Below are 288358 nucleotides of genomic sequence, written 5' to 3'. Positions count from 1 at the left end.
TTCTCTGTTCGTCGTTTCCATAAAGGTGGCTTTTTTAAAAACGCCTTCAGGTTTTCTTCCGCTTCGATGATGTTGACTCCACCGCCCTGCATCTGTCGATTGAGATGATTGAGAGCATTGAAAATATTGGCCATGTACGCCAAAATGAGAATGAACTCAGAATTTTCGAAGCAATCTGCGTGACAATGTTGGTACTCTCGCAAAAACAGGGCTAATTCCACACGCATGGCAAAAACACGATTCAGCACCTTTCCCCGGGATAACCACCGAACGTTAGAATGGTACAGAAGTACCTCGAATTCAGAGCCCATTTCCTTACACAGCTCTTTGAAGATGCGGTGCTTCATAGCACTATTTCACACGTAGTTCACACATTCAACTACAATTTTTAATACTTCTGCCAGTTTTGGAGGCAAGGTTTTTGTTGCCAACGCATGCCTGTGCAGAACACAGTGCGTAACAATGATGTGTGGTGCATCGGATTTCACCAGCGCTCCAAAACCAGTGTCGTCCCAGCATGGCTGGAGCTCCGTCCGAACAAACTGCAGAAACCATATTCCACGAAAGATCGTTGTCTCTGAAGAAGTCATACACGAGTTTCTTCACATCGACTGCCTTGGTTGTTGTAAGAGGCTTACAAAATAAAAAATCTTCCTTTATCACGTCGTCTTTCATATAGCGCACGAATACAACAAGCTGGCTTAGATTGGAAATGTCGGTGGTCTCGTCGAGTTGGAGGCTGAATTTTGCTGGGCTTGAAATCAGATCTGCAACTACTTGAGCCAAGATGTCATCGCTCATGTCGTCTATTCTGCTGCTGTCATTTGAAAGAGGAATTTGGGATAACTTATCTTCAGCAGCTTTTCCCAGCATGATATTCAACACATCTTCAACACAGCTGGTTTTACGAGTGTTTCACCAATGGTGTGTGGTTTGCCCTGCTTTGCGATCAGGTACGTAACTTCGTACGATGCTGTGAGGATCGGTTTGTCGATGGGTACAAAGCCGAGAACAGGCAGAGTAGCCTTTTCATCGAATCTGGCTCTCTTCACCTTGAATTCAGCGATCGTTGTGTTCTTGTATTTCCCATCTCCATGCAGCTTTAGGAAGTGTTCCTTTAGTTTTGCCGGTGCTAGACTAGAATTGCTCAACTTGGCATTGCAAATCATGCATTGAGGACGCTGACTCCCATCACGTTCCTTTATACACGTGAATCCATATTGTACGTATTCGTCCAACCACTTTCTTTTTTTGCTCGACATAGTTAGTATGAAGGGATTGAAAGATTAAAAGAAAATCACAAATGACATACAATCACAACAGCCACAAGTCGACTACTGAGCACACCAAGTTCCTGATTGCAATGTGGCGTGATCAGCTGCAGCCAATGATGGCCAAGCGGAGTGTGACATCACGAATAATACGAGTGGGCTGAATTTATCTAACGCCGGGTTTACACCGGACGCTGAAGCGCCGCGCCAAGGGCACCTTGCGCCCTGCACCGATGGTTTCGGCGTTGAGTCTATTTTTTCCGCTTGCCGCGAGCGTATCGCGCCAGGAAACACACTGAAAAACGATATAAATGACATTTTATATTATATAAATGATCAAATATGCACCCCATACTTTGTATTCCCCTTCTGTTGTCCTGGAGTTTCAATCTCCCCAATATTTCCCCTCTCATTATTAACTTTCCCCATCTGCCCATCCACTACAAACAGACAGACAGAGAGAAAAAGAGAGGGTTGGGGGGGGCTATGAAGACCATCATCATTTACCCCCGAACCCCGACATTCAACGGGTTACATACAACAACAAGCGGAGAAAGCAGGATCGCGGGCTGACCGGCGCGGAGAAATGCGCGTCCGATGTGGACACACGAAAAGACCAGGTGTGGAACTCGCACCATGTGCCAGCAGTGGAGACTGCGCCCACGAACACACACACACAGGGAAAACAAGAGTAACAGCCTGAGCCGTGACAATAGGTCCCCCTTAACTAAATATAGGGATGTTTATTCCATCTGTAAAATGCCTTTTTCTTTGATGTCAGCACTGAGCACGATTTTTTTTACTTTTACCATGTGCCATATAATGTATTGAGAACTTTGTTACTGTAGCTAGACTAGCTTCAATCTCCTTGATAGTGATACAATGATGCAGAACACTGGCTCCTCCTAAAACAACCTCCCAAACTTTGTCCTCTCTTTACTGTCTGAGTTTTAGGGTTACGCTTGAGAGGCAATGTAGTAGTGGTGTCTTACAGTCCTAAATTACCTTAGTGTTTCTGACAGGAGTCTACTTTGTTAAATCCACTCTGCCTGCATATTAATGAAAAGCTTGCAGGCAACCTGAGTTCCTGTGTCTCCTCTTCCATTTACTCCAGGTGGTCAAAACATAAGCATGTTATAACATATTCGGGATATTAAATATGTATGAATCTGTGATATTTCACTTCCAAAATATGGGTGATGCTGCTGGAGGATGATGGTGCAGCAAAAACTGTTGTATTCCTTAGAGGGTCCACAAAAAAACAGCTGATTTGTTGTTGTTCAGTTTGTCCCAAAAGACCCGTCCCAGAAGTTTGGTAGGGATTGTAGGCTCCAGCCTGTGTCCCCAGCTTGTGTTATGGTTGTTGATATATATATATATATAATGCATCTATATCATTTGGATCAAAGCAAGTAATAAATAGTGGTGTGGTTTCACTTGTCAGGTTTGGCCTTATTCCATTTGGTTGCACAGTTGTCCAGCAGCAGGATTTGCAATCAACTCAGAGCTCCCATTACACAGCTCTGTTCTCCAAGCAGAATCTGTTTGACATTTTATTGTAAAAGGGCTGTCTTCAATGAATGCAAAAAACTGAAACTGATTAGTCTGTTTTTTAAAGCCAGCTTTGTAGGTTTGTAGCTTAGCTAACTAGGAAAGTAATTTTACATGGCAGAACATTTTACGTATCATTTCAAATAACCCCACTGTGCTAATAACTTGATAACAAATAATTGTATGGACAAAAACTATGAAAAGGACCACAAAACAGAACAACAAAAAAGAAAAAAGAATGGAAACAAAGCTTGTTCACAATTTGTCTATACACCATAAAACATAGTACAATTTAGTTTAGTTGTGTGGCACACAGGCACATGTCTCCTCACTCTGAGTGCAGGAAGCTCATTTTGGCTGCTTTTTTTGGCGATATCATTCTCTATGTTCTGGTACACATGCATTTATGCTGTCATTACCTGCCTGCTAGTCACAGGCTCTATGTTTCTTACTTAGCTGTCACTGAAGAAAAATTATAATGGCAAAAATAAACTTTACTTGTCTTTCACTGCTTCCATATTTTGTAGATTTTATTTAAAATGGGTAAAATTGTCACCTCTCTCCATCAGTCCTTACTCAGTAATCCATCATGACAAAGCGAAAACGCGCTTTTAGAAATTAAAAAAAGGAAAATATCAATCTTTGCATTGTGGTTGTATTTGAGGTTTGAAAAACCATGATGTCCAGAAAATATTTGTGTGCACTACTAACAAATGTTTTGAGAGTGATATAATCCTCTACAGACACCAGTATAATCAGCATAATGACAAAACATTAATATATATACCAGCACATCTTATTTTATCTGATTAACAGTTAAATAAAGACTTCAGGCTTTAAAGATTCAAAAAGGTTAACAGTGGCTTGAAGCACGAGACAGGACATGTTCACATAATCCCATGTTTTTTTATTGTGTAAACCAAACCACAGGCACAATTTAAACATTCAGTGCTATGGTCCTGTGTTTTGTGCAGCCGACATCGACCCTGACCTTTTCTTGATGACTTGTGAGCTGTAAAGAAAATGTTTCCAGTTGACATCATTTAGGCAGCAATTGTTTTCCACAGCAAAACATAACTGGCAAAACAAAGGAGCTATACCCAGTAGAGAGATGGTTTTCGACACAGTGCAATAAGATATGACCACAGATATGTCTGTGTTCTTTGGTACACAGACAATAAAAGTGTCAGTGTTTGTTTACAGCGGTGAGAATGTACTTGTGTTTGGAATGAGTGGATTGGATGAAATGTATTTACCTATGGTTTAGCATTGTATTGTACTGTAAATATATAGTACAACAATATTTGTTTGCATGTATTTTTAATAATTGTGATATACAGATATACATCACAATAAAGCTAACACACATTCCTTATAATAACAATAAAATTAGCCAGTACCAGAATTAGAATTACTTTGTGTAATAGTGGGTTAATGTATGTGCAGTTTCCTATGATGATTTTATGACCAGAAATGAAGCCTGAAAGGGTTAATGAAGCAACACTGATACTTTTATTGCCAATACACTCCATTAATTAACTAAAGGGAAAATGTCTTCGAGCAATTCCAACATCTCAAGGACAAAAAAAATCCCTTTGGCATCACTCACTGGAGCTGGTTAAAAAAGGTTCTCCAGCAGCTGAAACGTAAACCATTTCATCAAATGTGGAGAGACGGAAAGTGATCTCTGTATTGCACAGTCTGATGAGTCATAAAAACAGGCGCACAGGAAGTCTTAATGATTTGGAAAGGTCACAACCTTTTGATTCAGACACATATAACAAGCAGTGCCAGGAGAAGTGAGATGAGAGAGTGGGGAAGCAGCACAGTGGGAGGGCACAACTGGTGGCAGGAGACATGAATAAAGATGGTGCACCATCATCCGCTGGCTGGTGCAGCATTTAGACAACCTAAATAGAAATGCCAGCAGAGCACAGATATTAAACAGCATGCTCTCTCCATTACTGCCTCTCTCTCTGTCTCATGCATTTATATCACTCTTCTGCATGTTATTAACTTTGTCACTGTCCTCTTTCTGCAGGTACCTGTGACTCCAGAGCTGCAGGATCCAGATCTGCTACTGCTACTTTTATTATTATTAGTATTATCATTAGTTTGTGAAAATATCATTGGTAAATGGTAAATGGACTGCGTTTATAAAGCGCTATTCTCAACTTATCAATCGCTAAAAGCACTTTACTTCATGAGTCACATTTAGCCATTCACACACACATTCATACAGCGCTTCTACTGTTTATACAATGCTTTTCTATCACACCATTCGCACACTGTCGGCACAGCTGTCAGGGGCAATTTAGGGTTCAGTGTCTTGCTCTAGGACACTTTGAGATACAGACTGAATGACCTTCTGGTTACTGGACGATTAGCTCCTGAGCCACGACCGTCCCCTAATTGCACATTGCTGCTGTTTTTATCAACACCATTAAACCCATGCTTATTGGTATTATTATTGTCATTATAATAACCAGTCTGAAAATGCTTGAATACAACAGTTCTATACAATTGTTCCAGGTCTCTTATCTTACCCCCTCTCCCTGAGTTCACTTCTGTTGGAGAGTTCTTCCTGCTATAGAAGTTTTTTTCTCTTCACTGTTAAGTGTTTGCTCACTGCAGAAAACTGTTGGGTTTATCTCAGTCGTCACTAGACGAAAAGCCAAATTTTCGTCACTGCAAACGCCTGCAAACTCGCCTAATTCCTGGCAGTTAGTGCCCATTTACAGGAGGCGAATTCCGCGTTCGCAAACGGGCAGAAACATACCCCCGCTTTCGCAGTGGTGCGGGCTGGAGAAGGGGGCGTGCCGCCATGGAGTCGCGGAGCGAAGGTGTGATCTAATTAGCATATGAATCGCAGCGAAATTGCTTGTTAGAACTTATCTCACTTCACCATTGGATGAAACCACAGACCTTTGAAACGAAAAGTCACTTGTGATTGGCTGGTAGACCTGTTGCTATTGGTCACCCTGGGTCATTATAATACACACGTGGGTAAACCCCTCCCACACAATATTAATAATAATAATAATGAATATATAGTTATTATTACTAATAATATATATTATTAATTATTAGTAAGCCTTTACCAAAAGCACTGCAGTTACTGAAGACTATACATTCATCCATGTGATGCTTGATGTTATATGTTGTACATATTGTAGAGGGAAAAAAACATTAACAAGGTATATGTTGAGTCAAAGCTTTATTTACATACAGCACAAATAATGTAAAAACACAACTGGCCTAGTCAGTGAAAAACTAATCAGGTGAAGCTTGAAATGTCTCTTTGCCGCCTCTGGGTCATAAGTTCTTTGTGGGACTCTGTCCGAATCTGCCCCAGTGTGTAGACGTCTGTGGTGTGTAGCTGTGAGATTCAGTGTAGCTTCCAGTCTTATTTGAAGTGTGGCACACAGGTCGGTGAGCTCCTGGCTGTGGAAGGATGGATCCATGTCATCTGTCCCGCTTCAATCAGCTGTAAACACAATCAGTACAATTAGCACAGTTCAATGACAACATACACCTATACATGTAACTGAAAAATGATCTAATGAATCTAATCTTACCCTTTCTTCTCTGTCGACTCCTGAACTTCTCAATGCTGCTGCAAGAGCTGCAAGGTCCGGTTGGATGTACGGGAAGTTCATTCATACTGGCTCATAGTACGTCTTAGTACAGGCAGCTGGAAAACAACATGAGTAACATGAGTATATTATTAATAAATGGAAATAGCCTCACTACATCACCGTTGGAAGATCCACAGTAAAAAAACACATTTACTAAACAGTTACTTACAGACAATGGTGTCATTTTCCACACTGCAAATCCGGACTTGCAGCTAGAGTCTCGGCCAAATGTGCAGTGACTGCCTCATTGTTTGTGGGGGGGCTCAGGCTGTGAAACCACAATGATGAAATAGATCAGATAAAGTAACCTGGAGAATGTATTTTATACAGCACAGCACGTCTCTTCTTTAATCTTACCCTCACTCCGCTTCGTGGCGCCGACCATCTGCCTCAGAGGTGTGAAGAGACGGGCAGTTTCCTATAAAATACAACCGGACAAAGAGTTACGTTTATGAAAAAACTTAACGAGAACAAACTCTTAAGTTTAAGTAGTTCGTACATATTTATACATGCACTAGTTCTGCTCAAGCACTCGATGCTCTCTTCTTCTTTTAGCAACTTTCTCGCTAATCCCACAGTTGTTAACACGTTATTCAGATCTAAGAGTTAGTTTAGCAGTTAGCAATGGCTTCTCTCTGTAGCTTAGCTCTTACCGTAATTTTGGGATTGTGCGCCCGTCTTCTCCGCCTCGACTCGTCCACACTGGGCCCGCGGCTTTACTTTCCAACGCACTCATCCTCTCCTCCAGGGAAACAGTGTCGTGTCGACTTCAGCAAGTTTTTTACACCGAAAACTGAGTCACTCGTCGGACGACGCAAAACACGAGCTGGTAGTTTCTTGTCTGCAGGAGACGGACGCTTCATTCACGAGGCGGTGATTGGACCAGCCCTCTATCGCGTTGACGTTAACGGGTGAAGTGGCATTTAGCTGAGCGTGACGTCTTCAGAGTAAAACTTCACAAATGACCTTTTCACTTTTGAAGTAGCGGTTATAACAGTTTTTAAATTGTACTTTACATTTATATGGGATGAGTATGTGACTGAGGACCAGTTTATTATTTCTGGTGTTAAGTTAATGTACTTACATGATTCTTGCTGTTCTGTGTTTGTACCCTCATAGATGAATGCACTTATTGTAAGTCGCTTTGGATAAAAGTGTTGAGTGTTTTAATTGAATACTGAGAAAGTTTAATAACAACAATAGGACAATTGAAGTTAAAAATATGAGGTAATTTCAGCAGAGTCAACAGTGCTGAGTTTGCCAGTATTTTGGGAGGACAAATGGTTGGAACTTTGACACGCGATGACACAGCTGATATGCTTTATGTGAAGCACAGTGTTTTGGTGTCAGCAGAAAGACTTCTCTTGGAAAACTGTACAGTGGTGCCACTCTCTCCATTACAACATATTATCTTGGATGAGCTTGACAGGCAAATGTTGAAATAAATTGCACTGTTTCTAATTTTTTTCATAGCATTGACCTTTGCTCATGGTATACAATATAATTCATTATAGCACACTTACTTACATAAGGGAAATCTATATAAGCTACAATTACAGATTTTATATTTATTTTAAGCCTGGTGTTACCTCTGCACCACTGAGTGAAACTATCCTGATTTGCATTTGTAAAGCTCACAGCATTGTCATTTACATGTGAAAGCCTCCCCTACGCCTAGGGGGTCACCTGCCAACATTCTCAGGCTTGTAAAACTGCCAGAAACTGGAACCCCGCATCAATACCCGGCAGTTCCTGGCAGTTTTCTGTGCTGCCTGTGTAACGGTGTAAATAATTCACTAGTGTTTATGTTAAATTCTGTTCAACTTGGGACTGCATCACAGTTTTATTGTATTGGTTTTATTTTGAAAACCCACAGCGGAAGTTTGTGATGTATTAAGTGTGGCGCACTTCGATTATGTCACAGAAAACAAACGCTCTCGCTGTGGGTAGGTTGTCGCTCTGTTCGAGTAGTGTTTAGCTAGTTGTGTTAGGATTTTAATAATACAATTAGACACTATAGCCCCGAAAAGGATCGATTTTACGCGCACCATGTTTGTACCTTAACAGAAAGAATTAATGTGTGTGTGTGTGTCTGTGAAGATGGCAATGAAACTGAACTCTAAACAAATGCAGTATGTTAGACAGGGTTGGGGGCAGGGGCAGTTTGGGCTGAATATGTGGGAGAATGTGTGGCCTTCACATAGTGACTTTTAGTAGCCGTTGCTGGCTGGTTTTAAACTTGAAGTTGGTTAGTGTGTGTGTGCGTCACATCGCAGTTCAGTCTTGCACCTGTCTGATAATGCCTGTTATCTGCAAAAATACTGAAGACCCACAAGGCTTCAGCTGAAGGCCTGTCTGTAAAGCATGAAACCAAACACTGTCAGAATGTGAAGATTTTCCCAGCTACTGTCACAGGAGGGGCGAACCTGGGAGCGGCTCCTCATCATTCGCAGACTCCAGGGCCAAGAGGATGGGACCACGCCTGCGCACCAGCAAGGGAGAGCCAAGGTCTGAACCATGGTGACTCCCCCTCGTTATTGACCAATGAAGTTATACCTACTATTATAAGTACTCTACCCGTCGTCCGTTCGGGGCGACTCTTGACTACCCCGTGCTACTGACTTAGCCGAGGCTGTGTATTGAGTGCCCATAGCTATGCTGTACCTTTTCATTGCTTCTAAATAAATACTTTTTGAACCAAACCAAGACCGACTCTTCTCATACCTAAGGATAAAAGAACACGACAAAATTTGGTGACCCCGACGTGATCCCGAAGAGAAGTTTTGACCAGAAAGACCGGAGACCCAAAGGTCGAGGCCGCTCCGATCGATTCTCCACATACTCACAGGCCCCAAACTAAAGGGTAAGCAGAAACCTGTTAAAACAAATTCTGCATTAGTTATATAGGCATTGATATAGATTGTGAGTGTGCGGAGAGGAGAAAGAAGGTAAGATAATAAGTTCTGTGTTTTTTGAAAGCAATGAAAGGCTATGTGAAATAAAGGGAATGACCTGTGAGAGGTCTGGGACCCTGTGAAAGGGAATGGCCTGTGAGAGGTCTGGGACCCTGTGAGAGGGAATGACCCTGTGAGAGGTCTGGGACCCTGTGTGAGCACACCCTGTAGCTTTGGCAGGGGTAGGGGAAGGGGATTGTTGAGTTCTCCGATGTTCTTGCAGTTTGAAACTCCTGTTTAGGGGCATGGTAATGTTACGGGGGATAGTCAGGGTACACCAGAGTTCCCTTCCATCTATAGGGATGTAGCATTTCCCCTTAGTCGCCCTGTAGGCATTACACATGAGTCTCAAAATGCCAGTTCTACAATTCCTAGCCCTGATGCCCTTGCTACTGAGATTGTCAGTCAGATGGGAGATGTGATCCAGCAGGTTAGCCAGAAGGTATTACAGAACATTATGACCCAACTTAGCCCATCTGTTAGTACCCCTTTAACCAATGCTCCCACCCCACCATCCAAAGATGACATGTCAACTTCAAACATGCTTGATGCCTCTCATGTGCAGCTTGTGTCCCACAGAAAGCTGAAAGATCCCCCATGCTTCAGAGGGGACAGCTCTGACCCTGTTTCCGTGAGAGAATGGGAGGACCTCATGAGGGCTTTTATTAAGAGAGGTAACCTGAGATCTGAGGAACAAGCCGAGGAGATCCTTATTCATCTTAGAGGCAAAGCCAGAGATGTTGTCAAGTTTGGTACCAGGAACAGTGACATAGACCTCACCCGTGACCCTGAGGCTATCTATGGTCTCCTTTGAAGGCACTTTGACTCTGCCCCCTGCTCACCACTCCCATTAGCGGATTTTTATACCACTCTGCCTGAGACAGGTGAGGGTGCATTTGACTACTGGCTCAGGCTGCACCGTGCCGTTGACCTTGCCATTGAAAGTCTGAAAGAGCAGGGCAAATCGCTTGACTGTCCTGGTACTGAGGTGCATGTTCATAAGGAACTGTCCCTCTCCTGAACTTTCTATGACCTTTCGTTCGAAGACAATGGACAAGTGGACTGCTAATGAAGTTCAGGACATTTTGTATGATTATCATTCAGGTATGACCTCCACAGTGAACAAGGCAATTAAGGAGAGGGTTACAATGAACACACAGCACACTGCCACTCCGGCAGCTACTGGAGGGCAGGGCTCACTGCAGTCGCAGGCCACAGACTCTGCTACCCTGGAACGCCTTATTAGCATGCTGGAGAAGGTGTTTCTGCAGAGACCTGTTCACTCGGGTCCAGCCAGACAGTCTGGCCCACGGCGGCCTAGAATTGAAGGGTTACATGAAATGCCTTGTTCTGTTTGTCATGATGCTGCTCACTCCACCTTCACCCACTGTCGCGACCATAAGCACCGAACCACTCTAGGCTTGCTTGTCCTGGCCGGACGTCATCAACCACTCATCAGCAGCCGGAAAACTAATGGATCCGCACTTTGGGGAGGATAGTGTGGATTATGATAGTGACCCTCCCAGCTGTGAGAGTGATGATTTGGAATCTTTGTATGAATCTCTTTCTTCCTTTGCACCATCTGGAAAGACTGTTATTTTTCAATTGACACACAGACTTCAGAAATCTGACAGCTTGTTCTACACCGATGTTCATGCCGCAGGTGGTGTTCAACTGAAAGCCATGATTGATAGTGGCTCTATGTCATGCTCTCTAAGTGAAGCTGCTACTTCACGCCTTTTGCTACAATGCCCTGATTTGAAGAGTAGTCCTGCTGATGACATTGTTGTTGTTGGTGCTGGAGGACACCATGTCTACCCTACAGCCGTCTATGATTTGGAGGTGGTTATCTATGGTTTCAAGTTGCTCATCCCAACACTGGTCATACCTGGACAAGCGGATGACATAATTGTTGGTAGCAATGCTATCAAGCTGCTCATACACTTGATGAAAAAGTCTGAAGACTATTGGAGACTTCTGGCTGCACCAGTTGACATTGCAGATGATGAATGTGGCCAGTTCTTGTCCCTGCTCTCTAACACTGAGAAATGGCGGGGAGGGCCCATGCCTGACAAGATTGGCACTGTAAAGTTGAGGCAGAGTGTTACACTTGAACCCCTTCGTGGACACCTTGTCTGGGGCAAGCTGCCCGCATCTGCACCTTTGTCAGTGGGGAGCACAGTGATTGTTGAACCGACACAATCAAGATCCAGGCCCAGAAATGTGATGGTTGGCCGTGTTGTCACACCTCTGTGGGGTGACAGGTGGGTTCCTCTTAAACTCATCAACCCTAGCAGCAGGGCAGTGACTCTAAGGAGAAACTGCAAGATTGCAGATGTCTTCCCGTGTGTAGCAGTAGAGGAGCTGTCTTCACCTGAGAAAGTTTCTGTCAATAACCATGGTGTCACACAGGGCTCTGTGACAACAAAGTCCCCTGAGCAGAGAAAGGATTCTTTAAACAAGTTGGGACTACAAGACTTAGACTTGGATGGCTGTGAGGGGTCTGACCAGTGGAAAGATAGACTTTTGCAGCTTGTTGAGAAGTACGAGTCAGTTTTTTCAAGGGACAAGATGGACTGTGGGGAGGCTACGGACTTTGTCCACAAAATACACCTCGTGGACGAGAGACCATTTCGCCTACCTACCTACCTTACCTTACTGGATTTTACAATGTACCACTTCATGAGGCACACAAGAAGTACACAGCGTTTTCTTCACCCTTTGGACTCCATGAGTATAATAGGATGCCCCAAGGTCTGTGTAACAGTCCCGCAACCTTCATGCAGATGATGTTATCAATCTTCGGAGACAAAAACGTCAGCAGCTTACTTTGTTACCTGGACGACTTGTTGGTCCCCAACGAGCAGCTTGCTCTTGAGCGTCTGGAGATGGTGTTTTCACGTCTGAAAAATCACAATCTTAAGCTGGCCCCAAAGAAATGTCATCTTCTGAAGAGCTCAGTTAAGTTTCTGAGACATGTCATCTGTGCAGATGGGGTTAGGACGGATTCTGACAAGGTGAAAGTCATTGCTGATGTAGGAGAAACAGAGTTGATGGAGAGTGATGGTGTCACGCCATCCTGGAAAAAGATCAGGTCTTTTCTGGGCATGGTCTTTTACTATCAACCCCTTGTCCTACATTCTAACAAAACCACGCTTGGATGCATGTGAACAAAGATGGGTGGCCAAGCTGGCAGCGTACAACTTTGATCTTAAGTACGTTCCAGGAGTTAAAAATATTGTGGCAGATGCTCTGAGCCGCGAGCCATTTGTCCAGTCATGTGTTGGTTACCGCTTGCTGAAAGAGCCCTATATCGCACTATTGTACGAGGTAAATGGCGTTGTCAGGGGTACAGTGCAAGATGCTTTTCGGCTGACAAACAACTGTCTGATTGTCCAAGGCACAAGGTCAAAGACACAGGACCCTGGTGCTGATCCTGATCTTCATCCTGTAGGACGTTCCATCAGCTCAGATGAGGTGTCAGCTGCGCTGAGCGCTCATGCTGGTTGTGGTCTGCTCGGTGCTACCACTACCACAGCTGCCTGAGGAAGACATGGAATGGCATGGAAAGAGACATAATTAACCATGTACGTCGATGTGAGAGATGTGTTGTTGGTAAGACCCTCGAACCTGAAGGCCGTGCACCCCTTGAAAGCATTCAGACATCTGAACCAATGGAACTGGTGTGCATTGACTTTTGGACCGCTGAACTGAGTGACAAGAAAACAGTTGATGTCTTGGTCATCACCGACCATTTCTCTAAAATGGCACATGCCTTCCCCTGTCGAAGTCAATCTGCGAAACACGTTGCCCGCCAATTGTGGGATGACTTCTTCTGTGGGAAGGAACTTTTGGAGATGGCAGGGGTGCGGAAGTCTCACACCACACCTTACCACCCAATGGGTAATGGTGTCACAGAATGCTTTAACAGGACGCTGGGGAACATGTTAAGAACCCCTCCCCCAGTAGCAAAAGCCAGGTGGCCCCAGGTGTTGCGGACTCTCACCTTTTGCTGCAATTGTACGATACATGAGACAACCGGCTTTGCCCCGTTTTACCTCACATTTGGACGGGTTCCACGTCTTCCTATCGATATCATGTTCCAGTATGTGCTACAGGATGACAAAGTGATCTGCCAGAATGAGTTTGTCTCTCGGTTGAGGCAGGACTTGTCTGAAGCCTCGCGGATGGCTCGGAAACACAGCCTTGATGAGCAAGCACATCATGCCAGGCTCTATAACCACAAAGTCAAGGGCTCTCCACTGGCTGTGGGTGATCGAGTTTTGCTGGCCAACCGTGGTGAGAGAGGCAAAAGGAAGCTCGCTGACAAATGGGACTCTACACCATATGATGTTGTGTTGGTGAGTTCTGGGATCAACGTGTACAGGATAAGGGACGCCCTAACTGACAGAGAGAGAGTTGTGCTCCGGAACCTTCTTCTCCCAGTTGACTTTCTTACCTTGGATGTGGATAAAACTCCTGCCTCCCTTATCGACTCAGATGACAGGGATGTGGCATGTGGAAGTGGTCAAGACTCTGAGGAGAGGGACAATGCGGATGGCTACAATCGGACTATGGACTGGCTCATGCAGATACCAGATCCAGACCCTGACAGTGTAGCTCACTTACCTGATCCAGACCCCGTCAGTGTAACTCACTTACCTGATCCAAACTCAGTTAGCATGTCTCACTTAACTCCTACAGATGATGTTGATGAGAACCCTGCTATTTGCACACAACCTCATAGTGTTCATACAGGCCATGATGGTTCAGTCACTAGTAGATATGGGAGACACGTCAGACTTCCTAAAAAGCTGATCCATGAGATGTCACACAAGGTTGAGAATACCTTCCCTGTTTCGAATCCTGTTTTTGCATTCTTCCATAGAATATTTGAGGTCTAGACGAACTAGGATTTTTTTTCTTTCTTCCAGTTTTGTGTTGGTTATGACCAACTAGTATTTGTTTTTTTGTGGATTTGGAGTATGCATTGTGTATTGCCTTGAGTGTGATGTTCAGGAGATGTAAATGGCATCTTCTACTAGTCTGTTAAAGGTATTGGGTTTGGTACCTTCCTATCCTTTTGCACTCCTTCTGGGAGGATTTGTATCGACTGTATTTGACATCAGTGATTTGGTTTCACTTTGAGCAGCTCCTAATTTTTTTTCCTTTTCCTTTTTCTTTTCTATTGTTTTGATAATGCTTGGGATTTGCCTGGTGTTTAACAGAATTTAAGGGGGGTGTATGTAACGGTGTAAATAATTCACGAGGGTTTATGTTAAATTCTGTTCAACTTGGGACTGCATCACAGTTTTATTGTATTGGTTTTATTTTGAAAACCCACAGCGGACGTTTGTGATGTATTAAGTGTGGCGCACTTCGATTATGTCACAGAAAACAAACACTCTTGCTGTGGGTAGGTTGTCGCTCTGTTCGAGTAGTGTTTAGCTAGTTGCTAATGGTTGAATGTAGTGTATGTAACATTTATGTATTAATATGAATCTCTTTTTTTAGTTCGAGCGGAGATTAATACCTGTTGTTGTGTGTTCTGCAATATTTGCAGTTTTGCAGAATAAAGTCCAACTGCTCCATATAAACCTGACTCGAGTGAAGTTCATGCTAAAAGCAGCGGACCAAGATAGAGAACGTCACACCTGCAGATTCCTGTGAACAGCCGTTAACCTGAAATTCCACCAAAATTTGCAGCGACACTAACTGACCCAAATTCTTCTTTTCATGCAGTGCGTATTGTTAAGACTTGACCTAACTCTGGATAGTGAGTGTATGAGATGTGTATGTTGTGATTTGGCAATATAATAAATTACAATAATTGAACTGAAGTGAAAATGTTGCCTTTAAATTGAATACTAGCGTAGACATTAGGGATGGGCATTCGATTAAAATGTCTTAATCGATCGTCGGGAGAATTAACGATCTATTTTCGATTAATCATTAATATTTTTATATTAAAATTCACTATTTATAGGCTATATTAAAATGCAGTGAAAATAGGAAAACACAGCGTGTTTCCTCATTGAGATCTTTATTACAAGATGAACAACTCTTGTGGCAGTTAAACGGGATCCGTTCAATGGTTACACTTGAAAATATGCGCTGATGTACTCTTAAGCAGCGGAGCCGACAGCTAGAAGCCAGTGCTCATAAACACAACTGACCCAAAATAAAATAATAATAATAATAATATAAAAAACATATAATATATAATACTTAGGTCTGACAGGTTTTGCCAAATGTAACTCAAAACTATCAAAAAAGGCACAGAGTCGAGAAAGAGGGTGAGAGAGAGATTAGCCTACCTAACAATGAATTAGGCTAATTAACAAAGCTTCATAAAAATAACCAGTAACTCACATACAACTTCAGCACCAGCCTACTGATTTTTGTTGAGAAAGATGAGCATGTTAACATGCTCTGGTGTCAGACGCGAACACAGCCTGGTGACCGTCAGTCCAGCCGCCGAAAACACCCGCTCTGAGGGGACTGACGTCGCCGTGATACACAGGTACCTCCGTGCTAACTTGGCAAGCCTGGGGAACCTTATTCCATTCACTTTCCACCAGTCTGTAGGGGTGCAATCCAGGGGTGGGGGAGCTTCCCTCAGAAAGTTCTGCTTCGATGCCAGACTCGCATTGAGTGGTATAGTGCTCCCCAAGGAGTTGTGTCATAGCAGAGACCTGGGACTGGGAGGCCAGTGCGCTCCCCTCGTCCGTGTCAGACAACGCAGGCTCCTCGTCTCCCCCATCCTCTGGGTGGTTAGAGCAACTCTTTCAGCTGTGCTCAATTCTTTTAACAGCTCCTGCTTCCGTTCTTCGTAGTGCATTTCTACCAGTCTGGTGATGGTACGTCGTGACGGAATGTGATATGCCGGTTCCAATAAGTTTATCAGTTGTCGAAAACCTTCGCCCTCAACAATACTTAAGGGTAGCATATCCATCTCGATGAACTTGCAGATCCGTTGGGTAATTTTCTCTGCTCGTTGTGCATCGCAGCTCCTCCGTGCTAACACCGAGTTGATGCTAGGTTGAGACCGAGAGCAGGATGCACCGCCACGAACCAGGGTCGGATGTGCGTTGTTCAAGTGGTACATCATTTGAGTCGTGGCCGAGTTGTACTTATACACAGCTTCGCAGTGTTGGCAGTGAACTAAGTCATTTTAAAAATCAAAATGGTCCCACGCTACACTTCGCCGTGACCTCTTCATGTTTACTTTTGAAATACATGGAAACTCGCAGGTAACTGAGAAGGCCTGTGGCGTTTTTTTCAAACATTGCCCCGTGTGGTAAAATGTTTAATTGCTGCCACATAGCGAAATCCATTGCATTCCTTCAAGACTCACACTACGCAACAGAACATGCATTAGTTTTATCGATGAAAAAATAATGTCATCGGCGAAATTCTTAATGATCAATTAATCGATCGTCGATTAATTATGCCCATCCCTAGTAGACATAGAGTAGAAAATTGAGACGGACAAGAGGGGAGAGAAACAAGATAGAAAATGCACACTACTCTATCATATGTGCCAGTGGTAGTGTTGTAATTTAACCAACTGAGGTGAGACATTGCTTCAGAGGGGTACAGCTGAGACACGTATTTTAAGTGGAGGAGTTTTAGAGCACCATAAATTTCCCCGGAGTTAAAAAAATTCATGAGATTCCACACAAGTCTCTCCAAGACGATGTGTGACAGTCAGCTGTAACTTTGAATTACAGAAGTATATCTGGAGCAGCTCTCGTGGGTTTTCTCACCTCAGTGTTCCAAGAGGTACCAAGGTAATATAAAACAGGGTGTATATTGTTAAGCAGTACTTCCCAGACTCATTGACCAAATCAGACCAGGCCAAATGATGATCTCTTGTTAGAACGCACATTATGAAAGTGGCCACATGAGAGTAAACACTCATTTCCCAGACTAATATTCACTTTATAGTGGACTTGAAATGGTGTTTTGGCCTTGTAATGACAGATCTGAGTGCATGTTGTACATACTGTACATCTTATTTTGGTTAACATTTGTAAATATAATGTACATTACGCTTGAGATGGTGTGAGACATTTTATCTCTGTTAAAAAAATTCTCAGTGCAAAACGTGACATCCCTGATTCACGCTTATTAACTTACATAAATGTTACCAAGTATTACCTTCACCGAGACCCGTTGATTTCCTTTACTGTGTCGAACTCCATATTAATTTAAACGAAGTTTGAAAAAAAAACGCCCCTACCTTGGCCAGCCTGCAATAGCCACCCACTACCATGGATAAGCCTATAGGAACTCTACTAGTAACATGGCTTTTTGCCATAACTGGGGGGACCAGGGCCCCCATCTGGGACTGGCTATCTGTGAAAGTCACAGAAGTTTGACTTTTCAGCGACTGATACCAGTGGTAGGTTGCATGGGTTGTTGGGATTCAGGACCTTAACTTAGAGCAGGACACAATTAAACCACCTTTTTTCCTGCTGGGTGCCAAAGTTGCAATGGCAGAAATGGCATGGCTGAGTTGGCCTTAGGTGCAATCAAAGTGCGTGGAGCTGAAGTGGTCATTTATAGCATAGCCTGCTACCACTGCAATGGATGTGGCTGAAGCAGTTCCAGGGAGGGGCCTATAGGGCTGACAAATTGGTCTGAAATGGGCACTGAGCACTGGGGCCTGGTACAATCTCATTGGGTATTCCTGTGGGACATGACCAATAGAGGCAAAGCTGATTTGGAATGCTGGTTTTCCGCTCTACCAGATTGTTTATCCAATCATGCTATGGGTTTCCTTTGCCTCCAGATCTACTGTAAAGAAACGTGGAGTTGTTTTTGATCAAGACTTGTACTTTGATTCACACACAAATCAAGTGTCCAGGATAGCCATCTTCCATCTGTGCAAAGTCAGAAACAACCTGTCTCAAAAGAATGCATTTCTTAAATGTAAACTGGATAACTGCTATCCTTTATTATCAGAACATGTGTTAGGATTGGTACTATGGCAGGACTCTACTGGCAAAAGATGTTCGTGCACACGCACACACACACAAAAGAAACTCCATCCTCCAGTTTATCTAAAATGCTGCAACACAAGTATTGACAGAATCCATAAAAAGACTAAGACACTATATTCCTCCCATATTATCTTTTCTGCATTGGCTCCCTGTAAAATCCCTAAATAAATAAATCAAAATCATTCTCCTTATTCAAAACCATATATGATCAAGCCAGATTAAATCTTAGAGAGATCAAACCACTATATTGTCCTAAAAGATCTCTTGTTTTCAAAATGCAGGCTCAGTTGTGTTTCCTACAGTTAAAACAGAAGGTAAAGCCTTCAGCTACCAGGCTCCTCAACTGTGAAATCAGCTTCCGGTTTGGATTTAAGAGGCAGCAGCCTTAAATCACAACTTAAACACAACAAAAACGAAAATGGTCAAATCACAAGATATATAAGTTTTTTTTTCAATCAATACAAATTTGAATATGTAATTATTTTCATTTGAAATATTTTACTGCTTGATGTGTCCAACTGCATAAAAAAATCTATTCTTATTGTACAGTACTCTATATGTGCATTGAGGTTTCGAATTTCCACACCACGCATACAGCATGGACTGTAATTGTGACATAAAAAACACTCCATGTGTTAAAGGGTAGTTCACTGAAAAATTTTAAATCACTTATTATATACTCACCACTATGCCTATGGAGAGGTGGGTGAAATGTTTGAGTCCCCAAAACACTCTTGGAGCAGAAATTTGAATCTTAACGGTATCATTTACACCATGTTTTAGCCTAAATGTCCTCTTTGATCCACACGTGAACGCGGCTCCGGAGTAGATAATAAGGGAATTAGTGAGAAAGTGCCCTTTTTCTGGGGTGCTTTTTCTTTTATAAATTAATATATTCCTGTTTGTGCAATGCTTCCTTGTCAAACAAATATACCGATTGAATAAAAAATCGAAATATGATCTGTCACTGGAGGAACTTGAAAGGAGGAACAGAGAGTATCAAAAAAGCGGAAAGAGAAAATCCATACAAAGAAGAATTATTAAGACAGGGGAGACAGAGATGGAGAGAGAGAGTTAGGGAAGGAAAAATATAGCAAATAAAGGATTTGACTGAAAGAGAACAGAGTAACAAGAGGAAAAGGAGAAAGAATTGGAAGCATAGCCAAAGAGAATCAAGAAAGCAAGGAAAAGAGAGAGGGTCAACACAAGGCAAAGACATTCGAAAGAAATAAAAAACATAAAGAACAAACTCCGAAATGCCCAAATTAAGAAAGCAGATATGGTGTATTAAACAGAAAACACAGAATAGCTCACCATGTGAATCCCAAAGAACCACCTCAGAGAGAATGCTGCGTTGTAGAAATACCGTCTCTCCGTCAGTTAAGAAAACATTTCTGTTCCACTATGTTCTAAAGAAAGAATTCAGAGAAGGAAAAGAAAGTGCAGAACCACTTCACAGATCTTGTGCAAAATCAAAGAACCTTCTATTGTCAGTGAAGATTCTTAAACAATACTGGCTGCTGAACAAAATGAGGCAATTTTGTCTAACATACAAAACGCTGAGGCCAAAGGAAACCAAAGCCGAAAGGCCAACCTTTTTTAGATTTAAAAAAACATTTTGATTGCTGTTTAAGGTAAAGTAAAAATTCTATTATAGAGTCGGGGGAAAAAAACCCCAGACGATAATCTTTATAATATAAAAACATATACATATTGATAGTCATTTTCTTGAGGGCTCTGTCAGCCTTGATGAAAATTAGTTTTTGCTATAGTTTTTATAGGTCTAGCATAATGTGAGTGAAAATTAATTTATGTTTTTGGTGTCTGATGGTTTTGACACAAAATAAGTGATGGCAAGGCAAATAGCACATTTTGTTAAAAAAGAGAAAAGTTGGGAGGTTGGATCAAAGCATAGCTCAGTAGCTTAGTACATGGTAGATACATACATTTAGTTTAATTTGTCTGAGGTTAAGGTTTTATTTTTTCAATATTGGATCCTGTTTTGTCCCACTTCTCAAGAATCAGTGATTTGTTGAAGGAAGGCATTTACACAACACAGTGAGTCAGGTAGTTGTGGGAGGATTGATCTCACTGGTGTGACCGATGGGCTGAGTTTTTGTTTGTTGATTGTAGCAATTGTTGATTGTGTTGCTGAGTACCACTCTTTTCATTCGGCAACCCAAGAGCTTTGTATTTGACTTCATTCAAAAAACACAACAAGACAAGTTCTATTAAAAGACATCCTTGTTCTTGTTTGTGTAGGGTTAGGCTTGGGCTTAAGGCTGGATGTCCCAGATTCCCACCACCTCAGCTGTGATGATTCTGTGTTTGGTTGTACTTTGTGTCTCTCCCCCTCCCCTTTCTGTTCTTCCCCTGCAGGTCGTGTGTGTGTGTGTGTGTGTGTGTGTGTGTGTGTGTGTGTGGCAGGGGGTGTGGCTGGCTTCCCCGCTGCAGCTGACAAGGCACACCTGCTCTCCCTCATCTCATCAACCTCTCAATAAAAGTCTGGGGTCTCATTTATCAAACATTGTGTAGGATTCATACTAAAAGTGTACGTACGCCCAAAAGCCGGAAATGGCGTACGCCAAAGGAAATTCCGATTTATAAAACCGTGCGCACGCACACCTGAACGCAATGTTCGCTTTATAAATCACAGTCCACCTGGAAACGTTTGTACGTGGATCTGCCTCCAAATCCGCCCTCCACACGCCCACTTTCAACCATAAATGGTCAATGCAAAGCATGGCATGAATATTAAATTATGCTGCTGACCAATGGGCTTCCACCGTGAGTCCTGACGGAGTCACGGCATCAAGCGATGAGAAGAGGAAGCGAAATTTTCTGACACTGACATCGAGGTGTTTGTTAGTGAGGTGGGGGTGAAGAGCAATTCATGGGACAGCAGTGATGTCACTAATAAAGAAAATACACTGATACTCTGCTGCTGCTGTGGATAATACGGGGAGTGAGAGTGAAGACGATAGAAAGAACCGAGCCTGAAGTAAAAAAAAGATCACAGATCACAGATCAATAGAATCTATATCAGCTGATCAGACATCGCTGAACCCTCTATTCTTCCTCATCCTTCCATTCGCATGCACACATCACGCAGAACCCCGCACCAGTGTCAGGGCAGTATTTATTTATTTATTTATTTAGAGCATCAGACCGATTCCCTCACATCAGTGGATCCTCACCTCCTCTGGGATATTATTTGGAAAGTTTCTTAATTTCTTGTAAGTGATCTCCAGTGCTTTCTGTGCGCTCTGTGCGCCTGATGGCACAGACACGTTCACTGCAGTGATCTGATGATACATTCACAGTGTTAGAAGATATTATTAAAACCTATTAATGACTCGGCTCCGTAACTCGGCTGTTAAATGGAATCTAAACGTAATTTGCTGTAAGTTGTTTTAGATATTTTTAAATTAAAAGGTTCGTGTGGAACAGGAATGTCGCGCGAGCAAAACTAAGCTGTTGGTTTTAATGTAAATGATGAATTGTATCAATAATCTGGCTTTAGTTCACCACCTCACGTCTGCACCACCACTTTCCCATCTCCAAAACGTTCGTACGCATGGGTCCGAATTTGCGTGGAAATACGCACATTTTCCCGTCAAGTTTGTTTTTATAAAGTGGCGTACGCACGTTTCAGGCCCCGTTTTGTGCGTACGCAACGGTGATAAATGAGACCCCTGGTCTTGACTCCACTACGCTGCCAGATAATTCCGTCTTGTTCGGTCGTGCATTCACATGTGTTTCTCTCGGTTCTCTTGTCTTTTGTTTGAACAGCTACTAATCCGTGTTTTCCCTCCGTGTTACCCAGACCTCCCGTGTGCCTTGCTGCTCACCGGCGTTTTGTTTTTCGTGCCGTGTCTTTCCTGTTCCTGGTGTTCAGTGTCCGTGTCGTCCCGTGAGAGTTCCAGCCAGCCAGCACCCTGCCTCCACAGCCTGCTTTTCTCTACCTATTGATCAATAAACTCTGCCTTCATTCCGATCTGGTTTTGCAGTCTCTGCTTTCGGGTCCAACTAGAAACAAACCCTAACATCAGCTGCACACCTAGATCTGTTTGTCAAGAGTCCTGCTCCAGTACTTTAACATTGTTCAATGTTCAAGTTTTCAAAGTCTGTCTGTTCTAGTGTCTGCCTTGCTAGTAAGCTATATTGCTTGCCTGTACCTTAGATTCATGGTTCACTCCTGCCATACCTGCCAAGCTCAACTAGACCATCATTTGGAATGGAATCTGGCTGTTTGTATGCCTGGTTGCCCTGTTGTAACCCTCGATTGTCTTCGATTCCTAGATTCAGTCAGCCTGCCAACCTGCTCAAACTGTCTTTTGTTAGTTTTAGAATAAACACTCGTGTTCTTCTGTGACTGTCACTAAGTTCTATGTACTCTTACAGCCTTAGCAGGTAGGTCATGGGTTAGCACTAAGAGTGAGGCAGCAGCCATTATTAGTATTACTTTGTGTGTATATATATATATATATATAGTGTGTATTTGCTCTTCGGTGTGGTGTGCTGAATGATGCGGATTATGCAATTTTTGGTGTGCCACAGATTTATATCAGGGAATTTGTAAATATACATACACATGCATACTTTCCTTATGTATTTTATTTAGTTTTTTGTTGTTGTATGGGTTTCTTCATTTTAAAAATTAAAAACTCAATAAAAATATTGTTTAAAAAAAAAGGCAGCAGGCGTGGGTGGCTGAAAGAACGGCCCTTCTCCAAGTGTCTCATGCTTGGCATGAAACTAAAACCAATAGCTGCTCTGTCCTCACCGCTGTTTAGGCCTGTGCTGGTGGAGGGATTCTTCAATTCCCAATAACGCCACAACAGATGCAAGTGAAAAGGCAATTGAGGCAGAATGTAAAGCTCTCTCACCTCAAAGTTAATTGTGTAGATCACTATAAGTAATAGGCACATTACATTCCCATATAAAAGATTGGGGTAGTCAAGGAAAGCCTGTTTTAATTGTACAACATATAACTAAACTGTAATCCAACACAGTTCTGAGCCATATTGTCACGGTGTGGGGGGCAGTTGGACCCAGACGCAGAGTTTAAACTTAAAAGGTATAATTTTAATCCAAACAAGTCTTTAACAAAACAAAACTGGGAGCACAAAGGGAGAAAATACAGGAAGCTTACACGGGGGGGTGCAGAGGTGCAGAGGCTCAGGAGACATGGGATACAGAAGTACAGGGATAGCAGGGCAGGAGATCCGGACAGGAGGACAGGACAGGAGATTAGGACGGGTATACGGGTAGACACGAGAACACATACGACAAGAGACATACGACGACGATCCGACAAGGACAAAGGGAAGAACCGAGGCTTAAATACAGACACACAGGGAAGGCAGGGGCAATTCGACACAGGTGTAACACATGAGGACTGGTGCAGACAATCACAGACAGGAAGTGAAGAAAGAAAACACAAGCAACAGAGACTACAAAATAAAACACGAAACAGAACACGGAGTGTGAAAACATGAAACAGGAGGAGATACTAAATAACTGAAAACACCTTGGAAATGGTGGAAACTAAGCACTGGAAAATATTAAACCCTGACACATATGACTTGCTTTGATTTCTATTTGGTTTTAAGGTTGAATTAGTTTTATCGGCAAACATTACTATGTCAACATTAATATTTCAATGCTGAAAAACACTTACTGCCAGCTGGCTTGGGCTGCGTTTTTCATTTCACTGATCCAGATTAACCTTAGCCTTTATCAAGTGTTTAACAGCTTTGCAAGGGAACAATACATTTTGGCAGAAAAAAAAACAAAAACAGCAATGATGATAGAAATGAGTAAGCCATATCTGAGTTGTTTTAGCAATGGTGCTTTTATTTTTAGGTCTAACGTTAGAGGTGTAAACGTAGAGTTTAACCAGTGGTTCCAAAGGATTCAAGGACATGTCTCTAGCCCCTAACCCTTATACTCACATCAATCCACACACTACATCTATCTATCAACCAATTACAAGAATCTCTGTCTGGACAAACTATAATTTCAATATTAATCATATTTGAATAAAAAGGTGTCCAGTACTCTGTAGCTGCAGCGGCTGGGACTCATAAATGAATGTGACGTTGTTGATCCCGACAAAACTGCATTTGCGATGTTGGAAGAATAGGATTATATGCAACTATTTCATCTGCTTTGTCACTTTACTTTTATTAAATATAGTGGGTTGGTCTCAGGATCTTACCTATTTATCGTATGACAGGCGGTTACGTCTTCGCTCATATGAATAGAAAACAAAGCTAAAAAGACCAAAAACTAAAACTAAAGGAGGAAGATCTCCAAAGCAGCACTGACAAGAAATTGTCTGACCAAAGAAGGATGATATTGCAATCAACTTCTTATACTAAGCTTTCTTATATAATTATAATTATATAAGTATCCAATTATGTTTAAGACTGAAAGTGTGTTTTCATTTATTTTCATTCTTGTGTTAAGATAATCATGTGTTTGTTTGAAAATCCTGGAATTGATGAAGGTTTCCATCCTTAAGTTAAGACACCAGTGGTATTAAACTCGTAACAAGTATGTGTTATGATGACAGAGAAAGAATGTCAAAGGAGAAAGATATGTTTATTGCTTATCTAGATGAAGCATTCGCTCATTTATTAATCAATCATTTATTCGTTTAATAATTTTTAATCTATTTTTATTACATTTAATCACTTTATCACTTAATCATTTATCATGTTTTATTTTGAATATGTTTCACAATCTCATTTATCATTTTATCATAATCCATTATATCATAATCATTTTTATTGGCATTTATTCATTTTTATTGTTGTATAGCTCATTTTGATTATTATTTACTTGTTTTAATGTTTTTGTAAGAAGGGTGTCAAAGTGTCTTTACTGATAAAGTCCCTCACAGTTATCCTTAAGGCCCGTGAAAAAACTGTTACCTCTGCATAGGAAAGGGAGGGGGCCCATTGTGAGTAAGGGCATCTAGAGTTCAAAAAGAAGTGTTTACATAGGTCATACGCTCTGTGACTGAGAGACAGATCTAACCAGTTTTCTAACTGGAGTTCCCCTAACGTTCCCCTGCGGTAGCACCTTTCAGAACAGGATGTTCCGGTTTTTAGTGCATCACAGTATAAGAAAAGCTGTTTCAGCAGACTCCGGCAGTCTGCAACACTCACACGGATTTCGAAGTTCATTACCTCAGCTCTCGAGCTAGAGATGCCAAACTCCGGCACTAGATATGAGGACTTAGAAAAAATAAGACACTCTTGCTAACCTGCTCATGGGTTAATGCCTACCTCAAAGCAACTAGCCGTGGATGCTGACCACTTAACAGCTTTACCGATGAACCTTTGAGTCAGCGGCTACACCTTCTGATAAACCATTGGCACAATAGGTTAGTAAGTCCAATAAACCTTTTAAAAAGGAAGCCCTCAGATCTAAGACATTGGTAAATAGGCTATTTATACCATAGGAGGCTAGATGGCTACTCGCTTTTAAGGCATCAAACCAGAGCTTACATAGCAATTGAGCGTGAGGCATAGTATCAGGTAAAACCCAGGATGAATGAAACCCTTTCATTTTTGATGTAAGCCGTTTTATTTTATTTTCGTAAAGGAAAACCCCTATAGTCTGTTTATAATAGGTTTTTCGTTAATAAAAAATGTTGTTTGATAGAATCATCTGTTGTTAGCTTTTCTGTGGCACGCACCAAGCACCAACACATAGTTTTCTTCGCGAAGAGGACACCGCTACCCCCGAAGGTAAGCTCCACATATCCACACCACGGCAATATTGCTGGCGACCTTAGGGCACACACACCTCATCTCAGGGTGGAGAAGTGCTGTATGGACCTCTCCCCGGGTTATACAGGTGGTTCGGGCACCGGTATAGGCCTTTTTAGCTGTTAAAGGGTTTTTAGGCGAGGGTTTTTTATAGTCTTATTCTAGTTGGAGACTCCCAGGGACAGGCTGTGAGTCACTCGGACTCCCGTACCAAAGACAGACCTGTGAAGGGGTGTCACAGGGGGCCTCATTAGGGGGGGTCTGAGTTGACTCACAGAGGCAAGTAGAGAGTATCACATAAGAGGGCCATCCCGCCCCTCCGTACGCCTCGGTGCTCATATGTTGCCTCAGGTCTAGAACGAGGCCAGTGAGCGAGGACGGGTGCATAGGGGTCCACATTAGCAACCAGACAGGACAGACACAAATTTGCCTTTTGAGAGGGGTTGATTCTCTCCTCTCCTCCTCGAGGCCTATGCGCCCGCTAACATAGTCCAAGAAGTCCATGAGTGCTATGAGCGGCAGATTAATGAATGTGCCATCGCCGGTGGGAAAGCCTCAGCTCTGAGGCCAGCCCGTTTAGTTAGATCCCTGAAAGCGACAACAACTGATTCTCCAGTTCTGGGTTCTTCTTACGGGTGGCACTGCAGCATTGGACTCAAATACAAGACTCAGACAAAGGTATGTTCAGAGACAAGGTTGTTTTACTAGAAAAAGGGTCTGTACAAAAAAAGCGGTCAAAAACAAGCAACAATATCAAAAAGGAGATAAACTAAGACTTGAACAGGTGTTAGAAAAAAGTACGGTACACGAAAGGCTAACAGTAGGAAAATGATGTCTGGAAGTAGGAACAAAGTTATCAACGTTCTGACAACTGCAAGAGGGGAACACACAGACTAAATACACATAAAAGTTCGCTGAACTTTGAAGATGAACAACTCTTTCTACAGCAGAGGTGAAGCAGCTTCAGAGTTCTGTGGACTGAGTCACACAACCTTAGGCACAGAATTGTGTTTCTCTGATGTTGTGAAACAAGTTTTAAAGGTAGGATTTCTGTCACTTATTGGCGTGTGTTAGTGGTGTTACACAAAGTGAGGGTAGTGTAGCTGCTGCTGGGAGATATTACTATAAGAACAAATTAAGAAAGATTCGTGGACACTGTCAACAAACTAAACTAAGCATGCAGCTGCCAACAATGCACACACAAACACACACACATAAATGTAAATGAGATTGATATGATATTGACGCCTTCTAACTAAATTGGAATCACTAGATGATATATTTATTTAACCATGTGACTATGGCAATGACAGAAATCTCACGGAGGGAAAGGACACAGGAGCCTGTTCCACTGGTGTCTGAGGTCCCTTAATTATTCACCCCTGCAGCATGGGAGCAGCATCAGCTTCAAGTTCTGTTCGTACGGTATGGAACATGCTGTATTAGACTTCTCATCTCACAAACCAATGAAAATATTCACAAACTGAACAACTAATAGAACATTAGATGGTTACATGTTTGCTTGGAAGCTGTAAAGTGTGATATGAGGCATGATCATGTTCAAATAGTCAATGTTAAGAAGACATATCAGTGTCAGCACATCAGGATCCTTCTCACAGAAAATCTCCCAGACAAATACTAGTAATAATTTGCTGCACACGTTGGGTTAATTTCTCTGTCCCGATGTGTTTTGTGAGTGTTTTGGCAGATCCGTAGGTGTGACGGGAGCTGGGATCTGTTTCAAACATTATGATAGAATCTCTCACCTAGCTCAACAGCCTTTTTCTGATGTAACTCTTGTCCATCCACACCCCAACACTCCACCCACACTTACATTTCCATGGTTGGGCAAGCCATTATGTCCCCTTCACAGTCGAACAATTGGTTTGAAAGGTCACACTATATGGCAGACAAACCAATGCTTGTCTAAATATTAATTTGATGCATGAGGCAGGACCAGGGATGATTCAGCAGCACATTCAATTTGGTATTTAATTTTCATTTAGCTGCACATTACTCAGCCTTCAAGCTCAGTATGCAGGTAAACCTGAAGTGTCACCGTGGCAGTTTAAAATAAAAGGGACTTGAGATAAGGAACAAGAAGTCTAGGAAGGATTTTAAACGCATTATAGGTGAGATAATTGGATTTCTGTAAACAATCGCTGGTTTATTTTTGGAACCATGTCAAGGAGGCAACAGAAGGTTAACATCCTGAAATCCTTTGTGTGCTGCTTATGTGTTTAGCAGTGCATGAGTGGCTTTAAAGTGCAAAGTGGCCACATTTTAGAAACATCCATTAACAATGATATGGTTTTTACATTACATTACATGTCATTAAGCTGACACTTTTATCCAATCCGGGTTCAGTATCTTGCCCAAGGACACTTCGGCATGGGCTGGGATTTGAGCCGGTTGGAGGACGACCGCTCTACCCTTCAGCCACAGGTTTAGTGTTTAGCCCTTGGAAATGGGATTTCTACAACTTCAATCCAAAAAACAAAAGAGGCCAATGTGTACAAAATAGAATACTCATGCCTTTTTCCCATTTGAAATGTGTAATTCCTTTACATAAGTTCTTCCCACATGGATACAATTTCCAGAATTGGCACTGGTTCAAAATTTATACCCATTTGACAACAAAATAGTGTGGGCTCATAAAACACCAGTAAACCTGCTAAAATGGCGACTGTTTCCGAACCCATTGCAAGCAGATGAGATGTAACACATGGTCTAATTATTGCTCCCAGGGACAACCCTGCAGACTATTACAACAGAAATTTATGAAATTTTGACCTATAGTGGACCATTATATCCAGTAAGTATGGCTTTTGGGGATAAACACTTACTTTTGACTGAACTGCACTGTCACAGCATTGCCTTATTGAGCCCAAAGTTACAAACAGCCAAATTGTCAGATCCAATAGAAGTATCCAAGGTCATAAAACTGCTTTTGATTACTGTACTATTGACAAAATTTGTTTTCATATGGAAAGTTCAAATGATTCTATTTATTTTTAAGATCTTTATATGTATTTGTATTGATTCAATAAATAGGAAGAGTATTGAAGAATGTTAAGAAAGATTGCCACTTGTTAAAGAACTTATCAGTATTACCTCCCAATGAATATTTAATCTTTTAGAAAAGACATTACCTCACTATTGAGAGCTGGAGGGGGCTTTAGTGGATTTCCAGTGAAGCAAAAGATGGCATCTTGCTAGTAAAGAGGTGAAGGCCAGAATGTCTAGTTGCTTGGAGGTGTATCGCCTATAATCTTCAGGAAGCCCAAATATAGCAATATGGGGACAGACCGTTATAGTTATTGAAAGTATTTTTTACATAGTATCAAAGTAGTTCTGCCAGAAGCAAGATAATGATGGGCAAGAATAAAACATATGGGTTAAAGGGCCCATATTTTACACCTTTCTGGGATTTAATTTTAGGTATTGGTCCCCCTAAGATGATATATCAGTGGTTTAAAGTCGAAAAAACTGCTGCAATGTGTATTTCCATGTCCTCTCTTCTGCCTCACTCTGGAGCTGCAGACAGAACAGGCTGTTTTCGCCTGCCTCTTGAGCCCCTCCTCTGATTGGCTGACTGCACTTTGAGTGACACGTGACCAGGCCTATCACCGGTCTCATTCTGGCGCATTTACAATCTCTGGCTGTAAACACAGCTGAAAATCCTGTTGTTATGTTTGCAGCTACAGAAGACCAGCCACATATTTACAGTCGGTTACAAAAGGATGTTTCTGAACGGTAAGTTACACCGTCCTCATGTTTGTTCAAGTTTTAGCAGGACAGTCGGCCAATGCAGGAGTAACGTCCCGAGTTACAGTACGGAGTTTCATCACCCACACGGCACGTCAGAAGATATAAAGCGTAGCCGCTGGTCTCGAACAGTAATGTTCTTAGGAAGAATGTGCACAGACACATTCTCTTCCTTGCATCCCTCCATGTTTGCAGTGTTTCTTCAGTGTTGTTTGTTGTGGTTAGCCTGTGGTAGCTAACAAGCTGCTAGCTCAGCAACATGTCTGCTTGGTGTCGCGTTCGGTGTGGAGGGGTGGTGGTGGTGGAGGTGACGGGGAGCGGGGGTGGTGGGTTCGGAGGCTGGACTGGTACCGGTTGGGTGGGTTCGGAGGCTGGACTGGTACCGGTTGGGTGGGTTCGGAGGCTGGACTGGTACCGGTTGGGTGGGTGGGGCTGAGAGACGACTGCGATCCCGAATGACTCATACAGGGGAGGAAGTACGAAACAAGACGTTTCGATAACATATTTCTTAGAATGGACTGAGTGAAAAAGTCTGCGGAGTGACTGTTTTCATACAGTCACTTTTGAAAGTCCCTACTGACCCCCTTCAAGTAATTATGGATAGTAAAAGCCCTGAAAATGTATTTTACACAATATGGGCCCTTTAAATTGCAGGATGAAGAATGACATTTGTCACAACAGTCAATGACATTGGGATATATTTTCGTGAGATTTTTAGAGGGGATTAGAGCTTGGAAACTCATCCCACAATTGATTCGGAGGTGAGGAAGGAAAAGTTGGAAACAAGATTTGATACAGTGTCTGATCTGAAAAAACGAAATAGATGATAGGGAGAGAGGTAAAATTCACATGACAGGTCTTCAAAGCTCCGAAAACAACCATCCCTATACAGGTCTCTAAACAATGTCAGGCCTTTAGCGTGCCATACAGAAAAGGTGAAGTCTGTGAATGTGGGTTGGAATAAGTGATTATTTAGTAAGGGAGCTAAAGTTGAAGCTGAAGTAAATTTGAACTGAATTGGTACCAGATCTTGAGGGTGGAAATTACCACTTGGTTATTTGTAAAGCCAGAGGGGCATGTTGGTAAGTAAAGCCGACAGAGAGGACAAGACACAAGACTGTGCCTCTAATTTACACCATTGTGGATCACTTAAATTAAACCAAAATTAATTTTTGTGGATGTGTGGTGCCCAATAATACAGTTGTAAATTGGGGAGAGATAATCCACCATTAAATTAGCATCTCTCCAATAAAGATTTGCGGATTCTGGGTGCCTGTCCACACCATAAGGAAAAATAAATAGTTTGATCAATAGTGCTTAAAAAAGCATTTTGGCAAGAATAGGGGGAGACAATGGAACAAAATCAGAAATTTGGGCATGATGTTCATTTTCAATGCATTAATTCTTCCAATCAACGACAGAGGTAAACTTCTCCATCTTTGAAGGTCAGATTTGATTTTGGACAGTAAAGGGGAGAAGTTGGCAGAAAAAAAAAAGACATTAATGTTTTGTACATTGATCCCCAGATACCAAAGCATTGATAGGATAGCAGTCAGTCTTAGAAATAATTACTTTATACCCTGAGAATGAACCAAATATCTGCAGGAAGGATAGGATAGCAGGTATAGAATGATCTGGATCTGAAACATACAGTAATAGATCATCCGCGTAAAATGATAGCTTAATATCCATGCCTGATCGAGATGGAGAGGACCTAAAATAAATTGACAAGGGTTCTATTGCTAGGGCAAATAATAAAGGTGACAAGGGACATCCCTGTCGAGTGCGTCAAAGTAAAAAAGCTGGAACGAATGCCATTGGTGGAGATGCTGGCTTGTGGAGATGTATAAAGGAGGCGTATCCACGAAATAAATATATTTCCCAGCCCAAATTTATTTAATACAGCAAGCAAGTAGTCCCATTCGACTCTGTCGAACGCTTATTCAGCATCGACAGAGATCACAACTTCTGGGGAGTTTTGGGTGGTTTTAGAATAAATAATATTTAAGGGCGTACAGACATTATAGAACAGCTGACCCCCTTTTATGAATCCAGTTTGTTCCTCTGAAACAATAGTTGGGAGAATATTTTCTAAGCCATGAGCCAGAGCCTTAGCAAGGATCTTAGCATCCACATTTAATAAGGAGGGGGTCTGTACGAGCTGCAGAGATTTGAGTCTTTATCTTTTTTTAGAAGCAGACTTATGGAGGCTTGTCTCCTAGCAAGAGGGAGAGTGCCATGCTGCAGAGTTCCAGTGTAAACAGAGTGCAATGGTGGGGCCAGTTTATCCTGAAATCTTTAAAAAAAATTCAACTGGGTATCCGTCAGGGCCAGGAGTTTTATTGTTTTGCAAAAATAGAAAGAGCAAAAGACAGAGTTAATGGAGGTAGGGTCCGTGTGCAATTTGCCAAACCTTTAATCTGAGGCCTTGCCTATAATTGCAGTTGCAACAAATGTATTGAATTTATCGTCTGACAAAAGCAAAGGGCCTCTATAAACCAGAGTACCTTGGTTGTGGGGAGCACTGAATATCCAGAGAGAGAGGGGCATGGTCAGAGATAATGATAGGATGATATTTAACAGCCATCACTTTGGAAATTAGTTTGGCATCATTGAAATAAGAATCCGAGAGAAGGACTGATGCATCTGTGAAAAGAAGAAGTATTCCTTGATATGGGGGTTACGGTATCCCCAAGGATCAATGCAACTACTTTTAGACATAAAGTCAGAAACAGATTTTGACATTAACGATGGGGTCAGAGAACAGGGATTAGAGCGATCAAGTTTGGGATCAATTACACAGTTCATGTCACCGGCGAATATAAGAAAGCTGGTATTTAGCGATGGAAGGCGCTGAAATAGCTTATTGATAAAGTGTGGGTTATCAAAGTGGGGTGCATAGAGATTGACTAACAAACTAGGAACATGGGACAGTGTACCTGAAACGATCTACTGTCCCTATCAGATATAACTTTGGAAGCTGATATTGAATTCTATCACCAATTAAAATGGCAACCCCTCTGGCGTTAGAATTGAAATTTGAGTGAAACACCTCAGAAACCCAGGGGCATTTTAGTCTAACCTGGTCCTTGGTACGCATATGGGTCTCCTGCACTAACACTACATCAGCTTTTAGCCATTTCAAATGAGCAAATACTTTCGATCTCTTAACAGGCCTCCACATGCCTTTAATATTTCAACTCACAAACCTCACAGATGATCCAAAATGTTGGATTCCTGAATTGCTAGTATCAGTAGTCATCTTTTAGGTACTAAAATATAAAAAGAGAATGAGCATGGCGCTATTTGGAATAGGAAATCAGATTATACAGTAAGTAACTATAACCTGACCAGATTGAATTTTAAAAAGTGTAAATGGATTGTAGTTATATTGTTCAGGATTGCATTATTACATTTTGATTATGTCGTCAAAATATGGCAAAAATCTTGCATCAAAACTATTGATACCAGCAGTAATACAACTTTGTAAAAGTTGCTACATTTTCAACTACAAGTTTGCGTGGTGACCCAGATCTCAGCCAAGGCTAATAACATATCCAGCCATGTTAAAGAAAGTAAAAAAATGGATACATAGTCAGAAGTTTTTTGTTTTTTTTACTGCTGATGGACAGACAGACAGACAGACATACATATAAATGGTCATGAACACAACCTCCTTATCAGAGGTAATACAATGTTAAACTTGATTAATATCAGCTGATTCTACAAAAAATGAAGTTGACTGTTTCATCCTGTGATGATGATCTTTTTCTCTTCCTCACTTAACAAATTTTAAGCTTGACCATAGCACTGCTTCCGACCCTTCTGGTATCTGTCTGAGGTAAATTGTTGGATAGCCTTAGCTACCTTTGGTGATTGGTTGAAGATGGCTTGATTCACAAAGCTAAAAATAAAAGCTCAGAAATAATATTTTCTTTTAGGTGGGTTCAGCTTAGGTTTGGCTTTTTTTGGTATAGCTTGAATTTTGTTTTAACTATATTCATCACAGTGCTCATCAGCTCATTTCACAGTGATGTGGTTGATAATTGTAGCAATGGCTTAGCTCTAAAGCGAACATGTAAATGCTGAATATGCTGAATGCATTTTATTTGGAATTAAAATATTTGGTATAAATTGCAATATTTTTCATGTTTGGTTTTGAATTAATCCAAAAAAGATTGGATTGGATTACATCTTTTGTGATCTAGTGGATTACGATACTAATTACAAAAATTGCCATGTAATTTGCTTTAAGTAAGTGACCCAATGGAAAAAACTGACGTTTTCTTATCAATCTACACTTTATCATTATCAAAGTTGAAAAACCAAATAGGTAAAAAAACAAAAATACTCTCACTTATAAAATTATTCAGACAACTTTGCTGAAATGGACAGTTTCCATACCCCACTAAAGTAAATGCAACATTTCCAATTACGTCAACAATTATGGCATTAATAAAACATCTGTGATGTACTGTGTGACAGCTGCAGAGGTTGAGTGTCATCACATTTGCGTTGTCATTCCTCTTGGTTCCTGCAATGTTGGGAATGTTTGCAATCAAGTCCAGGCTGGTAACTCTTAGAATTTGCAGTGACAGATGTACAGTATGGTTTGCATTCCCACTAGTTCCTATATATTGCTGTAATTGTGTTCAAGTCTTGAGAGTGTAACCTTCCTGTAGCAGATTGCAGGACTTGCTGGCCTCCCCAGTTGCTCATGGCCACAGCATCTAAAAGCTACACTGACTGCGTTTACTGCACCTTGGGGTTGGCTGTTGGGAAAAATAAAGTCGAAAAGGCTGTCAGAGGAACTGCAGCGTAACAAAACTGGAAGGGGCTGAAAACACACTTCCAGGAAAACTTGATTTTCTGATTATTTTCCTCTGGCAGCTGAACACTTCTGTCAGTCAAACTGAGATGCATTATTGATGGGCAATCTATCCCTGAAAATAACTTGTCACTCCATAATGAACCCATTCATGCAATGAGTTCAGCAGTCTGTGATATTAAATGACAGCTTTCCTTGAACTTGCTTACCATCTTTCATCCAAGTGGACCTCCATTATTCTGTTGACTTTCTATCAAGTCATTTAATCTGGTGTTACTTTTTAAATTGATAATCTTGATGTCTCTGGGTACGATGCAGATACACCACACTACAGACAGCATTGCTTTGACAGAACCCACATTCAGCTCTGTGTGGTGTCTGTGTCCCACTTTGTGTCGCAGTATTTAGGCCACCAGGAGCATTCAGCTGGCCAGACGTGGTCACAGCTGGCCCAGATCCTCACAAGTTACACCTGAAATGTAGCTTATTTAAAAATAGAGAATCTGTCAGAATTGTGTTAAAAGATGACAAAGATAGATAGAAACAACACATTCTTGTTTAACTGAATGCTGATGCTTAAATGCATTTCGGAGAGCTGTAACAGGCTGATGGCAGGAGTATTTTTATTAATCAATACAAAACCTTGGTGGAGATAGATAACAATCTCTGTACCGCAGGGGTCAGCAACCCTTGATAAGCGTCAATTAACGAAGTTCGAAACGGTCCAGAGTCTTTGTTAACATGTTCATTCATTCATTCATACCAGTTATACTGTTTATCCTTTGAGGCTTCTGCAAAAATAGACTAACGACCCTGGACAAGTCGCCGGTCCATCACAGGGCAAATTCTGGAGACTAACAACCATTCATGCTCACATTCAGTTATGTGCAATTGAGAGTCTTCAGTTAGCATAACCTGTGTCAACCTCCGCTCCACCATGTTGCCAGTTTTTCAGTTTGGTGTTTTAATCCAATTTCTCAAAGTTTCTTCCTGTACATTGTTTAAGAAAAACATTTTATTGTACTTTTTCATATTAGCACAGACAATAATTTCATTGTTATTGCTGACGATGCCCATTGAAAGAGTCTCCTGAAAATGATAAATGAGAGATGTAGCATTAGACTCTTATTGCCTAAGAAGTATAACTTGTTACTGCAAATGGTAGCACAGAAACTGTTTCAGTTAACAGAGAAACATATGCTGTGTCGAAATCACCCACTCATGCACTAGCCCTCACGTCCTTAGAGGACCATATAGTGAGCTCATCTGCATAATTGCTTTCAAACAGTACTCATCAGATTTTCTCTGCATCTGCAATTACCTCATTATCGCAGGATTATGACATAAAAAATTGTTTTTATTTAAAGATGAATGATCATCTTTTAATGAAGAAATATAGGTGTTTGGCTCAGTTTGTGCTGAAATTCGCTGCATGACATGCATGACAGATCAGACTGTTCCTGCTGCCCTCTCTCCTATCGTCTCCCCGCCACGAGCACAATGCATGAGTGTATACTTTGCTCGGTTAGTGACTATTGGTTGTACAACACTTTTCATGATGCATTGTGGGATACAAAGAGTGCACTATATAGAGTATGAACATTTTCACTAAACATTATATGGTGGACTATATAGTGATTAGTGATTGATTTCGGACACAGCCATAGAGTTGCAAATTAGAAAGAAGAAAGTTGTAGAGACATTGTACTCAAGATCCAGAGTAACTCCTGTGGTTAAGTCTTACAGCCCAGGCCGTAGTGTTTTTTTCTCCGCAATTTGTGTGTCTGTGTTTTTGGTGTGAGTGTGTGCTCTGTTCAGGAGAGGAGCTTTGTAGCACCACTGGCAGGTCTCCTCCTGATTGGCTGGATGGGCTGATTAGTCCTGGGAGCTGTCCACTGCTGGTTGGTTCCTCCGCAACATCCTGCAGCTTAAAGTGTCTGGGGTTTCCACAGCACTGCCTCAGTTCTGTCTTTGACTTCCAAACTGTTTGTGCTGTTGATTGCTTTGTGTGTTTGCCTTGTGTGTATAACCCTAGATCCAGGTAGTAAGTATTTGTGTATATACATTATTGTAAATAGTCCCATTCAATGTCCATTTGTAATTAGCACTGAAGCTGTTGGGGTGAGCTGCCTTTGTTTCTTTGTGATTTTTCTCCTGTTTTGCTGTGTCTTAGGGAGTTAGGTTTAGTTAATGTCTTTTGGTTTATTTGTTTATTTCAGTAGGTTTAACCAGCACTTTTCTTTGAGGAGATAGATTCTTTGGTTGGTTGTTTTGGCCTGGGCTCACCCTGAATAATAGTCGCTTCAGTTTACTGTCATTTTTCACTGCTTTGTGTGAGTATTACATTCCCTGTCGTTACTTTATATCAGTGTTCTGACTCTGGTTTGGGGACCGGGAAGGGAACAAGTTTTTATACTAAAAAGACTCAAAACAGATGATACGCATCTCAAAATAGTCGCAGTCTAAATAAATAGGTTCATATAAAGTAAATAAGTGTGGAAATGGTGCATTAATCACACAGGATTTTACTTTTACCCTCAAAAGTATGCACATAAAGAGGTGATAGCCTGTTTAATTTATTTAAACCATAACGTTTACATTCTGGTAAGAAAAAACGTTTAATCTGTGTGAATGTTTGTTTTGAACTATGGGATTGAAAGCAATTTCAATTGTATTCTACTTGTCTAAAAAGCTACCGCTCCTTATATTGTTGTTGACATCTCTAGCCATAACCTGGAAGATGAAATGAGATGATATATGTAAAAAACTAAAAGAAGAAGAAGAATGGCCTACATATGGCCTGAGAACGATTGCCCCCCCCCCCCCCCCCCCCCTCCAGTTCCCATTGCTAAGTTTCCAAATTACTATTCACTTTTGTATGCAAACTACCTGAATACACATGAACAATACTTGAGGACACCTGTGCAAGGGTAAAGTATGTGTTCACTACTCAAATGTATTCAGGCCACTGATGTGAAAGAGCCCTCGTGTTTGAGTTTAGTAAAAATAGCAAGAAACTGTTTGGGTTTCGACTTTTGCCATTACTCATTTAGTCCCATGAGGAGAAATTTGTTTTAAAGGGCCCATATTTTACACCTTTCTTGGATTTAATTTGAGGTACTGGTACCCCTAAGATGATATATCAGTGGTTTAAAGTCGAAAAAACTGCTGCGATGTGTTTTCCATGTCCTCTCTTCTGCCTCTCTCTGGAGCTGCAGACAGAACAGGCTGTTTTCGCCTGCCTCTTTAATAATTTATGAGCCCCTCCTCTGATTGGCTTCTATAGCTGCATTGGCCGCTATAGAAGACCAGCCACATATTTACAGTCGGTTACAACAGGATGTTTCTGAACGGTAAGTTACACCGTCCTCACGTCTGTTCAAGTTTTAGCAGAACAGTCGGCCAATGTAGGAGTAACGTCCCGAGTTACAGTACGGAGTTTCAATGCGGAGTAAAGTCTACGTGGATATGGAGGCTGGACTGGTACCGGCTGGGTGGGGCTGAGAGACGAGTGCGATCCCAAATCCCGTTTTGATAACATACTTCTTAGAATAGACTGAGTGAAAAAGTCTGTGAAAAGAGTGACTGTTTTCATACTTTCATACCTTAAAGTTATTACGGCTAGTAAAAGCCCAGAAAATGTATTTTACACATTATGGGCCCTTTTAACTATAAAATACTTTCAAAGTTTCCGTAGCATTGCACTATAAAAGTCTGTGGAATTTTTGGAGGAATTAAAAAGAAGAGCAGGGAAGAATAATAATCATAGTGAGTAATAGAAAGCAAATTAAATTGGCTTATTTCCCTTTGTATATTTTCCAGTATGACCTCTCCAAAGTTAATTAAAAAATAAATGTGGTGCAAATAATCTTCACACTTATGTGCTGTAAATATACTTAAAATGTCTTCCAGCAATGATGAAATGTGTTCAGGTATCCTAGGTGAAACACAATAGGGCAATATAGAAAGAAGAGAGGCATTAACAGTCAGAACAATTCGTTTTTATTATAACAATATCTTTCAGCAAACACCTGGTCCCATAATGTGCCTCAAACCTGGAGCTATTTACACTCTCCTGGTGTGCTGCAGCTCACATTCTCTGTGCTGAAGGCAGATCCAACGCAGTGGAAGGTGACAAGTGAGAAACACTGGCTCTCTGCTCAAAGGACTAACAATCTCTCTTCACTGTAGACAAGAAGCAGTTCAGATTTACAATCTTAGCATATGTGGTCTAGTACAGAGTGATGAGAATACTTAACTGGAGTGCACTGCACTATTGAGGTCTTGCAGTGACGTCACCATCAGCATCATATTGAAATGCAGAGGTGTAAATCAGATGATCACTTATTGAGGCTATTTTCACCTTATGACTAAATGTTTTAACTGAGCTTTTGATATGTACATGATATGTAATTTTGATATATTAGAAAAACAAGAAAGATACATAAATGTGATGTCTTTGCCTGCTCAGGTAAGCCCCTAAAAATTAACCAGAAGAGAAAATAGCTATGAAAAAACCTGGTTTTATACAAATGTGTTATCTATTCTTTTCTTGTCTGATACCTACAGTTCTTTCTACAATATCTGCACATGCGGCTATAACATGGTTAAGGTTATGACGACCATGGTGATGGTACACACGTCCTCCTGCATTGGCACAAATGATTGGTATCAGACATAAACTGTGAGGGGCAACAAGGATGTAATCCCCACAAAATATCCTTTGTCGCCATGTGACTTTAGCGCGACCTTGGTGAATTCTAGGTGTTGGCTCTGTGAACAGTGCCTCCTACAGTGTATATATAATGTGTGGCTACTGTGAACAAGTTCAGGTTCATTCAGCACAATGTGCCCCACCTGTTTCCTAATTAGATCACAACAAAGCAGGTAACAGTAACCGTCTGCAGACTTAATGTGGACATAACACTGCTTTACAAACACACCGTGTGCGTGTGTGTGTGTGTGTGTGTGTGTGTGTGTGAGAGATATCAACCCTAACTTATTTAAAGTTATGATCGAGCCAACTCATTGCACTACATCTTCTTTAACAAATCTGCCGTTTCTCAAACATTGTCTGCAGGAAATATCTGAATACTGAACATGAATACTGATAAGCCTTGTGAAGTTGGTGGGTCCAAATGAAAAAGAACAATGTTTTTTTCCTGTGTAGCTTTCTCCCAAACACTAGCGCTTTTAAATGCTTACAATCCACATTACATGTTGGTGATGTTAACAGAAAGGAATACATGAGCCTTAATGCATGAGCTGAAAGTCATACAGAGCTTTTTTTTTTACACACTTGGAATAGACTTTAACAGAACTTCAAGCTGACTTCACCATGTGTTATCTATTTTTTAATTTAAGTACTGGTTTTATTTTTTATTTTATGTATTTATTCATTTATTATAGTATACACCTGTACTTTTTTAACATTGCACTTTTAATTTATTTTTAACTTACTTTAATTGGTAAAACCATGTATTATTTTATGGCTGTTTGATTAGAAATTTATTGTATTTCCTGTATTTTTTTATATTCCTTTACCTTGGTACCATTCAAAATTAGGGTTCCACCTCAATGTGTCTCCTGAGGTTTTAAATAAATGATGACATGGAAATTGCATTTGGGGTTGTATTTTTTCTTCTTTTTTTTTTTTTACAAAAAACAGTGGATATATTATAAAGATCTCCCCTCAGTTGTAAGTATTGATGCATTTACTGTACGTGCTAACAGTACTGAGAGTAACACGATATCTGCCCGTCAGTATGGCAGCTATGAGAGGTTGTGACGTCACCTGCAGAACCTCAATACTGCAGCGTTCAGACTACGGGAGTTTCTAATCTGTCTAACTCAGGTCGGGGAAATGAAAACTACTAACTGCCTCATGATGAATTCTAGTTTTATCAGCAGCCTGGTTGTATCCTGTCACTGGATGGTCACTCTGCAGGTGGTGTACTGGAGTGCATTGTTCATTGATTCATGCATACATGTAGTTATCACAGATAGAATAAGAAAATAATGTACAGAAATTCAAAGAGAAACTTAGTTTTTAGTTGTCGTTATACATTATACTATAATATACATATATATAAATTAAAATCAGTTACATTACAACAAAGTATTGTTCCTTGCCACACGAACTGTGTAGAAATACAGAGAAATGCATAAAAACCCAGTTTTCAAATTACAAAAAAGAGCCAAAAACTTATTGCCAAATCAGATCATAGACCATCCTAAAGCCCTCCTGAAGGACATTTTGTGATCTGATTGATATTAATTGTATAATAAAAAAAAATTATAAAACACAACATTTACAACCAATAAATACGCAAAATGTGTCTGAAAAGAGAGACAACTGGTTGTTTTATTGAGTTCTGCTTTAACCATTCAAAAGTTAGTGACAATATATCCAACATAATTTATAAGTAATTTGTTTCTGACAATTTACAACAACCTGTTTAGCCATCTACCTCATTTTTATTTTTGTTTTCTTCTGACATTCAGTTTGGTAGATAGCAATGCAGGAGGATGACCTTCCCATTACTAAACCCAGCTATGTAGCTCTGATTGTTTGTCTGACAAATCACGGCACCAGACCCTCATGAATCACTGAAAGAATCTGAGATACAGACGATGACTCAGGTGTCTGGAATCAGATCATACATATCTTGCTGGTACATGGATTTACCATGTTATGGCTGTGTGGCTGTGTACATATATGTGTTCTGTTTATAAAGATCAAGTTCAAAGGATTACACTGAAATGCACATTAAATATTTTGTGTAATTTATATACACAGGGGGAAGAATAATATTAGAACAATTCTCAACATAATTGAGTCCAATACCACGGCAGCATTAGAACAAAACGACTGCAGAGATACAATCTTCTCTGGTCAAGATTCATAAAGGTGGAAGTTATTGCAGGGCTGTTGTGTTGAGTTAATGCACATTGTACGGTGGAGGTGTGCAGAGGTCAAAATAATGTTTACTGGGCTCTAAGGAAGATAAAGTATTGGTTTTCATTCACATGGAGGTTAAAGGATAAGGCTAGTGTCATGCTGTATCTTTATTATTGTCAACCAATCCCAAGTGCAAGCACAAACCAATGATAAAGTGATCCTACTAACAAGTATTGTGTGTCTGTTTAAAGTATGATATGTCCCTCTGGGGGCGGCTGTGGCTCATGAGGTAGATTGAGTTGTACATCGTCATCCGGTGCCCTTTATATCTGGCTCCTCCAGTCTACTATAAATATTGTAAGGGCTCAACCTCTCTTTGAAATGTGCCTTGAGATTATGGTGTGATCAATTAAAATTGGGTTGAAAAGTGAAAAGTGATGGGTAAAAGTGACCCTAATGTAAAACGCTTGTGAATGCTTGTTTAGATTAGAAAAACTTCCTTTTTTCAAAAACTAATTTAAAACTCATCAGTGAGCCACACACTCTGGTCCCAAGGGACATCTTTTTTCATTAACTTGAACTGTTAACTCTTTTTTTAATGACTAAATACCACACACAGTCTTGCTGCCAGAAATACTAACTAGATTATGAAATCTGAATTAGTACACCACTGAAAATAGTCACCATCAAATGCACTGCTTATTTATGTTTAAGTAACAGTAGTGTATTAAAAGATGCAGTAATATACGGTAACACATCATTGGAATTTGATGACAATTAGGAAAATGTAGAACACCAGCCTTATTTTTTAACCTAACATGTACTACATTATAAATAAGTTTACCAGCTTTGGATTTCTATTGAGGCTAAACTATGGGTATCCAGGTATAGGAATGCGCTGGGTAACAGATGGGTTTGTTAGAGCTTCGATAGTGTTTGCATTTTAAGGCATTTAAGGAGATTGCAGCAATGAATGGATGGACAAACCCGCTCGGAGAGGGATGTTTTTTCTGTTTAGTGTCTTGCGTGGCATGGAGAGCTGGCCTGATAAATAGTGATGTACAAAAAGAATAAATCAAATGTTTTGGGAAGAGGAGCATGTATGTGTGTAAGTGCTGTTGGCTTTTATAATTCAGAAAAAGAAAGACAAAAGGCAGCAACATTTAAGTAACTCCTTAGTGCATGCCTTTCAATGTAAGTAGGCTTACAATCAATACATTCAGTTTGGCTGTGTAGTCATACTGTGTCTGCATTCTATGTAGAAGTCTATCTCTACTTCAACTAAAGCACTTATATATATTTCTATTTAGAAAAATGTGTTGAACATATTGTGTTACTTAAAATGCTTGCTGTGATTGACAGATAAATTCTTACATTCAACTAGATAATTCATAAAAAATAACTTTGATCAAAATACACTGTACAGTAAATATAAGAAAAATAAAGATATATGTTGGCTACATCAACAAATTCTTTTTTATTCTGGGATCAACTGCTGCTGCAGTCGTTTAAGAAAGACAATTAAATCAATGAGCTTCCAACTGTCCACACAGTATGACAATACAATAGACTACAACATATATATTAATATATTATGCACTTGCTGAATTCATTCTATGGTAAAATATCTGCCCTAACCATTTTTATATTGGCAAAAAATACCACCAGAACTAAATGCTGTAGGAAAAGCAAGAAAACATAAAGTAGACAATTCCCAACATGTTCATGTTGTTGGTAAATCTGCTGCACAATTACCTAGTCCACAAACAGACCAGGAAATCAGTAAAAGTGTGTCCTCCATCTCAGCGCTCTCATGATTTCATGGTGCAAATTGGAACAACGATCACCAGGATCACGGTGCAGGTAGCGGCAGCGATCAGTGCGCTGATCTTACACACCTTAGCCCTCCTGAACGCTGCCTCTTTTCTCTTGAGCAGTGAGTCATAGCCTGGTGTGTAGATGTCCTCCATCCAGTACTCCACGTTGTTTGGGTTTAGGGACTCCTGCGTCTGATGAAACAGAGGCACAGACAAAGAAACGCAGTTAGAGTACACAAAAATGTGCCCTGATTTCCATGATAGTGTTACAGGGTCAAGACACAGGCAAGGTTCTACAGGGAACTGTTTACTGTGTGGGAAAACTGTTCAAAAACATTTACACTGAGTTAAGAAGAAATTTGGGCATAAGAGCATTTTAATATAGCCAAATTGATGTTGATATTGTCAATATATAGACATTCAGAAATGTGAAGCCTATATACTGTAAATTCTACAGCGGCACAGTGATTTAAATGTGCATCTTGCTTGTCATTGCTTGTACAATCCATGAGCAGTGCCTTGCATCTCAGCACATATGACCTTTATTTACTATAAAGACACGACTGGAAGAACAAACCTGTATTTAAAACAGTATTTTATGACTCCATGTCTACACTAATGCAAATATTTTGCAACACTAACTTTTTCCGCTGCGTTTGAGCCTCTCACCCACATGCAAATAGTATTTTAATAACTAAAACAGAGATTTTTACAAAGATTCCACAGTGCAGATTTTCATAAACTATGGTGTATATCCATGTGTACGTGTAAAAACAAAATTCACAAGCATCTGCCTGGCCCAAATATTTCTTCTCTGGTATGGTATGATTGTTTGAGCCTTTGAAGTCCTTTTTATGTTCTTGTCTGGGCAGAGATATTTAGTAAAATGAAGATCATGTGGACAGAGATATTTAAAAAAAATCGATTGGACAATATCAAAAAAATATAAGCAGTAGACAAGGCTTCAGAGACAAGCTTTTCTTTCTCTTTATTCTTTGTGTTTTATGAGTATGGTTTATAGTTTGTAAGGAAGCCTCCCTATTTTTTGCATATGTTTGACCTGTTTTTTCTGTCGACAGCACACTGCTCATCTTATCTTTAAAGCTGCTATAGTTTTGATTTAAACATTACTTCCCAACAATTCCATTTGAGTTTTTTTTTTCTAATTGTTGCCACAACAATAAAACTCAACACTTCCAGCACAAATGTTTCACACAACCTTGCAGAAGACGTTAGCCTCCAGCGATCATCGGGAGTAATCCGGTATCTAATTCAGACCATTTCAGGTGTTCACTGAATTGCACTACATACAGCACGGCTTTGCCAGAAAAGGCTTTGTGATACAAATAGAATCGGTTTCTTCCGTATCACAGATTTAGATCGCCGATTAACGCCAGATAGCATTGAGTCTCTGTTTAGACGCGGATCTGAACACGGCAGTGATGATTTCCCCCATAGTGATGCTTTATCGCACTCAGAGATGGCAGAATAAATGGAGCGACGCCTGCGAGCTAGTTCAGGCAGCCAACTCGAGCTGCGCTGTTCCAATCATGTGACATACATCATGTGACATACCTCACTCTCCACGACCATCTATAATACACACCCACCTTATCAGGTCTTCACAGAACAGGTGTATTTATACTGATATTAAATTGCAGGCAGGTGGACCCTATTTACTAATTATGTGACTTGCAAATGTGACTTGTGAAGGCAATTGGTCGCACCAGATCTTTGTTAGGGGTTTCACAGTAAAGGGGGTGAATACATATGCACTCAACACTTTTCAGATTTTTATTTGTAAATAATTTTGAAATCCATGTAATATTTCCCCCCAATTCCAAATGATGGACTATTTTGTGTTGGTCCATTACATAAAATCGCAATGAAATAAATTTTAATCTGTGGTTATACCATGACAAAATGTAGAAAAGTCCAAGGGGGGTGAATACTTATGCAAGGCACTGTATATATATATATATAGATATGGTCATTCATACTGTTGGCACTTTGAGCACACTAGAGTTGGACTGGATTGCACTAGTGATCTAGGGCACTAGTACTATATGTGTATAACATATTGGCGTTTGTGTGTTGTTGCTGATATGTTGCAAAAATAATTTTTCGCATAGAGGGGCAGAAGTGCACACGTCGGTGTGCACTAGAGTGCTGTCTATGGGCAGCACTTTTTTCTATGAGGGGCAGTCTGGGGTTCAGTATCTTGCCTAAGGACACTTCCGTGTGCAGATGGGTAAGACTGGGATCGCACCGCAGACCTTCTGGTTAGAGGACACCTTAAAGGGACAGTTCACCGAAAAATGAAAATTCACTCATTAGTGTGACTGCAGACTACTGATGGATGTGTTTTTCTTTCTAGGGCAGTGGTTCTCCAACTTTTTCTGTCATGCCCCACCTTAGAGGAAAAATATTTTTCATGCCCCTCCCGTGCCCCAACCATAACCAAATCATGAGAAAATGGGCCAAGTTTACCTTGTGTATTGAAATTACATTATATTCACATTTCTTTCAGTAATTTCTGATGTGCAAATAAAAAACTTTTTTCAAACAACTTTTTGTGACATTTGTCACTACTTTGCTATATCAGACTGTGATTTTTCAAAAAATAGTGCAATCACGTTGCTACAAATATAACAATGAAGTTAATTTATGTACTTTTTGTGTCATTTATTACTACAAAAGATTCCGTAGTCAAAACATTAGTTCTGACGCAACATCAGTTCCGATCACATTTCCTCCTCCCGGTCGCACGCCCGACCTGTTATCCCTGAGGATAACATATTAAACATTTTGAGTGTCAATTGTAATGTGTCAGTTGACTGAGTGTTGAAGTGAATAATGTTTATGTGGAGGTGAGGGGGCTGGGAGAGCACCCTCACCTGCTAGAGAGGATCAATCAGCGCAGGTGAGAGCTGTTAGCTGATTGGTCCTCGTGCTTAAAAGGCAGCGTCTGCACTGCCTCAGGACGAACCCAGAGACTCAGACCCTGGAGAGACGGACACACTGGAGAGATGCCCGGACTGAGCTGCAAAGCCAGTCTACTTTAAGTTGGTACTTTGAGTTTATTTGATTAATAAAGATGTATAAGAGGAACACTTCCGTCTCTGGCCGTGTGTGGGAGAGCCCCGTGGCAAGGTCGATTGCCACACTGGCGCCCAACGTGGGGCTCCACACAGACACGGACCAGCAGGCGGAGTGGGAACTGGTTCGGAGGATGGGGGACCTGGTGACTGCGTACCGGGAGGAGAGCGCGAGGACCAGACGGGAGCTGGAGGCGCTCCTGAGGCAGGTGAAGACGGAGGCGATGACGTCGACGGATGCTCCGGTCTCCAACCCCCTTCCGGCCCCTGCACCAAGGCTGGCGGTAAAGCCAGCATCCCCTGTACCCGCACCAAGGTCGGCGGTGAAGCCGACGCCCCCTGTCCCTGCACCTAGGCTGGCGGCGAGGCCAGCGTCCCCTGTCCCTGCACCCAGGTCGGCGGTGAGGCCAACGCCCCCTGTCCCTGCACCTAGGCTGGCGGCGAAGCCAGCGTGCCCTGTTCAGGCACCCAGGTCGGCGGTGAAGCCGACGCCCCCTGTCCCTGCACCTAGGCTGGCGGTGAAGCCAGCGTCCCCTGTTCCGGCACCCAGACTGGCGGTGAAGCCAGCGTCCCCTGTCCCCGCACCTAGGCTGGCGGCGAAGCCAGTGTGCCCTGTTCAGGCACCCAGGTCGGCGGTGAAGCCGACGCCCCCTGTCCCTGCACCTAGGCTGGTGGTGAAGCCAGCGTCCCCTGTTCCGGCACCCAGACTGGCGGTGAAGCCAGCGTCCCCTGTCCCCGCACCCAGGCTGGCGGTGAAGCCAGCGTCCCCTGTCCCCGCACCTAGGCTGGCGGTGAAGCCAGCGTCCCCTGTCCCCGCACCTAGGCTGGCGGTGAAGCCAGCGTCCCCTGTCCCCGCACCCAGGCTGGCGGTACAGCCAGCGTCCCCTGCAGCCCCTGTTCCTGCGTCGGCGGAGAGACCGTCCCCTGCAGCCCCTGTTCCTGCGTCGGCGGAGAGGCCGACACCGGCAGGCCCGGTACCTTTTGCCGGGGCGCCCGGGCAGCGTAGCCCACCTGGCCGGCCTCCGGAGAGACGATGCGTACGTCGTCGCCCACCTGCTCGACCTCCTGTGAGCCTCGGTGGATGGGCTTCCTCTCCTGGTCCGTGGGGGGGTGGGGGGGGAGTAGGTCAGGCCGGGATAAATCCCTGGCCTGAAATTTGCGGTGGAGGTATGTGGAGGTGAGGGGGCTGGGAGAGCACCCTCACCTGCTAGAGAGGATCAATCAGCGCAGGTGAGAGCTGTTAGCTGATTGGTCCTCGTGCTTAAAAGGCAGCGTCTGCACTGCCTCAGGACGAACCCAGAGACTCAGACCCTGGAGAGACTGACACACTGGAGAGACGCCCGGACTGAGCTGCAAAGCCAGTCTACTTTAAGTTGGTACTTTGAATTTATGTTTATGGATTAAATAAAGAATGTTAAAGAGGAACACTTCCGTCTCTGGCCGTGTGTGGGAGAGCCCCGTGGCAAGGTCGATTGCCACAGTTTACATTTGAAGCACAAATGCATTATTGCAGCACTTTAGCTCTAAAAAAACGTTTCTTGCTCTGGAAAAATAAGCAGACTGGCAGTGGAGTGACCTTGAGCCAGAGACAGATTTGTTCTGCCAAATTCTGCAAAGCCTAAAACTAGATTTCTTTTGAAACACCAACTAAATAATTAGCACTACCTGATTTGAATGAGCCTTTCACCTGTTAGGGCCTCTCTTTGCATCTGCGCACCAAGCAAACCGTATTGAGCACTAAGTTACCACACAGACAGACAAAGCAAATGTCAAGGTCAGGAAAACAGCAAATGGTAGGATTGCTGCTTGAGGTGGTTGTTGTACTGATGCAATTGATTTCCATGTCTCTTGGTTTCACTGAGCTGGTGCTGAATCCTCCCTTTTCAAGGTAAGGTTCCCTTCTTCCTTGTGGACTAACAGTTCTGTGAGAAGGGTGCATGTCATTATGTGATGACATGCACCCTTTTATTAAAAAAAAAGTCTGGTTGTTGAAGTGCAAGTCAGACACAGAAATGCTACACTATAAGAATAGTTTTTTTAAGTGCTGACATTTGTTGTTAATTTGGGTTCAAAATGGGGATGCATTTTGCTGAGCACTCCAAATTATTAAATACAGAGACCCAGGCCACACAAAAAAGATATCTTTCAAGAGAAGCAAAGAAAAAAAATCGACCAAAGTATTTTGTCATTAGAAACATTAAGCGGAAGCTATTTTGAAGCAATTAAGGGAGCCTGTAAGGGAATTTGAAGTCATTGGGCTTTGGTTCATCTCAGTTACAGCCAGAGGCTTGTCAGGGAGAGGAATTGATTTCTAAATCTCCTGTGACTCTGACAGTCGTATAGTGACCATCAATAACAGAACTCTGGGCCTCTGTTGAAGTTAAACAAGGCCCTTGCCCTCGCACGTAAATCACACACTTATACATGTAATGGGAGAGCCCCAGTAGTCCTGTAGGTCACACATGACAATCAATATTAGAATGGGGTTGATGGTGTGTGTGAGAACATGCATGGGTGATACAGTGGTAAATAAAATATGGAGCAGTTTCAATAAAAGACAACTGTACAATAGACAGCACTAATCAGAGGCTATAGGAGCTTGAGCTTCCCAAAAGTGATCATGGGAATTATGCCTAAGCTTTTCGTGAATTACTGATTGTAAGTCAAATTTTTTAGGACCCCCACTCACCCAACCCACAAAAAAATCTACCACCCAAACCAGACCAGACCCACAAATCCCCCCCCCCTGTCACTAGCCTGGCCTAATGCATTATAAATGATTATTGACAGCCAGAGCATCAGAGGACCTGAACCCTTCAGTGTGTGTATGTGTAGAGAGAAAGAGAGAGAGAGAGAATGGGGTGGGTGGGGGTTGGAAGGTAATCAAAATCTTTCTGTAAGTTATTTAAAACACCCACCCCCCACCTGCTGACGTTTAGCCTCACCATGCAGTGAACGTCTAGACTTTCAGAAAACCCTTGAAAAAATACAATCAAAAAAATGAAACACTTACATAATAATAATTGAATCACAGATTAATAATTCTGACCAATAATTCAAAGCAATCATTGTTCCTCATGTGATGTCCTACAACTGGCCTCAGCAACTGTGAACTCAGTACACCCTTAACTGCATGACTTTCTGCTTGATCATCCAAGATGAACACATTTTGTAGACATTGTTACCTTCCTTTTGACACTTTACTTTAAACACCAGTCACCTGTGACTGGTGGTTAAAGTAAGGTATTTACCTTACAGAGCAGCTATGCTTAGTTTATCCCCTTACAGCCCTTTTGTGATTCTGCTGTAAATCCAGTACCTGCACGTCCAGGGCTGTGAACTGCTTCCCTTTCTCTCCTGAGTTGCGTTTATACTCCTCGATGGTCCAGGACGGCTGCCCGCGTTTGGCATCTGACAGGCTGGTGAGCCTCAGGTCAGTGTAGAGGTGACTGCCTTTCACATGGGCCTTGATGGAGGGGGTGAAGGGGTGCGGAGAGAAAACCTGTTCGATCAGGGCCGGGTGGGCGTTGGGGGTCAGGTGGGCCTGGGGAAGCTCATATTGACGCTCTCGCTCTGCCTGGAAATGGAGAGAGAGAACACAAAGTTCATCAGGGAAGTTTCCACCTGTCTTTTTATAACCTAATGAGTTTCAGTTGGGTACCTTGTTTTAATTTAGGCTTTATTTTAAGAGGTACTTATTGTACATCAAACAGGGCTTATACCTGTGCATTAAGAGGGTTTTTAAATTTCACAACTCTCAGCCACTGTAACACAATGAGCTTGACATATTACATAGAAGAGTGTTTGTTCTTAAGTCATTAATATCATTAGACACCTGATGATAATGCTTTGTTAAGAAAGTAAAATCCTACTGTGAGATTTGAGCAGATTACAGCAGATTTGAGAGCAGCAGTGAATGGCACTGAATCATTACGCATTATGACGTTTCAGAATTTTTTTGCGGAAATTTATTATTGATAAATTTGATTAAATATATTTAAATATAAATAATAATTGTTAGATTAATCGAAAAATTATTTGTTAGATTAACCAATTTTATAGTAAAAATTATCGTCAGATTAACCGATAAAAAAATTATCGATAGGTGCAGCCCAAGGTAATACCAAGACTTAAAACCCTATTTGTACAATAATGTATGCTTTTAAAGCTGTACAAATTATATTGATTGGATATTTTAAACTTTAGTAATGTAAAAATAAACAGTTTATGTAAAACAAAAACATAACAAAAATCACTCTTTTAATCATGGCAGTATACTATACATAGCCCTGCTTACTGCTATGCAGTTGTTCATTATTCACTTGAAAGTTGTGACCTTCGCTGCTACTGGGGGAAGTCTTCGTGATCTTTCCCTGCTGTGCTGAGCTTAATATTTCTTTGTGGGAAGAGAAGGTCAGAGCCCAGCCATTGCTACACATATTTCATATTAAAATATGAAAAATTGCTGTGACACAGCATTTGTTTTCTTTGCATTTTAACCTAGTAATAATTTGCAAGGCCAATACCATTGACACCTATAATATACTATTTTATAAGATAATAAATGCATACCTAAAAAGCTGAAAAAAAGGGGGGGGGAATCTGTTGCACATCATGCAAACTAAACCCTTTTTGCTTTGCAGTTAGTCTTGGCTATGCAAGCGAAGAATTATACTCAGTCAATTCCAAAATCCAGTGCATACTGTATTAAACCACAGCATTAATGGTCTGTATTTATATAGCGCTTTTCTAATCTATGCTGCCATATAAACAAAGAAATTAAATACAATTGTTCCAGCATTGGGATTTTATTTTACTATTGCATGAAAAATGTATGTCACAATAAAAATACAACAACCAATATCATTATTAAGGTAAAAAACACAGAATATCTGGTGGTTCGATGTGAGACTATCGATTTATTTTCCTGGTATCCCGGATGTTTCATCTGAATTTTTGCAACAGAATTTTAGCAGTTGAATATTATACTTTGAAATTTTGAAGACTGAAATTCAATGGCAAAACATACGAATGCATAATTTCAACGTAAACAAATTTAGTGCTAGAAATTCCAAGGCTTTAAAATGTCAAAATCTGATGAGACTGATTTACTTCCATAGTTTTATGTCATTTTGATCCCCCATCCATAATGGATGTACAAGCAACAATTACTTGTACTAACAAATACTTTTGTTGTTGTAGAAAAACTACACCAAGCACATTGTATAGCTACTTCAGAGTCCAGAAGTATGTGCATGGCCTCATCTGAATCTGACTGAGATATTAGCTAAACAAAAAAGGGAAGCAATTTTTGACGTCAAATGGTTCCATCCTAGAATAAGCGTTAATGACTCTTATAGTATCAAAGCCAAGGTTTGGCAACATTGCAAAATCCTGGACACATTTTGACTTTCAAACTTTATTATTTCAATCAGTGAAATAAAAAAAATCTGATATAAAATCTGATCTTGCACACATAAGACAATGTTCACAATTTGTGCATCTCTATCAATCTGTCCGTGTGCTGATAAATACCATATCATAAACAACAGTTGTATAGGGTGTGTTTGAGTACTGTATATCACTCAATTTAATTTGTTCTTTTACAGTATGAAATCTCATTGAACAGTTTACTGCAAAGACAAGCCTTTAACGATCTTACACACTGGAATATCAAGACCATTACTTATCCAACACAGATTAAATCAATTTCCAGGGAGTAGTTTGGTCTAATAGTGCTCTCCCTCTCATGAATTTTAATTCCCCTGTCTGAGCAACAAACACAAAATGAAGAGTAAAGCATTCCTAAAGACTCAGTATTGATTGTATTAATCCCATAATTCTTTCAAGCAGCTGCCATCAATACAGACCACAGTGAGAAACATCCATCTCCACAGTCAATGAATGTGACATGAGAGTGTGTTTGATGTGTATCATTTGTCTAAAGTGACTCTCAGTTTCACTCTCAGCCATCAGCCTTTGTTAATTAGATGGCTGTGCAGTGGAGTCTTTAGAGAGACTGCAGTATCACATACAGTAGTTTACCAAAGCAGGCCATTCCTGACTCATGAACAGTCCTCACTTAATACCCAAAACCCTCCTCTGCTCCTCATTGATCATTTTCACAAAATTCAACCTTATCTGTCTAATAACTGCAATGGAAATTCCCTTAATAACCACTCTGTTTAGTTCTACAGCTGACATTTCCATCTAGGGTACAGCTCGATATGAACTTAATGCATATCGCATGTACACCTACTGTCTAAACATGTTTTTGCAGAAGGAGTGATCCTTTCTCGAGAAAGCTTTGTTGTAAAACTTACAAAGACAACTTGTCTCAGAACCTTGGTTGTTTCCGGATGTCCAGGCCATGACAGACATTTCTACAACTATCATTTGGTCATTTGTGGGGTATAGGCAGCCTTGGCCGTCAAAATGGGCTCCACCAGCCTTAGGGTAACCAGAGGAGGAGGAAATGTCTTGTAGCCTTTTTTATGATTTCAGACGATGTCCAAAATGTTTGTTTAATTTCTCTATATTACCATTTCAAACTCATCACTATTGCTTATTTATGTTGCGTATCCAGGGATAAGCTATGTATGTTTCACGTAAACACTGTGTAAATTAGGATTTTTAAAAAATATGTAAACTCGTGTAATGGAAAATTCCACTGATCCATGTCTCACTACTGTGATGAATGTCTTACTACTGTTTTGACTGTTTTCTGTGCACTTAGCAGATGCAACCTCAAAGTTCATGCCCTTACTTGGTAATTTCACCTCCTGTTGACCTTTATCTGTGCAACTGGGTGCTAGGGTTGATTCCTCTTTCTGTAGCAAGTGATGCCAGACAGCAGACGTTTCCTGTCTGCTTTCTGTCTAATTTCCTGTTTATCACATTGTATAAAAACCTTCCTCTTTAACTACTCGTGGTTGCACTCTGAAGCCTTGTTGCTGACTGTGTAACCCTCTGCAGAGCTAATAATTAAAACTCAAAGACAACTCTGGTCTGAGAAACTCATTATTTCACATCTCGAGATAAATTTCCACTACACTCTCAAACGTTCCTGCCACAACAGAGCCATGATGACATCCTGTCTTTAAGATTATGCAAAATTCCATACAACACTAGAAAATAAAAATGAAAACCATCCAGGATAGCAACAGTGTAACAGTGAAATGGCCAAAACTGCCATTATTGTGTCATTCAAGTGTCAGTAAGAAATCCAAATTCGAATCAATCGGTGTCATTTACACCATGTATTTAGCCTAAATGTCTGCTGTTATCCTTTGTCTTGAGCAGCGTTCACATTCGTGTGGCAGCATCGCTGGTTCTGCTAGCATCGCTACTTCCGGTAGCATTGCTGCATAGCTACATAGCAGATACTGCTGATTATCACTGATGTTGTCACTTGGGCCCCTTGTTCGAGAGCATAGAGGCGCAAGCTTGTGGTATGTACGCTCCAGGCAGGAGGATACGAGCGGATATTTAGGCTGAAAACATGGTGTAAATTACGCCGTTTTTGTGCAATAATGCATTAAACGTGATACCATAAAATGGTGTGCCTTTCGGCATTCAATAAATTTGGTTATCAAAATAAAATATTGAATATTAATATTAAAAATATTTATTTTAAATAATAACTTTAATTGATTAAAGTTACCTCGACTGTTTACGACTTTTTGTTAACAAGGTGGTCTTGTAACAAAGACATGAACCTTTGTTTGGACTTTCAGGCGGCAAAATGCCTAAAAACAAAGAAATCGCTCACATTTACCCATTGCTTAAGATGCTGCACTGGCTACCTGTAAGAATCGATTTTAAATGTTTAACTTGTCTATAAAGCTACAATAACCTGGCTGTTTCCTACAGAGATGTTCTTTTATTTTATGTATCAGCCAGATCATTAAGATCCTCCACAACATTTTCTTTTAACTGTTCCTTACGTACTCCTGAGGCCTTTTCCGTTTCCATTTTTAATGAACCTAAACGGTGGAACACACTGCCTATTGACATCGGAAAGAGGAGCTCTCTTGGTATTTTCAAAAATAAATTCAATACCTATCTTTTTAATATGTAATATAATTCAACAGCCCTCTGTGCCCGCCACTGTCTACTACAGTTTTTGTTTTTTTTTTCAACTTCTGTTTATTGGAATACATGGATAATTCACAGAGTCAACATTTGAAATACATCCTACATAACTCCCTTCCCATGTGCCCTCCCCCTACCCCAACCCAGCATCCCTTTGACAGACACACCATCAAATATTTAAATAAACGTCTGTATACAATATTGAGTAAATAACACACAAAACTAAAACAATGAATAAATAAACATGTAATGTACACTCCTTATAAAACTAAGTAAATCAGCACTGTGCTACCCTTTCAAATGTATCTGTAACTCCCCTCAGTGTATATTTAACCTTTTTAAGCTTCAAATAGAACATGATCTCTTTAAGCCATCTTGTATGAGATGGTGGCACTGGCCTCTTCCAGTTAAGGAGGATAAGGTGCCGAGCTAACAGAGTGGTAAAGGCGATCACAACATGCATGCCAACCGGCCATACTGTGCCTTCGGGCATCACCCCAAAGAGTGCAATTACAGGTTGAGGTTCAATCGTCATGCCATAGATGTCACTAAGCGATCCAAAGATTTTCTCCCAATATGTTTGGAGGCTCGAGCACAGCCAAAACATGTGTAGCCAGGTTGCAGTGGCTAGCTTACATCGGTCACATGTAGGATCAGTATTAGGGTATATTCTTGCTAATTTCTCCTTGGTGAAATGGAGACGATGAACTATCTTAAACTGTATTAGACCGTGCCTGGCACAGGGGGAGGAGGAATGAACCCGGCCAAGGATTGAAGCCCACTGACCATCAGCAAATGACAGGCCTAGGTCTTGTTCCCAAAGTGTCCTTAAGTTATTCAGAGGCTGTGGGTTTATCGCATCAATTTCCCCATAAATTCAGGAGATGGCGCCCTTGAGACCAGCATTAAATCCTAGGAGACTATCTAAGGGCGTGCTTGGGGTTTGCGCAGGGAAAGGATGGTAACCCCTTTGTACAAAGTGCCTAATCTGTAGGTATCGAAAAAAAAATGGGAACGGGGCAACGCATACTTCCCTGACAATTGATAAAATGAAGCAAACACCTTGTTAACATATAGATCCTTAACAAGTCTAATCCCATTACCATGCCAGGCCCGAAAGGCCAGATCTGACTTGGAAGGGGTGAAAAGATGATTTGCAAGAATAGGAGCCTGTATTGATGCGCTCTGCAAGCCAAAATGCTTCCGAAATTGTACCCAGATCTTCAAAGTATTGGTAACTACAGGGTTTTTGAAAGAACCAGAGTTAAGAGGTAAAGGAGCTGTGACCAGTGAATGGAGTTGCAATTTAAAATATTCCAATTTACCCCAAGCTGGAGCTTCCACATCTGCACCACTATTAGCCCACATTATGACCTTTTGAACATTGCAGGCCCAGTAATAGTGAAGAAAATTAGGCATTGACATTCCTCCTAACTTTTTCGGCCTTTGTAAAAACGTTCTGTGAATACGGGGGGCCTTGCCATCCCATATAAATGCAAATAGTATTTGGTCCAGTGTAAAAAAATGTTTTTTAGTAATGAATATCGGAATACATTGATACAAATACAGAAACCTAGGAAGAACATTCATCTTGATTAGGTTAATCCAGCCAGCTAATGATAAGGGTAACGTGTGCCAGCGGTTTATGTCCTGCCTGCATCGATCCAATAACGGTGTGAAGTTTAGTTTATATAACTTGTGAAAAGACCGCGGCACCACCACCCCAAGGTATTTAAAATGGGAAGACACTCTCTTGAATGGGAAGGCTGTGGCCGGGATGTCGAGAGCTGCTTTGTTTATGGGATAAAGTTCACTTTTTTCTAAATTCAGTTTGTAACCTGAAAACTTTCCAAATCGTTCCAAGGTAGACAGGACGTGCGGCAAAGAATATACTGGGTTAGCCATGTACAAAAGTAAATCATCGGCATTAAGCGAGAGCTTGTGTGTTGTGTCCCCTCGAGTTATCCCTTCAATTGCCTGGCATTGACGAATAGAAGCCGCAAGCGGTTCAATCGCCAGAGCAAAAAGCAGGGGACTCATAGGACAGCCCTGTCTCGTGCCTCTATGTAGTGGGAAATATTTTGAGTGAGAGTCATTAGTATGGACAGAGGCTAAGGGAGAGGCGTACAACAATTTAACCCAGGAGATAAAATCATCACCAAAGCCAAATTTCCTCATGGTCATAAATAAATATTCCCACTCCACCCGGTCGAACACCTTCTCTGCATCTAAGGATATTACAAGCTCAGGATCATCCGAACTGGTGGTAGTATAAATAATATCGAACAGCCTACGGATATTAGAATAGGAATGTCTGCTTCGAATAAATCCGGTTTGGTCAGGTAGCACCAGCTTGGGAAGAGTATTTTCAAGCCGCAGAGCAAGGGACTTAGCGAGAATTTTACAGTCCACATTTAGAAGGGAAATCGGTCTGTGAGACCCACACAACAAGGGGTCTTTGTCCTTTTTAGGTAGGAGACAGATGGAGGCTTGGTTCAGGGTTTCAGGGAGATGGCCAATTGAAAATGATTCATTAAACATTGATAGTAGTATTGGGGATAGGTCTTCTGCAAATTTCTTAAAGAACTCCACTGGGAACCCGTCTGGTCCAGGGGATTTGCCAGATTGCATATATTTAATGGCATCACAAACCTCCTCCAGCATCAGGGGGGAATCGAGGGCATCTTTCTGAGAGTCCTCAAGGGTTGGTAGATTCAAATTCCGAAAAAACGACTCTGAATCGGAAGCCTCATCATCATATTCAGACGAGTATAAGTTTGTATAAAATGCTACAAAAGCATCATTAATCTCCTTGTGGTCTGTGGTCACTGAACCCGAGGTGGTCTTGATTTGAGTTATCTGGCGTGAGGCTGCAGTTTGGCAGGCTTGGTGAGCGAGAAGCCGGCCTGCTTTGTCGCCAAACTCATAAAACGAATGTCGGGACTTTAATAACAGCTGCTCTGCTGCTGAGGTAGAGGCTAGATCAAACTCAGTCTGTAGGTGAATCCGCTTTTGATAAAGTTCTGGAGTAGGAGTCGAGGCATACTGATTGTCCAGCTGTGAAATTTTGACAGAAAGCTCTTTCAATTTGGCCATCCTCGCCTTTTTGGTATTTGAGGCAAAGCCAATAATTTGGCCTCGCAATATGCATTGGTCTCAATAAAAATTTGTATGTGGGTTTGGATGAATTTTACAAAAGCGCTGTCAGAGAGTAGAAGAGGGTTCAGGCGCCACTGTTTATATGGGGCAGGATGATCAGGGAAATCTAGTTCAAAGGATAGGGGGGCGTGGTCAGATATAACTATACTATGGTAAGTGTGAGGGCTAGAAGAGGGTATAAGCCGGGCATCTAGAATAAAATAATCAATCCTGGAAAATGTATGGTGAACTGGTGAAAAGAAAGAAAAAGCCTTTCCTGTAGGGAAGTGTAAACGCCAGGGGTCAACCATTCCATACTGCTCAATAAAGGTACTAATAGCTGTGGCCATTTTAGACAGTGGTGCATGTCTGGTAGAAGACCGATCAAGACTGGGGCAGAAAACACAATTAAAGTCACCCCAACAATCAAGTGGTGGGTATTGATCCCAGGGACAGTAGAGAAAAAAGAGTTAATAAAAGCGCTGTCGTCCCAGTTTGGAGCGTATACACTGGCGAGGATGACAGGTTTATTGAAAAGCTGACCGGGGACTATGACGAACCGGCCATTCGTGTCTGCAATTACCTGATCACTATCAAAGGTAACACTTTTGTGTATAAGAATAGCTGCGCCCCTGGCCCTAGCGTTGAACTTGGAATGAAAGACTTTCCCCACCCAACTCCTCTGAATACCTGAAACATCTGCCCTTTGTAAGTGTGTCTCTTGGAGGAAGGCTACCCCTACCCCAAGTTGACCTAAATGTGCCAGTACCTTGTTCCTCTTCACAGGGTGATTCAGCGATTTCACATTCCAAGAGATGAACTTCACTTTTCTACCACTATTCCTAACTGTACTCATAATTTACAGAGTTGTGCTGTACTAGCATATATAGGGCAGGAAGACAGAACATTGCACTATGTAGTACAAATGGAGTGTCATAATAAAAAAGGATGGCCATAGATGATAAGAGTAAGACATTCAAAAAAACTAAAAGATGCAATGTGTACATTACAAAAAGACAGCAAAATAAAAAGGATGCTTCCCCCCCTCCCCCAGCACTTACCCAAACTAAGTGCATTAAAACCCCAGAAAACAAGTGCAAAGAGGTGCATCTTAGCTAAACAACGCTTGCACCTAACTCTCCTCATCTAACAGAGGATAGCGAAAAACGTTTAAAAAGTCAATTATTATGTTGTTTACCTCCTTTGATAACATATCTGTCTGGTATTTGTCACGTGGCTATATTCTGCCTGACACATTTTGCCATCAAACATCCCACCTTCTACAAACAGGCCATTGAGCGTTAATATTCCAATATAATTAGGGCAGGCTACTATTCCCAAATTGGCCCATTAAAAAAAAATAAAAATAAGGAAAAATAGAAATATAGAACACAGGGCAGTAGAAATTCTGAAGTAGCATTAACGTAGACAACTGTGCATTTTGATGTAACGTTAGCCTACATTTGTCTCACGGAGTATGCCCTCACGCTATAGATTGGGTTACATTGTCACAGTCTTGTACTGGCTGTAGTGAGCCTACATACCATCACTCTCCGTCGTTTTCTGATGTCACCGCTAGTAGAATCTTGGCCTTGACAAAAGCAGCCGCCTCCGTTGGGGTTTCAAACTCGTACTTCTTTCCGTTGAAAAAGAACCGGAGCCTTGCTGGGTGTAGCAGAGAGTACTTCACTCCCGCCTCCCGAAGCTGTTTCTTGACTGGGAGGAACGCGGTTCTTCTAGGTAGTAGGTCCGCGCTGAGATCGGGGTAAAAGCTGATCTTTGCTCCTCTGTATTTCAGCTGCCCTTTCTCCCACGACATCCGCAGAATCTGCTCCTTCGTCTAGTAGTAATGCATGCGCACCACCATAGCCCGCTGGGGACCTGTCGGCTGTGGCGGTCTCAGAGTGCGATGGGCACGGTCCACCACAGGTGGGCGAGTGAAACTGTCCTCTCCAAACACCTCTGTCAGGAACTTTTCTATAAAGGCAGAGGGGTGGTTTCGTTCAATTTTCTTTTCCAGACCAGTCACCCTTATATTATTCCTCCTCGAGAAATTTTCCAGAGTGTCCAGTTTAGCGTGTAGCTTGGAGTTTTCAGCTTGCAGTGCAGCGTGGGAAGTTTCAATCACAGTAACTCTCTGATCCACATCCGTCAGAGAGGTTTCGATGCCTGCAATTTTTTCAACGTGCATGGAGACGGTCGTTTGGAGGGTCGAAACAGATGAACGTAGCTCTGATAATATCTCGTCCCTCACCGCAGCCACATCCTCTTTGATGCCATCTCGCAGTTCTTTCAGTGCCCCGTGCGTTAGCTCCAAGCTAGCACTGCCCGACGTTTGTTTGCTAGCACCGGCTTCGGGCGGCATGGCCTGATCATTCTTGCCAGCTTGTTTACCTCTACCGGCTTTGTTTGACATATTTACCGGTCAAACAGAAACGATTAATGGAGTAGGAGGTTTAAGTAAAGGAATGTGACGCGACTTTAAACGAAATACGTGTTTTTAACAAATAAAATATGAAATAGGTGAGGAGAATTTCCAGAAGACGTCCTCACTCCGCCATGACACCGGAAGTCTCCCCTGTCTACTACAGTTTAAGGTGGTGCACAGGGCCCACATGTCCAAAGCCAAATTGTCTTGTTTCTACCCTGATGTGAACCACTACTGTGAAAGATGTAAAACAGGTGAGGCTCCCTTGTTCTGGACTTGTCCTAGTCTAGGAAAATATTGAAGGGAGATTTTTCAAACTCTGTCCCTTATCCTTGAGCTCAATGTGGACCCTAACCCTCTGGTCACACTTTTCTGTACCACGGAGAGGTCGACACACGTCTGACTCCAACCAAGGCTTGCACATTGTCCTTTGCCTCCCTGCTGGCCAGGCGGGCAATACTTCTTAGGTGGAGGGACGCTGGCCCACCCACTAATGCTCACTGGGTGAGTGACATCATGGCATGTCTTCAACTTGAAAAGAAACGCTACTCAGTTTGTAGCTCCGATAATAAGTTCCAATGGGTGTGGAGACCGTTCCTGAAATACTTTCAGAACCTTAAGTCAAGCTAACAATGCACTCCCTTGTCATGTTCCTTTGGTATTATTATAAAAGTATTACTGCTATTACTATTGTTAATAATTATGTATTTTTCTTACTTTAAAGTCTGTTTGTCTTGGGTTTTGTTTTGTTTATTATCTGTCCTTCAGTTGACCTCTGCTAGTATTATACTTTGTTTGAATGAATTGTTCTCGAATTCAATGACTTTTCTATTTTTTTCTTCTCTCTCTAATGTATATATCTGTTTGTTAGGTTCAGAACCTTACTATACCACTCCAAGAATGTGATGGCACTTGGCTTTGAAGTTTGGAAGGGATATGGGTTATATGTGTTAAACAGGTGAAATGTGAAAACTTTATAAAAATATTTCTGAGGAAAAATAAGTGCTTTTGTGGCTCAGTCATATCCGACTGGAGAGTCTGGTGTCCTCTGGGACACCAAGAGAAAATTCTTCAATATCACTTGCATCATTCATGACGTGCAGGTAATGCTTATTTTCCATGGAGAAACTACAGATGTCATAAACCTTAATGAAAATTTCAGCACTTTTCACTACTGAGATCGCGACCCCACCTGGCTAATATCTACCTCCAGCTACTGACAGACAGCTGAGAAAAACGTATTATTAGCCCTTACACAATATATCTAATTCCAGAAATCTCTCTTTCTGTCTTTGGCTTGCATATCTTGAGAACCATTCATCTTGTCAGCTTATTGTTAAAGGGATAGTTCACCCCAAAAGGAAAATTCACTCATTATCTACTCACCACTATGCAAATGGAGTGGTGGGTGAAGCGTTTGAAAACAAAACGCTTTTGGAGTTTCAGGGGTAAACAGTGTTGCAGTACAATTGAAGTAACTGGGGATCGATTCTTTAAACAGAAAAAAAATCAAATGTCTCCCCAAAATGGGTTTGATGAAGGTTTAACTCTCGTCCAGTGTAACCCTGATATTCATCATATGAAATGTCAGCAAATTTTACCGTACAGTTTTAAAATCAATACATTTCAATACATTTTCTTCAATGTTGCATGTTTTTTTATGAAAAAAACGGTAATTTTTCAATACCGTACAGAAAATGATTTCACAGTCAGGGTCACTCTGAACAAGCAGCAACAGAGTCCAGGGGTGACTTTTTTAATTTCCCAACTACTGCACTGTAAAATATGCTTATCCACAACCTGGGCAGCGAGGGACAGCGGATTTTTCGGACTCTCTGACCTGCTACTACATACGCCGAATGTGTCACACGGCTGTCTGGACATTTCGCTGCCTCACAGAACATTATGCTCCGGTGGATCGTTTTCCGCCAGCACCGGCAACAGGTGGGTGAGTCATTCCACCATTACGTAGACGATCTGAGGGGCTTGGCCAGCCTCTGTAAATTTGGGGCACTGGAGGATGACCTGATAAGGGACCAGTTAACTGAACACACTAACAACCCGAAACTCGGGGAGAAACTGCTGATGTCCACTGACGATATAACCCTGACAAAGGCTGTGGAAATAGCATTCCAGCTTGAATCTGCAGCTGGTTTAGCATCGCAGCTAGCCCCCTCCAACCTCTCTCTATCTCAGCCCATGCTACTGACACAGCTTGTGGGGCCACCCACGGGGTCTCCTTGTCATGAGTCCACCCATGGACATCCCAAAGGTTAACTTTGCCGGACGCCAGGGTGCAGAAGCGCGCCAGACCTGTGGTAATTGCGGCTCTTCTTCGCTCCCCACCTGAGCCCCGACCTGTCCTGCGGCAAACAGAACCATTTTTGCCACATCCACATCCATCTGGCCCGCCAGCACCAATGACCATTCAGTGAGCTCCACCTCTGGATCATTTAAGTGGTGCACACTGGAACTAGATGGGGTATGCCTTCCACTACTGCTGGATACGGGGGCTTCCCGGTCACTTCTTAATGTTGCTACTGTCCAGTGGCTCTTCCCGCTCCAGACGTCCAGGATTTTTTTTTTTAAAACATCGTCACTCCGGAGGACACGCTACAGAAAAGTGTGTATTTTGTGTCTTCCACCTCCGACACCTTCAATTTCTGCTGGTTTTTTTCTTGTGTATTTTACCTTTTGGGCCGTCTCTCATAACTTTAACTGTTCAGCACACCGCTCTCTTCATGAAAAACGGAAGTCCTTCTATGGAGAAATAGAGGCGTGGCGGTATGCCAATTGCAGAGAGCGGATACGCGCCTGTCAATTTAGAATGATTCTGATTCACAAACATACACATGGTGGTGACAACAAAATCGGCTGGTGCGCACGTGTCATTAATCTGGCGGCGATTTTGCGCATGCACTTATTTTCTGCGGAGAGTAAGAACATTTCTGGGCACATATTAGTAAATGAGCACATTGGGCCTCATTCACAAACAGTGCGTATGCACAGAACTGTGCTTAAACCATGCCTACGAACGTTGGGCGCAGGAATCTGGGATTCATCAATATGTCGCTTCTTCTGCAACGATGAAGTTAAATCACCGGGTTGCATCATAATCTGCGGGAAGAACTTCTTTCTGCAAGAGTGTGTGTTTGTGTGTCTGATGTCTCTGTTCCTCTTAGCACAGGAACTGATAACCACATGTATTTAGTCATTAATCGATTGTGTCGGATCATGATTCTGGATCGTTCTGGTTACTTTAATCCTGATGTCCTGTCTGTGTGCTTCACGTCTAGTGTTGTGTAGCAGGTTTAAACATGTGTCCTGTTCGTGTCCTAATAACTTGTGATCAGTGCTGGTGTTTATTGTTAAAGTGCTCACCCCTGTGCAGGAGACGTGGAGAGAGGGAGGGTACAGACTAAATCTAATCTCACTCATTTAGATTTTTTACTCAATCAATATATTTTTTTGACATGGAAGCTGTGCACAAACAGGAATATAATACATCTGTATGTGTAACAAAAGAGTGTACAGGTGCTTTGCACCTATCTGCAGGTGCATATTTCTGTCTTGATAATGAGCCTTAAAATAACAGTAAAATACTGCACCACTGACCTCAGACAAGGTTTTTGTTGGTTATTCACCTTCCACTGTTTCAAGAAAGCGATCCACCAATAATGCTCATGAGCACACCTCATTTTAAGACCAATATGCCCTTGGGTGCTCAGATGGATGCAAGCGCTGGCACTGGATGAGAAAATTACAAAAGCGTCACTCTAAAACTAGGAGACACTTGAATCGCATCTGGTGCCGCTTCTCATCCTTTTGTTAATTGTTAAGATGAGGTCTGTCTGCCGTCTGAGGTTGGTAAAAATGTTATGGAAGTTTTAGCAGGCCAACGATGTGGACAAGATTTCTCCCAGTGCTTCCAATAACCAGTCTGACTATAACAAGTGGATCAGTCTGTTTGTGTGTGTGTGAGAGAGATAGAGAGAGAAAGAGAGCAACAGCAGTGCAAAGAGCACTTCACCCTGTTCTAAAATGAAGCAACAGATCAAAACACTGAGTTAGAGATGTTTTATGTTGTGTGCAAATCGTTCCTATCATTATGAAACTTTGCCAGAGATAGGTGTCACTGATCCCTCTTTGAGTTACAATAAAGCCTGCTTTGTACTGTCTCAAGCAGTCAACCAAAAAGGGGTTTGTACAAACCAACAAATTATTCCTGACCATAAGTGCGACAATGCCATGATAAATAAACTAAATCGACTTATTGTAAGTCTTTTCGCCTCTGAGGCTGGGGTCAATGTAAAGATGTGTGCTTAATCTAAAAAGCTCATTGCATCCCATATTTTCAGACCAAGGCAACCCTTAAACAAACTATACCAGTGTGAGATATTTAGGTGTTTCTGCATAGGTATCCACCACCACCAGACTCAAATACACATTAAAAAGCACTTAAAAGTGACATTTTAAAAATTAAAACTTTCTCTTGAGTACAAACATAAAACGGTCATCTTGATTTTTGTGGATTTAAAAAAAAAAAGTGTCTGTACCTCTTTGGCTTTCCGGTGTCTGTCCTTGCCATCTCTATCTTTGTCCTTGCTCTCGTCTCCAGGGTGGCAGGAATAGGACACTGTCCTCCAGTCCCGTGGAGAGTTAGTGATGCTGGCAACCTTTGACTCAGTGGCACTGTTCTCGTCATTGAGTGAGCGGGATGACCTCCTGGTGAGCATACTCTTCTTCAGAGCTTTCACCCTGAGGCTGCCACTGTTACTCCCATCCGAGCAGCACCACTCCCCCAGGGGGCCATTGTCCACTTTGATATTGTGGCCGGTGGTGTGGCACTGGAAAGTGCGAGGTGAGAGAGTGGCGTCGAGATGTTGTTGTGTGCATGGGTGAGACTTGTCAGGGATGGCATTACACCCAGATGCAGACACCGTCTCCCTGTGCCTTCCATTAGCCTCGGGCTCCTGGATCTTCTCGTCCAGCTTGTTGAGCTTGGAGAGGACCTGGGAGATCTCACTGCGGACCCCCGACAGAGACTCCAGCTTCTTCTCAATCTCACCAATCCTCATCACCAATTTGCACACACTCGACTTAAGTTCATCGTCTGTGTTTTCCAGTGAATTGAAGAGGCGATCCAGCTTGGACTTGGCTAGTTTGACCGTGTTGCGCTCAGGGGAGCTGTCACCTTCCGACTTCAGTGTTACCTGAGAAAGAGACCCAGTGCTGTTGTAGCATGAAGACTGTACAACTCCCAGAGAGTCACAAACACTCATGTCATCCAGAAAACGAAAAATGTCACTTATGTCGTCACTAACGATCTCGGAGTCCTCATCAGAGTGTTTGAAGGCTCGTCTCTCTCTGTCGCTGTATTTAACTGGGTGTTCCTTCACCTTCTTCTGCTCAGCTTGCTCAGTTTGAGTCCCAATACTAGAGGAGCTGTCCCCTCCCTGAAAGGATGGACTATTCATATTTTTGTTCCTAAATCTTTTGGTTGCCTCTCTTTTGTCCATACCCACTGGCCCGCTTGCTATCAGTGTTACATCTTTGTTTTTTATTCCATTTATTTTATTTGCAAAAGCAGAAGGGGAAGATACCACATTTACCTTCAGGGTCTGAAAATGTTGCTCATTGTCTGAGCCGATGATGCTGATAGTGCGATGGTGGTTGTCTTTGAGTGGTTTGCTGTTCAGAAACGACCTCTCAAAGTCTGGAGGCCCCTCTTCTGTATTGAGACTAAGGCTCTTCACTGGCCACGCCGGCTGCTTTCCTGCTTTGTTACTGTGCTTCCTGCTGCTGACGAACTCAGAGTTTGTGGTCGGACCAAAGTACGTGGACGCCTGTAGGTCGTCCAGGCTCTCGTGCTTCACCCTCTGTCGGTCCTGGAGAGGGGAGTTGAGTGTGGGCTCGAAATAGGGGTTGCTGTAAGGCAGTTCAAAGCTGTGGTTGAAGAAAGTGGCAGGCTTGTGCAGCTCCCTCCTGTGGTAGCCATCAGCAGCCTTACTGCCCTGTTTGCTCTCAGTGGTGATGACCTACAACAGGAATCCACACAGGGTTAATACAACAAATTACCTACAGAATGACCAAGATTTAGAATTACAGATTTTAACAAAACTATGAAGCCCTCCAGTTTTTTTTAAAAATAATAAATGGATGGGTTAATTAAATGAACAGAAAAAGAAAGAAATGACTGATAGACTGTCAAAACTGTCAATGAAGAAAAAAATATAGCACTGAGTAAATAGGATAAAGTGCAGGTTAGGGGAAGGTGTTGGTTACGAATCAAAGAGGAATTGTACAATGACCAACATGCTACATGTTGTCACTTCCTTGTTTTCAGTCCGTTCAGCATATCTCTATTTCATATTGTTTTCCCTGCAGCAGTGAAAAGTAACTAGGTACATGTATTTATAAGAACTTATATATATTTTTAAGGTAGTAGTACTCTGGAGCTTCCATTTTATGTTAGTATACACTCCTTCCTACAGTACTTCATTAATCTCATAGCTGTCTGTGCTGGTGGATTTTAAAATCAAGATTTTACTTACAAAGTGATAAACTGATGCATTGTTATAAATTAACCTAGACAACACATACAACTACAATTATGCATATGAAGTAGAAAAAAATCAGCTCCACACTGAACAACTATGACAATAGAAATGTAGAACTGTGCCATTGAGCATTCATCATTAAAAACTTTCAGTTAATCTTGCTGAAAGTTTTTTTGGAATACTTACTGTGACACTACTCGTTTAAATCAACTAGAGCAGGGGTCGGCAACCTTTACTATCAAAAGAGCCATTTTGCCCCCTCTTCCACCAAATAAAAATTTGTGTTGCTCCGCTCATTTTAACACAGTCCTGACTGTGAGCGTCAGGACTCTTTTTGTACTGAGCACAAAATGTGGATCAGTCATTTTTCATGATGTTTAAATGCAGCCTCATAAACTCTCGAATCAAACAAACACTAACTTACTTCATGTACTGATCCGGTCCTGATAACTAGTGATGAGTGTTTATTAGATAAAGTGAGAGCAGAGTGGAGGAGGACACAGAAACTCCAGCTTGGTACAAGTGTGTGCGCTGTCTGGGAGCACACACGTGCACACACACACACGCGCACATACACACACACACACACACACACATTTTCTCTCGCTCCTGGTATTTCACATGATGGCCTGATACGATGATGATTTAAAAAATTAACGTGAACGTGAGTGACGTTTACTCTCGCTGGAGTGAACGTCATTTAGATTCACGTTCATTAAATGAAAACTGATTCGTTCAGTTCACTGTTCACGAAAAATATGAACGTGTTCAGTGACCGCCAGCAGTGTTGTACAGGGAGCCACTGAAGGGGGGCTGAACAGCAGCATGCAGCTCCAGAGCCGCGCCGGTCAGCCCACGATTCTGCTTTCTCCGCTTGTTGTTGTATGTAACCCATTCAATGTAGGGGTTCGGGGGTAAATGATGGTGGTCTTCATAGCCCCCCCACCCCTCTGTCTGCTTGTGTGCTTGTAGTGGATGGGCAGATGGGGACATTTAATAATGTGAGGGGAAAAATCTGGGAAATTGAAACTCCGGGACAACAGCAGGGAAATCCGAAGTATGGGATGCATATTTGATCATTTATATCATATATAATATGTCATTTATATCGTTTAAAATCATTTTTCAGTGTGTTTTCTGGCGCGATACGCTCGCGGCGAGCGGAAAAAATAGACCTGATGCCGAAACCATAGGTTTCACACTGAAAAATGATTTTAAACGATGTAAATGACCTATTATATATGATATAAATGATCAAATATGCATCCCATACTTTGGATTCCCTGCTGTTCTCCTGGAGTTTCAATTTCCCAGATTCTTTCCCCCACATGATGAAATTTCCCCATCTGCCCATCCACTACAAGCACACAAGCAGACAGACAGAGAGAGAAAGATAGGGGGGGCTATGAAGACCAACAGCATTTACCCCCGAACCCCTACATTGAATGGAGCATACAACAACCAGCGGAGAAAGCAGATTTGCGGGCTGACCGGCGCAGAGAAATGCGGGTCCGGTGTGAACAGCCAGGCGGCTGCACGAGGGAGAATGGCGCTGCGCCCTCTGCGCTGCGCATCGCAGCCGATGTGAACAGTACAATTGAATAACATGGGGGCGGAAAGGAGGCGCACAGCTTTTCTTGGCGCTGCGCGGCGCTTTCGCATCTTGTGTGAACCCTGCGAGTCTCCAAACACTACACAAATCACAGCTCCACTCCACTGCTTCACCTAAATTGTATATCAGTGTATATATCTGAAAACGGTTCATCAAAACGTCTTACAGTATCTCTCAACTGAAGGTCTTGTATTGTTAACATTAATGTTTTTAGTAACAGATGATTTTATAGCCGAGATTAATTACATATAAAACCAGTTCATACTACAACACTGCACTCAAGATATTTCTATGAATTAGTTCCAGGTGGAACAAACAGTGCTAACAGTGCTGTCAGTTAGTCAGTTCAAACTAATCAATGTTTATTGAGTTAAGTCACATACTAAGCAGAAATGTTAATTAATGTCATTTGAAAAATTATGTTTAGCTGCATATGAGAATACATGTCTTTACTTTATTTGTCATTTGAATACACTAAAAGACAAACTGAAGATATGAAAAACTGACTTGTATACTTTATATGAGGACTCTATAGCCCTCTCTCTCTCTCTCTCTGAGGTCTTTCAACAAGATCCTACAAAATCAAACCTTTGGTGAGAAGGTCATGAAGTTGTGGAAGTCCTGTTTAAAGATATTCCTCTTCTGGATGCAGGAGTGAACAGTGACAGGCTCTGGATGGTGAATGTGCTGCAAAGACTCCTGGTCGGTGGTGGACTCGCTGTCGATATCCATGGGAAAGTAGGTCCTCTGCATTTCGCATGGTGGAGAGGGTGGACTGCTGCTGGGATACTGGGGCAAATGGTGAAGTTTGTCCAGAGAGGCTGCTCTACATTTCAGGTCCTTGCTGACCCCAAGAAGGAAGTTGGGGTCTGAGGTGGGAATAAACGGCTGGCAGTTATTGCACTCCGATCGCTTAGGGCAGGGAGAGGCAGTATGATCCACAGGGTGCGGCTGAGGGGAACTATGGTGATGATGGTGGTGGTGGTGGTGGTGTCCATCCCTGGGGGGATCCATGTGCTGGTAACCAGCCCCTCTGTCACAGTCCTGATACTTATACGCATCATTGTCAGAGCTGCACACCTCTACCGACTTGTTCTTGTGGAACTTGGGCCTGTGCACTACAGGGAGATTGTCCTTTGCTATGCCTCCATTCATTTGGATCAAGTTGAACATGGTGACGATATCTGCAGCCACCATGAGCTTCTTGGATTGCGGGTCCTCTACAGAGCAGCGCATCTTGTCCTTGAAGAGTGTGGCTGGGAACGCAGGATCCAGACAGGCCGTGTAGAAGAGCAGGTTGCGGAGCTTGGCCAGGTGCACCAGGTCAAAGCGGGCGCACAGGGACTTACACAGGTCCTGGTAGGACATGGTGTTGTGCTTGGTGTCCAGCTCCTCCAGGATCCGGATCAGGAATTGAGAGTACTCTGGGAAGGGGTCCATGGCTGCTGGGTGGCAGGAACAGGCCTACAAAACAGGTCCTACCTCCAGAGAAGCTTTGTACCTGGAAACAACACATTTCAATTAAATCATTTTTAATCAATATTTTGTTTTCACACAATAGAACTCACAAAATCACACACCAGCAGGTGTCAGCCACAATCAAAATGGCTCGTACTCGGCCAGAAAAGATGGGGACTATACTCGACATCTAAAACAACGGAATGTCCTGCACCTCATGACGGTAGCAGCTGCCTGGTCTTGTCGTCAGTAAGAGCAGCTGAAGAGCCTCTGACACAGCATGGCACCTTTCACTTTATATCCCAGTCGTAGCCTATTTATGCGCCGTCACTCACCCTGAGAGTCTTTGTTAAATCATCTGATCAGCTGGGCGCAGCACCGCATCTTCTCACCACAAAGCCAACAGATGCCAGAGGAAGAGCCAGCCGAGCACACTCACACATCCTGTGGTTCCGCAGCGCGCAGCCCCGCACACATACGCACGCACGCATCCATAGCGCTGCATAGATACGAACTTTAACGCATCCAACTATCCCCCCGTCTGCACGAGAAAAAAAGCAAAACGCAAACCAAGCGCTGCACAGTGCATCCTCACACACACACACACACACACGTGGATGCTGGTGAAATGTGTCCGGGTGATGTTGCACATGGATCCGTGCTCCCGGTCAAACCGAGGGGGCTGGCCTGTCTCCGTTGTCTGACGCTCTCCTCTCCCTCCTGGACAGCTCTCAGCTGCGGTGGAGAAGCTGTCCGGGCACGGGAGATGTCAAGTCAAAAAGATTAAACACTATCACTACCGGTTTCTGCTTTCAAAATAAGAGCTCTACAGCAGCTCTTCTGAAAAGGGTTCCTTTTCCCCCATAGAGATGAGGAAGAAAAATGCCAATCTACCTTGTCAGTGAGTGTAACAGTGCTGTAATGGATATATCGTTGATTACAAGTAAAATACTGCTTACTTGAATAAAAAGTAAGATACATTACCTTTGCTAGAGTTCTCTTATTATACTATAGATATTTTATTTATGATTCATTACCAATTGAAAAGCATTTTAATGTTGGGCCTGGTTGGTTCTTAGCTAATTGTAACCATTTAAAGCTTTTGTTTAACAATAATGGAGTCTTGATGATTCAAAATTCCTTTTTCTGTGAAACATTGATTATCAGCATGAGAAGTAAAGTGGAGATGTGTCTAGCAGAAATATAAAAACAGAAGTGCAGGAAAAATCATTTTCATTAATGTGTAGCCTACATCAATATTTCATTGTAATGATATTGTGGCTGACATACATTTTAGCCTGTCGCCTACTATACAGACCAGACACTAGCCTAGCCACAGGGCTTTATCAGGATAAAGAAATGTAGTAGTAAACTACCATTTCCTTGGAAATTGAATAAACTCTTGTAACATAATTGTTAACAGTTTTACACAAAGCTACATCCTGCCCTGAATCTGTGCACCATTTTTTAAGTTTATCACACAATCTCTGGTGCCTCCTCACAACAGTTAGCACCATAGTTCATACTGATATACCAAAAATATATAGGCTATTGTGCACTAAAGTTAGTGTTCTTTTATATGTTTAATGTTTACGCTTTTATTATGAAGAACTGCATCTTAGTTCCGGTCACAGCCTGGTTAATTCTGTGTTACCGATACAGCGCTTTGTTTCTACCTAGAATGACGTAACTTCACCTACAGCTGTACATTAGACACACTGTACATCCCCTCTGCCCCTTCACACTCACACTCACTGTTATGTAACATAATGGTGTGATACAGTGTCTCACACTGTGGAATATCTCTGCACTTTCACCATTTGTAAAGAGCTTTTCACACACCCCAAAGGTCCTTCAGCTCCAATAGAGTACCTGCTTTTTGTTATTGTTTCATACATTATTATACAGCATCATGCATATTTCACTATTGGCTCTTTGAAATCCATATTAACAAGGAATATAATGGAAGACGGCATAATGTACATAACATACTTACTGAGGTCCATCTAATATCACTAGCAAATACAATGTGGTGTAAGTTATAGTGGGGTATGTTGCAGCAGCATAAAGAACATTCATCAAGTAAATGAAATAACACTGCCAAAAATTGACTTCTTTTCATCTCATAATCCACACCTTTTAAAAAAGAGAATTCGTTCTTGACCTTGGAAATAATGCTGTAGTTTTGGAAAGTAAATTTAACTCAAGGTCAGACTCAGGGAGCAGTTTTATTCAGTGTTCTGTCTTTCATACAACAAAGAGAAAAACACAATAAAATTGTTTGTCATGACTCGCCATGGCAGATAGAGCCTGCCTGAGCTCTCCGCCCTGAGCACACTCACTGTATTTAAACCCTGGTTGTCTTCCCTCAGTTGCCGGTTCGTTGTGTGTTCCTCGTGTCACCTCGTTCCAGCGCTATATATCTCCGTGAGTTTTTCCTTGTATGATGATCGCCTGTTTTCCTATCGTTACTCCTTTTGCCTGCTCCTTTGGATACTTTTGCCTCGTGTTTTTGACTACCCGTGTACCGACCTGGACTGAAATAAAACCCTTATCTGCCACTCTCTCGTGACCGTGTATTCTTGGGTCCTCCATTTCCTGGTACTGATAGTACGAACTGGCCAAGAATGGACCCAGCTGGTTCGGACCCGGTTCAGTCTGAGCCTGAGTACTACAAACGCAGGCTCACCTATTTTGTAAGAACTTTGAAAACATGGAGGGAGTAGCAGCAAGAGGAAGAGAGAGAGGACAAGGACAAGGTGGCTTGTAAAGGTGACCTAAATTCAATTTATTGTACAGAAAATGTGATGGGAAGGAGAAATAATCAGTTCTTTTTTTTACCTACATATAATATAGTCTGTACATGTTTTTTCTGTCAAAAGCCTGAATTTATAATTATAAGGGAATGGATCCCCATCTTTATTTGTTTTTTATATATTTTTTTCTATCCGAATGTTATAAAGTGACGTCCCGGGGGGGCCTTCGTATGACAGTGTGGGACCAGCAACCAGCGAAGTTCTGTCAAGCGGCGGATCTGGGGAAAATCACTACTTAGGCCCAATCCCATTTCACCCCTTGGCCCTACCCCTTAGCCCTTCCCCTTCGTTTTGCGGGAGTAGGGGTAGGCTGTCCCAATACCTGTTTGGACAGAGGGGTTCGCTAAGGGATAGGGCTTTATACCCCTCCAAGCGGCTATTTTTCAGACCATCACTACCAATGGAGGAGTACTTAAAATGCCTTGCGAATCACCGGCAAGCTGGGAGAGAAACCCACAAATGTAGTATTTTCTCCATTAATAAGGATTTAAAAATTAAGATGATGATTGTAATATCTTAGTTTAATATCATTTCAATGTATTATTGTAACTTTTTTCACAACAACCTTAAAAAAAAGGTTGTGACCGTGCTAGCGTTAGCACACTACTGTTAGCATGCTTTCTATCTTTTTTTGCATGATAATCCCGTATTAGCACGTAATTTCAAGTCGCATCCCCCCTCTTTGAAGACACACAATGCACTTGATTGAACCTGCGTATAGCAGCGATGTTACTGAACTTAACTTCTCCTCTAATAACAAAGCATCCTGAAAGGGTTGCCTACAGACCACTGCTAGCAGCTTGAAGCTGTGAGCTTTTGATACGTGAAATAATGCAGAGCATCCAAGCTTTTCAATTTCAAATGTCATTGATTCACCTGCATTAGCATAGATGTTATTTGGATATTATAGGTCTGTCACTTTAGTAACTGCAAACAATAGCATTGGCTTATTTAAGATTTCAACAATGTTATTACAATATCATCCCCGGCAAAACTGTCTCATCTATTTACATCGACGACTACTGATGACGTGTCGGATTTTCGCGACGACTACTGATGATGTAACGGCTTCTTGAAGGGCTGTCCCAATTCGTAGGGGAAGATTTCAACCATTACCCCTTGTGAATCCGTTTCATGGGGCAAGATAACTCTCTAAAACAAAGGGTGGGGTAGGGGTAGGGCTAAGGGGTTAAATGGGATAAGACCAAAGGATTATTTCCAAGAAACTGGATTATTACCTTGGTGAAACTTTCGGGGATGACCGTGAGCCCAAGACTCTTTTTCTGGGTGGTCAGAGGTGGTGAGAATAGCGTGGATCATTTATATATTTCTGTTTGCGGCATGCCAGACAAATTGTTGGAGTTGAGACGTTTTGCTCACCTTCCAGTCTTTGTTTGCAGGTTGACGTCCAGGTGGGACGAGTGTATAGTACATTTTTGGGGTAATACAAACTAATAATTGCAACTTGTCTGAGTCACTTTCTTTATTATATATTTTTTTTCATATTTTAGTGGTACAAAAAAAATTTCAGATCTTATGTTCTATTATCCATTTGTTGTAAGAATGCCAGCTGGCGGCGTCGATACACAGCGTGTCAGATCCACCTGTTCTCCTTAATAATAGCATGTGTGATTTTTTTCCCCCTTATATTCTAAATAAGGTGAATTGTTACAACCTACCTTGTCTCTGGCTTGCTTTAACGATATGCGTTTGACATAAACCAACCGCACCCCCAGCCTTGTTTGAAAATGTAGAATGCAGTCCTGAGTTGGACGATATTCACATATTATCTGTCAGCTTCCTTCATTTACATCAATGACACTGGCTTCAATCTGGCCAAGACTAGGTGTCGGGGGAGAAATGTGATTGAACAGAGAGTCTGTTCTGTTTCTATTGTCTGTTTTAGGGACTGAGCAGGTAGACCTGAGAGACACAGGTAGTTTTGTTCTTTTTTTTAAAAGATAATTTTGTTTTTATTAATAAAAAGGCGAAAATAAACTTTACAACAAATTTGGGCCCATAAAAGGTCAACCTAAAAAAATAAAACTCAGGCACCAATTGAAGACAAGATAACAGCACAAACTGACCTCCTCAACTGACACAGAGGGGAAACATATACAGTCATTGATCAGGCCACTTAAACACAAAGGGGGATAAACTAACATATACTAACATTTAAACGAGCTACAGCAACCACAAAACATGCCAGTATAATTCCATCTTGTGTGACAAACTGTCGAGAATCAGTAGTCTTAAAAATGTAAACCTGCTTCAGACTTCTGACCACCTCTCCATCAGGCTGATGAACAGCACTCCTCACTCTGCACAGCACACAATACGTAATACCGCACAAATCATGCTTCATTTGCTGTTGACACACACACACACACACACACACGTCTCTAATTATGTCCCTGTATCACAGTGAACAAGAGAGGGAAATAAAAATAAAAGCGAAAGACATTTCTTTAAATTGCCATAACTTGTCAAATTAAAAAAAGGCCACTCATTCATTAAATTAACTGGGGCCATGCACATTCAGGTAGAAGCAGACTGAGAATTGGCCAATCCTTTCACATCAATGTCATCCAGACACAAGTGCAAAGTTTCATATTTTTCAGAAACCTCATGCAATTATAGTATGCAACAGGAAGGTATCCAGCGATACAATGTGATTTGTAGTCATGAATCAAAATGACTTGGCCCCCCTCTCGATTAATCTTAGAAGCTACACTATTTGTTTATAATAAGCAATGACTTATAGTGATCAATTTGGCCCGGGACAAACGTGATCACTACAAGCAGTTTTATCTGTACTTGTTGGGAAAACCCTGCATAATCTTTCCCAAAGCTGGAGAAAGTAGCTCCTTTGCCTAAACCTAAAGCTCAGAGGTGAAAGCATCAGAAAAGATTTTTGTTACACTCTTTGGACAATTAAAAAAAAGTCAATGACAAAAATCTAATTGCAACTTTTCCTCGTTGTTCAAGAGGACAAACGGGAATACATAGAGACATACAACAGGAGCATTGATTTACAGAAATTGATGCTTTATATTACAACTTTAAGCACATACAGCTCAGGATAAACATGACATTGAACTGACATCGTATGTCAGTATGCTGGCGATGTGTGCAATAGACAGTTTTGCGGTTAAGGGTAGGACACTGTATTTTCTCTTTGCTGCCACCAGGTGTGAGCATTTCTCCCTAACCTCCACTCTATTCCGCTACATTGACGATCCCTGAAGCAGCTTGTGCATCGTCAGTAAAATCTTCCTATCAAACAGGGAGTGTGCAGGATAAATAATCACAATCAGTTTTACAGTGCTCTAGATATTGAGTCAAAGATCTATTAAGCTTAGTATGCCAGGTCCTTGCAAGGTAAACTTAAACACCTGGTGTGGATCCTCTCAGTTACCTGAAGTTTATAATAAATCTTATCTTCTAAGATACAAGTGCATCTCTCTATTTAAGTTTAAATGGGCTGAAAAAAAGGTAAAGCTTAATGCAGTGGATCACTAAATACTATTAATAATAATAATGTAAATGTAACAAATTAACATTCCAAATCAATAGAAAAAAGAATCAGGTGGCCACAGAAAAGCCACCTAAAAATTCACAGCAAAAGGAAAAACCAAATGACCCAAGCTTCTGAGTTTCAATAGCTGATTTATTTTTCTTTGATGCGTGCTTCACCCCCACGTATCCCACTGCGCCTCCTCTCTCGTTTGTCTCTCTGCCTTCATCTAGTACGCTGCACGATGATCTGCTGCAGAGCCGCGGTTTGTGGTCATTACACGGTTCATGCTACTCTCCCAATCTGTCCGGCCACCCTGCCAGGTCGCAGCCGTGCTCTTCTCTTCTCTCTCGGTGCTCCTCACACAGTCTGACTGCCTGCCTCCCCATGCCTTTCTTTCAGCTCACTCTCTCATTCGGACACATGTACACACATGCACACACACACACAGGAGAGGAGCAGGCACACACAGAGCCTACAAACATGTAGGAGAGGAGCAGGATGTACATGGATGTATATCTGTTATGTCAGCCGATGATATTACTCACCAGCCACTTTATTAGGCACAACTGTTCAATTGCTTGTTAACACAAATAGCTAATCAGCCAATCACATGGCAGCAACTCAATGCATTTAGGCATCTAGACGCAGTGAAGATGACGTGCTGAAGTTCAAACCGAGCATCAGAATGGGGAAGAAAGGGGATTTAAGTGACTTTGAACGTCGCATGTTTGTTGGTGCCAGACGGGCTGGTTTGAGTATTTCAAAAACTGCTGATCTACTGGGATTTCCACGTACAACCATCTCTAGGGTTTACAGAGAATGGTCAGAAAAAGAGAAAATATCCAGTGAGCGGCAGTTGTGTGGACGAAAATGCCTTGTTGATGTCAGAGGTCAGAGGAGAATGGGCAGAGTGGTTTGAGATGATAGAAAGGCAACAGTAACTCAAATAACCACTCGTTACAACCAAGGTATGCAGAATACCATCTCTGAATGCACAACATGTCAAACCTTGAAGCAGATGGGCAACAGCAGCAGAAGACCACACCGGGTGCCACTCCTGTCAGCTAAGAACAGGAACCTGAGGCTACAATTCGCACAGGCTCACCAAAATTGGACAATAGAAGATTGGAAAAACGTTGCCTGGTCTGATGAGTCTCGATTTCAGCTGCGACATTCAGATGGTAGGGTCGGGTCTTAGTACCAATTGATCATCGTTTAAATGCCACGCCTTGTTGAATCTATGCTACGAAGAATTAAGGCAGTTCTGAAGGGACTTGGGGTCACTTATTTATAATTCATATCCTTCCTTCATAGCTGAGATGAGAAAAGTTTTCGATTATCCAGTTCGGGGAAAGGAGGCGGCAAATCAGATTCTCACATTGCGTCAGGGATCGAGATCAGTGGCAGAGTAGGCGGTGTAATTCTCGAAGCACAGCCTGGGTGGGATGACTTATCATTACAAGGGGTGTTTGCATTCAGGCTGGCCGATTATCTAAAGGATGAGTTTGCGACCAGAGATGACACAGATAGCCTAGACGCTCTCATTTCCTTATCTATACGTATAAATAGCCGCATCCATGAATGCCACTGGGAGAGAGCTAATAATTATCCCTCCCCAAACACCCGAGCTCTACCAAGACAAACTTCCCGTGCCTAGCCTCTATGTTACTCCCTCAAGGCCTCCATCTCCTCCCTCCGCTGAAGAGCCGATGCAGCTGGGTCGTGCTCGTCTCACCAGCCACGCACCAGCGACGCCTTGTGGCCGGCTTATGCATTTACTGCAGCATGGCTGGTCATTTACTGGCTGTTTGTCCCTCTCTGCCAAAAGAGAGAGCTCATCACATTTGAGAGAGGATCTGATGAGCCTTTTTCCACAACTTCACTCTCTCAATCCCGGATGCAATTCAAAGCCACCCAAGCCTTCCATGGCATCACCATTCCCCTCCTCGCTCTCGTGGACTTAGGAGCTGATGATAATTTCATCGATACATCATTAGTCACCAAAGCCAATATCACACAAGAAGCCATCAACCTTTCCATGCAAAGTAAAGGCCCTCGATGGTAGGCTGTTGGCCCAAGTCACCCACCAAATTGACCAGGTGGATCTTATTCTCTCAGGCAATCACTGTGAAAAGATCAAGTGGCTGGTCATTCCCTCACCTCATGCCCCCATTGTACTTGGTCAGCCCTGGCTTAAAATGCATAACCCCCACATCGACTGGTCCTCCTGTTCAGTAACAAGCTGGAGGCCCTTTTGTCATTCACACTGCCTGCAGTCTGCTCAAACCCCCTCTCAGAGTGTTCCAGTATCCAAACCAGTGCCTCCAGACATCACGCTTGTTCCCCCAGAGTATCATGACCTTGCTGAAGTCTTTCGCATAGCTAAAGCTCAAGCTCTGCCTCCTCACAGGCCGTATGATTGCTACACTGCGCCCCCATCCCATCCAGTCGCCTGTACAACGTTTCCCGTCCTGAGAGAGAGGCCATGGAGAAACGACTCCCTAGCAGCTTGTCTTATACGCCCTTCCTCCTCACCTTTAGGGGCAGGCGGAGTGCCTTGTTCTTCTTTGTGGCCAAGAAGAACAAGGCACTCCGCCCGTGCATTGATTTTAGAGGATTGAATGACATTTCTGTGAAAAATAAATACCCTCTCCCTATAGTTGACCAAGCCACAGTCTTTTCCAAGCTGGACCTGAGAAATGCCTACCACCTCATCCGGATCTGAAAAGGGAGATGAGTGGAAAACAGCCTTTAAGACACCCCTGGGTCAATACCTGGTCACACCCCTGCTGTTTTTCAGGCCCTTTTCAATGACGTCCTGTCATCTTAATCTTCTTCCAGAGTATGGAAGAACACCTCCAACATGTAGGGTTAGTACTCCGCCACCTCTTGGAAAACAAGCTTTATGTTAAGGCGGAGAAGTGTGAATTTCATGTAATATCTGAGAGCTTTTGGGGTTTCATCATCAAGCATGGGCAGGTGAAGAAAGACCCAGTAAAGGTCCAGGCTGTGGCGAAGGGCCCACTCCCACTCACCGCAAGCATTAACAGCGCTTTCTTTCGTGGATTGCCCGCAGCTTTATCCTGGACACTTCCCTCATCAGGGATTTATATCGGTTCCATCCAGACAGGCCTGGTTGATTGCCACACTGGCTCTCCCACACACAGCCAGAGACACACAGGTTGCTTTTAAGCATCTTTTATTAAAGCACCAACCATAAACTTAAACTTCTTGAGCTTTCCAGCTCCGTGTCCGGGACTCTGTCGGAGAGTGTCTCAGTCTCCTCGAGTCTCTGAGCTCCGAGTTCCGAGTCCTTCCGTGAGGCAGCGCAGACGCTGCCTTTTAAGCAGGAGGACCAATCAGCTAACAGCTCTCACCTGTGCTGATTGATCCTCTATGAGCAGGTGAGGGTGCTCTCCCAGCCCCCTCACCTCCACAGGGGGCTATTATTTGTATTGCCCATATTCACAAATCACAATTTGTCTCATAGGGCTTTAACAAGGTGTGACATCCTCTGCCCTTAACACTCAACAAGATTAAGGAAAAACCCTTTTAACAGGGTAAAAAGAACGTAGAAACCTCAGAGAGAGCCACATGTGAGGGATCCCTCTTCCAGGACGGTCAGAAGTGCAATAGATGTCAAGTGTAAAGGAGAACATCAGCAAGATAAGGGTATTTGCAGCATTGATTAGAATAAACACTTTGTAGCATAACTGAAGGTCAATTAATTGATGGATTATTGTCAGTAATGGTCGAGTATCTGATGAGAAATATTATATATCAAGCAGTCTTGTTGTAATCATAGTCCATGGTCAGCAGCCACCACGATCATGATCCACCATCAAGATCGGATGCCACTATAGTCCACAGTCATTGTCCACTGCCGCCATCAGGATCCACCATCAGCTGCCACCTCAATTGTGGTCCACCACCACTATCAGATGTCAACACGATACAGGATCCGCCATTATTATCACGATCAGCCAGCACGATACAGGATCCACCATTATTATCACGATCAGCCAGCACGATACAGGATCCACCATTACGATCACGATCTCTGATACGCAATCCACCATCATAATCCATGATGTGGCCGCAGCCGCGGCCCCGGACCTGCGGGCGATAAGGCGATAATTTGGAGTAGTAGGCAGCTCTTGCTTTGTGGAGGGCCTTCTTATATGCTTTAACACAATTTTTCCAGGCTAGGAGATTTTCAACACGGTTGCTGGAGCGCCACTTCCTTTCTAGTTTTCTTGACGCTTGTTTTAATTCACGTGTCTTGGAATTATACCACGGAGCTAATTTACTCTGTTTTACACGTTTCTTTTTTAGAGGCGCTATTGAGTCTAATGTCTAATCGTAATGAGTCTACAGATCTATCGACAAGATGGTCAATCTCAGTGGAGCTAGGGTTTTTAAAGAATTTTTTGGTTATATCGGCGGATAATATGGGTTTAAATGTAATTGGAATTATTTCCTTAAATTTAGGTAGACATCTAGAAAATTAGTTTTTTATTAGTGGCATATATTCTGATAATGAAAAATCAAAGGTAATTGAATTATGGTCTGATAGAATTGGATTACGTGGAAGTACTATTAGATGTTCAATTTTGACACCGTATGATAATACAAGGCCAAGTGTGTGGTTACAACAATGAGTAGGTTGGTGTACACACCGACTGAAACCAATTGAGTCTAGTACTGAAATAAATGCTACGCTAAGGCTATCATTATGAATATTAAAGTCACCGACAATAATAATTACAATAACAAGTGACTACGCAAGCTGCATCGGCTCTTCAGCAATAACAAGTGACTACGCAACCCTGGCGATAGGGTTGCGTAGTCACTTGTGACTACCTCATTTACCCCCGACACCCGACATTGCACGGAGCAAACAGCGGAGAAATTCTTGAAGATGGATGACATAAAGTTGATAATTGAAGTGGAGAAGTACAGGGAGTTGTATGATCCTCAGAACATGTTGTATAAAGACAATGCCAAAAAAGTGTTGGGACGCCGTTGCAGTTAATGTTGGAGCCACAAGTAAGTATATGCTGTTTTACTACTGGGTCAACGGGTCTCCTAAGTGCAGTGCGTTTTCCATCACGGAGAGGAATCGCAGGATGACCGGCGTGGAGAAATGCGCGTCCTGTGTGAACCGCCAGGCGGCTGCACGCAGCGCCGCGGCGCTGTCCTGTGTGAACCCGGCGTTACTCTCCACTGAGGTGCTGGAAGAATGCCAAGGAGTTGTGGACCTTAACTGAAGCGGACCTGGCCTGTGCTGAAGATGTGGCTAAAGCCCTGAAGCCGCTAAAAGTTGCAACACTCGTAATGACAGAAGAAAAGACCCCTACGCTGTCTGTTACAGCACCGCTGCTTGCCCAGCGGTGCAACTGCGCTCATGTCCAAGCAACAGACTCTGTACTTACGAGGGACATTAAAAACACCGTATCCGGGGATCTTGGGAAGAGATACGTGAGCGACAGATCCTTTCTGTGCATCGCTTTTTTTTTTTAATTATAATTTTGTCTTTATAAAAGAACTGATATATTCTGTGGACATTCTTACAGCAAATAGAAGTGCACATAAGTCAAGTGAAACCAGAATATTATGGCTATTTTAAGTTTAAAAGTTAAGGAATATTTTATTTGCATTTATCAATAACTCTGGGATTAGAAAGATAATTATTTTATTTTACTTTTAAGATCTTTGTTGGCCAGAATTGTAAGTGTTTTGAGTAGTGCGATCCTTAAGGCTTTGCCTTTGTTGTTATATGGAATAATAAAGAACAGCTGTTGTAGTAAATTCTGTGCAGGACATGGTCATTATTCAAAAGCAACGTGTATCGTGATAAGTACCGTATCTTGGCCTCTGTATCGTGATACGTATTGTATCGTGAGGTTGTAGGCAATACCCAGCCCTACTACCTAGTAAGGTTCCCCACAAATGCACCCTGGCTGTAGGGGAATATACCTAGTGAACTTGGCACATGGCAGCAAATAAACCAAAATCAAAATTGAACACTTTAAGCCCAGCAAACCGCCTGAAATTCAACAATATAATCAGCCTGCAAAGCAAATAGATATTATTCACTCAAATGTTTTGCTTGTATAACCCATATTCACAAAACACGATTTGTTTCATAGGGCTTAACGAGTGCGACATCCTGTCCTTAACCCTCAACAAGAGTAAGGAAAAAGTACCAAAAAACCCATTAAGAGGGGGAAAAACGTATAAACCTCAGAGAGAGCCACATCTCGTGAGGGATACCTCTCCCAGGACGGACACGAGCGCGATATATGCCACGACAAGGGTGCAGCGAATCTCTTGGCTTCGTTTAGCTTGTGTCGAGACCCCTGGTAACGGAGCCCCCTCGACCACACACAACCTCACACAACGCTGATCCCCCGTGTCAGAGCCCGACACGCGTAACGCGGGCAGCGCGGAGACAGGGGTTTGTCCACCGGCAGCCGCACCCGGCTCATCCGGAGCCCGGCGGGAGGCGCCCCTTCTGGGTGGAAGGAGTGGAAGTGTGAGGAGGTGGGAAGAAGGACCCGCACCAGAGATGGCTTGGACAAAGCGTCTGTACTTGGGGGGACGAAGGCGCTGAAGCATGCCTGCAACTGATTTATTTTTACTGAATATATAGTGGTAATTGATTTATATTTACTGAAGATTTGGTGGAAATTGATTTATTTTTAATAAATATCTGGTTAGAAATTATTTGGATTCACTTTATAATATCAATTATATCAACTCATATTTTAGCACATTGTTGCTTAATTCAACACAATTACACTGCTATTCTTATTTATCTGTAACCTAAATTAAATATTTTAATCCCAGTTTTAAATGGCATCACAAGACTTTAAATATATTCAATAATATTGAATGTCACTTTGTTGCCATAATTTTTGTATGACTAATCCATTCAATACCATGCCTTTTGTTGCCACAGTTTACTTGAGTAGGATCAACAGATCACTATGTATTGAAAGAACAGCAAGTATACATTTATTTGTGCAACTTTGTGCAAAGTTTTAATCAGTTCATGGTGTCTAATCTGTGCTACACCATTGGTTTAAAATGTCCACAACTACTTTTTAGCGAACATATTCAGCTATATCACACTACTGATTAAGTGGTGTCATTTTTGCTTGGAAAAGGCCCAGAACAAATTTAACAAAACTGCACAATGACCTATGACATCTGGCCATCACTTGTGGGCATTACAGGCACATCACAGTACATCAATGCATTACAATTCCAACAATATTTTCAGACTGCAAAATTATTATGACTTTTTAAATTTAAAAAATTGTATTATTACATGCACCTATTGAAAAGATCAGGGTCAATATCTTTTTTAAACAGCTACAATTTAGATAAAATAAAAAATATCACATGTTGATTGACTGAGTCTGGGATAAGGTCTTGGATCACTTTTTCACTGCTAAAATGAGACTCACTTCATATCCCTCAGTAAAAAATTTCAAATTTGCATCCCTAGTGTGCACAGTGGACAAAGTTTAAGAACAGCTGCCTCTGCCAATATCAAGTAAAAAACATAATGCCACTCCCCTAAAATGAGGATTTTTCAGAACAATCTACCTCAACACTGAAACTGAAGGATTTAACAATCAATCAATCAAATTTTATTTGTATAGCCCATATTCACAAATCACAATTTGTCTCATAGGGCTTTAACAAGATGTGGCATCCTCTGCCTTTAACCCTCAACAAGAGTAAGGAAAAGCTAAAAAAAAACAGGGGGAAAAAAATGTAGAAGCCTCAGAGAGAGCCACATGTGAGGGATCCCTCTTCCAGGACAGACAGAAGTGCAATAGATGCCACTGTGTAAGTGGCCCTGGATCTGCGGACGATCAGGCAAAGGGACTCCGGGGAAGAAGTCAAGTCAGAAACATGTATTGATGAGATATTAATTTCTTTGATATGATAAGGAGGGAGAAGAGGAAGGAGAAGCTGGGAAGAGAAGCTCCGTGTGTCATGTGTCCCCCGACATTCTACACCTATAGCAGCATAACTAAGAGCAGGTCTAAGACAAGCCTGGACAGACTCTAACTTTAAGCTTTATCATAAAGGAAGGTTTTAAGCCTACTCTTAAACATACAGATGGTGTCTGCCTCCCGAACTAAAAGTCAATCAATCAATCAATCAAATTTTATTTGTATAGCCCACATTCACAAATCACAATTTGTCTCATAGGGCTTTAACAAGGTGTGACATCCTCTGCCCTTAAAGTGGGGGATGATTCTACAGGAGAGGAGCCTAAAAGATGAAAGCTCTGGCTCCTACTCTACTTTTAGAGACTTTAGGGACGACTAGTGGGGTGTGTATTGCCATGAGAGGTCACTAGGGCAGGCTAGGGTGGGGTGGTGCAATATAATTTAGAAAAACAGGCAAAAATCAAAGGTTAAAAAAACGAAGGTGAAACTTTATTCTTCTTATGAACAGGCAACTCAGGTAATTCACTTTATCCAAAGTAAAATCCTAGAACAAACAAAAAAGTCCCAGTGAAGATAAAGGTTCTTTAAACTGAACAGCATTAGAAGAAATCTCAACTTAGAATGTCCACTGGTGTTGGGCCATGGTTCTTTGTGTGAAACCACACTTCGGCCTACATGTTCAGTCAAGAGCCTGAAGCCGCATGTTCCTCCAAGACTCAGTCTCCCAGGGGCCATCAAAAACCAGAGCAAGGAACTCAGTCTCCCAGGGGGCATCAGAGGTGTGAAAACCCCTCCAGGGAGACAGGTTTCAACTCCCATTGGTCACTCTGGACCCCATGACCTGTGAGGTCACCGGGCCAATATAAAGCCAGGTTTATCCAACTCTTCTTCCTCTTTCTACACTCCCTCCAAGGAGAGAAGGCTGTCGAGCCTCTTCTGCCTCTTCCTACGATCCTTCTACAGGAGGGAAAGCTGTTGAGCCTCTTCTCCAGCTCACATCTTCTCTTCCCATCCAACTCTTCGAGAGGAGCACAAAGGTGCAGCTTCCAGCTCATCTCACCAAGGAAACCTCCTCGCCCTCCAAGCTCTACCAACGTCCTAGCAGCGACTCGACGTCCTGCTTGAAAACTTCCGCCAGCAACTGAGCTACCCAGCTCAACAGAAACCAGCAAGACGACACAAAACTGCGAACTGCACAGCAACTTCCTTTTTCCCCTTTCCGCGGACGGGTAACACGGTTACAAGTTATTGAGAAAGTAATGTTAGTCTGTTATGCTCTTCACAGTCTTTCGTTGCATCCAATCTAGTAACTTTCTCTAATTTGGCACACACACAGACACACGCATAACTCTTCACCTCATTATCTCTGCAGGTCGTAAACATTCCAATAGGTGGGGGAAGGGTGTTATCTCTTTGGCCAGCGACCATCTTGAAAGCATGCTGACTCACACAGACACACACACATGTATACACACATACCTATCTTTGTTTAGCAATTAGACCGTTAGTAATTTGTGTTTTTATACTTTATTATATTCATAATAAATGTTTTTCTTTCACAAATGTTTTTTCATTAATGTTGCATAAGTGAATTTTGCCAACCTCTACACTGTCAAGAACTCCATATCCTTCAACTTAGCTAACTATCTATATGGTAATTTTGGTTATAGTTATTAATTTAATTGTTAATCAGAGTTCCAAATTTGTAGTTAGAACCTTTATGAGACTTTATTCAATAAATTGGCTATCTTTTCCCTTCTTTTGAAGGGTGGTGCCCCGAGGTAACTTTAATCAATTAAAGTTATTATTTAATATTAATAATACAATATTAACATTTAATATTTTATTTTGATAACCAAATTTATTGAATGCCGAAAGGCACACCATTTTATGGTATCACGTTTAATGCATTATGGCACAACACTGGTTCACAGTCTGGTTCTGTACTTTCCTTTAAGTAGTTATCCAGTCAAAGGTGTTTCTGAGCTCCATCCAACCATGTGCTCTCTGTCCCTTTGCTCCTCTCCTCTGCTCCCTGCAGCTTTCCAGTCCAACCTCAATTAGGTGTCTTAAGCACTTACACCTGGGTGAGTGGTGAGGGATTCTGGGATCTGTAGTGTGTGCATTGGCGGCCATTCTGTGGTGTGGCTGCCAATCTTGAATGGGGATGTAGCAACCCTCCACTACATGGCCCCTTGTGATGCCACACATCCCACTCCCTGGGCCTGACGTCCCCGGCAGGGTGAATGAGGACCAGAAGGCATTTGGCGGGACAGAGCATCTGCGTTTCCATGGTGCCGTCCTGGCCTGTGAACGACGAGAAATTACATGGCTCTAGGCTTAGGAACCACCTAGTTACCCTGCTGTTTGTCTCTTTGTTTTTAGCCATCCATTGTAAAGGGGACTGATCCGTCACTAGATTGAACCTCCTTCCAAGCTGGTAATATTTGAGTGTTTCCAGGGCCCCTTTTATGGCTAAGCACTCTTTCTCTACCGTTGCATAATTCTTCTCTCTGGCAGCAGTTTCCGACTCAAATAAAGGACTCGGTGTTCCTTACCTTCAATGATCTGGGCAAGCACAGCACCCAGACCCATCTCCGAGATATCAGCCAGGACCACAAACTCCCTGCTGAAGTCGGGGGCAGTAAGGACCGGTTTTGAACATAAGGCCCTCTTCAAGTTGCAAAACGCTTCTTCCGCCCCCGGGGTCCATGTCACTATCCAGGAGTGTTTCTTTGTAGTGTCAGTTCTGTGAGAGGGGCTGCTACCATAGCAAAGGCAGGGATGAATCGACTGTAATAATTTGCAAGGCCCAAAAAAGATCTCACCTGCTTCTTTGTCATCGGTTTTGGCCAGTCCTGGATAGCACAGAGTTTTGCCTCCTGGGGTTTGACAAGGCCCCGCCCGATGGTTTACCCCAAGTAGTTTGTCTAACTGAAGGCCAGCTTACATTTGTTGGGGTTCGCTGTCAAGCCTGCTTGTCGGAGGGACTCCAGGACCTTCTGCACACGAGGTAAGTGACTTTCCCAGTCTGAGCTCTGAATCACAACATCATCCAAATAGGCAGATGCATATTCTTGGTGGGGTTTCAGTACCTGATCCATCAAGCGCTGGAATGTGGCGGGAGCTCCAAACAGACCAAAGGGCATCACCCAGTACTGCCAAAGCCTCCAGGGGTGGCAAAGGCCGTCTTCTCCTTTGACCCTGCGGACAAGGGAACCTCCCAATACCCCTTCATGAGATCAAGGGTGGTTATGAATCATGCATTTCCCAGGCTTTCAATAAGCTCATCGACACAAGGCATGGGATATGCATCAAATTCAGACACTTCGTTTACTTTTTGGAAATCATTACAGAAACATTCTGTTTTGTCTGGCTTGTCTGCTAGGTAATGGGGCTTGACCAGGCACTTTTGGACTCTTCAATTAGCTTCAGTTCCAACATCTTCCTTAGCTCCTCATCAATCAGTCTCTTGCAGGCCTCAGGAACCCGATACAGCTTTTGGTTCACAGTATTTCCCGGTTGGGTGCATATTTCATGTTCCACTAGGTGGGTGCAGCCTGGTAGGAATTAAAAGACATCCGGATTACCCTCCACTAACTCCTTCGCCTGCTGCAATTGGTAAGGGGTGTTGGGACCTGGTATTTGTGAACTACAGTTCGGCCTACATGTGTAGTCCAAGCCTGGAGCACATGTTCTTTGTTCTGGAGAAACCAGAGCAGCCAGAACTCAGTCTCCCAGGGTGCGTCAACATCACACAGAGGTGTGAAAACCGACCGGGAACACAAGTTTCAACCACTATTGGTCAGTCTGGGCCCCATGACCCAGGTCACCAGGCCAATATAAGCCAAGTCCCCCCTCTCTTCTGTCCTTATTTCGATTCCTCTTTTTACGCAACCCTCCGAGAGGAGAAGTGAGGCTGTCCAGCTCACTTGCTCTTTCAACTCAACTCAACTCTCCGAGAGGAGCCCACCTCTCTTTCTGCTCAACTTCAATGGAGGAGAGGTGCAGCTTGCAGCTCATCTCACCAATGAAACCTCCTCCCAATCCAAGCTCTACCAACCTTCAAGCAGGCCTGACTGGAGCAGACTGCTAAAAGCCTGCGTCCAACAAGACGACTTCACTGGACGAACAGCACATCAACCTTTTTTTCATGGACGGGTAACACAACTGGGCTTAATAATTATACTAGGCTAAGCAAAGACTGTTTATTCGATTCTGTGTGATGTTTATAAGTTTGATTCGTGTTGCAATGATATTTCTATGAGATACAAGTGATCAGTATATCTATATTTTCTGGTGCTTTAATTTCAAATTCAGGTTTGGATCATCACTGACAATCAAAACTACAGCAAATCTGCTTTTTTACCAGCAAAAGTTGATACAAAAATTTGTAATTATCAAATGTTGTATATGTGATATCACAGAATATTGTATTATGCATATAAGTCTGATACATACTTCTTGATAGGTTTCATTCAAAGATTCTTCAAGCAGCTGCAAATAAATTGATATTACGTTTAATTCATTTGGCGTTCACACTCGCTGGAGTGAACGTCACTCACATTCACGTTCATCATATGAAAAGTGATTTGTTCAGTTCACGAAAAATGCACAACACTGTACAGGGAGCCACTGCAGAGGGGCTGAAGAGCCGCATGCGGCTCCAGAGCCGCGGGTTGCTGACCCCTGGTCTATGGTAATTACTCACCTCTATTAACAGGTATGTTGTGCATTTATGTGGTCTCTAAGGTGGGCTACTGTAGCTAGCTAGCTAGCTTGTTATGTGTTTTGGGGGGAGGGGCAGGAAAATTGGTAACAGCAGAGTAAAGTTGACATGTTTGTAGCGGTGTGCATCTTCACTAGCCTCATGATTCGATTCCAGTACGATTCCGCAGTCAACGATTCGAGTCACAACAATGCATCGATGCATTGAGATGCATCTCGATGATTTTCAATGTATCACATGCACAATTTTCTACAATACTGCACGTGGCAGCTTTTTCATCAATTAATAAAATCGGTCAAATATGAACTCTCTTTTTATTTAGAAAGTGCTTTAAAAAGTATTATAGACTGTTACTGTTATTAGAATTTTGCTGTTATTTACAAAATATCGTTTTCAATTCAATAATCTGACTAGTAAGTTTATAACAGTGGTCAGTGCTCTCCACACTGATTTGACATTCATTCAGTTTAGACTGATGTTGGATCATGACTCCGGGTTGTGTGAAACTGGAATGCGTGCACAGTGTGCTTAAACAAGTGTCTCATAAACTCTAGAGAATCAAAAAAACACAAAGTAAATGTCAGTCCTGTTCGCATCATAATAACTTGTGATCAGTGATGGTGTTTATTATTAAAGTGTAAAGCGCAGGTCAGAGGAGTGAGGAGGAAACAGACAACGACAGACACAGACTTGCATCGATGCAGAGTCGTCCACGAAATTTCTACACCTCCACATGTTTGATAACGTCTTTTGCGATACGTCTATCACGCACGTTGATATCGAGATGACGATAGATTTTCGATATATCGACAATGTTTGATGCAAACACCAGGGTAGACCTGTGCACACAAATTTCAAGTAAATGATGCAGGATTTTCATTAGACTTTATTTATTTTTTACATTATTCACTCCAGCTTTAGAAATGTGTTACATTGTTACACACACAAGTTACAGAATCACTATCTCACATGTACCTCTAACAGTGGTTCAGATTATTCATAGACATTTTACTGTAGTTCTATTTTCCTTTATGATCCAAAATGAATTGAAGTTGCTGTTGCTGTAAATTTAACAATTAATAACTTCACAATCTTTTCACAATCTATAATTTTGATTCAATAAGCCTAAGAAAGGAGAGCTCAAATAAAATATAAATTCAGGATAGAAAAAAAATGAGGGCGAAGACAAGGCATCTTGGCCCTCGAAGCGTGATCTTCTTCCATCAGTTTCATTTTCCTCCCTGCTCCCTCCTAAAGAGGCTCCTGGTTGTAGAGCGAATGGGATAAATTACCTAATTTGGTGAGTTGTATATTTGTTATATTTATGATTACTACTTCACAATTGTTGTGGCCATTGACCTTGCATGATGTATCTATTTCATAAGAATCTGGAATTAATGTTGAGATTTTAAACTGGAAAGCTGCAGTGAGCCCCATGCTGCCTCAGCAGTGAGACCCTGTGTGGAAAAGGAATTCTGGCACTCCCTATAGACCACATCCCTATGTGCAAAAGCAAGGTTGTAGGTGGAGGTAGTTGGTTTAAATATGGCAACAGCTCCAGATAAATAAATTGGAATCAATACCTATTTTGTCAGCTGCTGATATACTTCTAGGTCATTTCACACATTTAGAAACATTCCTGAGCAAAATAGACTTTTCCAACACATCCACACTGAGAATGGTGATGGCTTCCCCTAAATGCATTCTGAGAAGACTGGTTCTAGTCCTCCCAGTTCCACCTGCCGGCTCAGCTCCCCCAGGGTTTGTGCTCAAAAAATCTTTTTATGTGTCTTCCCCTGGGGCAAAAGCAGACTGCACGCAACAAAACTATTTCACATTTTTTAAATCTCCTGCACAGTCACATTCCTTATTATATTATCTTCAGTCATACTATGACGGATGTCACATTTTTGCTTGAGAACACACTGAGCCTGGAACTGTTTGTGAACCTGGATCAAAAACTCTCACTCATTTTTGCATGGAAGCTATGATACCATCAGGGAGCAACAAATAATCTGATGAATTCAACTCCTATCATCTTATTATTCCTTCTCATGTGATGAAAGTTGACAGCTCACTCACTGCATGAAAAGAAGAATTTGGGTCAGTTAGTGTCGCTGCAAATTTTGGTGGAATTTCAGGTTAACGGCTGTTCACAGGAATCTGCAGGCAGCACAGAAAACTGCCAGGAACTGCTGGGAATTGACGCAGGGTTCCAGTTTCTGGCAGTTTTACAAGCCTGAGAATGTTGGCAGGTGACCCCCCTAGGTGTAGGGGAGGCTTTCACATGTAAATGACAATGCTGTGAGCTTTACAAATGCAAATCAGGATAGTTTCACTCAGTGGTGCAGAGGTAACACCTTTTCTAAAAGGTACTAACTAAGGTACCAACTAAAATATCTGGCATAAGTACACCAGCCTTAAAATAAATATAAAATCTGAAATTGTAGCTTATATAGATTTCCCTTATGTAAGTAAGTGTGCTATAATGAATTACATTGTATACCATGAGCAAAGGTCAATGCTAGGAAAAAAATTAGAAACAGTGCAATTTATTTCAACATTTGCCTGTCAAGCTCATCCAAGATAATATGTTGTAATGGAGAGAGTGGCACCACTGTACAGTTTTCCAAGAGAAGTCTTTCTGCTGACACCAAAACACTGTGCTTCACATAAAGCATATCAGCTGTGTCATCGCGTGTCAAAGTTCCAACCATTTGTCCTCCCAAAATACTGGCAAACTCAGCACTGTTGACTCTGCTGAAATTGCCTCATAATTTGAACTTCAATTGTCCTATTGTTGTTATTAAACTTTCTCAGTATTCCATTAAAACACTCTACACTTTTATACATTTCCTGTCCAAAACAGAATGACACATCCTGAGAAAAGATGTTTTCAGTTCATAAAGAGGGAACATTCAACCATCAGTTACTCACAGTAAATAACAACAAAAGAGATTCAATTCAAAATAAAATCAATTGTGTCTGAAGACAAAGTTTGATGCAAAGACCAGGGTAGACCTGTGCACCCAAATTTCAAATAAATGATGCAGGATTTTTATTAGATTTTATAAATTTTGTACATTATTCACTCCAGCTTTAGAAATGTGTTACATTGTTACATACAAACGTTATTAGTCTCTGAGAAAGTCTTGTGAATATTACACAGGTGTAGGAGCCACTAAGCAAGCTGCATTTGTGTGTGACTAAATATTTATGTTGATTTGACATATAATGGATATTCTGACTATATGTATCACCAAGTCGGTAATGGGCCGAGTTAAGGGGTGTTTATAACCTGTTTGCTGGAAACGTTCAAATAAACCCTTTCTGTATTTCTGTTGGACACAAGTAAATGGGAAATGGTCTGTATTCATCATCTGAACGTAGAACAAGGTAAAACGGCCACTACAACAGTTATCTTGACACAAAAAAAAGTAAAACACACAATCGCTAATAGAGTGCATAGATTTTTAACAGGAGCATTTGATTGATCTGTCGGACTGTTAATTATTTTGCCCTATCTCCAATAATTCTTAATGTTTTATCTGTATTGTATGAGTTGCTTGTTCTTTCAATTGATATTCACATTTAAAAGTGAATTATAACATTCAATAAGTACTCAAGTTGTGCAAATGTGAACTGAATTTTTTGAAATGTAGAGCAGGTGTTATTGTAGATGATGATGATGTTATAGTTGACATGAAGGGACATTAAACACATTAAGGTGGACACTATTCAAATTATAAAATGTTAAACAGTTAAACACATTTGTTTGAATGTAATACACACACTTGGCCTGTACAAGTGTTAAAATGGATGGAGAAAAATTAGATAAAGTGGGATCGTAGAGATGAGGAAGAAAAGAGGTGATGTTCTTATTATTTTTACCAACCATAATGAATATAGAAATTAACTCACATGATTCATGACACTTAACAATGACTGACAACTGTAAGCAGTTGCAGGTCATTGTGATGGAAATTCATCTTGAGATTTGAAATAATGAAATTCTCAGACTGGAGTTGCCTTTGAGTCTTTATAATAGTAAGCTCTGCAGAGGTTACACAACAAGCACGGGTGCTCAAAATGGAACTGGCTGCAAGTTCACAAAAGCCAGAACTTATACAAAGAGGCGTTACATAGAACATAATATGAAAAAAGACATGAAAGATATGAGATCATCATCTGTGCCTGTCCGTCCGCTGTAGCAGTTGGAAGAAAAACATCACCAAATAAGGGCATGCACCCTGTTGATCAAGGTCATAGCAGTGAGACATCGCCAAGTAAGGGTTCCATCCTGTCAGGTAGACAGTATCACAGCAGTGAGACACCTGGTCAGGGGGATTTCCAATACCTTAGACACTGGTCAGTTGAATTTTCCACTACATCATCTTTAGTTGAGGTGGGTCAATCAAGTCCCTCGACTTCTCTCTGTGTCAGAAAAGATGAATATATAATAAATATCAGCTCTATTTACAACAGCAGTGTGTGGAGATTATAATCATATCTTAACTGTGATGTAATTAGACATCTGCACTGAATCTACTTCACTGTGTTTCCTTAACAGGCTAAAAAACGAGGTGGTAATAGTAACGCTTGTTACACAAGCCTGTATCATTTGTGAAACATTATATAGTTACTATCACATGTAACTTGCACATGTAGCTTATTAATATTAACTTGTTAAAATTACTATGAAGTGACAAGCAAACACACAACTCTTTACCGAAGTGATGTGAAAACTGATATGAGGTGGTTAACTTGCTTCAAATTGTTCATTAGATGTGTTAATTAAATGGTAAATTACCACAATTACATATTAAAAATGACTTGACACATATAGTTTCAGGGTAACTTACCTCTAGTTAAGTTCTGTAATGGAAGTTTTGTCATTTCTGGATGGGATATTGCATGAGCAGACGTGTATGTGGAAGACTGACCAAATTGTTTATCTAGAAGGACAACTTTAGGTTTACGATTATTGCTCAGAGACTTTAACTTTATGGTCTCTTGAAGCCTCAACTTTATGGTATCTCTCTGCATATGGTTGGGATCTCACATCTGGGATCTCACTCTACACTCTAAGAAAAACTGGTTCTTCACAAGTGCTCTGGAGCACCTTTGTGTGCTCTGGGGAACCTTTTCTCGCTAAAGAACCTTTTTTTGCTGTTTATGGTTCTTTGGGGAACTGAATTCAAAAGAAGAGTTCTTCAAAACACACCTAGCTCCACTTTTGGTACTCTGAGAGAAGAAGAATGTAATTTCGCCATTTTGTCTGTTTCCCGCCCTCTGGTCTGGAGCTGGAGATCCACAGTCACGGTAAATTCCGTCAAACAATGTGATGACATTATTTATCTGTGGTGGAGACTTAGTTAACTGTGATTCAATTTCACACAGAATCACACTTTTACCTCATTGTAATTTTTTTTTTCTCACATCGTTTGATGAAACAGCAAACTATGCATTAGCTTGCTAGTTAGCGTTAGCCACGTTAGCATTAGCTACGTTAGCGTTAGCTGTGTTAGCTAACATTACCCACTAGCCACCATTCTTGAGGCTGTTAAAGTGAAGGCCATGACCGACACACAATTCAACAAATAATAAAGTATGCAGAATTAGTTGCTTTTTCCATTTTTAAGGCTAAGTGTACAATTAATTTAACACAATAACTGATAGTATCACTGATACTATTTACTATATATTTAGTGTTTGGGCCTATTTTAAAGGTTAAAATTATCAGTGTGATTTCTTGCCAGATTTGTTCAAACTGTGTAACTTATCATTCCGGAAGTTATTACTAGCACTGCAGATCACAGAGGAGTGTGAAGCTCTGCGCTGCTGTTTGACCTGCAGTCTGCACAGCTGCATCAGTTAACATGGGCTGGTAAGTAATCATTTAAAAAAACTAAATTATATATATAAATGAATTTAAATTTAAATTTGAAATCTTGAAATTTTGTGTTATTGAGAATATCCCCTTTGTCTTTACAATGTCTTTGCTTTTTTTAAGGCCAGATTGTCAATGCTGTAGTACTCCTCCTACCATCAGTCTTCAAAGGGGATGCACAACAGCTGTTTATTATTGATAAGGTGAAGTATTCTGTCTCACGTTCTGTAATTATTTCGAGTTTTGTGTTTGTTGTTCGAATTATTCAAAAGTAAAATTTATTTCTATTTTAAGGTTTCAAATTCATGTTTTAAAAGCTATAGATTATGTGGTTAACAATACTTGTGTTTTCTCATTCATCAGAATCTGATCATCCTTTGGTCGATTGGTCAGGAACAACAGGTTTCTTTTTTTTTTTTGTATTTATGCATTTTTTTCCAGCCTCCTTGCCTAACTGTTGGGAAAGGTTTATCGTGCTTCTTTAAAAACATTTTGCTTATTGCCAAATAAATAAGACAGGTGAAATTGCAAAATTGACTGGGATCCTTAGAGTTAATGCTAATTTATACTACATATCATGTAGAGCAGGGGTGCCCAATACGTCGATCGCGATCGACCGGTCGATCGTGATCGACGTATTTACCGACGCGCCCACTGAGGTTAAAACCACACTTACAAGTGTGTACACTGGGAATTCGGACACAGGGTCTAGCAAGCTACCAAGTCGATTTATTTCTTCTAAACTTAAGAAAGGGTATAAAAATGAGTGGGGGAGCTGGACCAAGTAAGAAGTCAAAAACCTACCACTTCCATACGGAATGGGAGGAGGACTTTTTTTTCACATCATCATATTCGAAGTGCGTTTGCCTCATCTGCCAGTCTACCATTGCTACTCCAAAGAGGGGAAATGTGGAGCGGCATTTTCGGACGGTTCACAAAAACTACGACACTGACTTCCCTCCGAAAAGCGAGCTGAGAAAGAGAAAGGTGAAGGAACTAAAATCCCAGTTGTCCGGACAGCAGTCATTTTTCTCACAGCTGACCACAAAAGCGAAGGCAGCCACCGAAGCATCATTCCGGGTGAGTCACTGCATTGTTAAGAACAAGAAGTCCTTCCAAGACGGAGAGATGGTAAAAGAGGCATTCGTTGAAGCAGCTGACTCGTTGTTCAGAGACTTTAAAAACAAAGCAGAAATATTATCTTCAATCAAAGCTCTCCAGCTATCAAGAAGTACAGTTACACGGCGCAGTGAAGCCATAGCCGTGGATTTAACCGAGCAACTTTGGAAGGATATCGCGGACTGCGAGTGTTTCTCACTGCAATTTGACGAATCTACAGACGTGAGTGACACAGCCCAGTTGTGCATTTTTATTCGGATGGTGTTTCCCGATATGACTGCAAAAGAGGAGCTGTTAACATTACTGCCCATGAAAGAACACACGCGAGGAGAGGACATTTTTCAGTCTTTCAAAAACTTTAAAGAGAAAACCCAGCTCCCAGTGTGCAAATTGGTGTCCATCACCATGGACAGAGCGCCCGCGATGGTTGGCTGCTCAAATAGATTTATTGCAAAGTGCCGGGAGGACGATGCTTTCCCGGACTTCCTCAATTACCATTGCATAATACACCAACAAGCGTTATGCGCAAAAATGCTCAACATGAAAGAGATAATGGATGTGGCAATGAAGATCACCTGTTCTATTCGCGCCAGATCTCTTCAAAGACGGCTATTCCGTGCGCATCTGGAGAAGGTTGACTGTGAGTACTCTGAGTTATTGCTACACACTGATGTGAGATGGCTTAGTCGAGGGAAATTCCTGCAAAGATTTCGAGACCTCTGTCCGGAGATTAAAGAGTTTTTCCGTGAAGCTAAACATGCAGAATACAACCAACTAAATGACGATCAGTGGCTGCTAGACTCAGCATTTTTAACCGATCTGACCAACATGTTGAATGACCTTAATGTAGAGCTGCAAGGAAAAGACAAAACCGTTATCAATATGATCAGCTCAGTTAATGCTTTCAAACGGAAAATGCAACATCTGTCCTCAAAGATGCAGCGCCATGATTTGGCAAACTTCCAGAACCTTGCATCAGAGCTGGAGACGCAAGGCAAGGCGTGTGTGCAACTTGATAGTGCACGCTACATAGAGCAGATTGAGAACTGTCTGTCAGAGTTTGACAGACGCTTTCAAGACTTTGTTTTACTGGAGCCAGTCGCTACATTCATGTGCTACCCTTTTCGAGAAGATGCTGAGGTTGATTCACTCCAATCAGAAATTGCAACACTGTTTCACCTGAACTCATCTGGAGTGGAGGATGAGATTTTGACACTACAAGCTGGCATTCAGCTTAAGTCCAGGGCTCATGGACAATTCTGGAACTTACTCACAGAGGAAAAGTACCCCAACATGAGGAAATGTGCTACCTCCTTGACTGCATTATTCGGCTCCACTTATTTATGCGAGTCAGCCTTTTCCCACATGAAGATTATTAAGTCCAAATACCGTTCCACCTTGACTGATGATCATTTGGAAGTGTGCTTGAGGCTGGCTATCAGCAGCTACTGTCCGGACTATGCATCCCTGGCTGACTCCATTCAGTGCAAATCGTCAGAATAAGGTAGGTACCCTACTGTAAATCTGTTGAAATGTAAGCTAAATGTGCTGTGGCTTCTGCTATGTGCTCAGGACCACGGATAGCTCTGCTGGTGTATGGGTGCCTGTGCTGCTGCTGTGCTATTCTAAATCTATTGAAATGTATTCTATTGTGCTGTAGCTTCTGCTGTGTATGTGTGCTCAGGACTATGTACAGTTCTATTGGTTAGTTTGGTTTCTTAGCTCGATTGCTTCTTGTGCTTTTTACATGCAGGGAAGTGAATGGACAGTCTGAATCTATGAGAGAGGGACAGAGAGACCACACCTGCGTTTTCTACACATGGACTGGAACTAGAAACTATTTTACAGCTAAAAGCAAAGAACTTTGAGAGAGAGCCTACTGTACATAGTAATTTAAGTAAGAGTTACAACTATAGCTCCATGTTACCTTTAGTTTAAATCTCTTAATTGATTTTGAAACAATGTAGCGTAACCTTCATTTGTTCTTATTTCAGTACATTTTTGTACGGGGGGGGGGGGGGTAGATACCAACATTATTTGGTCAGTAGATCTTGTTGAGCTGGTCATTTCAAGAGTAGCTCACAAGCCTATAAAGTGTGGGCACCCCTGATGTAGAGTCATTAGGGCCTGAGCACCGATGGGGATGGAACAGTCCATAGCACTCAAGGTGCAGGAGACATATTGTTTTTGTGGAGATTACTTTGCTGTGGAAAAGCATTTTTGAGGAGCTGAGGATGCTTAAAAAACATAACATTAATTTAGAGAGAGTCAACTTGTTTTCTCTAGGATCTATTTAGCAGTGGGGGCAGTCCGAATAGCTTAAACTTTGTTTTTAACAACCTGTCTCATTATTTATTATTATTGTTTTTTACAGGATCCAGTATATCCGGCACCAACATGTGTTCTGAGTGACTGCATGAATCAATTCCCTCCTACAGAGCGGGCCATCACTGTGAAGATGGATGGCATTTAGATGCTTCTTGATGATGGCAGCGTGGACATCTTCTTTGACGTGGCTGCTGCCTTTTTATTATATCACATCTTCCTTTCTGGATGGTTACTTAGATGTTCAACCATACATGTTTAACTTGATGTTGCTTTTACATATGTTTTAATGAAAAGCTAAAACTGTTATTCTGATCACCAACACAATGGGAAAAATACTGTTGTCAAGGTAAGGTCTCTACTTTCATTGTGAGGTTGAACTACTCTTAAAAATAAAACACTGGTCTGAATTTCTTTTTCAATTTTATTTGTTCAAATAATTTTCATTTCATCACTTATGTGCTGTTGTCTTTCTAAGGGAAATACTTGATGGGTTTTCCTGAGGAGCAAGAATTTGGTTTAAGCGGGTCGATTTCAAAATAACTAGTTTTAGTTTTCTAAAAATTACAATTGTAGATTTTCAACAAACTTTTCAACAACCTCTTGCTGAGTTTTATCTATCTTCCTGATTATGTATGTACAGTGGGGCAAAAAAGTATTTAGTCAGCCACCAATTGTGCAAGTTCTCCCACTTAAAAAGATGAGAGAGGCCTGTAATTTTCATCATAGGTATACCTCAACTATGAGAGACAAAATGAGAAAAAAAAATCCAGGAAATCACATTGTAGGATTTTTAAAGATTTTATTTGCAAATTATGGTGGAAAATAAGTATTTGGTCAATAACAAAAGTTCATCTCAATACTTTGTTATATACCCTTTGTTGGCAATGACAGAGGTCAAACGTTTTCTGTAAGTCTTCACAAGCTTTTCACACACTGTTGCTGGTATTTTGGCCCATTCCTCCATGCAGATCTCCTCTAGAGCAGTGATGTTTTGGGGCTGTCGCTGGGCAACACGGACTTTCAACTCCCTCCACAGATTTTCTATGGGGTTGAGATCTGGAGACTGGCTAGGCCACTCCAGGACCTTGAAATGCTTCTTACGAAGCCACTCCTTCGTTGCCCGGGCGGTGTGTTTGGGATCATTGTCATGCTGAAAGACCCAGCCACGTTTCATCTTCAATGCCCTTGCTGATGGAAGGAGGTTTTCACTCAAAATCTCACGATACATGGCCCCATTCATTCTTTCCTTTACACGGATCAGTCGTCCTGGTCCCCTTGCAGAAAAACAGCCCCAAAGCATGATGTTTCCACCCCCATGCTTCACAGTAGGTATGATGTTCTTTGGATGCAACTCGGCATTCTTTCTCCTTCAAACACGACGAGTTGAGTTTTTACCAAAAAGTTATATTTTGGTTTCATCTGACCATATGACATTCTCCCAATCCTCTTCTGGATCATCCAAATGCTCTCTAGCAAACTTCAGACGGGCCTGGACATGTACTGGCTTAAGCAGGGGGACACGTCTGGCACTGCAGGATTTGAGTCCCTGGCGGCGTAGTGTGTTACTGATGGTAGCCTTTGTTACTTTGGTCCCAGCTCTCTGCAGGTCATTCACTAGGTCCCCCCGTGTGGTTCTGGGATTTTTGTTCACCGTTCTTGTGATCATTTTGACCCCACGGGGTGAGATCTTGCGTGGAGCCCCAGATCGAGGGAGATTATCAGTGGTCTTGTATGTCTTCCATTTTCTAATAATTGCTCCCACAGTTGATTTCTTCACACCAAGCTGCTTACCTATTGCAGATTCAGTCTTCCCAGCCTGGTGCAGGTCTACAATTTTGTTTCTGGTGTCCTTTGACAGCTCTTTGGTCTTGGCCATAGTGGAGTTTGGATTGTGACTGTTTGAGGTTGTGGACAGGTGTCTTTTATACTGATAACGAGTTCAAACAGGTGCCATTAATACAGGTAACGAGTGGAGGACAGAGGAGCCTCTTGAAGAAGTTACAGGTCTGTGAGAGCCAGAAATCTTGCTTGTTTGTAGGTGACCAAATACTTATTTTACAGAGTAATTTACCAATTAATTCATGAAAAATCCTACAATGTGATTTCCTGGATTCTTTCCCCCCATTCTGTCTCTCATAGTTGAAGTGTACCTATGATGAAAATTACAGGCATCTCTCATCTTTTTAAGTAGGAGAACTTGCACAATTGGTGGCTGACTAAATACTTTTTTGCCCCACTGTATGTATGTATGTATGTATGGATGGATGGATGGATGGATAGATAGATTCTTTATTGATCCCAAGAGAAATTTAGTTTAGTTAGTTTAGTTCTCTTTTGGTTTTGTAAAGTACCCAATTTTCAGGGAACCTATAAAGAAACGGTTCTTTGTGGAACCTTAAATTTTTGTTCTTTAAATAATCCATTGAGGTTCTTTACCAATGAAGAACCTAAAAAGGTTCCCCTATGGCATCACAGCCGAGAACCACTTTTGGTTCTAACTACAACCTTTATTTTTTTTAGTGTAGGGGTCGTACACAGAGACGTGAAGTCAGGATGTCTCCTCCACTGATTAAGACACCAGGAGGGTAATAAATACCTTTACATACCAAATGGGAGGGGGCTGTGGGTTATAAGAACACATATTTCTCTGCTGTTATTTGCTTATTTGTACATGTCAATCAGGTGATGTGTACTGTGAGTCCATCTGCAGATGCTGAATTAAATTTACAGAAAGAAGTGTTTGACTTTGTGCGTGATTCACAGAAATTGCCACCACCACAATTTGTTGTGACGACCGCTACCATTACGAAGCAACAACACCGCAGCGCTAGCTGTATATATATATATATTCGGGCTATCAAACGATCACAATTTTTAATCAGATTAATCACAGTGAACTATAACATAACCCGCGCGGTGGGGCGCGCGACCGGAAGGGGGAAATGTGATGGGGAACTAATGTTATAGCCGACCTAATGTTTTGACGTCCGCATCTCTTTAACGGCGGAACAGTAAACAAATCGTTCTTTCGCCGTAGCCAGGGCAACCCGCGGCTCTGAAGCCGCATGCGGGTCTTCAGCCCCTCTGCAGTGGCTCCCTGTACAGGGTTGTGCATGTCGCGCATATTTTTCGCGAACGGTGAACTTTACGAATCAGTTTTCATATGTTGAACGTGAACATGAGTGTTAACAGGTAGGCTTATTCCTTCTGCCTACCTGCACAGTGAAATAATAATTCTAAGGGATGAACAGACGTTCAGACGTTTGTCTCTTCAGCCATCAATCTCGTGGCATTGTTTATTGCAGAACTGTGCACAACCTGCTGCTCTCCGTGAGAGTCAGGTACAGGGTGAGAGAGGGTAAACATCCCCCTTATAAGGTAGTGGTGTCATCAGTCACATGTGACTCCATGCCATATGAGGCGCAACAGCACCTCCTCCTGAACAAATATAGTTACATGCATTCATACACTTATCCACTCTCAACAATGAGGGTTGTTAAATCATCATCGTATCAGGCCAGCATGAAATACCAGGAGCGGGTGTGTGTGTGTGTGTGTGTGTGTGTGTGTGTGTGTGCTCGCAGACAGCGCACACACACAGGCCCCGGGGCTCCGCCCCCACTCACTCGCTCAGAGAGACACACACACAGTGAGATCAGAGCTCGTTCACGTGAAGCAGCAGGTCAGTGACAAACAAGACACAGTGTTCCAAAACCAAGTTGAAAAGAAAGTACGATGAAGCCTGTCTTGCTCTTGGGTTCACAGTGTATGAAGGAGGACATGAGGAGAGACCAGTGTGTATTTTATGTCTGAAAACTCTGGCAGCTGACAGTATGAGACCCAACAAATTAAGAAGACACTTAGAAACATTACACCCCAGTCACATGCCTGTGTTCTTTTTGGTTGAGCTTTATCATCTTTGTAAAAAAGTGATTATAATTGAATTTATTTTTTCTCTATTTTTGAAAAAGTACAGACTGATGGAGGAATGTAATGATAAATGTCACCAAAAGTACAAGTGCAAAATTATTGCAACATTTTTTTTAAAAAGCGACAAATGTCACAAAAAGTAGTTTGAATGAATGAATTTAAATGTATGAATTTAATGTTCATGTGTATGTTATGTAAATACACATGTTAAACTTGGCCCATTTTGTCATCAGTTTGTTGGGGCAGGGGAGCGGGTGGGGCATGAAAAATATTCTAGCTCCAAAGTGGGGCATGACAGAAAAAGTTTGAGAACCACTGCTCTAAGCAAACATAGGATGATGTTATTTAGAACATTTTTTATCAAACTCAAAGAACCTTTATCCTAAACAATTGGGGCATCTTAGTATTTGCTCTTTTTTTTTTTAGCAAATATAGGATTTGTGAATAAAACTTTTTTCTTTTCTAAATCAAACAAACAACCAAACCTTTACACAATTAAATGTGAAATCTGAATCTGAGCCCATCTGTAGAAGCAGTGTTGAGCCAGTTCACACTTAAAAAGAACGAGTTCCAAGTTTAGTTCATGCAGATGAAAATGAACTAGTTCACGTTCATAGTTCATTTTTTATTGGGATGATTTAGGTGACAAACGTACGGTCATGTGTGTGGTTATGAATCGATGGTGTCGGATCATGTCTGCATGTCGCTCCGCTCATTTTAACACTGAGTCCTGACTGTGAGCGTCACGTCTACATGTTGTACTGAGCACAACATGTAGACGAGTAATTTTCATGATGTTTAAATGCAGCCTCATAAACTCTGGAGTCAATCAAACAAACACTAAGTGACTTCATGTGCTGATCAGGTCCTGATAACTAGTGATGAGTGTTTATTAGTTCAAGTGAGAGCAGAGAGGACACAGAAACTCCAGCTCGGTACAAACCAACTGCAGCTTCTACTCTGATCATGACGTGGAGGCGCTGATCACTGAGCAGCTGTGACCAGAGAAACTAGGTGTTTTCACTGTTTCCACTGTTCTTCTGGCAGCTGAAAGCATTCTGTGCTGTGGCCTGTTAGAAGCGGGTACAGCCTCAAGGCTTAGTGTTCATTAAATCCCTGAGACGTAACAACAAATCCTTTCTCCACTTGAATCATTAAACCTAGTCACTTGAGACATTAAGCAAAGAACAAAGAACATGGAGGACAGAACTGTGATTTTTACAGCCACAGTGTGCATGTTGAACATGGAATGAAAAATTGAGCTTAATGAATGAAACTGAATTCAAGATGTACTGTATGTTGAAGGCATACTGAATGGAGACCACCAATCACACTCACATTTTGACAATTTCACCAATTACCCAACAAGCATATCTTTGACTGTGGAAGGAAGCTTGTGTATGGAGAACAAACACACTCTACACAGAGACTGGCTGTCAAATTTGAACCTAGGATTTTCTTGCTGTGATAGCTGACAATGGTAACCATAGACTCTATGTGAAAATGTGAAGATGCTTTACCAATTCCTCCAGTTGTGCAAAAATGAAACAAAAATGTCCTGGATATAAATGCTGTGCTTTTGACATGATCTTACTCTGTAGCCGCGACACATGCTCGACCAATCAGGAGTCAGTCTCAGCTGTCTGCCTTGATGTTTCTCTCTGTTTTTTAGCATTAAATTAGTTATTAAAACCTAAACAGAAACATGAGCACTTGAAAACACATCAGTGTGATAACTACCTAAAATGACAAAAAGCATGTTTGGAAAAAAGCATTAAATATGTATTGTTTAGTTTGATCCATGTCCCTCATACTAACATAGAGGAAGCAGGGCATATGACCCCATACTGCAACCAGCCACCAGAGGGCGACTCAGATGACTTCACTTTTAGGGAGCTGTCATGTCTCCATATTCATATCAAGTCTATGGTGGTAACTACTGCCCCCAGCTCATTGAAATACACTTTAATTCATGAAAAAAGACAGGTAGCATCTTCAAACCTCTGATTTCCCAGACTGATACCTTACAATCTAAGCTGCTAATTACTGTGCAACGCGGGACTGGAGAGAGAGGTTAAGCTTATCAATAGGTTTAGCTGAAGAGTTCAATATAGGCCATGGCCCCTGCATCCATGTAGTAGTTTCCCTGCTTTAAAGAAGTAATTCACTGCTTGGAGAATGGCCTTCTAATAAAACTAGTGTATCTATGCAGTAGAAAGATGAAGAATCAAAAGTGCTGCAACATGACTGGAGAAAACAAAGAAAAACATACCTGTATGCCTACATTATTAGCTGGGACCGTCTCTTTGTTGTAGTATAACGTTGTATTTCTAGCACACAGCCAGGGAGGTGGCAAACGTCTGCAGCAAAAATCATCTTCTTATGGACTTTCGGCAACAAAAGATTGAGTATATCTTATTTTATAGACTCTAATGAATAGAGGACTAGGGTAAGGGATTAGAATTAGGAATAACCCTAACCCGTTAATCCAAAGCAACTTCCTCTCATGGTGTTGGGGGCTGTCAGATGAGTGGTCAAACTGCCTGGTGCCCTTACCCACATATTGAGTGCTCACTGTGCACACTACATATTCAATTCGACTTGTAGCTCAGGTGATTGGCTATGTGGAAGTTGGTCCTGTCAATTATCATGTTGATGATTTCTCACTGTGGTATTGGGCTCTTGATCAGTGTTTTTTGGGGAAGCAAGACAGTTGCTCAGTACTCCTGAGAGTTCTGCTGAGCTGAACTCATGGTGAGCAATGAGGTCAGAGCCGAGATGGCAGTAGATGCTGTACATATTCTACATTTATATATTAATCTCTCCCATATGAGCTGTCTTATTGAATTTAAACAAATCCTGTTCCTGTGAGCAGAACTTGAGTCTGCTGCTGCAGTTATAGCATACTCCTCTCACTGCAACACATACTCATCAAACATACCCGTTCACTCATGGCAGAGTATTTAGGCCATACTCTAATCATTCTGGTTCCAAACAGCTAGCCATAAGTCATGCTGCTGCTTGCTGCCATTGCTACTGTGGCTTATGATGTCTGTACCGCAAAAGCCCCTCGTCAACCCCAGAATCCACCTGCAGACACTGAGTTTGAAGGCGAGTTAATATCCTCACAGCCCCCTCCCTGCCAAGTTTAGCTTGATATTTCCTTGTCGGGAACCAGGTCAGAGCCTAGCAGCCAAAATGTAATACTGTACATATTCTACAATTACATTTTAATCTATTCCACAAGCTCTGGCTGACTGAAATATGAGAAATTTGATTGTATCTTGAAATTTTATTTTCTGTAAATAACTATCAAAAGAGGCAGGTGAGGAGGGGTCACATACAACGAAACGAAATCAAGGCGTGCCCTTCCTGTTCTGCGGTTGTTGGCATCTAGGAAGGCGTGGCCTTCCCTCATCTTCAATGGCTGCTGCAAGTGGTCCTGTTTCTGGTGCCTGCTCCCTGATTGGTCTGCCCAGTCCCCACTCCACAAATCACCTGCCTGTCATGCCTCGTGTCTTACTGGGAAACCTTGTTAGATAGTTTTGTGATTGTTGTATATGAGGCATTCATCAGATATACCACTGCTGTACACTGTTGGAGACTGGACATTAGATTTCAAAACTGATCTTGTAAACTCTGTCAGTTTATTTAAATGTTATCATGTCCTTATAATGGATCAACACATCATTAAATATGAATACTGACTTATCACAGTGTTTCATAGTATACAGTATTTGTAAGGTGTTCATATAAATGCAGAATTTAAATCGAGTTGAAAAGGTTAAAAACTAATGAGCTAATGAGATGCAAACCTGACCCTTAAAACCACATAATTAACTAAATTTCTTCCAGATTTTGAGCTGAATCTCATTGCCTCATTCAATCTTCATGAAGAGTGAGGGAAAGTATTTATCTATCAATGAACTACATAAATCATGAACAGCCTTTATCTATGCTGGCTACTTTGTCATAATAAGTTATACGTTTATGTATTTCTACAGTGTATAGCAATTTTTTGTGAGGACAGGATGAGGAGAGCAGTCTGCATTCTGCTTTAATTGTATCATCCACATATCTCAGTGGGTAAGTTCCTTTTTACATGTACAATCACATAATTTATTACTTAACAAAATAAAAGAGAATCACTTTACAGTAGTTGAGTAGATTATATCGTTCAGCTTCTTGCTCAAAATGGTCTGAAGAATAGGTGACACAGAGCAGACAACAGTACATATATAGTGTGACTGCACAGAACAACAGACAAATGGTTAAATCCCTCTAAAAACAGATTATCAAGTCAGTTCCAAATCAGCACCATAAAATACACATGATGGCAGTTTATGTAACAAACACACTGCAACAAAAAAAGTACAGTCCAGGTATAATTAAGCATGTTTTCAATATATAAGCCAAAAAGATTCGTCAAGAAAAGCCAATGTTGTTAAATAACAATACAACATACAAAAACAAATAACAGTTAACAATGAAAAGAGGACCGTCATAAGCTGAATTCCACAATAGTGAAACAGGTCATTAGATAGCACCTTAGAAAAGACTGAGGCCTTTTGTATTACCACACACACACACACACACACACACACACACACACACACACACACACACACACACACACACACACACACACACACACACACACACACACACACACACACACACACACACACACACACACACACACACGATATGATGTATTTTACATTTTACCATTTAAAGATTACTACAACCAGCTTTCCTCCAGGCCTTTAGTGTCAGTTTTATGCAGAGGGAACAAACTTCTGAAAACAATATTTAAAGCAGTGACAAACAAAGCCATTGCTCTGGGAACTCCATTTCCACCCAACTTGTACAAATTCATCTGCCTAGCTTGCCAGCAATAGAGATAGCTCAGTTACCTGTTTTGGTCACGTCATCATACTGTGGTCCGTAGCAGTCAGGAGTCTCTTAATGAGATGCTGCCTGGAGCTTCAAAGGTTTTTCTTTTGCAAAGGAATAGCTCATCTGTGTGACTGGCAGCTTGAGGCAGCAGAAACAAGCAGTTAGGGGACCTCTCATACAAGTAAGATGGATTTTATTTAATTAAGTGTCTCTACTGCATCTGTTACCACTGGCCTGTGTGATGCTCAATGCAGAAAAGCACCAGAAGACTATTAGCTCCGTATAGAAAAGCTTTATACCTTTTCCCATTTGACAGTCTTTAAAAATGTAAAACTCCATATTAAAACAAAAGGTCTGAGATTGTGTCCCAGCCAACACCCCACTACAATTTAGTGACAAGGTGAGAAGTTGCAGAATACGGTCATTTATGTATTATATATATCATTTACACCACTCTGAGAGCCTGTACCACAATGTGTGATCCGATCTTTACAAGTTTATATGTACACGTATGAGAAAATGTCACAGTGCATGAGAATTAAGAATTTGACTTTAAATTTGATAATAATTTATGTTTAAATAAAAAATCATGCTGGTTTTCAAGGGAATGTAACTGCATGTGAGACCGCAGTGATCTGGTTTGTTCAGGGTGTTGAGATAATGAAGGCTGTGAAGCTTACGGTTATTATTGCAAGTAAACTGCTGGAGTGCAGCAGATACTCTTCCACTACTCTTCAGGTGCATTAGCACCACCCCCTGGACTAAAGCAAAGTTGACCCTGATTGGTGTGAAGCCTGGAAACTGAGAGTAATTGTAATCAGATGGTGATCTGGCCAGCAGAGATGCATACATGTGCCTTAGTAAAACAAATGTGTGTAAAATAGCATCTAAATTTAGTTCAGATATAATGCACCTGAAACGAAAAAACTAACAGCCAATTAAAAGTGTCGCTTTTCTATGCTCATACTGAACTCCACCTGCTGACAGGCCTAACAGATAATATTGCAAAACAAGATTTTGCTCTGAGGTGCACAGTTGATCTAAGTGATGAAGTTAAATCAATCTTAGAGTAAACAGAGTCATATTGTAGGCAAGATAGATTTAAATCCATCAAGTGGAAGGAAAAAAAACTACCGTGTATTGTGCCCTTAGAATGAAAGTTCAATAATGTTCTGCTACATGGGCTATCCACAGCCATTAAACAGACCAGTGGATCAGTGGGTCTCCTATCATTGGCTGGGTTTAATTACTGTAATTCTACAGTATTTTCACATGGCTCCTGATCTTACATATTATTACAGTATACTTAATAAAAATGTAAGCACGTAAGTTTACCTATATATAAACCTATTGCTAGTTATTTCAAATTGCAACAATTAGCTATAATACAGTACAGCACAGAGAAAAAAAAGATACAATGGAGAGCATAATTAAAAAAGCTCTGGCTCAGCCCTATGATAGCTCATAGACCTGCCAGTCAACTTCAAGCACGTATTTTCATTTATGTGAAATACAGCTGTCTGGATTGGTTTTCCATAGACTCCTTTTGTTTAGAATTGTTTTGGTGTACAGCAAAAGAAACATTGGACATTTTAAAGTCTTCATCAAACTAGAAGCTTATAAGCCCATTTCAAATGTACACTTGTGAAATTGCCATTTTTTTTAAAATACAAAAAGTTCCATCAATAATAAAAATTGTTTTCTAATTTATTAATATTAAAAACATTTTCAAAATTGAGCACTATTCAGAGGAAAGTGGGTGTATTTGGTCATTAGCTCTTGTGCAGTATTTTCTTGGCATAAAAGTCCCTACAGGTTTCACAGCAGCGCTGGTACCACCTCATGTCCTGACAGAGGTTCTTCTCTCGGATCACGCGACAGTACACTGTCCACTGGTCCCCCATGCATTTGTAGGTCAAAGCAGCTGAGGAGGGTGAAATGAGACAAAGACAGCAAGTCAGTATTCACGTGTGATGTTTCACAAGTTCAACAAACTGAAAAACAAAATGCTTTGTTATTACTTTCCAAAGCCAAATTAGTGTTTTCACCAACTGTGTGACACAGTTGGTGAAAACACACAATCTTTCCCTCAATTACACTATGTACACTTTACAAAGTTCTGTCTGTGTTTGTTAATTGTTTCAGAAAATATTCCATCTGCTATTTGTAGCTTTGCAAACATGTTCCCACAATCATGGCTTTGTTTGTGATGACCATTATTATAGCATTGTTAATGCTATTGTTATAGCACTACTACTTACTGTAAGTTGATTTATCTGTAGATAGTTTTACCATATGTTTTTTTTTTTTCTTAATTTCAATTAAAATAAATCATGGTGCTACTTGCAAACAAATAACTTTTGTGGACTCGAGTCTGCCTCCTAAACCTCATCCAGGTCACTCCGGCTTCCCCATAACTTGCAGCAACAGATGTCTTTCAACGTAAATGGCTTCAAGCAAGTGAGGGCCTACTTGGAAAGGTTTGAGATTACCAGTCGGGTGGAGCAGGGGGCATTGCTCAACCCTTCTGAGATCCTTGATGCAGAAGAAGCAGGCCAAATGGGATGCCAGGTAGGAAAAGGAGCATAAGCAGCAGGGGGAGAGGCAGAAGAGAGTCCAACACAGGTTTGCTCAGCTCCAGCAGGAGGTGCAACAGGACTATCAGTAGCTCTTGGAGGGTTCTGCAGCCACCCTGTCTCCCCCCAACAGAGTATAGTCCAGGCTGGTGAGGTTCCTTGGTTGAATAACCCCCAATATGTAATATAAAACGAGGGTGTGGATTATGAACACTATGAACACTAACACTCAAGGTCCATCAAAGTAACTAATTGGAGCAGAGATCCTATGAAGCAGAATTGGCTGATGCCAGGAGCCATGAGACTAGAGAGTTCTTCTCACCCAAAGACTGTATACACCTCACTAAACGTAAGAATTGTGTGCATTCACCGGCATGGCAGCTCATCTGAGACACCATCTGCCAAGTTCCAGTCAGACTTGTTCCTGAACTGACACAAGAGGCAGAGTAGATGCTGTCTACAGGTGTAACACAGCTTCCTCACTAAAGAGCTGTAGCCCTTGCTCCTGGTGGTAAGTGTGCACTTGTCCTTTAGAGAATCTTCACAGAGCAGTATTAAGATAGTGAAGAGGCCTGTGCACATTCTGGATGATGCCACTTGGTTTGCACAAAGTACCAGCAACCTTCCAGAGGTTAGCGGATGAAGTTTTGAGAGGAAGAGAAGCATATGCAGCAGCCTTATGAAGTTAGCATGCTAACAAGCTAGCTGTGGCTAGCCCGTCATTTTCTTATAGTATACCACTACAGCAGAGCTGCTGAGAGGGCAATGTCTAAACATTTTTTCTTGTAAACACAACAATGAAACACAACAAAGTGTCAAACATTACCACCACTCCATTCAAGAAAAAACCTTTTCGACGGCAGAGAAACGTTTCATACAACACCTTGAACCTGTAAAACTGAATCATGGGGAGTTTCTCACCTAGCCTGGGGGAGGTGATGGTGTTCACATTGATTTTCTCATTACACGCTCCATGGTGGCAGGGTCGGTAGGTTGGTGGTCTCAGTGTCACTGGGCAGTCATTACCATGACGACCAGTCACTATGTGCATACACTGGACCACCCGTGACTGAAGGCCCTTCCCACAGGATGACGAACACTGTAACAGCAGATTAAAAGATGGAAGGTGTCAGTTTTCCTGGTTGGTTGGTTGGTTCATTTTAAATTTGTATTGACCTGTACAGTAAATCCTGTTGAACCCACAAATTATTGTTTTTGTACAGGTTAAACAAACGCGATACATCAAACAGGTCACCAGCCTACCATAAGGCTGACACAAAGAAAGACACCTTGAACTGCATTTCTTGCATTAGTACAGAATAAAACTCACACAAGCAGGAAGAGAACATGCACAGAAGGGCCCAAATGGTTCAAACCCAAAACTTTACTTGTCTTTGGCCACAGTACCAACACTGAACAAATTATTAATGTTTTTTACAACTTTTTTAAACCTACAGACCTATGTATGGGGTTTGCATTTGGCCAGTTTAAGGGTTTGTGAATTATTGAATCTACCTGTGCCACTGTTGGGAAATTGGAAAGTGATTTAAAACAATGAGCATCTAAGGCTCTTCACCTTTACTGGTAACATATGAAGTAACTATATGACACAGCTGTGTGCCTTGAGCTCAATCTGTGTGGGTTTCCCCTGGTCTCACTCACTTGCTTATTCGGGGAGTAAGAAGAGATGTAGTGTTGTATCATCACTGCACTTTCATGCAACACCCTGTTCATGCATCATTGAAATACTTTTCTATAATGTAGAATTTATACTGTAGGTATCTAAAAAATGTAAACAACAGGTGTAGCTACTAAAACTTATTTTTCACGTTTATTGATGCAAATCCTGGAGGTCCTGGTTCAAAACAATGAAAAACTATGAAACCAATAAACCTAAATTATTGATATGAATGAAAGTTTAACATGGCAGAATTTGACTCTTGAAACTGATGATGATTATCAGCTAGACATGAGATGTATCATTTTGTTGGTTTATATGTGGATGAGGAAAACTGAATTTAATACAGGTGTGAATGCAAGTGTTATGCTTATAGTAGGCAATCTGTTTTTATTATCAGATTTTAGTCATGTTGTGATCTGTGGTCGCATTCTGAAGAAAAATAAATAAGCCCAACATCTTGAAAGGTCCTCTTTAGTATATGTTTGATTCTACCTCCAATCTCAGCAATCATCTGACCTTCAGCCTTCATTCTTAATTACGAGTCAGACCAAATTTTGCATGACATTCATTCTACACAAAAGAGGCCAGACGAGTTAAATATAATTTCACAAATCTTTAGACTCTCTGACATCCAGCCTGTTTGACAGACGGGATGGGACCGACCTCTCATTCAATAGGTATTGTTTTTGTCTATACCTGCAGGTGAAATAATACAAGCATACGGACACACAGGGAGGACAATAGCAGTGGTTAATGACAAGGAAATATTTGATCTAACACTACCCACAACCCTTTCCTCACTACTCCCAGTCCCTCCTTCTTTTGGCTACACAATATGGTGAATTATTTTCTAAACAGCAGCTTCCGGCCAAATTCCCACTACATAAAAGGAGGTTGAGGCCAGTTCCTCCTGTGTCTATGACCTCAGGTGGAACGTTGTGATTTTAACAGACATACACTGCACGCTTAATGGGTTTCCCTGGTGGTGTTCTATTGGACCAAAAGAATGAGGCAATTTTGTCATTCTGCCCAGTGTCAACATGAACATGGCAAAAACGATTATCCTGTGTGTGTGTGTGTGTGTGTGTGTGTGTGTGTGTGTGTCAGTGTGTCAGTGTGTGTGATTTAATTAAATCTACTATTAGATTAGTTTAGTTAGTTTTTGACTTGATGAAGCAAGTACTTGAGGTACAAGGTATGTAAGCAAAATCCTAGATTCCTTAGTTTAAGACAAATCTCACAGGAAAGAAGCATCCTAATCTTCTGAAATACTCCCCCCCCCCCCCCCTTATAATATGCATAAAGTTTTTCTGAAATGGTCCCCAAATTGTTCCAGTTGGACTGTATGAAAACTCTCTTAATGTGAATGCATTTTGTAATTCTAACCAGTTGTGCCAATTTAATAACTGGCACACACACCTTTTCAGGCATTTAATGGTATTTCCACTGTATGTTGAGCTTGAGCAACAGGATACATTTTAACAGCCATAGTCTGACGCATTTGTAATTTTTTAATCAAAGGATTTTGGTATTTCTTCAGAGGTCATGGTCCCTATAAACCAGATTTACTGACATGATAATAGGATAGTGATTCAGTCGAATCACCATAGTTCATAATCCAAATGTTCCAGACCTTCAAGACAGTTTTATCCAGTGAGACTGCTATAACTACACCATGTTTTTAAAAGTTGATAATACTCCCAGCAGTTGAATGGTGTTTCACAACAGCTTATTTACTGAGCATAATTTTTCTCTCAAATTAATTGAGCTGTTTTTTTCACAGAGAATTGATAATGAGAGGATCAGAAAATCAAGAGCCACGGTAGTCTGATGAACAGTGGACAGCTGAGGGTCAAAAGAACTGATTCTTTGAATCTACTGACAGACAAGAAAATGCACTCACTGTTTCATATTGTATATCAATCACTTAACACATATATAGCCTTGCCCCTCTCTACTGCTCCCAATACCCTGAGAAAGGCATTCAATTCAAATTAGCTCCAATGTTGTTTGGCTCTACCAGGGCAGGTAAGGGGAGGGTCATGTTTCCCTGATTGCCTGAGGAATCATTACTTTTCACCACTACAGTTAGTAACAACAAAAACATCTAAACCAGGCATCACAAGGGTTTCACCTTACAAAGTGTTTTGCTAAAACCGATTCCAAATAAAAATAAAAATTGTTGAACTGGCAGAAAAACTTAGTTACACAGAGGTTTATTTCAGTGGAAAAGTATCTCAGACTACTTTGTAAAAAAAAAAAAAGCCACTGGAAGTGTTAAAAAGTAATGCTGTACGTGTAAAAGTTTGTGGTAATAACAATGATTATTCCTAGCCTCATCCAACATTTAACAATTCTGTGCATGAACCAATGGCTTTGAAGATGGTGCTACCTTAGACCAGTCTCCAGTCTTCCATTCATAACATTTGGAGTAGTCCTCACAGGGCTCCTCTTGGGAAGGTTGGGACAAGGGATCGCATAGACCCTGAGGGTTTGTACACGATACCGTCCGCCGGTGAACACCATGACCACATTCTGAAGAACACTGGAGAAAGAAGTGGAAAAGTGAGGATAGATAGAATGGACTAAATTACTTATTTTAAAAAAATCAACTTGTTAGTCTTATTGGTTTTTGAAGAGAGCAAAATGAAGATAAGAAAACTGCTATACTGCTTATACATAGAAAAACACATAAAAGAGCTACATGTTGGCACTGGTCAACAAATTTTTACAATTACTGTATTTCAGTCAAACTCACTTTCAAATGTTTATTGCAACAGTAGAACATGCTAGTGTTTGGCGTCTAGGCTCCGACTTAATCACTCCGCCAGATATGATTACATATCAAATCGCGCTCCATTAGTTTTGACCTCATAAGGATGAAAGTGGTCAGTGTTGTTTATACTGACTCTATTCTGTATTCTTGATCGACGGAAAATAGCTTTGTATTGGGCATTCATACTGCTTTGTCACAATATATCCTACACTCTTAATGGTGGTGCATCCTCACTTTTGAGGTGTTGACTTGAGAAACATGTACAAGCTTTTTAATGCACAATATGTAATATTGTATTTTGCCTGGAGTCTCTAAATCAAAACAATGACAAAAAACAGACTTTCTTGTGTCACGTGGGATCGTGAGAGTTCACCACCATTGGAGTCATTGCAGTCAGCTTCTACAGGTTAGGATTCCTTCAATCGTTAAGGAGGTTTTTACTGGGACCTGAATTATCTGCAGAAGGAACTGGTGATCAAACCCCATGAAAGCTCTGAATAAAGCAGTTTCACATGAAAAAATGTCTCAGAGGGTTTGTGAGCTGATCTGCAGCCAGCGTTTGCTCAGCTTCTTTCTCTGGTAACCTAGGATCCAGATGTTCAAATCAAGATCATAAGAAAAATTAGTGTTTTTCCAATGCTGTGCTGCAGACACGCAGGATGTCTTGGCAGGGCTGTGAGCCAGAGTTGTTGCAAACATAACACAATTGTTTTTCTGATGACTTAAGATCCAGACATCCAATAACAATAATCATACCCATGGTTCAAATATGAAGTTAAAAAGTGTATTATAAAAATGTGACTTAAAACTGGATAAAAGGTCAATTTTGATGCCATTGACAGACCAAATGGAACATACACAGGTTTGACAATGTAAGAACACAACTCAACAAATATAACACAGGTCTAGTTGTTTTTACACATTTTATGGTGGAAAACTTACATACACCTTCAAAAGCAAATGCAGAAACCCTCTTAGGAAACACATTTCCCTTCTGTGATCAATCATTAATGGGAAACAAGGCCCAGAGCCAGCAATGGTTTTCACATTACATCAGCCCAGTATGTGTACAACGTACCTTTGACCACTCTGAAGCCTCCCACACAGTGAGGCAGAGGCGGCCCTCACAGGCCTGCAGAACAGTAGGTTTTCCTCCCTGGCAGTACAGGCCCCTGGTGTGGATGAGTGAGCCGTTCTGTAGGTGGTAAACACAAACCACCTCCCTCTGCTGAAGACCTCTACCACATGTGACGGAGCAGGAACCCCACTCACCTGTCACCCACCTATAAGACACATCAAGTGTTTCCAGAAAGTATGTTAAAACAGTCCATTTGCTTTTGTCTCTAAATTCTTAGATTCTAAGATCACATTGGCATTACATTACATTTCATTTAGCTGACACTTTTATCCAAAGCGACTTACAATAAGTGCATTCAACCATGAGGGTACAAACCCAGAACAACATGAATCAAGAAAGTACATACGGGGGGGGGGGGGGGGGGGGGGGTGGTACCTGAAGGAGAGATGAGTACGACAAAATAAATCAGGAAGTAAAATCACAAAAAACATGAGGGAGATAAGAAAGCATGACTTCAACTATCTATCTAGGAGCTCCCGTCTTTGGAAATGACAGGGATGAAACGTGGAATTCACACTTCTCTGCTTTTACATATAACTGATGTTCCAAGGGGCATTCCAGAACCTGACGAACGTGGTGAACATGTGTGGCCTTGTCCAGGGAGAAGATGAGGATATCATCCAAGTAGACAAAGACAAAAACATTTAACATGTCCCGGAGGACTGTCACAGATCCTCTGTGCCCCCACCACAGGATTTTTGTTTTTACGTTTTATTTTTTTAACGTTTTTTTTTTGTTTGAAGACAGTTACTTCAATTGTATTGGATTTGGCTGCAATGCTGTTTACCCTGGAGAAACTCCAAAAGTGATTTGTTTTCAAACACTTCACCCACCCTTCCATCAACATAGTGGTGAGCAGATAATGACTGAATGTTCATTTTTCAGTGAACTATCCCTTTAATACAACGTGTATTTTGCTGAATTAAAAAAAGGTAATTATTTTGAAAAAAACTAAATAATGTAAAAGAAATATCATACGTATAAAAACGCTTCTCTAACAAGGAGAAACTTAAAGGAAGTTATAAGGTTATAAAGTCATGATCTGACAGTGTAGTCCGGATTATAAGGCTGACATGTTCACTGACAACTCGGATAAATTACTGAAATATTTAACTGTATCTACCACTGTGACATACTCATACTACTGCAAGTGATTACTAAAAAACACAAATGTACTCATTTTATGTTAACAAAAGATTCTTTCGTTAAATTATTTCAAACCAGACATGAGACCACCTTACATAGTCCACCTAGTGAGTCTAAAATCTGAGGACCACTGTGTGTTTGGGTTTGTAAGTATGTGTGCGAGCACATGCATCACCAGTACTGGCAGGGGTGAGAGTTGCAGGATCGCACATGGGGCTGTGGTCGGTTCTCCAGTTGACAGTAACTATCGTTCACCCCCTCCATGGTTTTATTGGCAATCCTCATACAGGAAACCACTGTCCTCCGCTCACCTGCAGACACACAAAAATAAGACGGTAGTCAACTTGTTTCGAGAGGTTTTGTTACAAACATTTTCAGCAAGCAGACTGGGCTCTCAGCCTGTGTCCAAACAAGCCTGCTCTAATTGGTCAGCTGGCCCACACTTGTGATTGGTCAACTGCTCTGAGGATGTGTGTGGAAATATCACGACCCTAGACCAGAGGTTTGATGAGCTTACTGCCGTACAAATTTGAGCCAAACTAGTCATTCATCCATGTTGCATGTTACTTAGTGACATAGACGTGTCACTAAAGGATAAGTGGGTATATTAGTAAAATAGTAAAAGAACATTGATTCTCACCTCAATGAGCCCTTTCTTAGACCTGCCCTAAAGTCATACTGTTTTATACCGGAAAACAATTTTCATTTTCATGACATTGTTTAAAAAGCATATGCACTTGCACCCATCTGAACACATCAATGGTATGTTGGCATTAAAATGATGTGTCAACAGGTGCTTTGCTGGCCCATCGCCATCTTGAGGCAGCAGAAAGCTACTCTGAAGTCAATGACTTTTTAAAAGTGCATTGTTATGACATAAAGTGTTGACATGCTTGTTACAAACAAAGATGATCTGATTTCACACAAGCATGAGCAGAGCTGTTTCCTCTTCAGAGACGTGTTCTCTCTTACTACCAAGGTGCAAGCCCACCAGGATTTAATAGGGAATTGGTGATGGTACTCTGACTGATTTATTGCATCTTATGCTTAAAACACATCTATGATTAATAAAGAGATTAAGTACAACCCTTGTGAACAATATGCATGTTGCACTGACCTTATTTTCCAACATTAAACAATAAAGGTTTGGAAATACCCTAACTGCACTTGCTCTATATGCTTTAGACTATGTGTTTGGATCATAAAATAGTAATAACTAATCTCTGGGATTGTTGGATGTTTATTGGGGATCAACTTGTGAGACTTTAGTAAGGGTGTTGTTGTGTCTTGTAAAGACTGTCCTAACAAGAAAAACTGCAGCTCTTATTCCCCTGCACACCTGATGTGTGATGTGCCATTAAAAAGAGATAAGTTGAGCAGCAGTGGGCTGACCCCCAGCTGCTTTGCTGACCACTAATCCAGAAGCACCTGACCTCATAAATTGAAATGTTTTGAACGCTGGGTACTAATATCACCATGCATTAAGAGGATAAAAGAGCTGCTCAAGAAATCAGCATGGGGTAGGTAGGGGTTATAATTACCCTGGGCTGTGTGTGTGTGTGTGTGTGTGTGTTGGCGGGGGGGTCAAATATGTCAAATATCATCATCGGATTGGATTAGCAACTGGTTCTACACTGATCTGTCTCTTTGTCCAAACTCCCTGCAATTCTTCCCCCATCAACTCCGCATGAGGTTTAACAGGCCAAAACTATTATCTGATCTTCTTAGATTTCCCGGACTGTTACATGCCAAGACATTACACCCACATATCTTATTAAGCCAATAATGTTACTCATGTCATGGTGACAAAGCCTTTTATTGGGATCATTATCTGTTATTTTTGTAAGTACACCCTGAATACAGGCTGAATTCTAGGCATCTCTGATTCAACCAGGTACTGTAAACATTCATTAGAGCAGGGGTCTCAAGCTCAAATAAGCTTGGGGCCACTAATGGTAGTGTCATCTCAAGGGAGGGCCACTTCAATGTTCAAGGAGTACAAGAAAGTGCAATATTTCTAAACATCTTTATTTCCAGAAAATTATGCAAAATTAGAACAGCTGTCTTAAATAGTACATGCAAATCTTTCCTTGCTCTAAGTAAGTGATGTAGCAGAAAGTTACTGAACTAACTAAATTAAATCCCTGAATAGATTTGTATTCATTGTCTTCCCAGACACCTGACATGCTTCTATTCATAACTCATATCTTCACTTCTGCTCTTAACTCAAATCCATAATGAGGTCAATAGATGAGGATTTATTCCAACAAAAAACATTTTAGTTAGTGCAAACATTTTTATGTTTATACAGTTTCCACTGTCACCATGCACTTTGTGCAATTTTTTACTACCTGTTTTAGTGAGGGAGTTTCCTTCAGTGGAAAATTATTGTTCTCCACTTGATATAGCCTAATTATTACGAGAAATATTTGATCCAGGAGATGAGGTCAGGTGCTTCTGGATTAGGAGTCAGTGAAGCAGCTGGGGGTAACCCCACCACAGCTCAGCGCATCACTTCTTACTGGTGGATTAGATTTGAGATCAAGGTCGGATGTAAAGTGTACTCTGCATGTCAATACATTGCAAACACGCTTCTGTAAACACGCAACCAACACAACAGTAAAACTAATGCTTGTGTTACTCAAGAATCAGTCACATTTTGTGTTAGGATCTTTATAATAACAAGAATTAGACCAGGGGTCTCATTTATAACCATTGCGTACGCACAAAACGGGGCCTGAAACGTGCGTACGCCACTTCTCACACAAACGTTAGGATTTATAAAAACAAACTTGACGGGAAAATTTGCGTATTTCCACGCAAACTCTGACCCATGCGTACAAACATTTTGGAGACGGGAAAGTGGTGGTGCAGACGTGAGGTGGTGAACTGAAGCCAGATTATTGATCCACTTCATCATTTACATTAAAACCAACAGCTTAGTTTTGCTCGTGCGACATATCTGTTCCACACGAACCTTTTAATTGAAAAATATATAAAACAACTTACAGCAAATTACGTTTAGATTCCATTAAACAGCCGAGTTACAGAACCGAGTCATTAACAGTTTTTAACAATATCTTCTAACACTGTGAATGTATCATCAAATCACTGCAGTGAACGTGACTGTGCCATCAGGCGCACAGAGCGCACAGAGCGCATTGGAGATCACTTACAAGAAATTAATAAACTTTCCAAATAATATCGCAGAGTGGAGGTTAGGATCCACTGATGTGAAGTAATCGGTCCGGTTGCTCTAAATAAATAAATACTGCCGTGACACTGGTGCGTGATTCTGCGTGATTGGTGCATGCGAATGGAAGGATGAGGAACAATAGAGGGTTCAGCTAATATAGATTCTATTGATCTGTGATCTGTGATCGTTGTGCTGAACTGAGTCCAGCATCACACAGATCGACCGACGGTACCGAACCATCCCAGTACAAACACAAGCATATAATAATAATTCTGTTAAATTCTATAGATTGAGGACATCACAGCTGTCTCTGAATTCAATAATCCTGCAGTTTTAGATGATTAAAATACGAACATGAGATACAAAAAGTTCCCTTCAAATTCTGAGAGTTTAAAAAAAAAATTTGCCTCCACCTTTGAATTAGATCTTTTTTAATTTCAGGCTCCGTTCTTTCTATCGTCTTCACTCTCACTCACTGTGTTAACAGCAGCAGCAGAGTATCAGTGTATTTTCTTTATTAGTGACATCACTGCTGTCCCATGAATCACTCTTCACCTCCACCTCACTAACAAACACCTCGATGTCAGTGTCAGAAAGTTTCGCTTCCTCTTCTCATCGCTTGATGCCGTGACTCCATCAGGACTCACGGTGGAAACCCATTGGTCAGCAGCATAATTTAATATTCATGACGTGCTTTGCATTGACCATTTATGGTTGAAAGTGGGCTTGTGGAGGGCGGAGTATGAGGCAGATCCACGTACGAACGTTTCCAGGTGGCCTGTGATTTATAAAGTGAACATTGCATTCAGGTGTGCGTGCGCACGGTTTTATAAATCAGAATTTTCTTTTGCGTACGCCATTTCCGGCTCTTGTGCGCACGCACACTTTTAGTATGAATCCCGAACACCGTTATGAGACCCCAGATAACTATGAGACCCATAGTACTACTGTTATCCATGTTGCTCTTTATTTTTTAGATTAGTTAATATAATCATTAGTCATCTCCATTTGAGAAGATAGAACATATCTCTTTTATTGCAGAGGCCTTGATGTTGGGATGTAACAAGTTGAATTTGATAATTCAATCTGACGTTTAGGTTCTCTGTCATCTTCAATAGCTCAAGCACCCATGCACAAACACAAAGCACATCTGGTCATTTGTTGTGTACCACTTCCTGTTTAAAGGATTCACTGTTGTCAACAGCTGATAGAAAGTAAACTTGGTCAAAGTGGCATGCCAGTAATGCACTTGTGTTCATCCTTCTTGCTCCTCCTACTCTGGCATTGAGATACGATTTTGGGAAGTTTGGGAATAATGCTTTGACCTGATTCACTTGAGTACAGGGATGCAAACACATGTATGGTGATATGTTAAGTAGTAAATTATGGTTTTTATTTTGTTCAGAATTAGAGTGTAGGAGAGTAGTTAACTACGTGGTTCTCTGTCAGGAATGAGTGGGTGAATAACGTCTGTTCTATTATATGGGCCAGAAAGCATATACTGTATATGATATAAATGAACAAATATGCATCCCATACTATTCATATTCCTGCTCTTCTCCTGGAGTTTACATTTCCCCGAATCCAGATGGGGGGTGGATTCGGGGGGCTTGCGTAGGTCAGTCACTTGTGAAGACCATCATCATCATTTCCCCCCGAACCCCTACACTGAACGGATTACAAAGTAGCAGAAGAAGTAGATTTGCGTGCTGACCGGCGCGGAGAAATGCGTTTCCGGCGTGTCTCTGGCGTAGCCTGGCTGGAGGCACTCTGACTCGGCCAGTGGAGCTCGTGCGAGGCGCCTGGCCTTACAGTAGATGTTTTTTTCTGCTCAATGCAGTTCACTCTCCTGATTATTTGTGAGAGAAATACGGACATTCATCCGTCACTAATAAATTTGATTAAAGTTGGCATTTTTGCTTGTCTTGACTATGTTTTATGTAACTTTTGTCAAGCAAACTTCCCCCTCAAGGACTCTCAACAGTTTCTGATATTCTGAAGTCGTAGACAGTGTCTATTGGTTCCTGATCCCATCTGCTTTTTTCAAGAAAACAAGGATAAATGTCCCAAAAACATAAACAGATATGGTTGAAATCATGGCAACGGTCATTTAAAATAAAAGTAAACAATATTTATAAACACAATTTCATTGCTGCAACATAACATTATTTTACTGTTGAGACAACCTTGGTTTCCCCACAGAGATAATGTTTTACATAACATTATGTGATAATGATGATGAGTGTGTCCATGAGTCATAGTTTGCATGTGCATATACTGTATGAGTGTGTGTTACCTCCTCCACATTGGACAGTACAGTCCTGCCAGCTGCTGTGCGTCCAGATGTAGAGATACTCTTGTTCCTTGTGCTCCTCACTTCTCCTGCCCTGAGATGTGTTCAGAGACACTGTGTACTCATAGTGGATACCATAGCTCTGGTCATGAAAGAGCAGCACCTGGGGACATGACAGAGGTTTAGACAAAAGAAAAGCTGTATCTTATCAACCTTCACTCATTTTATCGTCCTTTAATATTTATTTGCAAAAATAACATTTAATCTTCACCAGTCCTTTTTGTAATACCAGATATTAGCCTTATGCTTCTGTTGAACTGATCACTTCCAGCCATAATGGAGTTGTGTTGTGTTAATGTAAACCAAACACTTCCTGCTGTTGATGTTGCATGTGAAATGTTTTACAATAAGAAATGCACCAAGTTAGCTAATGCAGGAGGAGAGTGCACCGGAGGAGATGAATGCACCATCCAATTCTTTTTCTCTTCAATTCTGGTTCTCTGTTCCTACTCTGAAAACCTTTCCCTTGTTTAAAGACTTCACAGTTCAGGTTAGACTTATCAACCTTGCCCTTGATTTTCATTAACTCTATTAACTTCTCAAGTTGTGACACATCATCATAATTGCAGTGACCAAGTATTCCGTGCCATATTTGATTATAATAAAGGTATTATCATCAGTTTCAAAGTTTTCAGTGTTTACGTAGTAAAGCCTCCTTAATGTCAAATTTGGAACCGTTCTTGTGTATGAGCTGGTTACATCCTTTACCAAAGTTCACTGCAACCTTTGTATCCTTCAGGCAGATCTCCGCCTCACCTGTCTTCAAAGCGACACCGCTCGTTCTTGTTCCGTGAGCCACCTCCACAAAGTTATCTTTCGGCTGGAAAGTTTCATCACACATCTTAAACTTCTCAATATCCATGATTATGTGTGATGTTGCTCTACCAGCATTTCTCAGTGCTGTGATAGCTGTTTCTGCACAAATAATGTAGTCCACGACGCTCTCGTTGGTGGTTTTCAGTAGAGATGTTAGCTCGGTGTAGAAAAAATCAAGCGTGGTTTCCCTTTTCCAGTGTAATTTCCCCTCAGTATCTGTAAGGCTTTTCTCCAGTTGTCCGATGCCTCTCTCAATATTAGGGAAAGACTTTTATCATTCAAAAACTGTATCAACTCGGCTTAAATCTCTTAATTTTCTGCTTTATCTTTACCTTCATTTTCCTCACCTGACTCATCGAAGATGGTGGCCTAAAAACTTTGTCTCCTATAACTCATAAATCTTCTCATCTCCGTTGAAACATAACCAGTGCCATCTGCTTTCAAGTTCCCTCCTGGGCCCATAACCTGTTGGCGCTCGCATCATAAGGGTAGGAAAACTGGGCTCATCTACACTTACTACACAGAGGAAAAGATATAGATTCTGTAGTTCAAAGAGCACCCTGACACTCCACAGTGGTGGGGGAACGTTTTATGGGCTGATGATACTAAGGTTGAACTGTTAAGAACATGCAGCATTGTGTACATGTGTATTTGGACCCATCATAGGAGCTATTTCACCATGTGCTTTAGACCATACACAGATCATGAACATAGAGCCCTTAGTCACAAATGGAAATCCCTGAAATGGGATTCATTAGCTTCCATTACACTCCAGACCAATGCCTTACAGTTATGCCCAAAAGTGTAATGAGCTGTTCAGCCATGTCTCCAGCTCTGCATGGGGTGACTGTGTGTGTTCTTTTCAGCAAATTAACTATAGAGCTACACTCACGGAGCACTTTATTAACACCCTACTGACAATAGGTAGTTATTGGAAACCTTCCTTTAACATTCTACTGCAGGTTGACATGACTACATCACATCATCTCTGCAGATTTGTCAGCTGCACATTCATGTTGCTCGTCTCCTGTTGTACCACATCCCAAAGGTTCTACTGGATTCACAACCGGTGTCTGGTGATCATGTTCATGAAACCAGTTTGAGATGTCTTTTACTTTGTGACATGGAGCCTAGTCCTGCTGGAAGTCACTATTAGGAAACTATTAGAGTTGTTTGGACTACAAAAAGAGTTGTAGTTGTGTAGTGATACAGAAGGAAGCTTCTTCCCTCACAAACTTGGAGACACCTGCTTACACAAATAGCCCAAATCTGACAAAAGCCATGTTTTATTTTATCTGGTCATCAAGTGTTGTACATTATTATGGTTTTGTGATTTGTACACTGATCTTTGCGTTTCAGAAAGAGACAACATATTTGTTATTGTCAGTCCTAAATCTTCACAGGGATGGGATGTACTGCAATGTATTAATCCTAAATTCACCTGTATGTGGTTGTATAGTGTAGTCTTTCATTTGAGTCTGTATCCATGGAATTGACCCCATCATGATGACATGATGATCTCAACCACCTCCCCTGTTGAGAGATCAGCTCTTGAAAGTCTCTCCAAATAGAAATGATGTAAAGTGATGTAGAGGTCTTGCTTGACCTTTTTCAAGGGTGGGTTCTAATTTCCTCCTCTCAAAGAACAACATGGAGGCTACTATCCAAACAATGGCTAATGCAGCCAAGAGCCAGAATACTGTATAAAGTGGTTGTCACTTTGTCTAATTCTTAGTTGAAGGTCTGAGTGAACCTGAAGCAGGCCCATTTTCATGTTCCTGGACCAATCGGCACCTGATTGAACACATGCTGTGCATGTGGACTTCTGCGTATTATCAGTATGATCAAATTGATGTAATGTGCATTTAAGTTTGTATTATAAAAGAACAAATAACAGAATGACTCATGTGTTTACCATTAGGTGTAAGGGGGTCTTAGTGGGTCCTTTGGCAGACATCTTCTCCCACAGTCCCCTTCTCACATAGCGCACTGTGGTCCCGGCCAGCTCAAACTCCCCTGGAAGCTCAATCTTCCAGTCACTGTTGATGGATCTCTTACTGGAGTCTTTCAGGGCTTTGAGGAAGATATGAGAGGTCAGAGGTAACACTTTTTTATGCAGAAACCCTGTGTTTGACATAGAATAATGACCAGATGTTCTGCCCATTTAGGCAGGTCCAATTTTTTTTGGTTAAGCTGATATCACCTGTTGGTTCCTGGTTGTGTCTGTTGTTCAACAGAGAGTCTGTATAGTAATATTGTGGGACTTATTAAAGCTTATTAAAATTTGTCGGTTTTACACTGAAGATTCAGTAGAGAACATTGAAACTGCATTGAAATCACAACAAATTCACATTGTCTACTTATTGAAGAACCACTTGCAACAAAAGGTTAATTCATTTCGTTAGTAAGATTCCTTTCTCATATTTTGTTATATTATATTTATAAATATTTTATGTGTCCACCTTTATTTTTGATGACAGGTTTGATCCTCCTTAACATGGATGATCCCTGTTTTGTAGATGTTTCTTCACAAATTATTCCTTTAGCTGCTTTGGAGGGGTTGTGCTCCATTTTCTATTTGACTCAGGTCAGAGAAAAAAATTGGCTACAGGTCTTATTTGGTTTCTTTACAAACTTGTGTGATACCATTGACATGTTGGACAGTCATTGTGGTTGTCCTACAGGTCCACTCTGAACATGCTGGACTCGATATGATACCAATAAATGTAACTTTTCTTCATTTGGCCAAATTATTTGCTGGCAATGTCCCTCAGATTCCTTTTCATGTCATTAGGCAAAAATTTCAACTTGTAACTTTGTGAGTAATAGTTTTTCTCTTGGACACAATCAGTACAAGCTGAACTGGAGGATGCTTCCTATGTGTTGACCAAAATGCTAAACTTCCTTTTAAAGGATTTAATAAAAAAGTAAAAGATTATTTTTGAGAGTCTCTGATGCTACCCTTGAAGTGGATTGTAGGTTTTCTGAAGACAAGCCAACTGATGACCTCACCACATGTCCAGAGAAGCACACCTCACTCTTTCAGAGTATGCGGAGCTGGGCTTTCCCTTATCTTGTCTTTTAAGACCATGAACACAAATCTGAGTTAAATCCAAAGCAACATTTGTATAACATGTATGATCAAATCTCAGCAAGTTGTATGTGTGAGATTCAGAAAATGATGGACTGTAAATCCAACACAAGACCAATATAGTATTTAACCTAAATGTAAGCCTTGAATACATGTTTTAAATGGGTACGCTATCCATTAGCTTTCTGTTACCATGGGTTTAAGTTCATTCAGAAAAGACAAGAAAATCATAATAGCCCAGAATAGCCCAGAGTAGGCCAAAAGAATGGCGGACATCGTATCTGTGGTGACATTTTTTAGAGTCAAGGTTTTGTTAATGTAAATATCCTATTGTCACACATGGTGATATTCAGCTGCTGCTTTGTATATCCTTGGAAACATCACGAGAAGTTTCTTTGAAGTGCTCATGTTTTTTTTTCTGTCTGTTGGAATCTGAGTTTTTTGGGACTCATCAGCTACCATCACATCTCACTGGCTGCCTCTATAACATTTGTGTCCTCTTGTTTCATCAGGGACTGCTGAATTTAATTCTGCCTTAATAAAGTAGTGGCTGAACTGATTAGCTAATGTCAATATGGCAGAGACTGATTTTTTTCAGTTGTCGCTTCCCACACCTTCTGATAATGGAGAGGTTGTGGTGTGGATTTCTTATGCTTTCCAATTGTGTAACATTCATTTCAGAGGGAGTAGAAATCCAGCTCAATTTTCAATGTACATATGTATCTGCATAAACTACTAATAATCCAGTAAGTATGAACCATGGTATGAACACTTAGAAAACCTTTTGGTGAGACAATGCTCAGTTTTTGAAAACAAGAATCAGTTCAGTTCAGGCTTCAAAACTTTGATTCCAGAGTTTCCAAATATCTCCAGAAAAGCCACCATGTTTTTCATTCAGATAAGACACAAATAATCAGGGGATCACATGAATGCATTGTGGTAGCACTCAAGTAATTGTGTGTGTGAACACGCACATTGGCCGAATGTGCGACAATGCTCATACACAAACATGATATTTGTTTGTGCGCACATCTCTAAGTACACCCTGTAAAAACACATGCATCATTACCCAGAAAGCTATGTGAAGGTTTGTCCTCCACAACTTTGATTCTCCTGGCTCCTGCAGGGATAACCACAGCCTCGATGTAGCCTGATAGAAAGACAGATACGTGAGTGAAAACATACTTAGAGACAGACACAGGTGGACATGGAGACAGGGACGGCTGGTGACCTATAGACTTGTGTCTATATCAGAGATGCTCAATCCAATCTTGAGACATTTTTACAGTTTTTTATCACACATTTTAAAATCCTTCTTAGGGTTTGAGTGATTAAAGGACCTTTTATTACTGATTACCAGAACTTCACGACCCATCACCAAACATTTTGTAGAGTTTTAGTTGTAGCTTAGAATGATGTGTTTTTGCTTTAATCCATTGGGTTCCATTCATTTGCAATACCCTCTCAAAATAATAAGAAACTCATAAGTAAAGGTTTGAGCATGATTGCATTTTGTTTTCAGTTTCTGTATTTTTGTGTCAAGCCCTGGGGCCTCATTTATAAAACAGTGCATAGGATTCATACTAAAGGTGTACGTGCGCAAAAAATAATAAAATGGCTTAAGCCCAAAAAAATTCTGATTTATGAGTCCACCTGGAAACGTTTGTACGTGGGTCTCCCTTATATCCCGCCCTCTACACGCCCATATTCAACCATAAATGGTCAAAGCAAAGAACCTCATGAATATTAAATTAACCTGCTAACCGATGGGTTTCCACGATGAATCAGGCATGTAGTGATGAGAAGAGGAAGCAAAACTTTCTGACACTGACATCGAGGTGTTTGTTAGTGAGGTGGAGATGAAGAGCCATTTTTCATGGGACAGCAGTGATGTCACTAATAAAGAAAATACACTTATACACTGCTGCTGCTGCGTATAATACAGTGAGTGAGAGTGAGTATGATAGAAACTAGGGCCTGACATTAAAAAAAAATCTAATTCAAAGGTGGAGCCAAAATATCTTTTATCGCCTGTATGAATTTTAATAATGCCAAACTGCAGGATTATTAAATTCAGAGACAGATGTCCCCAATCTATAAATTTTACTGAATTTTTTTTTTTTATTATCAAAAGAGGCTCTACATAGAAAGATAAATATTATACAGTGTTAATCATACCACACACAACCTGTCGGCTAATAAGCCAGACTGGTGAGTATGTGTTTCTACTGGGATGGCTCGGTTCCATCATGTAAGACTGGACTCAGTTCAGCACAAACCATCAAGGTCTTTGATGATACACTCACAGATATTATTAAAAACTACAGTATTAATGACTCAGCTCTGCAGCTCTGCTGTTTAATGGTATCTGAATGTAATTTGCTGCAGGTTATTTTATACCTTTTTCAATTGAAGGTTTTTATTGAACAGTTAAAGATGTATATATAAAGTGGTTCAATAATCTGGCTTCAGTTCACCTCCTCATGTCTGCATTGTCATTTTCAAGTCTCCAAAATGTCCGTATGCGTGGGTCAGAATTAGCGTGGAAGTGCGCACATTCTCCGGTCAAGTTTGTTATTATATATACCAACAATTGCGTGAGAAGTGACGTACCCATCTTTAGGGCCCTGTTTTATGCTGTGCAACGGTTATACATGAGGCCCCTGGTCTACAGCTTACTACTGCTTCTGCAATAGTTAATAGATATTTATTTATATCGGAAAGAGCCAAATGGACGTCAGGGTCGGAAAAAGTGATAAATAATAAAAGTAAAGCTTAAGCTGTTTATGAACCACTATGTACAGTAAGTTTGATACCATATCAGGTTTGTTTGTTGTTCATATTATACATAGACAGCTCCCCCTACACCTAAGGTGAGTTGTTTTTTTGGGTTGGTGATGCGGTTAGGCACCATAACACAAAATCAGCCACCAGCCCTTCTCCAGAAACAGCACACCTCTTTTATACTTGCTGGGCATTATTTCAATACAAAGCAGCTCAATCTGACAGCTACCAACTATTTGACCAATGACTCAAGTTTGCAATATTTTGGTGGTGAAAAGCACAAAGAACCTCACTTGAGTTCAATAACAACTTCACCGTCATTTCTACAAAATATATCAAATATCAACCTGGAGGTATGACAGACTATCACTTCACCAAATATAGTTTAGATAAGGCTATGACAACTTACTTTTTACAGTTACAGATCTGTAACAGATCTGTTAGCTGTTACAGAGCAACACTTTTTCAATACATACAGATTTTTGCATAATATAGAGTTTAACTTTCATTCAAGATACCACAGCTCTACTCATCTTGAATGCCTGGGGTGTCTGACCATGTAGGTGCATTTTTTAATAACAGCTTTATATAAAGATGGGAAACATGTCTCAACTTCCTCCTACTATCCAGAAATGAAGGCAAAATATCCTGGATATGAATGCTACCATCTTGCGCTGAGATATATCATTTGAAACCTGCACAGTAGCACTTGGGTGACGGAGCAGCGGTAGTGAAGCACACATACTGGACCAATTGCAAGACAATCTCAGCTGTAAATCATGACATTTCACGCTGTTTTTATAAAATCAATTAAGTAATTAAAACCAAATTTACTGGAAAAAATAGCACACCGGTGTTATAAGAAATACTGTAAATGACAGAAACCATGTGTACTTAGATTTTTTTGTTTGGAACATGTCTCATATGCTAACATGGATGGGGTATGAGCCTTTAGGCCCAATCCCATTTCACCCCTTGGCCCTGTGTCACAAGGGGCAGTGGTTAAAATCTTAAGAATTGGGACAGCCCTTCAAGAAGCCATTACATCATCAGTAGTCGTCGAGGAACCCCGACACATAATCAGTAGTCGTCGATGTAAACAGACGAGACAGTTTTACCGGGGATGTCATTGTAATAACATGGTTGAGATCTTAAATAAATCAATGCTATTGTTTGCAGTTACTAAAGTGACAAACCTATAATATCCAAATAACATCTATGCTAATGCAGATAATTCAATGACATTTGAAATTGAAAAGCTTTGATGCTCTGCATTATTTCATGTATAAATCAAAAACTCACAGCTTCAGGCTGCTAGCAGTGGTCTATAGGCAACCCTGCCAGGATGCTTTGTTATTAGAGGAGCAGACATGATCAGTAACATCGCTGCAATACGCCATTTCAGTCAAGTGCATTGTGTGTCTTCAAAGAGGGGGTAGGGTGAAATAACAATCGTTATTGTGATTTTTAAATCCTTATTAATGGAGGAAATACTACATTTGTGGGTCTCTCTCCCAACTTGCCAGTGATTTGCAAGGCATTCTGGGTACCCCTAGGTTTGAAGTGTGGGTCTGAAAAATCTCCGTTTGGAGGGGTATAGAGCCCTACCCCTCGACCCTACCCCTCGACCCTACCCCTCCGTCCCAACAAGTATTGGGACAGCCTACCTCAACACGTGAACGCGCAAAACGAAGGGGAAGGCCTAAGGGGTAGGGCCAAGGGGTGGAATGGGATTGGGCCTAAGGCTTCCCTTTTGAGAGCTATCATGCTGTCCATTTTTATATAGAGTCATGACTTTTACACCTGTATGATCAAACATTTGGTTGCCTCATGTACTGTATTGTAAATGTGAGAAATTAAGCTGGTGAGTAAAATGCAAGGCTGCCCCCTAATTGCAGGACAAGATATGATGTCTCTCAAATCCTTAGTGAAAAAAGTGAGGTGTAAAAAGTGTTTTGTTTATATCGGCAGGATAATACAGTTTGACAGTGCCTTTTACAGCTGTCCCACATCAGTATTACAAAATAATTAATATGATTTAGGAGATTTACACAGTAATTTTATGATCTGACGCCTAATTCATTGTGGACTTGGTTTGGCCCAGAGTAATGGAGCGACGCTTGCAATGTAGTTCAGGCAGTCAACTCGAGCTGCGCTGCGATCATGTGACATACCTCATTCTCCACAACCATCTATAACACCCACCCACCTTATTAGGCGGTCTATTTAAGCAGAGAAATTTCCCATCACTCCCCTCGCTTGCCAAGCTGCTTCGTCAGTATTGCTGCCAGTTGCTTCAGCCCCTCCACCACCCCAGCATCCACCTGTAGGCTCAGACGGGGGGGCAAATATTTGCTCATTACTCCCATCACATCTATGAAATCTTATCTGGGGGAGTGATTAAGTCGAACATTAACATGGTCTACTGTTGCAATAAACATTAAAGCGAGAGTTGTCTGACTGAACTGCAATCTTCTGTGTCAGAGTCATAGCTGACCTATCCATTCACCAACAGATAATAATATTACTGTGCCTGATGGAAATGAAAACTGCCAATATTCAGATTTTAAAAATAGAAAATGGTTTATTGGTTGATTATGTTTGAGTAGAGCAGGTGTTTTAAAACTAATAGCACGATAATGCAATTCTTGATTTTAACGGCTTTAGAAATACAATAGCTGAACTCAAATGCTTGAATAAAGCAAAAGTGATTTAAATGAGCTGCTTTGTTCTGGTACACAATAATGCCCAACATTATTTTATAGTACAGTGTGTCACAGTGCGTCACAGTTTCAGACACAAATATGACCAGCATTACTTACCAGCAACACACAGCACAGTTACAGCTACAGTGGGATGATACAGTATACAGGACTCTCTGACAGTGACTGACTTTTGGGTGAAATCGAACACAGACACACAGACGAGACAACGGACAAAATTTTGTAAATTGAACACAAAAGATGAAATGCAAATTTTACCTGTTGTGGATGAATGTTAATACTGTCAGTCTCCACCACTCGCAAGTGGTCGAACCATAGTGGTTTGGACCAATTAGGGTCCTATGAGGGAGGAACTATTGGCAGCTACGGGCCTGTCTTAGGTGTGACTACAGCAATAAGTGTCTGAGCTAAGAATCACACTGAAGGTTTTTCTCAGTGGTTTTCCCTCTTCACCAGACTGACATTGGGAAATGTGATAGTATCAATTACTATCAATGTGTGTCTATTGACTGTTTGTTTTGAGGTCTTTCCATATTTCCTTCTAGGGTGAGGGCAAAGAATTCATCTGCATGTGCAGATGTGGTATTTGCATTTCAAGAGGTTGCGTTCATGACACAAAATTTTGAGAGTCCATGGTGAAACTGAACCTGTACATAATCTTATCCGAGCATTTGGCCAATTTGTATATACCATTATGAACAAACACCACACACGTTCCTGAGCACCAACCAATCATATCCATCAACCCTCCACCACCCTGCCCATCCAAGTATGGTTAGACACAGACTGCCATGGGCTCACCTGGGTTTCAAAGAAGCACATACAATGTTTTAGGAAGCAAATGCCATATCTTAAAAGTAGGGCATTTTATACAGTGCTCTGTATGTCGAACTTCTATGCTGGGAGCAGAACCAGATGTGTGTGCTGGGTTGAGATTCAGGAGTGTGAAGGTAGGCATTTTATTGCAGATGACTGTTTCCTCCCCCTCCACTATTGCTCCAGCACTTGGCAGCAGCAGCAGGGAGAAGGAAACAGCTTGGATGAAAGGAATGCGTCCTTTGCATTCCTGACGGCTGGGTTATGGGATAACGGGGTCAAACAGCTGGTTATGTAACTGTAACCCAGCTTTAAGATTCAGACTAAATCTCCCAGGGGAGCCCACAACTAACTGCTTCTCTCATCTACCGACGATAAAACACACCAGGTAGTGCAGGAAACACACACACACACTGCATGCATCTTACATGAGAAACACTTGGGGACAGCTCTGGGTTTAGCCATCACACAGGTAGATACCCTCTTACACTGCCTAGTGGTGACTGGAGGACAAGACAAGGAAGTTGAAGGGAGGTCACATGTCCTGTGGATCATATGAGAATGTGCGCACACGTGTACCCACACACAGGCTTTCGTTCCAGTTATTATCGCCTCTTCTGGCTCAGTTTGTGGCTCCATGTTTGATAGATAATTTTGATCATTAATTCCATAGAGGCTACTGCAACATAACCCGAATGACCACCACTGGCCACACAAAACATGATGAAGGATTACCAGGAGTAAAGAGGGTGATAATGAGATGATGTGTGTACTTTAATTCAGGCTGACATCCTGCCTTACCAGGAGCTGTAAATCCAGTGTAGTTGCCCGACAAAACCAATAAGTATTTCACATTCAATTATGTCTTATTAAGAAGAAGTAGTGGAAAGTAACTAAGAGTACATTTACTCATTTGTATGATTGGTCAGGTTCTTCTATTGGTTAGTTATATTGGTTTGGTTATAAAGTGATGGATTGGACATTTGAAAGACCTTACTCCCAAATTCAGCGCAGGGAAGACTTGGTGGAGTCACAGGTGTAATCTAGATACAATAACGCTTCCTTTTCCAAGGTTACTTTTTATCTTTATTGCTTCATGTGAGTACAAATATATCATCAATAAAACCATCACCGTACGAATATTTGCATATGTTACACACTATTTATAATTTATTATAGGATTAAAACTAAGTTTAGTGGTATCACTGACACCTGAGCCATCTTAAGACACTGAATATAAAACATTGGTTGCTTCATAATATTAACAATCATCATCATAATCCTCATCATTCCAAGGGCTTATACACAATTGATAACATGGCAGGTTAATTCCAAGTTTCAAGATCTAATAGGATGAATGAGAATTCTGAGACCTCTGCTTCACATTCATTGTACTGGATTATCAAAGTGATCCCTCAGTTGGTCAGAACAGCCCTTGCCTGGTAAAGTAGCATATCTTGATGCATCAGCATGCATGTGTTCAAGAGCCTCTGGTAAAGTTGAGGTATGTTCACGGAGATTGCGATACATGGACTTGCTTTTATTTATAAAACTAATTAATTAACAACTGTAAAAAAACAATGACACTTTCTTACTAAAGAACTTACTTTGACAGACAAAGGTAGGCTCATATTATACACAAAGGGTCAGATGATAGGCCCTCACTCTGGGATTGATAATGTTGCTTATTTACTATTGGATAGTTGAGCTGTGTACTCAGCAAATAAAACAGGTTCAAAACATACGTAAAAAAGTAAGAATATCTGCTAGTCTCAAACAGACACAATGCAACTGATGTTGCTGCTTTTCTATCAGAATAAACTGCTCAAGCCAACTACACTGCTGTATTATACTACACATGTAACCAGTAAAATGGATTATAGTGCAGTAGGTCCAATATGGTACTGTTCTTTGCATTTAAATCCTCAACTGTATGTGTGTGAATGAAGATGCCTGTGTTTAGAACTCCCTGTGGTCATATTAGTTCCATACTCAATCATTTGGACATGAAGCTTCTCATTTTGTTGGAGCCCATAAAACACAACTGGTTGATCCCTGGGATACTTTGAGAACCAATGCAAACGTAAGAAACATTTGGCCAATGTGACTGTGCCAGCATCTTTAAATTTGACCAATGCATTTAATGCCCAAATAATTTAACAAAATTTAAATTAACAACATTGTGTTTGTATTTTACTTAGGGTACAAACTGCTTTTATACCAGACACTTACAAAACACACAATTTGTCATTGATCATTATTTTAAAAAACTTATATCAAACAAACTACATCGCCTCAGCAGTGAAAGCAAGTTATTGGAAACCTGATCTTTCTATCGAAAGCCCCCACATATATGAACACATACAGAGTATATTAGCTTGATGCTAAAACAGACACAAACTCACCCATTCCTTTGGTGTGGTTAAAGTCTCCTCTCACTATCTTACAGGAGCGCCCATCTCCATTGCAAAGGCCACAGCGATCCTCTTTAGCCAAAGAGCCGATGAGGCCATCACAGCCGATTTTCTACCCACAACAAAGGGATTAAGAACAAAACTGAACCAAAGGACTGATGATTTTCCATCTGTGTGATTGTGTCTTTCTGTTCGGACGAGCATTTATGTTCAGACATCTTGCAATTGTCTGTTTGTGTGTGGTGTACTCAATTGTTGTATGGAGGGTAACAGCTTGGCTTATCCTGGTGGCATCTGTTATTCAGTGACCATCAAGTGGTGATGTTAAACATAAGCTAATGGATACACAAACGGAACTGATTGGTGGACTTTGATAAAACCAGGCTACAAGCATGCCATACGTTTAACCATAAACAATCTTACATGGAGGTAATTGGTCGGCTGATGCTGAACTTTGCAGGTGCACAGAAGACAGAAGATGAAACATGTCTTCTCATTTTCCATAGCAATTTAAATGATAATTATAACATTTCATTAATTTGCATATGGGCATGTAGGATGTACCTCCTACCACCTGAGCCATGCCAAAGTGTTAAAGTGGCCTTGAGCAAGACACTGAACCCCTAACTCCTCCTGATGCCTCATCAGTGTGTGAATGTGTGTATGAGACATCATTGTAACAGGCTAGAAAAGTGATATATAAATACTGTATATTCACAAATGTCTAGGTGATGTTGTTTTTTTGTTTGTTTGAAATTAAACACCTCTGCATGGGACATGTGATCATCTAAAGCTCCTTTTATACAAAGATCCAGCTGTATTGCCATTAAGAGGACCCCACATTATGACGTTCTGGAATCAGACACTTGACATGTAACACAACAGCGTCAGCATCTGTCCCACCGTGCCAACTCTCCCTTTATACTGACATAAATCGGGCTGTGTCCACTGCTTCTGGCTTATTGCAACAATACAACAATGCTGTGACCCTAATATGACTGTTATCTCAATTCAAAACATGAATCCTGACCACAGCCATTATCTCTATAATAGCCATGTCAGATATGGAGGACCAGCACAATGGCACTTTCCACATTATTAATTTATTTTTGTATATACATTACATACATGTACGTATGCAGTACTGTGCACAAGTTTTAAGCAATGTGAGGATGTTTTCAAATGTAACTTCATGAATACTTTTAATTTATTAATTAACTTCATACAAAGTGCAGTGAATATTATAAACCTGAATCAAGTCAATATTTAATGTGACTGCTTTTTTCCTTTAAATTTACATTAATTATTTTAATGTAGGTGCTTTTGCATAACCTTTTTCAAGGTACTTGGAAGTTTTCTCTAAGCATCTTCAGCTCTGTAGATTTATTTGTTCTCATTTTCTTCTTCTCATTCTCTGTTTTTTCATGTGATCCCAGACTGACTGGATGATACTGAGATCATGGATCTGTGGGGCCCACTCCAGGCCTATCTGTTGCAGGACTCCTAATTCTTCAAGTCGTTGAAGATAGTTCTTTATAACTGGCTGAACATTTGAGGTCATGCCACAGAATGAATCTGGGACTGATTAGACGGTGCAAAAGAATCCAAACGTCTTAATGCTTTTTAACTTTTGCAGGGTATTAGACTTTACATGTATTGGTCAGGTAATAGTTAAAGAAAATCCATTTTTTTTGGTCAGAGGATCTAAAACAATAACGCAGGTTTAGGAAAGATGTGAGTGTTCATCTCTGAGTGAGTCTAAGTAGAAACACAACTGAAATAGTTCTGAAACAGTTCTTTATGTGTCACTATCATTCAGTTGAATACATACATATACTGTATATAGATGTGTGAGAGAGACAAAGCTAACATGTAAAATAACATACATGTAATGTGTGCTGCAGCTGCACTCATTTTGAGGGATCTTGCACAGTAAAAGATACATGAGTCACGGCTGAAATGTGAAGTAAGTATTTTGTGAGCACATGTGCGTCACAATAATTGCATCCATATTTGACTTTCTGGACCAGACTCTCTCGCTCTCTCTGTCTGCCTTGGACTTAAGGATGGGGAAATTCCTTCCAAATGTACCAACATTCAGCATTGACTAATAAACACAAAAGACTGACTGTAGTTCGAGACACCAGATCCAAATAAACCATCCCCTAGGGAGCAGGCTGAGGATTCACTCTACCACTGCTCACTGCTAATGAATGAGTTAATTTATTAATCCCTGCACTGACCTCTTTCACTGTGCTGCACTGGGACCTGTCTGATTATTTTATGATTGGTTGATTTTTTTTCCTGTGATGACAGCAGTGCCAGAAGAATAAAGCTTTTATTTATCTGGAAACACCAGGTCATCCTACAGACGTCACAGTGGAAACTGTCTACATTTTAACGGCTATTATCATATTACTCTAAAATCACTCACACATTTCAGTGTCAAATCTGGATTGTTCTCAGCTCACTGTCACATCAACTCCTTCAAACTAAACAATAAACTCCATAATCCATCAGTGCCTTTCAAAACAAGACACCAGAATTCAGATTCAGATAAAGGTGAAGGAAAAAATGTGGTCATGGTTAAATGAAAACAGTTTGTGCTGTAGGACACAGGAAGCAAACAGTGGCCTCCGCTGATTAATGTGTATTAATACTTTCAACATTGATACACCTCTCCATTAATTTATTTTGTTCACATGGTCTGTGACTTGTGATTATCGGCTATACAAATACAATTTGGTCCACTGTGTTTTTATCCCTGGTGGGATGTTTATCTTGTCTGTATTCTGGTGATTCTTGGCTGAGGATTACTCTGTTAAAGTCACCTAAAATAAACAGCTAATATTCTGGATGTTTATGATCTGTGCTGGTTATGTGATCAGCCAGGTGCCAACTTGGGCCTGAGGTGGGCTGTAAACTACGGCCAGAATAAAGGCAGAAGACTCCCGTGGAGACTAAAAAGGTTTGTGGGTTCTAACGAAAATGTCTATGTTTCCCTGATTAATTCACTGAGTGAACATAAAAACCAGGCAGCTGTAAAAAGCTGTCTGGCTGGAGACAGCTTTCAGTGAAGCAATGTTCAGCTGAGTGTGAAAAGTCCGAATTCTTTTTTCCTGTCAATGAACAGCAGTTTATCCACTCTGTTGGGTAGAGAACTTGAAATCCCTGCTGTTTTAAAGGGATGGTTCACCAACAAATGAAAATCCACTCATTATCTACTCACCACTATGCCAAATGAGAGGTGGGTGAAATGTTTAGGTCCACAAAACACTGTTTATTCTAGTCGCAGGGTAAACAGTGTTGCAGCCAAATCCAATACAATCAAAGTAAGTGGGGACTCCTTCTTCAGACGTAAGCCCCGACATTCAAATTTGATTTGAAACGGCGTCATTTACACAGTGTTTTAAGCCTAAAAATCTGCCACCAGAGTGGCGATGCTAGCGGATATAGACATGCTAACGCGCAACCCACGCATATCCTTGGGCGTGAGCTTGTGTGCAGTGTTTGCGTGTTTCTGGTGTGTGCGTACGATGGTGAACGTTGCTCCAGAAGAGGACGCTGTTTTGAGTCGAATTTGAATGTCGGGGCTTACAGACACTTGTATGACACCACAGGAGCAGTATGGACACATGTTATGTATTTTTTCTGTTGTTTTTCTACGTTTGAAGAAATGGTCACCATTTACTTCAATTGTATTGGATTTGGCTGCAACACTCCCAAAGTGTTTTATGGACTCAAACACTTCACCCACCCCTCCATCGGCATAGTGGTGAGTAGATAATGAGAGCATTTTCATTTTTCTGTGAAGTATCCCTTCACTTTACCAGGGCACCAGAACTCTTTCCCTGTCTGTGTCTCCTCCAAGTTCCACAGAGAGCTGATGCTGCTCCGACCAAACTCTCCACAAAATAGGTGATGATTTGCGCTATTCAGACAGAACCTTGACATTCACAGAACTGTCTTCCCTCATTCTCTGACTTTGCTCTACGTCCATGAATCAGAGGAGGGTGGAATGCTGAAAAACCTATGGTTGGCCTATGGTTCTCCCACTCTTCAGTAGCAAAGGCCTGGGTCTTTGTACCTTGGTGCCATCATCAGTTGACAGCTCCGTTCTTTGAGCGAGAACAATGGCTGATTGAAGAGTCAGTAGGATTAGTGCTGCCACACAGGCCAAGGAAGCTGTGACTTTGTCCCTCTTGGACAAAAGAGTAGGCAGGCCATCAGGAAAAAGGAAGTCCAATCATACTTTGTGTGAACCATCCCATGACATGATTTTAAACATGTGTGTGTGTCTTTGTGTTTGTACCTGGCACCTCCCGTGAAGACACAGGTCAGCTTCAAATGGTCCGCAGGGTGTCCCATCCATCACTCTTTCAGCCATCAAGACTGGGACATCTCGACCCACCGGGCTGCAGAACAACACACAGGGCTTCTCTGCTCATACAAGCACACCAAGCGCACACACACACACAAGATCATTTTGTTATTAATATAATGATCAGTCAGCAGAAAAATTAAAGTAACACTGTAAAGCATAGTGAAGTAATGTGTAACACAGTCAAATCAAGTAATCTTTTTATGATAGCCTAATATAAATATGTGATTGAAATCTATGTCTATTTCCAGACCACTTAATCCTGAGGTCTTTTTACCTGAAATGAGTTGAATGAATGAACAACTGATAGTTTAAAAGAGCAAACAATAACATGCACTGTTTAAACAGTAAGTATCTCTAAAGACATATTTTGTGTATTTTAAAGATGATAACTTGCTTTGTTAGTACAATACATGTTAAATTAATTCATGGATGTTTTGTTAAATAACAATAAAAGAGTGCTAAACATGATGAAAGACAGTGTTGTATTCAGTACCTGTACACCTAGAATTGAATAAATTGTATAGGAGCTGCCAAGCATATTGTCTTTGTAGTGCCTTTTTAGGCAAAGAAAATGTAAGTGGAAAGTAAATCTGTCTGTAATGACTCTCTGCCTAACACATTCAATTAAAACTTAAAGGGGACATAGCATGCCCATTTTACCACAAGTTGATATGGTTCCTTGGGGTCTTAATGAAATGTCTGTAACATACTTTGGTCAAAATACCACAAGGATAATTTCAAACAGCACCCTTTTTACCCTGTATAAAACAGCCCTCCACAGAGTGACCTGTTTTGAGTGCCTGTTCCTTTAAATGCTAATGAGCCAGCTCCCCCCTCCCCCCCCATGATTTTAAACGATATAAATTACATATTTTATATGATATAAATTATCAAATATGCATCCCATACTTTGTATTCCCCTTCTGTTGTCCTGGAGTTTTAATTTTCCCAATCACATAATTAAATGTCCCCCTCTGCCCATCCACTACAAGCACACAAGCAGACAGACAGAGAGAGAAAGAGAGGGGTGTGGGGGGGGCTATGAAGACCATCATTTACCCCCGAACCCCGACATTCAACGGGTACAACAACAAGCGGAGAAAGCAGAATCGCGGGCTGACCTTATATATACAGTCTATGGGGCTGACCAGCGCGGAGAAATGCTCGTCCCGTGTGAACAGCCAGGCGGCTGCGCGCTTGAGAACGCCGCTGCGCTGCCTCGCAGCTGCGCTTCCGCGTCCGGTGTAAACCCGGCGTAACGAGTGGGGGGGCTCTGTGTGTTTGTGCCAGTGTTACAGTAGCGCTGAACACTGCAGAAGTCTTCCACACTGCTGGCTGTGTGGCGTTGACACAAATTCCAGCTCACGCATGGGAGAGCGAGCGGTCGCTCCCGAGCAGCTGCTGCAGCCTCCCAGTCCCAACGATCCAGACAAATGCCACATGTGAGTGAATCGCGGGCTGACCAGCGGAGAAATGCTCGTCCCGTGTGAACAGCCAGGCGGCTGCGCGCTTGGGAACGGCGCTGCGCTGCCTCGCAGCCTCGCTGCCTCCGGTGTAAACCCGGCCTAACGAGTGTGGGGGGACGGGGTACGGACGGACGGACGGACGGGGGGGGGGGGGGCCCAAGACGGGGGGGGGGGGGGGGGGGGCCAAGGCCATGTAGGGAGACTTCCAGTACCTTGTTACGACACAAAACCCAGGAAGCTCAATCGAGTCGCTCAAGCATGACGTTTCTGACTTAGAGGAACTATAACAAAACGCGCGAGTGTTTTTTTCCCAGAGTTTTTGGGTTGGTAGACATGCCAGATACCCACATTAACCTGTAGAAGCACTAACAAAGTGGAATTTGCATGCTATGTCCCCTTTAAGACAGCATATTAACCAGACTTGTTTTCTCATGCTCATTGAAATACATTTGTCCACATCGTGGATCGTGATGATGGATCTTAGATTGTGATCATGGACCACAGATATTGACAGTGGATGGTGAATCAGAGATCGTAATGGTGGATCGTGATCATGGTGGCAGCTGATCATGGACTATGATGACAACAAGACTGCTTGATCTACAATAAGCCAACTAACATATTCTACCATTACTGGCAACTCCTCCAAATCAATGGTCATTGCTGCTCCGTTCATCTCTATCAGACTTCTTATGTATAAATACTTTAAACATAGACACACTTCCCATTATGTGAAGAAAAAACAAAAAAAGTTTCTTTTAATCAATGTTGTAAATACTGTTAGTTTGTTTAATGTGTTTAATGAATAAATGTAAATTTATTATGTTCTCAGTTGCACGCGACATCTATTGCACTTCTGTCTGTCCTCAGAGAGGGATACCTCACATGTGGCTGTCTGAGGTTTCTACGTTCTTCTCTCCCCTGTTAATAAGGTTGCAAATCTTTTAAAAGGCCCCATATTTTACATCTCTCTGGGATTTAATTTGAGGTATTGGTCCCCCTAAGATGATATATCAGTGGTTTAAAGTCGAAAAAACTGCTGCGATGTGTATCTCCATACCCTCCTCTGATTGGCTGACTGCACTTTGAGTGACACGTGACCGGGCCTATCACCGGTCTCATTCTGGTGCATTTACGATCTCTGGCTGGAAACACAGCTGAAAATCCTGTTGTTATGATTGCAGCTACAGAAGACCAGCCACATATTTACAGTTGGTTACAACAGGATGTTTCTGAACGGTAAGTTACACCGTCCTCATGTTTGTTCAAGTTTTAGCAGGACAGTCGGCCAATGCAGGAGTAACGTCCCGAGTTACACAACGGAGGTTCAGTCCCGAGTAACGTCTAGGTTACTCCGTACTGAGCACAGCGACACGTCAGAAGAAATAAAGCGTAACCGCTGGTCTCGAACAGTAACGTTCTTAGGAGGAATGTGCACAGACACATTCTCTTCCTTGCTTCCCTCCACGCTGCAGTGTTTCTTCAGTGTTGTTTGTTGTGGTTAGCCTTTGGAAGCTAACAAGCTGCTAGCTCAGCAACATGTCTGCTTGGTGTCGCGTTCGGGTGGTGGTGGGGAGCGGGGCAGATAGTAAAAGCCCAGAAAATGAATTTTACACAATATGGGCCCTTTAAGAAAGTAATTTGTCTCTTAACAATCCTGTACATGTCATTAAGTGATTACTGAAAACATGTGAAAAGAATGGGAACGATGCAGAAGGTGGAAGCCTTTTCACGCCCAACATTTTCATTAAGGGCCATGACAGCAATTTGGATGCAAGCTCTCATGGAGGAGTAGATGAAGTGCAGTCTCTTCTCTGTGTGCTTCAGCAGTGATGAATGGAACACTTCAAGCGGGGAATCCCCCACTGTGTTCACACATCGGATTGGATTTCTACGGACTTTACACTAGGAGGCCAGAAAGTCTGCAAAAACTGCAAAGCGTCTCACTCGGACACACATGCACACCTCTGGAGAAAATATTTAGGGACTGCAGGATTCAGTGCATGTCTGAAAGCCGTTCAACAGAGAAAACGTTAATGCAAATTTTCCTCCTTGAGCACTTTTAATTTACTGCTGCCTCCTGTCCTTTACATCGTTTAGCTTTCTAATTTATTATCTGACAACACCTTACCATGCAAGGATAGTTATGTAAAGGTTAAAATGTCATGTCATATCATGTTGTTGTCAAAGCCACTCTGTCCACAGGGATACTAACGTGCAACATCGTTATCCATTAACATATATTCTCAGCGTCCCCTGGCCGAGTCAGTTTACCACGCCTGGCTAGACGCACGCGGAGCCAGCGCTCCTCTCCACAAGCCGAGTGAGTGAGTGAGAGCCAGGCGGCTCGCACAAGCTCCACTGGACGAGTCGGAGTGCACCACGCCCGGCTAGATGCACAAGAAGCGAGCGCTCCTCTCTCTCAGTCACTCACACACAATGTATCTTTTAAAAGGTCAAAAAAAAAAATTCAATAAATGAGAAAATGTTGAGTATTAAAACTCGTTGAGCTGAGTATGTTTATGAAAACGTGCATTTTACTTAATACTTCTTAATACTGCATGTGCATGTGAAGTTTACTCATTGAAGTTTATAAAAAACTTCTGAATAGTTCTCTTACTCTTGTGATCAAAAACATTGATCTGAAGCTCAATTCTAAGGCTGTTCTGTAAATAGTTTTCTAGTTAACAATAAATATGGCAACTTCTGATCAACCCATATCCATGTCAGGCATAAAATAACAACAACTGTTTAAATTCCTTCCACTTCCGGTTGAAGTCCCGCCCTTTTCAAGTACAGCTATGGTTAAAGATAATTTAGTTGCTTGAACAGATACAGATACAGATAATGGTGTATACCACTGCTAAGCAGATACTGCCCTAACCCTAACCCATTATTTTAGCAGAAAAAACACCCAATGTACACAAAGTGAGACAAATTTGCATTCAACTACTCAAATTTTGTATCTGAATTTTTTTTGAAGAGGCTTTCAAAAAACTATAGTAAGGCTTTAATCTTAAACAACTTAGGTCCAACTGGTAATGTAGGTGTCTCTCTGACCATGTCATCTGTGACTACTGTGGCCAAAGCACACCATAACTGAACGAGATGCCTCAAATCAGCCATACTTATTACTTCACAAGTACAACCACCACACCAGTGATGGCTATACTTGTTATATGTCATAACCACTGTCCTATTTACAGCCTGACCCCACTGTAAAAACACATTATTATGGTGTACTGCAGTGGAATGATACCTACTGATGCTAGGGCCTGCACTTGACATGCATCATTTGACCTTCCAAAGCAATAGTTAGGCAGCAGCTGAACTCTGGATACTAATAAAACTAAACCAAAGGTCGTTATGTCTTTGTAAAAAAAGTATTTGCTATTTTAGATTTGTGATGAGAAATTAGCTGATGAGTGAGAATCAGAATCAGAATCAGAATTCTTTTTATTGCCAAGTATATTTACACATACAGGAAATTGCCTTGGTGTGGTTGGTGCCTTTGGACATAACAACAAATCGGACATAAAACAAGGGGGGTATTACGACAGCAGAAAGCACAGTACATGTGTGTGTGTGTGTGTGTGTGTGTGTGTGTGTGTGTGTGTGTGTGTGTGTGTGTGTTCGTCTCACCATCATTGATAATAGCAGTCAGCATGCTGCCCTTCTTCTTGCTGGCGTGTCGGTCGTAGGACAGACACTGCAGGTCTCTGAAGCTAGGTGCGCCCTTGGGACAGGGAGGACCTTCACAAGCCTTGTGCTCCACACTGGTCTTCTGACACTGTTGCCCACCAGGACCAGGCCTGATAAAAGACAACCCAGATATTTCTGTTTTTATATGTGTGAATGATAGAAATGGATCCTGTGTTGGCAGTGGAATGCATTTTATTTTTTAGCCTGAATTTTCGCTCTCCCTCCTCAAACACACACAAAAACAGAGAGGTGACATACGGAGGGTTGTCACATTTCCTCTGTCTGAACTGGACTCCAGTAGCGCAGGTCCTGCTGCACATGCTCCACTGGCTCCATGGACTCCAGTCACCGTCGACATGCTGAGGGATGGGTGTCTTACTGACACACTCGCCTGCCCTGCACCACTGACACGCACGCATGCACACACACACACACACACACACACACACACACACACACACACACACACACACACACACACACACACACACACACACAAATATGGGAGATCAGCATCTTGGACCAAAACTTGTTAATCTTCTATCAGAACCTTGCTGTGAGTCAGATGGTCCTACCTTGTCTGCTCCACACTCTGTTCCATCCAGAGGGGGATCCAGTTTGGTCTTACATGAAGAGTCACCTTCTACCAAACACCACAGGCCAGCACACATCAAGTGCTGACACACGCACACACGCACACACACACGCACACACACACACACACACACACACACACACACACACACACACACACACACACACACACACACACACACACACACACACACACACACACACACACACAGAGGTTTTCATGTTGTGCATTCCTCTGGACATGAGGTGGAACGTGGAGAAGGAAACAGAAAAGAACTAGAGGAATGTAACACAGTGTAGTCGGACATGAATGGAAGGGATATAATTTATAATCTGTCATTTTCCTTCACCAAGGGGTTCCACGAGGTTCACCGGCAGAATGAGGGCTAGTTTAACTTCACTATGATTTAATTCACCAAAAACTATGTCAATGAGAGAGAGAGAGAGAGAGAGAGAGAGAGAGAGAGAGAGAGAGAGAGAGACCATACATTTTCACACTAATGATGGCATTCACTTGGTAAATTGAGCATCAGATGAATTTGCTGTGAGTCCAACAACAGAGTCATGACACACTCAACACTCTGCTGCTCTCACTTGTCAAAAAGCCGTCCTCCTTAATAATGAATTCTATTTGATTTTTCTTTGTCATGTTTTTGATCAGAGTTTAACTTCTATCACTAAAAAATTGAAGGCTTTTAATGTGCATCTGTGCACCTGTTGAGATTGCATAAAATAAAGATCTGTTTCTGCTTTAAGCGTGTTTCAAATAAAGGTCTGTGAAGTGAAGGTAAATGATGGCACTATCTGAGAATAACATCATGTCAAAGCTACCACACTAAAAATACAGGCCAGGGGAGATAACAAAATGGGCAGAAACAGATGTTTTGTCTGAAAAGTATTTCTCAATCAAATGACAACCCTGAGGCTCAGAATGCTTGCGTTTCCCTGGCTGAAATTACAAACTGTATATATGCCTATTTATTAAGTCACTAACAGGCGGGTTCACACTGCAGCAACCTGTTTAATGTCATGCTTCAGTCACAGACGTCCAACCGCTGGAATCTCAAGGATTTTTACGACTAAAAACTGAGGACAATAAATGGAAAAATGAACCCTTTTACAATATGACTCAAGCCTTCATGTCTTTACCGTAAAAGAGTTGTACAACTGCTAACAGCATCCACCGGTAAGAGATCAAAGGTTATCAACTAGGTCATTAACCTGTCTTCTCTGATTTGAGTTTTACCTTTTAAAATACATACAGATATGGCACTGTAGTTTATGCAGCACCGTGCAGGAACCAACTGCCTGATGATCATTGAAATGCTCAATCCATTGCAATTTTTAAAACCACTTTGAAAACTTTTTCTTTCACGAACACCTTTAATTAAACTATTCTATAAGGTCATCCATTACTGTATTTCACTTTATTTCTATTTTATTTATATATATTTTCCCTTTCAACTTATTTCTAAATTTGAATACATACTCACAAATCACTCTTTGTCTCATAGGGCTTAACAGGGTGTGACATCCTCTGCCCTTAACTGACAACATAGTAAGGGATACCTACTAAAAAAAAACTATTAAGAGGGAGGAAAAAAACATAGAAACCTCAGAGAGAGCCACATGTGAGGGATCCCTCTCCCAGGACAGACAGAAGTGCAATAGACACGGCGAGGAGCAGAGCACATCAAAAGAATAACAATATTTACAACATTGATGAGAAAAGACAGCATCTGACATAGATGAAGAGGTCTATCAATGTTTAATATATTTGTACATATTACAATGTCTGACTGTGATCCATTATCAGGATCCTAATAGTCTTTTTTCTTTTATTTGGTCTCTGTATTGTTTTTTATGTCCCTGTAAAGCATGGTGAATCTACCTCTGTGTATGAGTGGGGCTTTATAAATAAAATTGCCTTGCCTATGTAGTAACTCACTAATAGAAATTCCAAATATTATTCTGGTTTTGTAAGATGTGAAAATTATAAAAAACAGGGCAAATGGATTGTGTCTTACCTCCATGTCATTGCAGAAAGTGGCATTGGTTCCAAACAGGATTTGACACTGTTCATCCACACTGTAGTGCATGCCTGGCAGCTTTTGGGGCAGCCGGACCTGGTACTGGCTCCTTGGATCTGTGTACAAAAGGCAGACACTGGCTTTGGATCTGTTCCAAAGACACAAAAGAAAGAAGGATCTGTGTTAACTTTTTCATTTCAAAGAATCTTATTCTCATCATTAAATCTGAATCCCAAAACAGACCTGGCATTTACAGTATTGTTTTTCTTTGAAAACAGATGATGATCACACAAAATATGTAATGCTATAATGATAATGCCACTTTATCAGAAACACCATACCAAAGGTCCAGTGTGTAGGATTTATGAGGATTTATTGGTAGAAATTGAACTTAATATTTATAGGGTTGTTTTCATTTGTATTCTATCACCGGAAAATTAATATTAAATGTTTATTCTTTAATTTAATATGAGCCTTTATATCTACATCAAGAGAGGGTCCTCTTCTGTGGAGGCTGCCATGTTGCACCACCATTTTTCTACATTAGCTCAAAGTGGAAAGACCAAATACTGCATGTAGAGATGACCATCTGTTTTTTTTATGTTACCTGAAGGCCACTCTAGATTTTTCTACACTCAAAAGTTAGGAGTGAGTAGATTGGGTATTCAGTTGGTTGCTGTTACAGCCGTAGCCGTCCCCTGTCCGTGTTAGTGTGTATTGTGTGTCTCTCTCTGTGTCTCTTTCTGTGTAGGTTGGAAGATGCTCCTCCTCCTTCCTGGCTGGTGGTGAAGACACAGATCCGGATTGGAGTGGCATCAACCCCAAACCTCCAATCATCAGAAAGCATTTAAGGCTGGAGGCAGTATAAATTCTGTCCAGCTGTGTCAGTCGAGGCAGCTGTATATCGTATGTGAGCAGCTTGCCAATCTAGCTTTTGAGATTACATTTGTATTAAGAGATACTATTGCTGTTGTCTGAGAATCAGACCGGAATTGTTTATTAGAGAATTTATGTCTTTTGATTTGAACTAGTTGTTTGGTTTGAGAATTACCTCCCTGGTTTGCATAAGATTTGTGCAACTCTTGTTAAGAGTCTCTTTTTGTTATCTTTGTGTCTTTATTTAAAATAGCACCCTGTTGCCTACTTTTCCTGCATTTGTCCTTTACAATCCTAAAACCAAGTTTAAAATAAAGTAATCAATTCTATAACCAAAAACATCTGGTTTCATGTGCCACCTCTTCCCTAATCTTAAGAGTTACCATATGCAATCTCACCTCTTGCCACTAAATCCTAAACACTGGTACCTTATAGTGGGTCGTTCCTTGTTTTACTCTTAAACATGGTGAAGTTAGCCTGGAAAAAGGACCAATAAGTGAGCTAATGATAATAAAAATAAAAATAAAAATGTATTCCCACTTACAGATGGATCTGGCCCACCCCTCCCCTTCCCATTCAGACAGATTTCCATCCATCCAGAGACAGATCCAGCCAATCACAACCATTTATCTAAAATTACAGAGAAGTTTGTTTGAGACATTTTCAGTTGCCATTGAGGCTACTGATATTGTGAAATTATTAAATGTACTTATTACAGAAACTTATTCAAACAAGAAACAACTACACATATAGAGCATTGCTGGCCAGGAGAACGTCATATATTTGCTGGCATGATTAGCTGTCGCTCCTTTCTGTTCCTTTTCAGGAGACTGAGGTCTTTTGGAGTGCATGGGGCGCTCCTGGAGACTTTTTATGACTCTGTGGTGGCATCTGCCATCTTCTTTGGAGTAGTTTGCTGGGGCAGCAGCATTTCAACTGCTGACAGGAAGAGACTGGACAGACTGATTAGGAGGGCCAGCTCGGTCCTGGGATACCTGCTTGACCCAGTGGAGGTGATGAGACAGAGGAGGATGATGGCGAAGCGGTCTTCTCTCATGGACAACCAGTCCCACCCCCTGCAGAACACCATCACAGCACTGGGGAGTTCTTTCAGCGACAGACTGATTCACCCTAAGTGTCTGAAGGAGAGGTATCGCAGTTTGTTCCTCACTGCAGCAGTAAGACTGTACAACCATGTCTCTCATACTCCATCCATTGACAGCAGTACCCCAATACTCAGCTGCTGAGCTCCTTCAACTCCTCCACCTGTCTGAACCTCCACCGGCATCATGACTCTGCCTGGACATCGATCACCCACCAGAAATATATCCACCATGGATCTCGCCTGACCTTTCACTCCGACGCCTCCAAACCAATCAAATTCATCTGGTTTGACACTGTGGTCGGGAAGTCGGCCACTGTGGTCGGGAAGTCGGCTAACGTCACCATCAAACAAGACCACACTAATGTCAACTTCGGATTGTTAAACATCCGCTCACTTACAAGCAAGGGTCATCTCCTCCAGGATCTTCTGAATGATCGTATGTTTGACTTCTTGTGTTTGACTGCTCCCCTTGGTTAATATTATACTATGACCACCGGACTCCCTTGCACCTCATATGTACTCAACCTCTTACTACTAGTCACTACTTAATGTCCTTCTTTAATGCCAAAGTTGACACATTTTTACCAGCCACTGACTCCTTACTCCTCCTATAGTTCATCCTCTTTGTTTCTCTCAGCCCCTCTCTCTCGTTCACTTTCAAGTTTCAATCTTCCCTCTGCTGTTGAAATTTCTGACTTCATTCAGAAATCCAAGCCATCCACCTGTCAGTTAGATCCTCTTCCTACTGTCCTAGTCAAAGCCTGCCTACCCTCTCTGGCCTCCCTAATAACTGTCATCATACATTCCTCCCTCACCTCTGGTCTTATTCCCTCATCTTTCAAATCAGCTGCAATAACTCCCATACTTAAGAAACCTGGTTCAGACCCCAACAATTTCTATAAATATCGTCCTATTTCTACACTTCCTTTTCTTTCCAAAATGCTTGAAAAAAAAGCTAATATCAGATCCATGCTCACTTATCTGACAATAACCTGTTCGAACAATTCCAGTCTGGTTTCCACCCCCTCCATAGTACAGAAACAGGCTTGGTAAAAATCACCAATAACCTCTTCATTGCAGCTGACTCCGGACTGTTTACACTCTTACCCTCCTTGATCTGACAGCAGCCTTTGACACCATCTCTCACCAGATTCTCCTCAGACTAGCCTCCATTGGCATCACCAACACACCCTTGGATTGGTTTGAATCATACGTCTCTTGTCGCATTCAGTTCATCCAACTCAAATCTTTCAAATCCCACCAATTTCCAGGACCTACAGGTGTTCCCCAGGGTTTTGTCCTGGGGCCCCTTCTGTTTTTCATATACTTACTTCCTCTTTGCCATATCTTCCGTAAATTTAAGATACATTTTTGCAATGCGGATGACACCCAGCTCTACCTTTCCACCAAACCTACCTCCATCCTCCCGTCAACCTCCCTCTCTGATTGCATACAGGAAATCAAATCCTGGTTCTCTTGCAATTTCCTCAAACTCAACAGTGATAAAACCGAAGTTCTCCTTATTGGCACACTATTTTTCCAAGCTCACATCAATAATGTTACCCGGTCCGGATACTTCCATCTACGTAACATTGATCGTCTCCGCCAGCGCCGCCATTCTCGTTCACACCCTGGTCTCATCCCGCATCGATTACTGTAACTCCCTTCTTTTTTGGTCCCTATCACAAATTTCTTCATAAACTTCATAAGTCCAGAATTCTACCACTAGCATCATACCCAGAACCCCCTCCATTAATCACATCACTCCTGTCCATCAGCAGCTTCATTGGCTCCTGGTGAAATACCGCATTGTTTTTAAGATTCTGCTCCTCACCCATCCATAATCTTGCTCCTCCATACCTTTCTGAACTCCTGCACATTTACACACCCTCCCGCACCCTCAGGTCTTCTTCTTCCATCCATCTCACTGTACCACCTGCCCGCTTGACAACCATGAGATCTAGAGCCTTCAGCTGCTCTGCTCCCATCAGACATCATAACATTGACTCTCTCCATTTTCAAATCCCATCTTTTTAAACGTGCATATTCAGTTTGAATGTCTTTCATTTGGACAAACTACATGTTTTATTCATTGTTCATTTTATTGATGTTTTTGATACATTGTTTTTTGTTGTGTTTTTATCTCTGCCTTGTAAGGTGACCTGGAATGCTCTGAAAGGCGCCTTTAAACAAAATGTATTAATATTATTATTATTATTAAATACGCCACAGGGTACAATATGCATGACAAATTAAGAAATGTCTTTTAAAAAATGGGGTAAGCTGGGGCCAATGCCAGAGCATCAGCTTTGACTATAGTTACTGTACACAACAACAACGTTGACAACTGCAGTCTTAGCCTCAACTTTTAATAGCATCACAAAAAATAGATTAAAAAGCATGGGCGGATTCAGCGGCGGGGCCAGGGGGCACTAGCTAAAATTGATGGGCCCCTGAAGTTACCCTGTTGTGGCAGTTGATTAAAAAAACTTAACAAAAAATCAACAAATAAAAAGTCACTTATTTACAATACACAGTGTGCTTGAACAAGGAACATTTTCCAAAATGTATTCAATGATGTGTGGCGCTAACACGAAACAAGGATCAGGAATTGTGCGTGGACGTTGGACATATAATCCTGATTTAGAAACATCCTAGATCCACTACAGCAAAACAGTTTATCATGTTTCGAGACTAAAACTAATGACTATCAGCTGAATAAAATGTGATGAAAAATATACATGATATAAAATCAGTGGTCCTGAAGCCACAATTCCATTTTTTTAAATGTAGGTCTAGGCACTGGTCTTTGATGTTATAAGACGAAGACTGCTCTTAGTATTGACTTTGCTGAAGAGAAAATCTGTTTCCATTTTCTCTATGTTTGTGGTTTTGGTATCAGTGAACAGATCATAAGATTGATAAATCACATTCAGCCTGTTGGTAAACGTGCCAATGGATCCATAATCTTCAACTGAGTTTCTAACCTAAGATGACATCTGTGTTTACTCATGACACAATTATTAAATGAGCAAAAAACACATCTGAGTTGTAATCAATCAACTAGTGAAGTTCTAATAGTGTAGGGGACAGAGTCATGAATGCAAAACAGGTTTCATCATAAATCCTTATTTTTACATGCACTCAAAACTAGGCATGGAAATATGCCCTCAGGCTCTTTAGATGTTTGTCAGACTTTGAGCTTGTGAGGCCCCACCCACGTCTGATTTGGAGGTTCTCAGCTCTTTTTCAAAGTCGAGGAATGGCCAGTGGCTAGATGTTACTCAGAAGCTGGAGTCTCACAGGGTTTTTTTGTGTTTGTGAAAACCACAAATGGTGTTGTTTTTACCATGTTGTTGATGTCTTTGTGTTTGTGTGTCGGAGTGAGCATGAGAGAGAAGGAGAGAGTGGAGTCAAGTGGGGCTGAGTTAATCAGCTCTACTATGTAATAAGATTTTATTCATTTTAAATAGTAGCGATCATTAAGTGATGGTTAGTGTTGATATTGTGGTGCTGGCCACAAACAAATCAACATATGGTTACTGATCATATAATAATATATAATACAGGGTTCAGCTAACTAGGTGGTCCTTCATTCCAACATTCAGTGGAATGTGTCCACATTCATGTGGCCCAGAACATATTTGCATTCACACAGCTAAAAGAATATGATCACGAGTCCTAGAACACCTCCAAACATGGTTTAAGGGATCAGATCTAAAGACATATTGAGGACACATTAGGGTGCGTTCACACTTACTGTCCAAGTACTGTCCACCTGTGATCAAATCACTTGGGACAGACGTTGATACCAGCTCTGAATAGCAGTGTAGAAGTTAGACAGAAAGACCTACTGCTTGGTCAAATTAGACAATTATTTGTAAGCTCAAAAATATCAATGGTTCCAGCTACTGTCAGCAGTTGGACAAATAAGCAGACAAAGCACAGATTGACCAGCTATCATTTTTAAGGGCTCATCATTTGTGGCGCAAAACTATCCAAACAGGTTCTCTACAACATGCTGAGCTAGGCCAACAAAAGAAGTGACAGACAAATGCGAGGTGTCTGTGCAGCCTGACACTCAGAACTTCACTGGGCCTTCATTCACTTCACAGTTTAACAAAGACACACCAACACAGTCAAACACTTAAAAGGTTCAGAGTGTATTGAATACAAAATAATCCTAGTGATGTTTTCACTAGTGGGTTTCATCTAAATTGTACACATTATTTTTTCTTTACCCTAGAATGGGCCCTTTATATTTAGAAACATTATATTTACTTCGGGAGCGGGTCCTCAATACGGAGGGCTCCATGTTTTGTACAGTAGCCCAAACTGGACAAATTATGACAACTGAAGGCCACCACAGGTTATCTTTCATGTGGGAAGGGGAGGGTGAGATGAGGGGTATTTAGCTTCATAGATGCAATTGATCAAAATTGATTCAAACTGACACTGGTTTGAATCGAGAGTACCTTCATTTTCATTTCTATGTTCTTTTTTGTTTATTGTCATGTTTATCAATTTCCTGAAATCATTTAGTTTATTTTTACCTATAACTGTAAATTAATACATATTTTACACACAATTTTCTGTGGGTCAACTGTTAGGACCCAGAGCAGCTGTGTCTTACTTGAGAAAGTTTTCCAGATCATCGCGGCTGCAGGATGACCAGGACAGGTCGCTGGGGTTTCTACCTTTCACCCATTCGCCGGACATGATGTGGGAGTGACCTGTGCAGGTGGCGTGGTCGTCATCGTGGCTCATTCCCATGCTGAAGAGACATGGATACAAAGACACTATGTCAAAGATTTGCGGAGCTGGTTGTCATCACAGTCCCTGTTTGTGGATCGTGTATATTATAAAGCATTTCTTTAATGAATGACTCTGTGACTCTAAAGGAAATGCTAAACCATGTTAAAGGAGACCTGTTGGATCAATACCATTACATAAGGACATTCTTACTCTGTCAATGTCACATAATTTTGATTGAAACTTCATTTAAAAAAAAAAAAAATGTTTGCAGTGTCGAGGTCCCGCCAATACACCTGTCCCTTACGAATTGTCTCAGCCTGTTTTAACAGCATCAAATAACTAGAACAAAGCTCATGAGGACTATGAAAACTTGAGCATACATCAGTGTGATTACCACTACCCTAAAATAACAGAACAAATAGTTGTGAATAAGGTTTTTAATATGTCTTTAATTGTTTTAATTTGGTCCACGTCCTATCTGCTAGCATGGGGTGTGCAGGGTTTACAATCTATTCTGAAGCCAGCCACCAGGAGTCATGTGGTCCATCTTACAGTCATTGGTTAACACACAGTAATGTGCATAGCAGTGTGAGCTTTTATTCAAGCCCATATAAGTAATAATAAAAAAAAAAGTATGTTCGGTAAAAGCACAAACGGCAACACAGACAGGGACGAGTCAAAGTTAATTAGAAGAGTAATGCAACAATTTTTTTCTATATCTGGGTCAATTGCAAATGACTGTGCTTACACTGTATGTTTGAATTCTCTGTGAAAGCAACAGGACAACTAAGTGTATCGTACTGAAACTAATTAACATTTATTCGAATTTTTATTGAGCAGCACATATAACAGCATCAAAAACTAGAGTGCAGTGAATCCCCCTCCACCAGCAGCACATCTGCAACATATTGATGGAGCAGAGCCTGAGGGAAGCTACTCACACACACGTGTGTGTGGGACACAAACAGGGAGGACTTCACTTTGGCACAGTTATTGTGTGTGTGTGTGTGTGTGTGTGTGTGCGTGTGTGTGTGTGTGTGTGTGTGTGTGTGTGTGTGTGTGTGTGTGTTCACTCAAAGCCATGACCTACATTTGCAAATTAAAAACAACAACTTAGTCTGAACTCCAGGCACAGACTCAGAAACTAATACATTACAAATATAGACTCTTTTTCTCTGGTTAAAATGAAAGCAATATAGAATTGCAGTGAAGGACTCATACTTGTCATACTTGTCGTCATCCTTAGCAAAGGACAGTGCAGCGCCTTCAAAGCAGAGGAAATACATCAGTGCCTAAGAACAGTCCAACTTGACCGGGCCCATGCAGACAGGTAATATAATCTTAAAAATATCTCAGATATCTTGTCATAACAGTTTGTACAATAGTGCACACTGTAAAGCACAACATATCTACCACAGAACATCATTCAATCTTCTGACCAAATAGAGAAGTAAAGTCAAGGTCTGATGCCTTTGCTGCAAGGCATCAGACCTTTAAGTCAGGGTTCATCTGGTAACTGTGAGCTATTTGGGAAGCCTGTGCTTTAATAACAAGCCATCCGCAAATGCAGCGTATATTTTTTCTGCAATATAATTTCGTAACCATAGCAACACCGGTGCATAAGTGCAGGCTGGTATCCTATACATATAAAACAAGGGTAACTTCTCACAGAAACTATACTGTAATACTCATAATACTGCAGTTTCTACCCATTTGTCATTATTATGAGATATGTTTGATTCGCAGACAGTCTACAGTCCACCTTGTTACACCAGCGTAACATTAACTATAAAAGCATGGCAGGATGGCATCACCAAACCTTGCCAATGAGTTAGTTATGTGCCCCAATATTTAATGACTTAATGTTAACTCTCAGTTTGTTTGTATTAAGTCTGTGAACACAAAAGGCAATCGTTCATTCTTTTTTCCTTGGTCTGGACAAAATTAACAGGTTTGAAAATGACCAGTACTGTTTTCACACTCAACCTGTTTGTGTTGGTTCAGGTGAACTTTGTGAATCAAATTCTGTCAGAGTGGTGTAATAGCAGATGTGTGATGTAACGATGCAAGAAGTGTGATCTACTCTTCTTACTTTAGTTATGGTTATAAGCAATTATTTCTTTGTGAGCTGTTTGTGACACCACAGAAGAAAACTAAAACTGTCCAATGAGGGTTCAACCAGTCGTGTGAGTTATTACTCACCTCTTGTCTCACTTGTAATAAGTCACTGATCTATGGGTGTGATGGCAACCTCGGATAGAATCCAAATTTCCAGACGTCCCTGAACCCACAAACTTCCAGGTATTAGACAAGTCAGGTGTCCCTTCTCAGTGGGCACCATTATGTGTGTGTGTGCATGTGTTTCAAATTACTGACTGTATCTTACTGTGCATTACATTAAATGCTATCCAGTTAAATGCCTGGAACATAAATGGATGTATGTAACCTAGACATCCAAAAACCATTGAAACCAAATACTTTCAAACCCCATAATAACTAAGTAAAATTAAAATTTTAGTATATATTTTTGCTAAATTATTATCACATTGACAAAAGTATCCAGACCCTTTACTATGACAATAGATATTTATCCCCTGTCGAAGTCTCATAGCTGATGATAAATCAGAGCAAAACCCAAGCCATAATGTAGAGAAGCTGCCTGCAGAGCTCAGAGACTGGACTGTGTGAAGGCACAGGTCTGGAAAAGGTTCCAACAAGTGTTAACAGTATTTAACATTCTCAAGACCCACAGTGGCCTCCTTGATTCTAAATGGAAGAAGTTCGGAACAACCAGGACTCTTTCTTAAGATGGCAGCCTGAACAAACTGAGCAATCAGGGGAAAAGGGCCTTGGCAAAAGGTGAACAAAATCCTGATAGTCACTCTGGCTGAAATCCAGAGATCATAAGATAAGTGTATGAGGACAACCGATTCTACGCATCATGACTGGTTTCATACATAAGTCACCAATGAATCAATAAATAAATCAATTATATTTGTATAGCCCATATTAAAAAAAATCACCATTTGTCTCACAAGGCTTTACAAGGTGCGACATCCTCTGCCCTTACCCTTAGCAAGAATAAGGAAAAACTACCAAAAAAAACCTTTTAACAGCGGAAAAAACATAGAAACCTCAGAGAGAGCTACTTGTGAGGGTTCCCTCTCCCAGGACAGACAGAAGTGCAATAGATGAACAGATCAACAAAATAACAGTATTTACAACATTGATTGGAAGAAACAGTTTGTAACATAACAGAAAAGGGCTGATAGAAATGAAGGGAGCAGCAATGACAAATCAATTGAGGAGTTATTGTCAGTACTGGTAAAGTATGTGAGTAGGCTTATTGTATCTACACCAATCGTAGAATCAGCGAGTTGAGTGATTCTGTCACACAGTATTTCCTAAAGGATTCCAGTACACACTAGCTGCATAGATGAAAATAGATGTAAAATGAGAAGACTATGGGCAAATTTGCTTTAGGTCACTATGAGGGAAGTTTGAAAGGATAACACTTCATTTGTGATCATTTATAGATGTTTGTCTCGGTGATGAGAAAAAAGGGGGAGAAGTTGGACAAAAAGAAGAGAAACCTGAGTTTCTGGTGAGTTTGTAAATGAGCTTGTCTGAAGTGTCACAGAGAATCAGACATTGTTGACACAGCAAACATCAGTCAGGGAACTTGCCCACTGACTGTTTGTGGACAAAAGAGAAAGAAAACCTCACCAGCAGTCAAATAACTCCAGAGCGTAAATACAGCTTGTTTGTTATCATTCGGTGAGACTTTCCAACTTTGAATAAAGCAACTTTAAAGTCTTCCAACTTCACTCTGCACTGCTCAAATGGTCACAAGGTTTATGATTAGATAAGATTATTTTTTTCGAGAAAGACTGAGCCTTTCTCATTATGCTGTTGATTTGACTGAAAGACACTGTTACATTAACATGATTATCCATGTTTTGAAGAAACAATCCAAAATTCTTATTGTTGGAAGTTTAAATGAAAATTAACCGATAACAGCAAAAATGTGGACAATAGAGCTAAAGTCAATGATGTGATGGATTGTCAAAATACAATGAAAAGAAAAAGAAAAGACAGTGAAACCTACTTGTGTCCCAGCTCGTGAGCAATGGTGAAGGCCAAATTGAGTCCATTGTCCTCTGCTAACACGCACTTCCTCTTGGCACTGCAGACACCACCCAGATAAGCGATACCTGTAGCACAATAAAATGACAATGAGTTTCATAAAATTGGGTAATATTATTACATTTCATTAATATAATCTTTCAAGGTCCAAGTCATACTGCCCCTTATTTCCATTTCTATGATTCTCATTAGACCTCAGCCAACAACCAAATTAAATGGTAAGTCGACTGTATTATATATAGCCCATTTCTAGTCTTACACTGCCACTCAAAGCATTTTATGAGTACTATTCACCCATTCACACATACATTGATCACGTTCTTTTCTACCAGACATGAACAAACCAGTGGTATATCATCAGCAACATACCAAAGGACACTTCAAAATGCAGACTGGTGAAGTCAGGGATCAAACTTCTGAAAATTCTGACCTGCTCTACCTCCAAAGCCACTCATTAAACAACTCAGTCAGGCTACTGAGGCCCTAATGTCCATTGCAAAGAAGACTTAAGTTTGGATTTATGGTTTGATAGGTCTTGAAAGAGGTCTCATCAATACTACCATACTGTATAAGAATACTGGTGTATCAAAGCATGGCAGAGATAATAAAATAGTCATAAAGATTTTGAAAAATTTAACTATAGACTTGTGAAAACACTGTGTTTATGTTCCCTGCTGATTCAAAGTGGCAGAGGGTGCCAGCAAATGTTTCTAGTGAATATGACCCGGCTTAAGAATTCCTCATTATCGAAATAAAGATGGATTCAACCATACTGGACTAAACTAGTCACATCAGAGGTGCAGGACCTGGACAGGACATAGTATCAGACTGTTAGGCCTCAAGTCACCTTAATAGGTGAAACAATTGACAGGATAAACAACTCATACCTTTCAAGCGCAACTAGTAAACACACTGAATGCTTCAGCAAACATGAGTGGTGAAAACTGTTGAAAAACAACTCAGCCTATCAGTCAGCCTTTTATCAAGGCATTATCTGAGGTGAGCGTTACAGATCTACATGTGTCTCGCACACACACACACCTGGCTTTCTTTCTTTTTGCCTCTGGAGCAAGGCCATGTTGCCTCATTTGAATCCAGACAGAAATTCAATCATTGGCAATAATACGACAATTGAAGCAAGATGAGATTTATAAAGAGAGAAAAACCTTGACAGAGAGAAAGAGAAGAACAGAAATCCAGAGAGACAGGGAAGTTTGGGCCTTATCAGTCAACATGGCAAACACATGCATTACATCACTGGTGCATGAAGTGAATGAGGTTTCAGGATTTAGGTCTGTGTGATAAGACAGATCTGTTTTAGAAGAAACACAGAGAAACACCTGGAGGTATTCAAGTCTCTGCTAGCACAGTGGAACAATAAATTCAAAAAGTTAAGAAGATATGAAATCGAGGCTTAATGGGAGCTTTCCTGTTGTGTCTGCATCATTATCAAACTGCATTCAGTGCTGGGATATTTGTCTTCATTAGTTTACTACACCAAAGCAATCTGTCTTACATATGTCATCTATGTATGAGGTTAGAGGAAAAGGTACCAACTTAAAATTAGCTAACTTAGCTGGCAAAATACTGAGCGTGCCATCCAATAACGCCGTAGTGTGATAACGAAACAAGAGGTATCAACGATATATAAAGCACCACCTTGCAACTTGATGGGACGGATTCGACAGTTATGTAATGTATCAAACCATATTTGTCTGAATCCATTTCATAAGGCAGAGGTCTTCAACAGGGGGTCCGCGGAGGTACTGCAGGGGGGTCGCGAAATTTTATACAATATATATAGTAGGGGGTCCCTGCTCCATCAGTTTGGGGGTCCTTGGCCTGAAAAATGTTGAAGACCCCTGTCATAAGCTGTCATTGGCACACTGCAGTGATAAGATAGGAATAGTCATGGTGTTATTTTTCTCTTGATTTCTTTTGTCATTTAAAAAAAAACTATCACATGGACAAAAAAAACTGGACTTTCACTGGAGAAAGAAGTGTTATCTGTGCCAATAAGGTTCAAGGTTTATTACTAGTTGAGGGCACTCAGAATGTGATTCAGCATTCCAAAGAGCCACACAAATGGCTCAGTCAAAGTATACCCATTCTTGGTTTTAAAAAATAAAAAAATAAATGAAAAGGATCAGAGGATTACAACCGTGATAACGTTCCTGAGTCATTAAATCTTGTCTAATAGAATTATAAACCTATATCACATTTTTGTTTGATACAAAAAGCATTGATATTACAATACTTCCAGCAGGATGGTATGGGAGTGGGGAGGTGATTTAGTGTCATTCACAATGCTGAGGGCCATTTCACCTTGCATCATTGATTTGGTTTATGGAGAACTTAAAAGCACTGTGCTTACTGTTTGCTGTGAGAAAGTGCGGTAAGGTTCCCAACCAATACAGTGATGCAGTGGTCTTGAAGCCCTCATTGGAGACTTTGTAGAACTTAGTGATAGGATATGTGGAGGGAGGGTCACCATCTTCAGTTGATGCAGTAAGTGAAAACAGTACTAGGCTTTTTTTAGGTTGTATTGTCATGTGTAAGTTCTAGGAGAGGACTTACAGTATGATTAAGAACGTTTTGCAACTGACACTCACAAACTGGTGATCAGTGTAAAACCTTAATCCAGGTAGCCTAGCAACATTAACTCATGGGCTATAATGCAATTGAGATGAAAAAACACTAGGTGCACAGATGGAGCACCATCATGTCTACATGGTTAAAACAAAAAGATGTCAGTGAAAATGCCCTACTAGCAGGTAGGCTTTCTCAAATGACCCCACCCTGTCAGTGAATTGTTCCAATTACAAGTGTTCCCAAGAGGATGTCCATGGTGAACACATTCAGATCTCTCTAAAGACATTCTAAAGAAACCCTTGTCCTTTTAGGAAACCCTCTCCAAATGCCATACTATCAACAGGCAAGGGTAAGCAACGGAAAGGTATTGTTGTTAAGAGCTAACAAGTTAAGCAGCTGCGCCTTCTTGGTGGTGACCGTCTTTCTTTCAGTTTTTGATTTTCTCTTTTCTGAATCACACACTGCACCATCAGCATTAAGACTGACAGTGGTTTTATTATTGCTTAACCTTGAAAAGAACTTGGTTAAAGCTTTGCGTGACGCATATAATTTTTCTTCTGAAGTGACCCTCTCAGGGTACAGATAGGGAGTAAATAAATTTAGGCACAAGAAGAACCCTGTACTTCTCGATAACTGTGAACTGGTTGAACAAGGTGGGCTGTTACAGAGCATTGACTGGGAAGCTGATAAAATTCTTCTTTACAATTTCCAAACTCTCTCAGAGAGCCTCAGGGCAGGGATCTTTCTGAACTTTCTCTAACCACAGCTCCTATATTAACTTTCACATCTTCCCATTTGTGGGGCGGTAGGATCGGCCTGATGTGGATATCAGGGTGGTGGCGGTGAAAGACATGTTGCCTCATTGGTTTCAGCTCTGAGAGCCACTGGCTGCTCTGGGACTTAAAATCTATGGCCCTTGAATCTACCGCTGTGTCTTCTTGATGGCTGCGCCAAGGAAAAGTTAAGTGGAAATCCAGAAAAGGACAGGAGCTCAAGTAATGCAGTGTAGGGAACTGCAGAAGGATACAAATTCAGCTTCACCCCCTGGCAGATGGTGTAGTAGTGGAGCTTCCATGACTACTCAAACCAAAAGGAACTTCCATTAGTAGCATACCAAGCAGTGTTAGAAAGACCAAGCATTTCTATTATTTCAGTACCCTTACACAACTCTCTCTCACGCAACACATTATGGAGAAATAAGAGGACTTTTAAGGGAACACTTAACGAATTATGAACTGGATTCAAAACCACACCAAAATGAAAAATATAAATCAAAGGCTGATCCAACTTGCATGAATTTCATCACGGCAACTCATAATGTGACTCAGTAGCGTGTATGGCCTGTATGCACTCCCGATAATGTCTGGGCATGATGCTCCTGATGAGTCCTGGGGATCTCTTCCCAGACCTGGATCAGGGCATCAGTTAGCTCCTGGACTGTCTTTGGCGGTACTTGGTGGCGTCGACTCTGCTGGGCGACACATACAGTGACATACACGTAGAATGGAGTCAAATTTGAACTGCCTTAAGGCTACTACACTGGACTGACCTGGTTAGTTTCCCGAATTTTAAAACCTTACATTGCCAACAGCTGTCAAATCTATGTCAAATCCATTAAATAATAGGCTACTTGTTAATAATAGGTCTCCACTTCATCTTCTCAGTAGGCAGCAACCACCAAAATTGGTTGCAGCAATATGACTGCACTACACAAATATGCTTTAATGTTTCTTAATCTTGTCACCAAACAAGGACAAGACCTTTGTTGCTTCACCTCATCTCATCTTCTCTCAACTGAAGATGACCTTAGGTCAGCCAGTAAAAGCAGCTAAATGATGCGAATACAATTTTACATAGCCACTATTCACCAGAGGCAAACTCTTCCAACACCACACGATGGTACAGCTCAGGGGTCTCATTTATAACGGTTGCGTACGAACAAAATGGGGCCTGAAACGTGCGTACGCCACTTCTCAAGCAAACGTGGGGATTTATAAAAACAAACTTAACGGGAAAATGTGTGCATTTCCACGCAAACTCTGACCCATGTGTACGAACATTTTGGAGACGGGAAAATGGCAATGCAGACGTGAGGTGGTGAACTGAAGCCAGATTGTTGATCCACTTCATCATTAACATTAAAATCAACAGCATTATTTTTGCATGCGCAAACTGTTCCATAAGAACCTTCAATTAAAAAAGATATAAAACAACTTGCAGTAAATTACGTTCAGATACCATTAAACAGCCGAGGCATTAATAGTTTTTAATAATATCATCTAACACTCTGCGTAAATCATCAAGGACGAGTGTGTGTAAAATAGCTGCAGTGAACGTAACTGTGCCATCAGGCGAACAGAGCACACAGGAGATCACTCACAAAAAAATAAAAAAACTATTCACTATCCAAATAATATCCCAGAGTGGAGGTTAGGATCCACTGATGTGTGAAGTAATTGATCCGATTGCTCTAAATATATATATACTGCGGTGACACTCGTGCGTAATGATGCGTGATGGATGCACGTGAATGGAAGGATGAGGAGGAAACAAGGGTTCAGCGATCACAAAGAGTTTTTATCCCATGATGATGACTGATCAGCTGGTGGACTGTGATTTATAAAGTGAGCATTGTGTTCAGGTGTGAGTGCACAAGGTTTTATAAACCGATTTATTTTTTGCGTACGCTGAAATACCTGGAGACCACATGATGAACAGTTTCAGCTTGAATGCAAAGTGAGGAATAACTTCCTCAAACTCTCCGGTACATTTCATCTTGCTACAGCATTGTGCAGAATGGTAAAAGTAAAATACAAACATGGTGTATTTGGATTGGACTGGGCTCAAGCTGAAGCTCTCTTCACTGGAAACATTTTGGGCTGATGAAAACAGATGTTGGCCTGTATTTGAACATGTGTTTCTTTTCCTCTTCACTGGTTTGCTGTTTTTACAACCAAGCATGCTTAGGTAGAGGCTGTAATTACGTGTGTATAATGTGTATGATCTGAGGGAATTAGAGGAAAGCATCCTTGATGTTTTTATTCAAATAAAGAGGGAAGACTTAAAGAACACCTGCTGCTAAAGAAGAGGATTCATGCTGAGTAAGCTCTGTCCTTTTTTGAATGACTTGCTTCCATCCTGTTTTAGCAGCTGTTTATAATCCAGACACCACTGATAACAAACCCTATATTTGTATTTTAATATCCTTAGGTCAGCCACACTACCTGGACTAGATTTTTGAGTTTTGGCACCTCTGTGTCTGGACATTCAAGTTTTTTTCTATATTTGAGAACCCTTTGCAAATAGGCCTAAATACTGCAGATGTTTTGCTGGAAAATCCTGATTCAGCTTGTACTAATTATATGCAGTTTTGAGATCAAATATGTCATGACTATAACCCTATGGTTATAGTCATAACCCTATGTTTATACAAACATAATTGAATTGGATAAGTTGATAAGAAATGACCAACTCACCATTCACATATTGTTTTGATGTCTTTCATTGGAATTAATGACCCGCCATGTTTGGTCCATCGCCCAAGGTCCTCATTAGCAGACATGATTACCTTTACGTGACACTGAATGCTACTGAGCAAGCCTTTACCATCCTGGCCGATAAGCTCATGTGAATAAAACACAGTGAGGTCAGAGATGTGACTGAGATTTTCTGCAGCATCAAAGATCCGTTGAAGCCAGCACTTCTGAGGCTTAAGCCCCCACACAAAGAGCTGTGATCCACTGTGCTGTGGTTATCAGTGGTGGGTTTTGACCTGGTGTTAGGGGCTAGCTGACTGATCAAACACTGATGTGTTGGCTCACATAGCTGGCAGCACATCCAGCCAGACAGCCTCAAAAGAGCCACAAAGCCTTATCAGGCCTCTGGACTCACAGCACTGTGCTGCCCACAAGCAGCTTCGGCCAGCCATTTATTTTGCGCTAATTAGCCGTTACAACATGAAGGGCTTTCCAATGAGCCACTGAATCCTGGGCAGTCAATGCTCCCAGTGCTGACAACAGAGGCCTGACTCAGCCTGGAAGAGACGCTTTGTTCACCCTCTCACGCACACATAGATACACATGCCTACACATGACACATGAAAATACTGGCTCACGATAGATTGACCCCACTGACCTTAATGTCACACTAATGTTCCCCACTTATTCACACACTACAATAAAATAGAAAATGTTGCAGACACACATACTGTACACAGATAGAAGACTTGGACTTGCACACCAACATACACACATTGCATAATTGATGAACAAACAAAGATAGAAAATGTAAAAATAAGAAGCAAATTAGATTAGGAATAAGGAAGAAATGATGCAGGAAGCCAGGGTGTTTGGTTTGTCCCATATCTAATATGTCATATTTATCCTTTAAAAAAAATAAGAACTATAATCTATTGAACAGTTAAATCTGTTTTTAACTAATGTACAGGCAGCTTGACTGTGAGCTGGGTGAAAGCAATAGCAGTTTGGGAGCCGAGGCTTTGTATTCCTTAATACTGGGATTGTCACATCTCACCTGACTACTTAAGCTATGTTAACATAATGTTTTCTCGCTTTCATTCCGTGTTTCCTGTTTTATTTTGGTAGCCTGTGTGTCTTTTCTTTTCAGACCACATGTCCTGTCAAGGTTCCCTCCTGTCTGATTGTCTCACCTGTGTGTCATCTCCTTCCCTGCCTTTATGTGTATTAAGTCTGTGTGCTTGCCTCAAGCCTACTCTGGTTTTACTTCCAGCGACTACCTCCTAGTTTTAGCTTTTCGTGTACTGACCATTTTCTAAGTTAAACGACTTTGCCTCTGAGTCGTGCTATGGAGTCTTATTCTGCAGAGCCACTCGTAACAGGGATGGTGGGATAGTAACATTATATTTTCAAACAGTGGGAAAGGTTTTTGTCTTTCTTGTCTTTATCAGTACAAGTCTTGCAATAGACGTAGCTCTGCTGGTTATCCTAACAATTCCATCTCATTGACGTTGTGAAACCTTTCTGTGCACCTCACACAAAAACATTGTGTGGGTGTGTTGTTGTATCTCTCTCTCTCTCTTCCTCTCATACACACACAGTGAATGAATCAGCTGACTTGTGCAGAGTCACCTCCTACCAGTGAGCAGCTACTCCATAAAGTCAACCGTGACTCTCCAGTCCTCTGGACATCGTTTAACATCAACATCCCACCAACCCCCTAATCTCCCAGTTACAACCCTGCTCCAGAAAAGCAAACACAGGAAATAGGATACTACTACAAATATTACTTACATCCCAGTCCCACCCACCATCAAACTCGGGGTTAGACTTTCATCAATTTGGCAACATATGAGAACAGGGTTTGTCCAAATATCTCACATTACTCAGCCTGTATCAACCTTATAGTTTTTTATAGATTTTAAAGTCTAGGCAACTAAAGGTAATGAAAAAAACTTAAATACCCTAAAAAATTATGTATTATCCTAGAAAATTAAACCAGAAAAATAATGTTCTCATTAATTGCACATTAGCCCCAAATGATGGTTGAGTGTAGGCTAAGGTTCCAACGACCCTGATCACCTCGTGCACTTTTGAGCTACTATAAATACCTGGGTCATGTTAAGTAGCTGATCATGCAGAGGCACCCTACACATAGTTTAAATAACTGAAAGGCAGCAAGAAAAAACATTTAATGTTAGTTGATTTACTCACATGGATATTTGATTGTTAAAGATTCAGCTATATTTACTTCAGTATTTTGGTTTAATATTATCTGCAAAACATTCTTAAATCCACAAAAGCACATCAAGTCACCAGTGTCTTTCATTTAGGCTCAATGTCTAAAACTCCAAAAGTTTTGCCGGGGATATCATTGTAATAAGATTGTTAGATCTTAAATAAACCAATGCTATTGCTTGCAGTTACTAAAGTGACAAACCTATAATATGCAAATAACATCTATACTAATCCAGGTGAATCAAATTACCAGGTAAATGCTCAGAACATGTTTTCCTGCTTCCCTCCGTACTATGGCAATAATGGTACAGCACAATGACATTTACCATTCATCCAAAGGAAATTTAAAAGCTTGGATGCTCTGCATTATTTCAAGCATAAATCAAAAGCACACAGCTTCAGGCTACTTGCAGTGGTCTGCAAGTAGACCACTGCTCTTGCTTGCTCTGAAGTGGACCATTATTAAAGGAGATATTTCTACTGCTGACTTTCTTCTAGAACCTGTGCATCTCAGTAGACCTCCATTTTTCCCCATCATTTAAGAAGAGCCTCTGTTATTTGCAGTAGTTGTGTGCTATAATGGATTTACTAAGTGTGAAGAAGAGGCAACTTTAGAACCTGTGTGGGTTAATAAGTGTCAAACTACTAGTGAATTAGTTGTGAGCAAAACCTAACCTTAGAATGGGGAACATGAAGTAAGAAAGACTTCATTTAGAGTTTTTTGGACACTATTAACACTTGCAGTTTTGTGTTTTGTTACATGTGAATAGAACATATTTATTAAGTGTTATGAAGGGAGAATGACTATTCTTTTGGTACTACCACCATATAAGACCCATACTGAGCAAAGCATATTAAGATTGTAATTCATGTACAACAACTACCTTACTTACTCTCAATAAGCAGTAATGAGTAGGTTATTGAGAGAAAACTGTTAGTTAATGGCCTAGTAGTTGTTGAACAAAGTCATGCGGAATAAGGCATTAATAAGTGCTTTATAATGACTAATAAAGAGCCAATATGCTACTAATATGCATGCTTATAAGCAACTGGTTAATGGTTAATATGTGTTCCCTAAAATAAAGTGTTACCAAAAATTGATTTGTGCAGTTTTCATTTGATGTTCAATACATATAATAGATTCAGACGAGTGAATATAAAAAGAAATGCAGAGTCATCCCCATTGTCCCGTGTATATTGGAGATGTTTGTACAGTTAAAACAGCTCAACAACTGTGGTTCCATGGAATCTGGTGACAGCCTGGAGAGGAGAAACAGAGAGGGGGAAACGTGGGTGGCAGGGGTTTCAAGGCAGGACCTTTAATGAGTGCTGTGATTATAGTGAGGCTCAGAGTGGGTCACACACTTTGGGCCTACTTGCACAAAGAGCAGGAGTGTTCTCATTGTGCAGGAAGATTAGCAAGCTGAGAGTATTATGGTAGGGCAGAGCTGTGCAGGGCCAGGAGCTGCCACAATGCCTCACAACACAGCCCTGCCTCTGTCTGCATCTCCTTCCATTACCTCATAGCTATGTGCATGCAGATAATATGTGATAATGTGTGGGAAGTGGTGTTATGAAGGGTAAGACTGAGATATTAGCTAATCCAAGCTCGTCCATATAAGTTTTATCCACTCCTCATATGAAGGCTTTTTCTTTGTACATACTTAATTAGCCATTCATTGTATAGCTGAAAAATCCAACATTGGTTGTCCATGGAAAAGCCTTTCCACTCTATGGCCTTGCTAATAGGCCATAGAGTGGAAAGGCTAGTATCATGGCTGGATAATAGCATGGCTGGACTAATGCATTGTTTCATCAGGATCAGCTTATCATTGTTACATTTAAAAGCAGAGTGCCCGGCTTCATCAGGACTGGCAGGGGTAGGGTTAGAGTTAAAAAAGAAAGAGGAAAATAGGTAAGCAGTAAAAAGGGAAGACAAAACTTTTCCCTCACTCCTGTGGATAAATAAGGCTGACTTATTTCAGTGTACATACATTAATTAAAAAAATACCAACATATATTCTCTACATATGCCTATACATACTTCACTACATGAACCGTCACCCTCTTTATGAATCATACTTAAATGTTAAACATTTGTGCATACTCAATATTATGGTGACTGTAATATCATCATCACCTTCAGACAAGAGAATTCTGACATCTGCTTATATAAAACTCAAAATGAACCCAGATAAAAATAACTTTTCCCTGAAGAATACTGTCCACAAAATTCCCAAACTGTCAGAACATCATGCAGGGGTTAGTCCTGAGATTCAGGGGGAAGAAAGCCACAAATGTGACAGGTCATGATTGTTATAGCCTCCAACATGCTCACCTATGGTGTGTAATAATGTGTGCGAGGGTAAGAAAATCACCAACTGTGCATTTGAAATATCCTGGTAAGGGCACACCTGATTAATGTTACAGAAAAATTTAGCTTATATGCCGGGCCACACTGCTCACCTCACCTATGCAAGATGGCTGCTTCACTGAACTGCTGCAGGTCACTGATGCACATGCAGTGTTCCACCAACAGTGTTGCTAATGCTAGCCCTGTCTATTTACAGAGAGTTTAGAGAGAGAGTGAGAGAAAGAAAACCATGTGTTCTTTTTACTTATTATTAACCTATACTTACTTATAACTTGTCATTAACCATATTTGGACACCTTGTCCATTAGTTCATGTGCATAGCTTGAGCTAACTCTTTGACTGGATGGGGGTAGGCAGTAGGTCTGAATGGAAATTTGAAGTCAGCTTTATCCGCCATTATACTAAACTAGGAAAGTGTTATTGCTGAAATGCATGTTGTCATATTAAAAAAACACATTGGGTTGTTGCTTTTAGTAAGTATTATAAATACCACCAAAACCTGCAACTTTGCATAAAAAAAAATATTAATAGTAATTACTCCAAATGCAAATTGATCTCAATGTTGCAGGACCCGATATGAAGCTTAGTGGCTCCTGAAAACCCAGCAGCAATTGGAATTACGAGGCAAGTACTCATTCATGAAACATACTCGCTCAAACATGCTGGTACACACACACACACACACACACACACACACACACACACACACACACACACACACACACACACACACACACACACACACACACACACACACACACACACACACACACACACACACACACACACACACACACACACACACACCTCATAAAAGAGATGAAAAGTGTCTAGGGGCCCTCTCGTAATTTCAGTTTTAGACAGTAAGTGTGGAAACATCGATACTCCCTCCTGTTCAAAAAGGGGAATTCCTCCTCATATGAAAATCAGGAGATCAACTGGACTTAGGTCAAAGGTGTATTTAGTATGACAAGGCTTCTGACCACATATCACAGCGTCTAACTGACATATAGTCCTCGCACAATTCCTCTGATTTGTTTAGTTATTTCATTCTGTCTCTGTGTCATTTACACTGCAGGGAAAGTGTGTGCCCTTTGGTAATCTAAATATAGCAAAAAAACAATCTCATGTGGTCAAATAAGGAAACCAGCACAAAAGAAAACTGCATTGGCTTTTATGGCCTGTGGCCAGTTCTTTGACTTCTAAGGGCATAAATCACAATCGTGAATAGAAGAGGTCCAACATTACATAATAGAGAAACAGAGGTTCACAGTGGCAGAAGAAATCCTTGCAGAAACTTGAATCTAAAATCTCAGACTGACAACTAAGAACAGGGTTCATATGTATATAAGCCAAATGTTTTCATCATTTTAAAAGAAATAAGAAAATTAAAAAAGTAAATTTGAAACGAAAAGTTCTGGTTTGATCTTAAACTTTGAAAATTTAAAATAACGTACACAAGAAAAAATAAGTGAAAGGAAAGGTTTTTAAGTTAAATATTTTTATCATAAAATTCTGGGACTTTTTGGAATAAATTATTTATTTTTCAGTTGCAGATTTAATGTTTTAAGACCAATATTTGTATTTGCAGTTTCAGATCTTTTTTCGGGTTCAGACTTTTGTCCCTGATCTGGCATGGGGGGTTGTGGCATCAACTGAGAGGGCCTGGGATCAGAATAAGAAAGGCTATCCCTTTAGGTGGATCATCTGGGAAATGATCCCAAGAAATTATGATTACTGGTGGTGTTTGTAACATGGACATAAAATGAGGGAAAAGATTTCTTAAGGTGGGGAATGTGACAGAGAGTGATATAATCACAATTAACGCTAGCCCTATGCCGTTAGATAACATTAGGAGTGAATTCTACATTTCTAGAGTGTCCAGGCTCCACCTTACTCTAGAAATGTAAAATTCACTGCTAACATTAATCACTGTGGTCATGTGGTCCATCGTTTGTGAAAACCCGGTCACGCCAGCCACTGCTTGAAAATTGATTGATAATATTATACAAAAGAAAGTTAGAGTTCATCCATTTTGTGTACTTCGCTGCCAAATGACAGTGCAACCATTAGGGTCCATGCAAAGCGGGGGAAGTGAGAGCTAATCACAAGACACAACTCTTCCACATCAGCATTTTTAGATTTTGGCATGTGTGCGTTGCATGCGCGCGCACACAGGTGTGCACACACACACACACACTTGCAAATATATCGTCAATCTGCGGTTTTTGGCTGACTGACGCTGGCCGATTTTAGCATATTGCCTAACCTTAGCAACCATTTATAATTGTTGATCCCACCCCCAGACTTTGATAAGCAAGGACCATAATTGTGCATTACATGTAAATACCAAAGTCATATCACCAAAACCTAGTTTACCCAAGAAAAATGGCAGCACTACTCACAAGACAACCTCAGAACAACCATAAATTGAACTGACAAGAGCGTGAATTTAGCGAGGATTACTGTATGGCAGCAGCAAAGTCTATCTCTCAGATAGACAAATCTCTTTTTCCATTGAAAATAACACCTCCTTGGCCCCATCGATGTGCGGAGTGCCACAAGGTTTCATTCTTGGTCCCATACTATTATCACTCTACATGCTACCATCAGCTGTTTTAATGGGATATCATATCATTCCTCTGCTGATGACACCCAAATATACTTGTCCTTCAAGCCAGACAATGTCAGCCACGTGAGTGTCCTAACAGAGTGCCTATCCACCATCAAGGAATGGATGTCACTTAACTTCCTTCAGTTAAATTCAAATAAAACTGAAATAATAATCTTCTGTCCCGACCAGCGAGCAGGCAGACCCCTATCATTTCTTGGTCCCCTGGCAGCCAATATTAAAACTACAGCTAAAAATGTAGGTGTCACAATCGATTCTCATCTTAACTTTAAAACACATGTTAATCAAATCATTAAATCCTACTACTTTCACCAACGAAACATTTCTAAAATCAAATTGGTTCTATCTCTCCCTGACTTAGAAAAGCTAATACATGCCTTTGCTTTCTCCCGCCTGGATTATTGCAACGCCCTGTATAAATGCTTCAGCCAAACAGTAGTAACTCATTTGCAGCTTGTTCAAAACACTGCTGCTCGTATTTTAACAAAAACAAACCGTAGGGCGCATATCACGCCAATCCTTGCGTCCCTCATACATTTAGCAGCTCTTGACACCCTAATACCGGTCGTAACCTGAGATTGGCCAGCCTGTCCCTGTTGGCTGTCCGTAGGTCAAGGCTGGCTACTCAAGGTGACCGGGCTTTCTCTGTCAGGGCCACTAGGCTCTGGAACTCCCTGCCTGATGAGATGAGGCTCGCCAACTGACTACAGATCTTTGAAGCACTGCTCAAAACTTATTTTTGCAGGGAAGCTTTTCTAACATGCGACTTGTAATTATTTTCATGACAACAATCAGTCTTATTTTCTTTCCACAGTCGCCAAAGTACTTGCTAATTGTGGGAACTGTTGGGTTTTCTCTACAAACTTAAGGTCTCCACCTTATTATGTTATAATTTGGCTCTTAAATTGGACTGAACAGAATATATTTTATTACAATCGATTCTTAATTTTGCCATGGACTTTTGTGTGAAGCACTTTGTTACCTCGTTTAGATAAGTGCTATACAAATAAAGTCATTATTATTATTATTATTATTTAAGGGTTGTGACAAAGATATGGGATATAGGAAGTCAGAGTGCATGGTTAGACCAAGTGTTAAACAGCTACAACCACAAATAGGTGCTTCTAGTTGCTGCAGATTCCCCACCGATATACAGGTTATACAAATAATTACCAACATAGAAGAGAAAAATATACTAAACAAATGTTACCCCACTCTCAACTGAGGTAGCTTGTGGGATTCCCACTGTTATTCGAATGATGAGGAGCCCTTGCATTAAATTCCCTACTCTGTCTTAATCATTGCCATGGAGGACTGAAACAACTAGTTTGCAGATCTAAGAGTAACAGCAGGGGTGTAAGGGTTGAGTAAGCTGACGATGTGAAATGTGACCTTCTATGTAAAGTGCATTGAGATAATTTATATTATGATTTGGTGCTATACAAATAAAATTGAATTGAAATGGGGCAGGGCCACTCTGATTTAATAACAAGCAATTAAAATCAGTTATTTGTGTGTGTGAGTGAGTGCTTGTGTCGGTTTCCCCCCCCCACAGATCCCAGCCACTACGTGCACCACTCCTAACCCACACGGGGCTTCGAATGTCGAGGCAGGAGTGTTGGAGGTGCCGGCAGCTTGGTCACTTCCACGAGGTGTGCCCCCTCATGGAGGGGGGTCAGGTAATTCAGACGATTCTGGAGACATACCGAGTGCGGTGCCTTCCCTTGAGGCACTGGTACCTGAATTAGACTGAATTAGATTTTCCACTTGAGCAGTCTCGTGATGATGCTTTGTCTTTGATCAAGTGAGGAAAATTAGTGGTCACATGGTGCGCCCTGACATGCCGCAGACGTTCGCAGGGATGTGTGCTGCTGGTGTGGGTCTTGTCGTGAATGTCAACTGGTAAACCAACCAGCCATTCCCAGAGCGCTGTTGCCAATAATGGAGTTACCATTCGAGCGCAATGGTAGGGACCTCATTGGGCCATTTCACTGGAGGACACGTAGATATCGCTTTGTGTTAGTGTTGGTGGACTACGCAACGTGATATTCAGAAGCACTACCGCTGCGAACGATAATCAGCTAAAAGTGTAGCACAGGTACTGTTCGAGTCATCTCCCAAGTTGGGATCCCGAAAGAGATCCTTACTGACATGGGCACCTCGTTTATGTCACGTACACTCAGGGAACTTTACGGGTTACTGGGCATCAAGTCTATTCGGACCAGCGTGTACCAAATTTACCACCTTAACCTCCTCAAAGCATGGAGAGAGGTGGTACCTGTCTCTCTGGTAAGCTCTGTTTGCGGAAAGATGAGTTAGGATCTGAGGTACCTCATTTCAATAATTCAACCTCACTCCTTGTGGATGACCATCTCTTGACGTCCCAGAGAGCAGGTGTTGCTTGTTGCAGCACCCGGATGTGTTCTCCCCTCTGCCAGGTCGCACTTACCTTATACAGTACCATGTCGAAACTCGTCCGGGCCATGCTAGAGATGGGGTAATAGAAGAATCCCACAGTGCCTGGAGAAGCCCTATATTTCTTGTGCTGAAGAAGGATGGGTCTATTTGGTTTGGCTTACCCAATGCCCCGGGTCGATGAACTCCTGGATCGGCTAGGCACAGCTCGTTTTTTCACGACACTGGATTTGATCAAGGGTTACTGGCAGATTGCCTTGTCTTCCTCTACTCCGTACGGTTTGTACCCATTTGTGACACTCCCCTTTTGGGTTGTTCGGCGCCCCAGCCACCTTGGACCGGTTGCTGTGTCCTCAGGCTGCATATGCCGGAAATTGTCCGAGAGGGAGTCAAGGTAAAGCACGGTGGAGACAGTGTGCCTGGTAATCCGGTTGGCGGTCAACTCAATTACCTCCTGGGACACTCATTCACCCTCTTTTCAGACCATTCTCCACTCCAGTGGCTCCACCGAATGAAAGATACCAACACACGGATCAATCGTTGATATTTGTAATGTAGTGTAATGTAATTTTGCTCTGTGACCTTTTAAATTCAAGGTGATCCATACGCAGCGGGTGCAGATGGCTGTGGCTGACTTCCTCTCACGTTGGGGGTATATGGTAGTGTGGTGTGATCAGCGTCAGCTTCAGGAGTGAGAGTTCGGGGATGTGGTTCGGGGAACGGTGCCAGGGAGGGAGTCTGATTGTGCACAGGTGTCCTGTGTTTATCAGCAGTAGCATTGTGGGGCTGGTCACGATCACTAACACATTGTTCTGAAGACAGCCAGAGGACAACATAGAAGGGAACTGTGTGTGTGTGTGTGTGTGTGTGTGTGTGTGTGTGTGCATCTGTCTGTAAAGACAAAATAAAAAGCAATACTAAAATTCTAGGTCACGAGTCCTGTGGTTGAGTGATGAGAAGACCCACGATTAACAGTCAAAACTGTTACAGTAGATATGTGCATCATCCGTGAAGGAAAGAAATATTGGAATAGCAGATGACATATAGATAGAGAACAATAAAGGGCTGGCAGTCCTGATATATCATATTCACAGGAACATGAGTTCACTGAGACCTTGATCTTTAACCTTTGGCTACCAAAATCAGATCAGTTAAACCTTGATTCCTAGGGAATGTTCCAAATGTACCAAATTTGAAGAAATTCCCTCAAGACGCTATATCATGTTGACAAGAATGGAATGAATGGACGGACAATCAGAGAAAAAATTATGCCTCTGGCCACTAGCTGTCGCTGTTTGAGGCATAATAAAAAGACTAAATCCTAAAGGTTAGGTCATCAAGCCATTAATTATCTTCAGTCTGACTGGGATATTGAATCAAATTAATTAAAACTCTTATAAATCTAACAACGTTGTAAACTAAACTGAGGTGTCTCACTTTGGACTCTAATGTTGGAAATTGTTATTAAAAATATCTCACATGTGTTAATATAAGAGACTTCATTAGAAATGGGAGGAAGTGGAGTTAAAGTGTTGCTGCCCTGTCATGGCATTAAATTAACACCTTAATTTGGAAGCTTTCCATTTCAATTCTGTACGTCTACAGCCCCTTCTTATATCAGGGTGCTACAGTGTCTAGATTAAAAATAATTTCAGTGACCAATTCCTCTGCAGAACAAGAGAAATCTGGTGGCTCAATCTGCTGAGAAGTTTGATAGGTGTTGGTGACATGATGGGTCAACAGTGTTTTCTACGTGTATGGCACCACTTTTTCACCCAGAGATATTTGTTTTCTTTTTGTTTTGTTTTTTTCATTTTTGTGTCTATTGCGTGTTAGAAGCGTCATCAACCCCCCGAAGGAACTGCGTAGTTCATTGCATGTCAGAAAGCAGCTAAAGAGAACCAAAAGAGGTGTATATTTTTGGTTGGCCTACGGGTCCCACACTTAAAGGACCAACCCCATGGCCAGAAGTGGAGATTAGTCCATTGACGCAAACTTTGCCTTTCACCACAAGTGACCCATGACCACAATCATAAAGTGGGACAGTAAGGGTTCTGTGCTGGAACCGGCTGCTCTACGGTGTGGTGAGGAGTGCGATGTGGCGCAGTATGTGGTGTCAAATGATGTCAAGATGAAGTAGGGACTATGTTCAAGTTCAGTGATTTTCTGGCTGCGACTCAGATAGCTTGCACACTCCACTTCCACACTACACAAACACCACTCAACGAAGAGGTAAGTAATGGCTTGCCGGGCTGGCTAAATTTGTTGTTTTTCAATAATATCGTGATGTGTGGTTTATATTAAGCACACAGACTCAGAGTCAGACACAATTGCACAGGTTTCTTTGCCTTAACTGTTATAATACAGAATCTATACAACTATACCAGTGCAGATGCTTTTTTTTGGTTCCAAAGCCTCACTAAGTGAAGACTGCAAGTTTATCATTGTGCTTGCCCTCCCAGGAGGCATCCCAGAACAATTTAAACAATTGGACATGCTTATATAGCATTCTGTCAATGGCATTCCCTAAACTACATGCAGAAAAAGTTTTAAAGTGTGACTTTGTGTTGACAATACTTATGTTTTTCAAATTATTTCTGTATAACAATGTATTAAGGTTAATTAACTGGAAAGAGTAAGGGAATTTGTGCGTGAATGTGTCATTTGAGTAGTTCCTCTACTATCTTTTTGAGGACCAATTTAAGTTCCAAACCTTAAGTGTATTAAGTGTTATTTTTTTTAAAGTGACATTTGTTTGTTTGCATGTTAGTGCAAAAGGGAAGAGGGATATTTCACTTACCCACTGTATCACAGGGTTCATCTTTATGGACACAGAAATCTGTCCTGAAAAAGAAACAGAGTTTACTGTACTGATCTACTGAAAATAAGGTAACCATTCATATATAATATGTTTACACCAAACAAGGCTCAGTGGATGGGGTTATGGAAAAAAGAACTTGGTTGGCTAACTAAGCCAACCCAGTTGGATGGAAAGACTTTGTCTACTCAGAATGACCACATGAGAAGACGTGGTGAGAAGCCAGTTGTCATAAAGAGGGGCGAGACACAATTATCAGTTAAATATGGGTATAACAGCACACAATTCCCCAAAGTCTCTACTGGAAAACATTCATGGTATTGTGAAAACATTTACTGTTGTTAACACAAACAGTGATAGAGGTTGTTGTGTGAAGAATGGAAATATGAGACCCAGAGAGAATTTCAAAGCATGCTTACTTTCTAACCTCTCAACACTTACATGTTGGCTTAAAGTTAGTCCAACTTGTTGCCTAGGAATGACAAAATCTCAGTCCAGTGGAATATTCACTGGACTGAGAACATTTATATGTTGGCAAGTTAAACTTCCCCATGAAAGTTTTCTTGACATCTACAGTATTCATGTGAGGGGAAAGATGTTGTTTTAGGAATTTTTTACTGTTCTATTCTAAAATTCCCAGACCATTCTACAGGGCTTTCATTCCAAGTGTTGGCCCTTGACAGGAAATTTAGAGAACGTTTGTCACAAATGTCAACTCACTTGCTGGTGCGAACCCTTCCCTGATGAGCGAAAAAATCTTTCTGTCACTGCATGATTGTTTCATCCGTTGATCCAGGCTGGGCTCATATCTAAGCAAATGTGTCTCAATATCCTCAAATAAGGTGTGCATGGAAAACATAGCTCCTTGATAATGTCCCTATATCTGTAACAGAAAACAGACGCACTTATAATATGGAAGTACCCAAACCCCCTTTTTACTGAGTTGGTTATGGTAACCACTGATTTCTTATTCAAAGACAGGGACAAGCCATAAATACATTAGTCTTCATGAATAATATTTCAAAGGACAAAGTCTTTGTAATATGAGGTAATCTGAACTGAGAATGTTGCACCTTGTTAAGCCCCATCAGAAAAATTGTAATTAATGAATCGGGGCTATGCAAATAAAAATTGATTGATTGACTTCCACAGTCAGTCAACATCTTGTAACAACACACCTACGTTGTTTTGCTGGAGCCCCCTGCGTTGTCACCCCTGTTACATCAACAGGCAGACACCCTCCACATAAATCCCTGGTCTACATTTTTTAATGCAAGGCTGAAGTAATTCTGAATGTAGCCTTATATTCAATACAAAATACATAAGAGCTTGAATCTGCTGAGATCAAGCATAATCAGCTATGCCTATCAAAATGATCCATTCAACTACACTAAACCCCTGCGAATGATAGGCCAGATGTCAAGGGAAAACCCTGGTGCTCTAAACATTTAAAGCCGCAGGTTTTTATGACCCCTGGCAATGCTGAGCGTACTTGCACAACAGTGACAACAGTGGAGGAGGAGAGGTTCCCACTGACATGTGGGAGTCCTCAGCTAGGTGTGAACAGCTGCAGCTTGGCCTCTGGGAACCAGACCTCACAAGACCTGGTTGACAACATGTGTGACGAAATGTTATGTTGTGCAAATCTTGTGTACTGGGTTAAATTATTTAAGCTTTTGTAAGAACCAGAACATGGCCAGGACCTGCCAATTAAGGAAAGGAACCCGCAGAGATATAGAGAGCTCCTAAATATTGAATGATGCAACAGATTAAGATGCAAAAGTGTCCTATCAAAATTGAGTTTGCAATAGTGACAATCTTTTTCTTATTATTTTCACCTGGTCCATTGGCTTGAATCAATCCTGTGGCTAACCCACTTTGATATGTTTTCATTTTAAAACGAAAACAATGTCTGTTCAGATGAGCATTTTAGCTTCGTATCAGAAATAATCCATACTTTCTGCTCATACTAACACACCTGAAATACACAGAAAATGCATATCACATGACCATTCACATACACTGGTCATGCACATGCTGGAGTCTACTCCGCAGTTACTTATTAGCTAAATACTATGGGGGAACAGTAAGAATACGGATTTCTGTTCTTGGTCTGATGATGAAGTGGAAAAGACTCTAAAGCCATTTTCAAAAAAAGACATGACCTCCAGGTAAAATCCGGAGAATTGGCTATGGTGTTTACCCAGAGTCTGCATTTCACACATGCACTACGCAGCGGGAGGTTCTCTGCAAAGACGCGTTTACAACAGCATCAGATCCTCCACATTATTCAGGCGAGAGGTGGTGCAGCAGGCAGAGGCAGGTAGTGACGTATTAAAGGCCCCATATTTTACACCTTTCTGGGACTTAATTTGAGGTATTGGTACCCCTAAGATGATATATCAGTGGTTTAAAGTCGAAAAATTGCTGCAATGTGTATTTCCATGTCCTCTCTTCTGCCTCTCTCTAGAGCTGCAGATACAGAGATCGGTTATTTTTTCGCCACAAACTATCTTGACATCTTCGTCTTTTTGTTTTTGTGTCTGTTGCGCGTTAGAAGTGTCATCACCCCCCACCCACCCAATCGCTTTGCGGTGAATCCTGCTGAAACTCAAATTGCGGAGCGTCTAACTCGGACATTTGCGTTCACACATGCAAAATACGGAGGAACTGCGGAGTCCAGTGCATGTCCGAAAGCAGCTTAAGGAAAAGAAATGCTTTGCATCAACCGCTGCTTGTCGATTCATGACTGATAAAATGTGTAAAAACATGTATGTTAGCATCACGGTAACAAAAGTATCTTCTCCCATCTATAAAAAATAAACCAACACTTAAGTCTCCACTTTAGGGCCTAGAAAATGTTAAAGCAGTGTGGACAACAGGTGTACACATACCAAAGTGATCTGTTTTAAAATAAAAAAATGTTCACCCCTTCTCCCTACCCCTAGACAGCCCTTCAAGAAGCTGGTACATCATCAGTAGTCGTCCTGAAAATCCAACACGTCATCATTTGTCGACGATGTAACAGATGAGAAAAAAACTTTTGAAGGGAATGTCATTGTAATAAACCTATAATAAAAGACAAACCTATAATATCCAATTAACATCTATGCTAATGCAGGTGAATCAATGACTGCACTATTTCACATATAAATCAAAAGAACACAGCTTCAGGCTGCCAGCAGTGGTCTGTAGGCAACCCTCCCAGGATGCTTTGTTATTAGAGGAGCAGTTAAGTTCAGTAAAATTGCTGCTATACGTTGATTAAATAATACTAGGGCTCGCTTGGTCGGTGTGCACAATGCAGGGTGTGGAGGAGCTTGAGACATGGCAGCCGTCCTTGGTGCAATCTAATCGTAGGGAGGACACAGAAAGACACAGAAACTCCAGCATGATACAAACCAACCTTCTGATCATTGAGCAGCTGTGACCAGACAGAAACTCTGTGTTTTCACTGTTTCCACCGTTCTTCAACAAAGTCACTTACCAGCTGCTTCACGTGAACGAGCTCTGATCTCACTGCGTATGTTGCTCTGAGCGGGTGAGTGGAGGCGGGGACCCAGGGCCTGTGTGTGTGTGTGTGCTGTCTAGGAGCACGCACGCACACACGCACGCACGCATCTTCTTCCTATACCCTCCCAATAATAAAGTTTGATATTGTGTAACAGAACGTGAGCTAAATATCTGCATCTGTGTATTTGTGTCACAGATAGATATTACTTATCTGCTGAAACCTATGTTTGATATAAAAATAAAAAAAATATTTTACAATGCTGCTGTTTCAACACATCAGAGCAAACTATAAACACAACACAGACACATATGACATAAATATATGGATGTCCCACAGCTTTCTGTCGCATGAGGGAAAGAGAGACAGATATCTGGAACAAAACCCAGGTCAAAAATCACACACATCTGACCTTGAAGCTCACATTAGAAAATGTCACCCAAGTGTCATTGTATCATCTTAAAACATCATGCAAAGTCACTGTATTGTTTTAGAAATTGTATTACTGGTCTTTAAATCCCTGTATGGCCTGAGGATATGTACCAAGCTGAATTCTCACATGTTCTTCAGCTAGCCACAGTCAGCAACAATACTCAGATTGGCTGACAGAGGAGGAAACTGACATGGCGTCTCTTGTTGTAGAACCATCCAGCTCAAGGTTCTACATGTTTATTCTGAGATGCGTCTCTCCTCACCACAGTTGTAAAGAGTAGTTATCTGAGTGACTGTAGCGTTTCTGTCAGCTCAACTCAGTCTTATCTTTCTCCTCTGACTGCTCTCATCAACACCGAACTGCTGCTCACTGGATGTTTTTGTTTTTGGCTTCATTCAGAGTAAAACCTTTTTCTGTGTAAAAAATCTCAGGAGGGTTAGCTTCAGAAAAACTCATCCTGATGTTGGATGTGATCGTAACTGAACCCACTAACCTTTAACTGCATGATTGTATACACTGCACTGCTGACACATGATTGGATAATTGTATGAATTAGCAGATATTTAGGTATTCTTAATAAAGTACCTGGTGACTGTAGATGTTACACGATAGGTGACGGAACTCCACAGATAACTAACTTTAAAAAACATGGATCTCTGTCCAAATAAGACTCAGATGCCAAGCAGTTAACATCACAACATTCAGACTGTTGGTGTGGTGAACAACTGGCGGGGTTGGCTGCTTCCCTGTGCCTGATGGACGTAGGGTCTACATTAAGTAAATCTGACACCTGCTTGGAAGGAGGTGGGTGGAAAAACACATAAAGCGCTTCGGCTGCATGTAGAACATGCACAGCAGAAGAGTGCACAAGTGAAGCAGCAAAAGAGAAAGGAAAGAAAAAGGTTGAATCAGAAAACAGATACAACATTTCAGGAGACGTGCTTATCTACTGGTTTGTGTGTCCACCAGTAAAACAGGGCTTGTACTGGATTGTTCTCTTCTAAAATGTAAAAATGTGACGGAATGTATCTCCTATGATTCTTTCTTAATCTTCAATCTGTCATGAAACAAAGCCCATTAGTGTAGCAGTAGGTTCTTTTATAACCTGGTGCCTAAACATTTTATGCAAGTGACATGAAATCATCCAGACATAAATATCAAATATCTTTTTTCCTCCTAAGAGTTTGTTAATAAAGCAGTAAGAGATGTACTGCCTGGATATCATCCACATGGGCCTTCCACGAGCTATGTGAGATCACACACACACACACACACACACACACACACACACACACACACACACACACACACACACACACACACACACACACACACACACACACACACACACACACACACACACACACACACACACACACACACACACACACACACACACACACACCTCTCAATGGGAAACCTGGGGGCAACATGCTCTAATTTGCCTGCATGCTGCCTTGCTCTCATCCTGACTGCTGTTGGCAGAATCCCTCTGCTGCCCTTCCAGCAGATGCTGCTCCTGATTGCTTCCGTCCTCACAGAGAAAGCCTCATAACAGAGGGAGTGGGGGCAGAGATGGGAGGGCAGATCAGGTTTGTAACAAACCACCTCAAGAACAAAAGGCCACTGTATACATGCCCTCGTAAAAGAAGACAAGACAGAATGTATCAATGGACATGACTAGTCATTTAAACAAAAGGATTCCTTTTACCCCAGCTCCCTCATTTACTTCCCAAGTAAAATCAACACAAAAATGAAAAAAAGATCGTGACAACACAAAACGGCATTTTAGGACAATATGCTGAGAAATTAGCTGTCACTCAGTGGTGGTATTAGTCAATAAAAATGAAAAGGTGTGTATGTTGTCAGTTTATTCGTACACTTCAGAAACTTGCAAGCATATAAGTTTCATCATGTGCATAACAAGAAAAATCAATCATGCACAGGGGAAAGGAACCAGGAAAAAAGTAATTGAACCAAATTACCTTTGCATCTATGTATACAAGTGTGGTTAGTTGATTTCATTAATAATACATAAATGAACATTAGAAACCAAGTTTCTATAGGAAGGGCTGGGGATAAGAGAAACCTAATTTTCCCAGCTAGATTCCTCCAAGAGATAGAACATTTCTTGGCCATCTCTGCGGGTATAAGGTGTTTAACAAGCACGCATGTGCATGACAAGGACTAGACAGGGAAAGTGATCTCAACTTTCCATCTCTTAACAGTGAACACTGGACCCTTGGTAGAATAGTGACAGATTTGGGCTATGAGTAGAATCTATGGTCTTCTCTTGCACAAAAGAAGGTTGAGTGCACAGAAGGAGATCAAATGAGAGATCTGCTGCTGTGTGCTGTTTAATACAGTCATGCTTTTGCTGATCACTTGTATAAACTGCTTTTTCTGAGAAACCGTACTCTTCAAAGACGAAACTACTATTTCAGCACGGGGAAAATCAAAATACTGATTAAGATTATTTATCTTTTCAAACCCAAAGTGGAATAACACACTTCCGGATCCTCTGTAATACTGTAGATGGTCCAACAGCTGAGGTCACATTAGACACTTACGTCATTCATTATCGTTAATATTACATACCTGGTGACCAGCACAGCTGTATCCACTGGTGGGATATCATCCCTTCCACCAGGAACATGGTTGGTGCCGAGGTAGCGTGGCCCCCCGAACTCTTGGTACTGCCAATGGCAGAAGCTCTGCAGAGACCTTTCTCCATGATGGCCCACATGTAGCTTTTCCTGAGGAGGAGATAAAAAAAGAGTGTATAAAATCAAAAAACATTTACAGAGTTGTCTTCTACATACTGGGCCCAATATTTAACACTCAAACTTGTTCCAGCCTGCAGATACTTATTTTAAAACTTGCTTGGGGACCACAGTATTTAAATACATTAGCATGGACACTGCTGGAAAAACTGATGAAAATTATTTTAGTCATGGTTAAATGGTAAATTATTTAGAATATTTCATTTGCACAGACAGCCTTCATTTTTGTCAGTACACAAGGACAAAGCGATAAAGGGAATCACTTTCCCGAGGGGCATGAATAAGATTCCACACACACATGTGCATGCATCTGAAGGTCAACAGAGCATTTCAGAGGGGTCAATCAGGGTGAAAAAGTCAGGCTTACTGGGCGGCTGTGAAGCAACACCAGCTTGGTGACTCGAATGTTGACCCTCACTCCTAGACTCTGGTGGTGGAACATGTTGTAGACCTGAAAGAGACGGAAAAACACTTTTACGGAATTCACCATTAGGAAGACAAATAAGCAGGGATGTCAATGTCCTGTCTCATGGTATCCCTTAAAATTATAAACAAGCACACAGATAATGTTTTTCTTGCCCAATGATAGCATGTGACATATAAGGCATATAATTAAGGAGCCTGGTTTAAGCCTTCTGTCTCTGGAAGGTTAGTAAACTGGTGAGGTATTTCCATCAGGTCAGCAATAGTTAAAGTCATGGAAATGCCTAACCCAACCTTAGCCCTAAACCTACAACTAATTCTTACCATAACACTACAGCCAAGTATTAACCAATGACTGTATTAATGTTCCTGCCTGCCAAGGTAAAAAAACTCAGATGGACTATTTCGACAAGTTTCCAACATTTTGCAGACTTATTGATTCATTAGTTTAATTGACAGTTTAATCCGTAAGGGAAATAATTAGAGTTGCAGTCGTGAAGAAATGGTCTGCTGACACACAGAAAACTGATAGATTTGAGCTTTCTCACTGTTCTCCTAGCTCCTTTCTGTGCAAGCCTCTCCGCTCCCCCTGTTCTGGCCTCAAGAGCCTGAGCCAAAGCTAAGAAGACTCCCCTGTGCTGTTCTGAGTACTAAGCAGGTTTATACAGTAAACTGGTCAAATCTGTTGTTATTGATGACTGCATTAGTGACAAAACAGAGATGTACTTCTAGATCATCTCCATCAATAGCGCAGAGCACCCAGCACCCAAGACTGAGAACTTTTACATTTGGGATAAGAAGTTTCAGCTGAACATGAGAAACCTGGATATCCCTTGTGTGTGATTCTGACTGCATTCAGAGGACGGCTGTGGCTCAGGGGGTAGAACAGTTATCCTCTAACCAGTTTGATCCCAGTCTTCCCTATTCGGCATGCCAAAAAGTTCTTGGCCACGATAATGAACCCGAATTACCCTTTCTCATAGAGAAATGCACTGTTTGCCTGTGTGTGTGAATGTAAAACTGCACTGTAAAGACCTTTGAGTGGTCATCAAGACTGGCAAAGCTCTATATAAATACAGACCATTTACCATTTAAGTGTTTGATCATCTTTGTCAGATCAGGTTTATCTTTTTAGGAACTCTATGGTCAAGGTAACTTACCTTAAAACTAGAATTTTCACAGATATGATCAAATTTTATAAGATTTATCTTAAAGCAGGAGAATAAATCATGGGTGTATCTTCAATCTGTCCTTTTTTAACTATATAATCTCCATCAAAGGTAAGCAGAGAAACTATACTAAGACAATTTTTTGTTCTTAACCACTTGATTTGTCTATCACAAATAAAACAAATGGCAGGTGAGTCAGAGGGCTCTATTTGTATCAAGGATTCTTACCATGTTCATGACAGTCAGCAGGAACCTCTGCGCTGCCTCAGCACCATGGTACTGCACCATGTCCGAGTCTGCCACCACTACCGTCTCCACAGTGTATGCTTCATGCAGGCGAATTGCGTTTCTCTTCCCGCGACCATCCTCACCGACTTTTGATCTCTTCTCCTTTTTCTTTACTGCTACAAAAAGAATGACAGAGAGGAAGACCAACGTTAGAAAACTCTACACAAGAGGGAAAAGAAACACTGGGACTCTGCTGAGTCTTTGTCAGTCATTCATCTATGAAAATCTGAGTCAGTTCAATTAAACTGAAGCAGATTTTTTGATGAAACAGCAAACTGAGCGGAGCAGATTCAGCTGATTATTCCAGCCCATTTTCACAAATGACAATTTTTCTCACAGGGCTTAAGGGAATAGTTCACCCAAAAATGATAATTCACTCATTATCTACTCACCCCTATGCGGATGGAGGGGTTGGTGAGGTGTATGAGTCCACAAAACACTTCTGGAGTTTCAGGGGTAAACAGTGTAGCACCTGAATCCAATACAACTGAAGATATTAGGGACTTATCTTTAGACGTAAAAAAACAACAGAAAAAAACCATAACATGTCCCCATACTGCTCGTGTGGTGTTATCCAAGTGTCCGTAAGCCCCGACATTCATATTCGACTCGAAACAAGGTCATTTACACCGTGGTTTTTTTTTTTTATATTCTTTATTTTTTGACAGTTGTTTTCAAAAACATACATCAGCCCAAGGGCAATTTTCTCTCTTCTGCTGTCAATCTTTTTCAAAATTGGGTAACTTTGTACATTTTGGGAGAGGTATAGTGTGTAAATGCAGACAATAAGCACAGATCAAAAGAGAAAAAACAAATAAGTCAATAAAAACAACCCCAAAAAAAAACAACAACAACAAAAAACAAAAAAACAACAACAACATGCTAGGGGGTGACTTGAGAGAGAATGGGATAGAGGTCGATGAGTAAATTGCAGGGGCAGGTCAGTATTAAGAATGCTTTTTAATGCTTTATGAAACTCTGCCCAGAAAGGTTTTATCACTGGACAATCCCAGAATATATGCCAGTGATTTGCTTCCCGAGACCCACATTGTCTCCAACATGTGGGCTCCCCTCCAGCAAAACGTGCTTTCTGCTTCGGTGTAATAAAGAAACGAATAACACACTTCCACCCAAATTCCCGCCACACGTTAGAGTTGGTGCATTCCCACTGGAATTTACATACATCCAACCAGTCCTCATTTGATATTGAGAGGCCACCTTCTCTTTCCCATTTTTCTCTAACACATTCAGCAGTGTGGGATTTTTTTGTCATGAGGCCTTTGTAGAATCTAGAAATAACTCCTTTATTTGAATCATTTTGGTGGGCACCAAGAAATATTCTCAATATTGGGTCAGCAAGGTCTGTTCTGTTTCTAATGTTATGCTCAAAATAACTGCGTATCTGGAGGTACCTATAAAAATCTGATTTTTCAAGACAATATTTTTTCCTTGTTCAAAGTCCTTTAATTGCCCCTTTTCTGTAAGGGAATAGAATGTCGTTATACCTTTTCGAATCCAAAATTTAAATCTATAGTCAATTTCATTTGGCTTGAACCCAGGATCATAAGCACACCACTGAAGTATTTGTAGTTTATGATCTAGCTTATATTCTCCTTTAATTGTATTCCAGATTTTTAATTGGAATTTGATCCATGGATTTTGCACATTGTCTATGAGTTTTCCCAAATTTGTATGTGCCAATACTGCATGAATTGAGGGATCCTCCATGATGGAGAGTTCAATGTCTTTCCATCTGGAACAAAAATTTGGGGTACATATGTTAATTAAGGGTTTAGTCTGGGCAGCGTAGAAATAATCCTTAAAATTAGGTAGACCCATTCCTCCTTGCTCCTTTGGGAGTTGTAGAGTTTTAAACTTAACCCTGGGTTTTTTCCCTTGCCAGATAAATCTTGAAATCATTTTATTCAGTTCGGAAAATTGTATTGAGGGAATTTCTGCTGGAAGTGCTTGAAATAGGAAGAGATATCGTGGGAGAATGTTAATTTTTACAGAGTCAATTCTATGGCTGAGACTGAGGAAAGAAATAGAGTTCCATCTGTGTATGTCATCTTTAATTTTTGTTAGGAGGGGGGCATAATTTATCACTGCCAGTGTTGAGATATTTTTCGGTAAGTGTATTCCTAAATATTTCAATGAACTCTGGTCCCAGTTAAAATGAAATTTGTCTCTGATATTTTTTGGAGGCGTAGAGCTAAAAGTCAAAATTTGTGTTTTTTGCAGATTTAGTTTATATCCTGCATATCTACCAAATGTTTCTAGCAGGTTCATTAATTCTGAAAAAGAGTTTGAGGGGGTACTTAAATAGATCAGGATATCATCGGCGTACAATGCTACCTTGTGGTCTTCTCCATTTATGCAGATGCCTTTAATACTTTCCGTCTGTCATATCCACTGTGCGAGAGGTTCTATATAAAGTGCGAAAAGTAATGGGGAAATTGGGCACCCCTGTCTTGATCCGCGTTCCAATATAATGGTATCTGAGAGATACCCGTTTATTTTTATCCAGGCCGATGGTTTAGCATATAGCGTACGAATGCCCTTGATAAAACTGTTATGCATGCCAAATCTTTCAAGGACTTTATATAAGAAAGGCCAGCTAACTGAGTCAAAGGCCTTCTCAGCATCCAAACTGATTAGGTAGGCTTCAAGATTGTTCTGTTGGATATGATTTAATATGTGCAACGATCGCCTGATGTTATCGTGGGTTTCTCTTTGTGAGATAAATCCAGTTTGGTCATTATGTAGTTGAGGAAGGATGTTTTCCAGTCTTTTAGCAAGTATGGTTGTGTATAATTTGTAGTCAACGTTCAACACCGAGATTGGTCTATAAGATCCACATTCCAGTTTGTCCTTTCCTTCTTTGTGGATAACGGAGATCACTGCCTCACTCCAAGATGGAGGCATTTTGGCGTCTGTTAAGGTTGTGTTGCAGGCCCTAAGAAGGCTTGGCACTAACTCAAATCGAAATGTCTTATACCACTCTGAAGGAAGGCCATCCGGACCGGGTGATTTATTAGCTTTAATAGAGATAGCGCTATTCAATTCTTTCTCAGTTACCGCTGCTGTCAATATCTGATTTTGTTCTTCTGATAGAACAGGCAGATTGAGTGAATTGAGGAATTTGCCAATTTGTTGCTCGCTCTCTAGATGTGGTTGCGTATACAGAGATTTATAGTACTTTTTAAACGCTCTTTGTATTTCATCTTGTTTATAGTTTATAGATTTAGAAACCGGGTCCCTTATCTTGTATATAGTTCTGTCTGCTTGCTGTTTTTGCAGTTTTCTCGCCAGAAGTTTTGCTGATTTTGGGCCTGACTCATAATATTTCTGTTTTGTAAATATCATTTAATTTTCAATTTCCTGTGAGTGTAATATATTTATTTTGTTTCTTACTTTCTTTATTTTTATCAGCACATTAGTTTTTTGTTCTCTCTTATGCTGTGTCTCAAGATCTTTTAATTCTTTATTAAGGTTTATTAGTCTTAATTGTTTTTCTTTCTTTTCATGGGCACAGTAAGATATAATTCTCCCCCTGATGACTGTTTTTAAGGCATCCCATACTATAGCTGAATCAACCTCCCTGTTATCATTTTCTTCAAGATACGTTTTTATTTCCTTTCTCATTTGGATCTTAAATTGTGGGTTGTTTAGAGTACTTGTATTTAACCTCCACAGTGTTTTTCCAACTTTGTGGCTTATAAGTACAGTGCAGGACAGAGGTGCATGATCAGATACATTTATACTTCCAATATCACAGCTATACATTCTATGGCGATCTCTTTTCAACACAAAAAAATAGTCTATCCTTGAGTACGTATCATGGGGGCATGAGTAGAAAGTGTAATCACGGCCAGATGGGTAAAAGTCTCTCCATAGATCTAGTATGGCCAACTCTGCCATTAGAGCGTAAACACTTCTATGCAATGGAGTAGTCGTTACCTTTTTTGATGAACATAAGACGGATGTTCCAATCTCCACCACCTATGACAATTCCCGGTGCCCCTATCATTAAATCAAATATATTTCTGTAGAAAACAAAATCACTTCCAGGGGGGGCATAAATGTTACATAATGTCAATGAAACGCCATCTATTTTTCCAGAGACTATTATATATCTCCCTTCTTTGTCTGTTACCTTTGACAGATGTTCAAATGATACTTTTTGGGATATTCAAATTGCTACCCCTCTCCTACGGCCTGATTTATAGAATGAGTAATATACCCTTGAAAACCCCATTCTCTTCAATTTTTCATGTTCTGATGGGCTGAGGTGTGTCTCTTGTAAGAACACAACATGTGCCTTTTCCCTTTTCATTTTTGATAGTATTTGACTTCTCATTGCTGGGTTTAAAATCCCTTTCACATTAAATGAGATAACTTTTAGAACGTTCTCATTCATAGTTTCCAGCTTCGATTAGCACAAAAAGACCTCTACTGATATCCCTGATGCCACAAAAGTTGTACACTAAAAATATCTCTCCCAAGGAACAAACACAATACAAACAAAAAGAGGAAACGTTTTTTAACGGAACATCACCGAAACGGTTTATAACAGTTGTTTCCAGTGTAGAGGCTCGATTCAAATGAGCCTTAAAGGACTTTTTAAAGTCAAAGTCCCCATAAGGGAAAGACCCACTTCATGTCAGTGGTGGGGCCCTAAAGTGTGGCTTCATGGTAGCGCAGATCTAAACAAAGTTGAACTAAATCAAACCATGGATAACAAGCCAATTAACAAGTCCCGACTCCTTTAATTTGACAGAAAATAAAACTGTAGGAGTAATTGCCTGTTTTAAACGCCATGGCAGTCTTCCGGGCAAGTAACCAGAATGAGTAACGCTCGAGTCAGTTACTACTTATCTGAATTTCTATGAAGAATCATCAGTCTCTTGTCGAAGGGGATCGCTTTCTGAATTCTTGTAGTTTATCCTTGTATTGAGAGCGCTGGGTGTTTTTGGATTGTGTGGAACCGTCCGCTGCGCCGGGTTCCTGCTCTCCACTCCGGTCACGCCGTCTCCCCGCCACCTGCCATTTAGACAGGAGCCGGGTCTCCTCTTGGTCCGGAGCAGCAGAGGACTTCACCACCGTGACTGGAAACCCTCGTGAGGCCATGTCCCTCGTCGCTTCTGCAGCATCCTGGAATAGCCGGGTGCCATTCTCGTAGAAGACCTGCATCCTTGCGGGGTACGGTGTCTGGAACTTTATTCATTTTTCTTTCAGAACTTTCTTCGGAGCACCTCTTCCTTCATCCGGTAGCTCCCGAACTTGACCACTATCAATCTGGGTTTTGGCTGCGGTCCGCTCGGCTTTGGAGCCAGAGCTCGGTGAGCCTGTTCTATCCTGAGGTCTCTGTCACGGGGCAGGTCGAGCGCGTCTTTCAGCAGGTTATCCAGAAAACCAGCCATGTCGGTGCCCTCTCTGTCTTCGGGTATACCGTAAATCCTTAAGTTATCCCTGCGTGCCCGCCCCTCTTGGTCTATCAGCCTCGCTTCCAGGTTAGCTTGACGCTGCATTAGCCGCTTGATTAGCGTTGATGTTGCTTGAAGCACGGTCTCAGTTTCTTCAATTCTCCCCTCTGCCTCGTCCAGTCTATCGTTTGCTCTCTTTAATTCGTGTTTGATGTCAGTGAGTTGTACCCTGTTATCTCTTCTGAAGTCCCGGACTTCGTTGAGAATGCTTCGCAGGCTAGCTTCGGAGTTTTCCTCGTCAGGTGAGGACGGGCCCGGGGAGCTGCTTCGGCCGTCTTGTCTCACTTCAGTATCATATTCCATCACATTTGTGGTCGTCCTACTTCTAGTAGTAACCCCTTTCTCCATTATCAAAGAAAAATTGCACTGGGATTGATAAAACTACAGATTTTTGGGGTTATTTAACAAAACCGTCGGGGAGCTCAAAAATTAAGCTGTCATCCTCTCAGTGGCGGAACCGGAAGCCCTGACACCGTGTTTTAAGCCTAAAAGTCCACCAGAAGTAGCTAAGCTAGCGGCATTTCTGACGGTCTCGGAATGCACCTCGATGGAAGATATCAGAGGACATTTAGGCATAAGGGGCCCATATTTTACACCTCTCTGGGATTTAATTTGAGGTATTGGTTCCCCTAAAATGATATATCAGTGGTTTAAAGTAAAAAAAACTGCTGCAATGTATATTTCCATGTCCTCTCTTCTGCCTCTCTCTGGAGCTGCAGACATAACAGGCTGTTTTCGCCTGCCTCTTGGAGGCTGGACTGGTACTGGCTGGGTGGGGCCGAGTGACGAGTGCGAACCTATATGACTCACACGGGGGACAAAGTAAGAAACGAGACGTTTCAATAACATATTTCTTAGAATGAACTGAGTGAAAAAGTCCGCGGAGTGACTGTTTTCATACTTTGAGGGTCCCTATTGACCCCCTTCAAGTAATTACAGATAGTAAAGCCCACAAAATGTATTTTACACAATATGGGCCCTTTAAAACACGGTGTAAATGACGTTGTTTCGAGTCGAATATGAATGTCGGGGCTTACGAACACTTGGATGACACCACACTAGCAGTATGGAGGCATGTTATGTGTTTTTTCTGTTGTTTTTTTTAGTCTGAAGATAAGTCCCTGATATCTTCAGTTGTGTTAGATTTAGCTGCTACACTGTTTACCCCTGAAACTCCAGAAGTGTTTTGTGGACTCAAACACTTCACCCACCCTTCCATCCGCATATAGGGGTGAGTAGATAATGAATGAATTATCAATTTTGGGTGAACTATTGCTTTAACAAGGTACAACATCAACATATAGGGGTAAACAATGTTGCAGCCAAATCCAATACAATTCAAGTAAACGGCGACTTCTTGTTCAAACTTTTTTTTAATTATCCCTTTAAGCTCTAAAACAGGAAACTTCAACAGTCAGGAAGTTTGTTTATATCTTAAACTAGCTATGCATGAATAAATGCAACCAAAAAGTCAAACTTTGAGTGGCTAGAATTAAGTTAAAAATAAATCCAACATAAATGACAATGGAGGATTTTCATAATTGCCTTTGTGTTTTCTGTTCTGAAGACTTTGTGGTTCAGGTCTGATTTAGTTTAGGCAACTAAAGCTAATCTGTTAAGGGTTATGGTACTACATCTACAGGGTGAATATATCATGTGAGACACAAGCCAGCTCAAATGAACACCAAGCTCCATGGGGGAACCAAGAGACAAATTAAGCAGAAAATCACTGAATACAGGAAGGATCTGATGACTCTTGTGATGAGAATTTCTGCATTTGGGTAATGTTTAATAGAAGAACAGACATGTAAACATTAGCGTGTTATTATTTGAGTGTATATTTCTGTAGGACCGCCGAGTCCATTTGTTTTGTGCCAGCGTGTCGTGACAAATCTGCGTTTCCGGCCACATCGCGGCACTGTTTACCGTTAGACCAATTTTGCAGAGATTTTAACCCATTAAAAGATCGGTACACAGCTGGACGGATCTTAGTTTGTCCGCTTGGGTACCGAGTGGTAGAGTCCCCACAAAGTTGTCTCTGGCGGTGTTTGAGATCTCCTCTGATCATTCTTTGCATGTTTCCTTTTCTCTCTCTCTCTCTCTCTTTTCTCCTAAACCCGCCTGCACACACGTTCCGACCTGCATCCACATAATTCACGTGTTATACCCGTTCGGGGACTTAGATAGTGCGATCGCATCTCAACGCCATTCGGCGCTTTGAACCACGAGATAGACCAAAGCATCCCTTTGTTCTCCATTTCCTGTTGGTCAAACCACGAGTTTATACCGCCATCTTGAATTCGATCCTACGTCAAATCACGTGGTTAGATCGCCATCTTGAATTCAGTAACACAACACCACGCGGTTAGACCGCCATCTTGAATTCAGTAATACGACGTCATCCCCCGTGACTTTGTACGCCAGGGTGGTGCACCGTCTTTTATAAATTATAATTACAGATCTTATTATTCTTAATTGATCATTTTATTGTTTTTCATTAATAATTTCATTATTCTTAATTGATAACTTTATCGTTTTTAATTAATATTTTTATTATTTTTAATAAATATTTTTTATTGTTTTTAATAATCATATTTTATGATTATTAATAATTAGCCAACATCAAGTCTACCTACTATTGCACAACACCTTCATTACACTGATGACCCCAATGATGCAGAGCACCTAATTATTGTCTTGCTGTGTGACAACCAGGCTCAGTGGTAATTAAATCCACTTGACCTAAAAGCACATGTTTTTACCAGTGGTACATCGTCTATGACAGATGTCTTCAAAAAAGTAGTACCAGAAGCAGAATCGTGTACAGCATCAATAATATGCAGTTATAATCTTTGAGCATAAGCAAGCCATGGTTCCACAATAAGATTAGAAATCTGACTGCTTTTGATGCTTTTATATGAACTCACAGTAACCAGATTACTACAGCAGATGTGATGTGCTGGCTGAGATTGCTTGTGTGAATCTAATATACTGAGTGTGTCCATCCATTTCTGCCTCCAACAGCCTATTTGATTTGTTCACATGCAGATGGTGAAATGCAGTACTTTTCATTTGGTCACCTTTCAGGTTTGACTAATCATAAGTTTAATAAACACAACTATACAGGTGGAGTATATAACCATCAAATCTTTCATCATTTAATTTCTCTTTTGGTTGTGTTTTAACTTAAATTCTATAAATGGTAGGTTATAAACTACAACAAGGTCAATTTCCTTTTGCAGGCTTTTTTCGGAAGAAACAGGGGGGGAAACCCTTGTCATCCGTCCCACTCAGTGTAAGAGTATCTGCCGAGGAGTACAGGGAGTGGAGGTAAGGTGCTTTTGACAAGGTCTTCAGCATGAGGGAAGCAGATGCTTGGGCTTCGATACTGCTTTAACTTCCTTTGGGCTTTTCCCACTGTCTCAGATTCCACTCATGAAGCAGGAATTCCAACATACTGCAGACAGGACAGCACAGGCCACTCCAATAAGAATTATAATTATAAATTCTCTTAGATCAGTCGTCAAGAGCAGCAAGTGAAAGATGGAGTCTACTCCTTTACACAACTGATACATTTGTGAAGAAGAAACCAAAAAACATTTAATGACCACACATCTTGCTGCAAACACACACTGCTAACAGATTTAAAGTAACATCTTTAATCTTCTCAGAAAAACAAAAGATATTGGCTAATTTAGTTAATAGGCAAATGATTGAAAGTATACTTCACATGCTCTTACAGTGCAGATCAAACCCCATGCCTCACACAGTATCACTGTTATCACTGTGCAATGCAGGTTTTGCTAACATGTTTAAATCCATACATACATTGTCATGCATACCTGTAACCTGTTTTCAACAGCTTACTCCACCAGTGCATCTCCACAGTTGTAACCCTGCTTTCACTTGGGTCATCACCATCAAACCCATTCTGTTACCCTTTCTTTCACAAGTCATCTCCATTCCCATTCACCAATCATTCAGATCCCAATTCCCAATCAGTCCAGCCTATATCCTGTTGGACCCTTCTTTCACCTTCTTTCCACAGACATCAATGATCTCTATTCTGGGTTTCTTTTTGGTCACTATAACATATTGGACTTGAGCATAGACAGATTATTCACTTGATCATCTAACCACAGATATGATTGTAAAACTACACAAATCTAAACTGAGGGGGCCTGTTTATTCAAAGTTTATAAAAACTGAATGTAGTGCATATCCCAAATCTCACCACATTTGACACTGCACTTCCTTGGGTTGTTAACAATACACATACCAAGTGTGAAAACGACAAACGGTTTTCGAGATCTGCAAGCCACATACAGACAGACAAGAAAGACAGACATTTCTTGATCACGTTTCTACACCTTGATAAGCATCTACCTGTGGTAAATTCAACTGATTGGAAAAGGTTTGAGTCTATACAAGGTCTCACAGCTGAAAAGTGCCTATCAAGCCAAGCCCTGCGGTTGAAAGTGCTGCTTGCAGGGCTCAGGGACAGGATTGTACAGATCTGAGAAAGGCTACAAAAACTTTCTGCTGCTTTTAACATTTCCAAGAGCCACAGTTGCATCCATCATTTTAAATAGAAGAGGTTTGGAAAAAACAGGACTCCTCCTAGAGCTGGCCACTTGACCAAACCGAGAGATCTATGTCTTCCATGATGCTCTGCCATGGGAACAAGGTTCCATGCAACAATTCACCATGATTTGCATATTAAATTCATGATCCGAGATTTTAGCCAGCTCCAGTGACACCTTTAAGCATTTAGCCATTACATTAGGGTTATTTCTTGCCTCACTGATCATTCTACAATGTGCACTAGAAATCTTTTGGCCAGACCTCCACTTAGTAGCCACAGAACTAAATCATCTCCATTTATAGCCATTTAACTGTGGACTGATGAATATCTTAAATCTTAGTGGATACTGTTTAATCTTGTCCAGCTTTATGCAATTAAAAAAATTGCATAAATTGTTGTGGCATGAAGTGTATCAGTAGATGCTTCTTGTGAACAGCTAACCCAAATGTTTTCTGAATCAAAGTAGCTCTTACTTAATAACTACTGACTCCAGGTAGCTTTTGTTTCTGTCATTATCCAAGAGCTTCATACATTTTCTCCAGCCTACACTGTGAATGTTTGAAAGATGTATTCAGTATGGAAAAGAACAGTACAATTGATTTGTGTGTAATAAGTTAAAAAAGATTGTTCATAATTGTAACACTCCTGACCATATTTTATGGCAAATTCAATAATGAAAGCAAACATACAGTAAGAATTCAAAGGATTCAACACATTACAAACTTTACCTTGATATCCCATCTTTGTCAACACTGCTGGTCACTTGACCCTTGCTTAAATGTCTAGTGATTACAGTGGAAATAATTAAAAGCTCAACATAACCACTGAAAGGAAGAATGGATGGAGGCTAAAGTAATGAATAGTAGTAGCATATAAAATTAAACTAGGGGAGATCAATCACACATGCAGTTTTTGGTCTAGCTCTCAAACATGAAGTGATTGTTGCTTTTCAGCACAAATCCGTCCGACAGTAACCACTTCTTTTTTTTTAATATGAATGCCCGTGTGATAAAAAACTACACATAATATGGCAGACCTGCTGAGAGTGGAAGGAATTAGATTCAACTTGACTGAACAAACCAGGCAAAAGTTTGAGTTTCATGTCGAAATAATGGCCTTTCTGCCACACTGTCAGTGATAAATCATTTTTACACAAAAATTGTGTGTATATATATAGAGAGAGAGAGAGAGAGAGAGAGAGAGAGAGAGAGAGAGAGAGAGAGAGAGAGAGAGAGAGAGAGAGAGAGAGAGAGAGAGAGAGAGAGAGATGTTGTGCATTCCTCTGGACATGAGGTGGAGTTGGAGAAAGAAACTACAGGAATGGAACAGAGAGTCCAGGCAGACATAAATGTCTGCCTGGACAAAAAAAACAGGTCTATACATTTGTGAATATGTGCTATGCAAATAAAATTTGATTGATTGATTGACATGCATACATACAGAACAATAAGAACAATCCTCTTATTAACTCTGTGTTTCTTGGGCATGCCAATGGAAATGTCAAGATTTTCTTGAAGAGGTTCCACAAGGTTCACCGGCAGAGTGAGGGCTAGTTTAACTTTGCTATGATTTACTTCATTAAAAACTATGTCAATGAAGGATGGTTGAATGATGATGTATGATATTTCATTCAACATCCACAGAACACTTCCCCTACAGCAGAATGGCAGTGTATAATGTGAAGGTATTTGAATGTGTGTCATAAAAACAAATGAAAAACCCTGCTCAGCTTTTGTACGATGGCTGAAAACAAACAGAGGAGCAAGAGACCGACACTCACAGCTCTGCAGGTTTTTTTTCTTTCCTTCTAAAAAGGAGGTTTCAGTGATTGTGTATGACCTAGTTATGAGCATATGGAAAAAAAATATTTATACAGGTTTTCAAAAGTGCTGGTGGTCTTCAGCTTGGGTGGTGTTATGTAACTTTGGGGGTGCAGTTCAGTTCTCAGGGTCAAGCTTCTCTGGTTGATGACTTTGCACCGGGGGGGATGTCTGCAGGGGGTTCTAATTGTCTGGAAGCTAATAGAATGATAACACCCAACAGATAAGACACAGCAGCTCATGTCTTTCTGCTTGGTAGAGAAGTATGACAGTGATTTGTCATTTCTCCTCGAGCCAAAAATGGTCTTTTGCAGGAATGGCCTTCTCGCTCACAGTTCACGCTCACACCCACCAAGCAGAGTTGGACACAGTGTTGTCCACCAGGCACATTAGGGTCTTACATTGTCTTTATACAGACAAACAGCGAAACTAGTTTCCTTGTTTGTTGCCGTTTGCTCTCCTCCAAAGTATGTGAAGCAGGACAAGGAATGTTACAGCTTTCTTTTCTCTAGCAAACGTTATTCATGGCATACAAATACTGTACTAAATTAAGTTTCAGACTGTGTCATTAAAACCAGTATAGTGCAGGCATAAAGTACCACATCAATCATAACAGAAATTATTTGCAGACAATGTAGTCAAAACAACTCTGAAACTATACTGGAGAGTCAGCTGAAGAATAGTCTGTTGGAAAACTCTCCACTTTTGAATGCTTTCAGTCCACATTTGGAACCACAACCAATACTTGATTGGATAACGAGAAGAAAAAGTCACCCTTTAGACATGATCTGATCTTGAGTTTGGAGATTATAGGAAAACAGTGAATTTGTGTCAACGCTTTTGCTGTTTTTACTGTATCAATTCTCTAGTTATATGAGCCATTTAATTAGTTTGAAAGATCATATGAAAGATTGCTAAATTACAACTTGTGGAGGTAGCTGGGAGAGCACCTTCATCTACACCGGATAATCAAGCAGCTCAGGGGAGAGCTGTTAGCTGATTGATCCTCAGGTTTAAAAGGCAGCAGCGGCGCTGCCTTGGGACACACACTCTCAGGACCGAGAACACTCTCGGAACACTAAGACAGAAGAACACTCGGAGACTCGGAGCCCATGAGCTGCAAAGCTAGTCCCTTTGGATCAGTCTATTTGTGTTTCTTCACGTGTGTGGTTTGATTTAATAAAACATGCTGGAAAGCAACACCCTTGTCTCTGGCTGTGTGTGGGAGAGCCCCGTGGCATGATCAACTGTCACACTGGCGCCCAACTTGGGGCTCCACGCAGCCAGAAACGCGGGCCGAGTGGCGGAGATGGAGCTATTAAGGATGGCGGAGGACCTCGTGGCCGCTTACCGGGAGCAGATAGCGGAGAGCATACAGGGGCTGAAGGCGCTCCGGAGGCAGGTGGAGAGGAAGACGACGGTGATGGAGCGTTTGCTGGCCCGGCCGGGTTCTGCTCCTGCTATCAATTGCTGCACCGTGCTGAAAGAGGCGGTGAGCGCGGCCACGATTTCGCGTCCTTGCACCACTCCGATTCCACGTCCCCGCACTGCTCTAGAGAAGCCGACGGCGGGCGTGTCACCGATTCAGCCCCCTCGCGCAGCGCTGAGGCTGGTAGAGGGCGCAGCTCCGGTTCCGGCTACGTCGGCTCTGACGTCTGCGAATGCTGGTCCTGTCCAGCAAGCTGAAAACTGGACTCATCAGAGAAGATGACCTTACTCCAGTCCTCTATGGTCCAATCCTTATGGTCTTTTGCAAACCTCAGCCTGGCTCTTCTTTGCTTCTCGTTGATGAAGGGCTTTTTTCTAGCTTTGCACGACTTCAGCCCTGCCCCTAGGAGCCTGTTTCTAACCGTCCTCGGCGTGCACTTCACCCCAGCTTCCGTTTGCCATTCTATTTGGAGGTCACTTGATGTCATCCTACGGTTGTTGAGTGACATTCGAATGAGTTGGCGGTCATCCCGGTGAGTGGAGAGTCGTTTTCGTCCTCTGCCGGCCTGTAGCTTTGTTGTCCCTAATGTCTGCAGCTTGACCTTGTTCTTATGAACCGCCATCTTTGAAATTTTAAGGATGGAAGCAACCTGACGCTCACTGTATCCCTCTGCCAGTAAAACCAGAATTGAACCCTTCTTTTCCTCACTCAACACTTTTCTTTTTAACTCTTTTGGCATGGTTAATAGTCACTTTTTTTATTCCAATTACTTTTGAGGTACTACTAGCACTGTTTCTGCCATCCAGCTGGTCCTATTGCAAGAGGATAGTGATGACCACAGCACTGGTTTTTCATTACTTTTCTTCATTGAATAAGATTTGGTTCAGGTGATCACCTAATCAGTACCTCATTAAGTAGAATCAGGTCTGCCTGTATTGGAACAGACACTGGAATGGAATGGCTGCCATACACGTAGAGATGCTGATTTAAGAAAAATTTGGAGTGGTCTCTTAATTTTTTCCAAAGCTGTATATAGCTGACTGAGGTCCAGATATGGATAGTCACATACAGATCAACACAAACATATCTGCCTCTAATGTGGCTCTGCCTTAAAAAGGAGTTTGTAAAACTCAAACATATCTACTGAACTAAAGCAAGCAGTCATGCAGCAGACATTGAATTCATGTTTCTGGCTGATGTGAGGCTTCACTCAGTGATTCTGCCTCCAGAACAGTGCTGTGCTCAGAGAAGTGTTTGGATAACTATAAATCCAGTCTGCAACTAATTAAACTTTTCCATGACTTTCCAAGCTGGTCATTAGTGCTTTTGACTGGATCCTGTGTTCAGGTGTTCTCCACACTAAAAAAGCTGCCATCATTCAAAAATCAGGAGACCATGATTTGAAAAAACTCTCACTACAAAAATTGATAATCTTGGCAAAGAGAGTGTTAGGAAAATATGCACATTAATAATATAAAAAAGCAGAGGGTGGGGATTGCTCTGTGTTTGATAGTGTTAACAGCGAGAGGCTCAGCAGGTTCCAACAAGAACTTTGCAGAAAAGAGATGCACATTGAATAAGGAAACATCTGCATTCCACACAGCCTCTCTTGCAACACACTGAGGCTGAATGAACATCAAAGTATGGCAGATCCCAGTAAATGCTGCTCTGAAACCTGTGATTTATTAGCATTGCTACCCTGGGATGTTTGACTGGCCCATTTCAGCTTGGAGGGTGGAGAGGCAGACAGTAGTTCATTCACACAGCTCACTGCGAGCACATCACTGTAGAGGGATTTGGAAGATGTTTCAGGGTTATTGGGGCGAGTGTAAGTAGCATTCCCCAGATTCTGAAAAATTACACAAATCCCATCCTCTGTAATGTGACCCGAATGCATGAAGCCATATCTCTAATTTTTGTCAGTGTATGAAGGACGGTAGCAAACAAGAAACAGTTTTTTTTCTTAAAATGGAATCATGATATAGGAAAAGTGAAACTGAGTTGCAAAAGAATTGCAGCTGTTCACAGATGCAATAATGGCGTTTTTCTGGGTGATCAGTAGAAAACAAATTTGACAATGGATAGGTAGCCTTCGTTTTATAGCATAAGGCTATAAATAAATTGGATTATTGTAAAGATCAATGTCATAACTTGTTAACTTTGATAACATAGCATATTAATAAAGCTTTTGCTATACAGTAACCTTATGTCCCACCTACTTGAGTTTGTGATTTCTCTGATAGTTATTTCAACTTTCTATTTACAACCAAAATTTTAGGCTACCTATTAAAACAGGTTTATCAATACACCTCCTTGGCATGTGCTCTATGGAGCGCAATCTAGTAATAGAAATAATTATTGACAGAAATGTACATGCCATGATGATTACCATTACCAATACTGACTAAATTGATCATAACTGATGTTGTTGATCTGCATACTTGCATATTATCCACATTGGTAAGCTAGCTCCGATGGTGAAAAATGTTCGCTTGTCACATAATAAATAACACGTTTGACTTATATTTGAGGTCATGGGTGTGGGTATGATGTACTTGTGATGTACACTACATGTACATGTGACAGTTGCTGCAATGAGAGAGAGTGGAAGCAAAGCGTTGCACAAACAGCAAATATTCAGCAGTTCAGCCACGCTGCTCTTCTAGAGATTCGGGGTCTCGCGGTTCACAGCTGAACACCCAGAGAAAATTATCTTGCAGCCCAGTTTTAATGTTTATCTGACAATATGTCAGGAACATTAATGTTTGCTACACTACCTGAAGACTACCCATTTGAAAATAAAAGCTCTCTAGGGTTTCTGTTGGCTGAATCAATTCATTTGTTTTAAAATGTTTTTTATTGTGAGGTACTTGCAAGAGCAGGAGATGCATGGCTTCATACTGGTTTGTATTGGTATTTATTTGAATGTATAGGAATACTTCTATACAAGGAAATACAGTAGTTATACCAGAAACCTTAGAAAGGCTGTAGTTATATTAAAAGTTAACGTATAGAACTTCAGGTGATGAACAGTAGTCTCTCTCCCACACACACACACACACACACACACACACACACACACACACACACACACACACACACACACACACACACACACACACACACACACACACACACACACACACACACACACACACACACACACACACACACACACACACACACAGCTATTTTCAGTGTATGTAAAAACATAGCGCTGGCGGTAGCAGCTCTGCTGCAGAACCGAGGCTGAACCGCAGCTGGTGTGAACAACTGACAACCGCGACTGCCCAGGGTCATCATTTATAAAGTAAAGATACTCATGGAATTAGGTATCATAATGTTTTTAGCGGCTGGGTATCGTGAAACCTTTGTAGTATCTCTATACCATGCAACACTACACTGCCCTCCACCTGACTATCTTACCAGTGGACAACAATGTCTTAATGCTTTTCATAATCTTAACTTCAGCTTTCAACATAATAGTTCTTTAGAACTGTTCTATAGTCTGCTATAAATGAACACCTTGCTATACAACTAGATCATAGACTTTCTGACTGACAGGTTACAGACTTTAGTTTGCAGATAACACTGTGGTGGTTGGGTTTGTCAGCAATAAAAGAGGTTCGGACTGGTGTTAAAAAAACAATCCGTCTCTGACTGTTAAAAAGAACAAAAGAGATGGGTGCTGACCTCAGAAGAGCACCCGATACACACTCGTTTGAGGATCAACAGCTTTGCAGGGGACACACATTGGCAGCATCAGGTTCCACGGATTTGACACAACACCACTGCTATCCCCACAACAGCTAAGTAGTGTCTACACTTCCAGCAAAGGCTGAGGAGTACGGGCCTCTTCACTTTCATCCTCACCACTTTCTACAGTGGTACAATAATGAGCATCCACTTTGGCTGCACCACTGTCTGTTTTTGAAACGCAAATCCCTGCAATGGATAGTGAAGACACCTGAGAGCATAATCTAGGGCTCTCTCCCATCCCCCAAAAATATTGCATCTGCCATGCAACTTGCAGACTCTTCCCACCCAGGCTAACACTACCAGATTCTGTAAGTTTTTTTTTTCCCTCAAGCAAGTCCTTTAGCACCATCCACATATACAACCTGTATGGATAGTTTCATAACAAAGCTCATTTTAAACTTAACAAATCGTTCTTTATGCTATGGAAAAGATCACATCACATCCAACATAAATGGTGGTGGCTTGCCTTATAAAACATAAAATATCAGTGTGACCATATTCCCACATCCTGAACCATCCAGTCCTGCTCTCTATGTCACTCACCTTGTTTCGTCCCACAGAATTTGGCGTGGTCAGCATCTGGAGCAGAGACCCTCTTCGCAGAGCGTCGGTATCGCAGCAGTTGGTGTTTAAGTCCAGAGAACGACTGTGATGGGTCGTTTTTACCCACCGGCTGGATGAACAGGCGGTCCTTCCCTATCTGGACAAGCCCAGTCTGTGCAAGAAACAAAAACGTGCAGAAGATTAAGAAAAGACTGTAGACATAGAGTTTTGGAGTAGACAGGTTAAATTTGTATATAGTTAAAGTAATGTGTTTAAATGTCAACAGCAAATAAAACGTGATAAAAGTTACAGACATTATCTTGTTATAGCTAATGTTTTCGTTCTCATGATAACCAAATTATTTAATACAATAGAGATTCTGCCGATAGCTAGTTCAATGTTTTTTATCTCAATTTCATAGTTTTATTGAATACAATAAATACTAAATTTGAGAGTACCATGGTTGGTTATTAATATACTATAGAACTTTTTTTATGAGAAGTCTTTAAAGCTGTTACATCAAATTTTGTTAAAAATCTTTATCATATTACTGCCATTTATGTTGTGTAGTGTGATGCATGTACAATGCATGAACACAAATTCCTCAAAACATAGTTCAATTTAGCTCACATAGTAAGAGAGTCTGTTAAGTCGTTTCCTGGAAAAATCTTCTGGCACACGGGTGAAATGGTTTTGGATGAAACCCAACATCAACTGTGAGGTTAGCGTCACAGCGTCACAGTTGAACAACTCAAGACATAGTTGAATGGCAGTTTACACTTAGCAGCACCATGTTGTACAAAGTCACAGCAGTCAATGAAATACACATGCTCAAGATTCATAGCTTTGCTGTGTCACAAACCTGTGAATTCTCTCCATAACACTCTACAGATCCCTACTGTTATCAGGGACTAATAATGGTTCCCATGGAAATATCTTATCGCCTTATGTTGGTGCCAATCACGATGACCCAAGGGCATGAAAATATCAACATAAGCAGTGATGGTTTGACAAAGTGATTTTGGGTATTTACAGAGCAACAAATATCCTGAAAGGCCTTCACTATGACCGAATGTGGATGGCTGTAATACTTCAAACAAACACAGGGGTTTCTTCCAGTAAAACGTATGTAATGTACACACAGAGAAAAATACTGAGTGTGTCATGAGTAAGTCAATGACGAAAATGCTTATCATACCAAAATAATAGTAAAAGAACAAAAAAGACATGGTTTGTACATTCCTTTACTAGAGGTATACGTTTAGAGATTTATTTGGTATGTGGTTAGCCTAGCTTAGCATAACTGGAGGCATCGAGAGAGATCTATCCAAAGTGAAGGCAGATAAGAAAAAATATGATTTTTTTCAGTCAAGTTAATGTTTTCTTTACTTATACGTTTTATTTTGTTATTTGTCAATAGAAGTACAGACTGCAGAGAGAAGATCAACTAGAAAACACAAAGCACACTTTTTTAGTTTGCAAGTATTTTTCAAGTGAATAATTATTTAGTTTTCTTTGTTAGTTAGTTACTTTTAATGGTCAATCAGCCATTGTTCATCATGCTCAGCATTGGCCATTGAGAAACTCACATTGGTCAACAACTAATAAATTGACATTGACATTGATTGGACATTATATTTGAAAGACCCTGCACAACTCCTATAGCTGTGTCATCAATGTGAGGCTTCCAGGTTTGGCACCAACACATCTGCAGAGAGACCAAAACCTGTGCTCACTGTATGTGGCAGCCTGTGTTATAGCTAGAGTTCTTGGGTGAATGAATAAACTCTTGTTTGCCAAATAATTTTAAAAACCACAAACTGTAATTTTTACATTTCTGTTATTTGCCTGGTTTATATAAATGCGATACGTATAAATACACCCTTTTCACAGCAGGCATTTGATTTATCATAGCTGGAGAAGCCTGGATGTTACTAATGACATTAAGAATGGTTCAAAGTTGTGACAGTTGGATAATGAGCCTGCATGCACAACACCAGAATATGATAAAGTCTTCAGTCTTCATGTTAAGCTAGGACAGGACAAGAGACCATTTTCAATCTTACTCTTACTCTCTAAAAGAGAGGAAAGATGCTTGTTTGTAATTTCTAACTATATATTCAAAACAATAAACACTTAAATAATTACATATATTAAGACATAATATTTGCTAAATGTTTTTCTGCCTTATAGCATAATAGAGGATATTAACTGTAAATCAAAATACAGATAATATTTTTTGGGCCTGAAAGACTGCACAGGAGGGGGCAATACTTTTACTAACCCTCAGCAGTTTCTGCAGGTATTTTCTCATGCTGCATACAGCCAACAAGACCAGCAATCAGAGGTTTCAACAGCCTTTAACTGGCCCCAGATACAAAACACAGGACAAAAAGCTGTTTACAATCAACATTTCTCAAAGACCTTTTTACTGTGAGCACAGAGCAACATTTACTCACATAAATTTTAAACAGTGATTCAATCTGTATCCAGTTAGGGGTAAAAAAAAAAGAAAAGTTAACAGCATTTAAAACCTCAAACTTCATAAATAAAGGTTGCATAGAAACAGATGACTTTGTGCTACCAAACAAAACACTTTGTGCACTTTGGGTTCCAGGTCTGTTTGACACAATCACAATGTCTACAAGTCATCACATTGATCATCCCATTGCTGTGACTTTCCAATTCCATTTCCAGTTGTAAGCTGAAGCTTTAAAAGTAGGTCAAAAGAAAATGTGGTGGAGGGTGGCAGCCAGAATGCATGCTTTTGGTGACTCAGCACTATCAGGAGAAATCTCTTCTTCATGCCCCAATCCTAATGTCTCACAGACCTAAGAGTCGAAAAGCTTCACTAGTGCTCCCTGTATCTCATACCACTCCTTACAACCCAGGAGTCTGACATGTTTGACAATGTTTGTTTCTAGACGGTGAATGGGGTAATATTCGTTTCAAGTGATAGTATGTAGCCACTGTTTAAATATAGATGCCAGGACAATCCTTTTTAATTGTGTCAACGTATGTGTCACATGTTTCACCTGCGCTGTGAACGATGAACTGAACGAATCACGTTACATATGATGAACGTGAGCGACTCACACAGTGAGATCAGAGCTCGTTCACGTGAAGCGGCCGGTAAGTGACTTGAAAAACAGTGGAAACAAGCCAGCAGCGACAGGAGTGACACTGTGCAGGATTTTAGAACTGAACTATATGAGCAGAACACACTTTAAACTTCCTCTGACTGTGTGGAAATCTGATGTTTTCACATCACAGCTAGATAATGAAGAAAGGCATTAATACCAGAGAAAGGCGAAATGTGCGTCCTACTGGGCTGTGACAGGCTCTCACCCAGGAGTCGCACACAGCGGCCCGCAGTAGAGGAAATTATACAACCCGATCAGACAGACCACTAATCTTTAGATTAATCGAAAAATGTATTGTTAGATTCATCGATTAATCGAAATAAATTCCGTTAGATTAATTGATAAAAAATGATGGATAGGTGCAGCCCTAGAGAGAGCCATCTCAATTCCTTCTCATCTCTGTTGAGAGTTACACTTCATGAGTGACAGCTGTGTGATTTGCATCATCTGATTGGCTCCTCTGATCAGTGTTTATAGAGATGAAACTAATTAGAGGGTATATCGGTCGATAGCGATCGGTGGCATATCAATCAGATCACACTTACTTTTATTGTAATGTACATTAGATCTGTCAGACTTTCATGTATAATAGCTCTAATCTGTCTCTGTCATTTTACTGTCATGTCCATTCTGTTTTCCTGCATTTTTTCTTTATTTCTCTGCTGTTTGGTGAACATTTCCTGATAGTTGGTTTTCCTCTCATTATTTGTGCAGGTGCTTTAAAGTGAAAAAAAGTGCATTGCATGTATTTTTAGAAATACATGAATAGAAACATCCTGACTCAAAAGAAAGCCATAAAAACTGCTTCATGTCATTTATTTTCCATAGACTAATTCTATATTAACAGGATGTCCCAGTAAGTCTGTGAAAAGCCTCTTGTTGATCCAAAACGGTCCAACACCAGTACTGTCAGGAAGTAGAAAAATGTAATTGTATTTCTCCCATATTAGCTCCTCTGCATTGGCTCACTGTAAAATCCATAATAAAATTCTAAATCCTTCTCCTTATGTACAAAGCCCTTAATGACTCAGCTCCGTCATATCCTGCAGAGCTCATAGTACCTTATTATCCCCACAGACCCACTTGTAGTTCCTTGAGAATAGAATATAGAGGCTGCGTCTTCAGCTACCAGGCTCCCCTCCTGTGGAACCAGCTCAGTTTGGGTTCAGGAGGAAGACATCATCTCTATATTTAAGGTTAGACTTATAGTTAAGTCTGGATCAAGTCAGACCTGAGCCATCCCTTAGTTGTGCTGCTTTAGGCCTACTGCTTTAATATCACATTATTACACCTATCACTGTATCACTGTCATTATAAGAACCAGTCTGACGGTGCTCAAATACAACAGTACCTACAGTGTACATACATACACAGTTGTTGAATCTGAATAGAATTCAGTGGATGAGAGCTATGAGAGATAGCGTGGTTTGGGTTTTTTTTCTCACGCTCTCTTGTTGTTTCTCTTCTCTGCTCCCCCATTCCTATGTTAGACCATTGTACAAAACTACAGTGCATCCGGAAAGTATGTGCGCTTCACTTTTTCCACATTTTGTACAGTTACAGCCTTATTCCAAAATGGATTGAATAATTTTTTTTCCTCAAAATTCTACACACAATACCCCATAACGATAACGTGAAAAAATACTTTTTGAATTTTTATATTTATTTTTAATAAAAAATGAAAAAATCACATGTACATAAGTATTCACAGCCTTTGCCATGACACTCAAAATTTAGCTCAGGTGCATCCTGTATCCACTGATCATCCTTGAGATGTTTCTACAACTTGATTGGACTCCACCTGTGGTAAATTCAGTTGATTGGACAGGATTTGGAAAGGCACACACTGTCTATATAAGGTCCCACAGTTGACAGTGCATGTCAGAGCACACAAGCCATGAAGTCCAAGGAATTGTCTGTAGACCTCCGAGACAGGATTGTATCGAGGCACAGATCTGGGGAAGGGTACAGAAAAATGTCTGAAGCATTGAAGGTCTCAATGAGCACAGTGGCCTCCATCATCCGTCAATAGAAGAAGTTTGGAACCACCAGGACTCTTCCTAGAGCTGGCCGGATGGAAAACTGAGCGATTGGGGGAGAAGGGCCTTAGTCAGGAAGGTGACCAAGAACCCGATGGTCACTCTGACAGAGCTCCAGCTTTGCACTGTGAAGAGAGGAGAACCTTCCAGAAGGACAACCATCTCTGCAGCACTCCACCAATCAGGCCTGTATGGTAGAGTGGCCAGACAGAAGCCACTCCTCAGTAAAAGGCACATGACAGCCCGCCTGGAGTTTGCCAAAAGGCACCTGAAGGACTCTCAGACCATGAGAAACAAAATTCTCTGGTCTGATGAAACAAAGATTGAACTCTTTGGCCTGAATGCCAAGTGTCATGTCTGGAGGAAACCAGGCACCGCTCATCACCTGGCCAATACCATCCCTACAGTGAAGCATGGTGGTGGCAGCATCGTGCTGTGGGGATGTTTTTCAGCGGCAGGAACTGGGAGACTAGTCAGGATCGAGGGAAAGATGAATGCAGCAATGTACAGAGACATCCTTGATGAAAACCTGCTCCAGAGCGCTCTGGACCTCAGACTGGGGCGAAGGTTCATCTTCCAACAGGACAACGACCCTAAGCACACAGCCAAGATAACAAAGGAGTGGCTTCGGGACAACTCTGTGAATGTCCTTGAGTGGCCCAGCCAGAGCCCAGACTTGAACCCAATTGAACATCGCTGGAGAGATCTGAAAATGGCTGTGCACCGACGCTCCCCATCCAACCTGATGGAGCTTGAGAGGTCCTGCAAAGAAGAATGGGAGAAACTGCCCAAAAATAGGTGTGCCAAGCTTGTAGCACCATACTCAAAAACACTTGAGGCTGTAATTGCTGCCAAAGGTGCTTCAAGAAAGTATTGAGCAAAGGGTGTGAATAATTGTACATGTTATATTTCCGTTCTTTATTTTTTATAAATTTGCAAACATTTTAAACAAACTTTTTTCACTTTGTCATTATGGGTTATTGTGTGTAGAATTTTGAGGAAAAAAATGAATTTAATCCATTTTGGAATAAGGCTGTAACTAGGGCTGCACGATTATGCCCAAAATCATAATCACGATTATTTTGATCAATATTGAGATCACGATTATTTATCACGATTATTCCTTAATTTTAGGGACAACATCTTTTTATTGCACTTTCACGTTTAAATGAACAAGAACACTGCTTCCACTTCCATTGTTGTGCTACATTCTGGCTAATGTACAAATCATGGACGGAGATTCAGTGAGGTAACGTTAGCTTTGGCCTTAATGCATTTGTCGTACTGTGGTTTGTGGTGATTTTTCAGGTGGTTGAACAAGTTAGTTGTATTGCAATGCGGCGCAGACACAACTCTAACGCACTCTGTGCATATGATTTGTTCTTGGTTAACATCACTTGCCCTAAATCCAAAAAACTTCCAGACGAGTTTCTGCTCCTGACATTTGATTTACCTTTCACACGACACCCGTGACCGTCTGCTCTCTGTTCTGTTGTCTGTCTCTCTACTCTTCTACTAATACCGGAGTCGACTAGAGACAGAACTTTTTTGGAGGCTGCCGCTGCAGGGTGCGCGCATGACACCTCCCATCTCGTTCTCCCGCTGGTGGTTGGCTGACTGTTAGTTGAGGAAGCGCTTGATTTGATATCTAGCAGAGCACGCATTTTAAACGTCAAGTTAGTGTAAGAAAGTGGATCGGTTTCAATGTAACTTGGCACATTTCGCATTTCTGATGAATAAATCCATTCAATTGTTTTAAGATTTGTAGGATTGGAAGATACACAGCTTTATACCGTATAACTCTAGCATTTAGCTGAGTACATAGGCTACTTTTGTTCAAGCAAATATAGTAATCATACCAAAAACCTAGCAAAGCAGCAGACAACAGACTGTGTGAACAACAGATACCTCATAAAAGGTGTGGAATAAGGGGGTTAGGGTAGCTTCAGCTATTAAATGTCCAACGGGCACTTTTAATGGAGAATACTGACGTCAAGACAATCTCTATTGTTCATGAAATCAAGACACTTCAATCATCATATATGGCATGCATGGCATCATATAGCAAACAAATCCTGTCTAGCTCGTATTCCAAAGTTAAGTCAAGTGCATTCGGCACTCTTTCCAACACATATTTGTGAGGTCTCTGCTAACACAAAGGCAAACAACACAAAGCACAGGCAGGAGTCACAATACAGCCATTATAACCATGCCTACCCTGACAAGAGCAGTATGGTAAAATAGGGCAGTAGTTGAGTCTGTTGCGACACTGAGTCCCAGGGCTAAATGTTTCATCATGATGTGGACTGGAGGACTAGATGAAAGCATTCCCAATGTTCCACAAACATAAGTACATCAAACTAATCATAGGCATTGGCTGGAGAAGTTCATATCACAGTCGTAGTGACCAAAATTATCCGTATAGTTCTAAGTTTAATCACGCTGTTGTAAGAATGAGCTTTCCAGCTGTTACAGCGGGAGAACTCAAGTGTTGCCACATTTAGCAGCACTTTTTTCTCACTGCATGTCCTGCAGACAAGGTAACCATCTTCCATCAACTTGCTGTCTAAAATCCAAAATATGCCCACACTTCAGACTTTTTCTGCTTAGGTGGCATGCTCTATATCTGTAGGGCTGTCACTATCAACTGGTCCTTCCACCATATTTATACTACAGATAACAAATCCACATTTTTTTCTCTGTCTGTGTGCCTTGGAGACTTGCAAAATTTGGCCGCCGCTGGAAAGTGTCAACCAACTCCCCATGTCAATCAACTGCTGTTTAAATGGTAAATAACATTTTTAAAAGTTCTACTAACCATCATGAAACCAGTGACCATTTCAACCCTAATCTAGAATAGCCCAAGTTGTGGTTGGAAAGAGCCTCAGCTGTAAGAGTTCAATTTCATCTACAGCGCTACGGTGAGAAGTAAGAAACCAGTTCTCTATGTTATACAGTATTAGGACTAAGAGGGACTCTAAATAATACAATTGAAAATGAACACTCTTTCTCATACTTTATGTTCATTATCGGTTTATAAAATTTTACATACTGAACAAAAAATATGAACACATCGGTTTTGCTTTTATGAGTTCATATAAAATATATTTTTCTAAACACAAAGGAAATGTGTTGACAGATATGCTTATATCAGTGTTAGAGAGCATTTGTGGGCTGGTCACAATAAAAGGCCAATACAAGAAGTCAAACGTCTCAGATGTCATTAGCCATGTGGGAGCCTGCAGTCTGCGTGCTGCCTGCAGGCTTGTCAGCCCGAGCAGTGTCTGCAGAATTAAATCCATCATTCCACCATCAACTGTCTCGGAATTTGTTTCCAAGAGTTTAGCAACACTGAGAACAATCCAAAGGCCTGTTGACCACATGTCACCATACCAGTATAAGCTCCATACCAGATAGTGAGTCATGAAAATGCACCACTGATCCTATGTTGTTCAACTGTCAAAAACTTCCTGGATAGTTTTGTCCACTGAATGCTAAATGTTCTGTAAAGTTTCAGTGTGATTTCTAATCCTTAAGACCTTACCAGCGTATTTTTATTTTTGCTTAGTGTATATGATGAAATCCCTTTCTTATCTGCTGTAATATTTCTATTGCGTTAATGTCCTTTGTCCACACAGATGAATAAACGTCTGTCTCAGCTTGTGTTTAACTGTGGGATAAGGCCAAACTTCAATTGGTGCTGCTGGAGATAGGGTTATCTGATGCCATGATACTATTTATAGAAGTGTATAGTGGGGAAAGATTGATAGTAACTATGCACAGCTACAACATGACATCAAGGATATGAAACTGCTTCCTCGACACCTGTCCTCAGCATTGGGTTACAAGGTTCCAGCATTCCCTGAATATTGAGAATCATCCCTTGGGTGGATAGGTGATGAGCTCGCTGGGTGAAACGATACCAGAGCAGCAGGGATGAGTCTTGAGACTTGCACTTGATTAATACTTCAGTTGCAAAAAATAGTACTGTAGTTGTAATTTTACTTTAACTGCTGTGATATTTAAGGGAGAGTTGCCACAAATAAACCTAAAAACTTAAAACTCTTAAATGCCAATTATTGTCTCCTTTGACAGAGGCTAACATTTTCCCCCTGCTTGTGAGCATAATAACATGCTGGACCAATCTGTACACTAGATTTTCTCCTCTGACTCTTGATCAGACTGCAAAACAGTGTTTCCGTACTTGAAAGCCAACATACCATGGTTTTATGGATCAAAAATGTAAGATTCTGGAGTTTCTATATATTGCCCCCATATTGACCATTTCTGATCCGATTTCCCTATCACAAAAATGATTTGCCCTCCGATAGATTACAGCCACAATTTACATGACCATTAGAGGTCGTTGTCAGTGCAATATAAACATAGGTCAATTATAGGTCATAGGTCACACAAAAACAGACTGGAATCAAACCACCGACCTTCAGGTTAGTGGACTACGACCAGCGTTACCTCCTCAGCCACAGCTGACTGTTTAGCCATTTTCAGACATGACCTCTGGAGGCACTCCGGAGAATTGGGTCTGGACTTTCTCTGGAGTTTGCTTTTTGTTTTCTATTGGGGTTATTTGACTTTGCATTTTTTGCATCTGTTGCTTGTTAGAAACATTATCAACACGCCAACTCACTTGCAGTGGATCCAGCGGAGGATCTCCTATTGTGGTCTCTCATTGGCTCCTCCAGACTCTCTGCCAATCACTCAGACATTTGCGTTAACACATTAAGCCCCTGCAGAGAAACTCCAGAGGAAATTCTGTGCATGTCTGTGGCTTGCATATCTCCAGAACCGTTCAACTTATTGGCTTCCCACTTGACATGTGTGTTGTTAAGAGCCATCTAAAATGTTAGACCTCCCTATGCCCACCATAGGGAGGGGCTTCAGCCCTTCTTTCCTCTTGCTGCTGTAAGCCAGTGAGGTGAAAAGGGGTAGGAAAAACAGTGTGGTTTGGCTGTACTTTGATCTAGAAAAAGACAATAAGGTTGTATGTAGAATATTTCACAATAATAAAACCACTCGAGCAGAGCAGGGCAAAGCGTATATACATTCAGCACAGGAATGTGGACATTAACCTGTAAGGAAAGTAGGCTGCTGTTGGAAGCACTGCAATGTTTGCCACACTCGACAAACCAATATGACACTGCTGTGTTTTCCAGTGCGTTTCCTGCACTTGAGTAGCCCAGCCGGAGCACAGACATAAATCCAATAGAACATCTGTGCCGAGACTTGAAGATTACAGTTCACAGACGCTTCCCTTACAATCTGGTGAAGCTTGGCGAAGCTTGAGAGGATATGCCAGGAAGAATGGGATAAACTACAAAGCATTTGGAGACAGCATAAATAGCCTTGTAAATGCAAATTCGCTTTAAAATTAACATATTTGAGGGATCTCTTAAAAAAAAAAAATCTAACTTGTTTTCAATTTGTAATTTTAAGTCATTTGAATTTATATCAGCTCCAGCTCATCCCTCCCCAGAAATAATCCCAACAAGTTTGGAGTAAATCCTTCAGTTATGCAGCACGATAAAATCAGAAGATGATTAAGACATTATGTAGTGAAACATACTGTCCAGTGTCAGACAGCTCTGTGTAAGTTGCAGGTCGTGGCTCCTCCAACAAGATGATCACAAAAAAGCTGCTAAAAGCAGCTGACAGTGGATCATTAAACACTGGTCTATTCTGAATTAGCATACTGTAAAACATATGTATATATTAGTTACATTTTGTTTTATAAGAGCAATGATGAAGCCTAAAGTCCTTAAGAATCATAATACAGTGTAGTCTCTTTGACACAGTAACACAGTGACATACAGGTCATTTATTTGGCACTGGTATATGATAAGAACTCTGTATTGGCTAATACCCAAAGCTCAGGTATCACTATCAGTGTTGGGACTGAAAAGTCAGACTGGTGCATTCAGCGCTGCCTCAATCTACAACAATATCACAACTGAGAATAGTACACACCTGCTATTGTGCAATGGAAGCAACGGAGGCACCAGAAACAAGTGGAGAAACATCAACTGTACAACCTCATCTGAATGCACATACTCTTCACCCCATTTATCCTCAGCACTGTTGCCAGATTTCTGAAAAAGGCCATAACCAGAAAGACAATGAGATTAACATGCAGCAGAGCAGGGGGATGGGGAAAATATATTGATTGTATTTGAATTAGTTAAAAAAATGAACGTGCCAGTTCAAATCGGTTCAAACCTGATTTTTTGGGACAAAGTGACAGCGCTTCTGTTTGCAGAGCATGCCTGGCTGACTGATATACAGGCGTAAGGACAGGGGCTGTGACTGGATAAAGTTACGTATATAACCTGGACAATATGGCGATAGGTTTCTCACAGGCAACCCATAATACATTGGGGTTGAGGTGCATCTATGTATGGGAGAGATTTTCTTTTCCCACCTAAAGAGTCACCAGGTCTGACGTAGTTAGCTCCAATGAACATACATCACATTCAAAAACATTTTTTTCCATCATAATAACATCCAGCAGCTGTCTGGAGAACAAAATTCAACGAAATGGCAATAAAAAGGTCAAAAAGTCTGCTGTGGCTGGCAGCCAATAACAACTTTACTCTGAGCTTAAAGGCATCTCGGCTACTCACGGTGCACAAACCTGACACACCAATGTGTGCCTCTGTCTGCGCGCATGTGTGTGTGTGTGTGTGTGTGTGTGTGTGTGTGTGTGTGTGTGTGTGTGTGTGTGTGTGTGTGTGTGTGTGTGTGTGTGTGTGTGTGTGTGTGTCTAGACAAATACAGACAGCCTGATCACACTCCGAGTCAGTCTTCAGATCAAAAACACAGCGAGCATGTGCACGTGGCAGAGTGGCTACCAGCTCAGAAACTTGGAAGTGGCAAACCGATATCTGGCACACTCTGTGCCGCTAATAACATTTCTAAGACCTCTAAATAGTCCCACATGACAGCCTACAGAGCCTTCATGTTTCTGACTGAATTCCAGGAAGACTTCAACTGTGGATTTAGAGCTTCACCTGTCCACACAGAGACAGTTTGGACAAATCCTACACTTGTAACAGTCACAAACTGGGTTTATTCAATTTAAGTCAAATCAGTCTAATGAAACGATCAAGCATCCCAGTTCAACAGAAAAAGTTGAAAACACTGTTTAACTATTAAATATCCAATAACTACAAAGCTGTTTTATTACTACTGAAGTCTTATTTGACTTTCCACCATCATTTTGTTACTTACAATAACACTGCCTCAACAGGTGGTGTCAACGAACCAGTCTTTAAAACGTCATGAATGTTTAGATTTGTCTAAACATGAGACTGCTTTCCTTTTTTGACTAGTTGTAATGCAGCCCGAAACAGTACTATATTTTTGATGCTGATACTGATGTACGATGTTGAACGCCACACGTATGGACCCAGAAATCTAGTGAGTGGGACATTATACAGAGCAAAAATAAACTTGTCAGTGCTCTCTGGTGGACAAATTATGTAATGGAGGTACAGCTTTTCTAAATTAACTCAAACATGACATTTGTTGTCTTATGTCCAAGATATACGATACTGACATACCATATTGGACAAAAGAAAGGTGCTATTCCTAACAAAAATTGAAATACACAGTTATGTTGTGTGGTGGTTCATTAGACCACTCAGAAGAAAGCAGGATCTGCTCTTTCATTGAGATGTCAATGTTGAAAGTGCAAGATTCAAAGCTGCAGTATGGTGGACACTGCATCATTTCCCATTATGTGCCAACAGCACATTACTATAACTTCTGCCAGAGCCGTTCATTGTAAGTATACAATATGTAATAAAGGAACTGAGAATTAATTAACACTTTAAAACTGGGACACAGCTAATTTACTGAGGACCTTAAATGAAACCCGGCTGGGCCTAGTCTGGACAAGTTGTGAGAGACTTCAGGTTTAACTGCTTAACTTTTCTACTAAACCCACCCAGTGACTCACACTGTACACAGCAGGACAATAATCTTGTCCATTCACTGTAGGTTAGCTGAGAGCTCAGACAGTCACTGAGGATTTGTAGAGGAAATAAAGGAGCAGAGTCTGCAGCAGAAGCTGGCTTCAGCACTGTTTCTGCTGCAGAGTCCAGCACTCAGGCTGAAGCCCTACCTCCACACTCACTTTACATAAGAGCATTATCAAATGCCTCAGCTTATGTGGAACTTCTCATGCAGGGGAAATTCACACAATTGTATGACCATAAGGGACTTTTGTAGAACCCTGTCACATAAAAAGTATATAAAAGTACTGAAAAGTTTATTTTTTGCCTTGAAAATAGTAGTTTGGCCAAATTTATGCTGAACTCTTAAATCTCAGCTCCTTTTCCAGCGCTTACAGCCATTTCTGTTAAATGCAGTTGAGAACTGCACAAAAAGTCAGGAAGTGGAACTTGAGCTAATAGTGTTCGTCAAACCTAGTTTCCTTTTTGTTTCCTCTAGAAGTTTTTATGTTTTTAATTCCTCTGCATTTCATCAGACTGGAAAATACTGTGCATGTGCGTGCATCATTTTCAACACATTTCCCCAGATTGCAGCCAGACACATTTATCTTTGGAAACAGGATCTCCAAAAGCTTTTGAAATCAAGTTCTGAGGATTTTGGCTTGACAGCCTGACTTTGAACCGACCGACCCACTGGCAGGTCTGTTGGTTTTAAGAGATTAACTACAATGACATATGAGACAGGAGCTAATAATCGTGCTTCGAGGTACTTCATCAGGATGGCTGCATGGACACTACACCAAGCTGCTGGGATCCAACATGCCTTCTCAGCGCGTGAAATGGAACAGGTTTTGAGCTCAGCTTCTTAAATGAAAAGACATGGAAGCTATCAACAATGCAAGAAGAAATGAAGATGGATTTACCAGACCGCCACAGGTGCTTATAGATGCCAGGGAATCCGTGTGGTTGACGATGGAGCCAGAGTAAAAGCAGAGCTGGTTCATGGACAAGCTTCTGACCGCTGCGCTCTTGTCCCTGTGCCGCTCCTCCACCACGAAGTCCCCCGAGAGAAACGTACTGTCCCGCGTCAGATTCAAATGCAGGTCCCTGCCAAAAGCGGGCAGTGTCACGATGATGTAGTCCGGGTCAGGGTGTCCTCCCCCCGGGGCGTCCAGGGAGCGCTGACCCCGGCGCCGCTGGGCGCGGGCGGTGTGGTGGGTGGACAGGTGTCCCTCCTGGCCCGACAGCAGCCTGGGAACCACCTCATCTTTCTCCAGCTCAGATTGGGCTGTGGGGAGAGACACTTCCCATCAGACAGCGGCCGCGATGGGTAAAAAATAGTCTCCTGCCCTGACTCAGTGAACTGACTGAACTGTCTGCGCTAATGCTCCGTGACTTCTGCAGCCACGTTCAACTTAACTGCTCCACTAGCGGTTTGCAAGGATCTGCAGCCTGTAACTATTAGGAACAGTCTGCAAGTTATTACACTGCAGCGATCACTCGATGAAGTCGATGTCTGAGGAGTGAATCGAACAAAGAACCACAGTCGACTTCATAGAGCTGGTCTTAGTCATACATTCAGCTGTTTAACAGAGGAAAGTGGTGGCTCTGGTTGACCTATATCTAAGAGAAGCAGACACACACAGTCAGTACTCACCAGCGAGTCCGATGCACAGCAGAGAGACGAGCAGAGGGCTGACATGGCTGGCGCGCATGGTGGAGCACAGCAGGCTGAAACAGCTGGAGTGGTGTGTGGTGTGGTCGTGCGGGGACAGGAGCCTCGACACACACAGCTCCGCGCAATCCTTCCAAAGTTGGAGAAGTTGGAGTAATTAAGGCTGGAGTGACTTTGGAGTGTAGGACACGCCCACGCAGCGTGGACCGACCTTTAATGGTGTCACATTGGCCCCGTTACGCTCTGACCGAGAAATCTCTGCCTTTTCATTGGTCGGTGAAGCTGTCTGTCACTGCCGGGGTTGAAACCCTACACGTGGTTTTAACTGAAGGAAAAAAAGGGCAGAGAACTGGCTTTTACGCGCGCGCGCGCGCGCGTGTACGTGTGTGTGCATGTCTATCTATAGTTATGAGGGCCAATTTTGGTTCAATAACGTCATTGTGAGGACATTTCGACTTGTCCTCGCAAATTCAATTGGCTGTTTGAGGGTAAGGGTTAGAATTAGGGTTAGGTACGGGTTAGGCATTTAGTTTGAATGGTTAGAGTTAGGATAAGGGGCTAGGGACTGCACTTTGCCAATGAGTGTCCTCACTAAGATAAATGTACAAAGATGTGTGTGTGCGCACGTGTGTTTGTGTTTGTTTGTGTGTGTGTGTGTGTGTGTTTTGTGTCGTTCTGAAGACATTTTTGCGGGTCTAACTTCAAAATACTGTGTGAGGGATTCAGACTTGGTTTGAGGGTAATGCTCACACTGTGGTTAAATATAGCCTACTTGCGTTAAGCGACGTCTGCCCATTATGGTCAGTCGTACAAGTCTTCAAAAGTCGTACAAGTCAAGATGCATCCACAAGATGCAAAGTGTGTAGGGGCAGGACATGACAGAATAGGTAATAAGCATGTCGTCAGCAACAACAGTGGCGAAACAAAACAAACTAAATAGTATGCTGTAAGGCCTCACGTACCATCTATGATGGCACCTTAATGGCTTTTTCCGCCATGATCTAAGTCACCATAGGGTAACCTCCTCCAATGTTTTTTATTTACAAAATGCAAATCCAGAAGTTCTATTATGTCTGAGTTCTGTGGTGTGACTTCTCTTGGAATTCTCCAGTAATGTGTGGTGCATGCATAGTAGGAAGAAAGTATGTGAACAATTATGTTCACGATACATCAAATCCCCCGACGAAAAGCAAGTATATCTATGTATATATGTAATATATCTCTAACCTAAAAGTTCCTCCTTGACAATGTAAACGGGAGTCGACAAAAAAAATCTTGAGTCAAGAATGGACTTTAAATCTCTACACCTTTGATATACTTGTTTCTATAAGATCAGCCTTGCAACAAAGCATCAGTCAGGAGGAGTCACAGTGGGTGCTGAACCAAACCGTTGACCCAGGACCTCCAGGGCCCTGATTCTGAATGGTCTAGTAGCAACAAATAAGGTCCTGGACAACTCTGACAATTGGAAAATTATAAGATTGTTATATAGAAAACTATTTGGACACCTCTGAAGATATTTTGGTCTGCTTTTGGTCTGGCTCTGCTTTTCCTGGTTTGGCTGTCTTAGCCCCAATGGAAGGAAATCGTCAATATTTTTGGTTATAAAAATGGGTTTCTTGTTTAACATCCCTTGGATGAACTGGAATACCAACTTGGAGTTAAGTTTTATCACCCATTATCATCACAAATGCTCTTCTGGCTGAAATGTAGCAAATCCCTGCACCCAGTTTCTGAAGTCCTGTGGAATCGCTGATAGCAGAGTGGAGGCTTTAAAGCTGCAAGTTTGCTTCTTCAGAAGTATTTGTAGGATGATCTAAAACAAATTCTTAAGTTCAAATAGCTGTTTTCAGAACTCTGGAGAATCTCAGCACAATGGACAATTTCTCTGGAGTTTGCTTTTCACATTTGGAGAATGCAGCAGGTGATTCTCTGCTCAGCCGTGTTCGCAACAATAAAAAAATCTCTGGAGTGTTCAGGCGAGAAGAAGGATGTAATGTATAAATTCCGCTGCTGAGATCACGTGATTTTGTTTACAGCACATCGACGCCGATGTCAGTCCTTATCACCAAAAGCTCTTTTGACATCTTTGTTTGGACCTTCAAAATGTATGGCTCGGCCTTTTCATCCTGAGACATTTGTATTCCTTTAGTTTGATTCAGTTTTGCCTATGTCACGTGTTAGAAATGTCATCCTCCAGAGGATCTCCTGCTGTGGTCTCACATGAGCTCACTTTGATATTATCCAGAGTTTTTACTTGGAGACTGGCACAAGAGCCTCTCAATCTGACATTTTCACATACAACCTCTCTGGAGAATATCAGGACACTATCTGGAGTTGAGTGCATTTCTGAAAGCAGCTACAGTGTGTTTAACCATATGTGTAAATTTCCATCGGCGATGATCCAACATTAACGCCTACTGCACGCATGTGTGTGCAGGTGAGAAAGATGCCAGGGGTTTGAACTTCTCTCTTTTCTCAATACAGGTAAAAAGTCTTTCTGTGAGCTACTGAGTGCACTACTATGAATCACTTCCAGGACAGGTTGTGTAAAGTGTGTGAGCAGATATCTCCATTTTCAAACGTATCACCACCTCGTCACCTCCACTTCCAGTGCCTAAGGATGTAGTGTGACCTGTATAGGTATTGAAATGAGAGGGGAAGGTACAGAGGTCAGGGTGGTGAGTTGGTGTGTAGCTCCTGTCACAGACCCCCAGCTAATACTCATTGTGTCTTATCCACAACCACATCTTTGCTAACTGATTGTCCCTGATTGTTTCATTTGCTGTTGTACGTTATAAAGTGGCAGCAATATTAAGATAAGACCGTTTCAGAACCAGTTTAAAACTCCTTGTAGGGGTTCAAATTAAACAAGACCAGAATCCTGAATGACTGAAGTTCACACCCACACAGACAACCAGATAAAAACCTTATGATGAAAGGGTATTTCACACATACTGTGCATGCAGTATATACTGTATTAAACTATGTGTTCGAAAAACACAACACATACACTCCCTGATTTAAATGCACATATTCTTACATACAGAACAGTGATGGAACAAAAATGCTACTGCTTGCTTTAACTTGTGGAATGACACTCTTTCAAATCTGGATGTCTTAACTCGAAGTCAAGTTTATTAAAAAGAGCAGTAACATGCCCATATCTACGTAGAAAGAATTTTTGTTCACTGTAATTGTTTCTCCTGTCCGTACTTGCCTGATCTGGGGATCCATGGACAAGTGCTGCGCCAGACCATAAAAAGAAACATCACACACTGCAGAACGCTGCAGCCAATGGCTCTGGATCAGGAGGTAAGAGCCCAACTGGGCCCAAGATGCTATGGACATGCACCCAGGTCTGATCAACCTGCGGTGGGCCTGCCTTAGAAGAGGTAGTGATTAAAAGGCTGAAACACCTGATGACACAAAGGTGCTAAGATAAGTTATGTCCACAACATCCACTGGTGGCTGCTAACCCCTGCTAACATCTACTGGTAGTTGGTAACTTAAATTGTGCAGAAGATCTTCAAAAGTACAAGGGATATTCAACATCTTGTCCTATATTCTACAAAAAAAGAGATCCCCTCTTAAAGCTGTATCAATGTACATTGAGTGATGGATAAATAATACATTAAGTATCACTGCAGTGGTCTCGTCACAGTTTCTAATGGTTTTTATCTGTTTCGGTTGTGTGTTAGTTTCTGTTGTTAAGAGGTGATTTTCACTGTGTTTGTTCATGTTCCGTTTTATGTTATTCTATGTTGTGCAGCTGTTATGAATTCTTTTTTGTATGTATTTACCTGAACAGAGCATTGTGGTTGTCCTGTAATTACACACCCCTCTCTGAGCCAACCTAATGTGCATATTATCTGTAGTTTGTTCAAACTGTTCACTGAACTCACTGTCATGTTCAGGAAACCAGTTTTGAGACATTTACTTTATGAAATGGACCATTATCCTATTAGAAGTGTCCATTAGAAGATGATAAACTGTGGATATAAAGGGATAAACATGTTCAGCAATAATATTCAGATAAACTGTGACATTTAAACCATGATTGATTAATATTAAGGCCCAAAGTGTGTCAAGAATATTTTCTTTTCCTCACACCATTACCACAACTAACCTTGACTGCTGACACAAGGCAGGATGGGTCCATGCGTTGCTGTCATGCACGTGACTGGATAATATCATGAATAAGCATGTATACAGGCATTCCTGACAAGGAGCTTGATGAGTATATGTGTCTTTTATGAGTGATTTTTTATATTCATTCAAACAAAACAATTTCAGAAGTTGTTGAAACCTGGCTGACTCCAGTAGACACCTACTTCATGGCTGAGACTCTATAGGATTCACTAGCATTACTGACTTGAGAAAAGAAAGTCTTTCAAACAGAAACATGACGAGTTCAAGAAATCAGTGAAAGTTCCAGGTTGTGTTTCTTACAGCTGTGATCAGGGATGACAGATGGGAGCAATAGGCTGTTTAGATTTTTCGTAAAGGGCCAACGTCTGCTCCACACTGGTGTGACAGGCCGGGCAACTGTTTCAGCAGGGCAGCCACACTTGGCATGTCAACGTTGTTCTGTTCAGTGGTTTGATCTGCTGAACTGACCACAGATGGCTCTTTATGGAGGCAGAGGGAGGAGATTTTTCCGAGTCGATATAGCACGGCCTTGTGATCTCCTTTTATATCTGCCACACTAGGCTGCTCAGATCACACTGTGTATACAGGCCTCATGCTGTGTCTGAGAACTCAATGTTCTGTATTTATTGTTTGTTAGTTTGTTTAGAGATTTTCTGAGCAAAAACTGTTTTCAACACTTCGAATTTCTGGATTTGCCCAATTTAAAAGTTAATTCAATATTTGCTTAATCTTAAGAGAGTTAAAGAGTCAAAGCAGCTGAGGCATGGCCTCAAACAGCAGCCGGTCTCTTCCAGAAGGCGGCCACTCCCCATGTGGTATCAGGGTGACATCAGGAAAACTCATCGAACTCTTTGTAGTTTATATTACTGCTCACACAGGTGAGTGTGGGGCACAGATGTCAAGAGAGGTAGATGAGGTTGCAGTCAACTCAAACTTCAGGGGAAACTAAACTTTTACATTTTTAAATACACCTTAGTGCTGCCTTGGGTGTGTTTAGGTCTGTACCATACTCAATCATCACGCAACTTTGAAATAATTTGTTTTGGACATTGTTTGATGTCTCTATTATTCCATCTGGACAAAGCATTTTAGGATCCCTATATCTCTGCAACAGCTGTTGACATATAATTGTTTTCCACACAAAAGGCAAAACCATTTTCCCCGTTTTATGCTAAAGAAATAGATGAGGGGAAAAAAAACTGGAACTTTGGTTCAGTATCTCTTATAAACTCATTGTGAGTCTTTGGATGTAAAAATTAAAGAGGTATTGTACTTTCAAGGGAAACCAGGGTAATGACTGCAATCAAAGGGGTTGAAGAACACTAACTTTTTTATTTCAGGTGCAATACTTTCTTGCTTGTGACTGGATGCATCTTGATGTTGTTTGCCATCCTTCAATAAACCGAACAAAGAAGAAGAAGTAGAAGAACATATGAATGGTACTTCATTTATTTATTCATGAAGTGCTTTCAAAGGATCTCACTGATGCTTTACATAGATCAATGAAGAGCAAAAACAAGTCACACACAAAAAAAGGGAAAACAGATGAGGGTGAGAAGGAACAAATACAGTTGAAAGAAAAAGGTAAAAGACATAATCTCATATATAAGCATAAATGACAAAGCTTATAAAATAAGAATAAACTGCACAAAAATAATGTGGAACTAATTTTAGTCTTGTATTGACTCAAAGCGTAATACAAACTAAGAGCCCTTCAAAGGCTTAATGTCCTCCCTACTTGTTCTTTCATGTGTAGGGGGCCTGGACACCTAAATAAGTGTGTTAATTGAAACCCATCACACTTCAGTTTACTCATCTCGGTTAGTTCTGCTCAGCTTGTGAAAACAGTTGTATAATTCCCCCTGTGGCTGTGGAGGAGTTTGGGCTTGGTGGCGACATTTGTAACAGAAAACCTGTGTTACAAAGTGGAGATGAGAAGTTTGCAAGATCAGACTCTTTGCCAGTCAGGGCAAGTCCAACAAAAAATACTATTGGATGCTTTGCTGTATTGATTTTTTTTTTATTGCCAATTAGATTCTTCAGATTCCCTTACTACATGCACAGTTTATCTTTTTTATAATCAGAATCATAAAAGGCAGAGGGGTTGTATTGATATGAAAAACTTTCTTTAGTGGATCACATCTTCCTGCGGACCAAGAGCAAATGGTCACTTGTGCTTCATCAATTTACATTTATATGAAAACAATATCCATGTTGTTGCTGACATATTTTAGAACATATATTCATGATCCCATTCAGTCACAATGAAGGTATCCATAGTCAATCCAGCCAGAGATTGTTTCCATTTTTCTGTTGCACATGTGGTCAGCAGTCTGATCCTGCTTTTCATGGTTTGGCAGAGAAAAGTAGAGTAATGGGCATCATCTTGTGGCTACCAGTGGAATTACTTCCAAAGTAGCCCAAGAATGAGAAATCATCCCGAAAAAATAACTTTACAACAAAGGATTTTCTCACGGTTTTTGTAGCATTGACACAAACTGGTAAGTCTCTACTTTTCCAAACTGTGACACACAGCAAGAGCTACATTTCCTGCATAATCCCAACAGTTATTACCATATAATAAACAGACATTTAAAACAAATGTTGGTGCAGCATTTATTATTTTATATAACTGCGCTAGACGACATTGCCCTTGCTTCCAATGAAACAGTCAGGAACTTGGGAGTGATCTTCGATCCCGATTTGTCCTTTAATTCTCACTTAAAACAAATTTCTAGTACCGCCTTCTTTCACTTGCGTAACATCTCAAAAATCGGACATATTCTTTCTCAAAAAGATGCAGAAAAACTAGTCCACGCCTTTGTTACATCCAGACTTGATTATTGTAATTCCTTATTATCAGGCTCCAGCAGTAAGTCGTTAAAGACTCTGCAGCTTGTCCAAAATGCTGCAGCACGTGTCCTGACAAGAACCAAGAAAAGAGACCACATTAGCTTCACTTCACTGGCTTCCGGTTAAATCTAGAATAGAATTAAAAATTCTCCTCCTCACCTTCAAGGCCCTTAATAATATGGCACCATTATACCTCAAAGAGCTGATAGTACCATGTCACCCCACTAGAGCACTGCGCTCCCAGAATTCAGGCTTACTTGTCGTCCCTAAAGTCTCTAAAAGTAGAGTAGGAGCCAGAGCTTCCAGCTATCAAGCTCCTCTCCTGTGGAATCATCTCCCACTTTCAGTTCTGGAGGCAGACACCATCTGTACGTTTAAGAGTAGGCTTAAAACCTTCCTTTATGATAAAGCTTATAGTTAGAGCCGGTCCAGGCTTGTCTTAGACCTGCTCTTAGTTATGCTGCTGAAGGTCTAGAAGGTCGGGGGACACATGACACACTGAGCTTCTCTTTCCAGCTTCTCCTTCCTCTTCTCCATCCTTATCACATCAAAGAAATTAAAATCTCATCAATACATGTTACTGACTTGACTTCTTCCCAGGAGTCCCTTTGCCTTATCGTCCGCAGATCCAGGGCCGCGGCTGCGGCCACATCGTGGATTATGATGGTGGATTGCGTATCAGAGATTGTGATCGTAATGGCGGATCCTGTGTCTTGCTGGCTGATCGTGATAATAATGGCGGATCCTGTATCGTGTTGGCATCTGATAATGGTGGTGGACCACGATCGAGGTGGCAGCTGATGGTGGATCCTGATGGCGGCAGTGGATCATGATTGTGGACTATGGTGGCATCGGATCTTGATGTTGGATCATGATCGTGGTGGCTGCTGACCATGGACTATGATTACAACAAGACTGCTTGATTTATAATATTTCTCCTCAGATACTCGACCATTACTGACAATAATCCATCAATTCATTGACCTTCCATTATGCTCCAAAGTGTTTATTCTAATCAATGCTGTTAATACCCTTATCTTTCTGATGTTCTCCTTTACACTTGACATCTATTGCACTTCTGTCTGTCCTGGGAGAGGGATCCCTCACATGTGGCTCTCTCTGAGGTTTCTACGTTCTTTTTACCCTGTTAAAAGTTTTTTGGGGTAGTTTTTCCTTACTCTTGTTGAGGGTTAAGGAGAGAGGATGTCACACCCTGTTAAAGCCCTATGAGACAAATTGTGATTTGTGAATATGGGCTATACAAATCAAATTTGATTGATTGATTGATTGATTGAAAACAACAACAGACTGTGTTATAAGATGCAGCTCCTGTCAAAGAGCCATAATTCACATGTTTACTAACTTTATACCTCTCCTTCACAATTCAGAGGAGCTGCTGTATTCATTTTAGTGCTTTAGTTGCTGTTTTCTTCATAGATTAACATTTCAAATACATGTGAAAGCTTGTAGAACTGATCCAAATTGACCAGTGAAAAGCTGCTTGCACATGTATTTTGCATTAATGATATATAATACACTCAGTTGGCATTTTATTGGGAAGCAAAAACTGATGCAGTTTAATGCAACAGTCTGGAATAAATCCTTGATGAAGTTAGTTCTGCAGGTTGATAGAGCTCTAACAGTCACAGGGGCACTTGTCTGCTTTATGAGCAGCCCACTCTTACTTTTGATATTTTAAGGAACATCGTGCTAATGTTTCAGTGCATGACTTTTACTTGGAATGGAGAATTTCTTGTATTGCAGTACTGAAACTCTTCGGATCTAAATACCTGCTCCCATCATTGGTGCAATTCTCATCTGGTTATTTTTACTTGTAGTTACAGCTTCGGAACTAATGAATAGTGCGGGATAAAAACAAACAAGCTGATTCTACTGATACTTTTAGATTTATGGATGGATCATGGTCTGGGTTGAAATAAAGACTTTGCTAAGGTGAGGGAAAAATCATATCATCAAAATCAAAAATAATGAAGGTTATGGAATTAACATGTTCATAATAAAAGAACATACAAAAACCCTTTGTGTCCAGGTCTGATGTTTTTGTTGATCCACTCATCTGACCTCATCCCTATGTGGACTTTAACGATCTTTGGAATCATCACCTGACTTCCTCTTTTACTCATAACCATAGACTGTATATATAAAAATAACTTATATCATCACTCAGATCATGTTAAATCATAACATCCATGTGTGTTATTTGACTGATTATATGTAATTTCTAAGAAAAATGAAGGACCCAATATGCTTCCTTGAGGGACACCACAGCCTAGAGGTAAGGTGTTTCCGCTCTGACAGCATACATCTACCATTTAGAATCTACCGGATGACTGAATCCATTTTGAAGGCCTCCCTATTAAAACCTCTGAAATCTCTCTTTGTGTGTGCTGCTGTTAGTACAGACAGGCCGGACTAGCACTTGCTGCACTTCTGATCACTTCTGATCTACATTTTGCCTTAAACTGATTTAGCATCAGTGCTTACTTGAGTGTTGTTCCCCAGTCACTTTGGATAAAATCACGTGCTAAATATACTGTAAATGATTGTTTGTGTGGTCTTTTAACAAGCTTCTAATGAATAAGCAAGGATTGTGATACACAACCCAGCTGACAACATTCACCAGTGAGGAGCTCCATTGTTAAAAGCAATCAGTGATGGTGCTTCGTCGCAGTTAGTTCAGTTTAATGATTAGTTGATAGAGGCACATTTTTACATGTGGTGAACATATTCACATTAAAAAACGCATTAAACAGACACATCAAATAAACAAATTAGTTTGATTTAAAAAAAAAAAATACTTACCTTAGAATGCAAGCCCCACCACATACTGTAGAGAAGGCCTCTTTTCTAAGGCTGGATTGTTATTAGTGTTGCTACAGATATCAGTCGGATTTTGAATAAGGATTTCTTTGTCCTGCAACAGAACCTAGAAGTTGTGGTTTCACTTTGGCTCACTATTTGTGAAAGTAAAAACTCATATAGTGATACAGTAGCTACTAAACTATGCCAATCAACCAGTCAAGACAGACCTGTTAGACTGTACGACAACTCAAGAAGAAATTATTTTGCACACAACACTAAAAAGTATGTATTTCCATCCATTTTTGTGTACCTTGTGTATTTATAGGTGTACATATTATGTGTATAATGTGTACTAAACATACAAATGTATGGTAGTTTCAGAAATCTGAAAATACGATGAACTGTTTCCTTGTAAGCACCTGAAATATGTCCATGCTTCCAGTCAGATAATCCTGGCTGAACACATCCTGGACCAACAGGCACTAAAGATGCATATTTAACCTCCCTATGCCCAAAAAGTAATTAATTGGAATTTCCATTGGGAAATAACAAAACCAATATAACTTGTGTGGAAATCTATAAGTCTTACAACATTATCATAGTATATGATGTGCTCACATGGTGACTGTTGTCCCAGCCAGCAATCTATGTGCTGAAATGACAAGTTTTGATGTGGCTAGTCATACTGTGTCTTTTGGGTTTTTTGTGTGACGTTCCTTGTTCCTTTTAGGAATTAGCCATTTAAATGACATTGATCATCTCCCCACATGCAAATGTTCCCCAAAAACAAATTCCTCCTGACACTACATATTTTGCATGGGCACCATCGCTTCATCGTGGGCATAGCACCACCCAAGATGTTTGTGGTTATTTAATATAATACAAACAAGCCAGACCATTTTTATGCCTCTGTGCCAGCGACAGCCAATGGTCGGAGGCATTATATTTGTGGATTGTCCAACCGTCTGTACATTTGTTCATACATCTTTCCATCCAATTATTGTGAGCGCACTATCTCAATAACTTCTTGAGGGAATTTTTTCAAATTTTGCACAAACATTCACTTGGACTCCAAAAATAAATGAGTAGATTCTGGTGGTTGCAGGTCAAAAAGTCAAGGTTGTGTGACCTCATGTTGTTGTGAATGCTATATATCAGGAGTGCCTAAATAAAAAGCCTTCACATTAACTTGGATGAATTGATTAGAATTTCATGGTTGAAGGTCAAGGTTACTGTGAACTCACTAAACACATGTTTTACATTGTGAAAGTGCTATCTCAGGAACACAAAGGGAATTCTATCAAATTTGGCACACGTTCACTTGGAGTCACTAATTAATTGATTTGATTTTGGTGGTCAAATATCAAGGTCACGGAGAACTTGTATGAATCTCGGAAAAAAATTATGTTGACGTAACTGCAATGGTTGGCGGAAGCATACAACCGCAGTGCGGTATTTCTAGATTCTCCTGTAAGAGACACATTGGAGATAGCGCTGGCTATGCAGGACTAATGCTTAATTAAATCACTAGAAACATACACAAACCTGCATGCAGTATTATTACAGAATAAGGACTGTACATGTACGAACTTCAAATGATAAGAAGTTAAAGGAGACAGGGTTCAAACATAAAAGGTGCATGTGTTAGGGCACCCTAACAGGTCATAGATCCCATTCATCTCCCTCTTACCATGAATAAACTGTTCAAGCCACTCTCCACAGACATACAAACCAAAAGAGAGTTGATAAAAGCTAGCAGGCCTAGACGAATGAAACATAGAGTCAAAGCAGCTGGGGGAAAGATCCACAGCACAGCGACTCTGCACTTCACAAAAAAATGCGAAACAAATTAGAGGTGATGATGAGCACACAGTGGGGTTTGTGTTTAGTTTGTTTGTTCGGCTCACTGGTCTCTTTTGACCAACAGGTCTGTCGAGTGAAGTGCTGCCACTGACAACACTGGAGAGGACCAGACTGCCAAAACATCTCAAAGTTTCTCTTCCCTTACGTGTGCACAGTTCTAAGGTCTGTTAGCACGCAAGGCTTAATTGAGTTAGGTTGTTTTTCAGCATCTAAAGGAAAAAGGTCACATGTTTTGTTTATTTTTCAGTCTTTAGAGGATAAACTAATTCAACATTGTTTGGTTCCTCACATCTTCAGCTCTATTGATCATACTAAGCATGAGTCAGTACACAGTCTTTGAGCGACAGATGTCCTCTGGTGGAGACAAGCACCCGAAGCAGCCACTCTTGTCCTCCTTCTCACCAACTGCATGTCCATTGCCCAGCTTGTGCTGTCCTACACCTTCGTCCTCTGTTTGACTGCTCTCTCCCTCCTCCTCCTCTTCATTCTCACTTCTCTCATCTCTGGTCATCTGTGACAGGAGACATGGGAAGAAATAAAGTAAATGTTGAGAAGGGTGGGGGAAAATGGGGGAAATAGAGGGAGAGAGGGCTGTGAGCAAATACAACAATCATCTGGTGGATCCAGCCGCTGGGGAAGAGAGCAAAACCTACCCCTGAAAGCAGATCTGGAACCTGAGCTGCAGCTGAGAACAATAAGCTGGAGTTTTGAGTTGATATCAGTGGAAATTTGTTATTTACTGCTTTCTGTTTACTCCCTTTTGCATCATACTGCTGACTGATGAGCATATTTTTTCGCCCTGAGTCAAAATATTATTTGGTGTTAAAAAGGACCATTAGTCTGAAAAGGGTCAAAGTCTGTTTTCAGTTAGGGTGTATTTGTGTTATAGCCACTATGATGCTGATTTGCTCCTGGTAGTTAAGTGAACGGTTTCTAGCAAAACAGACTGTGATCACATGGACACAGTGAGGTGACCTGCAGTGCTGGAACAGTCTTCTCACCATACAACAGAAAGGTGTTATCCTGTTGTACCTGTCACATGAACATTTATTACTACATGTGTCAAAAATGAAACACAATCTGTCGTCGTAAAGGTAATGCTTATGGTTATTGCTTCAAACAAGTAAACTAAACAGATTTAGAGTAAAATTGTCCTTGCCAAATTAGTGGATGAAATCTATGTACATTGTGATATCACTTCATTAAGGTCCAACATTTAAGTTGTTTCTGAAACAGTTATGATCTTATCGGTTGAAAATCCTTTTCATGTCTCGATAGCTATCAATTAATGGTGTCTGTGGCCCTCGCAGGACTGTAATAGACATCATTTGGTCGGAATGAAATGATTAGATTGCGTACATGTCTGTAACCGACCTGCCTGCCTGCATGCAACCTGCCCGTATTCTCACTGCTCATAACCAGAATCTACACAAGTCAGAGAGACACACACTTCTGAAGCAGAGATGATAGCCAGAAGTTAGCGAACGAGTCACGTAAAAGTTGTGAGACAGTGCAGATTCATGTGTTTGGGGATGTAGCCTTGAAGAGAGGGTTGTTTGGAGGGGGTGGGATGTATCGGTTGCATATTTTCATTGTGTAGGTTGCTATGCTAGCTTTCCAAAAATGACCAACCCTAGCTTTAAGATTAAGATTAAGGTTAGTTCAGAAACAAAAAATAATTGAGTAAGGCCACAGTGTAATCATAGTTGAAAGAAAGTTTGACTGTTGGTAGCAACCAATAACCCAACAATATTGTCCCAATACTTCCAACAAGATTAGGCATGATGCTCACACCACCATTTTGGAAGCTTAACTTTGTAGGCTATCAAAACCTATGTGGCCCTTACTAGACCACATTGCCAAGCAAAGCCAATAAAAAAGATTTGGAAATCTTGATTAATGACCGATGAGCCTCACTAGGCAGAAGGGTGGCTGTGGCTCAGGAGGTAGAGTGGATTGACAACTAACCAAAAGGTCGATTCTATCCCAGTCTCCCCTGTTACGTGTGCCCAAGTGTTCTTGGGCAAGATCCCTAATCCCCAATTTGCCCCAAATCACAAGTCAAATATGATAGAGAAGATACTGCACAGAGATGCCTGACCGTATGTGTGTGAATAACATACTGTACTTACCGTTCCAAACATAAACTTCCTGATCATGCAGAGAATGAGGTAGGCCCAGAATATGTGCAGACAGAGGAGGACCACCAGCATCACGTTGAAGAAGTAGTACCCGAAGAAGGCGGGGTAGTAGTGAAGGGGGTAAACCCAGGTACAGTGGATTAGCCTGAAATACAATCAGACCAGAAACAAGTCAAAATCTGTATCCAGCATTGTAACCTGAGTGCTGTGTAATTTCATTGTAATGTGTGTTTTATGAGTAACAATGTTGTATTGAGTTACAATGTTTCAAGTTTCCCCTTTGAATAATTATCAGAAAATACATTAGTAGCAACTTGACTAGAGATGAGGTTGACAGATTTACTCTAGATGATGTTGCAGTGGTTTGCTCAGCACTTTAAATGCCTATAGTCCACCAGGTTACTCCAGACTCCAGATATACTTTCAGATGTATATCTCTCAATGTAAAACAATAAAAGTGACTATTAACACTCATTACAGTGTATAAAATGTCCATGCAGCCTTGTTGGATTAGCCTGCATTTGTTTTGGCTAGACAGGCCTAATAAACTGACAATGTTTTTTTTTACAACATTGTATTTTAAAATACCATCGGTGAAGCAGCAATAAAACTCAGTAGCAGTGATTCTCAGAAAAAATCCTGCTGTGCTGAAAAACATTTGAGTAAAAGCAGCATTGTGTTCCCAGCATTTCATAAGAACCACAACAGTATAATCCTGAGCATTTCTGCCAGTGCCTATATAAAAAGTTGAAATAACTGTTCATTTAACAGTTACACTAAGGTTGCTTCAGTGTGTGAACAGCAACCCAAATACATGTAAATTAAATTGAAGTTTATTTGTCAACAATGAAAAGAATAATAATATAAAGCTTGCAGTAATGGATAAACATAAATACATGCGCAGACATAAACACACACATAAACACACACACTGCACTTATCAGCTTACCAAAATGGAAAGATGATGAGGCGTGTTACCATAAACACTATGGCAAACAAAACAAAAAGGCTTTGACAGGTTTTCTCCCATTTGGCATAGTTGAATAATTTGGCGGACTGTAAGAAAAAGGAGTTGTGATGTTAATAAACAATATTTAAAAACACAGTTTATACTGAACAACAGCCCATTTTCTGCGGCATATCATCACTGGTAAGAATAAACCGTTCATGGTTTCATATGGTATAATCGAAAAGAAGCCAGTTTACCATTGGAGTTTGGTTTATTCTGGGAAACTTGGCCCTCAATTTATGTCCAATGCCAACATTTAGTGCCAGTGCAAGAATGTACTGTGTTCTAGGAGCAGATGGGTGTGGCATGTGTATGTATAAACATGTATATAGTAAAGCTTCAGCACAGTGAGCTGGAAATACAGGGATGAACTCCCTCTGGTGTATGGTCTTAAAGGGGACATAGCATGCAAATTCCACTTTGTTAGTGCTTCTACACGTTAATGTGGGTATCTGGCATGTCTACCAACCCAAAAACTCTGGGGAAAAAACACTTGCGCGTTTTGTTATGGTTCCTCTAAGTCAGAAACGTCATGCTTGAGTGACTCGATTGAGCTTCCTGGGTTTTGTGTCGTAACAAGGCACTGGAAGTCTCCCTACATGGTCTTGGCCCACGCATGCTATGTCCCCTTTAAGTATGACTATTGACCCCCATCTACTGAGTTTTAACACAAGGTCCAAAGTTGCATTATATTGTGGTCTTGTTTCATGTTTACATAGAGGTGTCTATGATATGACTTTACACACCTTTGAAACCATTGATTTAGTTATGTCGGGCTACACGTGGCATACATTCGACTGTCATGTTATAATACTTACACTAACACTAATACTGATACTATTACTAATACCATGAATCATGAGGAAAGCGATTGCTCCAAGCTGTATATGTGATAAGGTGCCACAACAATGTTTACAGATACAAATACTTTAAAACAGTTTTAATTCTCCAGTTAAAGCAACATTAGTAACTGTTTTACCTTGAAATAGCAGCTTCAAAATCATTGGATGCTAGGCTGAGAGAGCGGGGCATCCTGTTTGTCCTGAGGTAACTACGGTGAGTGGGTACGATCTCCTGTTAGAGGTGCCAAACTATGAACTATGAATGGGAATGGAATCAGGCCCAGCGAGTTCAAAAGTAATACTGCACTATAGATGAGTTAGAAATAAAAGTCAGCTCTCATCTGTGATATTTAATAAGGAAACAAACAATAAATGTTTGGGGTGTTTGTTACAGCAACAGCTCTTCTGGTTGGGTAAACCAGGGATCATGTGGATTTTACACCATTAAGTTTAATTTCAGTGAGTGACACTACACAGTTGTAGTTCCAGTGTTGTGATTGATATGCTTTGTTTTCTGTACATTAATTGCTCAGACTTGAAGCTCAACAGATTTGATGACCACTTGTGCCTGTAGAGGCCGCTGTTGCTCTACGAAAAATTGCATAGTGTTACTTTAATGCATGTCAACAAACGAAATTACAACATTAATATCACAATCACCTGCTTTTAAAGAATGACGCTGTCAGACAAACATGTTCCTGGCATGTGACTCTTGAACCTTTCAGTGCTAATTGACGACCAAAGTAAACCTATGGGGTTTGGCGTTCCTTCCCATACAGCACTGTTATTATAGAGAGAAGAATATGTTGCCTCTAAATGTCATCAGGAGTCATCCACTATTACCACATGTTAGTATGAGGTGATAGAATGAGCTGTGTAAAAACCACGTGTGACTGTGACTGACCTCCAGTAAAACATCAGACGCATCATGGACAAGCATGACCAGGGTTCCGATACGAATATAGTTGACACACCAGGAAAAAGATAAGAGCACCAGAGTGGCCAAGTGGTGGATAATTTGCTCTTTAAAGTCCTGAAGGAGGGAAAAATTAAATCACAGCAGTCAGCCAACATGGAGAACACTGTAGACTACTACCTACTACATAAATCTTACCAGCACCACTTAGGGACTACTATGTCACTTGCATCTACCTGTATTAAACAGTTGGAATAAGCAACTTTTTAACGAATGTCATACATGAATTGTCATATCGCTAATGTTGTTTTCAAGTTTTAAAAATGTCATGACGTGAAAAAATGTTGATACACTGTAAAATACAGTTAATCACACTTACAAAACAGAATAATATATAAAAGATGCCCCAGACTTTGACACTAATGTTGTGATGAGATAAACAGCAGGACCGGTTCAGATCATCAGAGGTTCAGCCTTTGAGACAGAAAATTATAGGCGACGTTCCATCATTTAATATAATGTCACTGAGGAAGTGTGAGAGTCCTACTGAAACAGTCGAGACCATCAGGAAGGTCAGATGGAGCTCAGTATCGTCCAAATTGCAATGTAATGAAAAACCACAAGAGTTTGTAATTGAACCAAGGTGGTGTGTATTGAGATGAGAAGACGACTCTACATCTTGCCATGCCATGCTGTTGACTGTCCTTTGAAGCAGGACCCAAACCAGATCAGCTCTAATTTGTGTAGGGAGGGTGGAGAGGAGGATTTGGTGGTGCACTCCATCAAAATCTGACAACAGGCCCAATGAGATGAGAACTGATGACTGGACATCTGTTCTCGCTGACAGTGGTAGTAATCAGTACGTATGTATACCATATGTATTTCAGTGTTAAATGTATAACACACTGAATGCAATGCAGACTTTTTTATATTGTAATAATGCCATTTACTAATGATGTCATCATGATATCATGATGTAATTTATACCATATGATAACTGATTAGTTTAATAAGCTGCAGATTGTGTCTAATCAGTTTGTGTTTGATCTTATTGGTTGCAAAAGTGAATACATTACTACATTATAAATGATGTAATTTACTGATTCCATGGAGACATCTCTTCTACTAAATAATCATGATACCTTGTTGAACACATTTTTTCAAATATGTATGATATAATACAATGAAAATAAATTTCATATAAAATACAATCTTTATAATCTTTAGATTGTCTCTCTATTTTTGCAGGGATATCATGGAAAATGTATGTTTCTGACCATATTTCTGTTGACATTGATCTTGACCTTTGATCGATCAGGTCCAACAGGTCATCATCTAAAGATGTCCTCCAAAGTAAAATTTCCACCAAGTTTGGTAAAATCTGTCCATGCATTGTTGAGTAATATTTTACAAACACACACAGGGGTGAAAACAATATCCTGCTTCCTGCATACAAGGAAATAATACAAAATTGGGATGACAAAGGATTTTATTGATGAGGAGTGTAAATTGAGGTTTCGGCTTCCAACAACTCACCTTTCTCTTGACATCAAAGGTTATGCTAAAGAGAAGAGAGGCATAGAAGCTCATCTCCAGGATATAATACCAGTATTGAGACTCCAGCATGGACTGCAGACAGACAGAGAGACAGAAAGCGATGGACAACGTGTAACATGAAGCCACAGTAAAGCCCACTCCCACAGACATAGGGTTTGTCCCTGAGGGCAGTGCTCTTTGTCCTAACACCATTAGCTTAACAGGAGAAGAATCTGTTGTTCATTCTGAGATGACACCTCCCAGCTCCTCTCTGTTTTTCAACATCCTGATATATAACCTGATAATGAAGATCCGAATTGTAATGAAGGTCCCTTTTTCATAGAATGTAGAATGTCAGTGCATAAACCATATTTGTATTCCTATAAACACACATCTCTGTTTCTCAATTAAGATGTAAAAAAGACATAAGTACAGCAGAAAATATTTCCTCTGTCCTGTTCACATGATATAAAATCAGGTGCTCTAAATGCCCCATCCCACCCAACTAACATCACTGCTGTGTCCTTCTCAACAGAAATTTCAATTGAGTTTCCATGACATATTCCACACACAAGCAGCAAAACCTGGGGTTTTAGATTACACACAGACACATCATATATTTATAGTAATAATAAAGTGTTAAAGGTATTAATTATAATAGAAAGATTTCAAACTTAAGAAAAAGATGATGATTAAAAACCTGCTTTGGAAAGCCTGTCCACACTTCCCGAGTGTCATAAAACCATTCTTTCTGCAACGACAAGGAGGGACATGTTATGACATTTGCATTTGTGTGGGTTATTTGAAACTTAAATGTGGTGAAGAGGAAATGCCTTCTATGTAAGATATACATTAGAGCTACAACCACAAGGCTGCTGGTGAGTTGTAGCTGCCTTGAGTTGCTTTTCATAATCAAAGCCTATTTCTTCATTCTACTCACATCATACAGGGCTGCTATTCCTCCTATGAACGCCAACAGGTAGAAGACAAACCTCCAACTGTAGCAGAGGGATCACAATTGTAGACTGTGGCTTTTAGATGTAATGCATCATTATTTGTAATATTATTAGAGAGAGAGAGAGAGAGAGAGAGAGAGAGAGAGAGAGAGTACTGACCAGACTTCTCTGAACTTCTTCAGGACTCCCGGATGGTCCTGATTACGTCTTCTTCTGAACCAGCGCTCCACTTGTCTCACTGACAAACAGCTTTTCTTAGACAGCCCATCAAAGTCTGCCTGAAAGTGAATGTTTACACACACATATAAACTTGTGTGCATAGCATATATAAACTTTAAATGTAAATATATATATATACATAACAGGTGGGGCGCGCGACCGGGAGGGGGAAATGTGAGGCGGAACTAATGTTTTGACGTCCGCATCTCTTTGTGTTGTGTTGTGCATGTCGCGCATATTTTTCGCGAACAGTGAACTCACGTTCACGTTAATTTGTTAAATCATCATCGTATCAGGCCAGCATGAAATACCAGGAGCGGGCAAATGTGTGTGTGTGTGTGTGCCCCCAGACAGCGCACACACACACACACACACACACCCTTGGGTTCACAGTGAAGGAAGGAGGACATGAGGAGAGACCAGTGTGTATTTGAGGTCTGACAACTCTGGCAGCTGACAGTATGAGACCCAACAAATTAAGAAGACACTTAGAAACATTACACCCCAGTCACATGCATGTGTTCTTTTTGGTTGAGCTTTATCATCGTTGTAACAAAGTGATTATAATTTAATTTATTTTTTCTCTATTTTTGAAAAAGTACAGACTGATGGAGGAATGTAGTGATAAATGTCACCAAAAGTACTTCAATTAAGTTGGGCATGACAGGGCATGACAGAAAAAGTTTGAGAACCACTGATCTAGACAGTGTGAAGGGTATAATGGATTACACTCAGTAATCAGATTGAAGGAGTGAAGGAAGGGGGGGAGCTGATCCATTTAAAACCTTCTAAGAAGGATTTTGAAATCAGCTAATATTAGGCATATGCAGTGATTTCAGCATTGAGACAGATATACCATCCGCTTGTAGCTGCTAACACCTGCTAACATCTACTGCTAGTTGGTAACTTAAATTGTGCAGAAGACCTTCAAATGTACAAGGGATATTCATCTTGTCCAATATTCTAAAATAAAGACAGAAATAGTAACATTTATTGGAACATTTGAATGAAAACGTGTTTGACTAGACTCTAATTAAAACTACACAGCAATCGAGTTCAATGTTGAAAATGTATTCCTATTATCTTAATCACTTTCTAACATGAAAAACCCAAAGTTTACATTGTGTTGTTTTCTGAGCTAATTTTTTGAGTCAATAAGTAGCTCAGTAATACCGGAGGATCCATGACAGATCTAAAGGCTTATTTGTTACCCCTGGCATATGTTAGACATGAAGTGTGTCCTGCAGAAATCACAGGTCTGCAGTAAAGCCTGACTATGTAATATTTGATGTTATCCTACTGCTACTAAAAAAATGTTTTAACTGTCACATCAGACACAGAATGGATATTTGAGTGGATTGGGACTGCTGTTTACCTGAGCAGGATGTCTACACTGAGTGGTGTAGTAGAGTTCCAGGATGGGGTTGTCCTGTGCTTTCAGATGGACTCTCTGCCTGATCCCAGCGGAGACAGCAAGTGGTGTTGCTACCCAACTGGAACACAGTTAGTACACACAGGGTTCAATTCTAACAACGTCAGTGTAGGACATGTAGTTTATGATAATGAGGATGTAGGTTTGTTTCCAAACGACACCTTTATTTATACACAAACACACACATTTATATGTATGTTATATAAGTCATAACATTATGTTGTTGTTCTTCCGTGTACTTATCCCTTGTGTTGTTCCTGGGTCAGATTGACCCAGAGTGTGTGTGTGTGTGCGTGCGTGCGTGAGTGCGTGCGTGTGATCATACGCAAGCCCTGGCCGGTCAGGGTTAGGGTTAGGGTGACCCAAGGATTGTCATTATCCAATTCTCCTGGGGTAATTGAGACCAATGGATTGTCATTCTCGATTCTCCTGGGGGGTCATTTAGACCCCCAGAGAGGGCGCTGTGGTGCTCTGTGGGGTCATTTAGACCCACACCTGATTCCAATTGTAATCTAGGGGGGTATATTAGACCCACATAGAACCCGGCGCACCATTCTCCGTGTGCCACCCTCCCGGACCATGGCACGATGTCACGTCAGGAGCGTTTCACTAGAGAACAGGTTCTCCAACAGCTATTCTCCCACCATCCTCTGAACCCGAAGAGGACGCGAAAGAGCCAGACCGAGAAGCGGACGGACAAGGAAATGGAGAAGCAGACCGAGAAGCAGACAGAAAAGCAGACCGAGAAGAAGACAGAGAGGACGGCGACCACGACGATGGCGACGGTGACGAAGACGACGATGGTGACTGCGAAGACGACGACGGCGACGAAGACTACGACCCAGTGGGTGATGCTTATGCAGATTTGTCATCGTTGGAAGAAGAAGAAGAAGGACAAGACCACGGCGACACCACCACCACCACCGGACTCGTGGAAAGAGAGACCTTCCCGTCAAGAAACGGGGAAATAACATGGTCCTCGAGGGCGTACGGCCGAGAGGAGGGCCACTGCTCCTCCTCCTCCTCCTCCTCCTCCTCCTCCTCCTCCTCTGCTGCAGCTCAAAGCGGGGTCCCCCCGGGCCCCACGATCCACGCGACGTCCCGCACCGGTGACCTAGCCTCGACGTTCCGCCTGTTCATCACGCCGACGGTAGAGAACATCATCCTGGAGATGACGAATCGGGAGGGTCGTCGAAAATACGGCGACGAACTTTCGACAGCCTGTGGGACGCCGAGAGCGGCCGGGCGATATTTCGTGCCACGATGCCCCTAAAACTCTTCCACACGTACTCCAGACTGCTGCGCTTCGACGACCGCGAGACAAGACGAGCCACGGACAAATTGGCGGCCGTGCGAGAGGTCTGGGACCCCCAAGCTACGCTTGGAAGATGCAAGTGTACACCGGAAAGCCGAGCGGCGGACGCCCAGAACGGAACCAGGGGTTGCAGGTAGTGCTCAATGTAACGGAGGGACTGCACGGTTGTAATGTCACGTGCGACAATTACTTCACCTCCTACAAACTCGCGCGGCAGCTCCTGGAGAGGAAGCTCACCGTGGTCGGCACGGTTCGGAAGAACAAGCCCGAGCTCCCGACCGGGCTGCTCGCGGTCAAGGGAAGAGAGGTGTTCTCATCCAAGTTCGCATTCACGCCCACCGCCACTCTGGTGAGCTACATCCCAAAGAAAAACAGGAACGTGGTGCTCCTGAGCACACGGCATGCCGAGGCCGACGTCAGCGACCGCGAGGACGGGAAACCGGTCATCGTCCTGGACTACAACCGCAACAAAGGAGGCGTGGACAACCTAGACAAGGTGATCGGAATGTACAGCTGCAGGAGGATGACCGCGCGCTGGCCCCTGGTCGTCTTTCACAACATTCTCGGCGTCTCTTCCTACAACGCCTTCGTGATATGGAGAGAGATCAACCCAGACTGGATGCCGGGCAAGCGGAACAAGCGGAGGGTGTTCCTAGAGCAGCTGGGAAAGGCTCTCGTGACTCCGTTCATCGCACGAACGGAGCGCATCCCCCGTACGGAAGCGTCCGCCACGGTTGTGAAGGCTGTAAAAGCCGCCGCCGCCGCACAGAGAGCTCTTGACTACGACGCTCGACCCGAGTGTCCGGCCTCCTCCATAGCCCTAGCAGCAGCCCCACTCGGGGCGAGTAAGAGGACGAGGTGTCAGATATGCCCCAGGAAAAAGGACTGTAAAACTCACACCGTGTGCCGCGGGTGTAACAAATACATGCAAGGGCTGCTCACTTGTCTATTGCCCTACGTGTGCGTCCTAATATGGGGTGGGCTATGTGAGGGGGCCAACAGCCGGGGGAAGCAGGGACAACACAAGGGTTAAATATGTTACATATATATTTTTATATATTTCACAAAATTTGTATACTGGCTAGCAGGGCAGTGTAGGTGGGACTGAATTGCAACAGTGTGTGTGTTTATGGTCATGAAGAAGTGTGTCACACTGTTCAACAATGGGGTTATGAATGTGCTGTGATGTTGGTATTGTGTAACCACATGGGGGAGTAGGCGCACAGAGTGTGGCTCTTACTTTTCAAACAGGTATCTGAGGAGTAAGAAGACAAAGGCAAAGGGGACAGTGACATAAAGATCAGAGGCTTTGGCGTAGACCCGGCCCTCCTTGTCTACCAGGTCAGCCCACGTCAGATTCACTGGCAGCCAGATTCTGTCCCACCAGAACCATTCATACAGTGTGTCAAACATCCCTGCTACTTAACACAGCCACCAGGTCCTACAAACACAAGGGGGGATAAGTCAAGCTCAGTAGGGGAACTACCAATGAACATAGATCAGTGTCTGTTGCTAATATATTAAAAAGACAGGACTGTGACATGACTGACAGCTCACAAGAAATTTTCAATAAACAAATAATGAACCAAGAATATCCAAGGAATCAGCCTTTTAACACGGAATTACATTTAATTTGTTTTTTAATTTGATAGGGATGGTGCTCATTAATCCACAGACAAAAAACTGTAAATGAGCCAGAGTTGGTTTTATAAGCAAATTTTCATCTGTTGTCTCATGACATTTTTACACAACAACCTGAAGAAACATTTGTCAACAAGGCACATCTGGAAATTCGGTTAAATATTGACATGGACATTGGTCTCACAGAAAACTGACATTCATTCTACATATGAATAAAAATGCATTTATAAAATACAAGCATATTCTAAAAGTACAGCATTTACAAGTATTTGGCTGTTCCAGTGACTTAGCTTGTTAAAAGCCATGCGTGTCCTGCTTCAGGCAAACTCCCGTAACCTGGGTTTGCCTGAAGCAGGAGAAAACCTACGGTTTTGTGTTGGTGCGTGTGTGTGTGTGTGTGTGTGTGTGTGTGTGTGTGTGTGTGTGTGTAAAATGTACATGCACCAATTGTTTTCACCTTAGCTCTGTGCAAATTCCGTATAGTGCTCAGTGCAGTTTCAACCAGACATATAATAACATATAATAACTAAAGTGTAAGTTATTTCTCAGACAAAGACAGAGGAAGGAATATATTCATATTCTAGAAAGATTCTACAAGACCTGGTGGTAATGCACCTTGACGTTGGTTGGAAGCTATGTGCAGTCACAGATAAAGCTACAGTTACTGTACATGAAAATCTGTTTCCTAAACAAATATTTACCCAGGGATCCCTCCCTGATTCTCAAGATTAGCTTCCACGCCTATTTAATAATTCTCTTTCTGTCTCCCTCTCTATCTCAAACATACACACACACACACACAGGGAGGGAGAGAAAGAGAAAAAACACTGCTTGAAACTGAAAGTCCGGGTTGCAGCCCAGCAACACACTAACAGTACAAAGTAATTAATCATGGAGTCAGTGTGTGTGTATGTGTGTATGTGTGTGTGTGTGCGTTGGGAGGTAAAATAATGTGTATAAAGGCAGTAGAATAGCTCAGACTGACAAGGAGTCTCTTCAGTCTTTTATCAACTGGCACTGGAGGCTGAGTTGTTGAGCCTCCCTCTTTTTCCAGCAGCCCCTGCAACCGTTAAACTGGCTGTTTGACAGTTGCTAAGTCAAAGCACCAGGGAGTCACTGTCCCATGAAAGATAGGCTACTGTGAAACAGGTGGATGTAGATGTGGTCCAGAATACCTTCACTATACATAGCATTATTCGTCTATTCACATACTTAGAACTGCCCAACTTTATCTTTGACTGCAGGCGACCTTGTGTGCTTATGTGAATACTAAGTCTTGTGTCTGTTGATGGCCAAGAAACACATTGTTTTGGCAGATCCAACATGTGCAAATACACCAGGTCCTCTGACCATGGCCATATTACTCATTTGTCTCTACCAGTGGCAGGCCAAACCATCATGGTTACAGTAACAACCTGTGGGAGCCTACCAGCAGCAGGTGTCCCAGACCTCCATCATCATTACAAGTGGTGATTACAAAAAATGTGCAGTAAATGTTTTGGAATGGCAATGGATTTGTTAAGTATGAGCCAAAATACAAAAAACTTTAGGAAAAGATGGAAAAGAAACCAACTACGGAATCCTCCGCTTCCCTGCTGGACTTGCCCCACAATGTCCCTATGCCTCAGGGCTGCTGTAGCTCGCGGATGGTGTCCACTTCCACCCAGTTACCAGGGGCAGTGCAGCAGTACGGATGGTCTTGTCTCTGGAGTCCTTCAGTGTCATCTGGAGTCTAACTTTAGAACACTTGTATTCCTCAGTTACACTAGTTAGACTAGTTAGAGGTAGTTCCAGGACCCCTTTGCCGTAAAGGACGATTTTACTTAGACATCGTGGGACACCAAGATATCCTATAATGTTTCTAGTTAAGCAATTAATTGGATACAATTCTATTTAACTCATAGAGGCAAAAAGTTCATATGGGACATAGCCAGTGCGACTTTCTCTATAATTATTGTGGAGTTCCCCAAGGATCAATACTGGGACCTCTTTTGTTCAGTGTTTACGTTAATGATCTGCCGCTTATTTGTCCACAAGTGGATGCTCAAATGTATGCAGATGATACAGTTTTGTTTGTTCATGGCAAAAGTAGGTCAGCAATTGCTCAGAAATTAACAACAGCTATGACTAGTGTTTCTGGGTAGCTGGCTGACTCTTGTTTGCACCTCAACACTAGTATAACGGTTTGCATGTATTTTCCTAAGAGGTCCAATAGTACGATACACCCAGATGTGACTATTAATGGGAAACACATAACCGTTGTGGATGATTTTAAATACCCTGTCATCATTTTGGATTCTCATTTAACATTTAAAAAACATGTGAACAAAGTAGTAAAAACTGTTAAATTTGGATTATCTAATTTTAGGATTATAAAACCGAATATTTCGCTACAGGGAACCAAATTATACATACATGGGATGATACTTTCTAATTTTAATTATTGTATGACCAGCTGGTCTCAAACTGCAGTTACTACCTCAAGACCAGTTGAATCACTTTATAAACAAATACTGAAAGTCCTGGATAAAGAGCCTAATAGTTACCATCATTGTAACATTATTGTCAAGTATAATTTATTCAGTATGGACAGCTTCAAACAATATACAGATTTATGCCTGATGTTTAAAATTCTTGATGGACTAGCTCCTTCTCCTCTAAGTGTTTACATTACAACTAAGAATAAGGATGGGAGGTTAGCAAGGTCAGTAACCAGAGGAGACTGTTATGTTCCATACAGACACAGTACATTTGGCAATTCAGTTTTTTCAGTGAGAGCCTCAAAAATCTGGAATAGACACCCTATAGTTATTAGAAACTGTACCAATTACTACACTTTTAAAATTAAATTGAAATATAATTTAAAATCTAAGCGAATCTGTACACATTAGTAATGCTCCCAAGTGGATTATTTGCCATGATATCTTTATGTCCTCTCAGATAATATGTATGCTAATATTGCAGTATAATTGTATTAATATGTTCTGAGCAAGAATATTAGTATAATGCATTTTTTTTCTCTTTCTTTCTCCTGTTATTTACCACAAGTTGCTGTCTGATATGTGCTTTATTGTGCTTCATAAGATACCTTTTAATGTACTCCTACTGTCCTCCTGCTCAGGGACTACAGGTGCAAATTATCTTTTACAGCTAACCCTAGCATATTTACATTGTTTGTAATATTGATGTTGATCAATGTGCATTGTCCCTGATTAAAAATAAATAAATAAAAAGTAGGCTCTTGTGAAGCACAGTTGAATGTCTTGGAAGTAGGTCTTGACCAGTGTGGTGGTAAGTTCTGGTCTGTGGAAGAAGTTGAAAGACTCCCAGAGAAGTGCATGGTGAACTGAGCCAAATGCATTGGCCAGGTCAAGGAAGATCACATGTAGGTCCTTCTTGGCTGCTTGGATCTGTTACCAGATCATGCTTGTGTGCTCCAAGCAACCAGAGAATCCTAGTATTCCTGCTTCCTGTACAGATGTGTCAACATACTTGTTTCTTTCAAAGTTAGGTGGACAGCCTCTGTGCAACTATGCTGAAAAAGATTTTCCCCTCAGTGTTGAGAAGGCAGATTGGCCGGAATTGGCTGATGTCTGATGCATCCTTTTCTTTTGGTAATAGCACGCCACCAGCCCTTTGCCATGCCTTGGGTATTCTTTGCTTCTGCCACACTACCCTCATGAGCCTCCACAGAAAGCGTAGGACATCCGGTGCGTTCTTATAGAGCTTATATGCTACTCCGTAAGGCCCCGGGGCCGATGCTGCTCTTGCTTGCTGGACCGTGTGCTCTCCTTCCTTCCATTTAGGGGGTTTAGAGTCCAGGTTGAACACAGGCGGTTGAATTGGCAGGATGTCAGGTGGGATGACTATCTGCTAATGGCTTTTTGTGTCGTGGTGGACCTTTCTTAGGTGTTTCTCCAGTTCCTGCCTTAATGTTTTAAAAGTTCTGCTTTTTTCCTTTGCGAAGAGGTCTTTGATATACTTGAAAGGGTCTTTATAGAAACGTGTTCTAGTGTGGTCTTTATACTTGCGAAGTTTCCTCAAGTTTTCCGCTCTTCAAAAAGTTGCCAGCCGGCTTTTAATGTCTGCTTGGAGTAGCATGGGAACTTCTCTCTTGGCATCAGAGGCTTTTTCCCATTGTTTTTTCATCTGTCTCCTCTCTCGGATTAGCCTCTCGATCTCTTGCTGCCTCCTGGATTTGGCTGGCGCTGGTAGTTGCTTTCCACTTATCCCTCTACTCACTTCAAGGCGCTCTTCTCCATTTTTGTAGATTATGTCTCCCATCTTTTCAAGCTTTTCCTCTGCTGTGCCCTCTTGTTGCTCCAAGATTTGTGTAAGGTCACTGTTGATTGTTTCCCACTCTTATTGTCGACAACTTTGGGCCACTTCACGCAAGGTTTGTGCCCTTTGATCTTTTTCTCCATTGCAGGTCTTTGTGGTTGAGTGGGCTGTTACACCGGCATTTCTGTGCTTGTATCAGCCTCTTCGGTGACAGGGGTGCTGATGCTCTGCGAACTTCGGTTTGTTACCCGTCGCTGTGCTTCACTCGACTGATCTCTTAAGAAGTACTGGTCAATGCGAGGCCTTTGTCTCTGCTCTCTCAGTCACCTTTGTCTCCCTTGGTAGATCCTCAAGCCCTTCAATGATGTTACTTTCTCCCAACCACTGATGCACACCTGAAGCTTGCGTTCTGCTGCTGTCTTGGTTGTCTTGTGTGCTGTGCTCTCCTTGTCCGTAGTCATTTCCGTACCTGGGTCTGTAACAGTGTTGTCAATCATTGAACCATCTTGCGCCCCTGCTCTTGCAGGCTCTAGGGGTATGTTCCTTTGTTTACTTTTTGTAGCATTTAGCGGGTGTCTCCAACTAACTGAACCAGCTTTGGGGACTGCTGTCATGGGTAGCTAGCCCATGAGAGCCCCAGTGGGGTCTATTCCCTCCTGTCAGCTGTCTTTACAAGCTGTCACAAGGACTATCCCATATTGTGAGCTGCCTTTTCACAGCAGTCACTGGACGTGTCCAGAGGATCAGAATCAAAAAACACAGCACAAGATGTTCGAGAACTGTTCCTTTTGCCAATAGGTCGTGAGCACTTTCTCGAGATTTGCCTTGTTGTTGGGAGTGGTAGATGATCCAGTGGTGGGGGTTCTCTGAGTTGTGTGGGAGGTAAATCTTAACCAGGATAAAATTTCGGGTCAATTGGGCACGGGACACATCATCAGTAATGTGTGCGCTTGCACAAGGTTATGTTTCAAGGCTGGACTGCAAATCTTGTGGGGATTTAAACTTTCCGTAATCTATTAGGTCATAATAATGCAATAACAGTCACATTACTGTGTGACTCATTACTCTGATTCAAACCATTGGCTGTGAATCTTTTGTGCTTGTAGTTGTGGTAGAGTTTTTACAGTGTTGTCATTAAATCCGATATTTGAAAAAAATATTGATTTCATGTTAATGCACACGTGTTAATTTAATTTTTGTTTCCTTCCACTGTGACACAGAGTCAGATTCAGCGCCCAACATTGTAGGTATTACTATTGTGAGTGTCATTTAAAAAAAAGACACAATAAACAAAGAAGCATTTAAAAAATCAATTGATAAATCGTTATCATGAATTATTTTGGCTGCAATAATTGTGCTGTGAACATGTGACAGTGCAACAGCCCTACAGTGCTCTGAGGGAACAAGTTAAAATCAGAGTCTGTCAGCTTTAATTCAGTCCAACATTCTCCTTTCATAACAATGTGTTGCTACTATGTTTATAACACTGGCAGACTGTTAAAGGTTCAGTGTGTAGAATTTAGTGATATCTAGTGGTGAAGTTGCATGTTGCAGCTGAATAACCCTCACTTTACCCTCCCCTTCATGTTTGCCCAGTTTGGACTACTGTAAAAAACATGACTGTCTCCGTTGAGAGGACCCGCTCCTGATGTTAATATTAAGTTTGAATTTGAATATAAAGGGCCCATTCTAGGGTAAAGAAAACAACAATTTGTACAATTTAGATTATTACACACTAGTCAAAAAATCACTATAGTTATCTGAAGTCTTCAATTTCTGCCAATAGATGCCTTTCACCTAAATGTTACAGACTGGACCTTTATGTAGGCTCTCTGCATTTATTATCAGTCCAATCAATGGGCCGGGGAGGGGTTGCAGCTCTTTTCAACTGCAGCTCATCCTCAGTGTTTTTTTTGTTGACATAATACTATACTGCCATATAAGCATTTTCACTGAAAAATGCTTGGGCTTCAGTAAGCAATGTGCTTGACAAGTCATGTCCAGTCTGCATGTTGCATAGAAAACTCCTTGTCTGACGCCTCCCCTAACCGACTCAAAACATTAACAGTGAGCTGATTTGGACTGTTTACCAAAATCAGGAAGAGTAACTGCTGATAAACATAGCAAAACACAAATAAAAAATTTAAAGCAGAATATTAAGCTAAAAGTGAAGATATTCCAGTAACGCTGAACCCCTGACTCGCCTCTGAAAAGATCAAAAACTTGTTTTTGATGATGCCAGGCTTTCATGACAGTTACAAATCTTAACTTGACTATTAGATGTTTGTTTGGTGCTTCGAAGTACTTGTTATTCCACCTTTCCATTGGTGCTGGCTTTACAAAGGTTGCCTGGCAATTCAGATCCTTGCAACAGTCAAACTGAGATAGATAACATACTAAACCACCGCAACTAATCTTAACCCAAACCCTTGGATTTCAAGTGGGCTAACCGCAGAGCTTGGACGTCACTGTATACTTAATGTTGATTTTTCTGATAAAAGGGACTTAATTATTCCCAATACAGCTATGAAAATGCTCTTACAGCCTGAGAACAAGCTTAACCAATGTAGGATCTCCTGGGACCAGCTCAACACAATGGCTGCAGGCAGCGTTGTTCCTCTAACTTTCAACCAAGGGGACAATTTCACACCAGAATAAAAAAGTTTGGAAGTGTCTGTCACATTTAAGCTAAAACAAACAAGGGCTCATTAATCACAATCCAAGGTCACAGGAAGACACAGGCTTACCTTCTCCTCTTTCAGTGCTACAGGTAGAGCAGGTAAGGACAGTTGTTCCCACACCGGCTGACTGCTGGCTTTGATGGGGGATTTAATGTGGCTGGGAAAACCCTCTATTCCCCCACAATGACAAGCAAGCCAGCGACTCTCTCTTTGTTTGACATTCTTCATGGTCACACCCATTTCAGCCATAATCACCTGGGAAGGTTTTTTTCTCCCCTCCAGGAAGTACAGGTAGGCTAGTGAATTGTCACAACACACAACAACTTTTTTTTCTCCCTGCCCTCAGGGGATCAGATAACCTTGTTTGTACTGTGTTCTTGATAAAGTATCAAAGAAAGCTCTCCAACAATACAAACTGTGCACTGACAGAGAGAGAGAGTCAACTTGGATATTACATTGACTTGACAAATAACATTATTATTGTTATACATAACTTATGCTAGTATACATTCTAAATTATATACAGTATATAAACTCCCATTATTATTATAATAATATCTACCAAAGCACCCCCAAACTAAACAACAAATTGCATAGTTTTGTTAAATGTAAAACAAAATGTTAAAAATCATCTGACTTTTGGTTTGAAAGAGGAAAGAAAAAGTTGTTAAAGTGAACTCATATTTTTCAAGTGTTTGAATTTAATTCTCTCTCAAAATGCCTGTAACACTTTCACTTCAAGTGATACTTCAGCTTCTACTCAAATTCTCTCTCAACGTACTTCAGCCCTTACACTAAACAACAGTTAATGGAAGTGCTTCAATTTATTGTGACTTAAACCTGCATATATTTCAAAAGCTCCACCAATAAACTACAGTTTATCTGTAGCAAACACACAGCACATTTTAACACTTCTAGATTATAATTTGTCTTCTACAGTAATGGCGCTGCTTTCTTATGTTTTTTTTTTCTTTTTTTGTTTTTAAATTGTTGCATCTGTCATGTGAGAGGGTTCACAGTCAGCTCCTTCACTGTGTAGTTTAGGGTGGGAGTGCGGACTGACAGCAAACAATGCACTGGTACACAAGCTAAATCAACAGGGCCTTTTGATGACATTTCTAACTTATGATTAACATGACAGCCACAAGGTACCTGGAAAATCCCTAATAGGAGAAGATAAGCACTTGAAAATGTTTGACAAATAGTCTGCATTTTTTACATAGCTTCAAATTTATTTATAATTCATTTGATACTAAAATGTATCAACACACACAGGATACATAGAGAGCTAACCAATCAAAGCCCAACATGACGTGTATTTATTAGGTGTTGAACCTTTGTTATTTCACCATTTGCAGGAGGATGTAAGGATGAAGATGTTTCTTTATCAATCCCTCCATCTACCACCTTGTGACAGCATCTCAAATATCAAACCCCAGATACTCTGCAGTGGATGGATTTGACTTCAATGGGCCCAAACATCCCCAGGTATTTATTGTACTGTTCTGTATGAGTTTTTGTTTCCATTGAGGATTTTATTTTCTCTTTTTATTTGCCTGCTAATGTGATCTCTAAATATCTGCCAACAATTGATAGAACTAGCTGGAGCAAAATCAACCGCTGTTTGTGTCAGCATTGAGTTTCTTATGTGTATAAATTGTGTATCACTGACAAATACTGTATTGGCTAGGCTATAGATGCATCACATATGAATACATAGAATACCAATGTTCTGGATACACAGCACATATACCATTTGTGTTTACTGTTAGAGCAGTATTAGCAATATTTGTCCCATTGTTTTCCCTCCTTACACAATGTGAGTTTCTATTTACAGTGTGTTGATTCCTTTATTTGATTTCTGTATCTGCCATCCACTTGTAACCTGGTGTTACAAGTGGTCTGTTCTGTATATGGCCACATTCTTTTAGTAGTGTGTACACTGGTGTGTCACACAGCCACAATGACAGGCCACAATGAAGGAGCACCTACTCAACTGGCGCCCTCTGCATAGCGCAAGTATTGGGTCATTCTCACGCTCATAATTCAAAATGCCCAGAGATTTGTTGAGTGTGTAAAGCATCTTTGAGAATATGGTTTGCGATGCGAAGGAAAAGTTAGTTTGATTCCTAACTGAGTGAAATGACCTGGAAGTATTTCAGCGGCTTCCATAATAAGAGCTGTTTGAATTCTCTAAATCATAAGGAGAGGAGCTTCAATGCTTCCTAACTTATCCCCTTTAGCATAGGGAACACTGAACCATCCTTTATGAAAGGAAAGGAGAAAATGCCATCCCACAATTCATTGCAGCAATATTGAAAACGCTGCAACCTCATAGTTACACTAGACCCATGTAAATGAAGTAGTAAATAAAAAAAAATACAAATAGCTGTTTTATTGTCGTGACACCACGAGAGTATATATAGAAGTCCGATTGTGGAATGCCAACAAAACAAAACAAAATTCCCACTTATATAAGTTTATCTCCATGTATATTCCTCATGTTATTATATTATTTCAACATTTCAGTCCTGTTTGTTTTGTTTTTATTTCTAATATCTATTTTGATGTTAGTTCTTTTTAGTAACTGATGTTTAAATGTTTCCTCTGAATAAACTGGAACATCTGTTCTCTGTCATTTTGTTTTAAACAGGTAACCTCACTTTAATGGTAGGTGCACAGCTCAGAGTTCAACACTGTACCATACAGTCTGAGTGTATCTTCAGTTATAAATAAAGTTTTTTTTTTAAGTGTAAAGGGAGTCATATTATCTTCTTTCCTAACTCCTTACTGCTTTTCCTTCACATCTTTCCTTGACCTCCTGACGTTTCTCATTGGGGTCAAGAACTAGAAGTTAGGAAAGAGATTATTTTAACTATCCTACTGCAGCCTTCTTCTTTGAATTTCTAGTAGAGTATGCACAAGACTCTCAGCACAAGACTCTCATGGGCTGTGGCTGAGGGGAGAAGGTCGGCTGTTTGATCCCAGTCTTCCCCATCTGCATCCCGCAAGTGTCCTTGACAAGATACTTAACCCTGAATTGACCCTCATAGAAAGGATGCACTGTATGATTGTGTGTGTGAAAATGGGTGAATGATGCTTTGAATAGTCATCAAGCCTAGAAAAGCTCTATATGAATACAGACCATTTACCATTTATTAAAACCTTTAAACCACGCCACCTCACATAACAAAACAAAACACATATTTGCTTTTATCATTTATTAAACTGTGATGGAGGTGATTGCTGGGAACAAATCTCAACTCCTGCTAAGATTTTTAAGAGAGAGGAAGGGTTGTATGGGAAGAGTTTCTTTGTCTGCAGCCTGGTCACTACCTCTCTGAGCTCTGACAGACAGGCAACTACTCTGGCTAATGTTTCACAGGTGCCCTGTCCTGACAGAGTACATGATCTCAGCCTGCTCGGTAAACTTGGCGGTGAAAGCCCCTCTGGTCTTCTTTCCTTTGTCGATTTAGGTTCACTCAGATATCCTGTTGAGTCACATGACTCATATTGTTTCTGTCTGGTTGATAGTGGTGGTCCACCCCTTTCCTGTTTTACAGACGCCCCTGGTTCATCCTCACAAATCTCCATGCTCTCAGGATCAGACTCATCAGAGCTGTCATACTCCACAAGGCGAAGCCCACTGCCCAAACCGACCCCTTCCACTGGTGGAATAACACATGTGGGCTGAACACAGGCGCTAGATTCAACATGTTCTGGCTCAAGTTTAAAGGTCAGTGCAGGTTTATCACCACCACATAAGCGAGTAAGTGATTCCTGCAGTGAAACATGACAGTGCGACTCTGTGTCTCTTTCACATGCTGCAGTGAAACCCTGCCAGTCCGCTTTGAGGTATTTGAGGTACCGCACAAAGTACTCCAGAAAGCAGGTCTCAGAGGAGATGAGGAAGTCGAGGAGGGTGCTGTGATCAAAGGAGACACTCCGGAGCAGTAGCAGGAAGTGGCAGTGAGGGTTGCAGCCAGAGGAGCAGGCTGCCTCCAGCTCAGCCAAATCCTCCAACCCAGAACAGAGTCTGCAGGGAGAGACGAGCAGTTCAGTTAGCTCATTTTCAAAACGTGTGGAGATGATTTCCCTGATTGATGCATCTTCCTTGATAAGGTCACGTAACACCTCTGCCCTGAGAATGCTTTCTTAATCTACCATTCACATCTGTTGAAGTCTGAACAAACGAAAAATAAAAAGTACATCAATGTAACTGATTTGGGGTCAATTCTTAATGTAAATATTAATAGTCATAAATTATAATACACCAGGTAAAAGGGCTCCTTGTAAATGTACACCATTAGTTCTCTGAGAATATCTTTCATATACAAGCAGAACTGGTATTGTAACTGAAATCTCCCCGACTGATTCCATAGTAAATCAAATCGTGAATCTCAAAATTGTAATTGGGAATTTTAAGATTCCTGAAGCTCCTCTCAACAGTTTTTAAGACCATCACAAGTATAATCAGGAAATCACGTAGACCTTTACAAGATCCACATGCTATGAAACGGTGATTTATTAGCCCTATTTGCCCAACTTGTTCTCAGTCGGCAGTATTTGCTGTTTATTGTTCTGTGATACATCATAGGGAATTAAATAGCTGTTTTTACATTCTTTCAATCATGATAACATTTATGCCTTCACACCTGATGTATTTTTTCGCAGATAAAGGATAAATGATAAAACATTAAAAATCAGGATATAATTTCACGTATGTACTTGAAGCACTTCCAATGTATCAGTTGAGAGATTAACCCAAAGTTTAGGTAGTAATTTCATGGTACAAATCTATATTATTTATTATTTTTATTAGCATATTCTTATTATCATTATATCATATCAGTTGTTTTTGTTATTCTTATTATTACTCTTAAATGCAGTAATCATTATTATTTTTGTTGATAACATACTGTAATTACACAAAAAGATATTAATATTTTCATTATATAAGTTGTTTTTTAACAATTTCTCACAAGGTCTCACGAGGTAACATTTTTGTAGAAAACCCATTTCAGACCAATCACTATCGAAAGCTCATTATTTTAGGTCCTAAAACATGTCTTTAAGTGATCTTTAAAGATACTAAACAGTGAAATTAATATCAACCTTCAGAAATCCATACGAGTCAAACTAGTTTTCCGATTAACTTTGTTTGCATGACATGTTGATAACAATAAATGACACACCAGTTGTACCTGTGATGGAGGAATATGGAGAGCAAGGCTTTAGCTGCCTCCATCATGTCATCGTCCTGCTCGCCAAACAGCAGACTGACCCAGCAGCAGAGGTGAGAGACTTCTGTCAGCTGGACACTGCACCGCCTCAGAAAGCCCCACAGACTCTGTAGATACCCATACACCTCTGTGGAACTGTCCTGCTCTGCTGGGAGAGAACACAGGGAAGGTCAAAGCACAGCCACTCAACTCATATGTGAGAGGGCTGCCCCCTGATGTGTACATGATGTAGTACAGAATGTCCCAATTCCTCTTCCCGCAACATTACAGACTCACGAAGACACAGGTATTGTTGTGTTGCTGATTTGCCGTTACAGCATCTGGACAGACTCCCATTGAAAAACTGATACTCAATGGTAAAGGAAAAGCAGCTGTGTTAGGATCCTCTGTTCTCTTTAACAACAAAAATGTTTGAAAGGACAAAGTATCAACATCACAGCCCACAATTACCAAAATCTACAGAAAACTTTTAACACTGATATGGTATATCATAATTTGAGAGAGAGGGGGGAAGTAAAGCATCCAGTAGCACACAAAACACTCATACACAGGAGCATAATAAAAAGTCAAGAATAAGTACACATAATCTGCAGCGAGATTAAAGTCAAGCCACCAGAGCTACTACAAAGCTGTCACTGTAAAGAAGTATGTGCTAATGGAGTACTGAAACCAAATATAAATACAGATTAAAAGATAAATAAATGGAACAATGCAAAAGTTTTGCATTAGACTAACAGTCTGTAAATTAGGGTACAGCAGATGTTAAGTGTATTATAAAAGTGAAAATAGTGCAAGAATAGAATAGAACTATCGAACTGGAGATATAAAAATATAAAGATTAAATAGAAAAACATAGGCAGTGATGGTGACAGTCTGGCATCCTAGTAACAGATGTGGGTGGTTAATGCATTTAATCAATCTCATTTCACCAAATCTGAAAGGAGTTGCACAGTGGTATGGCCTGGGGGATAAAAGATCTCCTCAGTCTGTCAGTCGAGCAGTACTGAGACAGCAGTCTGCCACTGAATGTACTCCTCTGTGTTTAGTATTGCCCAAACTGTCTTGCAGTACGTTTAGGGTCCTTCTCTCTGACATAGACTGTATATAAAGATGGACGACTCATCTCCATGTCCTCCAACCATCCAGAAAAGAAGCTAAAGAATCCCAGACATGAAGCTGCCACATTGCTCATTTAAAGCCATTGTCTGCACAGTAGCAATTGGGGGATGGAGCCGAGGTAGCAAGTTGCCACTGATACATGCAAATTCAAACCAAACTTACTGGATAAATGAACACATGAACATATCAGCACAATAAGAATATATATATATTTTTTTAATTGATCACATTTTCACTGAAGTTAGCAAAAAATGTCATCAACACCTTGAATCAAATCGGGACCTTTTTCTTTTGGAGCTGATTCTGAAACCCAGCCCTTATTGCTTCCACCTCTGTAGTCATCTCTTGGTAAGTTAAGAAATGAGGTTTAATTCTGAATATTTCCTCTAGACTGTAGGTAAACCTGTTGTTACAAATATTTAATAGAGCGATAACTAAAATGCACTAATAGCTCCTTTAACCCAGCAGAAAAAAGCACATGCAGTATACACAGAGCAGCAACAACAAGTAACTGGTAACTGGTTTTAACAATCAGTGTATACTGTGTGTACCAGAGTTGTGTTTCATTGTGGATCCTCACCTGTTCTCCCAGCTGTTTTTGTCTGAAGCTCCATGGACTTGAGAAGAAGCAGGCTGACACCTCTCAACATCACACAGTCTGGTTTCTGACCATCATCCCCTCGGTTGTGTCTGGTCCCCCCAAAGAAAGAGACAGACCCCACTTGGACACTCTGCAACCAATCAGCAGTCACCGCTGTTAACACAGTCTGAGCTAGCATGTTCATATCAGAGTGGAAATGATCATGTCTCTGTCCGGCGAACAGCACATCTTCTGAAGCCCAGTCCTCCCCAGCCTTCTGAAGAATTAGTCTCTTCAGAAGCAGTAACGCTCGCTTTTTCACAAAATACTCTGAGGAGCAGCTGATGGCGGTCAGGAGCGCTGAGGAGTGAATGTAGGCTAATCTCTGATTGTCCAGACCACCTTGAGCTCCGGAGATGAAACTGGATGCCGTCAGTGCCTCCAGCAGGTCCAGCAGGAGGCAGAACGTTGTTCCCCAGGGTCTGCTGCTGGTAGAGTGCATCAAAGGCTGTTGGTCTTCATGGAGAAACTTTGAACATAAAGCACTGAGGCTGGAGTCAAAAAGTGCCACAAGTTTCCAGAGGATCTCTAGAGGTATAAAGACATGTATATAAGATGAAACATTAGATGCGGTATCTTACTGTTAGTGTACCAACATTGTCCATGGTTAACTAGATATCTTTGGATTATGACTGTTTGTCACTACAAATAGAAAATATACTAAAAGTTTATTTGTTAATGCAAATTTGTATAATTAGCTGTAGCCACACTTTTGACTGTTTATTTAATATCCTTACCATAAAGCATCACTTATTAACTGACCATTTGTCAGAACTGTAGCTTGTTAAATAAGGTTCCGGAATATTCATCATAACATATTCTTGTTTTTTGGTTTATTCTTTCTGTTACAAACTATCTATTAGCTACAATGACACAAGTTTGAACTACTCTTAATCCAAGACTGATGCAGAGTCACCATCCAGCTCTGCTACCATGGGCGTTGCAACAGAGTAAATTGCTGGGGACCAGCCAAGAGGGGGCCTCAGAGCAAATTTGATCAGCAGGAATGATAATCTTGTGAGAACCACAAAAGCTTTCGTAATTTTAGAGGTTTGGTTGAAGACAAGAATGTCTCTCGTATTTCATGTGTTTCTTGGGGGCAAATACTGTTTGTTACATCCCACAACTTGGACATTTTCAGACACCAAACAGCTCAAGAAATAGTCGCAAGTGGAATGTTGTAAATATTAACTCACTGGATGGAAGTTAATTTCATTAGTAACTGTTACGTTTCTTTCATATTATCCTTGGGCCTCCATTGTCAGATCTGATCTCACTGATCAGATCGTCTTCAACAGACAAAGCAAAACAAAGTCCTGAATCAGAGAAATAAAAATCACAGAATAACTGAGCTTCTATTGGCTGATGACGATATTGTTCAGCTTGCTGTGGGTTCACACATCAGCAGAGTTCAGCTGACACTCAGACCTTCATGAAATGAACAAACCAACTGTCTCTACCTTGATGAGCTGCTTTGAGGAGTCTTTTTAAGACGTCAGTCAGTGACCACAGACAAGCGTCCAACTCAGCAGCGGGCGGTGAGCTGAGAAATGCCTGTACACACTTCTGCTGCCAGACCGGACTGACTGTACCCTGAGAAATGAAAATAGTAATATATAAAATATTAAGATATATGAAATGATAATATATACTGTATTGATGTTAGTCACATGTAATGTCAGAACTTAAGTACAACACACTAGGGACCAATAAACAGGAAGTGGAACTGATTTTATTGAAACTTGGTTTTGAGTATGGGTCAGTAAAGAACTGACTGAACTTTGCTCTACACAAAGGAAAAAATATTTCTTGACATTTAGCTCTGGTCTACAACTCCTAGAAAACCTGGAACTAAGTGCTGAGCTAAGGGGACTCCAACTACACAACAGAAGCCACTGTAACAGCTAAAGGCTGGAGCTTTGCTGCCTCTGGTCCTGGACAGTTCAACATCATTGAGGGGACAAATTAAGTTTATCAGTGCATCGTACAGGATAATGTCAGGGTAACTATCTGCAGCTGAACATCAGATGTTGGTGATCAGCAGGAGAATTATTCTAAACATTGAAAACAAATCTATAGAATGACTTGAAACAAAACAAAAAAACAGTCAGAGCTCAGACCTTGAACAGGTGAAATGAGCTCAGGAGAAACGTTCACATCAGACTTTATAAGAATCTGCCTGAGCCGAAGCAGCTCTGTGGAAAGGATGGTCTAAAATTCCTCGTGATCATTGAGCAGCTCTGATCCACAGATACTGGAAGCACCTATAATAAGTTACTGCTGCCAAAAGAGGTTCAACCAGTTAATAAATCCAAGAGTTCATTAAACTTTCAGATTTTAAAACGTTTTCTTTTGATTTATCTCTGCGTTGTTTTTTAATGTCCCTGTACAGCACCTTGAATCTACCTCTTTGTATGAGAGGTGCTTTATACATTAAAAATTGCCTTGCCTTTTCCCACCGACAGTGTGGATGTTTAATGGGTGTTAAATAAAGACAAACAATCTATTATTGTTTGTGTCATGTCTAAAATTGCAACTTAGATGATCAGATCAAATTTTATGAGGTTTTCTTTTTCTCTGTCCAATATTTATTTGAAGGTACATGATCCAAACACAGTGACATGCTACAGGTCTTGTGCAGCATTTCCTCAAATTCAGCCTCACAATTTTAGTGTCTCAGGAAACTTTCAGAATCCAGAAATTAAACATGAACACAACGCAGCCCAGATGAACCAGCTGCTGTATCGATGTGATAAAAGAAAGTTGAGTAGGTATGGCCCTGAGGAGTCTACTCACAGATTTGAGAAGTTGGTAGACGACACATGTTGATGCACACTTTGCAGCCAGATGAGAGACAATCTGGTCCTCACTCTGGAAATGATGGACCTGTGGATGGATTTTAAGGTTGCAGTGTGTAGAATTTAGTGATATAAAGTGGTGAAGTTGCAGCTGAATACCGCTCACCTCATCCTCTCCTTCAAACATGAAAGAGAACCTGTGGTAACCTTCAGTTGTCATAAAAACTCAAAAGGTGTTTAGTTTTCCGGTCTGGGCTACTACAAGAAACATGGCGGCCTCCATAGAGAGAGATATGATTGCAAGATGATGAGTGTGGGACTCACCAGTTGTGTCATGAGATCCATGTCCTGGAGCAACAGTGTCAGGGTGTCCACACAGTACTGAGTGAGCTCTGCTGCAGGTTCCGGCTGCCTCTGAGACACCAGGCAGGTCATCATCTCCACCAGAGACACACTGATGCAGGTCACGTCCACGCTGTTGTCATGACCACGCTCCTCCGCAGGGACACGCGCTCTGTCCTCACCGCGAGACGCCCCCCCTCCACACACCACACCGGCCACGTCCGCAGCACTGAGGCTGGGCCGCGACCCCGAGAGGAAACATCTGTACACATGTGTCAGACAGTCAAAGCGCTCGCTCATGCTGTTCCTCTGCTGTGTGTTCCGTGAGGACCTGCCACGTGACTCACGCGGAAGCAGCGCAACAACAAATGGATCATCGAACTCCGTCAGAAGTAATACACTAACACCGGATGTATTTGCACGAGCCTTCAAAATAAAACCGCGGTCAAGCCAGCCGACACTCGCATCAAATATCATCATGTTCCGCTCTGGTGGACCAAGTATAAAAAAAGATACTGCTCACTTAAAGCCCCTTCAAAGAGTTTTAAAATGGTTATGAAACGGTGTTATTTTAATATTCCCACCGCTTTATGACCTACAGCAGCAAATGAGAAAATTGGCTTTTTTCTATAAACTACTCGTGAAGTCAGACGCAACAATTTACGCCCCTGAGATACCCCAGAGACCACCAGCATTACCATCCCACCACCGTAACGATGCAGGTGGAGGAGGGACAGGAAAAAGAAACAGGGAAGAGAGCCGGGCTGCGCTAGGCTAAAGGCTAGCCCATACAGACCAGCGCTCCCAAGTCTCTTACAAACAAGATGGACCAGATCAAAATCAGAATTATTCCTGATTGTGAGACTATCATCACAGAGACCTGGGGTCTGTACTACGAAGCAAGTTCAACATAACTTGGATATCTTTCCAAAATCCGGGTGAACTTAACCCAACAAACGCGATCAGGCTCAGCGTTCACTCGACGCTGGTTATCAACTCGTTAAATCAACCCCGGCTAGTCAATCCTACTCTAGATATGAGCACATGCACATAGGAAAGGGGCGGTATTTACTGCATAGGACCAATCATGGGCATGGACAAGTTTAACTTGCAGCAGAGCCACATATTTCACAACAAGGATCAAACTGTTATATTAGAAAATATGAGGAGAACAAACACATTATCCAGACTAAAAGAAACACAGTTACAGCTGCTATATGCAGGAAGGACAGCGGGTAGAAATCTATGATTGTGTGAATGTGTAAATGTGTAAATTCCCATTCTGACATTTTGGAAAAAAATACCAGATTAAGATTAAGAATAAAATTGAGATTAAGAATAAAATTGAGATTGAGATTGAGATTGAGATTGTGATTGAGATTAAGATTAAGATTAAGATTAAGATTCATATATTATGTTACCACGATATAATAACTGGCTGTGGCTATCACAAGTTAAATCGGTAAATTATCTATCCCCCATTCCAAATAAATATTTAATTTCACAAGCTAATGTTTTAAGAGCAGCATGGCTCCTTTAAGAAAATGGCCAGTGCGTAAGTGTGTGCATAAGGGAGTGTGTAATAAAGCAAGCGAAAGAGAGCAAGCGTCTGAGAGAAAGTAACAAGAGCATGAGCGGAGTAAGGAAAAAGTGGATAGATGTACAGTGTAAGGTAAAGTGTCGTCCATTATTTCTCAAACTGCTGAAAAAGTGACGGGTGTTATCCCTGAAGGAGGAACTGGCATCTCCCCTGTACTTCCCGACTACGGTTTGGAAGCTGAACAGGAAAGGTTAACAATAAACCCCTTAAATGTAGGGATAAAAGTATAAAACTATGTCTGATTATCCCGCTGCTAACACACCCACTACATCAATGTCAGTAACTCCCACAAGTAGAGAAACATAGATCAATGCGGACAGTCTGTGTTACTGTGAGCATATTCCTCCTACGTGTCAGGTTGGTAATGTTCGGCTCCAGCAGCTGTCAAAGGTTTATCATCCCTCCGATGAGGATCTATATTTGTTTATAAAGACACTCAACAGAGTAGTTCAAATTATTTTGTTGGTCTCCGGAGACCCTTGTCCAACTCAGAGACACCCTAACAATAGGCGCACTGAGCTCCACAAGATCCCTTTTTTTTACATTTTATTTTATTTAGCTCCACGGGATCCTCTAAGAACAGTGATGTCATGGTTCAAAGGAATTGATTGGTCAGTGGGCCAAGATTTTATACGGGTTGATCTCTTATATCCAATTTAACCTGCCCTGGAGCAGGTTAGCCGTTCAGCATAAGTTCTGATTTACCCCAATACGAATTGAACGAGCTTCGTAGGACCGAATACCCTGGCTGAATGACAACACTCCGGACGTGGTAATCAAAGTAGCCGGTTGCTGTGTTTACAGAGCGGACCGAACGAGGGACTTAATGAAGAGCAGACTAGGAGATTGAGATTGAGATTGAGATTGAGATTGAGATTAAGATTAAGATTCATATATTATGTTACCACGATATAATAACGCATGGGAACGAGATAAATAACTCGGGGCCACGAGATATGAATCTGTTCTTTACTAACAAGAACTGAACTGAAGAAGCCTCCTGGATGAGAGATTAAAAGTTTCACTGAATCACATGATGTAGCTTCTGTAATGAGCTGATTCTGTAGACACTGTGGTGGAAACGATTGCAATTACTAGTCAATAAAAACATATGGACCTCTTATCGAGCGCCATGTCGCATGGAAGGTGACTGTGTGCATTTGGTATCACAGTGACAAGAAGCATCTGGCGCATCTGGAAACGGAGAGATTGAGATGTACTGGGTGTGTTAGCGGCGGGGATTGACTTAACCAACCAGATGGGGAGGGATGGAGGCTGTCACAACTCTCTAAAGACCCTTATCCACCCTAACAATCCACACCCAGCTCCTCGGGATCCTGTAAGAACGGTGAAGTCACGTTTCAAAGGAATTGATTGGTCAGTGGGTTGTGCTTTTATACTGCTTGATCTCTTATATCCAACTTAACCTGCTCCGCAGCAGGTTAGCCATTCAGCATAAGTTATGATTTACCCTGATACAAAGTGAACAAGCTTCGTAGGACCAAATACCCTGAATTTAACCTGAAGTTAACCCGATAACCGCCAATCCAGCTTCATAGCATAGGCCCCTGTTGCATGGCTGCAGACATTGTTTACAAACACTGCTGCCCAGACCTAAAGCTCCTCATGGTAAGGTACAGACCGTCCTTTCTTCAGAGGGAATTCACAATAATAACAATCATGGAAGTATACATTCCCCCACAAGCTAAGGCTCAGGTAGCGCTTGAAAAGCTGTGGGACGCCATCAACAAACAAACCAAACCAGAGAAAATAACGATAACAATCATACAGCAACAAAAGATACATGAGCTCATCGTGATGCATCCTGCAAACAGCTGTGTCTTTTTCTCTCTTTCCAAAAGAAATACACATGCCGCTGGCTTAGACAGCTGCCTGTGCCAGCTATTCAAATGGCTTGGAACAACTGTGTTCTTAAATTTCTGGAAATCCTGAATCCTGGAGGCGAGAGGCCTTTCTTTCGTACAACATTTCTCTGAAGCATTTTCTTCCCTCATTTTTGTTCTTTGTGTGATAGTTCTTCATGTAAACTGAAAGGAGAAGGGGGAATAAGACTTTATCAGAGAAGTTTTTATTTTGATATAAATACGACCGAAAGTAATTTTGTATTTTTCAAACAATAAAATCTGAACAGGAATTCATATCTGTAAACAAACGGCCTAGGTTGGAGCGTCTAAGACTATTGTTCATCAAAACGCAAGCAGGTATTGGATCCTTGTGTGACCTTCATGCAACAGTTTATCTTCACACTACTTGGTTCATGAGCATTTTGTGTGAGGTCAAGAGAGCATTACCAGTCCATCATTACAAATAAGACTCATGTCAAAGCAAATTGGTGTGGGATAGATTTTTGTTGGCATATGCTGATTGTATTCTCTTGAGCAGAACAGGAATGAGGCAAATACAACAGGAGGAGGGAGCAGTGGAGAATCAGAGTGCGACAGACAAATGAGACACTATGGAAGAGAGGTAATGGAAAGGTGAAGAAGAAGGGACTACTGTGTTAAACAGAGGCGCAGGGTTCAAGTAAAGCGAAAACAACTAGAAAGGACCAAAGTGCTGGACGACAAAATTACAAAGAAAAGAGACAGGGCAATCTAATCCAGAACAAACACAAAAAAACAGCTTCTCCCCAAAGGCTGTCCTTTGGAGAGAGCCTCTGTAACCCCCTGCCCCCTAATACACACACACACACACACACACACACACACACACACACACACACACACACACACACACACACACACACACACACACACACACACACACACACACACACACACACATGCACCTTATTACTGAGTACCTTAATGCATTGCACCATTTTGTTTTTACTGCTATTTATGTTGCTTCCTTTCATACTACACACTTCTTGAAGATCTGCTAAACAGATTGATGTTGTTTAAAACAATAACAATAAATACATATTCTATTCTATTCTATTCTAATAGTGTAGTAGCCAATGAGAAACTATCCCTTTGACAGACAACAAAGAACAGTTGAATATATAATACATGGGAGAGAGTTTTTAATAATAAAAACTTAAAGGGATAGTTCACCGAAAATTTTTAATTCACTCATTATCCACTCACCATTAGGTGAAGTGTTTGAGTCCACAAAACACTTTAGGAGTTTCAGGGGTAAACAGTGTTACAGCCAAATCCAATACAATTGAAGTAAATAGCGACCACTTCTTCAAACGTAAAAAAACAGAAAAAAACAGAAAATGCCTCCATACTGCTCCTGTGGTTTAACTTTGTTTAACTTTATCAGAGATTGTCTTTGAAAGGAAAATAAAACACTGAGAGGATAGGACTGCAGCATGTCTAAATGACTGAAATTGTCTGGCTGTGAATATAAAAAGAGGCGACTGTTGAAGGAGCAAGCATCCCGAAAACAGAGGGGTTCGCTGTTAAAATATATTGATCCGGGAGTGTCGGCAAGGAGGATGCTAGCACTGCTAGCACGACAAGCGTGTCTGTTAAAACAAATACTCAGATGATTTCTCTCTCTTTAAGTTCCTTTAATGAGCAGAGTACAAGTATGTATGCCTATAACAGGCTGGGCGTAGTATGTGTGTGATGACTCGTAGGATGTGTGTGGGGGTGTGTGTTGGCGTGCTATGCATGGTCGTGCATAGGCCTTAAAGGGGACATAGCATGCCCATTTTACCACAAGTTGATATGGTTCCTTGGGGTCTTAATGAAATGTCTGTAACATACTTTGGTCAAAATACCACAAGGATCATATAAAACAGCACCCTTTTTACCCTGTATAAAACAGCCCTCCACAGAGTGACCTGTTTTGAGTGCCTGTTCCTTTAAATGCTAATGAGCCAGCTCCCCCCTCCCCCCCATGATTTTAAACGATATAAATTACATATTTTATATGATATAAATTATCAAATATGCATCCCATACTTTGTATTCCCCTTCTGTTGTCCTGGAGTTTTAATTTTCCCAATCACATAATTAAATGTCCCCCTCTGCCCATCCACTACAAGCACACAAGCAGACAGACAGAGAGAGAAAGAGAGGTGGGGGGGGGGGGGGCTATGAAGACCATCATTTACCCCCGAACCCCGACATTCAACGGGTACAACAACAAGCGGAGAAAGCAGAATCGCGGGCTGACCTTATATATACAGTCTATGGGGCTGACCAGCGGAGAAATGCACGTCCCGTGTGAACAGCCAGGCGGCTGCGCGCTTGAGAATGGCGCTGCGCTGCCTCGCTGCCTCCGGTGTAAACCCGGCGTAACGAGTGTGGGGAGGTGGGGGGGGATGAGGTGGGGGGTGGGCCAAGGCCATGTAGGGAGACTTCCAGTGCCTTGTTACGACACAAAACCCAGGAAGCTCAATCGAGTCGCTCAAGCATGACGTTTCTGACTTAGAGGAACCATAACAAAACGCGCGAGTGTTTTTTCCCCAGAGTTTTTGGGTTGGTAGACATGCCAGATACCCACATTAACCTGTAGAAGCACTAACAAAGTGGAATTTGCATGCTATGTCCCCTTTAACAGATCTCATATTCATACATTTGAAAATTACACAGGCACTGAAAATGATTATTTCTGCATTCTTAATTTTTTGAGTAGTGTCAGTTAATTTGACTTTACATCTTAAAACAAATATATAATAAAAAAAAAAAGAAAAACCCCAGGGAAAAGGTTGTGAATAAAATGTGCAAGACCATTCTATAACATCAATAGTAATATATACCTAGTAATATTGAGTCAATGTGACAAATCATACAAAAACATCATATAGTATATACAGTGCCTTGCATAAGTATTCACCCCCTTTGGACTTTTCTACATTTTGTCATGGTATAACCACAGATTAAAATTTATTTCATCGTGAGTTTATGTAATGGACCAACACAAAATAGTGCATCATTTGGAAGTGGGGGGAAATATTACATGGATTTCACAATTATTTACAAATAAAAATCTGAAAAGTGTTGAGTGCATATGTATTCACCCCCTTTACTGTGAAACCCCTAACAAAGATCTGGTGCGACCAATTGCATTCACAAGTCACATTTGCAAGTCACATAATTAGTAAATAGGGTCCACCTGTCTGCAATTTAATCTCAGTATAAATACACCTGTTCTGTGACGGACTCAGAGTTTGTTGGAGATCATTACTGAACAAACAGCATCATGAAGACCAAGGAGCTCACCAAACAGGTCAGGGATAAAGTTGTGGAGAAATATGAAGCAGGGTTAGGTTATAAAAAAATATCCAGAGCTTTGAACATCTCTCTGAGCACCATAAAATCCATCATAAGAAAATGGAAAGAATATGGCACAACCGCAAACCTACCAAGAGGAGGCCGTCCACCCAAACTGAAGAGTCGGACAAGGAGAAAATTAATCAGAGAAGCAACCAGGAGGCCCATGGTTACTCTGGAGGAGTTGCAGAGATCCACAGCTGAGGTGGGAGAATCTGTCCACAGGACAACTATTAGTCGTCTACTCCACAAATCTGGCCTTTATGGAAGAGTGGCAAGAAGAAAGCCATTGTTGAAAGGGATCCATAAAAAATCCCGTTTGGAGTTTGCCAGAAGCCATGTGGGAGACACAGCAAACATGTGGAAGAAGGTGCTCTGGTCAGATGAGACCAAAATTGAACTTTTTGGCCTCAATGCAAAACGCTATGTGTGGCGAAAACCCAACACTGCCCATCACCCTGAGCACACCATCCCAACAGTGAAATATGGTGGTGGTAGCATCATGCTGTGGGGATGCTTCTCTTCAGCAGGTACAGGGAAACTGGTCAGAATAGAGGGAAAGATGGATGGAGCCAAATACAGGGAAATCCTTGAAGAAAATCTGATGCAGTCTGCAAAAGACTTGAGACTGGGGCGGAGGTTCATCTTCCAGCAGGACAATGACCCTAAACATACAGCCAGAGCTACAAAGGAATGGTTTGGATTAAAGAATGTTAATGTCTTAAAATGGCCCAGTCAAAGCCCAGACCTCAATCCAATAGAGAATCTATGGCAAGACTTGAAGATTGCGGTTCACAGACTTCACCAGGTTCACCATCCAATCTGACTGAGCTTCATCTTTTTTGCCAAGAAGAATGGACAAACCTTTCCATCTCTAGATGTGCAAAGCTGGTAGAGACATACCCCAAAAGACTTGCAGCTGTAATTGCAGCGAAAGGGGGTTCTACCAAGTATTGACACAGGGGGGTGAATACTTATGCACCCAACAGATGTCAACTTTTTTGTTCTCATTATTGTTTGTGTCACAATAAAATTTATTTTGCACCTCCAAAGTACTATGCATGTTTTGTTGATCAAACGGGAAAAAGTTTATTTAAGTCTATTTGAATTCCAGTTAGTAACAGTACATAATGGGAAAAAGTCCAAGGGGGGTGAATACTTATGCAAGGCACTGTAAGTCTGTCAGGCAGGATATTTTCAAGTAATTTTAAAAACATAACATTAAAACCTAACAGTGAAATGTTCAGGGAGAAATTAAAGAAGAAGAGAAATTAAATATGTATCTGAACAATTTATATAATAATAAAATAGTTAATATTTAATAAATTGGTGGTTTTAATCCTGCCTGTTTGCAATATGAAGTTTGCTTGGCCAGTGGTTATGCTGGTTGCAGTTTCCTTTCTGAAACTGTAAAAGTGACCTGTAGAAATGAAGTGCCGGCAAACAAAGATAGGCTGCTGAACTCAGTCCACAGAACCCTTAAGTAAGAAAGTAGGTAAGAACCTACTGATAGTTTAATATTGAATGTATCAAGTGTCCAAATCGCACCAAATTCCAAACTGCACTTCACTGGGCAAATACACAAGCCAAGTGATCGGTTCAAGAGAAATGAGTTTTAGAGACAGACAAACAGACGGAGATTTCTGGAATTAGTAGATAAAGAAGTGGAAATGTATGGGCAATACTAATTGCTCTATGACACAGTCATGGTTGGTGTAACAGTTGATTGAAATTTATAAAACTTAGCTGTAGCAGTCTTCCTAGCAATGTAACTCAGAAAATACATAAATAGTTTCATACATTTTTTGCTGTTTAAAATTCTCACCTGTTGTGGTGTTCTGTTCGCTTTGACCCAGCTATTTTTTTACCCCTGGCTAGCAAGTAAGAGAAAAACAAATATTTAGCCTCTCCAAATGGACTAGGTAGCTAGCATAGTTCTATGCTAGCTACCTAGCTCCTTGCAGTTCTACAGCAACATGCTGTACACTGTTTCTATAGTTTGTATGTGTTGATTATACAGTAATAATGCTCTAAAAAATACAGAAACTTGTTACAGTGCAGTAATAAATGGAACCATATGAACCATAGTTTTCTAACTCTGCACCATAGACTGTTAATAAAAGCCCTGCACACAAACAGCAAACAGCCCATTCCAAACAGGCAGGTTTAGAATGGGCGCTGCACTGGCATTTAGAAAATTGATGATTTATTTTATGTCGAGTGGATGTTGTGTAGACACCTTGTCTCATCACAACAATTTTACAACCAAGTAAATCTATTTAAAAAAAATACATATACAATACATTTTTTTTCCCTAGAAATAATAATACATACAATAATTGGACATGGAAACAGAGTCATCTGGCTGTCTTTTGACCCTACAGAGTTGATGTCGATCAAAGAAATATATATATGTATATACCCCAATATATATATGTATATAGTGCACCTAAAGTTTGGGTCAGCAGCAACATTTCTCACATAGGAGTATTGTTGTTAGTTTCATTTTTGCAAAAGCTGAAGTATACTTTAATGCTTTTATTGTGAAAGCTTGCAGTCGGAAGTGTGGTTGTTTTTGCTGCTGGGTCACTGAGGTTCACAGAGAGACACTTTGTTGTTAAAGCAGGTTGTTCCACAGAGAGATGATGGTGAAGATCAAAGAAATGGTTCAAATTTTGGGATCTTGAAGCAGTAGTTTGACATTTTGGAAAATGCACTTGTTTACCTTCTTGACCCAAATGAGATGTGAAGATCAGAACCACTCTAATCCCTTTGCATTCAATGTGGAACGCTGCAGTTGATTAGCTGTGTTGGGGTCAAGCTCCTTGATAGTGTTATCATCCTTCTCATTGCACTCAGCTGAAATATTTCCAAAAATATTGAACTTTTTCAGAGGGAGATAATTCAAACACCTCTCCATATTGCATTATGCCTGATGCTCACACAAGCTCAATCTCTGTCCATTCATCTGAGAATTAATCATAGCTCTGTATGGACTCTGAACCCCCTAAGACAGACGTTCTGCATAGAATCTTCTCTGGAAATACATGGACTCACCATTCACATTTAGATTGTCTTATTAAATCTCTGTTGTTTATAATTCAGTCGCTAGTCTCATAGTCTCCTTTTGGCTCCACTTATTTATCTTAACAATCTGCTGCCAGTTTAGCTTGAATTTCCTGAGCCAATTTCTGCTACACAATGTTGACCAATTACCTTTAACAACTATAAGTGGCAAATCAGTAGTTTGACCCTCTTAGACTACTTTGGCTGTGATCTGCCCCAAAACAAGAACACAACCCCCATTATAAGCTTTAAGCTAAACTCTAGCTCTCTGTAATGGCAGATGTGGGAATGTTCGTATGTATGTTCCATGTGATATGATACTTCTAGCTGAGAGCAATCTCAAAAGCTTTGGCAAAAGTGAGATTGTTTTCAGAGAGTAGTCTTCTCTGGCAGGCTTCGTTTTGTATTCCACTGACAGACTGATCTGTTTGTCATGACAAACGCTGTTGGAAGACAATAAAATATAAAATAAAAGTTCCAGTATGGTTATAACAGTTTCGTTCTGCACAGAGAAATGTCAGTTCAGTATATATGTCAATAAATGAAATGTTTTAATTGCACCTATATTGATTAGCAATTCTGTTTTGATTTCTGTTGACTTTTAATAGTCTAATAGGAACGAAGACAGGTGCGATTCTAGTCTTAAATGACCCCAATATATATATATGTATATAGTGCACCTAAAGTTTGGGTCAGCAGCAACATTTCTCACATAGGAGTATTGTTGTTAGTTTCATTTTTGCAAAAGCTGAAGTATACTTTAATGCTTTTATTGTGAAAGCTTGCAGTCGGAAGTGTGGTTGTTTTTGCTGCTGGGTCACTGAGGTTCACAGAGAGACACTTTGTTGTTAAAGCAGGTTGTTCCACAGAGAGATGATGGTGAAGATCGCAGCAGCGGACACACGCAGAGGTTTCTGGGGACAACACTGCTGCTCGGTGCTGGTTCACAGCTGAAGGGACAGAAGTATGCAGCTCTGACTCTTCCGCCCATCTGGAAGCTGATTGGCCAAGTGAAGCGTCGACTCGGCGTCTGTCAAGTAAATCTTTGTTTTTACACTTGTTTAAAGTTGTTGTTTTTCCTCAGTACATGTGCAGAGTGACGTGTAATGACCTTACACACTGTGTCGAGGTCTGTGTGTGACCAGCTGTGCTGTGACAAAAAAGTCAGCACTAGCTAGCGAGCTGGCGCTAGTGAGTTTGTTAGCTTGCTGGCGTTAGCTTCCAGCCTGGACAACAACAGCCTCACAATGAGAGCTTCTGTGTCACAATGTCACATTAACTACATGTCCTGTAGTGTGTGTCAAGAGTTGTCACCATGTGCACAGTTGCTGCTCTTAGGTTTAGCTAGTTGTCGATGTAGTTTACTTGTTCGTGCTTTGCATTGTTGCTTATGTTAGCAAATAAAGCCATTCCATTGTCCACTGCTGTTCCTCCACCGGCTCATAGTTAAAGGTAAATACAGTGTTGGGTGTGATGAGCGGATATCCTGTTCACTTTCCTGTCTCTTTGTCATGTTTTAGCCATTTGTCTTCAGTCTTTTAACATGTCTTCAAAATGAAAACCAGAGCTGTTTCAGTTAGATACTTGTGTATTTGCAACATACGTGTCACTTCCCATTCTAGTCATTTATTGCTAATCTTATTACTAGTATTGTTGGTTGTACATCCACAACATGTCCAGATAATCTCTGACAGTATTGAGCATACCTTACCATCTGATATTGTTGCTGCATTACTAACAGTGACAGTGTTTTTGTGTGTTGCAGGAATCACAAGTGAAGACAGAGGTGCCTTCCCCTTTCCCTCTCAGGCTCCCTCACTGTGCAGCTGTATCATTACAGGTGCAGCTCCGATATGACTAAGAGAAGTCCATCTTACCAGCTGGTCAAAAGGTACATTGTATTTCATACCCTCAGTCTATTTAAATTCAAGAATTTGAATGAAAAGAAGTCATCTCTCCTAACAAGAGAAGTTAGCTGAATTTATCAGGGCTGCTCTTGTCTCCTCAGCTTAGCTGTGGTTTAAGTCAGGCTTCAATTTGGGCTGCGTCTAACAAATTCATGTAGAAACTCTGCCGCTGCATCTTCAGAGCCTGTGGTTAAAACTGCCCCTATTGTTTAAGGACTGGATGTTCTCCAAAATATACCTGGACAGCTTATGTGAACATGGTTATGTTTACACTGCATTGGGTAACTACATTGTGGTTAGGGCTGGGCGATATAGAAAAAAACCTTATCATGATCATTTTTTTAATATCACGATATAAATCAAATCAGCGCAGGCACAACTCAGGCACATTACTCTGCGCAGGTCAACAAGTGACTCTGTCCCTCTGATGTTTTCTAATCACTAACAGGTAGAACTGATCTTTATAAAAACCTGCTGAATTCATATTTATGTTCCTGGATAATTTCGGGTGTCGCTTCTTCTGCAACAATGAAGTTAAAACACCGTTTTGCGTGTGTGCGTGCGTGCGTGTGCGTGTGTGTGTGTGTGTGTGTGTGTTAATCACATGGTATATTAACCATCTAGTCCTATATTCTAAAATAGTTATTAATTGATGTTGTCGGATCATGACTCCGGATCATTCCGGTCACTTTAACCCTAATGTCCTGACTGTAGGCGTCACGTCTAGTGTTGTGTAGCAGGTTTAAACATGTGTCTCATAAAGACATCTAGAGCGACTCAAACACAAACTAAACGTCAGTCCTGTACATGTCCTAATAACTTGTGATGGTGTTTATTGTTAAAGTGTAAAGTGAGCACAGGTCAAAGGGGTGAGATGGACACCTGGACCTTTAATGAGCGTCTGTGTTGGAGCAGCGGTAGTTATAATTATTCAGTGGTGGACAGCTAAAACAATGAATGTAGCGGAAAACATGAATCGATTATGTTCAGTCACTGAATCAATTCAGAGTCTTCCACCTCTTTGCAGAAATACAAACACAAACACATGTGCTGCTGCTCCTCCTTCGCTCTGAGCTGTGTGTCAACCTAACCTGATGTGGGCGTAACTCTATTCCAGCCACATGATTGGTTCAGCGCGGCACTATTCTCATTATCATTGGCTGTTCGTGTTGTCTGTCAAAACATGGATGGGATGAGTTCTATCGACATGTCTTCAAATTTTATCAAAAAGTTATATCGCTATAATGATCTTTATCGTTTTATCGCCCAGCCCCAAATGGGGGACAGTCTTACACTTTGTCAGTGGGAAGGATCCACATGTTAAGTTAATGCTATCGTACGTTTTTTCAGCGCGCGGACTGTCTTACCTTTGCAAACATGACACTTGCACATAGGGGTGAATTCTGGTAATCTGGGACATTTTTTACAATTTTGACTTCTGCGACTGATTCCAATATCTGTTTTACACATTAGATCAACATATTATACCTTTCTGCAATCCTCAAGATGTTTTCTAACCACACAAAAAGCATTATGAAAAAGGGAAGCAAAGCATATAAAAGTCCTATTTGTTTTTATAAAGAACCTTAGTCTTAATAAAGAAAATATAAAATATATTTAAAACATTCTATTAAAAGTGAATCACATTTACAAAAAAAAACTACTACATTTCTACAAACAGCAAGCAAAAAGAACAATAACAGTTTATTCATTCAGTAATTCACCATTCTATTGGGTCTATTTGAGGAACAAACAGTCCTTGCAGGTGAAAAAACCCTAAAACACATTTTCAACATCTCAATGCATATTTTGTAGCTTGAATACATCACAAACATACTTTGTTAACAATTAGGATCCTTGTCTTATTTATGAAAGATTTATATCCTTAACATTTATCTTGTCAGAATCCTATGTTATTGACCGTGTCATGCAATTCCAAGTGGGAGCTTCTGACTGACACTTGCTCCGCCCCTTTCTGTGACATCTCCCCCATGAAGTCATGTGATGTCCATGGTAAACCCATGTAAAAGTCATGTTGACTAGATTTTGTTAGAACAGGAAATAAACCGACTGAAGTTTAGTTGTCCCACATTACCTACACAAAAGTTCTTTGGACACTGGCTCACAGAGAATACCAGTCAATTTTAATTTTAACCTGCTTCCAAATTACTCACAGAATTAATATTGAACAGTTTTATTTTTTATTGGTAAACTATAGCACCGGCTAAAGGTGTGCAGCTGTTACCTGGATAGATTTGTACCCTGCTGCTAATGATAATTTATCAGCCACGTTGCCTCAACTCAGTGATAAACAATGTTGATATTTTTACATTCACACAATTATAATTTTCACTCACATAAGCAGTAAAAAGCTGGCACTGTGGAGCCTTGCTCTGGTAAAGGAGATTGTTGCACTATCAGCAGGTGGAGGTGGACTAAACACAGTGTAGTATCAATTATGAAAGAATCTAATTTACATCAGGTATATATGTTCCAATAGAGATCCATTAAAATAGACCCAGATCAGACCAAATATCAATACCCACCAATATCTTAGAATCAGCTCTATCTGCATTTCTCCCTTTTTTTAAGAAAGACATCTTGATTGAAAGTGGATATGTTTTGATGATTAAAATCGCTACCTACCAATAATGTAATCATTAAATTAGATCAGATGTAAATATGTACTGTAGGTATCAGTACCACCAGAATTGGTGAGTTTATAATAATTTGGATATGCAGTGTTTGAGTCCGCAAAACACTTCTGGAGTTTCAGGGGTAAACAGCATTGCAGCCAAATCCAATACAATTGGCAGGTGAGTTAGAAACGTCAGACGCGCTGCACAAACCCAGCCACTTCCCTGAGGCATACAGAATGTATTCACTGATTTTTCCTAACAGCGGTTAGGCACAGATGAACATTCCCCTTCCGAAATGTGACAGGATGCTGAACCATCACTGCAGAAGGAACCCTGAGCTTCATGAGGAGCTGCAGATCCAGGCTGCAGTGGCAGCTGGGGATGTCTGCACTGTCAGGAGAATGCTGGAGCAAGGATACTCGCCCAAGATCCGCGACGCCAACGGCTGGACTCTGCTCCACTTCTCCGCTGCCAAAGGAAAAGAGAGATGTGTTCGAGTCTTTCTGGAGCATGGAGGTCAGAGGCTTTCTCTTCGAGCATCATGCCATGTCAGGTTTTCCTGTGTGAACACTAGAGGGCGTTACTTTACTGGATAAGACAGCCATTTATTCACTTCTGTATTAGACAAAGTCCTAGTTAAAAATTTACATGCATGGTTCATTTCCTTGACAAACATACTTTGACATAAGGGGTCTATGTTTGTGTCTCTTTTGTGATATTAATTTCAAAATTGGCTCTTCTGCAGTCTTCAGAAAGTCAAAAGTTCCTTAACATAATGATGACCTTGGATGATGATGTGAAAAAAAGCTTTTAAGACGTAATCCAGCCTGTGGATACCCATTCGTACTCATCCTTTGCTGACAATAAAAAATGCTTAATTTTGAGATAAATCGTTTATGTCCGATAAGTGTTTTGAGGGATTTTGTAATGAATAGATTTTAATATTCATTATCTGTCATTCTTCATGTCTCCTATTTATAATCCAGAGGCCTGATAGTTGTGGTGCTATAACTGAATTAATCATCTTTTTTTCAGCTGGAAATTTAAATAAACAAAAACTGCCTAGGGTTAAATCTGCCTTAATGCATTTGTTCTTGTTATTAGACACTTGGGGGCAGCATACAAAGCTGCAGTCTCAACACAGTCATATTATCACTTAATAAAATTCTTGTGGTCAGGAAATCTTTGGCCACTTTTCTGGAACTCTCTCCAGTTGCCATTAGTAGCACAGATGAACTGTTCTTTTAAATACAATTTCCCTCTGAAGAAAAATAACATAAAATACTCAGGATACTTTGTCCTGTCTCTTGTTCTGAATAGATGCAATTTAAGACCCGTTGAAACTGATGTGAACAGTCAGAAGGAGGTTTAAAGGTTTTACTCTGTATTTTTCTGAATTCTGTTGTGTGATAATGAAGCTAGTGCACATTAGCTAGAGGGCACCTTCAGCCACAGCCTTAAAGCACAACTCCTGCTGTATTTGACTTTCCTCTCTTTTTCTCTCTCCTCTGTGCAGCTGACCCCACAGTGAAGGACTTCATAGGTGGCTTCACAGCACTTCACTATGCTGCTATGCATGGCAGAGCACGCATCGCCCGACTGATGCTGGAATCCGAGTTTCGCAGTGACATTATAAATGCAAAAAGCAATGACGGCTGGACGCCGCTGCACGTGGCCGCCCACTACGGTCGAGATTCTTTCGTACGCCTCCTCCTCGAGTTCAGGGCCGAGGTGGACCCACTGAGCGATAAAGGCACCACGCCGCTGCAGTTGGCCATCATCCGTGAGCGCTCCAGTTGCGTACGGATCCTCTTGGACCACAGTGCCAACATTGACATTCAGAATGGCTTCCTGCTGCGGTATGCCGTCATCAAAGGCAATCACTCGTACTGCCGCATGTTCCTGCAGAGGGGAGCGGACACAAACCTGGGACGTCTTGAAGATGGCCAGACTCCCCTGCACCTGTCTGCCCTCAGGGATGATGTATTGTGCGCCCAGATGCTCTACACGTATGGAGCTAATACAAATACCAGGAACTATGACGGGCAGACACCTGTAGCTGTATCCGTTAACATGTCAGGAATCAGCCGGCCCTGTCTGGACTTCCTGCAGGAGGTCACCAGTAAGTCAAACCTACATACAACCTACACATGAAGAAAAGTGCACCAATAATGATGATAATAACAATAATAATAATCATTTCAAAGTTTTAGGAGAAATCAATTAAATGTAACTGATAGAAAAAGCTCAAGATATAAGATAAACAGAAAGTGTGAGTCATTTGTTTGTATCAAGCAGACAATTCTTTATGTGAACATATCTTTCTGTTACTTATTCTCTTCCTTCCTGCGATATTTGGAAGAGGCCACATCTTCTCTCTTTCTGTAAAAACGTGACACTTTAGCTTGGTTTTCGCTTCTTTCCATCAGAGAGAAGTGCACACGTAGCCCATTGAGGTATTTGTGTCAACACATTTTCATTTGGTGCTTAAAATAATAGCCTCTGGAACTGGATCAGAATACATTTCACAGGTGGCATTGGTTTATTTGTAAATGTGCGAAGAATCCCTTCAAATCCACTTCAAAATGAAAGATTTCATATGATGGAGATTGTTGCCTCAATAACTGCATTTTGAAGTGCACACTATATTTGTAAGAATTGATACTAGCCAGTGTTGCATTCATGTTAGCAAATGCAGCGTAGCACAGTGAAAAGTTAATGTCCCTATCTGTGAAAAGATATCTGTTTATAGTGGGTGGCGTTTAGAAAAAGAGTCCAAGTTTAGTAAGAAAAGCGATAGATCTTTTTTATTGTAAGATGAGAGGAGGCAAAAGTTGAGAAATGTATAGAGTGAAAGAGGGCTGCTTGCCAACACAAGGCTATAATGACCAGTGTTCAGTCAGAGAACAATCCTAGGTCAGAGAACAGGAGAGCACGTTACCTGAAGCATTCTGATTTGGAAGGAACAATGGCTGCATTCCTGCCCCCTGAAGTTTGATATCAAAGATATCAAAGAGCTGTGCACTGATTCACAGAAGTCCTTTCAGAGACTCTGAGCCATCAGCCAGATCACATATCTGCCGGGTTATTGATTACACCTCCACCTCCTGGATTAACTCATATGACACGAAAATCTCATCCCACACAGAATGACAGGCACCCCCAGCTCTTTCAGCTGCTGCACTCTTAGTTTGTTCCTCTGACAGAAAGTTCAACATGCACAGCTGTCCTCGTGCAAAGATCCATCTAAGTCTTGATGTGTGGACCTTAAAATCCATGAATGATTGAAAAATGGCAGATATTTCAGTATCTTTCAACTCTGGCAGCCTGTTGACCTAAAGCTAGCTTTTGCATACTGACAAACCTGAACCCTTAACCAACAACAATGAAAGAAAGAACTAAATGTGCGCTAGAACAACCCTACATGAGCTACATACATAAGCACTCTTCAACAGCCCCAAATGAGTTAGATAACCACTCCACATATAAATATACATTTTCAAAGTGATTTATGGACTTTGTTGTGCAATAGAGAAGGGCAATATATATAAAAGTGTTTCCTTAAACACAACAGTGAATTTTACATCAACAAATTAGTCATAACATGCTGCCTGGAGATGGATGTATAAAAATTAGAAAAGGGTTAATTCAACCTGCTAGTAAAGGTATCCTAATTTTGATGGGGTGTTATTTTTCATTAAATATATCTTTTAAAGATCAGTTGAGTTACATTGTTTACATTTTCATCTTCTTAACTTCTTTCTCCCAGCTGTTGTGCCAATGACTTAAATTTCAAAAGACAAACATAAATGTTTGCAAAACTCCAGGTAATCGTTTCCAAATAATCGTTTTAGTGACTCAAAAGGCTGTTTGCGTGTGGACAAGAGGCTGAAACGCAGTTGCATTAGTGTGGACAGGGTGTCATATGTTCATGTTTTACCTGGACAATTGAACATGTTATGAGTAACACCTGTGCTTTTCTAATGTCAAAAAAACGCTGTGAAACAGGCTTGAAAAATCCTAGTTCACCACCTACAGAACATTGCATTTAATTATTTTTCACTTCAGAAATCAACAGAATATGTAATTTGTCCATATGTGCCTGAACTTCTGCATTCAACTGTAGCAACAGATGGTTTTGACGTCTGCTTTGGATCATTGCCATTTTGTAGACGCCAGCCTTGTCTCTGTTTCAGTGTCTCGACTGACTGCAGGACATTTGCATCTAGAATTCACTGATATTTAATGGAATCCATTCTTTCCTCTGTGTTTCCCTGTACAAGTCGCTGCCACGCAACCTCGAAGCAGAATATTTCCACACCTGTGCTTAACAGCTGGCAGGGGGGTGGTACTAAGTACTGACTCAGTAGGGTGCTGAAACTTTTGCTTTTTTAGTTACCTTCAGTGTAATAACATTTGTAATGTCTCTTGCTGCAGCGGTTGTATTTACTTCTTTTCACTACAAAATACAGTACAGACATATACAGACATAAGTATATGGATTAAATATTGTTCTGTTCTTCAGCACTTAAAGCCTGAAAAACAACAAAATGTGTAACTGTCCTAATAATTTGGTCTGGACTTTCTTTAGTTTACCCAAACTTTTATCCATGTGACTGACAAAGACAATTTGAAGTTTCATTAGGAAGGTCATATGTGATAACCTTTAACCCATTTTCAATGTACAATCTTTAATCTGAACAGTCTGTACAACACATAACCTGGGGCTCCTCATTACCTGCATTTTTAAGAGCCTTGTGAGGCTTTGTAACAAATTTCTTATTTTCCTGTTTTTCAAACCAAATGTCCATCACCCTTTACATGTTTCCACATCTTCCCAATCACACTGACTCTGCAATCCATCAGTTCTTAGGTTCAACTTATTGGACATTTGTGTTTACACATACATCTCCTCTTGGTAATGCATAGAAAAGTTCAGGGTTGCAGTGCATGTGTAACAGCAGCATTTTTCTCTCAGAAGCAGTTTTCATACATATCATAATCACAATGCAGCAGGGGGTTCTCTGCTAAGAAGAGTTCACAGCAGTATTAAATTCTCAGCTGGATTCAGGCGAGGGGTGGTGCAGCAGGTAGAGGCAGGATGTAACATATAACTTACGCTGCGGAGAGATATTGGTGGAGCTTGAGGACTGTACAGAAATACAGCATGGCATACTTAGTCATAGACATACTTAACACACAAATGAAGATAGAGCTGATGGTCAGTGTGTCGCAGGCAGCGCTCACCAGTAGAAAAACTACTGTACGTCATAGTGACACTGGTAATACATTTGGTCGAACACTTATCTTTGGTTTTGCATTACTCTAATTTCTGGTTCCCGTTTGACGAAACACCAATGTTGACTTGAACACAATAAGCAAACACCGGCTAACATGGGCCTGAATGGAGTGAACCTCCTCTGGTGGAAATCCTCTGTATAACGACTCTTTCCATTCCTCTTTCAGGACAACCACGGACTCTACAAGACTTGTGTCGAATAAAAATCCGTCACTGCATCGGCCTTCAGAGCTTGAAGTTCCTGGAGGATCTACCAATTGCAAAGGTTATGAAAGACTATTTAAAACATAAGTTTGACAATGTGTGAAGGGAAGAACAACAGAAGAGTGACTGAAAACCCTCTCTGCTATCAATTATGAAGACTATGCAATCACTACGTCCACATGTCTGTTCCTTACATGCTGAAGGAAGGTCGATCCTGTTTTTGTCCAGTTCAACACTTCACAAATAGTTTCCCATGTCACTCATCCATTTCAGCCTTTTTATAGTCGGTTGATGAAGGATGGAAATGGAGCCAGCTTGTGTGAGCGACAATTATTGTTTTTTTGGGAAAAAGAAACCTCAATTGACTGCAGATAGTATTCTGTTTATGCTACTGTGCGCAATGCTATCCTTGTTGGCTCAGATTGTCATCAAATGTGTACTTTATATGAATATACTTTAATTTATTTACCCCTATAGGACGCTAAACTGGACCTGCTGCAGTGGAGATGTTATTGCTCAGAATCACAAAGTGTTGAGCTACTTACATACAGATAACTTAAAAAAATATCTACAAGGTACAGTCTGATTTTGTTTTAGTGTTTAAATCTGGTTCCAATCAACACCAGCTTCTCCAATTACTTCAATGACTTATGAAGCAAATGAAGCTGGTGTTGTGCCCATCGACAGATATGTCCCACACAGAAACAATTGATGAATAGTATTTAATCGTAGCTCTTTAGTTATGTGGACAGAGAAAAGCAGTGTTACAAGAAATAAGGTGGATCCCCGTCTGTTCTCTTATATCAATCGTCACTCTATAACAACAGCCAGCCACAACGTGCCAGAATGTGGAAATCCGACTCCGCTCTACTGTCAAATTTGCCTAAAATTTGTGGAGGGTGGGTTGGAGTTAAAACTGGGCTGAATCTGTACAGTGACAACATAACATTAAATGTCACGTCGGCTGAAGTGAAAGTTAACAAAAGGTCAATCCAGCTCCCTGCTGATTGTTGGAACTGAATTTTGAAGTATCAACAGAAAGCTGAGGAAAGGTTTTAGATTGAGGTCACGAGGTTGGTGCTGTAATGAAATCAAGCAGGATTAGATTTACTCTTTGCTCCACATTGCTTCTGATATACAGGAATGACTTGCACAGAGACCAGGAAGAATATAACAAGCAGTCAGAATTATTCTCAAATTTAAGTTCAATGCATAGAATTAATTGTTACTAAGTGTTGAACAGCTCAAGAGTTGAGTAACGATCAACCACCAATCAAGTTGCGTTTTACATTTCTAAACTATATGTAGAACATTTAAGTTTGAAGTGAGTGCACTGTGATTCGTTTCTGTTCTGAAAGCGCCACATTTACTCTGTGACGGTGTGGTTTAATAAGAATAACAGTTTATAGTCTGTTTTGGATAACACTGACACAATCACTACAGTTTATGTAAATATGTACAACAGATATTTTTGTAGAATTTATTTAAGCAATTATTTCTGGTATTCTTAATGTATTTAAAGTTTGGATATAATATGATCTGTTTGGTGTGACTCAAATATTTCTTTTTTTGTGTGCGACTTCAAGTTATTTTGTGCAGGAACAATTTGGAAGTGTTCTCTTTATTTCTATGGCAGCAATGTTACTCTGTTGTGAGGATTATACTGTGAAGTTTTCATTTTGACAATAAAAAATAAATTGTAGGGGTCTAAATAAATACCCACACAACAAGAATATGTTTTTATTTGCCTCTGCATGTGTTTAAATTGCATCGTGAACTTATGTGGCACCTAAAATTGATTTCCCTAAAATCTTAACAAATCCATTACAAATGTCACTTTAATGTTCCTGTTTAATTTTGACTTAGCAGCTTTGTATGAGATTTTGTATGCAGCTAAACTGAGACAAATACTTTTTGCCTGTTACCATAAATAGTTCGGGGTCAGAGGAGTTGCATGGATTTGTTTAAACTGGTATTTTACACTCTTGTGTCTAATTTAGTGGGCTGCATCCATCAAAGCCTCTTCAAAGACTAAATATAGTGTCACGGTGTTGTAAAGGTTGCTGGTTTAAATGCAGCTCTGAATATGAAGGACTCTGACTGTGTGTCCCTCCTGTGCCCTTAGAAATGACAAAAGTAAACAGTTTTGGAAGAAATTTGGTTAAATCTAGGTGCCCTTTTAATTTACAACAACTCAAACACACAAATGTTTACATTCATATTAGTCACTTTAACACATTGCGGTCTAACAAATGTTCAAATGTATTTCCTACCACATAAAACCTACACATAAAAACAGAAATAGTTTGACTACTTGAGTTGTTTGCGTCTGTTTTTACTAGATGGCAATTTTCATTTATTTGCAGTTGATGGTGCATTACTGTTTATTTAGCATTAGTGCAGCTGTCAGTCAGTGGAATAGTGTGGATCATCTTTCTATCTAATGTGCGTCATATGCGTGTGTATGCACAAAACAGACTTAACAGGCAGCAGAGGTCAAAAACTCCACAGGACACCTTCAGTCCAAAACTATGATCCAACGTCTGATAATGATGATGTTACACTTGGGCCCCAACAACCAATCATAAAACAGACATAGATTACACTGTCCAATAGAGAATTGAAAGCACCCATAAAAATACACATAGATATCACATTAGCATGTCTATATCTATTCGGTGCCATGTTTTCAAATGCGTTTCATGGCTGAAATCGTCTTTTTGCTGCATTTTGAACACACAATGTGAGCAGATGTTCTATAATTATACCACACTTTCTGACACAACTTCATATCACATCCAAAACTTTTTCAAGTTTTGGATGTGATATTAAGTTGTAGCCACAGGTTTGAAAAGCTACCCACATTTCTTTTTCCTAAGTTTACCTCTATTGTGTTCCACCTGGCAAACCATTTGAGACCTAATAATTGGATAAGATCATCAAGCTTTTGCTTGGTGCAGACCTGACACCAGTCTACTGAAGGACACACGTTTTTGTCTGTATCCTGTCCCCCAATGTGAACCCAGGGGACTAGTTTTGAGTAGGTGCGAGTGTCAGTGAACCAACTCTTGGCGTCTCTGTATATGCTTATATACGCCAATGCCAGCACCAAGCACAACAATAGTGGCAGCTTGGATTGTGTTGCTCCAGTCGTTACCACTTACCAGCCTGCATTGGCATTAAAACATTTTGGTGCTGAACATTTCCAAACTTAAAAAAATGTCCGCCACAAAGTTTTAGTTGTTCTTGTTGAGCCCCCATAGTAAACCAGTCTCAATTCTAGCTCAGCACTAATTTAAGAATGTGAGTTTTACTATTTTGCCTGGTTTTGATGTTGGACCCTGAAGTAGTTTTGGTAATGTTTTAATCCAGTTGATTGGACTATTACTGGTACTGATACATTCTAAATCCAAAAACTCCTAAAGCAGCCTCCTCCCTGCCTCACTCATTGTGACACTGCAGTATTCCCACATCTGAGCAACTGTGAACACTGAAGACTGTTCAGTGTATTTGTCATTTCATTTCAGTTCTGCTTCATCTTCCATATGGTCCATCTTTCTCAACCTGGGTGTGGGTTTGATTGGATTTGATTTTGTATTTTGTGCGTGAATGAGTCCGTCGTACATTGACTGCCTTCTCCAATCAGTTCCTCAGCAGACTTTGGTCGTCACAGTCAGGGAAACACTTCATACATTGACTTATGTGGCTTTCGGAAGTCTTTCACACCGTTAACTACTGAATGTACAGAATATGCAGATTTTCAAATGTAAAACAAAACAAATGTGGGAATAAACTATAAGTTATCGTTTCTTGGTTGTCAACTGTTTGCTTGTTTTGTGTGTGTGGGGGTGATTTTACAGTGAGAGATTAAAGTGAAATTTGAAATAGGCTTCCCCAATTCGACAGAAGGGTTTATTTTTTTTTAAAACAAAACTCAACAATATTTCCCATTAGTAATGATAGTTAATCGCTAAGATCTGGAAACGAGTGACATCAGCAAAAAGAAGTCTGACACGAGCAGATAGATGATTAAACTTAAACTTGTTTGGAAAACACAAGTTACTCTTGTGTTGACTCGTAGTGAAGGATTATTAGCAATATTTCAGATCAGATCATTGACTCTTGTGTCTTGACCTGCTTGACTTTGCTCTTGTGATGTCGTTACTGTAGACGTCTTCATGGGTCCACTCGGGTGTCAGTCACTGAGACATGGGGCAGGTGTGTTCAAAAACTATTATCAGTCTGATTATCTATTAATAGTGTTAGATTGTGTATCTGAAGGTCTCCTGTGTCTCTTTGTATGGATGGAGTACTGATGATAGAGCCTGCCAGACACAGGCCAACAACAGCCAAAAAACCCATACTAAAACCCCCACAAAGTGGCAGAAGGGCTGCAAAGAGACGCACAAAGATGATGCAAAATCACCACAAAAGGTTTCTTGAACTGAAGAAACACAAGCATGTCCAGTTTTGTATGTAGGCATACAGAAGTCCTGCAGTTACAATAACCTGGATGACTGTGTCTTCACAAGTCCATCACATGGAGATGCAAACCAACTGAGAAGAGACAGTGAGCCCAGTGATGCAAAACAACCATAAAGTGACATAAAACAACTACAGACAAGTTTAAAACCGAGACACGTGGTGTAGTTGCATTGGATTGAGTTGAGGTCTCTGAGTCTGGGGGTCCAAACATAGACTGTGGCCTCCATGTCCCCTACATATCATGTCTACACAGAGCAAATTGTTTTCTGTTCTCTCTGATCTTGTGATGTTTCATCATCATCGTCACTGTTGTGTGCAGGAGGACACATTAAAGTTACACTCCTAAACATTTTGATTAAGATAAGATATTCCTTTATTAGTCCCACACCGGGGAAATATCCATATAACAGCAGTGAAGAGGACAGTTAAAATAGAAACATTAGTAAAAGTCATTCTGAGTAAATATAAGTGAACTTTCAATATGAATTACATCAAACCTTATGTTCAGTATTAGTTATGGTCGTCTTTTATTCAGCCATTCAATGTATATCCAGTAATTGCCTTTTTGTATTGCACTTTTCATTGTTATTGGTGGAGTCTGTTTTTCATTCATGGGATTCAATAACATTTCTGATCCTGAGCTCAGCAGTACTTTGTTGGATGATGATGTTGACAGATGTCGATGTATGAATGTTTTCAATGCACTTGAAACAAGGCTTTAGATCACTTTAACATAAGAATAATTATTAAGTACAGAGTGCAATCATTTTTTTCCTTTATCACTCTCCAAAGTATTTTTGGTCGATATTTGTCAGTGTTTGTCCGGGTAATTCTATGGCCAACAGTTGTACCCATCATCCTATACTAGTGTCCTGTGACCATCCGACATGTTGGTCAGGTGGTAACACAACATCCTACATGCTAGTTATGTTATACATCCTTATAGACACAGTGCTAGCCTTCGTTACTAAATCATGTCATGTCGAGATCTTTTTGGATTAAACCATTTGCTTCTGCTTGTTTATATGTGGGTATGATTAAGCGAGGAGAACCACTTTGATGGAGTGATTCCAAAAATCTGTTGGGCCTCCACCAGCAGTGTTGGTATAGGAGCGGAGGACAAAAGGGAAAACTAGACACCAACTACATTCTTGTAGAAATGTAAAAGGTTCTTGCTGATTTCCAAACAGATGCACCTCCATCTCATGACATCACACGCTACAAGCAACCAGCTAATTGTCAAGTCTGACTTTATCAGAATGGATCAATAAACACCTCAAGTGCAGGAGAAGTCATCAGAATGTTTTTTCTTACAGGAAGAGAAAACAGAAGAATTCCCTAAACGATTACTAAATGTATTTGTTATTTGACTGTGCCTCTAAAGAATATAATATCAGCAACTGAGCTCTGGACTCTGCTGTGTCTCAAAGACACTGTAAAGGAATTTATACATAACTCAATGGGTTAATGACAGTCCATCTGCAATAACTTACAGAGTATGCTTATATTTATGTTTCAATATCACAGCTCCAACACTAAACAGATGTACATGATCAAACTCTTATTGTGCTTTAATCGTGCTCCCCATAGGAACTGTGTTGACACGCTCTCATTCGCTTTGTGACACAGAAAGACAATTGTCAGGGTTCGCCTTGTTGGATTACTGAATAATTCTTTGATTCACTCGAATAGAAAGTAGTATCAGCACAAGCAAGGAGGAGGTTTCTGGTTTTTACTTGACATTGTCTTTGCAGCTGGAGCTGAACACACTGTCACGTCTAATCTGTTGCGCCTTGAGCATCCATACCTTCTCATTAAATTTGGCTATCAGCAAATAATTGATAATTATCAGATATAATTATTGATGGTCGAATAATAGGATCTCATTAGCATTAGAGCGTGTGTGTGTGTGTGTGGCCAATTTGAGATGGTAAGTCCAAAGAGGTTAGAAGAGAGGTTAGATAAAGAAGAGATCTACTGGATGTACTGTGATAGTATTGTGACCTTGGAACATACTAATAAATAAAAGACATAGCAATAATGCTCAGTGAGTACATTGAATATTATCAATACAATACACTGCTAGTTAAACAATCTTAGCTGTGTTGTCTTTTGCTCGTGAGGCCCAGTTACGTTTCCAAGTCAATGGAAGGAGAGAAAGAAGATGTCTTTTCTGGTGCTTTTTGTGAGTCCAGTGAACTGTCGTCATGCTGGTCGGTTAGGGTTTAATGCTAACTCTGCTTTGTGGCTCCTGTTGCTTGGAAGATCAACTGGTGAGATTATGTGCTGTGACCGCTGGTGCTGGATACTTACATCCAGCCCTTGCCTCGCTGCCTTTGAGGAACGTCGTAGCAGTCTGAAAAATTGCGTTTTATTACATATCAAATATGGAACATATTTTGGAACCATTTGAGAATAAGGATTTGGGAAATAATCTGACAATACTGTCTTCCTGCTGTGTCATAAGTAATAATGGGTAATAATCAGCACAGAGGCTGAACGTTCAGGTCATTCCCCTCACAGTGGCACAGCACCAGGGTGTTACATTTCAAAGGATGGCTTTGCACGAGTGTGACTCTTTAACTGCCCCCCCCCCTCACAAAAAATATAAAAGCAACACGAAATTCAGAAAATGGCACTTTGTCAAGCAGAATCCCTGCTCAGGCTTTTCCCTCCTCTATCCTTCTACCCTCTCTCTCTGTTCTCTTGCTCAGGAATGTTGTCTTAAAAGAGGTGGTTTCTGCTTTCACTTCCATTTGTTCTCAGCAGGACTCAGTCGAGCCCTGCGCGGAGCCGAGGTGACCTAATAGTGGCTGTGATATACTTGTCTTACTTTACCAAACAGAGGGTGCTATCGTTGACAAGATCACTGGTAGCGTTACATGATAAGACAATGCCATCCCTCTGTGGGCCAGCAAGCCTTCAGACAGGAGGAACAATAGTAGCTTTGTCTGTACAGCTCTGTGTGCTGTCTAAAAATATCAAAATGCTTCTTCCTCTCATATCAGATACAGCTCCTCCCTAGTGTCCCACCTAAATCAAATATGTGCCTGTATCATTCATGATGGGTTTGTGCAAAACTATTCATGCGACTCTATTACATTCACATGTTTGCAAGGTCCTGTAAGTTTCTCAGTGATGTAACGTGAGAAACTGAGCTCCTTTCTCCAGGCAACAGCAGAATAATACACTGCCAATGTCTTTCTATCGTGTCTGAATAGAGTACCGGTCTGTTGGTATAACAGTCAATGGCTTAAACCAATAGGAAAATACTATCATCTTTATCATCGGATGTTATAAATGACTGCATTGGAAATATGATGAGCCACAGTGATTTATCATCAGCATGAGTATATTTTTTCCAGCTCTCAAACTTCACTCCCATCCAGCAGCAGCAGATGGCTCTGATGAATCCACTGTGCACAGCATGCCCAGCACCAAACCTCAGACGCACTGATTTGGTGAGTAGCTGGAGATCAGATTGCCCCTTTCAAGCACAAGAAGTATCGCTACATGTATCCATTGTCTGAGGTTCTCTCTCAGCTTTTCCATTCACTGCTCTCCGCTCCATCAGAGGACAAGTTCCTGGAACTAAATTTGGGCACAGCTCAATAGTTGATTCCACATTCAAGGTCCAGGTACTTTCAAGGGTTAGTGGCGGCGCAGTCAATCCTGATCTGCATCACAACATTCAAGTCTAGTATCCGGCAAAAATGGGAAAACAAGACACAACCAAACGGTGCAGGGAACACATGAAACAATGATAGGTTAAAAGCTACTATATGACTGGGCTGTATGTGGCTGTGCCAAATTGAAGGCATAATAGAAAACTGTTGTGGAGCTGCTGTCATTGCAAAATCTGCTGGAAAATTTGCTAAATGTTGCTATAAATACGTTTTTATTTATTCCTGATGTCATATTTTCATTCTGCCTGGTATGAGCTGGTTTTGCCTTCTATCTGTTTGCTTCTCTCCGACTCTCTCTGCTCACTTCTACTGTATGAATTACAATTATGACACATTGACCAAATAAAGGGCCTATTAATACTACACGTGACCAGCAGTCAATACATTTCCAAGCTGTACTGCTGAAATCCTGATTTTGTGCTGTGATTTCAGCCAAATGCGCTTTCTTATTATGAGAAACTCATCCACATCTATGAGTCCTGCAGTCACTTAAATGATATGAATAGTGAGGTGAACCTCTTTTTTCTTTTTTAGTTGCCATAGGGATCTGAAAAGAGACAAAGGCTTTGTTGGCCACAGTCCTTGTAAATGCATCCCAGTTCATGTCAGTTCATTTTAAAAGCACAATGGCCAATGGAAAAACTTTTCAGTTAGTCAGTCTCATTTAAACCTGTAGGCTCTGGCCCTGTGATCATGATCACATTATGTAGGATCACAAGGCTGCCATGGAGAAAGCTGAAAACTACAAACTGCTTAGATGTGCTGGATGCTGTTTTGGGCACACAAACACTTTACTCACCCACCAAACAGAGCAAACTAATAATGTAGCTGATCACATCCAGCACCACTGATCAGTGTGGCCAGTTTTCTCTCTGGCACCTAAAACCCCGCCCAGCAGTGATGTCACAGTGTACAGACACGCCCTGGAGCACACGTCTACATCACTGGAGCAATGTTCAATTTGCTCTACTGCCTCAAGTGGCTATCTGGATATTAATGTAGCTTAACAGATACGTTTTCTTTTGTTTTCAAGTGTCTAAGTTCCCCTGAAATTGTTTTCACCTTGACCTGTTTGAGTTTTAATCTTGTTAGTAGAACTTCAGAAGAGTTACTGCACACGAGGATCAGAATACCTGAGGTTTATGATTTTAGATTGTAACCATGATCTGTGTAAAAAATGTATGCTTTTACTTTTTGAATCTCTCTGAAATGCTCTGAGTCTTTTGTGGGGGAATCTAGCTTCTTTAGAACTCATTTTGAAGTTCATAAAGAATTCAAACAAGGTCGGGTTGCTTAAATTATAAATTTACTGTCACTGTACTTTATTGTTGCAGGATGAATGAAACATATTTGTTCTCCAGGAAATGAGGAGGCATTCCAGGAGCTGACGTTGGCTCATTTCCACAGGGTTTTGTCAAGGAACTCTTTATCTTATTGCTCGGTTCAGGAGACAAGCATCTATCAGGGGTCAACTGTGTGACATTTGGCCGCCTTGTGCCGAACGTTGAGAAAACAAAGGGGCTCTTTCTGATGGCCACCATCCCCTGGTTACCATAACCAGCTGTTAGCTGCACCATTTTATCAAGCACTTCACCTTCATGCCAGATGCACAAGCAGCTCAGATGGAAGAGAGGGAGAGAGGGAGGCCTGTGCAGGGATCCCCTCATGCTGCCATCCCACTGTTTCCTGCTCTAACTCAGCCGCACACAAGCAGTCCTCTAAAATCATATATATTACCTTCAATTCTCTCATCATTTTATGGACATTGTTGTCATGTCTCTTGTAGGCCTGCTGGAGTCCAGGACTGCACAGCTATAGCAGCTAGTTTTATTAGTTTGGTCAGACCATATTGTTACCTGTGATTTAAAGAGGTTAAGCTGCAAAGCATCATCCCCAATTGAGTTTCGACACCGGTGGTGGTGAAGGAATAAAGAATAATGCTGGAGATCTGGATTGATGCAACATGCAGCTCGATGAGGTCAGTGGATTGATGTGGCAAGTTAAAAGTAATGCACTTTGAGTTAGTCACATTTTAAATAACAGTAAATTCACTATCAGTAATTATCTGTAAGATTGAGCTGCAGAGGTATTAAAACGTTAAAAAAGTTAAAAGTTAAAAAGTTAAGTGCATTCATAG

The 288358-nt window shown here is 41.0% G+C and overlaps 5 protein-coding genes and 1 long non-coding RNA gene across 15 annotated transcripts; 2 read left to right on the top strand and 4 right to left on the bottom strand.

Moving 5' to 3' along the window:
• Window positions 1-42202: 42202 nt before the first annotated feature.
• Window positions 42203-70659, bottom strand: minar1 (membrane integral NOTCH2 associated receptor 1). The gene is made up of 5 exons (XM_034581655.1): window positions 70244-70659; window positions 69039-69951; window positions 64835-66316; window positions 49938-50195; window positions 42203-43712 (listed from the first exon to the last, which is right to left on the bottom strand). The coding sequence occupies exons 2-5, from the start codon at window positions 69888-69890 to the stop codon at window positions 43515-43517; spliced, it is 2790 nt and encodes a 929-aa protein (XP_034437546.1). The 5' UTR covers window positions 69891-69951; window positions 70244-70659; the 3' UTR covers window positions 42203-43514.
• Window positions 70660-84722: 14063 nt separating this feature from the next.
• LOC117759541 lies at window positions 84723-101763 on the top strand. The gene is made up of 3 exons (XR_004613504.1): window positions 84723-84734; window positions 91581-91584; window positions 101637-101763. It is a non-coding gene; the product is annotated as an uncharacterized LOC117759541 (long non-coding RNA).
• Window positions 101764-108777: 7014 nt separating this feature from the next.
• Window positions 108778-217444, bottom strand: adamts17 (ADAM metallopeptidase with thrombospondin type 1 motif, 17). Of its 4 annotated transcripts, none has more exons than XM_034581651.1 (24): window positions 217264-217444; window positions 216530-216894; window positions 202455-202626; window positions 184773-184948; window positions 183320-183403; window positions 182768-182925; window positions 176208-176251; window positions 157643-157748; window positions 153413-153553; window positions 146796-146946; window positions 144750-144851; window positions 144433-144578; window positions 144115-144284; window positions 138935-139062; window positions 134614-134734; window positions 132637-132711; window positions 126955-127035; window positions 124710-124867; window positions 121922-122081; window positions 116605-116740; window positions 115224-115428; window positions 113762-113914; window positions 110610-110787; window positions 108778-109036 (listed from the first exon to the last, which is right to left on the bottom strand). In XM_034581651.1, the coding sequence occupies exons 1-24, from the start codon at window positions 217319-217321 to the stop codon at window positions 108885-108887; spliced, it is 3420 nt and encodes a 1139-aa protein (XP_034437542.1). In that variant the 5' UTR covers window positions 217322-217444; the 3' UTR covers window positions 108778-108884. The 4 variants fall into 4 exon arrangements, 3 of the variants coding, with proteins under 3 accessions (XP_034437542.1, XP_034437543.1, XP_034437544.1); XM_034581652.1 differs by having other exon boundaries at window positions 184773-184945; XM_034581653.1 differs by lacking the exon at window positions 132637-132711 and having other exon boundaries at window positions 108879-109036.
• An 11614-nt stretch (window positions 217445-229058) lies between these two features.
• Window positions 229059-248181, bottom strand: cers3a (ceramide synthase 3a). Of its 2 annotated transcripts, XM_034581686.1 has the most exons (12): window positions 248008-248181; window positions 240579-240779; window positions 237967-238084; window positions 236532-236650; window positions 236357-236414; window positions 236117-236167; window positions 235417-235509; window positions 233869-233997; window positions 232063-232169; window positions 231105-231258; window positions 229270-229483; window positions 229059-229234 (listed from the first exon to the last, which is right to left on the bottom strand). In XM_034581686.1, the coding sequence occupies exons 2-11, from the start codon at window positions 240749-240751 to the stop codon at window positions 229295-229297; spliced, it is 1191 nt and encodes a 396-aa protein (XP_034437577.1). In that variant the 5' UTR covers window positions 240752-240779; window positions 248008-248181; the 3' UTR covers window positions 229059-229234; window positions 229270-229294. The 2 variants fall into 2 exon arrangements, with proteins under 2 accessions (XP_034437577.1, XP_034437575.1); XM_034581684.1 differs by having other exon boundaries at window positions 229218-229483; window positions 248008-248180.
• Window positions 248182-251147: 2966 nt separating this feature from the next.
• lins1 (lines homolog 1) lies at window positions 251148-259096 on the bottom strand. Of its 2 annotated transcripts, none has more exons than XM_034581659.1 (6): window positions 258066-258463; window positions 257740-257829; window positions 256404-256536; window positions 254884-255471; window positions 253146-253332; window positions 251148-251977 (listed from the first exon to the last, which is right to left on the bottom strand). In XM_034581659.1, the coding sequence occupies exons 1-6, from the start codon at window positions 258381-258383 to the stop codon at window positions 251158-251160; spliced, it is 2136 nt and encodes a 711-aa protein (XP_034437550.1). In that variant the 5' UTR covers window positions 258384-258463; the 3' UTR covers window positions 251148-251157. The 2 variants fall into 2 exon arrangements, with proteins under 2 accessions (XP_034437550.1, XP_034437551.1); XM_034581660.1 differs by having other exon boundaries at window positions 251152-251977; window positions 253146-253329; window positions 258066-259096.
• An 8362-nt stretch (window positions 259097-267458) lies between these two features.
• On the top strand, window positions 267459-287865 carry asb7 (ankyrin repeat and SOCS box containing 7). 5 transcript variants are annotated; one of them, XM_034581689.1, is made up of 6 exons: window positions 267459-267561; window positions 268859-269038; window positions 269767-269892; window positions 272852-273063; window positions 274064-274669; window positions 278014-278594. In XM_034581689.1, exons 3-6 carry the CDS (start codon window positions 269855-269857, stop codon window positions 278151-278153), a joined length of 996 nt encoding a protein of 331 aa, XP_034437580.1. In that variant the 5' UTR covers window positions 267459-267561; window positions 268859-269038; window positions 269767-269854; the 3' UTR covers window positions 278154-278594. The 5 variants fall into 5 exon arrangements, with proteins under 5 accessions (XP_034437580.1, XP_034437579.1, XP_034437581.1 ...); XM_034581690.1 differs by lacking the exon at window positions 267459-267561 and adding an exon at window positions 287855-287865 and having other exon boundaries at window positions 268807-269038; window positions 278014-278172; XM_034581688.1 differs by lacking the exon at window positions 267459-267561 and having other exon boundaries at window positions 268788-269038.
• Window positions 287866-288358: the final 493 nt, after the last annotated feature.

This window comes from Hippoglossus hippoglossus, chromosome 3 (assembly GCF_009819705.1).
Source record: "Hippoglossus hippoglossus isolate fHipHip1 chromosome 3, fHipHip1.pri, whole genome shotgun sequence".
Taxonomy (NCBI): Eukaryota; Metazoa; Chordata; class Actinopteri; order Pleuronectiformes; family Pleuronectidae; genus Hippoglossus; species Hippoglossus hippoglossus.
The sequence above is the reverse complement of the archived record's forward strand: the minus strand, read 5'-3'. Positions and strand labels throughout refer to the sequence as shown.

What these genes read in the sequence shown, in the direction of transcription:
- minar1 (XM_034581655.1), bottom strand. Translation starts at nt 69,890, where the DNA reads ATGGACCCCTTCCCAGAGTACTCTCAATTCCTGATCCGGATCCTGGAG. An exon ending in TCATGACCTTCTCACCAAAG is followed by an intron (nt 66,317 to 69,038) that starts GTTTGATTTTGT and finishes TTCCTGTTGTAG; the next exon opens with GTCATCACCACTGAGAGCAA. An exon ending in TCACAGCCCTGGACGTGCAG is followed by an intron (nt 43,713 to 49,937) that starts GTACTGGATTTA and finishes CTGTTTCATCAG; the next exon opens with ACGCAGGAGTCCCTAAACCC.
- lins1 (XM_034581660.1), bottom strand. Translation starts at nt 258,563, where the DNA reads ATGATGATATTTGATGCGAGTGTCGGCTGGCTTGACCGCGGTTTTATT. An exon ending in TGGATCTCATGACACAACTG is followed by an intron (nt 257,830 to 258,065) that starts GTGAGTCCCACA and finishes ATCCATCCACAG; the next exon opens with GTCCATCATTTCCAGAGTGA. An exon ending in AAAAACAGCTGGGAGAACAG is followed by an intron (nt 253,330 to 254,883) that starts GTGAGGATCCAC and finishes CTCTCCCAGCAG; the next exon opens with AGCAGGACAGTTCCACAGAG.
- asb7 (XM_034581690.1), top strand. Translation starts at nt 269,855, where the DNA reads ATGACTAAGAGAAGTCCATCTTACCAGCTGGTCAAAAG. An exon ending in AGTCTTTCTGGAGCATGGAG is followed by an intron (nt 273,064 to 274,063) that starts GTCAGAGGCTTT and finishes TCCTCTGTGCAG; the next exon opens with CTGACCCCACAGTGAAGGAC. An exon ending in CTTCCTGCAGGAGGTCACCA is followed by an intron (nt 274,670 to 278,013) that starts GTAAGTCAAACC and finishes TTCCTCTTTCAG; the next exon opens with GACAACCACGGACTCTACAA.
- cers3a (XM_034581686.1), bottom strand. Translation starts at nt 240,751, where the DNA reads ATGTTTGACACACTGTATGAATGGTTCTGGTGGGACAGAATCTGGCTG. An exon ending in GAATAGCAGCCCTGTATGAT is followed by an intron (nt 236,168 to 236,356) that starts GTGAGTAGAATG and finishes TTGTCGTTGCAG; the next exon opens with AAAGAATGGTTTTATGACAC. An exon ending in GGAAGTTTATGTTTGGAACG is followed by an intron (nt 229,484 to 231,104) that starts GTAAGTACAGTA and finishes CTCCTGTCACAG; the next exon opens with ATGACCAGAGATGAGAGAAG.
- adamts17 (XM_034581651.1), bottom strand. Translation starts at nt 217,321, where the DNA reads ATGCGCGCCAGCCATGTCAGCCCTCTGCTCGTCTCTCTGCTGTGCATC. An exon ending in ACCTTCACATAGCTTTCTGG is followed by an intron (nt 124,868 to 126,954) that starts GTAATGATGCAT and finishes TCTTCCTCAAAG; the next exon opens with CCCTGAAAGACTCCAGTAAG. An exon ending in TCTCACCCCTGCCAGTACTG is followed by an intron (nt 115,429 to 116,604) that starts GTGATGCATGTG and finishes TGTGTCTTATAG; the next exon opens with GTGGGTGACAGGTGAGTGGG.